The 286096-nt window shown below is 47.9% G+C and overlaps 5 protein-coding genes and 1 pseudogene across 18 annotated transcripts; 2 read left to right on the forward strand and 4 right to left on the reverse strand.

The window, feature by feature from the left end:
• Positions 1 to 2188: 2188 nt before the first annotated feature.
• BCAS4 (breast carcinoma amplified sequence 4) lies at positions 2189 to 57995 on the forward strand. 8 transcript variants are annotated; one of them, XM_027624115.1, is made up of 7 exons: positions 2201 to 2660; positions 17766 to 17837; positions 23516 to 23568; positions 27195 to 27291; positions 31884 to 32018; positions 38053 to 38120; positions 57455 to 57523. In XM_027624115.1, coding segments are annotated over exons 1-7 (606 nt in total). In that variant the 5' UTR covers positions 2201 to 2480; the 3' UTR covers positions 57456 to 57523. The 8 variants fall into 8 exon arrangements, with proteins under 8 accessions (XP_027479919.1, XP_027479916.1, XP_027479917.1 ...); XM_027624116.1 differs by lacking the exon at positions 38053 to 38120 and adding an exon at positions 55466 to 55534 and having other exon boundaries at positions 2205 to 2660; positions 57455 to 57584; XM_027624117.2 differs by lacking the exons at positions 38053 to 38120; positions 57455 to 57523 and adding an exon at positions 46950 to 49489 and having other exon boundaries at positions 2206 to 2660.
• An 11365-nt stretch (positions 57996 to 69360) lies between these two features.
• LOC113937620 (activity dependent neuroprotector homeobox) lies at positions 69361 to 103341 on the reverse strand. Of its 6 annotated transcripts, XM_027622178.1 has the most exons (6): positions 99400 to 99476; positions 97215 to 97388; positions 95829 to 95900; positions 77285 to 77397; positions 75417 to 75509; positions 70432 to 73542 (listed from the first exon to the last, which is right to left on the reverse strand). In XM_027622178.1, the coding sequence occupies exons 4-6, from the start codon at positions 77390 to 77392 to the stop codon at positions 70432 to 70434; spliced, it is 3312 nt and encodes a 1103-aa protein (XP_027477979.1). In that variant the 5' UTR covers positions 77393 to 77397; positions 95829 to 95900; positions 97215 to 97388; positions 99400 to 99476. The 6 variants fall into 6 exon arrangements, with proteins under 6 accessions (XP_027477976.1, XP_027477979.1, XP_027477980.1 ...); XM_027622175.1 differs by lacking the exon at positions 95829 to 95900 and having other exon boundaries at positions 69361 to 73542; XM_027622179.1 differs by lacking the exons at positions 95829 to 95900; positions 97215 to 97388; positions 99400 to 99476 and adding an exon at positions 103211 to 103341.
• On the reverse strand, positions 103211 to 119734 carry DPM1 (dolichyl-phosphate mannosyltransferase subunit 1, catalytic). Its single transcript, XM_027622183.1, has 9 exons — positions 119540 to 119734; positions 116897 to 116996; positions 112840 to 112873; positions 111213 to 111289; positions 111103 to 111128; positions 108939 to 109034; positions 106102 to 106170; positions 104479 to 104593; positions 103211 to 103415 (listed from the first exon to the last, which is right to left on the reverse strand). The coding sequence occupies exons 1-9, from the start codon at positions 119698 to 119700 to the stop codon at positions 103311 to 103313; spliced, it is 783 nt and encodes a 260-aa protein (XP_027477984.1). The 5' UTR covers positions 119701 to 119734; the 3' UTR covers positions 103211 to 103310.
• Positions 119735 to 119881: 147 nt separating this feature from the next.
• On the forward strand, positions 119882 to 122718 carry MOCS3 (molybdenum cofactor synthesis 3). The gene has a single exon (XM_027622182.1). The coding sequence runs from the start codon at positions 119994 to 119996 to the stop codon at positions 121401 to 121403; it is 1410 nt and encodes a 469-aa protein (XP_027477983.1). The 5' UTR covers positions 119882 to 119993; the 3' UTR covers positions 121404 to 122718.
• Positions 122719 to 172546: 49828 nt separating this feature from the next.
• On the reverse strand, positions 172547 to 189837 carry KCNG1 (potassium voltage-gated channel modifier subfamily G member 1). Of its 2 annotated transcripts, none has more exons than XM_027624157.2 (3): positions 189636 to 189837; positions 177871 to 178679; positions 172547 to 173754 (listed from the first exon to the last, which is right to left on the reverse strand). In XM_027624157.2, exons 2-3 carry the CDS (start codon positions 178651 to 178653, stop codon positions 172984 to 172986), a joined length of 1554 nt encoding a protein of 517 aa, XP_027479958.1. In that variant the 5' UTR covers positions 178654 to 178679; positions 189636 to 189837; the 3' UTR covers positions 172547 to 172983. The 2 variants fall into 2 exon arrangements, with proteins under 2 accessions (XP_027479958.1, XP_027479959.1); XM_027624158.2 differs by lacking the exon at positions 189636 to 189837 and adding an exon at positions 189348 to 189426.
• Positions 189838 to 223443: 33606 nt separating this feature from the next.
• On the reverse strand, positions 223444 to 223632 carry LOC113938867 (annotated as a pseudogene).
• Positions 223633 to 286096: the final 62464 nt, after the last annotated feature.

Here is a 286096-nt window from a genome sequence, read left to right on the forward strand (position 1 = left end):
GGGCAGGGTGCGGCCCTGGCAGGCTGCATGCCAGGACTCAGGCTTGCTGCCTGTCCCTGGGTCTCCCCAAGAGCTGGGGACTGGGGACAGGGTGCTGGGGCACAGCCAAGGACCACTGAGAGGCCCGGAGAGTTTTACAGTCGGTCCCCTTTGTTGAAAACCATTGATGTGGCCTCCCACAGGGGTCCCCTGGGTAATGCCCACAGCAAGAGGGAGCCCCTAAATAGGGGTCATTCCCAGACTTTGGCGTGCATCAGAATCAACCGTAGAGCTGTTAAGAGGCAGATGCCTAGCTCCCCAGAGATTCTGATTCAGAAAGTTGGGGGAGGGCTCCGGGCATCTGTATTTTTAGCAAAATGTTTCTAAGGCATAATCACACATTTAGGGGGAAGAAAAAAAATCCTGACAGCAAAATGACTGTTGGCTAGCCAACTCAGCCCAGGGTAGAAATCCCTGAGAGGCTGGTGAGAGCACAGATCCTTCCCCAGATACCCTAGCTCCTGGGCAAGGGGGTCTGAGCAATCGGCACTTTTAGATAATATCCCAGGCCTTTTATTTGCCTTGCTTTTATTTATTTATTTATTTTTAAAAAGATCTTATTTATTTGACAGAGCACAAGCAGAGGGAGAGAGAGGGAGAAGTAGGCTCCCTGCTGAGCAAGGAGCCCAATGTGGGACTCAATCCCGGGACTCTGGGATCATGACCTGAGCCAAAGGCAGATGCTTAACCGACTGAGCCACCCAGGCGCCCCTATTTGCCTTGCTTTTAATGAGTCATTTTGGGCATTCAGTAGGTTTAACTCTGACAGCAAACATCAGCAGCAGAGAGAAAACGTTACAAATATAATCGAAACCCCGTTCGTAAGCCCTCTCCATCCCCTCCCCCCACCGCTTTCCTGAATGTGGCCCGCATGGTTCCCAGGCGCCGCCTTACACTTGTACTCCATATGGCCGCATCCATACACAATATACAGTGTGGTTTTGCATGTTTTTAAAACTTTATGTTAATGGCAGCGTGCCCTACGGAGCCTTCTGCAACTTGTCTTTTTTTTTTTTTTTTTTTCCTTCTTCTTAGCATTATGTTTGTGAGTCTCATCCACCAGGGGAAGTTTGTTGAAGTCATCTGAACTCAGTTCTGGGCTTTTCTGAGAGAGGGTCCCAGCCCACCTGCAGGGGTGAGGGTCTGGGCTTGGTTCCTGGGTGTCTGTGTGATGAGAGGCGGGCTCTGAGCATCAGGAAAACCACGACGGTAATGAACGGCCAAATTCAGGTTCCGTGAGTTCCTATCAAGTCCTTTAACGAACCACCTGTGGCCCAAATCTTTTGACAAGATTTTTCCAGAAAGCGACCCTGACCTGAGGGCCCGAATGTTTGGGCAGAGATATGGAGAACTGAGCGGGAAGCAGATGTGGAAGTGGGAATTGTACAAATCGTACGGTGACAGCTCACCCACAAGACGGATCGAGCATGTGCTTACGCCCCCTACCGAGGGTTGTCAGATAAACTCTACATTTAGATTTAACCGGGGGCCGGGGGGGGGGGCGGGGGAGGGGAGCGAGGAACGCGGGGCGTGGCGTATATTTATTTACAACCCTAAGCCCAGCCTGATTTTGCTCCACGAATGCAACATTAAAAAAAAAAAAAAAAGACGTCATAGGAAGAATTAGAACTCTAGACTTCCCTATACCTCTTCACCATTTTTAGGATTTTCCTCATTCGGATTTCCTCATTGGGTCTACACAAACCTCCCAGGGTATGTGTGTATGGGGGGGGGGGGAGGTGGGTCAAATTTAGAGCATTTACGAATTCCCTGGGGAGTTTATTTTAAAAGCTGCTCCTGGGAGGAAAAGGACCACTACACCCGGTTTCCCTAATTCCCAGGACTCTCCTCCTGGCGCAAACAAGACGCTGGAATTAGGGCGGCCTTGGGGGCGGGCGCTTTGGTCTTTAAACGAAAGGATCCCCTGGACGGCCGTTCTCTATCCTGGACGCTGGAATCACCCGCGGAGCTTTAACACCTACTGATGCCCAAGCCCCACCCCCGGGATTCCGGCTGAATCGGCCGGGGTGAGGCCTGGCTTCCGGGCTTTTGAAAGCTCCCCGGGGCATTCTGAAGTGCTGTGGGGGCTGGGAACCGTGGCTCCGCCCGGATTCCAATGAAAAGGGGTGGTCTATACTGGCGGTTCTCAAACTCGGCTGTGTGTTGGAATTACCAGGCGAACTTCAGAAAATACTGGTGCCCAGGTCCCAACCCTAGAGACTGTGCGTGAGCGGGACTTTGGAGGTTTTAAGGGTCCCAGGTGATTGCAATCTGCAGGCGAGTTTGAGAAGCTTTGCTTTACCAGGTGGTGCGAGGGCCGGGCGCAGTGAGCGCCGCGCGCCACTGGGTGGCGCTGCCCACTCGGCCCGGCGCTCGGGGAGGCGCGCGAGGCCGTGGCCGGGTGCGCACCTGCCCCGCCTCCTCCAGGCGGGCCACGGGGCATGCAGCCGGTCGGGGGCGGGGCTCCGAGGCCGGGATGCGGCCCCGGGCTCCCCGGCAGCCTCCGCCAGCTGGACCCCGTCGCGCTCCTGATGCTGCTCGTGGACGCCGGCCGGCCGGAGCCCGTGCGCAGCGGGGCGCGCGAGCTCGCGCTCTTCCTGACCCCCGAGCCCGGGGCCGAGGTAGGGGACCGGGGATGGCAGTAGGGGAAGCCGGGTCTCGGGGTTGGGGGGGTCTGGGCCCTCGCACCCCGGGGCAGGAAAGGGTGGGTGCGGCCTCCGGAGCTCCGGGACCCGAACCCTTGGCGTCCGCGCCTCATCCTCTCGCACCCGGCGCAGGGGACCGAGGGCCGCCTCCTTTGCGGAGAGGTGATGCCTGGCGCCACCCAGAGATACGCGGCAGGTCGCGCCTCTCTCTCCTCCAGCCGACAAGGCCCCCGGGGACCCAGACTCGCGTCGCACCCCGACCGGGGCCCCCAGCATCAGCGGGGACGGGGGAGCGAGGCGCGCTCGGAGCTGCTGCCCTTTGTCAGGCGGGGCCCTGGGGAGGCCGGCCCCGGGTCTTGCCCCGGCCGGGCGCTCAGCCCTCTCGGCTCCGAGCCGGGTGCCAGAGGCCCGGGAGTAGGCGGGCAGGCTGCGTCTGTGCGGGGAAGCCCCGGGCCTTGGTCCTGCTGTTGCTAAGAGGGAAAATACCTCGTCTCTATCCGTACTTGCTATTTTAAAAGCACAGAATAAAAAGTGGATCTGAAACTAGGCCCTTCATCTTCCAGCTGAAGCCAGTCTGTTAACAGTGCCGTGAAAAAAAGTTATTTATCCAAGTCCGCCAGGAGTTATTTAAGGCTTGAATTCAACTCATTCTCTTTTTAAATCTCAAAAGCAGGACGGAAGTACAGCCAATAAAGGGTGAGCACCCTCTCTTTCTCTGCGTCTCCAACTCCAGTCCCCAGAGATAACCATCACCAACAATGTGGTGTACCTCATTACAGACACTTAAAAAATGCATTTCCAAACGTGGGTATGCATATATATTAATAACACTGTGTGTTATTTTTTGTAAAACCCCACTTGATACTGTAATACTGTTCTGCAAGTTGCTTTTTTCCACTCAAAATAGCATGGACAAATGGGGAGTGACTGCTGATGATGAGGTACAGGGCTTTTAAGGGTGATGAAAATGTTCTGGAATTAGTGGTGATGGTTGCACAACTTTGTGAATATACTGAAAACCACAGGACTGTACACTTTTAAAGGGTGAATTTTATGATATGTGAATTACATCTCAATTTTACAAAATAGCATGGACATATTTTCATGTCAGAATGTATCCATAAGAGCTGTCCAATAGAAATATAATCTGAGCCACAAATATGAGCGATTCACGTAATTTGAAATGTTCTGGGAGCCACATAAAAAAGGAAAAAGAAACAGGTGAAATTAGTCTCAACGTACTTAAAGTAACCGTGCCTCCAAAATGTCAATCATTTTAACATGTAATCAATGTAAAAAAATTTTAACGAGATTTTTACCTTTTTTTGGTACTAGGTTTTCAAAATCAGGCTTTTTATTTTTTTATTTTTGAAAGTGAGAGAGATGGGGAGGGGGAAGGGCAGAGGGCGAAGGAGAGAGAATCTTAAGTAGACTCCACTCCCAGCCCAGAGCCCGTCTTGGGGCTTGATCTCACGATCCCAAGATCATGACCTGAGCCGAAATCAAGAGTTGGACCCTTAACGGACTGAGCCACCCAGGCACCCCCAAATCAGGCTTTTATATTGAACTTACAACACATTTCCGTTTGGACCGGCCACATTCTAAGTGTTCAATAGTCCTGTGAGGCTGGTGGCTTCCGTGTGGGAGAGTGCAGGTCTCTATCATTCTTTATCTTCCTAGTATCCCACAAAGAAGTAATAATTACTCCTGTTTCCTGAGCACATACTATGTCCTAGCAAGTGTGCCAAGCCCTATTCCCAGTGACCCAGTGGCCAGGAGGTTTTTAGGTCGATTTTATAGCTGAGGAAACGGAGGCCCTCACAGAATCAGGGCCATCCGCTGGAGGGACTATAATTTATGACCTCTGCCCCCAGGGACGGGCGTTCAGGTTGTCTACAGTTTTTCTTTTTTTTTTTTTAAGATTTTTATTTATTTATTGAGAGAGAGAGAGAATGGTAAAGAGAGAGCATGAGAAGGAGGAAGGTCAGAGGGAGAAGCAGACTCCCCGCTGAGCAGGGAGCCTGATGCGGGACTCGATCCCGGGACTCCAGGATCATGACCTGAGCCGAAGGCAGTCGCTTAACCAACTGAGCCACCCAGGCAGCCTGTCTACAGTTTTTCACTGGTTTAAGGAACGTGAGCGTCTTTCTCATTCCTTCTCTCCCTTGCTCTCAGCAGAGAGATGTCATTGTGCCCAGCGGCTGAACCTCAGCTTCATTTTGTCTCTATTAGGGACAGCCTTCAAGAGAAGCTGCGTGTATTAACTTCATTTTCTCACTCGGGGCTCTCTTTAACTCAGACACGGGCTCGCTCACACTCATTTGTGAGGGATGTAATGAAGAGCCCAGCTCCCTGTAGCACCGTGCAGCAATAAACCCACTTAGAGCACTGTCTGATGTTTATTTACCAGAAGAAGCAGAAACTGCTGGAGTAGAGTCACTTGCAACGTCTACTTAAAGTTTAATTCATGAGTGGGTCCCCGTGCTGAGGCTGTTTGCAGATGGGTCAATGAGCTAGAAAAGGGAGATCTGGTTTGGGAACAGGCCTGGACAGCTGGGCCCTTCTCCCAGGGCCACTTCTGGTTTTTAAATGGATCTCATACCAGCCGACTCCAGTCCTAGGGGTGTCCTGGGGGTTCCCAGTGAATGGGCCTGCTGCGTTCAACACCTTGAACCTCTACTACGTATGTGCCAGGAGCTGGGGACAGCAGTGAAACACGCAGGGCCCCTGCTCTCAGGACACTGTCGGACCGTAGACACGTCACACACAAAAGCTCTAGATGGTGACGCGGTGGTGTGGTAGAGGGTAACAGTGTGAGACGGCAAGACGGGGGGCGGGCGAGGTCTCTCCAGGGAAGCGGAGACCTGAGTGGTACCCACTGAGGAATGTGCAAGAAAGAGGAAGCCCAGGGACCTGACTTTGTTGGGGTGCAGTCAGGGAGGGCTTCCTTGAGGCGGCAGCATTTTAGGCTGAGCCCTAAAGTGTGAATGAGACCTGGCCAGGCTAGGAGGAGAAAAATCACCCAGGCAGAGGGAACAAAACCTGCAGAGGCCCTGGGGTAGGACGAGGCAGGGTGCCCTTCGGGACAGGAGAGCAGGTAGGAGGGGGAGCCATGGGAGGTGTGGCTAGCGAGGAGGGCAGAAGCCGTGCCCAGGACTGCAGTCTGTCTCCCAGGATCCAGGCGCTGCTGCAAGGTAGCATGCCGACATCCGTGGGCAGGTGAGTGTTTTACTGTTTCCGGTGCCTTTAGGGTATTCTGTTCAACCAGTTTTTTTGTGTGTTTTACTTTCTCTCTTTTTCTGGTTTGAACTTCCTCTTTCAGGGGGGAGTTTCAGGGCAGTCTCCAGATGGCAGAGAGAGAGAGAGAGAGAGAGAGAGAGAGACACGTTTGCCTCTTGGCTGCGCTCTGATTTATGGGTCAGGTCGCTCAGGGCACTCCCGAATGGCTGAGCGCTGATACCCACCCACGGGTGAATTCCTGGCCAGGCTCTTTCAAAATCCTATTTGGTTCCTCTGTTGGGACACAGGACAGGCTTGTGAGGTTCATGGCCTGGATGGAAGGAAGTCAAGCCAGCACTTTCTCAGGCCCAGGGTCTCTGCTTGAGTGAGCAGAGGATGATGGTGGAGAAAACACCTGGGTCGTTTAACGGCACGTGGACTAGATCAGTGGTTACAAACTGGTGGCCCCCAGTGCCGAATCCGGCACTCTGATGTGATTAGCTCTGTCAATGTAGGGTTTCTTAAATGGGGGATTCTCATGAAAAACTGAGTTTCTGGTTTATTTAAAATACTAGGCAGTCTCTTGTTTTGTTTTTAAGTAAGCTCTATGCCCAATGTGGGGCTTGAACTCACCACCCCGAGTTAAGAGTCACATGCTCCACCAACCGAGCCAGCCAGGTGCCCCTCAGTCAGTAGAGCAGGTGACTCTTGATCTCAAGGTCATGAGCTCAAGCCCCACGTTGGGCATAGAGTCTACTTAAAAAAATGAAATAAGACAGAACATGAGCCGGTCTGGTAGGTCTGGGTCCCCGTTTGCCACAGTCCACCCTCCTCCCTGTTGTCTTCCCCGTATGGAAGCTAGCATCAGTTACCATTTACCCTGGTGCTTGAACTTTTGATTTTTCTGTCATCTCGTAGGGGAAAAAACGGAACGACTTCTCCAAACCATGTGTTTGGACTAAAGTAGGAAAACATAAACTAGCCAAAGATGCCCTGGAGTTTCATGAAAAAAGACATCAAAGAGGCTGTTTCTTTGCGAAAGCAAAGGATATTCTATTACGCCCGTCCTGCAGACACCATGTGCTTATGCCCCCCCCCCCCCCCCAACGTGTCCTGCCCTTGTAACCTGCTGGTCTACTTTCCGAGTTCAAGTGGGGGATGTTCAGATGCCCTTTCTCCAGATGTAGTTCTGTATTCATTTATTCCTCGGATCTTTATGGTGAGCCCGTTGTGTGCCAGGCCCTGTGCTGGGTGGGGTACCAGGGAGAGGCCTGCGAGGCCGAAGGGGTGCCTGCCCTCGAGGACTGGTGTTGCAGTGAGGGAGATGAGCAGACAGTCATGATCAAGCAGAGTCATTAAATGGTGCTCAGTGCCATGAAGGAGACAGCGGAGGGACGATGACAGACGCACAGGGAGGGTTGGAGGGAACCACCAGGCAAACCTCCAGCAGCACGTGCATGGCTGAGGGGCAAACGTGAGGAATGGGGAGTGGGTGGACCTCGGCGGCCAAGGGCGAGAATGGGCAGGGTGAGACCAGGGCCTAGGGCCATGGGGAGGGCTCTGGATTCGATCCTAGGGTGCTGGCCCTCAGCAGGGGAAAGCCGTGATCAGGTGCCTGGCCTCACGGCTGCAGGGCTGCAATGTGTTTGCAGAGGCTGGAGCGGGAGCAAGGGAAACACGGTTGCGGCCGTCCAAGGGCGCGTGGCCTGAGCTGGCCACGTTCCCTGAATCAGAACCTTTGGGGGTGTGAGGGGCCAAAGCCAAGGCGGGTACTTGAAGGGGGCAGCCTCTCTCAGAAGGAAGTTCCTGTCTTTCTACCTGGTAGAAGGGGTCATCCCTGGGTCTGAACATCCTGCGGAGGGAATCAGCTCTGGGTGGCAGTGCCCGGCTCCCCAGGAGAAAGGCGAGGTGCACGGAGGTATGCGTGGTGTATACAACAACTTAAACAGCAAAAAACCCACACCTATTTCATGCATCTATAAATAGAAGATGAAGTCAAAGCAGTCTCCAGGGGTGGGGCAGGGCATAGCCAAGGTCGCGAGCGCTGATATAGGGCATGGTACCCAAACTTTGTGGAAGGTTGGAGTCATCTGGGGATCTTCAAAAAAATCATTCTGGTGCTTGCCACGTGTACCACCCCCAGCAACCCCTCCCCCCAACCCCAGGTAGTCTAATTTTACTGGTATGAGTGCCACCTGGACACTGGCATTCTGAAAGCTCTCCAGCAGGGTTTTAAGCCTGGAGTGACCTAGACTGATGGGTGTGTTGGAAAAATCAGTGTGGTTGCTGATTATGGGGGGCCACCTGTGAACAAGGCCCAGGGCTGGGGGGCTGGGCTGGTAAACACTCCCCTGGGGATTTTGATGGCCAGCCTGCTTCCAGTGGCAGCGCCACGAGGGAGCCTGCCTGTCCTGCCTGCTGCTTTGTCCACAGCACCGAGTGACTTCGTCCATATCAGTTAAAGAAACATCCTTTATGGCTATGTGGACCCCCCCCTCCCAATCCTGCTCCTGCCCAGGCCTCGTGGTGGGGGGGCGCGGGCTCTGAAGCCACCGGGCCTGGGGTCGGACCTCGGCCCTGTGCTCAGTGCCCCTCTGCGCCTCAAAGGCTTATCTCATAGGGCAGTTGGGGGGTTGGATGAGCGAATCCACAGGCAACATGTGGCGCGGGGTCTGGCCCGTGGTCAGTAGGCTGGGCACATCAGCTGCAATTGTTCATTCACTCATTCTGCAGGTGTTGGTCAAGCAGGTGCTGGGTGCAGACACCTTCCCAGGTGCTGGGAGGGAGAATACGTGAGAGATACTTTTGTCTTTAGGGACAGCAGGTGTGGGGGTTGATGCACAAAAATTGTTCGGTACAGTGTTGGGCAGTGGGGATGTTGGCCCCTTCGAGCGCTTCACTGGTGCTGAAGATCGTGAGTTTTCACTCACCAGCACGGCCTCGTGGAGGCCTGGAAACCCGGTGTTCACTCTTTACCCTGCGTACATGAGGCCACCCTTAGATTCCAGTGTTGGGTTTGCAAAACGAGGTTGCTGAGCCCACGGTCCACATGAGCCACAAGTTTGCCTAAAGCTGCCTTGGGTTCTGAGTTAATTCCTTGGTGCAAGTGTGACAGAAATGTGGCCTCAGTGTTCTTTTAAAGTGAACTAGAGTCGTTTTGCTCTTAAAATAAGTTTTGTTTTAAAAAATAAAACGTGGGGTGCCTGGGTGGCCCAGTCATTAAGCGTCTGCCTTCGGCTCAGGTCATGGTCCCAGGGTCCTGGGATCGAGCCCCGCATCGGGCTCCCTGCTCAGCGGGGAAGCCTGCTTCTCCCTCTCCCACTCCCCCTGCTGTGTTCCCTCTCTCACTGTGTCTCTCTCTGTCAAATAAATAAAATCTTTAAAAAAAATAAAATAAAAATAAAAAATAAAACGTGTATGCATACATCACAAAATTCCAAGGTCCAAGTGGCCAAGGAGTGGCTAGGGAGCTTCCTCCCACCCAGTTCCCCGGCCCCTTGCTGCTCAAGCGGAGGCCACTGCCGTTCCTGTCTGTGTCCCCTTCCCGCAGGCATCACAGGTCCTTCCCCAACCCCACCTGTAGCCTCCCATTGGTGTATCCTGCTTCTTTCGCTCAGTATGTCTTGGAGATCTTCCCATATGAGCACATAGAGAGCTGCCCGATTATTTTTAGCTGCTCAACAGAATTGCATTGTCTGGATTTCAGTGCAGGCAGCCATTTCTCTACTGATGGGTGATTAGGTTACGTGGATTCTTCACTCCCACAAAACCTGTTGCAAGAGGAGCTCTGTCCGCACATCATTTTGCGTTTGTGCAAATATGTCTGTTGGATAAATACCTCGTGGGGGAATTCCTGGGTCCAATGGTACCTGCATTTTAAATTTTGGTTGCTGTTGCCAAATAAACCCTTTTAGAAACCAGGGTCAGGGCAAGCGTAGTAGAGTGGCTCAAACCTTGAGGTCAAGGGTCCCTCAAGGCCTAGATGGGAACTCTTTTTTTTTTAAGGTTTTATTTATTTATTTGACAGAGAGAGACACAGCGAGAGAGGGAACACAAGCAGGGGGAGCGGGAGAGGGAGAAGCAGGCTCCCCGCGGAGCAGGGAGCCCAATGTGGGGCTCGATCCCAGGACCCTGGGACCATGACCTGAGCCGAAGGCAGATGCCCAACAACTGAGCCACCCAGGTGCCCCTGGATGGGAACTCTTGTTTGCCCCGTTTTGGGGCCCAAGAGGAAGGAGTTCCCGTGTCCCTCTTTGGGAAGTGGGTTGTCTCCGGACACGTTGGGTCCGTCCAGGCCCCAGCTCCTGGGGGCCCTTCCATCCTGCACACACAGACAAGGCTGTTCTTTCTGCCTCCTGTCGGGCTGGTGGAAGAGTGGACGCCGACATTAACAAGGCCTTCACTTTGCTGTCATCTGAAGGGGCCCCCATGACCGCTTTGGGAGAAGAGGTGACATTCCTGTTTGTGTGCCCAGGGTGAGGGCAGGCCCCACGGTCCTTCATTTTGGCCCCGGTCGGTCATGTCCTCGGGGACCCCGGGCCCGCTTGGCCAGAGGAAGCCAGGGGGGCGGGGGGGGGGGGGGGCGGGGCAGGCAGCAGGCGTGGTGTCGGCAGAAGCCGAAAAACCCGCCCTGGAACTCGACGCGGCTGCAGGTGGGTGTCCTCTGGCTGGCACCGTGATTTGATTTGAAAAATGCTAAGTAGTTGCCAAATTCTAAAAAAGAGGAGTTTTCTCATAAAAAATCCAATGTCTGTCTTCTCTGAAATATTGCAACAGAAGAGGTCTTCAGTGGCCCTCTTCCTGGCCTGGCTGAATGGACCTTGTGCTTTCCTAGGAGGGTTCTCACGGGCATGTGTATGCGTGTGCGTGCGTGCGTGTGTAAACTGCATTGTTGCGATATAATACATATACCACACCATTAAAGTGTACAACTTAATGGCTTTTTGTGCAGCCATCAACCCAAATCAATTTTAGAACATTGTCATTACCCCCAGAAGAAACCCTCTGACCCTCATTGGTCTACTTTCTGTCTCTCTCGATTTGGCTATTCTGGACAATTCATATATGCTTGCTATTTATTTATTTATTTATTTATTTATTTAAAGATTTACTTATTTATTTGAGAGAGCACGAGCAGGGGGAAGGGCAGAGGGAGAGAGAGAAGCAGACTCTCCGCTGAGCGCAGAGCTCTTTGAGATGCAGGGCTCCATGCAGGGCTCGATCCTACGACCCTGAGATCATGACCTGAGCTGAAACCAAGAGTCAGACGCTCAACCAACTGAGCCACCCAGGTGCCCCATATATCCTTGTGTTTTAAAGACACAGGCCAGAGGTTTAAAGGCCACACTCAGCCTGCAGACAGGTTTGTTTGGCTGTCATACGGTGTTTTAATTTGGGGGGTTTTGAATTCTCAAACTGGGAAAGGTTGCATAAATTCCTGGGTCACTGTCTATCTTGAACGAAACAGGTTTGGCACATTCCCACCTGGTTCACTCTCTGGGGTCAAGGAGCAGCCGCCCTCTTTAGATGGGGAAGGGGTCTCCTGTTAGCCACAATCCCCACCCCTCCCTGTTGTCTCTCTGCCTGGAAACTGGGTATTAGCTGCCACTCACTCTCCTGCGTTTGCCCTGTGTTTCTTAGAGAAAAGTAGAAGGTCTCTTTCAAAAGTGAGAAACTGAAAATAAGCAGTGTGCAGAAAGCACATTCCCTTGTAGTCATTTCCTGCCTGGCTTCTGTGTCCACCACATTGGAAGGCAGTGGGGTCCCAGTTACAACCGTCTTTTGTATGGGTATGGCATCTCACCCAGAGTAACCCAGAGAAATTACTTCATTGGCCCTTCTCAGCTTCCATCTCAAGACAGAGTCTGAGGATTGTTTTCCCCCAACTTCCAAATGGGAAACCAGGGCACAGAGATTTCAGAGTATAGTTAAGACCACACACAGCATAACATGCAAGGGGGGGGGCGCTAGAGCGCAGTCTGGGCTGCAGTTCTCAGGCTGTACCCCGCCAGGAAGGCTTGTTTCTTCCTCCTTCCCTTGCTCCATTTTTCTTTCTTCCCTGCTCCCTTCTTTCCTCCTTTCCTGCAACAGGTGTTCTCCGGGCACTGTATTGGTTACCAATTGCCAGGTAACAAAGTACCCCAAGTCTTCGTGGCTGAAAACAGCCACCATATCATGGTACGTGATTCTGCAGGTCTGTGGGGCTCCCCGGAGCGGTTCTGCACCCATAGTGCTGGCTGGGCTCGGGGGGCTGCATTCTGCAGGAGCGCTGGCTGTATGCAGCATGGCCTCACTCATGTCAGGCAGTTGGTGCTGGCTGGGGCGCCTCAGGCCTCCACGCGGCCACTCTCATCCTGTGGTCTCCCCAGCAGCATTACCTACGCTAATTCACGTGGCCGTTGTCTTCCGAGAGGGTGACTCAGATGCTGCAAGGTCTCTTGATGTCACAAAGCATGCTTGCAGCCGTTTTATTGGTCAGAGCAAGTCACGGACCAGGCCAGATTCGGGGGGAGGGAAGAGTGGATCCCACCTCTTCCTGGGCAGGGTGGCAGAATCAGACTGCACAAACGTATGCAGACGGGAGAGAGTCAGAGAGACTTCTCCGCAAGCATGAGCCACCTACTAGCTGTCAGGCATTGCTCTAGGCCCTGGGAATGCAAAGGTGAATGAAAGGCACTAAGACCCCTGCCCTGTATGGGCTTTTATTTGGGTGGAGGAAGATGACACGAAACAGGCAAAATGTATAAGATGTTAGACAGTGATGGAGGCTGAAGAGAGAAATAAATTGGTGCAGGACAGGGAGTGGTGGGGACTACAAGGCCGGGGAAGGCCTCACTGAGGAGAGACGGTTGAGCAAAGGCTGAATGGAAGTGTGCAGTGAGCTTTGTTGACAATGGGAACAGCGGGTGCAAAGGCCCTGGGGTGAGGATGTGGTTGGTGTAGTTGATGGGGAGTGAGCGGTGGACAGTGAGGTCAGAGAGCAGATGGAGGGTCCAGATGGCATGGGGCTGGCGAGGCATCTATTAGGTGTTTGCTGAGGGAGGTGGAGGACAGGGGCGGACTTTTTTTGTTTTTTTTTCTTTTTTTTTTTAATTTTATTTATTTATTTGAGAGAGAGAGAGAGGGAGAAACAGCATGAGAGGGGGGAGGGTCAGAGGGAGAAGCAGGCTCCCCGCTGAGCCGGGAGCCCGATGCGGGACTCGATCCCAGGACTCCGGGATCATGACCTGAGCCGAAGGCAGTCGCTTAACCGACTGAGCCACCCAGGTGCCCTGTTTTTTTTTCCAATTAAGCTATAATTCATGTAACAAAACATTTACCATTTTAAAGTATACAGTTCAGTGGGTTTTAGTACATTCACCATGTTGTGCAAACGTCACCATGACCTCGTTCTGGAGCATTTTCATCCCGCAAGAAAGGAACCCCATGACCATTAGCACTTCTTCCCTCATTCTCCCGCTTCCCATTACCCCCCAACCAGTGATCTGCTTTTCTGTCTCTGTGGATTTGCCTCTTCTGAACATTTCACCTAAAAGGAATCATGTGATACTTGGCCTTTTGTGTCTGGCTTCTTTTTTTTTTTTTTTTTAAGATTTTATTTATTTATTTGAGAGAGAGCTCATGAGAGGGGGGAGGGTCAGAGGGAGAAGCAGACTCCCTGCTGAGCAGGGAGCCCGATGCGGGACCCGATCCAGGGACTTCAGGATCATGACCTGACCTGAGCCGAAGGCAGTCGCTTAACCAACTGAGCCACCCAGGCGCCCTGTGTCTGGCTTCTTTCACTCAGCTTCATGTTTTCGAGGATTATCCATGCTCTAACATGTATCAGGTCGACATTCCTTTTTATTGCCACATAATATTTCTTTTCTTTTTTTTTTTTTAAGATTTTATTTATTTGTTTGACAGAGAGAGAGCACAAGCACAAACGGAGGGAGGAGCAGGCAGAGGCAGAGGGAGAAGCAGGCTCCCCACTGAGCAGGGAGCCCGATGCAGGGCTCGATCCCAGGACCCTGGGATCATGACCTGAGCCGAAGGCAGACACTTCACTGACTGAGCCACTCAGGTGCCCCTGCCACATAGTATTTCCATAGTGTGGACGCGGCACATTTTGTTTGTTCATTCATCACTTGATGGACCTTGAGTTGGTTCCACTTTTCGGCTCTCATGAATAATGCACACGTTTTTGTAAGAACATCATGTTTCCAGTTCCCTGGGCTATGTTGCTGGGTCATAGGGTAACTGCGTTTCACCTTCTCAAAGAGTGCCAGACTGGGTTCCACAGCAGTGGCGCCGGGTCACACTGCCCCCAGCAGCATGCGAGGGTTCCAGGGTCTCCCAACACTCAGCTGCATTTGTCATCATCCAGTTTGCGGTTGTAGGGGCCCCAGTGGCCGTGAGCCCGGATGGCGGAAGATTTCCCGCCGACGAGGGCTTTGGTTTCGACAGAGGAATAAGCGGAAGCAGGGGCCAGTGAGCAAGGACTGTGCCCGGTGCCAGGGTGGCTGTGAGGAGGGTGGACAGAAGCGGTGGGCTTCAGGCCATGGTCCGAAGGCGGCCCGGAGAGGATTTGCAAACACACTGGATGGGCCGGGCTGAGGAAGGAAGGTGCATCAAGGATGCTCCTAGGTGTGGGCGCCTGGGTGGCTCAGTCGGTTTAGCAGCTGCCTTCGGCTCAGGTCACGATCCCAGGACCCTGGGATCGAGCCCTGCATCGGGCTCCCTGCTCGGCAGAGAGCCTGCTTCTCCCTCTCCCTCTGCCTGCCTGCCACTCCCCCGCTTGTGCTCTCTCTCTCTCTCTCTTTCTCTGTGTCAAATAAATAAATAAAATCTTAAAAAAAAAAAAAAAGGATGCGCCCAGGTGTCTGGACTGAGCAACGGACAATGGGGTTTCCCCTTCCTGAGTTGGAGAAGCCCATGGTGGAGGGTCTGTTTGTGGGGTTTTGGGTGCCTGTCACTGGTGGGCCGGGGCCAGCCCCGTTTTGGCTCTCTGGCATGCCCAGCTGGGAAGCTGGGATTGGCACTTGGGGAGATTGATGTAAGAAAGGAGATGCCATGATTCATGTGTGTTAAAAATGCCCACCGGCCAGCCGTGCTCTGAATGTCACTCCAGGAGAGCCATTTGCCTTCCCCTCAGAGGGGGACAGTTTATGCCCAGGGAGGTGCACAGGAGGGCAAGGGCATTCATTTTGCTGATGGGCTGGTGAACAAGGTGTGTGGGCTGCTGCCTGCAGGACTCTCATTTCTGAGGCCACTTAGGGGATTATCTTCAGAGAAAATTGTCCTGTGAATGATTTGTGGGCATGATGGGCTGGCTAATCCTGAGCTCCTTCCTGTTGGTTGGGAATGTCTCCGGGCTCGTTTCTCCTTAGCCGGCCAGTCAGCAAGTGCTTTCTCGGCTCTCTACTGCACTGGGGCCCTGCCCCAGGATGGGGGAGGAGGTGGGGGACGGAGACTGTAGCTGACAGGCAGCAATAAAGGGGACACATCCCCCCCCCCCAAAGAGCCTCTTCGTAGTTATAAACTTCAGCTCTTCAGAGTGCACAGGGTCAAATCTGGCTTCCGAGTTTATTAGCTGGCTGACCTTGAGCGAGTGACTTAAGCTCTCTGGCCCTCTGTTTCTCAATTCATAAAAAGGGGGAAATTATAGCCCCTACTATGTAGAGGTCTTGTGAGAATCAAATGAAATAATCCCTTTATTAGTGATTAGCCATTGTTTTTATTATCTAGGGAGAGAGATACATAAAGCAACCACCTATTATGCACCTACTCTGTGTCAGCCCTCTGTCCGCTGATTTGACCGCATTCATTATGTGAGGTTAACCTTCTAACAACCTGCCAGACCGGTGTGGCGACACTGTCACAGGGGAGCCGACTGAAATTCAGACCCTTGAATGAAGGTCCCATGGTTGGCAAAAGAGAGGATGGGATTTGAACCTGGGACTGACTAGCCTCCTTCTTGAACCCGCCAGGGTAGGGGGAGATGTGCTGCTTCTGAGCAAAGAGCTTCAGGCCCCGCCGGGGAAGGAGGCGGCCTGTCCAGCTGGGGCGAGGGCATCCGTGTCCCTCTGCAGGTGTTGCCTTCCTCGGCCGGGTCTGGGGTCTGGGGTGTCTGCACCTGCACTCTGGGGGGGGGGGAGCCTCCCCCGCCCATCTGTGCCCTTCTCCCGCTTCATCCCCCACCTCTGCGAGCAGAAGGAAGCGACCAACCTTCCTGTCTTCCATCTCTCTGGCCTCTTGTCTCCTTCTCTCCTTAGCGCATTAAGGGCTTCTTTTCCTGTGATCTTACTTTTTGGGGGGCGGAGAGAACTTCCTGTGTGTCTCTCAGTCCTCCCTCCGCTGTGGTCCCCTTCCTTGTCAAGCCTCCCCCGTGCAGGCACAGAAATAGTCCCAGCTGCGAGATGAAGGTTCCAGAGTTTAAAATTGCAACTCGGTACTATTTTTACTCCAGCCAGAAAGATTTTTTTTTTTTTTTTTGCACAGCCGTTGATTTTGTGGTGTTAGCAACGAGGGCATCACCCTCTGTCCCGGACAAGCAGGCAATAAGCGGAGGCATCAGGTATCGGGGCGCAGGTACCAGGCCTGCCCAGAAATGTCTGGTGTTGCCTCCCTGGAGCAGAACCGTCTGGCCTGGGGAAGCCCGAGCAAGTGGCTCATGTTCTCGGCAACTTTCTTGCTCGATGCCTGGTCATTACAGAAACAAAACCAAACCAAAAAGGGGTATTTTAGAAGTCATGCACACAGTACATACTTGAGAGGGGGGAGAAAAAGGTTCAAACTAGTTTTTGCACAAGTGATTTAAATGGGGTTGTAAACTGGCAGACCCTTGCCACGGTCATGTTTGGCTTGGCCCGTGCTTGGCAGGACATGAATCCATGCTACCATTTAAAAATTGGGACATTTTCCATAACATTACAATTTCTGGCTTCTCTTGAAAAATGGAAGGCTCTGGCAGCCCCGGGTCTGTGTTTACTGATGGCTGCTAGATGTTCTAGATTTGGGCAAGCACTTCTCAGATCGCCGCAAAGCCCCGGCAGCCTGCTTTACTCCTTGATGTCACTCATGACGTCACTGCCCAGCCCTGGTACCTCGAGGTTTGAACCCTTCAGATAACATAAAGCACTCGAGTCCCCCTTGTCAGACCCTGTTCCCCAATTCCTACTCCCCAGGGCCAAGGAAGCACCATTAATAGGTTGCCAGATAAACTACAGGATGCCCAGTTCAATTTGAATTTCAGATTGAGTGATCATTTAGTGTAAGTACATCCCCTAACTATTAGCAGTTTGGTCTGTATGGTTCCAGGCCTTTCTGGTAAACCACGTACGTCCTTCGTGTGTTGGTACAAGGATGGGTTTCTATTTCTGCCTCTTCCGCATCTTGTGTTAACTCTCCGTGGTGTTTGTTAGGGGGTGTTTCTCACGGTTTGTAAGAGCTTTGAGGCTATGGACTCAAGCCCAGTGGGAATCCTGGCCCCACCACTTGCTAGCTGTGTGACCTCGAGCAGGTTTACCTCACCCCTGAGCCTCAGTTTCCTCATCCGAACAATGGGATGATAAGGATAGCTTTGTCCTGTTTCCTGCTAGTTTTCATTCATCTCCTCGCTTGTGAAATCTGCACGGAGTGGATGGGCCATGGTGGCTTTAACCAGGCCTCTGTCCACAGGCGTCAAGATCGTGGACAGCTTATCACGATTTTAAATGAGGCTAGGAGAGGTTTTGAAAAGGTAAAGGAGGTCTGAAGGGAACTGGGCAGATAATCCTAAGATTTAGTTTGCTTTAAAAAAAAAACACACAAAAAAAAACCAGTGAAGGGCGTTTGTCTCCCTGGAAACCACTTGCTAATCTCCAGGATATTGTCTCTTTTCAGGCGAAGGAGGTGGAGGAGACCATTGAGGGGATGCTCCTCAGGCTGGAAGAGTTCTGCAGCCTGACTGACATGGTGAGTGTCCGCCTGGGAGGCGTGGATCTAGGCCCAGGCCAGACTCCAGGCCCTTCCTGGAGTTTTCTGGGGAAGCCATTTTGGTGGTGATTTAGCAACCAGAAGGAATGGGGCAGCGGCCAGCAGTGAGGGGGAAACCACGCGCACACTCTCTCTCACACTCTCTCTCACACTGTCTCTCACTCTCTCTCTCTTTCTCTTTCTCTCTTGCGCGCGCGCTCACGCGCGCGCTCTCTCAACACCAAGGCTGCCTGAGGCGGCCATCTTGATAACGCCCATCCCCCCCCCCATGGCTCTTATTCCACCGAGGAGCCCGGAGTGGGCCACCAGGTGGCACTCTCGGGCACCGATGCGGGGAGCCGTTCAGCGGGGATGCTAAGACTATATTTAACTTCCCTCGGCTCTGCGCGGTCCGCCAGGCAAACATGGAGACGGCCAGGAAATAGGCTTCAGGCCTGCAAGGCCTAGAGGAGCCTCTGGCCCGGGCTGTAGCCGGAGGCAGGGTTGGGCGTCAGATTCCTTGCCGAATCCTTTTGTTCTCTCAGCTTTTGCCTCCCACTCTGTTCTGTTGGATCAAATCCCTTTGGCTGGGTGAAGAAGATGGAAGATGGTGCCTTAGGCCCAAAAGATAAGGTCTCCACTCCAAATTCTGTAAAAAAAAATCTCTTCTAGATCCTTGTGTCCCCAGGACTGTAGCCAGCCAGGTGTGGGGCCCTGAGGAGCCATGATAGAATTTTCTGGAAGCTCCCAGCAGCCTGGGTTTAAGGCTTCTGCCCGAAGACCCAAAGGGTAGAGCTCCATATTGTGATCAGGCCCTGCCTCTCCCTGGAGCAGAGGAAGCCCGCTGGACCCGGTGGGGTAGATTTGTGCCCCTGTGAAGCACGTGTCTGGAGAAGTGTTTGTGAGAGCCCCAGGGTAAAACACAAACAGCAGACTGGACGTTTGTTGAACACCTACTTGGTGCCAGACACGGTGTGAAGTGTGATGTCCGTATCACCCCGTTTCTCCTTGAAGCAGCACAAAGCGATGGGCACCGTGTCATCCCCACTCATTCAACAGACCTACCTCGTGCCATGCGCTGGGGACACAACAGTGAACAAGACAGAAATGTCCCCAAGAGGACATGTATATGTTTTTCTCTTGAGAACCAATTTTCTAGTTTGGTTGTGGGTCCAGCTGGGAGCTGGGAAGGAGACAGACTTTGAACAGCCCGGATAGTCCTTTCTTCATCACCAGCCATTGGGCACCTTCCCTGACTGGGCGCCATGGTGAGCCTGAGGGTGCAAAGAGAGTCAGCTTTGTCTCCGTTCCCCCTGCTGCGGGAGCCCAATGTGTGTGACCAGGGCTGTCATCCAGTGTTGAAGCACCAGCCTGAAGGTGTATTCAACGTGCAAAGGGAGACTGCAAAGGTTTTGAAGAGGGAGAGAGGGTCTGGAAGGAACTGGGCCCATGATCCTAAGTCTTCATTTGCTTAAAAAAAAAAAAAAAAAAATGAAGAGCAGAGGCGTTAAATTCTGCCTGGGAAATTGGGAAGGCTTTGCAGAACAGGTGGTGATTAATTTGGGGCTTGAAGAAGGAACAGAAATAATTCAGCCGCTGGGGAGGATGAGCGTCCAGACAGAGGCACCAACCCATGGGTATGGTGTGCTGGGCACAGTGTGGACCCTGGGGGCCCACAGGCAGGGGGCGGATTTGGAAGATGGGTGGACTGGTAACCCAGGGACACTCTGTTCTCAAGTTCAGCCATCCTCCTCCTTGAAAGGAGACCCATTATCTGCCTGAGGGGAGAGCTTGGGGCAGGAGTCAGCCTAGATCGGGGAGAGGTGCCCGGCCACCCTGCCTTAGAAATTGCCAAGGCTTCCCGGGGTGGGGAGCCTGTGTGTGTGTCACCTGGAGTCCAAGGGGTCAGGCAGTGCTGACGAGGCCCTCCCCGAACCAGAAGCCTGGCGATGCATTTATACAAAGATTTTAAGACTGAGATCACGCACATGACCCATGGACCCAGTCCCGCCTGCAGATATGTTGGATGTTTTTGGAAGGAAAAGAAAAAGGAATTTGCTGCTGACATTTATAGAATGTCATGCAAAAAAATCAGGATTTCTGGCTTCTTTTGGAAGAGCAAAGATCTGGCTCCCCTGGGGTGCATGGGCCCACCTGGCCAGCATCGGCCAGAGTGGTGTCGTGGTCACCCCACTGTGGACAGCGCGTGAGCTCTCCAGCGGTCGCCGTCCACTGCTCCTGTGGGGGCTCCCCGACTCCAGGGCCACCTGCCAGGGACATCCGTCACGTGCGCGTGTGTTTTATGGCAGAGTGTGTTTCTCTGTACTTTGGGCCCTACTGAAAGCAGGCAAATGAACCGAGACCAAGAGGGTCCTGTGTTTCAAGAAAGGGAACAGAGTGGGTTTCCCATGGGGGAGAAGACCATTTCATGAGTGTGTATGTAAATGAGAATGTGTCTGGTACGATGCTTTTGTGGCCCCTGCAACAGTGCTCAGTGCTGACGCCGTTTAGATTCTGGAAGTCCTCCTGCCCCAACAGCTGAGGCTCAGTTTACCTGGTGTGTCTGTGCACGTGGCACAGAGAGAGGCGTCCAGCTCTCAGCCTTGGCTTGGAACCTCCTTTTCTCGCTAGATCCAAGCTACGGATGAATGGGGACCTCTGGGGAGCAGGTGATGTCACACCATGGACACTGTCCCCTGGGTCCCTGCGTTGGCCTTTGGAAACACTGATCAAGTTAGAGGTCTGAGAGAGGCCAGGCTCCCTGGTACACAGTCCAGAGAGAAGCCGCTCCATTTCCGATCAAATCAGGCTGTGAGAAACGAGAGTCCGGCTTCCTGTCTGATGCATTAACTCCACGGCCAGCCTGTCCTTGATCGCTCTATGTGACTGGAATTCACGACCCTGCGCCTGCCTCCTGTTTGGACCTTAGATATAATGCTGGTAGCTGCCACTGTGAGCTCTGACTCTTCCTGCTGGGGGGCCTTGAGCACAGCACGTCCTCTCTCTGTACCTTTCTTTTCTCTTCTGTAAAATGGACCTAATGGTCCTGATTGTCTATGGCTGCATCAAACTACCCCAGAACGTAGAGGTGTGTGTTATGTGGGCCAGGGCAGGGCCCAGAGGGGACGGTTCATCTGAGCCGCGTGCCCCCCGCTGGGGCAGGGATGTCCAGGGTGGCTCCTTCTCCCCCTTGTCTGACGTCTGGGCTGGGAGCGCTGGGCGGCCGGGGACTGGTTGGTGTAACTTCTCCCCCATGCGGCCTCTCCTCGGGGCTGGCTTGGCTTCTGTAGCGTGGCGTCTGGCCTCCCGAAGCAAGCATTCCAACAGAGGGGAAGTAGAAGCCGCCAGGTCTCTGGAGGGTTGGGTATGGAAACTGACAGTGTCGCTTCTGTCATATGTTACCGGTCACCACAGTCTGCACACCCAGATCCAAGGGGAGAGGACACAGACCCCATGTGTCCATGGAAGGAATTTGTGGCCCTCTTTAATCTACTGCAAATGGTGTCCTTCTCCTAAGAGTTAGGGTGCAGACTTGATGAGGCGAGGAAGTGCTCGTTACGTCCTCTAGACTGAGCCCGATGAAAAAGACCGACAGTAGCAAGTGTGGGCAAGCGTGGAGCAACAGAAACACTTGTTCACGTGCTGGCGGAAATGCCAAATGGCACAGCTGCCTTTGGAAACAGTGTGGCAGGTTCTTACAGAGTCACACATGCACTGACCCTACACCCCAGCAATTGCAAAGCGAGGTAGTTACCCAAGAGAGATGAAAATGAGAGTCCACAAAGACCCGTACACAAATGTTCCGGAGCAGCTTCATTCACGATGCCCCAAACCAGAAGCAACCGGAATGCAAAAGAATAAAGTGCCCCGAACATCACGAGTGCCGTCAGACACAGATTGCACAGTGGTGGAAGCCGGATCGTGCTTCGCTCTGGGAGGGCGGTTGTGACCGGAGCCTTCTGGGCTGATGGGATGTTCTACGTGGTGGCTGGGGTGGTGTTGACGCAGATGTGGACACACGTACACATTCATCCAGCTGCCCACTTAAGGCCCGAGCCCTTCACCGTCTGTCATTTCCTACATTCAAATAAAAATGATTGCTTAGCAGGGTGCCGGCTCTGTAGGAGGTGACCCATGCATGGTGGCTCGTCATTATGAAAGCACCAGAAGGTCGTGACACCAGTAAGGATTTGTACGGCCTCCAGCTCAGTGCCCTCTGGAGTTTGGGCACCTTGTCCGAGCCCTCAGAACCCCACCCCTGGCAGGGAGCAGACTCTTACTTCGCTCACATGGATGGAGAAAATTCTTTGTTGGCCTTGGTCCAGCACTTGCATTTGGCATTGGTGTGTGTGCTTGGGTCAAGTGCATTTGGCTCTCCTTCCTGGAGGCCCTGAATCATCCGGGACAGCCGTCTTTGCTCAGTGATAACCCCCACATCCGCTACCCAGACTTCTGGGCTCTGGAGGCCAGCTCCGGGGAGGTGGGTGACCAGGCTGGGGAAGGGTCTGCCAGGTCCTCAGGCCAATAAACCTGGCTGGGCATTCGTCCTGGCAGAGGCTCAGCCAGCACTGATTCTTCACTGACCTCTCTTTGCCCAGATGCGTGTGACGTGATGGTGTGAAGTGGGTGTGAGGAAAGAAATGTGTTGCTTTCCTTTGACTTCCCTGTAAGAAGAGAAGTGCCCAGGGCTGCCACGGATGCCATGCTGGGGAGACTCTAGGGAGTAGTAGGGACTATGGTTAACCAACGGGGGCAGCGGTACCCAGCTCCAGCCGATTGCTGTCACAGGGGACACGGACTCAGGGCGGCCAGGTCCTCTGCTTTTTCACAAGAAGCTAGAAATCTGGGCTTCTCAGGGAAATATCCTTCGTTTCAGATCGTGGCACCTGGTGTGGGTGTGCTTTGGTTTTTATTCAGACGTGACGCAGGCTGACTCTGCAAGGCCTGGCAGAACACGCGTGCAGACCTCTGGTGTCACCGGTGACCTCAGACCAACCTGGATAGGAACCTTCCATCTGCCACTTGGTAGCCTTGTGACCTTGGGCCGGCTCCATTTCGTTTTCCTGTCCTTGCGCATTGTCCTCAGCCACGAGAGGTTGAAGATAAAATGGTTTCTGATTCACAGGGCCCGTTCTCAGCGCGGGGCGAAGGTTCGTGGGGTGCTGGCCTTGTGCCCCGCCCACCCTTATTTTCTGCCTTCCAGTTCCCAGCTCATGGGGAACCACCAAAAGGTTTGGGGGCCTTCTCAGACCCCCAGGATTACTCTCTACCTCCCCCCCCCCACGCACGTGCAGCCTGCCATCCAGGCAACTATAGCTAGCTCCCCATGGCCCGCAACTCCAGTAAGTGGAGAGGAGTCTTCAGAGAGGGGCCTTCTTGCCCGGCCCCAGATGCTCTCTTCCTTGGCGTCCTTCGGAGCTAGAGGAAGGGAAGGGCGTGCTCCATGACTCTCGTCTCTGCGGCCTTCCCTTCTCTCCGGTGTGTGGGTCACTAGGACCAGGGCCTCCTGATTTTCTTTGTTCTGACCCTATTCGTTTTTTTATTTTTTTACTTTTTTTTACTTTTTTTACATCATTAGTTTTTTGTTTGTTTTTGTTTGTTTAAAGATTTTATTTATTTACTTATTTATTTTTAATAATTTTTTATTGTTAACCTATTCGTTTTTTTTTTTTTTTTAGAAATTAGCAGAGAGAAAAGATTTGCGTTTGATCCACTGTGTTCCGACCCTGCTGTGAGTTATCTGCTCTTCGTTGAGTCACGGAACCTTGGTGATTTCTCCAGTTTAGCCTTGGTGGGGGGAGGGGATGGGTATGTCTCTAGAGGCTTGGCCTTGGGGGAAGAAAGGGAAAATATCGAGGGCTTTTTCCTGAGGGGGGGGTCGCCGCAAAAATGCAGGTGCCTACCGGAGCCAGGCAGGATCTGGACCTGAGTGAAGGGGGCGGGGGGGGGGGCAGTGAGGCATTAGGGAAGGGTGGTGACTGTGTCACCAGGGGGCTCATGCCCCACCTGGAGGCTGCAGCCCCTGCTCAGCCCAGCCTACCGCGCCAGGGAGGCTTAGGCCCAGTGTTGCCCGAGGGGCTGACTTTTAAGACACCTTGTAAAGCCCTACTTAATCACTTGAGTATTTTAAAGCCGTGTTTATATGTGTTGTTTTGCAATAGTTTTAGATTTACAGGAAGAGGGCAAGGACGGTACAGAGGGTTCCCCCACGCCCCTCAGCCGGCGTCCCCCCGGGGCGAGCGTCTGCCGTGGCCACAGTACCTTCGCCGGAACTGAGAAGCCAGCCCGGTGTGTTGCTCACTAAGCTCCACACTTGATTCTCCTTTCGCGGGCTCCCTACTAATGTCCTCTTTCTGGGCCAAGGTCCCACGGTGCATTCGGTTGTCCCGTCCACTTGGTCTTCTCCTCTGTGACGTTTTAGTCTTTCCTGGCTTTTCGTGACCTTGGCAGTTTTGCGGAGCTCTGGTCAGGTATTTTGTAGGGGGTCCCGCCGCTTGGGTTTGTCTGATGGTTTTCTGGTGGTGGGACGGGGGGTGGCGGTTTCTGGAGAGAATCCACAGAGGTGGCATCATGTCAGGGGCACTTGGCTCCCATGGTCCCCTTCCTGTAGACTGTGTCCTGTCATCTCTTCCCGAGGGACTCTCATGGATTGCTCTTGTCCTTCGAGTTACGATCCCGTATCGCCTTACGCATTCTGTTGTCCAGATTATTCCTGCTACGGCCATTTGGCTCTTTCCGGCTGGCCTCTGTGTAAACACTCCCTTACAGAGCGCTTGGCTGGCCCCATCGCTGGAGCAGGCAACTCTCAGTCTCAGGGTCGTGAGTTCGAGCCCCACGCTGGGCATAGAGATTACCTAAGGGAAAAAAAATGTTTAAAAACAAACAACCAACAAACACTCCCTTACGTTCTGGACCTAGAAGATTCTCCAGGGGCTTGTTTTCCCTGCCCCACCTCTAGAATCAGCCATTCTCCTAAGAACCTTGCTTGAATCTTAAAGTTGGAAATTAAGTCACATTAAAAAACTCAAGACACTTTGCGAACCACACGAGGTGCACGTGCGGGCCCCATCCAGTGAGAGGTGGTCTTGTTTAACCCCGAAAGCATTCTTTCAAGAGAAGTACTGTATGGTCCCCATCTTATAGACGAGGAAACCGAGGCACGGGGAGGTCAGGGCAGAGACGGAGGCCAGGCAGCACGATGCCAGATGCCACCCTCTCAGGACCTGTCTGTGCCCTTGTGGGGCCAGGGCGTGAGACAAGAGTGTACCCAGGACAGTGACTTGGAGCCAGGTGCCCAGAGAGATGGCAGCACCGTGACCAGGGAGGGGGACCAGGAGGAAAGAGTTTGGTTTTGGACACTCAGGGAATGGGGTCGCTTCTGAGACCCAGGGCACACCCTGAAGGACAATGGGAGCAGAATTCCAGGAGAACCACCAGAAGCCTCATGTATTAGGCAGAAAAAGGAGGAAAAACAGATAGTTTTGCAGGCATTTTTGAAATTAAAATTTTGTGCTGAGTTGTCACTGCGTTAGTTATCTATTGTTGGTTAACACACTGTCCCAAAACTTTCGGTCCTCACTACTTGGCAGCGCCTGTGGGTCAGGCGTCCGTGCGGCCGCGCTGGGTGGTCCCTGTGGTCCCCCCGGCAAGGTGTTGCTTCAGCTGGGGCAGGACCGCATCCAGCGAAGCCAGCCGTTGTGTGCCTCAGTTCCTCTGTCCCTAGCGGGCCTCTCTGCCATGGCCATGGGCTGGTGATGGAGAGGCCCAGTGAGAAAGAAGATGGGGGGGGGAGAGGGAGCGTGCATGAGCAGGGGGCGGAGAGAGAGAGAGAAGGCCAGCAAGCTGGGGGGACAGTCCTCTGGAACCCTGTCTCCAGACTGACTGCTCTCCTTTTGGCTGAGTTGTCTCTGTTAGAAGCGAATCGCCAGGGCCGGTTCAAGTCCAGGGGAGGGGATCCCACAGCAGGCATGAATACAGTGGGTGTGAATACAGCAGGTGTGAATACAGCAGGTGTGAATACCAGGCATAGAGATTACCTAAGGGAAAAAAAAAATGTTTAAAAACAAACAACCAACAAACACTCCCTTACTCCCTCCAAAGCATTCTTTCAAGAGAAGTACTGTATGGTCCCCATCTTATAGACGAGGAAACCGAGGCGCGGGGAGGTCAGGGCAGAGACGGAGGCCAGGCAGCATGATGCCAGATGCCACCCTCTCAGGACCTGTCTGTGCCCTTGTGGGGCCAGGGCGTGACACAAGAGTGTACCCAGGACAGTGACTTGGAGCCAGGTGCCCAGGGAGAGTGGACCACCACCAGGAGGCAGTGGTCACTGGGGACCATGTCAGGAGCTGTGCCAAACACTTCTGCCAGACATTCCTCACCTGCATGCCAAGGAAGCAAGAAGCAAAGGCAGGCTCAGAGGAGTGCGGTGACTTGCCCAAGGTCACACAGCTCACAGTGGGTAGACCCGAACTCAGACACCAGGCTGAGCCCTGCGCCCAGCTCCTGGTGTTCCCACTGGTGTTCTGTGACTGTCCCCACACCCCCACTCCAGCATGGCTTTGGAGCTTAGCTGAAAACACAGATTCCCAGCCGACCCCAGACATAGAGGGGCCTGGGAATCAGCATTGGAAAGGTCTCCCTCGGTGGGTCCCGATGCTCCCTAGCATCTGAGAGCAACATTCGCCGCCTCTCTGCACCGTAAGGAGATGCTAACGTGGAGATGGAATCTCTGTCTCCCACACACCGAGGGCTTAGGCTTGGTCCTTTGGCTCTTAAAGAAAATCGAGGCATAGACGTCCGATTTCAGTGCCCAAGGGAAGGATGTGGCTTCATAAAGGTCATAGCCACTTTTGGAGCCCTTCCAAGCAGAAGCAGTGGAAACTTAAAAGAGATGCTGTGTGGGGGGGATGCTTAGCCCCGTGTCGACAGAGAAGGGCGCGCTCGGATACAGGAAAGCTGTGGTTTTCATTCACATTATTAATGAATGTTAGTAATTATTAACGACTTATTAGTATCATTAATTTCAGGGCAGTGAAAACTTACCTCAGCTTGGGTTTAGAGAGGAGGTTTTGATTTCTTTCCATTTGCTCCAGTTGAGCGGTTTGGAAAATGGGGCTCTTTCGTTTGGGACTGGTGTTGTCAGGTGTTTGTGGGGGAAACAATCGGCGGTTCAGTAAGTAACACCTGAGTAGGTCTGGGGCCCGAGAGGCGGTGGGCTATCCCTGTGCAGGATGCCGCTCGGCCTCTTGGCTCTCTGCGAGGTCTCTGCAGACCCTGGGCAACCCAAGAGGCCAGCCGAAGCCTGGGGTACCAGGGCAGAGAGCCTGATGAGCTGTTTTGTTTCTTGCAGATCAGGAGCGACACTTCACAGATCTTGGAGGAAAGCATCCCGCTCCTTCAGGCCAAAGTGACAGAAATGCGTGGCATCTATGCCAAAGTGGACCAGCTAGAGGTGTGTCCGGGATCGTGAGCTTTCTTTGCGAGATCCGTGGGCTTGTTCTGGGTCTTTCATCCTCTCTTCTGAAATGCCAGTCTGGTCTCAAGCACATCAGGCGTTAGACCCAGTGCAGGGGGTTGGTGGCCAAAGAGGGGCTGCGCTTACATGGTATTTTATTTTATTATTTTTTTAAGATTCTATTTATTTATTTGGCAGAGAGATAGAGAGCACAAGTAGGCAGAGAGGCAGGCAGAGGGAGAGGGAGAAGCAGGCTCCCCGCTGAGCAGGGAGCCCGATGCGGGGGCTCGATCCCAGGACCCTGGTATTATGACCTGAGCCGAAGGCAGCCGCTTAACCGACCGAGCCACCCAGGCGCCCCTTACGTGGTATTTTTAAAAATATGACAAACACGAATTTATATAAAGTACCCCACTTAAAAATTAGGGTACTTTTTTTTTTTTATAAGAATCTGACTTTTAAGCTGCTTTTGGAAATTCAGAAGCTCTAACAGCACTTAGCCCACATTTCTTTAAATACTTTAAATACTTTAATCCCAAGGTTTATTTCTCGAGGTATAAATACATGAAGTATACACATCGTAAGTGTATGGCTCAGTGAATTTTTACACACATCAACTCCCATATGAGGATGACCCAAATTGAGAAGTAGAACATTTCCAAGCCCTGGGCTGTGTTTTTGTAGAGCCAATGGCAGCTGCCCCGCAGATGGGGCCCATGTCCTGCAGCTTACCACAATCCCCACCATGCCCTGTTGCCTCATTGTTGACTTACTTCACCCACATCTTACTTGTGGGGGCCCCAGGCTAAGCCCAGGGTATCTCATTTTTCTCCTTGTTGCACTACAATGTCGGCACCTCACTGTCCCATCTCCCACAGGAGGAGCATAAACTCAAGGAGGGAAGCCACTTTCCCGGGGTCCCACCACTCATGCCTCGAAGCTGGGACTTCGGCTGGCATCCGCTGGAGCCCAAGCTCTTCATCGTTTCTGGGGCCCTCAGCCTGGGGTCCTGGCTCCTTACACAGTGAAGAGCCCGGGAGGCTGGGAGGAGCTTGCCATTTAATCGCGGTTGCCTGGACAGAGGGGATGTGAGCCCCTCCGAGCCGTGGAGGAAAGGAGCGTGGCAGTCCACACTGGAGTAGGCAGAGAGTTAACATTCTTGTCAGGAGAGAATGAGGCAGGAATATAATTAAAACTTTGCCCTTGGAATAGCTGATTCATTTGAATTTTATTCCACACGTTTGACAGAGGAAAGAAAATGTGAGGATTTGAAGCCCCGGTTCTCGCCTCGTTGGGTTGGCCCAGCCCTTCCCGTGGCAGTCAGTCTGCTAATGCTGAGGGCCTACTGTGTGCCGCTGCGGGGCTCTCGCAGTGAGAGAGACCGGGGCTGTCCGTGGCCGTGTTCCAGCCGGAGAGACCCGGCCACAAAGCATTCCTATAACCGTAACAAATAGGCACAGACTTAGGGGCTTAACACGACACGGATCTGTATCTTACAACCCTCCTGAGGTTGGAAGTCCAAGATGTGTCTTACAGGCTAACATTGAGCTGTCAGCAGGGCTGGTTCCTTCGGGAGGCTCTGGGGAGCCTCTGGGTCCGGGCCTTGTCCACTTTCCAGAGGCTGCCTGCATTCCTCGGCTCATGGCTGCCACCCCACGCGTAGCTTCTTCCGGACTCTCTTTTACTCTGCCCCTCCTGCTTCCCTCTGACAAGGACCCTGTGATGACATGGGGCCCACCTGGATAATCCAGCATCACCTCCCCATTTCAGGATCTTTAATCCCATCCGCAAAGTCCCTCTGGCCCTAGAAGGTAATACGTTCATAGGTTCTGGGAGTGGGGACATGGACCTCTGTGGGGGCACATTTAGGTGCTCGGTGAGGACCACTACTCTTCTGGTCGTTGCTGCCACAGGCCGAGAGGTGAGTCTGGCCGGGATGGCTGCTCGCCGCTCTGCCCAGCTGGCTGTGGACCCCGGGCCCTTCCAGGGAGCTCAGGACCACCCTCAGGTCAGTGCCACCTGCCAGGAGGGGCTTGGGGACCACAGGGTGACCACTCGGGCAGGCACTTGGGCCTTTCTCAGTTTTAGTATTAAAAACGAATCCATACAGGGCAGCTGCTATGAGCCAGGGACTCGAAGTGCTTTCCTGATAAGAAGGCGCTCCACCCGCCACAGCCCCGGGAGGAAGGTCCCGCTTTGGGTCCCCTTTGGCAGAGGAAGCAGGGAGGCACAGAGAGGTGAGGTGACTTGCCCACGGCCACACAGCTGGGTGGTGGTAGAGCTGGGGTGGCGGACGTCTGCTCCTGACCGCTCCTCAGTGGCCAGTGTTGGCTCTCCTGCCTGGACAGCGCCCTGGTCTGAAGCGGGGGGCCTTTTGCCAGAAGTGTTCACACCCGTCAGTACTTACCAGTATGTTTGGGAACAAGGGGGCTCTCCTCTCTCCTCCCTGTCTTCCTTCCCTCCCTCCTGGGTAATAAAAGTCGCACAGTTTCATCGTAGAAAAGACGAGGTAGGTAGGAGTCCCCCCTACTCCCAAGGTGCGGCCACCAGCGCGACAGAGGAGGTGGCCCTCCCGCTGTCCCCCCAGCAGACTGGTGCTAGCGCGGGGAGGGCGGAGACCGTGGGACCCTCTGCTGCATTTCACAAGCAGATGTGCCTCTGCTGGGGGGCAGCTCCCTGGCCCCGTGGCCTCTTGTCTCCCGTCCCCCCAAATCTCGTGTGGCTCATTGGACCTTTCAGCTCTGCCCCTGCCAGAATCCTGGGGCGGCAGCGGTGCAACCGCATCTTTTTGCTCGGGCTGCACTCGTTCGCGTGCTCGCGTCCGCGCCCTCCATCCAGCGGAGCCCCTGCGGGCCGGCCGGGCTCTGCTGTTGGCTTCGTGACCACCACGGACTCCGCACCTCATCTTTTAGGACCTACATTCTGGAGGCAGACGGATTGTGAATAAGCAGACAGGAGGTTCGGAGGCTGAGGAGGGCTAAAGAAGACAGGGAAACCGGGGGTCGCCACAGTGCCGGGGGCTGTGGTCGACGAGGCAGTGAGGGAAGGCCTGTCTGTGGAGGGCCTGAGAGATGGGCAGCGTGCACCCCGTCAAGGACAGAGCAGGACCCGGCCTGGAGAGAGCAGGGGGAAGGGCCCTGTGGTGAGTGGGGCCTGCGTTTTCAGGGAACCCAAGGGAGGCCGGTGTGGGAGGATGAGAGGGCAGGGCTGGGGATGGTGGGCTCCTTGTAGGGCCTCGGCGGGGGTGGGGGTGGCCATGAGCTTCCTTCTAGTGAAGGGAGGCTCCCTCGTAGGGCGCAGCCCTGAGATGTCCTCCTTCCTCTTCCTGGTGAGAGAAGCTCTCTTCCAGTCCACTGTGGGAACAAGGCAGGTCCACAGAGGTGAGGCTTTTGTGACATGGCTCTGGCGTCGCCACCTTCAGTGGCCTTAGCCATGTACGCATGCAACATACAAACACGTTCACACACGTGACCATGCGCACACACTTAAATACATGCGCACGCAGACACACACATGAACACACGCATGAACACGTACATGCATGAACACAGGCACTCACATGTGCTCACTGTAGGAGAAGGCATGAAGAGATACCACAAAAAGGAGGCAGATGGGTGGGCTGAATTTTTCTGGGCCTACACAGTGTTATTTTTTTTTAATTGTGAATGTATTGCTAACATTGATGAAAACCGGAGACTTTTCATAACATCTACAGGTTGGTTGGTTTTTTTTTTCCAAATGATACCTGACATTTATCGATGTCGATATGTGCTAAGCACTTAACTGCTTAGCGAGGCTGGTATTATTTGTATTCAGTATAGTAGTATCATCATTATCATCATCTAATGGGTAAGAAAATTGAGGCTTGTGGAAATTAAGTAAGTTGCCAGAAAGCACACAACTAGTAAGTGACGGAACCTGGATTCTAATCCACAGAGTCTGAGACCCCAGAGTATTCTCTCCCTCTCTCTCTCTCTCTCTCTCTCTCTCTCTCTCTCTCTCTCTCTGCACCTGGGAATTTTGTATCAGAGGCCTGGAGCGGAGTGGCCCCCGTAGGCTTGGACCCAGCTTTCTGGGCCATCCCGGCCTCCACTCAGCCCTCCTTCACCTGCTGGTCACCTGCCTGCCCCTTAGCAGCCTCTGAGTTTGAGACTCTCCGCTATCCCCGTCAACCATGAAAGTGAGCATTTTGGCAATTTCTAAAGAGCTCATTTTTAATAAAGAAGGCTCTGCGGTCTGATGGATATGCACCTGACTCCTCTCACGGCCACTTGCTGGCTGAATGACTTTGGTCAGGCGACTCGACCCCTCTGAGCCTGTGTCCCTCCTCTGTAAAATAGAGGCTAAAACTAGGGTCCCCATGGGGAGAAGGTGAGAGGACACGGGAGACATCTGGCCAGGCCCCCTGGGGAGCCATTACTGTTACGGTCAGGGTGTCTGAGGATGTCCCTGCTGAGCAGGCCCCGTGTGACCTCCCTGGGAGCACACACCGAGGCCAACCCCTCTCCGCAGGCTGGAGCAGCGCAGCCAGGACTGTGCTCCAGTCCAGGGCAGATGTGGCATCCCCGGCTCTCCCTTCTCTCCGCCAGGCCTTCGTCAAGATGGTTGGGCACCACGTCTCCTTCCTGGAGGCCCACGTGCTTCAGGCCGAGCGGGACCACGGGGCCTTCCCGCAGGCTCTGCGGAGGTGGCTGGGCTCCGCGGGGCTTCCCTCCTTCAGGAATGTGAGTATCTCCCCAGCGCCTGCCTCCTCCCAGACCCCAGAGTGGGGAGAGGGGCTCAGGAAGTGAGAGTTCAAAGGGCATGTCTCACTTCCACAGACAGGAAATGGCGTCTGGCTGGCCGGCTGAGGGACTGCTGGCCCAGGGGTGCTGGAGTGTCTCCGTCCCTCCCTTGGGCGCCTCTTCTTGCCCTGAGCTTTGAGCTTCAGTGCTGTGACCGCCTGCTTATTCATCCACCATTTATTGAGTGCCTGCTGCATGCTGAGCACTATGGTCCTTCCGGGGTTACCGCAGTGAGCAGGGACAGCCGCTGCCCTCCTGTCCTGTCCCTATACCACCTAAGGACGTGCTCAGGGCGACATTCAGAACTCAGGGTGGGTCCTCCTTCTGAAGGCACACGTCAGCCTCCAGCCGACCGGAGGGGCTGGGGAGGGTGCAGGGCCAGCCTGCACGTGGCCCTTTTTAACTTGCAAAGGCCTCTTCCCTCCACATCGCTGCTTCCCTGGGATCCTCCCTACAACCCCAAAGAAACCATCATTGTATCCGTTTTGCTGATGGGAAGACTGAGGCCAGACTGATTCTGCAGTGGAGACCTTCAATGTTTAAGGCACATCTGTCTTTGCTGCTTGTTATCTGCTGGTCCCCTAGCCCAGGGGACACTGGGCAATGTCGAGATATTTTGGTTGTGCGCTGGATGTGAGGGGGGCTGTTGGCATCTAGTGGGTAGAAACCAGGGGTGATGGGGCCCCTCGGTGGCTCAAGTCAGTTAAGCATCTGCCTTCAGCTCAGGCCATGATCTCAGGGTCCCGGGATCCAGTCCTGCGTCTGGCTCCCTGCTCAGCAGGGAGTCTGCTTCTCCCTATATGCACACTCTCACTCTCTCTCAAATCAATCAATCAATCAATCAGTCTTTTTAAAAAAAGAAAGCAGGGGTGCTGTTACACACTCTGCAATGTACAGGACAGCCCCCCACGACAGAGGATTCTTTAGCTCTGCACACGAGTCGTTCCGAGGCTGAGAGGCCCCGCCCAAGGCTGCGTTCGGTCATTTAACAGTGGTTCCTGTCAGGTCTGTTGCCAAGCGCTCCGTCTGCTGGTTTCTGTGGTACCTTGTTCTCACACCAATCTCTGGAGGAAGGATCTTTATCATCGCCCCCACTTTACAGATGGGGAGACTGAGGCTCTGGGAGGTAAAGGGACTTGTGGGAGGCCACACAGCCTGGTGTGATAAGGCAGGGTTGGACCCTTCACAGCTTAGCCGGCTGCCCTGTCCTGCCCCTCAGCAGGGTCTCTCATTGTTCTTGGGGTCTGCCTGGGGTCCCCCCTCTGCTCCTCCAACCCTCTGCCTGCCCGCGCATCTCCACTTGGTTGACTGTGTTCCAGGCGCTGCACCAGGCACTTGGTGTGTGTGGACTCATTTACCTTTCCCAGCAGTCATGTGTGCTGGGCATCAGCATGATTCCTATTTGGTAGGAGACGCAATGGAAGTTTGGAAGGTTTCGGTGGTTGTGGTCTTGCAGCCCACGGACAGCATTTAGCTGGTGAACTCGTTCTATTTGGTCAGGCAATGTTATTTCAACGGTGTGACTTGGGATGCCTGACTGGGCTTCCCTGTCCAGTCCCTGCCAGGACCCCGTTGCTCCGTCTTGTCTTACACCTGCCCGAGGCATGTGCTACTCACTTACCTGCCACCTGGTGAGTCCCTTGCCCAAGGCCAGTAACAGCTAGACAGTGGCCTTACTCATCTCATGGTCTCGAAACTTCTATTGATCCTTCAGAACCGAAGTTAATGCCGCCTCCTCTGAGAAGCCCTCGGGGATTGCCCCATCTCCAGACAAATGCAATCTCTCTGCCTTCCAACAATGATGAAGTCAGGAGCTGCTTCTCTGTCCTCCTCTCCCTTGAGCTATGGTGACCGTTCCTTGGTAAACAGGAAACCCTCCCCCCTCCCCCCACCACCAGTCACACAGTGCTGATGGTTTAGAAGCACATCGGGAGGAAAATCAGAGGACCTTGGCTGCCCATGGCCTCCAGCAAGTCTCCTAACACGGGGGCCTGTTGGGCCCTTGGTCTTTGCACTTTCCAATCTTTTTCTGCGATCTGCAGTTGCCCCCATGTGGTTGGCACTAGTGTCCCCATTTAGAGGCAGAGACTACTAAAGCTGAGAGACAGAGAGATGTATCTGAGCTCAGTGCTGGGTTTGGAACTCAGACCTGCAGGCCTCTGAAACTGGGGTTCCCCTGCCCACTCCTGGAGCGGGATCCCACATGGGTGTGGCTGGGCATGCTGGGACCTGCACTCTCTCATTTCTACCAGACTGCGGGAGGTAGGGCCCCCCCCTAGGCCCACCTGTGGTGACTTGTTCCAGGAAGTGCATTCCAGCCAGGGGTGGTGAGTCATCCAGCAACCCAGCATGTTAAACTTGGCCCCAGGAGGGCTTTGTCTGGGGCAGGTGGTGCCCGTCAGTGTGTGCACGCGCGTGTGTGCAGACCCAAAGATGTCCAGGGCTGTACCTGCACTGAGGGTGTGAGCTGGAGGAGCCCTTCTAGAATAATGATCGTCACGGCTTGTGGTGGGGCCCTGACTCTGCAGGCACCAGACATCCCCACCCTGTGAGGTAGGTCCAGTCATTGTCCTGATTTTACAGAGGAGGAAACTGAGGCACCACAGAGTCGAATTGCTTGTCTACCCAAAAAATCGTGAAGCCGGGATTCAGATCTGTGAGTGAGGCCTGGGTTCAGGGCCGGTAACCTGCACCACTTGGCCCTGCGCCCTCGCTGTGCCCAGTTCTGCCCCTGGGACCACTATCTGGGAGGTGGGGGCTCTCCTAGAGTGCAGGGGTAGATTCCCCCAAAGCCAGATTCCACACTGGCTCCAGCCAGTTCCTCTCGGTGAGTCCACAATAGGCCTTCCTCCCCTCCAACCGTGCGAAGCCCCCACCCCCAGCCCCAGATTCCATCTCCTGCCCTTACCCACCCTCTTCGGACTCCCTCCGAGGGTCCCCGAGGTCCCCATGGAGTGGAGGGTGGGGCAGGGGTTTCGGGGCTCCCTTGGCCCCGTGGGAATGCCGGCAAGGGGTCTTGTCCCTGTAGGGGGAGCTGTAGTGCTCCCCTGAGAGCCCACCACCCATCCCTGTGCCCCCGTGACCCTTCCACAGTCAGGGGAGGGCTGGGGACCCCCTTGTGGGGCCCAGGGGGGAGGGCCCTCAGCTTTCACCCCTGGAGCTGGGCAGGGGCCTTTTGGGGTATGTTTTTCCCCCCCTCCTGCTAGCCCATGAGCTGAAGCAGGAGTTCCTGGGGAGGGCGGGGGGTGGGGCACGGAGAGAAAACTGGTCCTTGTTTTTATTAACTTGGCCGGCCCCCCTTCCCTCCTTCCTGCCCTCCTCCTCCTCCCTCCTCCCTCACTTTGCAGAGGTAGTGGGAGGTCCAGGGAGGGTGCAGGGCAGCTGGGCCGGGGTCTCCCCGCACCCCAGGAACAGGGCCAGGAAGTAGTCCGTCCACCCCTGCGCCCAGCACCAGGGGCCCGGACCGGCGCCTGCCCATGTGGCGGTGCCGGTTGTGGCCTGAGCTGACCTGACAGGGCCTGGGGGTGCCAGCCCGAGGATATACGACCTCCTCACGAGCTCCCCTGAAACCCAGGCCTTTTCCTCTGATCTGAGCTGCCAGAGAAGCAGGCAGTCAGTCGGTCCACAGGCTGAGATGAGGGCTGGCCTGGTACCCCCGGCCCTCCGTGCCCAGGTACAAGAATGTACGTGGTCCGTGCCATGAGTTTAATGCTGATGCACGTGTATTTATGGGACAGTGGTCTCTCTCTTCATGCTGTACCATGTAAAAGTTTCCCGTTATACTTTTATATTGTTTTTTACGGTGTTCCAAGATTTTTAACTTGAGGCTTTAAGCATTAGACTTCTCTCTCACTGTAGCTGGGCCCCGTCTCCGGCATGTTTTAGCTGTGTGTCCGTGGGCAGGTCCCTTAGCCTCTGTGGGCCTCAGGCCGCTCAGCTGTTGGTTCACGGGCAGCAGCACGACCAGGGAAGCTCAGCTTGACGGGAAACGGGTTTGGGGTTTGATGCAAAGTGACGAGGAATAGTGGTGGGGAGAGAAAGACTCCAGAACTCTCCGAAGGACGGTTCTGATGATGAGCTTCGGCAGATCCGAAAAGCCAGCTTTGCCTGGAAATGAACGGAGTGACCCAGGACAGACTGTCCATTCGTTCAGTGGTCCGCAGGTATGGTGGCGATGGTGACACAGAGCCAGCCCTGCGGCGGCACGCACCGTTCGCAGCTGGTCAACGCCCCAGACGGTGGGGGGAGGGCTGCCGCTTTTATCCCCTTTGCACAGGCGAGCAAACTAAGGCACAGAGAGGTTAAGTAACTTACCCAGGGCTACACAGCTGGGCATCAGGATATGAACCTGCTTTCTCAACTCTGTCCTCCGTTGCCTTGGGAGAGAGCTGTGATCTCTTCCCCCAGGAAGCTTGTGTCTAGTGGAAGAATACAGGCAGTGACCAAATCCTAAGAAAATTCAGTACATAGTCATTTCAAAAGGGGACCCTGGCTTGCTCTGAGGGAGCCAAAGATGGCCTCTGAGGAAGGGCCCGGTTAGCTGGGGCCTGGATGATGAGGAAGTCAGTGTGAAGTTAGGAGAAAGGGTGCACAGAGGCCCTGAGGGGGGATGGGGGACGGCACGCGCGGCGGAGCAATGCAGGATGCGCAGTGTGGCTTGGCCTAGTGAACAAAAGGGGAGAGTTGGGAGGACATGGGGTCACGGCCAGGTTAGGCAGGGTCTCGGGCCACACACAGGTGTTTAACACAATTTTGAGGGCAATGGGGAGCCATGGAAGGGTTCATAGCAGGGGAGTGACGTGGTAAGTCCGTTTCGCTTGGAGAACCGCCAGGCTCCTTCTCTTGCCTGAGCTTTGGCTGGCATCCAGGGTCGGCTGCGCCGTGTTGAGACCTGAACAGTGTCGTGTGAGAACCGAGTGGGGTGAGTGGTACCCTCCAAGCTCCCGGGTGCAGTTGGTAGGAGTGAGAGTCCTCAGCCTACAAATGTCCCATGCGGTGTGCCCTGAGCTCACTGGAATCCTCACCTCCCTGGGCCTTGTGGGGTTCCAGAGACCCCACCTGAGCAGGTGGCTGTCGGCCCGGGTCAACACAGAGGACCCCTCACACCTGGAGATCTTTCTAGGCGTGTGTGGAACTGGCAGTGTGAGCGGGAGCCACGGGGCCTTGGGCCTCGGAAGGGCATGGTAGACCATGTCAGATGTCCCCTTGGCCCAGGCCCCGTCACAGCCCCGTGGCCAACCCCCCTCCGCCCCCCCCATGTCCTGCTGACCAGGCCTTCCTGCCTGCACCCATGCCCGGAGGCCAGAGCAGCTTCTCTAATTTGTTTGGTTTGTTTTCCCTCGAGCCAAAACTTCTTGTTCAGGAGGTGTCATTTTGATTAATTTTCTGGTGGATAAGAGTGTGATGCTTTCCAAGGAAATCTCTTTGGCTAACGGCAAAACCACTCGGGGCCAAGTGGTGACACCCACACAGAGCCAGGCTGCCCGGGTGGACTGCAGCCCGGCTCGGCCCCCCGGCCTCCTCCTTGGCCGGCAAAGGCCCGTGGGCAGCCTGGCAGCGTGCAGGAGCGCGTCTGCCGCCGAGACACCGTGAGGACTAGCGGGACCTGTGGCGACTGCGGAGCCCACACCTCCTCAAAAGGGGGCAGATTGGGGCGCCTGGGTGGCTCAGTCGTTAAGTGTCTGCCTTCAGCTCAGGTCATGATCCCAGGGTCCTGGGATCAAGTCCCACATCGGGCTCCCTGCTCAGTGAGGAGCCTGCTTCTCCCTCTCCCTCTGCTGCTCCCCCTGCTTGTGCTCTCTCTCTCTCTCTCTCTCTCTGTCTCTCTCTCTCTCTCTCGCTCTCTGACAAATAAATAAAAATCTTAAAAAAAAAAAAGGTGGGGGGGGAACAGATTGTCCGGCGGCTCACCGGCATCCTCACTGGAAATGAGGTGGTGGCCAAGTATGACCCGATTTTCCTATTTTGGAGACAGAGCTGGACCTCGAGAGTCTTCTACGAACCTTCTGGTGTCCAAAAGTCAGCAGTGAATGTTTCTAAATGGTAAGCGCTGTGGGAAAAATCTGTGGCCCCTGTGGCTTGTGTCTCGCATACTCCCCAGCTCTGGATTTTAGGCTGATGGCCCGTACCTCCTCCGAGGTTTTTGGAGGCAGGGAAGAGTGAAGAGGCATCTTCTTTCTCCCTCTGCGCCGGCCGCAGTGGGGGCGCTTCAGCCCCTCGGTAGCAGCGTGACCACCGGCCTGTAGTTTTTGTGAGCATCTACTATGGCTCCAACGATTGCAGTTCTATCGAGCACATATACGAAGGGCTTTCTGTGCCCTGTCTCCGCTTCCCATAACAACCCCAGAGGGAGCTGTTGTTATCCCTGTTCACTGGGGAGGAACCTGAGGTTCAGAGGGGTCTATATACTTGCCCAGGGTCACCGGGCGTAAGTGGCAAAGCCAGGGTTTGACCCAGCTTTGACCTTGTTCGGTGTGTCTGTCCCCTCCCTCTGCACTCTTTCTAAGGCCCGGGACCACAGCCTCAGTGGTCGCAGTCGTACACGGGAGATCCTTAGGTCAAATCTGCCCTACCATCGTATGTTCTTTGCCCAGCTTGGGGGTGTGTGTGTGTGTGTGTGTTTAATCTGAATGAGTTGCCAGCATTTAAAAACCGTATTTCACATAAGCATCTGTACTCGTCTTCTCTTAAAAAAACAGAGGTCTGGGCTCCTGAGCAGCATCCCTGTCGCGCCACCATCTGGCCCAAGTCGCCCATGCTGGGTACCTGCCTCTGGGCCTTTGAGGTTCCCACCCAGGTGGAGCACGTAGTAGGTGTTCAGTAAATATTAATCAGTGGATGCTCTTCAGGCTTCCATGGCCCTTGATGGCCTCCCCCGATTTCTCAGGAGGCGGTCTCCAGGCCGTGCAGAGCTGGGATGAGTGTCCTGGCCTGCCCCTCTCCCCTGCATCCTGGGGCCGCCTCTTGGGTTTTCCTGGAGGTAATAGAGGCTGTGGGCGGAGCAGCCCTGCCCAGGCTAGCCTCTAGGAGTCAGCAGTGCCAGGCTCAGTGTCTCCTCCCCTCCAGCTCCCTTGCTCTGTGCACCCCCAGCTCCCTCCCCACCCAGCCCAGCAGAGGAAAGGAGGAAGGGAGGGAGGGAGGGAGGGAGGGAGGGAGCCTCTGGCTGGCTGGGGACGCCTCCCCCTCCGTCTGCCCAATCCCCCTGGAGGGGTGACTCCCGGAAGGAGGCATGGCTTGGCTGGGGCTTTATCTAGCGGTGGAGGCCGAGCCAGGCACCAGCACAAAGAAGGCAGAGGAGACTCCAAGGCTCCTTCTCCCCGGCCCTGAACTGGCCTCTTCTCCTCTGTCCCATCATCCCTTGCGGTGGAAATGCAACATGAGCAGATGGCAAATATTAACGCAACAATGGAGGGCTGAGTGGCGCTTGGTCCCCAGCCCCCCTACTCACTAGCCACTCCCCCCCCGCCCCACCAAACTGGCCCTCCGTGAGCTACATACTCACACGGTCATGGATCTATTTGACTCCAGATACTTGGTGGCATGTGTGCTGGGGAGGGACCGGGGCTCCTGGCAGGCTGGTTTGCGAACCAGATTCTTTTTTTTTTTTTTTTCTTTAAAGCATTGCATTCTTGTTGAGATTTTGAGGGTGACTGAGAAGAAAGTTCCTTTCAACAAGGATGGGTTTCTATTTCACGGGGGCTGCTCGTTGAAGCCCATGTGGGAGCATTCCAACTTCTCCCTGGGGGGTGGTGCGCGGTGCGCCCTCTCCAGCGCTGCAACCATCAGCTTTGGCGTCCACCATTGGCGTTGCTGTGCCCGCAGCATCCCTGGGGCTGGTGGACACCGTGCCCTTTGCACATGCTGGTCCCCTCCCTGCCTAGGATACCCTCCCTGCACCCTGCCTGGTGATGTTGATTCATTGCTCAAGGCCAAGTGGAATGTTACCACCTCTGGGAAGCTGCCCGTGTACCCCTGGGGCAGTATTCCTCTGGGCTCCCCATTTCCTGTCCATCCCCTGGTGTCCTAGCACCTCAGGTTGTCATCTGGATCTTCACCTGTTGTTCCCCCAGACTGAGTTTCTCAAGGGTGGGGACCGTCTTATCTTTGACTTAATGGTAAGCAGCCGGAGCGCTCCGGGCTCTTCTTTGGACCAGCGGGAGCCAGCCCTGTACCTGGGTTCGTCCTCATGCCCACCTGTTACACAAGTGCTGTTACCCTTTCCGCATACAGATGAGGAAACTGAGGCTCAGGAGAGTTAGAACATTTGGACTTCACCAGGGACTGGTTCCTTTGGTTCTAGAGCGCCATGTTCTTTATGCTCCAGGGGTCAAAACACTGGGGTCAGGTGGCCCTAAATGCGGCCCAGGGGCCGGGCAGGGACTGCGGACTGCAGAGGCAGGTGCCCTCAGCACCAGCCCGAAACTAAGGCTCTGAGTGGCCTGACGTTGGCCTTCTTTTAAAAAAAGAGAGGTTGGGAATGCAGGTTTTTATGTGAAATCGATTGATTTTGAAAAGAAATCTGAGGCTCAAAGAAATCTCGGGAGACCTGTTGGCTCCCAGGCCTCCTACGGAGCCTGGCCAGGTGTGGGGTCAATGCCTGTTTACTGAGGGAGTGGGAGTGTCCCCCTCAAGGTCACCCTTCATAGATTCTGCTCTCCCTGTTCCCATGTTATAATGCACTGCTCCCCCCCACAAGTGTATACCAAACTCCTGTGGTACCGGGAGCGGGGGTAGCTGAAAGCATGGTTCAGCCCAGGGTTCCACAACCTCGGCACTACTGACACTTGGGGCCAGATCGTTCTCTGCTGCGGGGCTGTCCTGCACATCGTATGATGTTAGCAGCGTTCCTGGTCTCTCTGCCCAACAGATGCCTCCATTTATGACCATCATAAAAGTCCAGAAATTGCAAAAGTCCCTGGAGGCAAAATTGCCCTGGGTTAGGAATCGCTGACCGAGATGAATGACGGTTCTCAGAACCGGACGGTGGTATGTGGGGCTCATCATCGTCCCCTCTTTGCTTTCTTGTGTTTCCGGTAAATATGGAAAATTTCCAAAATAAGGAGTTTATTTTTTTAAAGATTATTTATTTATTTGAGATAGAGCAAGAGAGGGCACAAGAGCATGAGCTGGGGGGAGGGGCAGAGGCAGAGGGAGAAGCTGACTCCCCGCTGAGCAGGGAGCCTAATTCCCAGGACCCTGGGATCATGACCAGAGCTGAAGGCAGACGCTTAACCAACTGAGCCACCCTGGCGCCCCCCAAAATAGGAGTTTAAAAACATGAAAGCACGGGTTCTAGAGCCCAACAGCCCTGGGTTTGTGCCTTGGCAGAGTTGCTCACCAGCCCTGTGGCCTTGGAACAGGGTCTCACCTTTCCCCTCTATGAAATGGGAGAGCAGTGCTCAAACCTCATGGAATCGGGTTGAGGGTTTCAGCATGCAGGATTCCCTCTTTACTTGGCAAACTCCTGTCGGGCACGTGCTCAGACGTGAGCACTGTTTGGGTGCTGAGGCTCATAAATCACTAGGTGGGGGAGCCAGGTGAGGACGTCCTGCATGGCAGGCGCTGTGCTGGGTGCCCCGGACTGAACTCGGGCCTCAGTTCCTGCTTGCTGTAGTGAGATGGGCAGCCATCACTGGCCCATTTTGTAGAAGGTCAACCGAGGCAGGGAGAGGTAGAGCTGCTTGCCTGCAATCAGCCAGAGGAGGGAAGAGAAGCAGCCCAGATGCCCCCAGCTGCCTGGCTCCAGAGCATCTGCAGGGTTGCACACTGCCTCTGGGGACCGGGATTCGTGTGTGCAGCACTCAGCACGGGGCCGGCACCCCACACCTGCTCTGAGTGTAGGCTGCTAGGATCCGTTTTGTAAAAACTTCCTTTTGAGCGACTGGGGGTTCCACCTGCACCCCCAAGAGCTGGTGCAGAGCTGCCGCCCATCCCACCAGTGGGAGTTGAATGGGGCAGCCCCCTCTTCCCCGAGCCACTGTCGCCCCTGGGCCGGACTCCCCCCTGCTCATGCCAGGACTGCGGCTCACCGCCTGGCCGAGGACTTGTCCCAGGTGAGGCTGGGTCATTGGGGGACAGGCACCAGGGGCATCTGGGGTCCGCCTCTGAGTCCCCACCGCTGTCAACACATTGGGAGCCAAGCTGGCCACCACGTGGGGAGGTCAGCCCCTGTCAGGCTTTGTGTCCATCTGGATCCCCATCTCTGAAGCGTTCATCTGCCCGTCTAATGCCTCTCTCCATGTGTCTCTGGGCTTCTGTCTCCTTGTGTCTCCTTGTGTCACACACACCACACAAAGCCTCACCGTGCCCCCCGGCCCCCCTCCCTCTCCCTCCCCTCAGGGGTCTCACCAGGACCCCTCCCTCCTCAGATAGAGGGGTGGAGTGGAGGGGCCCCCAGGTCTGAATCTGGTCCTACGTGCACTGGCTGGGCTGCGCCGTGCACACCCACCGCCCCTCTCAGAGCTCTGGTATCCTTGGGGACGTGGGAGCCACTAGTAATACCAGCTGTGAACTGAGCACCAAAGGGTGACGGAATGATGAAACCAGGTTCCCGCCTAGGCTCAGGTCTCCCCAGGAAGTAACGCTCCCGGACAGGTGCTATTAGCAGCTAAATCTGAAGAGGGTTGCATGCCTCCGACGCATGACAGAGAAGGAGAGAGAGGTCAGGGCAGTGGCTGCCAAGGGAGAGGGAGGACTGGCTTGGCATCACGGAGGGTGGCCAGCTGCCATCGGCCGTCCTGGTTCCGAGGGATGTGACGCGTGCAGGTGAGCCCTTCGTCAGCGCAGGTACTTGCGTGATGCCTGAAGCTGGGGTTGGGGCTTCTGGAGGAAGTGCGATCCCTGTGATGCCTGAGGAGCCTGGGAAGCTCTTGAACTTGGCTCTGTTCATGGTCAGCTTTCTTCTGGGAAAATAAACCACGTCTCATTAAGCAGTAAATTCGTCCAGGTGCCTGTTCTGGCTGATACCATCACACCTGGTCTTGTTGCCAGACCTAAAGTCGAGGCCAAATTTCCCGTTACTTGGAGAGTCCTAATAATTAACCTGGGAACCTCAGTCAGAAGGGGGTAATGCTGCCTTTTAAATGTAGTGAGGAGCCGGAGCAGGGAGGGGCTGTTTCCGGGCCTGGATGTTGCTGAGCACTGGTGGGGAGGTGCCCACTGGGGCCTGGGTTGGGGGTCTCAGCACTGTGGCCCCGGCACCCCCTCTTCCCCTCCTGTGACTGGCAGCTCTTAGCTGGCTTGGACCTGGCTCCAGAGGCCTCAGGCGATACCCCGAGGAGTGTGGTGGGAGGCAGGGGAAGGGTGGGCAGGAGTGGCTCAGATGGCATCAGTCATTGGTTTGAGAGCAATGGGAATCCACAGGCCAGGGGCTGCGCCTGGGGCTGGCTGCCAGTGTGTTTGTGCCTAGTGCGGCCTCCTGTAACTCGTCACTGATCAGCAGGTGTTTATTGAGTATCTACTGCGAGCTGGCTGCCTTGATTGATAGATGAGCCGTGCCTTTTAGTGGCTGGGGGATGTCCCCACACTTACAAGTTTTGAGGCCCCTTGTTATTAAAAATGAAAGCAGTACCAGCACGGGCTCCCACAACTGTGGTTTAGTTTAAATGTTCATGTTTTGAAACTGAATGCATTTAACACTAAAAATGCAATGTTATAAAATTGTACGCTCGGGCTCTTTCTGAGCTACTGATGGTATTTAAAAAGAATATGAATTCAGGGGGCCATAATAGTAATGAAATAGTCGGCAACATCGGGCACTTAGTGCTTCCTAAGCACTTTGCAGTTCTATGGGCATAACACCCTGCAAAGTAGAAACTACTATTAGCCCTGTTACCAGGTGAGGAAACAGAGGCACAGAGAGGGTAAGTAACTTGGCCAAGATCGCACAGCTAGGCAGGGGGACCACTGCTGTCCGAGGGATGTGGGAGTGGGAAGTTTCCTGTGCTGGATGAAGGGACCAGCTCTCAGCACTGGCGGCTCCATGTGGGGCTTTGGAGAGCGTGTCAGAGCAAATCCAAGGCCCTCTGTGACCCCCGGCCCCCCACGACTCCCGCCTTCACGCACATCCTCATTCCCCGAGCAGTGAGCCTCTTTGGAGGAAATAGGCACATTAGATAGGAAGCCCCTTAGACTTGGCCCCTAGATCCTCAGGAGGCCCCAGAAAGTGAGCTCAGCCTCCACCCAAACCCTGTGTCTGGTTTTCTTGAAAGACTGTTGGGGTGTGTGGGGTTGGGGGTGTGGGCACGTGGCTGGCCTGCAGGGTATTCTCTGTGCCCTGGGCTTTTGCTCCTGGAGCTGGCCCCGCCCACCCCACCCCCCTGTGCTGAGGCACACAGTGGCCTCTTCCCCCCCCCGCCCCCCCCCCCCCGTTCAGATCCTCAGAACCCAAGGAGGACAGAAACTATTCCTGACCTCCCGCAGCTTGACAGTCTGGTGCCCCAGGGGACAGAGAAAAGCAAAGAAGAAGCATGCAGGGAGTTGGGTGAGGGCAGGAGGTGGTCAGGGAAGGCCTCCCTGAGAAGGGGATGCACTGAAAGAGGTGGGGAAGGGGGTGTGCAGGTGTCTTGGGCAGCTGCGGGAGCAGTGAGACCTGAGCAGGCAGCCCTCGGGAGCGGGAGGGGAAGGTGGAGGGAGCGGAGGGAAGCAGACCTGGGCCCAGGGCTGGGACTCAGCTCTACAGGATTCAAGATGGCCTGCGTCTGGCCTGTAGGTCCACGTGGAAGCTAGGAGCTCTGAGCCGCTGGGATGGTCCAGGGAGAGTTGCTGATGGCCTGGACCAGGGTGGAGCAGTGTGGGGCTGTGGACGCAGGGTCCATTCTGTGTGTGTGGGGGGCGGGGGGGAGCACGGTGTTTAATTGAAATTCCTTACGGAGAAAATTGTAGATTCACACACAGTTAAGAAATAATACAGAGAAATCCCTTGTACAGTTGGCCCATTTTCCCCCAGTGGTAACATTTTGCAAAACTGTAGTACAGTATCCTGGCCAGGTATTAACATTGAAACAGTTGGTTCTCTACGGTTGTATGGGTTCTGTAAGAGCTAAACATCTCCAACATTCCAGGGATCTCTGGCTATCCTTTCATGACCACCTTCACCCCTGCTCCATCCCCGGCAGCCACTAATCTGCCCTCCGTTTCTCAAATTTTGCTATTTCAAAAATGTTCTATAAATGGAATCCTACACTGGGTAACCTTTCAGGATTGGCTTTTCTCACTCAGCATCATTCCCTGGAGATTCATCCAAGTTGCCATGTGACTCAAGAGTCGGTGTGGTTGTGTTTGCAGGTGGAGCCCCAGTTGGAGATGCGAGTATGGGGTTCAGGTGTGGAGGTGTCCAGCATGGAGCCAGTGGCTTTGGCCCCGAGGCTGAATGAGGCCACCCAGGGAGGCAGAGGGGCACCAGGTCGATGACTGAGTGCAAGTTGATTCAGCATTGAAGTGCACCAGGCACAGGAATATGGCCAGCCCTGGACAGACAGACAGACAGACAGACGAGGTCCCGGCAGGTGGGGTGGGGCTGCCCCCGGGCTGGGTGTCTGGGGTGGGTGTGAGAGGGGGAGCGCGTTCAGGATCTTTCCATCCCCCTACCCTTCTCTCTTTGCTGGGCCCCACTGGCTGGGCTCCGAGATGCAGGGTTCAGACCAGGGTTTTCAGGAGTCCTGAGCCACATGGGAAAAGAGCAAAGTGCCTCTAAGATGAGATGGAGTCCCTTCCACAAAGACTAACCTGTCTTCTGAGACGGCCTCTGTCCTTTGGGAATATTATTTCTTTGACAAAGGGGTGGGGCCGGCAGGTGGGGGCTGGTGGGGGCAGGTGGGGCTGGTGGGGGCAGGTGGGGGCTGGTGGGGGCTGGTGGGGGCTGGTGGGGGCAGGTGGGGGCTGGTGGGGGCTGGTGGGGGCAGGTGGGGGCTGGTGGGGGCTGGCGGTTGGCCAGTGTTTTCTCATGGCCTCTGGCTCAGTGACCTGGCTGGGGTCTGGAGAGGTCCTGAATGCCCTCCTGTCCCCACCTCCTCCCCTCCGGGTCCTTGTCCCCAACCTGCCCCAGTCACCCCTTTCCTGGCCCCCATCCTTCCCTCTCCTCTTCTGTCTGCCTGCTGTCATCCCTCTCTCTCCATTTCTCCCACTTCCCCTCCTGCCTTCCGTCTATTTCTGCTTTTTTTCAGTCTCCCCTATCTTGTTTCCGCAACTTCTCCCTCTTTCTCGGGTGTGTCTCTGTCCCCCCTCCGGCTCTCCCTCTTTGTCTGTGTCTCCTTCCCTGTCTCCAGTTACCTCCTGCTCTGCCCATCTCGAGCCCACTTTCTTTTTCTCATTCTCAGATATTATTTTCCAGACCTTGAAAATCATCCCTTGTCACTCTCAGGGGGCCCAGTGGATAAAATGTCTTGATCAGACCGGGACAGCATGGGGGGCAAGCTCCTGGAAAAGGGCTTCCCAAGGCGAGTCCCAGGGCTTCGGGGATGGCATCAATGTGGTGGCCGCAGCCCAGGCCGCCTGCTCGGAGGAGGCAGGCCCGGCCGAGGTTTGTAAGCCCAGACTGGAGCTCTGAGGGCAGCTGGGTCTGAAGAAAGGGTGGATTGAGAGGAGGCTCCCAAGGCTGCCTGGACGCCCGGGACAGGCGACAGTCTGTCGTGACTCTGAGGCAGGCTCCGTCAGCTCTCGGGAGATGGCTGCTCAGCCCGGGGGCAAGAGTCTTTCTCCACGCTGGGCAGGGACATGGGGCCGGCATGGAGGCGGCTTCTCAACAGCTGCTGGTTCTGGTGGATGCCTCTGTTCTTGCCCTAATGGCTTGTTTATTTGATGGAGAACCACTACCCACGTTAGGGACCCTGACAGAATGGTTGATCGAGTCTGTGTTTGCTTTCTGCTTCCCAGAGCTAATTGGTGCTATTTTCAACATTCTTTTGTGGAGCCAACCACCTTTGAGGCCGGCCAACAAAACCTCCAAGGATTCTATTGATAACCAGCATCAGAGCGAGAACTGTACGGCTCGCACATGACAGTAGCCGGCTGGGGACCTTGGCCAACTGTTGATAGAGGCCACAGACACTCGTCTGGAGGTGGACCACCGCTGCCTGGACTCTGGGCATAAGCGTGCCTCCTGTCGGGCCGCGGAGAATCTGACAAGGCGGTTGCTGAACTGAGCAGACCCCTGGGAGGGGGTGGCTGGTTTGATGCTCTGGGCTGGGAAAGAAACTCCCTTTCCTTGCTCTGTGCCGAGAGTGGGTCAGTCCTGGCTCCACCCACATCCATCCACCGATGGCCTCCCTCTAATTCACCACTGCTCCGGTGACTACCCTTTGCCCTGTGATGTTTCCTCGGCCAAGGGTGCTGGCCCCACGCTCCCCATGGAGCCACCTGTGAGCGACCCTTCTGAGGCGTGAACACCTACCCTGGGAGCCCAGAGACCCGAGGACAGGCTGCAGAATTCGCAGGTCCCCTTTGTTAGAGCTTATTAAGAATTCCCAGGTAGTGACAGCAGAGCACTGAGGGAGAGCAGAGCCCGGGTGACTGCCCGGGGAGGGGGGCACACCCATGCGGCCGGCCCTGTCTGTCACCTGCAAGTGTCACACCCTGACTGAGGTCCTGAGCCTGCTGAGTCTCAGTCCCCATATCTGTGTAGTGGGATTTACAGTCAGAACCTCTGCACGGGGTCGTCGTGAGCCGTGATTTTAAGTAACGTAAGGTTTAGCGGCTGTTATTGTCACGACGTGGGTGTTACTATTCAATAGCTCTTATATGTGTCGTTGGCCCAGGGCTTTGCAGATGCTGCTGTGGGCGCACTTTATTTATTTATTTTTCAATGACGTTTCTCTTTTGGATGATTATAGATTTGCAGAAAGCTCATAAAGGCAATACAGAGTTCTGGTCGGCCCCTTAATCACTTTCCTTCACTGTCATCTTCCACCACGAAGGCACCGTCCTCAACACCAACACACCGTCCTATTCACTCAACTTCTGGCCTGGCTTGGATTTCACCAGAATTTTCGTAGACAACCGTTTTCCGCCCCAGGCTCCCCTCCAGGCCAGCACATTGCTTTGAGTCTGTTTTATTTTTAAGGATCTGGTGTCTCCAGTAGTGGGGCACGGACCTGGCAGGGCAGGGATGCCAGCCTCGAGACACCTGGGGACTCCAGAACGGGGCCCCTTCAGGTGTCCCCATCTGGAGATGATGCTTGTCACCACTGTCCTCGGGCTTCTGAGCCCTGACTTGGCAAGAGGCCGGCCCTTCCTGCTCTGCCTCAGGTGTTGAGCACATTCAAGTTCATTCACTTCTCGCCTGAGTCTCGCCTCCCTGGGGCTGTGGCCCTGAAGACTGACACAGGTCTCATCCCCGTGGAGCTCAGCCTGGTGGGGAGACTGAGGAAAGAGGTAGACAGGATATGCTCCTTCGTGGTGCAGTGGGGGAGGAAGGGTGACCGGTGAAATGGGGGGGTCCCCTTAGGAGGGTCGGAAGGAAGACACCAGCATGAGAAGACCCTAGGGGCAAAGCCTTGAGGGGGACGAGCAGGTGCAAGGGTCTGAGTCAAGACGGACCCTGGGGAAGTCCAGGAACAGATTTCCAGGCTGGAGGGTTATGAGTGCTGGGAGGTGACAGACTGAGTTTAGAGTCAGGCTGGACCATAGGGTTCTGGGGTCACAAACCCCTGCTCTATGGGCCAGGCAGGTGGCTGAGGTGAGAGCACGGGTCCCCTCCGAAAGGGGCTGGCAGAGCTCAGCACCAGCTTGTCATCACCACTCTGTGCACCAGAGCTCCGGATTTTTTAAACAAGAAGCTGGAGATCTATCTTTTCAAGCGAAGTGGCATTTCATTCAAAAACAGGAGGATGCAAACGACCGAACAGAAGCAACAATACTAGTAAAGACACTCAGCCCAGTGGAGGCCACGCGGGACACAGCTGCGGTCTGGGTCTGGCCGGACGAGTACCCGTCAGTGACCTCAGTGGCAGGGCCTGTAGGCGACGGTGAAGGGTCGCATTATCTTCTAAGTGTTGTATTGGCCAGAGGATCAGATTTGTTTCTTAGGACAATCCCTTGGGCTGCCATGTGGAGAACGGGTTAAGGGCAAGAGCCTCAGCTGGGGGCGATGGGACGACAGCGGTGACGGGGAGAGGGATCTGGGAAGAGTTAGCAGAAGGGATTGAGGACGGGGGGGCTGCGGGCGTCCAGTTTGGGCGGTGGGTGGGCCTCACTTTGAGTCACATAACTATTGAAAGCCTCAGTTTGCCCATCCGTAGAAGGGCTTTGTGATACCTGTGCAGATTTGGGTTTCTGGAACATAGCGGGTGCTCAATTAAAAATACACACGTAGGGGCGCCTGGGTGGCTCAGTCAGTTAAGCATCTGCCTTCGGCTCGGGTCGTGATCCCAGGGTCCCGGGATCGAGCCCCGCATCGGGCTCCCTGCTCGGCGGGAAGCCCGCTTCTCCTTCTGCCTCTCCCCCTGCTTGTGCTCACTCTCTTGCTCGCTCACTCTTTCAAATAAATAAAATAAAAAAAAAAAAAACAGAATATTTTAAAATACACATGGAAGAACATGGCAGTCAGACAATTCCACGAGTGGCCATGGCATGAGGAGCAAAGCCCAGGGCCCTCGGAGTTCAGACAGGAGGACTCCAGTGCAAAGCATCAGCTGGAGGGGGAGCCAGGGCTCCGGGAAGAGGGGCCCTGAGGGAGGAGGGGCCCGGCTTGCAACAGCAGAGTCGGGGTCAAGGGTGGAGAGATCAGACTATGGGTCTGGAGCGGGGCCCCCGGGTCTAGTTCTGGAGGAGGCCATGATAGGACTCCTCCCACCTGGCCGTCCTGTCTTCCCTCCCAGACCGTGCGCGAGTTTGGACTTTAGTAGCCATATCTTGGCAGGACTTCCCGGGGCTCCTCCTCTGCTAGTTTCCATGTTAACGCTTTTCCTCCAGCTAAAAGCAGAATCCTTGGGGATCCACGAACCTTCTAGAGCTGCTGCCTGGGGTCAGCATCCACCCGTAGCGAGGCTGCACCAGCTTGTCCCTGATGCTAGGATCCTTCTGGGCAGGGGCCGTGCACTGTGGGAGCCCCCAGCCCCGTCCCTCTGTCACCAGAGCCTCAGCAGCCTGCCCCAGCTGCTCCGGTCCCTGGGCTGGCGGAGGTTGGGGCTGGTGGCCCAGCTGGGTGGGAGCGTTCGGAGAGGAAGGGGGACAGCTTTCGTGCAGGCACGGCGAGCCTGGCCAGTCCGGCCCTTCAGGCAGGATTGGACATGCAGGGGCTGCTTACAGAGAGATGGGAGGAGCTCTGCTCACAGCTGTCAGAGCATTCTGGAAGACTTGGGGCCCTGGAGCAGACACACAACGTTGCAGGCAGAATAGCCAGGCGTGGCCTGAGGTGCAGAAAGCCCTGGGCCGGGACGGAGCAGGGAGGCTGGGACCGAGGGGAAGGTCCCGTGGGCCGGTGGTGGCAGGGGACAGGGTCCAAAGCTCATGAGAGCCCACTTTGATTCCTAGCTCGGCCTTTTCCCAGCTGGGTGACCCTGGGCATGTGACCTACCCTCTCCTCTCCCAGCCTGCCTTGTCCTCCACGGTCTCAGTGCCTGCCTCCCGGGCTCTTGTGCGCAGGGGAGCCAGGGGGTAAGGGAGGCAGCCGCTGGGCTTGGCGGGAGCCCCAGGCTGGCGGTTCCCAGCCCATGGGGCCCAGGGCCAGGGACGGGAAGCAACGCCTTCTCCATCCAGCTCCTCGGGAGCCCCGTGTCTGAGCGATGTGACGTGAGCCTGGGTCCACTGCCGGCTCCGATGCCCACGGGGCCCGGCAGGTCCTGCGGACGAGTGAGTCAGGCCGGGCGGGGATGGCGGCAAGCGGGCAGCACATGCCCTGTGTAGAGGGGCCAGCTCCCTGCACCCCACAGGAACGCGGGGCCCAGCGTGGCCAGATCGCTCCTTTCAGGAGAAATAGGAACTCCGTATTTATTTGAAACACCCCAGTTCTTCCATGTTGGCAGCTAACTCGTGTTTAAATTTGCATGAGCCAAACCAGTCATGTCTGCGGGCCAGATGCTAACCAAAGGCTACCAGTTTGCCATCTCTGAGTCGGCTGGAAGGTGGGGCGGGGGGTGGGGGGGAGCTCCTGATGTCCCTAAGGTTGGAAAGCCAGCAATGAAGGGACATCCCGAACCCCGCACTGAGAGCGCACCCCCAGTCCCGCTCAGCCCCGGGGCTTCCTGGGTCCTGGCTGGAGGCCGGGGCTGGGGCTGGGTGGACCTGGTTTCCAATCCAGCTCTGCTATTTCCCAACCGGCTGATCTTGGGCAAGTACCTCTCTGACCCTCAGTTTCCTCTTCTGCAAAATTGGATTAAGGATACCTGCCTCTCTCAGCGGCTGTGAGAGCAGATGGGCTGTGAACCTTCAGGGCCCATCCAGACCTGGGTGCTCAGAAAGTGCTCAGTACTCGGTCACTGTGGTTGTGGAGAGGCTGGGGGCTCGGTCTGTGCAGATAGAGCTGTTTCTTCTGTCTGCTGCTTTTCTCCCCCCACCCCCGCACCCCAAGCTATGCTTTTTAAATTTTAGAATTAGAGGCAGGTTGCTGTGATAATACAGAGGGATCCCGTGGACCGCTCACCCAGTTTCCCTCACTGTTATGACCCTATTTACTGTGGTGCGTTGTCCCAGCTGGGGGACCATCCTCGATGGATTGCTAGTAACAAAACCCCACAGTTTGTTCGGATTCTGCTAGTTTTTCCCTAATGTCCTTCTCTGTTCCAGGATTGCATCCAAGATACCAACCACGTTGTTTAGTTCATGCCTCTTTAGCCGCCTCTGGTCTAGGATGGCTTCTCAGACTTTCCTGGATTTTGGTGATCTTGACAGCTTTGAGGAATATTGGTTAGGTATTTTGTACAATACCCCTCTATTAGGGCCGATCTGATGTTTTCCTCGTGGTTAGACCGGGCCATGGGCTTGGGGAGGAAGACCGCAGAGGTGAAGTGCCTTCGTCACATCCAGGGCAAAGGCTGTCAACAAGATGTAGCGCTGATGGTGTTGACCTTGACCACCTGACTCAGGTAGTGTTCGCCAGGTTCCTCCTGAGCAGTTCCTTTTCCTTTTCATATTCTGCTCTTTGGAGGCCACTTGCCAAGTGCAGCCCTATCAAGGGGAGGGGCAGCTAAGTTCCGGTGAGGCTCAAGAGGCAGAGAAAACCCAACCTTGGAGAGGGCTGGGAGGCTCACACACACTGCATTGAGCCTAGGGCACAGTAGGTATAGTGATTGAAGTTGGGAAGAGCCTCTCCCAAGCCCCAGAGAGCTGGGAGTGCTTGGTGACCTAGCGGAGGAGTGTGGGCCTCTGGGCACCCGAGCTCCCCCGCACAAGGTCAGCCTGGGGCCTCAGTCCGCCAGGGGTTGACCAGGATCTGGGGCTGACCCTGTGGGCCTCAGAAGCCAGCCCAGGAGTGGGGCTGCTGCGTGGCCTGCTGGGTGAGGTAGGACGGGCTGGAGCTGGAGTGATGGCCCAAGGGCAGCCAACCAAATAGCACTCGGGCCGGGACAGTCAGCATAGTGGGCCTGGCCCGGAATCCTCCAGCCCGGGTCTGGTGACCTATCACCCAGCGCCCATTATATGGGAGATACAGGGAAGGAATTTTGTCCTGATCTCTTTAGGAAGACAGATTTCATTCAGGGGCAAACCATGGCCGGGGGTCCAAATCTGGCCTACCACTGTTCTGTGAAGTTTTCCTGGCACACGGCCGAGCTGCTGGTTTGCATATTTATCTGTGGCTGCTGTGGGCCTTCAAGGGCAGAGTTGAGTTGTTGCGACAGAGACCTGTGGCTTGTAAAGCCTAACGTGTTTACTGTCTGGCTCTTCACAGAGCAAGTTTGCAGACCCTGGCCTGAGCTGAGAGCGGACCAGGGTTCAGGATGTGCGCTTAGGGCTTCCCAAGAGGGAGACACGAGGCGGGCCAGGACTTCCAAGGAGGGGGTGGGGATTTCTGGAAACAAGTGGGCAGGTGGCACAGGGCAAAGCCAAGACCCTGAGGTGGGTGAGCTTCGCCTTAGGAGACAGTGATCCGCCCCGGACGCAGTCCTGTGGCGGCCTCATGGGGGCTTGTGCGAAAGCTTCCTGGTGGCGCAGATGACCAGGGAGGCCAACCGTGAGGGGTCTCCTGGCAGCAGCAGGCCGTCGAAATGGCGAAGTGGCTGGGAGGGATCTGGAGCCCCACGAGAGCAATCCCTGCTCCCCAGCTCGGCCACCTGGAGCCCACGAGATGCTGTGGGCCCGGAGCTGCCAGATCGTCTGATTTTCCAAGGGAAGCTGGCAGTCTGGTGTTCATGAGAAATCTCCTGATTTTTTGCATGTTTGCAATTAATTCCATTTTTTAGACATTATGAAGCAGACGGAGCACATCCGTCTGGTGTGTGGGCTACAGGTTTGAGAACTCGGGTGTCCAGGGTGGGAGTGAGGATGCGCGGATGTGGGTAGACAGGGAAGAGCAGACCAGGCCCAGCGCAGTAAGCCGGCAGGCGAGCTCTGGACTGGGGGCAGAGGGGGAGAGGGGACAGTGAAGGGAGACTCTGAGAGAGGGCGCGTGGCCGAGTCCAGGACCTGCAGGGTCAGATTGCCGCGTCTTCCAACCAGTCCCACCCAGGCTGGTGGAACATTCCTGCCTGCAGGCTGGGGGCTGGGAGCCTGCAGTTGGACACTCCTCCTTGCTTACCTGGCAGCCCGCCCCCCCCCCCCACCCCCAGGGGAATCTGTAGAAGGAGGGATGGGAGGTAGAGATCTCTGAAGTCCCCTCAGAGATTCCCAAGGGTTTGGGTTTGCTGTTCTGTCCCCAAAGACTTGGGCCTGTCTGGGGATGGGCAAAGGCTGGGCTTCGAGCTGGACAGGCCTGGTGGACTCCAGCGTCCTGGTCGCCTGGCTTCTGCCCCTTCAAAGACACAAGGAAGACCCCAGTTTTGTAGGTTGCCTGGAGAATCCAGGGGAAAACGGGTGTGGGGGACTGGGTTTCCATGGTGTCCTGACGTGCCTGTGACTGGGGCCTGGCCTCCAGGATGTGCTCTGTTCTTCCCAGCAACAGCTGGGGCATCTGGCTGTTCTTCAGCCTCGCACACCAGCCCTTACCTGCTGATTCAAGGCTCTGGTTTGCAAGTACTCAGTGGCTGCACTGTGGGTTTATTGTTTTAGGACACCTGGTCGCAAGTGACAGCAACCCAGGTCAACTTGGCTGAAGCAAACAAGAGAAGTCCAGGGCTCATGGACAGGAGCTGGCCCAGGGTAACTCCCGACCTCAGGCAGTAATGGTTTCGGCCGCTCAAATGATATCCTCAGGACTTTGTCTCACTCCCTCTCCCAGCTCTGCGTCCCTGTGTCGGCTTCAGTCCCAGGCAGGGCCTGCACTGTGGTGGCAGAGGTGGTCATGGCCCATCCTCCCCCATGCCCCCGGGTCACAGCTCTGGTGGGTCAGGCCTCCCACCCCCGCAGACCCCACCTGAGCCATAGGGGGTGGGGAGGGCGGCCAGGTCCGGCACAGGCACAAGTGATCTTTCAAGATCAGGATGCCGATACCAGAGAGCGGTGGTGGCTAGACAGACAGGCCCGTGTCCACCTCACACCTGCCCACTCTCTAAGAGCAGCATGTGTACCCTTGAGGCCATATTTGGAGCCCCCTGGCTCATCATAGGTCACCCTTTCCTGGCTGACTTCAGGCTCAGTTCTCCAACGAGCTGTGAGTCACCATCCCACATCCCCCCCCCCCGTGCTCTAAGATGTTGGTGGGGGTTTGGTCCAGGGCCACTAGGAGGCTCTTAGGATGACTTCTTGGTTCTAATTATATTGATTTTCTCCCTTTTTTTGGAAGTCTCTTTCCTTGAAGGAGGAACCAGAAGCCCCGTCCCTGGGAGGGGTGTCTTACCCATTCAGAGGCACCGCCTTTTGAATGGTGGAACTATTTCAAAAAGAAAAGGGGGTCCGGATGACACCACTCTGGCCCTTCATGGGCCCTTCCCTTGTCTGGGACCTGAGGGTCAGAAGGGACCTGTCATTTCAGAATCACAAAATGTTCTTTGACCCCCATGTGTCAGGACCAGGGAACTGGTCTTCAGGCTGTCGTTATTTGCTTGAAAGTTACATTTTCTAGATTACTACAATGACCAAGTTTCAGGAGAAATGGGGTGAAGAGATCCTAAGCCTACGGGCTACCCACAGATTGCATCCCTTAGGCTATGGGATGTGTCTTGTGGCTCATTTTTCAGTTGTGCTCTGGTCATGGAGCTACTGGAGGCCTTGCATCCCATCCATGGTGGCAGAGAGCAGCCCAGGAAGGTGCTAGAAGAAGGGGGCAGGTGGTAGGCCTGGGCCCCAAGTACCCCCAGGTAGGCTGAGCCAAGAATGGCTGACCCAGGGTTGACAGATGGAATGTTCTGTCGCCCTTTCAGGAGGCTGGCCCTTCTCCAGGATGAATGGCTCATCCTGGTTTTCCAGCTGTGGGATGGTGACACAGGGAGGTACGTAGTCCTCAGACACCTGAGCACATTCTGTCTTACTTGAAATACTTTGATGGTTTCCTTCTGTGGGGCAAAGTTCAGGGCTTTGGGGCTCAGACATGAGAATCTGTGCACTCCCACCCTAAACCTGGCTGCTTCCCTTTAGGGGATCCTGGCCACAGCCTCCTCCCTGCTCCCCTCTTTCCCCTCAATTCTGCTCTTTCTAAAACACCTAATGCCACACACACACCCCCGATTAGTGACTTCAGTGGCTCTCTGGTCCGTTGGGATGAAGCTCTTAAGCATGGCCTCTGAGAGCCCATGTGATCTGGCCCTGGTTTACAGCCTCATCTCTGTCCACACAGTGACCTGGCCCCAGTCCAGACTGAGCCGCTGGAGTCCCCAGGTGCCCCTCCCTCCCCCGCCACAGCACTGTGACATGCCATTCCCTCAGTCTGGAAGCCCGCCCTGCCTGCTCTAGCCCTGGGAAACCTCCCCCTGACCCGCCCCCCCGGGGGAGTTGGGCCTCCTCCAGTTTCCACAGGTCCTTGCACCTCCCCACCATTGGCCCTCACATAGCAGTTCTGTTGGTTCCTTTGTCTCTCCCGCCAGCGAGCCCGGGTTGTCTGGGGCTGCCGTCCTGTGCGCAGACGGGCCCTGGCTGGCGCTGGCTCTCAGGGCCTGGTGGTGGAGTGGGCGGAGGCTTGGAGGACGTGGGGCGTGGGTCAGGCACCCCCGCTGAGCCTTGGTTTCTCCACCTCCACCATGGGGATGGTGGTCAGGGCGTCGCTGGGGGAAACAAGTATTTGGGGAGGCCAAGTATGCACGCAGCGTGGTGCGGGGCACACAGAGGTGCTGGGCTTTGGGGGAGCCGTTGCTGGCCACGGGCCAGAGCCCCCACCCCACCCCTGCCCTGGCATCTGCACCTGCACCTGCAGGCCCCTCAGAGTGGGTCTCAGCCGGAGGGGGCCAGGAGGTGGGACAGTCAAGGGAGAGGAGTCAAAGGAGTGGGGGGGGAAGAGAAGGGTGGCGAGAGGGACGCCGAGTGGAGACCTGCCGAAGGACCTCGTCCCTCTGCACCCCTGAGCCCCACATACCTGCCCATCTCCCGGCAGGGCCTAGTCCTTCCTCCCAGAGGGCCATAGTCATTGGGGTCAGCCGTGGCTCTGCAGGAGAACCATGTGAGGATTTCGAAATACCCCGGTGCCGGGCCACACCCCTGATCAGTGTCCTCAGACGCACGGTGGGGCTCCGAGGCGTTTCCTAGCTCTCCCGGGGCGGGGGAGGACGGGCACCGTGCAGCCACGTTTGAGAAGCCCTGCTTGCCATGGTCCTCTGTGAAACTGGTTTCTTCCCCAGAAGGGGTCTCAGCAACCGGAGCTTGGGGAGGGATGCTTGATGGCAAATCTCTTCTTCCCAGCCTTCTCAACAAAGATCCGCACCAGGTAGAAGCGAGCACTTCTTAAAAATGGTTTTTGATTTTTTTGGAAAAAGTAACACATTCAGATGGCACCGACTCGATGCGGCACCGATGGGGACCCGGTGAAAGAGCGCTCAGCCGGCCCCCCAGTTGCCCGGCAGCAGGCCCTGTGCCCCGGCTCCGGGGCGCCCCGCGGAGCTCACGCGCACGCACGCACGCACGCACACGCGGGCGTGAGGGACACCCTGCCTTCTCGGTCCCTCTCTATTAGACCTGTGCGTCCCCACGCCGACAGCGCTCCGCCCTGGACGGGGACCGGCGCTGGTGGCCCGACGCCCTCGCGTGGGGGGGGAGGGGGTGGCCTTGGCCCTGCCGGGCAGTGCCACCAGAGGACCGTGGCCTCGTTGTCACAGGGGCACCACTCCCCGCGGGCTGAAGTCATTCCTACGACTGGAAATCCTGGGTCACAGAGCGAGGGAATTCCAGAGGCTCACGGGGCACCTCGCTTTCTGTCGTTGCAGAACCCGCCGGCGCCCCTGCCCTTCGAGCTGCCCGCGCTGTACCGGACGGAGGACTACTTCCCCGCGGCCGCCGGCCAGGCCGCTCTGCGCACCCCCGGCCCCCGGCGCCGGCGCGTGTGAGCCTCCGCAGCCGCGGGGTCGGCCTGTCCTGCTGCTGTCCCTTTCCGCTTTGAATCCCCTCCCTCGCTGCACGGGAAGCCACGCGGTTCGGAGACGCGTGTGGGGCCCACGCCGGGCGGGGCCCGAGCGCCCACCTGGACCAGGAGCTTCCCGCCGGGGCTGGGCCTGCCCGGGGTTCTGGGCCGCGGGCGGGCGGGTCCGAGCAGCCTCCGTGGTTCCAGGCCCCGGGACTCGGAGCCCCCCCACCCTCAGCCCACCCCGCCCTCCCGGTCTCTCTGTGAAGGGCTCTGCGTGGGAATCATGCGGGGCCCGCTCGGTGCCTCCAGGCGCACGGCTCCCGGTTCACCTGCGGTGGTTGACTTGTCTGCGAACCCCAGTGCCCGCCCGCCTGTGAATCATCTCAATAAAGGTGTCAAGAGGTCACGTGTGGTCTGGGTGCAAATGCGTTCTCGGAGGGAGCTCCTGCCACCGAGGCAAGCCTGACCCTCCGAATCTGCTCATCGGGAAGCCCCTCACCGGGACTTTAGATTCCCAGCAAGAATGGAGAGATCATTAGGATTTCCAGGGTCCTTCAAAGGTGGGTTGGCCTTCATTTCATTCCATGCCAATGAGTTTCCTGCTCTTGTCCTGGAATTCCAGATTTCTCAACTTGGTGATGAATAATTCTGGGTTTTGTGAGTTTTTTTTGTGTTTTTTTTTTTTTTTTTGGAGTTCCTCACAGAGCCAAGAAAACACACACACACGCACACGCACAACTGAACTGCAGACCTGCGCTGGAATTCCAAGGAAATCTAACATAATGAATCGAGAGAGAGCAGTAGAAAAACAAGGAATAAAGCTGGATCTTGACAACTTTAGGACACACTTTTAGAATTAAAGATACAGGCCAGAGGCTCCTGGGTCGCTCACTTGGTTGAGCATCCAACTCTCGGTTTCCGTTCAGGTCGTGATCTCATAGGTCATGGGATTGAGCCTGCTTGGAATTCTCTCTCTCCCTCCGCCCCTCCCTCTGCTCTCACATTCTCTCTCTTTCTCTAAAATCAATAAGTAAATCTTAAAAAAAAAGATATAGGTGGACGCCTTGTTTCAAGAGAAGCCAGCATTTTCCTGTGGAGATTATTTTTTTTAGTAAAAAACTTGTACTAGACTTGTATTTTATTTTTTTGATCTTTTTAAAAAGATTACTTATTTTTTTTAAGAGTTTATTTATTTGAGAGAGAGAGAATGAGAGATAGCACGAGAGGGAAGAGGGTCAGAGGGAGAAGCAGACTCCCCGCTGAGCAGGGAGCCCGAGGCGGGACTCGATCCCGGGACTCCAGGATCATGACCTGAGCCGAAGGCAGTCGCTTAACCAACTGAGCCACCCAGGCGCCCAAAAAGATTACTTATTTATCTGAGAGAGAGAAAGAGAGAGAGAGAAAGCATGAGCAGGGGGAGCGGGAGAGGGAGAAGCAGGCTTCCCGTGGAGCAGGGAGCCCGATGTGGGGCTCGATCCCAGGACCGTGGGATCACGACCTGAGCGAAGGCAGACGCTTAACGACTGAGCCACCCAGGCGCCCCTTGTATACATTATTTTAAATGATCGAGGTATAATTTACATACAGAAAGGTCCACCTAGGTGGAAGGTCCAGTGACTTCTCACAAACCCCGGCCCGGGCTCCCAGCACGCTGACATCTGTCCGCGCAGATGCCGTCGTGGGCGTCTGTACTTCATGTAGCGCGGGGCCCACGTGGTGCCGTCTGTGTGTCGGCTTCCCTGGCTGACACGGCGCCTGTCGCTACATGTAAGCGGCAGATTGTTCATCCTCGTGGTCGTGCCGTATTGATTGAAGGAAGCTCAGATACTCCCTGGGCCCCATTGTGTCCGCTCAGGGAGAGGGAAAGTTCATTTTTCAGACAAGCGGTGAGGAGACCAGTTTCCCAAAGGCCGAGTACATGTGGCTCGCTGGCGACGCCCAGGCCTCTTTCCCTTTCGGGGCCCGAAGCAGGGGCCAGGGGGAGGTGAAAGGGAACGTCATGTGATCAAGCCACAGCATCATGACTGTCCTAAAATAGAGACCCACAGGACTGTGGCTAAGAGCTCCTAGGCTCTGAGGTCAGCCTGCCTGGGTGGTGCCAACATCTCCGGCCCACCTCAGCCCTGTGGCCCTGGGCTAGTTGCTTACCCTCTCTGAGGCCAGCTTCCTTCTCAGTGAGAATGCAGTGAACGAGGGCACCTGCCCACTGGGGGGCTGTTTGTGTGGATGATAGGAGGGGACCCGTGTGAACGCTGACCTCAGGGCCGGCAACGGGCACTGCAGTGGGTGGCGTTACTATGGTGATTGGCCTGGCCGGAAACGGGCCAACTTTTGTGCTGTTTCTCAGTTGATGGGTGGCATCCAGGAGCGTCAACAGCGAGTGACTTAGGGACTGCCCTTAAATTTCGGAGTAAGAACAGATGGAAGCATGCACTGGCCCTCGCTGTGTTTCTCTGTCCTTGGATCCTTTCAGGGACACCTGCTTTCCCCCAGGTCAGCGAGGAGGGAAGAGATTGCATGAGAATATCCGTGGGAAAGCTGACTCGTGGCCATTCCAAGTTTGCTGGGAGTCCTGAGGCCAAACAGTGAACTTTGAGGGACATTTGGGGACACCTGGGGGGGAGGGAAAGCCAGGACACAGACCCTGCCAGCGATTCTGACCTCGGTCCTTTGCTGGTGTTCTGGAGGCACTGCCCTTGTGCTAGGTGAGCTGACGGCCTGTCGGGTAAAGGAGAGCCTTGACTGCTGACTCGAGCAGGCCCCATAGCCCTGGCCAGGGTCACTTTGCTGCCCAGGAAAAGGTTCTTTTGTGGGACGCCGGTACAAAGGGCATTGCAGATTTTCAGGAGAGCTAGGCTCTTCTTCAGGCAACCACCTCCCTGCTTTCCCAGTGGATGTGAACTTCATGTCTGTCAAAGCAAGAGGTTTCAAGAAGGTGGCCCACGCGTTGGCAGAAATGTGTGGTTTACCCTGAACTGTTTAAAAATGTTTTCATGTTGAGACAACTGGGTAACCATCTGGAAAAAATAAAGCGAGTTCCATACCTCACTCTGTACACCAGGAACATTTCCAAAATTCCAAATGGATTAAGGACGAGTTAGATGTATAAAATGAATTCATATAAGAAGGCAGAAACATTGGAGAATCATTCAACATCCAGAAGCCTTAAAGATACATTTGATTATATATAAAAAAGTTAAATCCTCCGAATGGCAAAAACAAACCGAAAACTCAACCAAAAAAAAAAAAAAAAATCCAAACAAAACAAGAAATCCTAGGCAAATTCGAAAGACAAATGACCAAAAAGACAAGTGATAAACTGGGGAAGATCTATGTGCAGCCCATTTTACAAAGGGATAATCTCCCTAATATATAAACAGCTCCTACAATAAATAAGAGACAAAGTAGAAAAATGGGCAAAGGATATGAACAGGCATCTCACAGAAAAGAAAATGTAAAAGGCATTTTAAACACATGAAAAGATAATCTCTACCAGTAAGTATGAAAGAATCTCGAAATTCCTCTCTTTTCACTATGTGAGGCTGACAAACATGAAATGTTTTTGATGACACTGTCAGTGAAGTTCTGAAACAAATGTTCTCATGCATTGCTAGTGGGGTACCATGCTTGTGGAGGCCCGTGGGCAGTACCTATCCGAATTAGAAATGTTTATGCCTTTGGACCTAGTAATTCTACCTCTAGGGATCTCGCCTCCCAATAGACACAGGAGGGAAATGATAAATGCAAACGGTGATTCTCCACATGTTGAAATAACCCAAGACTGGAAGGCACCTAAATGTCCATCAGTGATGGGATTGGTTCAGTTCTAGTATGTCCACACACACACACACAAAGGTGGATGGAATCCTATGAAGTTGTAAAAATGGATTAGGAGTTCCTTATGAGCTGGTATGGAAATGTCACTAGCATATGAAAAAGCCAAGGTGCGAAGAAATGCACACAATATCCTACCATCTGTGTGAGAAAGGAATTAACACTCCATGGAAGGATACACAAAAATTCGAGCACGGTGAATCCCTGTCTTGGGTGAGAAGTCGACTGTTCATGTTTCAGGTTTTTTTTTTTTATACTTTTTGGTATTTTGGTGTTTACCTCTTCAAAAAAAGTAACCAAAACCAGTTGCCAGCCATTAAAAATGAGGGCAGTCCACAGAAAGAACTGGATTTCCAGCTTCTCTTCAAAAACTGGAACATCAGGTACTACTACTGGGCTCACATTGTGGCCGGGAACGATGAGCTAAAGCCGAGTTGCTTTAGAGGGCCGTGCTCTTCCAGGTTTCTCTTGTACCCCAGCTGTTTTGCTAATTTATTTATCTGCCTGGCCCCTGTGGGCATTTGGCATTTGAGAGCCTTAGAACCAGAGGCCCTTAGACCATGGAGAATTTATTCCAAGGATATGGGGTATGTGAAGAAATGCAGCTGGGGGTAAGCGACGGCTGCCTGGCCATTATGTGTAGTTAGCAACTGGCCTGCCCGCAAGCATCTCTGTGCCCCGATTCCAAATTCCCTGGGGACAAGGGGGTTCGGTCTTACTACAGAAGTGTGTGCTTCCCATGGCCCTCCTTTTGGAAGTGACTGATTCCAAGTCAGATGAAGACCTAAGAAAACTAGCGACCAGTATCCCTCGCGAATACAGATGCGAAAGTTCTCAGCAAAATACTAGCAGACTGAATCCAGCAACGTAGAAAATGGATTATACTCCATGACCAAGTGGGATCTCTCCTAGGAATGCAAGGTCGGTTTAACATCTGAAAATCAATCAGTGTAACACACTGTATTAATAAAGGTCAAAAACCACACAATCATTTCCACAGATGCAAAGCATCTGCCAAAATCAAACATCTATTTGTGATAAAAGCTCTCCTTCTTGGGGCATAAAGGGGAGTTCTCAAAGAGCAGGGTTAGAGGCTGAGTAGATACCCCCAAAGGTGTTTACTGATAGGATTACCAACTCTCTGGAGATGATTTGTTGACCCAGGAAGCTGGAGGCAGCAGGGCATTTTCCTCCCCATCTTAAAGCAAAATCCCACTTAATTTTTTTTTTTTCTCCTTCTGCAGAGAGCTTTATTGTTTCCAATTGGTTCACAGCTTGAATGAGGGCTGAAAAAATTGCTTAAAGAGCTGCCTGGTGGGGGCACCTGGCTGACTCATTTGGTAAAGCATGCCACTCTTGATCTTGGGGTCGTGAGTTCAAGCCCCATGTTGGGTGTAGAAGTTACTTAGAAAGCTGCCTAGTGGAGGTAGAGAGAGGCTCAGGCAGAAGCTCTGATACCAGGGGGTGGCAGAGGGGCGCTCAAAGGCGGCTGGGCTCTGGGAGGCTCCTAGATGTGCTTGGCCCGCTTCGTCTTTTGCTCAAGAGCACAGCCGTCTTTGGCTTTGGAAGAACTCAAAGCAATTCTGACTCGGGGCGCTTTTACAGAATTTCCTCTGTGAGGCCTGTGGGCCTGCTGTGGCCTCAAAAGCATCCAAGTTCTTCTCAGGGATGGTCAGCTGGGCGCGGTGGAGGCTGCGTCTGCCTCCTGACTGGGCCTGGGGCCAGGGCGCTTGCAGGCTGCACGTGGGGCCGGTGTGGTGGCGGCCCCAGGGCGCCCCCGGGGAGCCACGCCTGAGCGCGGCAGGTGGGCCCCCCCCACCGGAAGGACTTGCTCCTGGGGTTCCCGGGGGCTGCTCCCCGCTCAGTGGAGCGCGGCCTTCAGTCCCCACCACTGTTCTGGAGAGCCAGGCCCCAGGCAGGGGAGAGGGAACAGACCCGGACGCGCGCTGGAGGACAAGGTTTGTGTGTTTCTTCCTTGGGGTGGGGCGCAGACAGAGCGCCACCCGGGGGGCCCATGGTCTCCTCATTGTCCCCACCATGAACCCAGGGGATGCTTGGGTATTCGCTTGCTCGTGTGAAATCGGTTTCTAAGGGGCACCGGCTGGCTCAGTCAGTGGAGTGTCTGGCTGTTGATCTCAGGGTCATGAGTTCGAGCCCCACGTTGGGTGTGGCCATTACTTAAAAAAGGGGGGGGCACCTGGGTGGCTCAGTCGTTAAGCGTCTGCCTTGGGCTCGGGTCATGATCCCAGGGTCCTGGGATCGAGCCCCGCATCGGGCTCCCTGCTCGGCGGGAAGCCTGCTTCTCCCTCTCCCACCCCCCCTGCTTGTGTTCCCTCTCTCGCTGTCTCTCTCTCTGTCAAATAAATAAATAAAATCTTAAAAAAAAGGGGGGGGGGCGTCTGGTTGGCTGAATCTGTGGAGCATGTGATTCTTGATCTCAGGGTTGTGAGTTTGAGCCCCACACTGGCTGTAGAGATAAAGAAAAAAAATTGGTTTCTACACACAGGCCGCCTCTCTGAGTGTGGGGTGGGGCTTCTTAGGCTGTCCAACCAGTGTTTGTTGAATGGGGAGAACAGATGGTCTTACATAGGAAGCCCCAGGCAGCAAGGGTGTTACTCAGGGGAGGGCTCGGGTTGAAGGCCACGCTCTCATGTGTGTCTTTAAAACAGGGCTTCTGGGTCTTGGAGGCACAGAGGAATCAGCCGGGCGGCCGATCAACTGCATCAGAAGCCCTGGGGGTGGGGGAGGGGCCTCGGTAGAACTCCCCAGGGCATTTCAGTCTGCAGGCGCCCAGCCTTGGAGCTTTGGGAGACTGGCAGTCAGGAGATTTTCAGCGATTGGCTACCTGCCTTGCAGCAACCACACCTTCTTCTGTTTTACATTCTGCACGAGCTTGCTTTCCTTTGAAGGGTGCAGGGACCTCAACGTCCACCTCCCACCTTCCTGAGTGTGGTGTGGGATTGGGTTTGAGTTGGTTTCTGGTTTGTGTTGAACTGATTTCACCCCAGCTCCAGAGATGGGTGCGGACTGATCTAAGCCGATCAGGGTCATCCGAGCTCCCAGGGATTCACTGAGATAGCTCTGACCTAAGCCCTCCAGCCACAGAGACTAGCTCTGGAATGATCCAGTCGGCTCCAAGGTCAGGACTCTTGCTCACTAGAGCGGGAAGGTGAATGCGAAGCACCCTGTGGACACCAGGGTGCCGGCCTAGGATGAGGGTGGGCAGGTGGACAGAGGACCTGAGTCCTTGCCTACACCACTGAGCATAGTTGTTACCTGTGTGTCCCCTTTATCCAGCACAGTCTGACTTGGAGTTCCTGTTCCCTGCCAGTGACAGTCCCATTCGTAAAAAAAGGTGTCTGAAGCTGGGTAAGGAGAGTTAGGTCATCGCTGATGGGGAAGACTTCCCTGGGAGGCCCTCTGAGCCAGAGCTGCTTCTGGGCTCTTTGGTGCCACTAGGCATGCTTTAGGAAACATAAGTCACACCAAGACTTGAGGCTCCCCCGATTCTTTCAGTCTTGCCTGGGCCAAGGAAGAAGTCTCATTTTGGTGTTGGTGTGCCCTGAATCCCTCCGATTTTCCTTTTTTTTTTTTTAAAGAGTTATTTATTTATTTGAAAGAGAGAGAGAATGAGAGAGAGAGAGCACATGAGAGGGGGGAGGGTCAGAGGGAGAAGCCGACTCCCCGCTGAGCAGGGAGCCTGATGCGGGACTCGATCCCGGGACTCCAGGATCATGACCTGAGCTGAAGGCAGTCGCTTAACCAACTGAGCCACCCAGGCGCCCCCGATTTTCCTTTTTAACAAGCAGAGCCAGACTCAGGCTCACAGCCCTCAGCAAGCAGTAGCAGGTGGCAAAGTTTTAGTCTAATGTTTGGTCTTGAATTTATTTTTAAGGACCTCTTCGTTAATGGCAAATTCTGCTGCCTGTCCTTTCTTGTAGAGACAAAGTTTTCCTTTTTCAAAAGGGCAGTTGAGACCTACTAAGTACATGAAGCAGTTGTTAGGCAGATGACCAAGACGGCAGTGTGAGTGAGGAGTGTGGGAGACGCTGTGCCAGGGAAACATGACATGTTGGTTTAGAGACCAGGCTCGTGTGTCTGCGTTCACAGCAGGGAAAACCTTTCTTACAGGGCTCGTCTTTAGCCAGGATCAAGGCTGCATGATGCAGTTGGAATGCCAGTGGCTGGGGACTCATATGTCCTGGGTCCGAGTCAGCCTCTCTCTCCTCTGCCAGCTGGGATCTTGGGACAAATTAGCTTCTCAAACCTGGAGCTGATATTCCCTTCACAGGATTTTTTTTTTTTTTGGTTGGGGTGGGTGGGTATTTGGGCACTAGGGCAGGGCTTTTTTTTTTTTTTTAAAGATTTTATTTATTTATTCATGAGAGACAGAGACAGAGAGAGACAGAGAGAGACAGAGAGACAGAGAGGCAGAGGGAGAGGCAGAGGGAGAGGCAGAGGGAGAAGCAGGCTCCCAAGGAGCAGAGAGCCCGATGCGGGACCCGATCCCAGGACTCTGGGATCATGACCTGAGCTGAAGGCAGACGCTTAACCATCTGAGCCACCCAGGCGCCCTAAGGGCAGGGCTGTTTTGAGGACTCAAATTATCTTTGAATTGAGTACCCTACTAGTCCCAGGAACACTTCAGGGATGTCTGGAAAGTACCTGAGTACTTGCAGTGTGTGCCAAGCTCCTAGGAAAGGTGTAGTCATGCCCCTAGCCTGAAGGAGGAGGGGGTCCTTGGAGGACAGGGCTGTTTGAGACTCACTTGGTTCCCTCTTCCCGGGGAACCCCGTTTAGCTAGCCTTGGCGGCAGAGGCAGCCACCAGAAGTCGTGCAGGGCCTTGACCATTAATCTCTAGGCTCTCAGTCTGGCGACTTCACGTAGTCCGTACAATGTAGTGTCATGTTCTGTTCTAGTCCAAGTCACAGCCAGCACAGTGCCTGCAACTACACTGGGAAAGCCCTTTTATTTCTAGCCTCTTATCAGTTTCCAAAAGGTGAACAATTGGCTTATTAGGAGATCCATTTTGCCTCAGTAATAAAACCTTAACAGAGGTCCAGCAAGATTCATGCAAAAGCCAGCTGAGGTTTAAATGGCCTTGATGGTGTGCTGGGCAGGTGGTGGCACTTGGCCTCCATCACAGGTACAAGGACATCGTATTCTGAAAAACACACAGCTGCAACAACTCGTTTAGATAGTGAAGATTCTGAGGGCACCTGAGTGGCTCAGTTGTTAAGCGTCTGCCTTCGGCTCTGGTCATGATCCTTGGGTCCTGGGATCGAGCCCTGCATCGGGCTCCCTGCTCTGTGGAAAGTCTGCTTCTCCCTCTCCCGCTCCCTTTGCTTTCGTTCCCTCTCTGGCTGTCTCTCTGTCAAATACGACTATGGACCTTCCAGACCTTCCTTTCTCTGTCCTTCTCTTGCACTTTGAAGTCACGATTGTGGAGGATTTCCAGGATATGCAACTTTCACCTTATATGCTTTTTTTTTGAACACAACTCCCACCTAATTCGCAATTCCACTTAGATTTAAGTTCTAGTGAACGTTAAAGTTGTTTTTAAGTGGAGTACGTTGATGGGAAGTAGCAGGATGCAAAGAATTCCAGAACGGTGACCCTCCTTTGGTGCACGTTTGGAGATCAGTTTTCAAGCTGACCTTCTAATAGTAGTCGATAGAAAATGCCGTATTTCCTAACTGGATGTACCATCAAGAAATTTATCTGTCTTTCTAGACCACCTCGTGGTGGCCAACTGATAACTGGTTATGTTGCAATGCCATTTCAGAATGGCACAACCAACCTCTTCTATTTCCAGTTTTCTGGGGGTTCAACACTTCGGTGAGACATGCTTGCGGTTGCTGCTGATCCAGTGAGCCACAGGGTAGGTTAGAAGTAAGGGTCACAACGGGTAGAAAAGACCATTGCATAAGGAAGGGGCAGAAGGCTGACCTGATGCTCTGTGAAATCCATGTATTTAATATATTCTAATTTCATTAGGAAAGACTGTATTTTCCATTTTGCAAACAAAGTGATTCTCAAGCTTTAGTAGCACAGAATCCCTGAGAGAGGATTTTGAGGCTGGCAGTCTGGGGTCGAGGTAGGGAAACCACCCCCGTATATAGCAGTACTCACTTGACAAAAGCAAGTTTAATGGCTTCCAGTGGTGGTGTTTCAGTTGGGGCGCCCCCCCAATCACTGATAGCTTGTTTTTACATCTGGCACTTACTTTGTTCTCTTCTGAAAAGTATCTTTACAAATGGGCAGGCATTTGGATTGGATACACAACCACAGGGCCATCAAAGGGGTAAATCCTTTTCTGCTTAGATCTTGAGAGGGACAAAGAGCTGTTTGATGGAGACCAACGATGGGAGAAGAAAGTGCCTCGATGTGCTGAAAAGGGAGAGAAATCATGCTGCTCATCAGTCTGACTCTGGAAGTCAGGGCCACAAGAAAATCGGAAGGACATAAAAGTCTGGGAAGAAAATTTACAGAATTGTTCGGTCTACAGTTATAGACGTTATCTAATAAGAGGGTGGCACGTTGCCACAGCTTTTATTTCCAGATTATTCCAAAAGCAAACAGTAGCAACGACATTCTTTTAAAATGGCTTTTATTGAGACACTTATAGGGCTTCTGCAACATCGCTAGTTGGGATCTTCTTTATTTCCAATTCTTAGGTGGCTAAATTCTTCTCCGAATGCCTACAATGCCCATTCCCACCACCTTGCCGAGGAAGCACACAGTCTCTGCTCAAATGTTCAATCCGGAATGTATGTCCCCCTCCGCTATTCTATACAAGTCTCCTCAGGCCTCCCAAGCCCAGACTCCGCCCTTTCCCACCTAACCTAGTGATTGATTAGGCAGACTAATTTCAAACCAAGGGTGAGAGGGCATCAGTTCAGCTATTACTATCCTTAAGTAAGAGAAAGCTTTCTCAATGCCAGTTCTCCTGATTTGATAATCCATGGCATCTTAATTTGGGGACATCCTGTCCTAAATATTATTAGCTGGTGTCTGTAGAATTTATAATCTCCTTGTAGAATAGACTTAAAATATAACTCCATGCCAGCCCCGAATGTCCTAAAGGTCCTGCCTGGTCTATTCTTGCACTTTCTCCTGTAGTTTCTGAGAAGGATGTTAACATTTTAGGAGATTGGTCAACCTTCTTTGGTCTTGTTAATGCTTTTGTCATGGCTATCTTTGGGAAGGAGTCTTAGAAATTACGGATGCCAGCCACTGGAAGACCTCTTTAGACCAACGTCCCCGAGAGGTGCTTGCTGGGCTTCTGCCCTCTGCACGGATTGGAGCTTTCCATCATTGTAGTAATTACTGAAACGGTGGCCTAATACTGCCTCCTCATGCTCTTGCATTTAGTCCAAGCTGCTCTTGGGAATCTATGAAGTAAATATACTAGCTCCTTCCATCTTAACAGCCCTTCAAGTGTGTGATCTCCAAAGCCTTTTTAATAGCAGGATGGTCAAGAGAATTACAACAAAAGCAGATAGTTGCCTGTTTAGTACAATTGTTCCCATTATAAGGTGAAAACTAACATTTACTTCCTTTTAGAAGAAAGGCGGCCAGGGTATTAATATTCTGCTTGCAAATTAATGCCAATTTGTTTACATCCTTTTATCATTGAGACATTTACATATATAAGCAGGCTCTGCTCCTTAACAAAAGGGGAACTGAAAAACTCATGAATGTTTATTTTTGCAGTTAAAAAGGAAAAAGACAAAACCAAACCAAAAGAATTTGTTAACAGGTGCCTTGAGAGAAAGCATTCTTAATGCCAATGGCACATCTTGGTCTTCCGTAAGTTTCCTCAGTGGCTGTGGCTTCCGCCTCTGATGAAAGTGAAGCCATGGCATCAGCTGGTACAAGACATAATGGACACATAGGACTGTAATGTGTAATAAAGCAAATATTTACATTAAGCACAATACAGCAATTTATTTAGATGCTTAAAATGAATACAAAGGGAAATAAAGATCACAAAATTATACATACTACAACAGTGTGTCATATATTAGATGGTATAAATGAATACACCAGGGTGGTGTTTAACTAAAGATAAAACTAAATATCCAAAATGCAGCACTCATTGGTTTGCTGCTTCAACACAACACACTTTCATACAGATCTAAAAGGTGTCAAAATTAGTAGCTGCAAAGTCAATTCTTGCATGTGATTTTTTAGCTTAAAAGATTTCAGAAAACAGATCTGAAATACCAGTTTTTGTTTCTGTCAGCTGTAATGTCAAGGATATTCAGAACAAGAAAAATTCTATAATACAAGAGAGTCCAGATATATATCTTATGTGGCTGGCCTCTGTTGCAAGATTGTACAAGGTTATGTGCAAAAACTAAGTCTGTCCAAAAGTCCATACTAGCGCAGTTTCAAGCTTTTGCTAGGTAAACTAGATAGAGCGTTTATTACACAGCAAGGGCAACACTAAAAAAAAAGAAACAAATCTAGGATGGGTACACAATAACAATATCATAGGCATCACTTGAATAGGTCTAAAAGACTGTACAAATATACATTTCAACTATTCAGAATGAATACATGAAAAAAAATTGATTTTCCCCAAAGTCTACTATACACATTGGACTGGTAGCTTGAATGTTGGCCCTACACTACCGTGTGAATCAGGGTAACGCTTCCCAAGAACATCCAACCAAACATTTTACAGAGGGAAAGAAATGCTGAGAAGGCAGATAAAATAAACCTCTGCTTTTCCTCATGTGCATTCGTGAGCCACCAGCTTATTGGTTTTTCACATTTATTTACTGTGTCTGTCACAGCAAGTTCTGAAGCAAGATCAGCCAATCGTGTGTCATAGACTTAGAAATAACCACCAGGATTAGCAGTGGCCACGTATCCCTACAGCCCGACGGCCCAGCACTCCAAAGGCAGTACCAGTTAGAATACAGCTTTGCAGTCCTGCCGAAAGGAGAGCACAGCTCCAGGCTGCAGCGTGTCCCCGATGCCTGAGAACCTGGTACTTAGGCCTGCTGGCTGCTCAGTTTCACTCCAGTCAGGCTGCCGTGCATCGGCTCAGCAACCCCATCAGTCATGTTGTCAAATTGCTCCCCATCCTCACTGTCAATTGTGCTATTCTGCCACTCAATCTGTGGGTTAGATAAGCGCTCATCATTTTCAGATGCGTTCTTCCACTGTGACTGGTCCTTGGACCAAAATCCTTCAACTTTTCCATAGGAACTATTCTTCCATTTCAACTGCTCTCTGTCACCTTGCATGGTAGCCTTTTTTTTGGCAGCTGGCTTACTGCTTCTTGCGTCTTCACTCTGGGAAGACTCATCAGACCAGGTTCCTGCTTTCATTTCACATGTGTTGTCCTCAAAGTCTGACACTTGTTGGGAACCAGGGCCACTCTCAGATGGAGAAGCACCATCTTTCCACTCAACAACGTCATCCTGGTCAACCTCACTGTCAGAAGCATCATGCATCAGTTTGGTTGGTTCCCCAGTCAAATGAATAGTTTCATATTTTGAACCAGCCTCCTCTTTTTGGTCTAGCTTCTCCTCAGATTCTAAAGCATCCTCAGAAATGACCTTCGGTATGTGTTCCTCGGGGTTATCGTTGGAGATTTTAGGCTCAACTTCAAACACAGGGTCAAAAGGGCTACCACTTCCATTGGATTCTTCCTCCAAATTTTCAAAACTGTCTGAGGAGCTGTCTTCTTCCTTCCCAAGGCTGAGCTTTTTGTCAGCAGTTTTACTAGCATTGACTCTGGAATCCTTCTCGTCATGATTCTCAAACAGCCACTCAGCATCAAAATCCATCTCGTGCTTCACTTTGTTCAGTTCTTTCATGTTGAAGCCCAGTAACACACCGGGCTTGTACTTTTCACAGTCTCGGACACACTTCTTCCTCTTGTTACTAAAATGGGAAGCAATGTCACTCTTCCACAACCACAAACTGGCGGCCAGCTTCTCAATTTCTCTCCTGGTGGGATAGGGCTGTTTGTTAAAATACTTCGTTAGGAAGCTTTTCCTGGCTTCATAGGAATCATCTTCATGACCCTTGGGGTCTAAAGCTAAAACAACAGGCTCCTCGGGCTTCTCTTCAAAGAAGCTGGGCGAATCGCTATCATCGTCTAACTTTCGCTTTTTCAGCAAGGGAAATTCCACTTGCTCGTAAGTGCGCTTGACAGGTGCCAGGCCCGGTGACTGATTAAGCCGAGAGGGTGCATTTGTCTTATCCTGGCCATTCTGGGTCTTTCCAACACCCCTGCAGTGAACGAGATGCAGAGTGATAGTCGAGGCGGTCATGTTGCTGGTGTACACACCAAGGCAATGGATGCATTTGTAGGTGAGCTTTTTTTCCACGGGATGAACCGTCTGAATAACTTGGTGCCTCTCTCGTAGGTGATGTGCAAGTGCATCAGATATGGGTCCTTTTAGGATTGAAAAGCAAAGAGGGCAAAGGGTTTTCCCAACATCTTTTTTATAGGGCACTGCAGCTTGAGGTGAACTTTTAACAGGGATATCTGCCTTTTCCTGAACTTTTGGCTGTGGCTTTGGAGGGACTGGAGGGTTATTTTGGGCATGGTAAGCAACAGATTCAGCTGGGGCATCCCTCAGGTTGTATGTGGTTACCAGGAGATGGATATTAGTGTGACTACCCTGCTGCAATGTCAAATCAAAACTCAAAGTGGAATCTGTTTTAGGTCCCATCTCTTCATCAATGTGAACCATCCGCATGTGTGCCGCCATCTTTTCCACATCATTGAAAGTTGAACGGCAATATGGACAAGACAGACCATGAATTAACATATGGTTGAGCAGGGTATCTGTGGGCAAATAGCGATTACAGTAGAGGCATTTGCTAGTAAAATTGTGTATTTTCATAATGTAGTTGGCTACTGCTGGGACTTTCTCAGCTTTATGTTCTTTTTCGAAGTGCACACTATACACATTTTCAGGAAAAAGCTCATTACAGATTGTACATATTTTCCACTTTTGAGTTGAGGAAGTATTGGCTGGGGGAGGGCCCGTGGCAGCTGCAGTAGGTTTGGAACTGGACTGACCTAATACTCTGGATGCCTGTGACTGGGAGAGGGAGGGAGACTTTAACTGGCCTGATGAGAGAGAAGAGGCATTAGCAGACTGCAGGGAGTATCTTGCTGGTGCCTGGGACCTCTGCTCTGACCCCAGCCCGTAAGATCTTCCATTTCCACTTGGAAGTAACTGCTTCACAGACTGAGACTGTTGAGGGATGGAAACTGGTGCGTTGCCACCTAGACCCAGTCTCATTGACTGACCAACGCCATAGCCCTGGCCTACAGATTTGACTCCATAGTTATTTTGCTGTAGGTGAACATTGGACATCATGTTGACTCCTGTAGAATTTAAGTTAGGCTTTGGTATTGAGAGTCGATTTACCATCTGCTGTGATGGCAAAGACCGGACATTTCCAGAAGCAAGGGAACCAATTCTTGACTGGAGTCCCATGCCCTTCTTCTCTTGAGGTTTGGGAGCAATTAGCATCAAGGGTTTGGATCGGGGAACCACCACATTTGTGTGCCCAATCATGGCAGTGACCTGATAGCCTATGCGTTCATGGTCTTCGATGACGTGTTGTACCAAAGCTTCGTAGGACTTTGGCATGAAAAGGCATCTCTTGCAGTGAATACTACTCTCTTCCCGGGCATTTGAACCTAAAGGGACTGCACCGTTGAGTGACTTCTCACCTGCCTTTGCTATGTAAGGCGCTGCCACGTGCTGAAAATGTTCCCTGTAAATGTGCTTCCTAACGATTTCATAAAGAGGATCTCGGTAAGTGCACTTCTTACAGTAATAAACAGCTTGTTCTACACTGTCAGCCTGCTTAGGTTTAAGGCCATCATTTTTGCTTTTATCTTTGAAAGTGCTGAGGCTGCTACTTGGTGCGCTGGCGTTTGGAGCATGAAATATTTTAATGTGTGTTTCCAAAGTCTTTTTGTCTGCATTGAAGGTACAGTAGGGGCAATTAAGGAGAATCCTATTTTCAAAGTCTTCACTATGGACATTCCGGAAATGACTTTTGTAGGCAGAGAAGAATTTTGAAGAAAATGGACAAGCACTGCAGCAAAAAGGTTTCGTCCGGTAGTCCTAAATAAAAGACAAAAACTGGAATTAGAATGCCACTTCAGAAAGGTAGTAACAGGTTCTAGATTTTCTCCTCCAGATGTTCTCTATTTTTAATAGAGATATAATGCTATTTTTAGAACTGAAACTCTGTAATGCACTGATATAATTTTCTTCCTTTTGCTAAACTAATTTGTAAAATATAAACCCAAATGAGAAAGCTGTTCTAAACCAAATTTTTATTTGGGTCCCAGAGTATTAAAAAAAACCCCTCAATTCTAAGTTTCCCCTCAATACTTAAAAAAGATCAGTCACATTTGCTGACTGGTTTTAGAGAAGACAAAGACAAATGGCTTCAAAGATAAATATTTTACAGTTGGAAACGACAAGAATAAACACTGTGAAACCACTCGCTCCATGAGAATCAGTAAAGTTGCGAAAGGTTGTTCAGATTTACTGTTCAGAAAACTCAGGAGCCAGAGTGCTGTAGTGCAATTAGGCAGTAAGATATAAAGATACACCTTCTGTTCCTCCCATCATGGAAAATCTTCAAAAATCTCAACACTGTTTCCCTCTGATCGAAGTATACAGTGTAGTATTTTGATTTCATTACTAATCAAAAAGCTACTGATTTGAAGAGTTGGCTTTCTTCTATAAGCCATGGTCTCGTTTCTCAAGCAAGAGCAGCTTCAAAAGAAAGTGATAGCTGCTTTGATTCAAATTAAGAAGTTAAATAAAAATTTCTTTCCTATAGACTATGAGGAATGCATGATGTTAAAAATCCAGTAAAGTATTGCAGGATATACTGGTATCAAAGAGCAACTTCCAGAATTATGCTCATTAGCACTTGCGCAGTTAGTTTGTCCTTTGAAGACCGGTGAAACCACAAGCTGGGCAAGAGATTATCTTTCCTCCCTAGAAACCTACTTTGTTTCATATACTGGTTTGACACAAAATAAAATACTCTGCTTCTCCTTAAAGCTCAACCCCCTATTTAAATGTGTTAGAATGTGAAGCTTTGGGATTCGTAAAAACAAATTAAGTGATATGTCCCACTGGAAAGCTTTTACATTCAAAGGCTTCTGGTGCATACCTTTTTTCCCTGGGGTATGGATAAGAAAAAACGAGGTAACTATACTCTCAAATTTCTGAGGCAGAGTTTAAAAGTACTGCCAACGTTTAAAATCCCTGCCCAAATATATTCCGATAAACAGATCAATAATTACAGAACTACAATCACTACTGAAATAGGTAATAGTAAAGTCTGCAGTGACAATCACTTCTCCCTGTGAGACAGGAACCACCACCTACCTATACCATCTTCTTGGTCACATTTTTTCACCTGCTGACACTTGCTGGCATCACTGGTACCTTGGACTAACCTAATAGTGTTTTTAATACCACTTTGTAAAAATTTAAGTTATACCTTTCTGTCACTACCGTCCTACAAAGCCACCCATCCCCTTCCCCATGTGCTCGCTTAGCAACCCCAGAGGTTGGATGATACCAACACAGAAAAAAACACCCTCTCCAGAAATAACAGGAATTGTGACAGACACAAAAAAATGATGGATGGCCTAGATGAACAGAATGCTGGAGGTTACATTTCAGAAACAGAAGAGCCAAAGTACTGCTGATACACTGTTGCTATAACAGCAGACCTTAGAACATTTAAGTAACAAAATTTCCTATTCTTACACTTGAAGTTTCAGTCCAACAACAAAAAAGACAAATTCTTCCTAGTTTTCCCTGCCACTTAGGAAAACAAATAATCAATTTTGACATTTTCCATACAAGGTTGCTGCCCACAAAACAATGCTTCACTATGGAAGGCCTAGAGCTGAATGGGGAGTATACCAAGGATGTTGCCATTTGGGGAAGTCCCCTGTGCTACTTACCTGATTTTTTGTAAGTGAAGGGTCCCATAGTCCTACATCCTCCCATGTAGTGTTTTTCAAATAAAAGTCATTAGGTTCAAACTGTTTAAAATCCTAGAAAACAGTGAAAGAAGTTTACAAAAACACAGTGATACCAACTCTAGCCCAACCTTACTTAGAAATCCCATCTCTTAGCTAGAGCTAAGACACACAGAAAAACCAACCCCACCAAGAACTAAACTAGGAATGATAAGGCTCTTAGGAAATACAAAAAGGCATATGGAAGTTACATTCAACATTTTCTAACAACCCCTCATGGTCAGCAAGGTTTCCAAGGAAACTACTGGAAATTCTAATTAAGTAAAAAATTCAGCCACATATTAATACCAAAGCTCCCTTCATTAGAGTATTGTAACTCATCAGTTGTAGTATTAGAATGCAGTAAAAGCTAGCAATGTTTGCTTACAGCACCATGGATGTGATATTCTGTTTCTGAGGGAAAAAAGGGGTGGAAATGGACTGGGAAGAAAACTCAGGATTTCTCAATCCACGAAAGGAAGAAAGAAAGCTATTTGAAGAAAAGCAAGCAGTATTACGTTAAATTTATACTCTTATGTAAAAATTTAATGGCCCATTTTCCCCCCAGGCCAGGAAGATAAAAAGTCTTAGGAGAAAATTCCCCTTGGCTGCTAAAGATTCACAGTTCAGTGTGGCAAAATCAAATACATATAAATTCCAGAGTATGTAATGGGTATAATAATGGGAGGAACACATCAAATGCAGGATAGAAAAGGTACCTTAACATTTGCATTATTTATCCTTGTGCAGATTACTCCACTGAGTGCAAAGTGGAAGTAGATGGACTGTTTCATCGGGCAGATCTACCTGAATCTGAGGGGCTGGAGAGGCAGTGAACTTCCACTACTGGGGATAACATAACTAGAGAAGCCCACTTTTGAGAAGCTTCAGTCTTCATGATATACCCCTCAAGTTATTCATGGGAATCAGGAAAAGAAAACCTGTTGCATGAAGGAAACTGTTTTTTAACCTTCAATTCCATCCAAACATTTACCGAATTCCTATTACGTACCCAGCACTGTGCTAGGTGCTGGTTATACATGGATGGACAAGGTGGTTATGGTCCCTTGCCAGCTGGAACTTAAAGGCTAGTGGGGAAAACAGCTTTAAATATTTCAATCAGAGGCTTTGACCAACTAAACCGCAAGACCTGGAGCAATGAGATCTGGAAAAGGAGGAGACCAGTACACTGGCTATCCCACAGGGCTGTTATAAAGCTCACAGACACAAGGTTAGAAAAACAGTTTTCAAAAGTCCAAACTGTTATACAAGGGGAAGATAATAGTGTATGATGGGTCAGAAGGGCCAACAAATGCTCAAATCCTAAGGAAAGAGACAACAAGCACCCAAACCATCATGCCTCAACAATCAGAAGGTCAACCAGAACACTCAGGCATATCAGAATGAGAACAGGCTCTGGAGTCCCGCAGACAGACCCTGCCATATGCTTAGCTGTGAGGTGGCCCTAGATCTTTACTGGTTCTTCACTGTAAACTGGAGATAAGAATTCCTACATCTCCCCCAGGGGTTGTTCTAAGAATCTGAATTTAGAGACAATTTTAAAGCACCTGAAGTGTCTGACATGATACATCCTCACCAGTAGAACTGCTTTTGCTTCATGATGCAAAGATGAAAAAGCCCATTTTAGGGAGAAGGGAACAAGTTAAGTCAACTGAGAAAGCTCTGGTGAAGCTAATGCTGCAGTTACAATTCAGAATCACAACTAAGAATTAACCAATCCCGGCTGCTGACACAAAGTAATGGATCAGAAGCTGAGTCATGTTAAAATTAAAAAATGGCATGCTACTTACTTCTATGTGTTCTTTACAGTATTCCAACCCAATGTCACTAAGTATTTTTTTCACAGTTTTCCGGGCTTTTCTTAAACTGCCAAGATTGTTGACAGGAAGTTGGAACATAGTTTCTATTGGAAAAAAAAATTTAAGTCAAGTCAAAACACGTACAACTTGTAATATTTCCTAGTTCCACTGATGGTAGGACCACAAACCCTGGCCCGCTGACCAAGAAGGTGAGTGGATACCCTTATCTAGTATGTTCCGATTACTTAAAGCAGGCAGGCAAAGTAAGTGCTCTCTGATCTTTTCTATTTTTAACAGGACATTTTATGTTATAGATCAACTATGAGTTTAATCTGGCACAATTCTAATTAGAGTTTTAAGTTCATCACCAAACTGGTTTTTTTAAAGTTGAGAATTAGAATTAGGTTAATAATACCAACCGATTATCTTAAAATCGAGTGTGAGTGCTTTTCTCCTTGTGTTGTTGAACCTCTGAAAACAGAAAAATGTTCACCATTTCAGCATCATTATCACAAAATTTTGAGTGCCAGGGAAAAGTTTTTGTTTTCTGGGAACTGTCCTGCACATTGCTGTGATGATCTTAAAGAAATATCCTTCAGTGTTTCCAAATACTATCCAAACTAAAGACACTACTGATTGTGTACCTCGTCCCCCCAAGCCAGCACCACACCTGGACAAAGGCACTCAGCATCAGGGCAGATGATAACTGTGTTACAGACTTTAGGGGCTCCTCTTGAAAAATGAAAAGCTTATATGTATGTGTGAAGGAACTGAAAAATTATTTAAATGACCTAATACATTAAAGCACAAATTTAGATCCACTTCCCCAAGTTCCTTAAAAAACAAAAGTTAAAATAAAATTAGTATTTGTATGGCTTCCACGTGACCATAAATGTATCCTATAAAATACGGTAAGAATTTATCAATGTAATAATCCAAATAAATTTTGTAGAATATAAAATAGTTCCAAAAACCAAAACCAGAGGCAAAAACCCAAAAGCCAAAGCAATAGGAATTAAAGTTTAATACACGCAAATCTGGTGTTCTAATAAAGGCTGTTACTCTATAATACCACTACCATTTGTAGGTACAACCATAATCAACTAATCTAAACGTAATATAGCATCATGTTACCTCCTTTATTATTCTAATCCAAAAATCAATATTTACTATGAAAAACGGAAAAGTGAAGCCTACCAAAACAAACAACTCCTACAAATCCTGAATTTGGATATGTCATCAGAACTTAGAAGTTTCAAAATATTCTACAAGAAGTACGAAGTATAACTGAGGCCAAAAAAGGAATGCATTTCACTAAAAAAAAACGGATCAGCCTTCCCATCCTCAGCAGCTAAGAAGCACGACTATGTGTCCTCTACACACTCTGCCATCCAACAATCTGCATATTACTTAACAGCGGACTCAGAAGTCACTCTGGTTACTAATTAATGTGCATTCAAAGCCAAATCCATTATTCCTTGTGGAAATTATATTGCTAAACTGTTTAAACCATCTTCCTGAAAGTTTTAAATCAGTTGCTTAATAAACCTGTTCCCCCAACCAGGTCAGTGAGAGAACTACCTGACAGCAATGTTTCAGAAATACTGAAAATGTTACAGGCTAATTGTTAAAAGAGACCAGGCATCAAAACAGATGCCCACAAATGCCCCAGCCTGAGAAGAGACAGCTTGTTTCTCTATTCATTTCATAAACTCTCTGTGGGCCCAAATTCAACAGTTCTTTTGGAACTTCCCACGTCAGTCCTGCTTCACTTCAGAGGAGAGATGAGCCCAGAAGACAGCCGTTACTGCTTTTCCCTGCCTCCTGCTTATACGCAGCTCAACATCTCAGCAAAAACAAATACACAATGATTTGGAAATGTTGCCACCACCGACGTCACCAGTCTATACAGAAAACACCCAGGGAGTTAAACTGCAGCTGAGGATAAAGGAAAACTCATTCTCCTATGGACGATACATCGGGCATTCCAAGTGCTCACTACCCAGAGCTAACCAAGTTGTTTTAAGACCTCCAACTGAAGCACCTCACTGCATGGTAGGTACCCAATTTATACATCTATAGTTCTGAAAATGTGAGTATGCTCATAAAGGAGCTTAGTTACAAGAAACTTGTAATTTATAAAATGTGGGTATTTCAGCCATGGAGTAAATCTCAAGTTTACTTAGGCTGAATTAAATAGGCATATAAATAGTGAACACTGCTTACCAGAACATGTTGTACAAAAATGTGTGTGTGGTTTTTTTTTTTATGATTAGCAACTAGGAGGAACCTAAATTAAAGTTTACACTGAAAGATGTAGAATACTGAGTTAAGATTAGTGGCACTGTTAATGGATCTGGGGGAATTCTATCTGCCCTCTTCCCCAGATGGAGGTACCCTCTATGTATTTGCTTAGGGAGGTCACTTAAGATTTCGTCCATCTGGAGCTAGAATAACACATTCATTCATATGTGTTAGCATCATCAAAAGCATTTACAAAGACCCTTGTTTAAGTTAAACATTCTTTATAAACAGGCATACAATGTAAAAACATAAGCAAAGAAGGATCCCTCCTCCTTCTCCTATCCTCCAGCCATGGAGCTCCCCTTCTGGAAGGGGCCACTGTTATGTCAAGCTTTTCTGCAACAAACCAAAGATTCCTTCAAAGAACATTAACAAACTCTGTGAATGTTAGGATTATTATGGGTGACAAGATAAAGAACTCAAGGACTCTACGTTGTTCTCCCCAGCCTCTTGCTTGCTGTTAAGAAAGAACTTCAAGGGGTAGCTGGGTGGCTCAGTCAGTTAAGCATCTGCCTTCTGCTCAGTATCCCAGGGTCCTAGGATCAAGGCCCACATCGGGCTCCCTCAGGGAGCCTGCTTCTTTCTCCCTCTCCTGTTCCCCTCCGCCTCCTTGTGTTCTCTCTCTGTCAAATAAAAGCTTTTCTTTCTTTTTTAAAGGAAACAACTTCAAATAAACAGCTGGCTTCAGGGTTCATCAATGTTATCTCTTTGACTCATACTTAAAAACTTTTACAAGATTTACTCCTAGCCTCCTCTGCACCACTCAAAAGTCCTGTTTAGAAACCTGGACAAGGGGTCCATACCATAAAAGTGACTGAGGGGCATGAATAGAGTAAACAGGAAATCAACTGTCTGAGATTAAGGGCTGATTCCTCACTTTTGAATAGAAAGAGAGCTAAAAACAAAATATTAACAATAATCACTTTTTTCTTTTAACAATAATCACTCTTAGGAAGCAAGATGCCTTACAATAATGTCAAAAACTGTCTATAGAGATGGGCTTTCTCTCCAGATTTGTCCCCAGGTAGCTAGTCCTTTCTCTTGAGCCTCCTTGCCTGTCAGAATGGCCATTTTCACCAGGTCAGCACCATTATCCCAACACCAGGGAGAGCTCCTTCAGTCAAACCATAAACCTTTCAGCTCTTAACAAAAAAGGGGAAAATATCCAATTTAATAGAATGGAACCACTGTTCACCTGTTTATCAGTCATTTTTGAAGTACCTACACTTTGTCAATGTGCTCGGAAAAGAGAGATGAACAGGACACAGTTCTTCCCTTCAACAGTCCATCATGTCTAAGGGACAGGACCTAGAGCACGTAGCAGGCACCTGCGCACTGGAGTAAAGACGACGGCTGTTTTTGCCTGCCACACTGCTTCTTGGAGCCACCCCTGGTGTAAATGATGTGCTGATAGTTGGCCCTACCTCCATTAGAGCAGAGTGTATATGACTCAGGTCCATCCATCAGAGTATTCTACCTCTACAGACAGTGACTGGAAGAACTAGGTGTGTGCCCCAAACAAGGCTGATAGTGATGCTGAAAAGGACTCAGGACCTGCTGCTACATGGAGAAAGCAGAGGGAGGGGAAAGACTCCTATTCAATAACACTTAAAGTCCTCAATCCAGCTGTGCCTGACAGCCCCTTCCAAAGACTTTCCTAAACAAGAGCCAAGTACATGACCACTTTTGCTTAAACTTTGGTTCATGTTCCTTGCTACCAAAAGTCTTAGTAGACCCACTGGGCAGTGGGACACAGAAGAGGAAGCAAACATGAGAAAAGATGCAGAACTTTAAGCTAAGTAATTACACTTGTGAATCAGGTCTTGTAAGAAGAATAACAGTTTGTTAGGAAGACACAGTTCTTCTGAAAGATGCTTTGGCCCCTGGTTTCATTAATCAAAAACAAAAACACTGTATGAACAGTCACCCCCCACCTTTTATTAGAGACAGAGGGAGGGAGACAGGCAGATCGGTGTAGGCAGACGGGCAGAGGAAGAGAGAGAATCCCAAGCAGGCTCATGCACAGTGCAGAGACCGACGTGGAGCTTGATCCCACAACCCCAAGATCATGACCCGAGCCTAAATCAAGAGTTGGATGCCTAACAGACTAAACCACCCAGATGCCCCTCCCCTAAATCTTTTAGAATATTAGAAAGGGGGAGCCTGGGTGGCTCAGTCGGTTAAGTGTCGGGCTCTGCACTTGGCGTGGAGAGTGCTCAAGATTCTCAACCTCGCCCTCTGCCCCTTCCCCACTCAAAAATAAAAAGAACCATTAAAAGATCTGGGGGAAAGACCTATTAATAATAGAGTTAACATTTGCAAGTATTTTATTAACTGAAAATAAGTAGCATTTGGGTAAGCATATGCCATCTGATGAACTAGACTTAAAAATATCAATTTTTGAGAATGATTTAAATTCACTGCTGAATGATTCAGCCACATTCCTTCCTACTGATCTTTGCGAATTATACCCACACCTACTGACTGGGTCCAAAACATTAAAATTTTACTAATAATCGTGGCCAAACTGCTACTCACGTGCTTTCTTAGAAAGCAAGAGTCAGATGGCAGAAATGAAAATCTGAGATCTGTAGCCCTAGGCTAGAGATGAATTGAAAACATATACAGAAGACTGATCAAACACAGGTTTCTCTTTCCCCCCCAAATTCCAAAACCAAAAATACTCCTTTACTCCACATACCAAGAGAAATGAGGCAGAATGAGCCTGTCTTATGAGGAAATATCTATAGGCTGAACCTGTAACAGGTAGAGGATAACAGCACCTCAATGACGGTGAACTTCACTTAAGCAAAGAAGTCATTATCTGAGAAACATAATTATAATCATTTAGGAAACAATAGCTCTGCCAAAAGGCTTGGATCAAGTCAGGTGTTGTACTGAGGCTCTTCTGGGTCAGGAAGACAGAGGGGAACCCGACAGCAGATAGTTCTAGTGCAACCGGCTCAAGTCAAGGTTTGCAGGACCTGATGTACCAAGAGTCAGTGAAGTTTGTCTATGTATATGATAAGGTCCCTTGCAAAGGGATCAAGGATGACATCATTTAGTCTCTGTCTTTAGGGGTAGAAAAAAAAGCAGAAAAACATAACTGTGCCCACAGAAAGTTAAATCAAAAAAGCAGAAACACCCATAAAACCTAACCTTAAACCTTTGACCAGGCACAGTTAATCAAACAAGCCAGGAGGAAAAAAAAGCCTCCAGATCAAACTTTTCCAGATTATATTTTAAGCTACTGCAAGTATGGATGTAACATGGCATCTTCCAGGATAAAATTCTTCATGTTTTTATGTGCATTCTTGGGTTTCCCAAGTTCTTAAATAAGAACATACGGTACTAATTTAACATGCCAGCAAGTACAGAAGTAAATATGACAGCATGCCCTAATTTCCATCACCTGCAAGTATAACTGCAACTTTCTCGTATCTGGGAACCGAAATCTGAACATATACCAGAGTGACAACTAATGCATCAGTTATATCAGTGAATACAAATTTACAATTTTCGTAAGAAAAGTTTCTAACACTGCATTGACAGCTAGACAGGAATGGTTACTTCTTCCCGGTAACACCAAAACATAAGCTGCTTAGTCTAAACCAGTGGTTTTCAACACTCCCCTACCCCCCTTTTTTAAAGCGGAAACCCTTGTTTCTAAACAAATCTTAGCTGAATTATAAAAACGATAAAAAGTGGAAGGGCTCAGGGGTTGAAATGGAAAGAGGAAGAAGGAAAAGTTCTCAGTTCCTACGTATCTCCTTGAAATAGTTACTTGTCTAAACTAAGCTTCTAATGCAAATTTATGCCAAGGTGACAGTCCTCTGAAATGTAGAATCGGGACCTAGTGGACAATCAACCAAAGCAGGAAGTTTGATGGCTATAGCAGAATTCCAAAAGTTTACTGAAAATCTCCCGTAAGTAAAATTACAGTCTGATCAGAGTACGGTTGTCAGAAGCCCACAGTAAGCCTAAGGATTAGAATACAGTTTATACTTTGGTGTTGTCTTTTAAACATTTTCTACATTAAGCTGTAAAGAAAAACACACATCTGAGAAAATCTTTTACTGGGGGTGGGGGGAGGGATCAAAGGCTGGAAATAATGCCATTACCAGTGAGGAAAAAGAGCAGTTGTATTTTCTATGTTAATAAAAATTAGGAGGACATTCAAGCTACTACAATATAGACAGTTTCATTTTTGGTAACATCATAAATACAAATTAACACGTAAGAAGAAATTCAGATCCTTGATATTAAATCAAGAAAACAAAGTATTCTAATGTCATGCAGATGCAAGCAGTTCTATAAAGATCTTATAAACCTGCACTGGGGTGTAAGGGTCAGATATATTTGAAGTTTCTTTAAACCACTAACTAAAAAGTACTGTTTTGTTAAGAGCCACAGACATTTTAATAAGATTCTCCTAAATCTTCATGCTACCCATGATGGTGCTCTTTCTTTAAAAACAGATTTTGTGACGTCTCTGTGGAAACATTTAGGACCCATTAAAATAAAAACTAGGCAGAAAGAAAACATTTCCTTATTTATGTGCTCACTTTCCCTCCTGCCACCTGCTCAGCAACATATTTAATACCTGTCAATATCACTGAATAAAACTGTGGTCACTGTAAAACAGTTTCTTTTTATAATCAGTAAGTGCTTATCTTTCCTGACTACTCTGGGATCAGTTTTTTAAGGGTGTTACTAAGTCCTACATTTAAACTAAACCAGTTGTAAAGAGGTTTATATGTTTGTATTTGAAAAATAAACCCATAAAGCCTTTCTAGAACCCTCCAATGAATGAGCAAGTTGAGAGCCCAGCGCCTACATTTGATCTGGAAGCAACCATCCCCATCAATCTTTAAAAAACAACAACAGCAACAACCACCACCACAGTCCTAAACAGAAGCAGCTAATCTTTCAATTTCCTATAAGCTTGGGTAAAAGACCTTGCAGATGCCACAGGCTCTTCATAGAAAGGCAGCTCTAATTGTCTCCTCTCTTTCTCAATCCCAAATACCACGGAACAAGCAACTGACAATCCAGAGGCAGAATGCTCTTCTGGATTAGCAGATAAAACTGTGCAGCGTGACAGTGGTAAGGAAAGAAAGTTCAGACTTTCTCTTAAGTAATGGAAAACGTGCAGTAGTGTTGAGGCAAAAAGGGGGGGCTTATTTGGAAAGCCCAGGAGGATTAGGAAAACTACTTTGCAAATGAAGACACACATGTACCAAAAGGCAAATGTGAATAATGAACACCAATTGCTTTGCTTAGGTTAATCGTATTAGAACACTGTTAATAAAGATAAGAAGCCAGCAGAAAATGTAACCAACTTCTGTTTTCTTCTATACTTCTACTAACTGCACTGACTTTTACTATTCTCTAGTAATAAAAAAATCCCAATAGAGTTAATTGTGTCAAATACAAAACTGCCTCCAGAAAAAAGACACTTGATTTTCTTCAAGTTTTCCCCAAATCAATGATTAAATTCCATAAGTTTTTATACTATTTTTTTTTTTTCTGTAAGTAGACTTGTTATTTATGAAAGGCAAAATGAGTACATTTACTTAAATATAGCATCCGGTACAGCAATGCTTGGTCATAGGAATACTTTTGGCCACAGTCTATAAACAATGTGTGAATCCCTTCCACAAGCAGCCCTGCTCATAATCTAAGACTCTCTCTCTGCTTGATCACCTCAAGTGAGCGGAGCACAAACCCCTCCAGGCAGCTTGTTGCACACTGGACAGCTCTGTTCACAAGCCCACAGTTCTCAGTTCAGCTACAGAAATCGAATTCCCTAGCCACAGAACAGCCTTTCACATTAAGACCCTTCCTCCTTCCCTCCCAAGTCTTCCCCCTTCTCCAAGTTAAGCACGCTCAGTTCTTTCTACCATTACTTCTGTTATCACAGGAGCCAATCTCCAGTGGATGGGCTCCAGTCTGTCAATCTCTCTGGTGCCTGAATAAACTTATTCCAGATGTGACACAATCACAAGGTCAAGTGGGACAATACTTCTCTAGCTCTAGATATTTTCTTAAAAATTTTATTATTTTTATTATTTTTAGAGAGAAAGAGAACGTGGGGAGTGGGGGAAGGGAGAGAGAGAATCCCAAGCAGGTGCCGTGCTGGGTGGAGGGCCCAATGCGGGGCTTGATCCCACGACCCTGAGGTCATGACCTGAGCCAAAATCAAGAGTTGGGTGCTTAACTGACTGGGCCACCCAGACGTCCCTAAAATTTTATTATTTTTTTAAAAGTAATCTCTATGCCCAATGTGGGGCTTGAACTCATGACCCAGAGATCAAGAGTCACATGTTCCACCTACTGAGCCAGCCAGATGCGCCCTGGATATTATTTTTAAATTAATGTTCCTGAAAGGTGCACTGTTTTGGTGGCAGCCACTTTACACATATGACAACAACCAACCAAGATCTTTTTTTTTAAAAAATAAATATGTGTTGCGTTTTTCAGTATTAGGTGGTTCAGTTGGTGGGAACAAAAATTTTCTGTACTGAATCCATGTCTGGTTAAAAGGGAAGTTAACTATCAAGTCTTTAAGTATCTTCTCAATTAAAGGGGCATGAACATTTTGATTCCAAAATGTAGCACTGTGAATCACTGAGAGAACCAAAGGACTGCCTCATCTAAACTCTTCTCATTTTACAGATTAGCAACTGAAGTGAAGCAACTGGCCTAAGGGTGATCAGCTTTTCTGTGACAGACCTGGGCCTCAAGGTCATCTCCAGATCTAGTATGCAGCGCTCCTCCCATTACCGTTGTAGATAAAGCTCTGATCTCAGACATTAAAGGTAAACAAGAGCAAGTTAAATACTAAATACATACATCTGAAAGTGCCACAACTTCATACTCAAGGTTGAAATGACCTTAAACAAGTTCAACCAAACTAGCTGAAGAGATGAAACAGAGTAAGAATACCTACACATCTCAGGTCAGACGGTCCCATCAGATCCAGAGCTCTGAGACCACTTGCCTGAAGTGCTCTTAACCATCACCATGGATGCCAACAGTCAATAGATAGTCGCAATGGAAAGATATCCAAATTGTAATAATACCTTGCAATATGAAAACTACAACCTTGGTATCCCTAAGTAAAACAACAACTTTTCAAAAACAGATGTATCCTATGTCTCTCTTTTATCACCTTCCCATTATCAATACTCAAAACATGCTATTCCAAAAACTGCTTGGGAAAACAGAGGCTTTGGTGATCCTTCTTTTTCTGGAGAGTAGGGTTAGGCAGGAGGCTAGTCTGCTTTCAGCTACCTTTTAGGGTCCTTTTTGCAAATAAAGTTCCATTTGTTTTTATTACAAAAGCAATTGGGAAATAAAAACATACATCTACACAAAAACCTGCACACGAGGGTGCCTGGGTGGCTCACAGTCAGTCAGGCATCTGATTCTTGATTTCAGCTCAGGCTGTGATCTCACGGGTGGTGAGATCGAACCCCTTGTTGGGCTCCGCCCTCAGCTTGGGAGTTGGCTTGAGATTCTCTGCCTCTGCCCTTCCCCATGGCCCCACTCTCTCGCAAATAAATAAAATCCTAAAAAAACCAAAACACCAAAAAACCCTGTACACGAATGGTCTCACAGTAGTCATTAATACCCAAGAAGGAGAAACAACCCAAACTCCATGAACTATTGAATGATAAATAAAATAAAATGTGATATATTTATACAGTGAAATATGATTCAGCCATAAAAAAATGAAGTACTGATATATGCTCCAACATGGATGAACCCTGAAAAATAATACTCAGTGAAAGAAGTCAGTCACAAAAGACCACTTATTGTATGATGCCATTTACATAAAAGGTGCAGAACATGCAAATCTACAGACAGAAAGAGTAAAGCCGCCAAAGGCTAGAGAAGTTGGGGACAGTAGAGGGCAACTAACTGCTCATGGGAACCGCGTTTTTTTGTGGGATGATGAAAATACTCTAAAATTGACTGTGGTGATAGCTGCACCACTCTGGGAATATACTAAAGAACATTAAATTCTACACTTTAAAGGGGTGAATTTTATGGTGTATGAATTACATCTCAGTAAAGTTGTTGCAACTGGGCCTAACAGAATATAGGTAAGGCAAGAACACAAATAATTATATGTAAAGAGTTAACACTGGGTATATTTATCCTTCCAGATTTTTATGCACATGTAATTTTTCTTTTAAAAGGAAATGAATCTTAGGTATCTCAGCATTTAAGTCATGCAGCAAGAAAACCAATGATGCCTGAAGTTTTTAATTTTTAAGAACTGCGCTTTCCTTCCAACAGGTAGATGCTAGCCACAAACGGCTATTCATCACGTAAAATGTGACTAGTCTGAACTGAGTGGAGATATGCTTTTAAATTAGTTTATTTTTATTGTGGTAAAATACACATAACATAAAATTTACATCTTAAGAATTTTTAAGTGTATAGTTCAGTGGTATTTAGTCATACTATCATGCTACCATCACCACCACCCATCTCCAGAAGTCTTTTCATGTTGCAAAACTGAAACTCTGTACATTAAACAATAACTCCCTTCCCCTCTGCACTGGACAACCACAATTCTACTGTCTCCATGATTCTGACTACTCTAAGTACTTCATGTAAGTGGAATCACAAAGTACTTGTCTTTTTGTGACTGACTTATTTTACTTAGCATCATGTCCTCAAGGTTTATCCATGTTGGAGCCTGTGTCAGAATTCCCTTTCTTTTAAAGGCTGAATCATATTCTATACTATCTTTGCACCATATTTTGCTTATCTGTTATTCTAAGGCTGAATAATATTCCACGCTATATGTATACACATTTTGCAGGTGATGGGACACTTGGATTGCTTCCACCTTTTAGCTATTGTGAATATTGCTGTGAACATGGGTGTACAAATATCTCTTCACATGGTAATTCTATGTTTCCATAGTGGTACTACTGTTTACATTCCCACCAGCGCACAATGCTTCCTATTTCTCCACATCCTCACCAACACCTGTTAATGTTTTTTATAATAGCCATCTTAATGTGTATGAGGTAGTATTTCATTTTAGGTGTGATTTGCATTTCCCTAATGATTAGTGATACTGAGCATCTTTTCATTTGCTTATTGGCTACTTGTGTCTTCTTTGGAGAGAGGTCTATTCAAGTCCTTTGCCCATTTGAGATATGCTTTCACATGTAAAATATACTTGGGATTTCCAAGGCTTAGTATTAAAAAATGCAAAATGTCTCATAAATACCTTTTCAAAAATATTGGCATGTTAAAATAATACTTTGGATGTACCAGGTTAAAAATATATTAAAATTAATTTCATCTTTAAATTAAATGTTAACATTAAATGAAATCAAATGTTAAAATGTGGCTAGTGGAAACACAGATGAACCTTGAAGACATATGCTAAGTGAAATAAGCTGGCCACAAAAGAACAAATACTGTGCTTCTACTCACATGAGATACTGAAAGCGAAATTCACACAGAAAGAAGGTGGTTGCCAAGGGCTGGTGGAAAGAAGAACGGGGCCTTGGTGTTAAATGGGTATAAGATTAAGTTTTGTAAGATGAAAAAAGTTCTGGAGATGAACAGTGGTAATGGTTGCATGACAATGTGAGTGTACTTAATAACAAAGAACTTTACACTTAGAAGTCATTAAAATGGTAAATTTTATCACAATTAAAAAAATTTTTTTCCCAATGTGGCTACTGGAAAATTTAAGGCAATAGTACTGAATATGGAACCAAATAAGGTTTGCTCGTAATTTTATCAGCAGGATAGTGTGGGTTCAAAATTAGAGGCATTTATCATTGATGACTCTCTGCCAAAACTATGAATATTAAGCATCTGTTAAGTTATTTTTTGAACAGGACAGATCCTCTAAGAGCAAGTCCTGGATGTAACATAGGAACGTTGAAGGACTTTATAAATAATTTCCAGACCATTCTGGACAATATTAAATGAATGACTCTATGGTAACATTATTAATGCTCCCCCCCCCCCCCCCGCAAAATCTTAGAATTCATTTTCCTAGCAAATCTGCTCTACTCCAAGAGGCCAGGAACAGAGGAACATATCACTTCTGTCACTGTCAAAGGCTCCAATTCCCTCTGCCTTAACTAACAGATTTAATCCAGCTGGGGTTACTTTAATAAGTTCAACTATTTTTTAGTTTTGCAGAAGTGAAATGATTCTAGAGCATGTATCAGTAAAGATTTTCAAAGAATTTCCATGTATTAAATTTTTAAATAACCTTAAGTTTCTTTCAAACAGTTATAAGGACAGAACTGCAAAAGGGGAGAGGTTCTAGGAAAAACAAATTAAGGTAACACAATGATGACAACTTAATCTTGGCAAGTTTTGTTTTCTTTCATGTGGTGTGGCTCATTAATATCAAATCAAGAATCTAATGGGAAATAAGCAGCCCCATTCACCATATTATCAATCTCCAAAATTATAATTACACTGTGACTTAAAATTTGTTTTATTTTAAATGCTGATCACAGGTGACTTCAGATTTAGGAAAGTATGACCTGAAATTATAATTGATACAGTATGGTAAAGAGGTATTTATGTCTGTAAATTACAACCACTATGAATCATTTTTCAGCAGAGATTGATCTTCCTGATCTCAAAGGATGGAATTACGAACCCTTAAAATATGCAGGAAGACAAGGGTACCATCTCATGATCAAAAGCAAAGAAGGTCTATTAAGAAGATGCTCCTTGTTGTTTTTTCCCCCCTTGCTAGGTGTCTAGCATCTACAGCAGTGGCTGACACATAGCAAGCACTCAATAAATGTAGACTAAGGAAAAGCCCCTACCTAGAAAGGACTTACAGAGATGACAACCCATAAATATCTACAGGAAAAGAAGCGAAGTGTCAGATGTGTCACGAACTAAAAGCTCTGAGGTTTCCTAAGAGGGAGAATTCATTCTCAGCAGGGGAGCTCAGGAGAAGGTGGAAGCAGATGCTAAGCTGGGGCCACTAGGTAAGTTGAGAATCTGCATTCACTGCAAACAAAACAACAAAAAAACTTGCTGGCACAGTTCTAGAGGTGGGACAGCAAGGAGTTCTACGGACGACACATAGAGTCCAGAACGGCTGCTATGCCAAGCTTCTGAGTAATAATGAATGACAGGGTTGGGCAGGTAGGTTGGGGACAGGAGAGAAGCCTTGAGGGTGCAGCTAGAGTCCGCTACCGCGTCTGGAAGGCACTGAGGAGGTGCTGCAGACACTGAAGGAGAGAAAGGATACAATTCTAACAGCACTTTAAGAGAATTAATCTGGCCCGTTTGGCAAGTCCCATTACAAAAAGCCTAGAGAAGTCCATGCGGAGTGGAGTACCAGACCTAGGCAACTGTCAGAATCACCACAGCCGAGTTTACACCCACCTCAGACCCACACAATCTCAAAGGTCTGCAAGATCACCGGAGCAGAGCCTTAGGTACAAGACAGTAAGATACTGAAGTGATGGCAAAAGGAAGATGAAGTTCAAGGGTGAAGCCTACAGTCTACATCCACGTTTGTGTTTCCCAGTAAAGCTATATTGTCTTCATGAATAAAAATTCAGCTGACCTATCAGCTACATGTAAAATTTTTACCTCACAACTTCAAATTTCTGTTAACAAGTAGGGTGACACAACACAGTAAAAGCTTTCCTCTGCTCAAAAGACAGATGGTACGATGTAGTGATTAAGAAGACAGTTCCGGAGCCGGGCAGACCTGTGTCCTTACTTAATCCTTACTCTGCCACTTACTAGCTTTGTGAACCCAAAAATGTACTCAACCTCTGGAGGTCTCTTTCCTTATAGTATATGCAGAAGGACACGATTCCATTGTTCAACTCCAATGCCAGAAAGATTAAATGAGATGCTGCCAGTTAACACTTAAAGCAGTTATCATTATCTTAAACCAGATCAGATACTAGAATAGTCACTTTGAAAATTATGAGCTCACACTATGGTATAATCTTTTAAAAAATATGGACTACTAATCCTGATAATCAGATGTGGTTGCCATATATCTGTTCCTAGACACATCATAATGTGCATTCACACACTTAATAGTGTTTTCACATACTAGTTTACATTTGTGAGTTAGCATATTCTTAACTTTATAAGCTCTGTGGCACTTAAAACGCTTATGCAATAGAATATCTGCAAGTACCCACAATAAACCTAGGTGACTTAAAGTCACATAGACACATCAAGGTATGATCTAGATTTTGCATATTCTATTTAAAAAAAATATGTGGGTCACTTCTAAGATTTTCAGACTAAAAGACTAGTGCCTACAACCAGAAACTATTATGTTGCTGTTTATCCCATTACTTGGGAGTATTCAGATTTTAGATGAGAATCCTAGCTGTGACCGCCAGAATTTACAGAACACTAATGGAGCCAATGGCTTTCAGGGTGTTTTAAGAATGTGCTGAGACTATGATAGAATATATGCATGGAGGGGAAGATGACGCTGGAGGGACAAGATGAAAGCTGAGCAACTGAAGGTGTGCTCCCTAACCCTTTATCAATTTTACATACTGAAGTTCACAACGAATTTTACTTGAAAGAAAGAAAGATGCCTCACAGCTTACCAAAAGAAAAAAAAAAAAAGGTTTGAGACTATCTCTAACACCTTAATCTAGCTTTAGAGAGAATGAGACGGGGAGCATTTCCTAATTTGCTCTGTTTGAAGTAGGCATTCCAGCAAGGCAGCGACACACCATGGGGAATGACCGCAACACCTTGCCATCTATGTAAGAACTCCATAGCGGAGCACGGCTGTTGTCAATACAGGTGGACAACCTGGCTAAAGAGAAATGTGAAAAAGGGAAATCAATTCACAACTGGGGGCCTAAGAAGACATCCAGATGTGTCCACTTATAATCATTCCAGTAGCATGTCACTGGTCTGGTCATCTAAATGGCATAGGACACAAAGTAGGTTATTTTTAATTCCTTAATGAGAAAATTTCCATGTTCTATCAAAACTACTCCGAAATAATTTTCCCAGAGTAAGGGAAAGGTACTTTTCTCCTCATTCATGAATAACAGAATAGTTTACTTGAATCCCCTCAAGTTTTTCTGAGTGATCTCCTAGGAGCCAAGCCCTACAGGCAAAGCTTTCTTTGTAGCAGAAGCATTATTCGTGTAGCAGGCTTTGCCACTTGGTGGGCTCAACTCTTAAACTTTCTGCAGAGAAGTTTTTCTTGGTGTTGTTTTTAAGCCTACCTGATTGTGGACCAGGACTTTGAGCCGACTGCACAGGACACTCCCCACCCCTTTCACAAGAGCAAGAATTCTAACTGTTGACTTACGTTTACAACCCCCAATTTAAACTTTTAATGAATTCTTCCATATTTCTGCTAGATGGAAGTTTCTTCAGATACACCAGATTTCAAAAGAAACCACTCATTCAGGTTCTCATTTGTTGCCAGTTCCCACCAGAAAAAGCTGCATGTTTCAATGGAAGCACAGCCTTCCACAAACTCCTAAACAGAGCCCAGAGGGTTCAGAAAAAGGAAAGGCAGAAGGGCAAAAGCCAGCAATTATCTGTCTAAGCAAAAATAACTGTTCAGAGGAAAGAAAGAACAAGACTGCCCTAAACCAAAACACTGGGAAAAGCGACAGGACCCTAAACAAACTTTCTTTTTAGATCCTTGTAGAGGCAACTTCAAACCAGACATGTGCTGCTTCAACTAACCACCCCTAGCACAATTTTGCCGGTACTCTCTTGCTGGGGGTGTGGCCAGCCTCTGACTGTCAAGCCCATTTAGGATCCTTGGGTATTCACGACACACAAGCACGAAACAGCACTACCCAGTTATGAAGCATTCATGTGACCCTTCATGAGCCAAAGAGCACAAGGGAAACCTACAAAAGCCTGTGTTCAAGCACAGGCCTGGCATGAACACATTCTGAGGCTCACTTCATCACTGCATGTCACAGTGCCTTGATTTCCCCACTTGTGAAACAAGGACAATCCTGAGAAAATTGAGAATGGTTTAAAAAATGCTTGGCAAATAAAATGGGCATGCCGTTAATATTACCCTAAAGGCCAGCAAAGAGGCCTTTACACTTACAGCTCACCCTTCTTAAAGGCATCAACCAAGTCACAGAAGTGACACATAAACAGAAACAACCCACAGCTGAGTGACTCAATTACAAATCTACACCCTTACTGGAGAGGGAGTCAGGATGTGTAGGGATTTATTTTTAATTCTAAGGGATGGTCAAACAATGTACAAGTCTCCTACAGATTGTGTGCATGTTTTTGAGTTAAACCTTAAATCTTAAACTGCAGTACGTGTTCAGGGCAGTCTTCCTTAGTAAACTTTATCAAAAGCGTTTATGCTCTCCTCTTAATTTCCACACCTTTAATTCTGGAACTCGGCTGCAATTCTGGAGATTTCATTATTTCTCAAGCTGTGGTCTTAGAACTCAGCTAGGGATCAATAAAAGCAAGGAAGCTTGAGAGTCCATTTCAAAGAACTACAGGCAGAGGACGATTGAATGCATACGTGGAGATGAGAGAACTCAGAACGGAAATAGTGAAAAGAACTTTGCATTTTACACTGATTAGAAAATGTGTGCCCTCAATCAAAACAGTTCCTGTATATAGTTGGCTCACATTTTATCTGTGACTTCCTAATATAGACAAACACATCACATTATAATCAAGTTGATATATATATACCAATCTGAGAAGCCTGATAATATGTAAGGAGAGCCTTCCTCCAGTGAAAGAGAATATGGATTCTCATTTAAGATGACTCCTTAACTGCCAGATATCAAAGGTAGGTCACAACCAAAACACAGGTCTAGGTCTAAGGAGAACTAAGACACAGAAAATACTGAGGGAGCACAATCATCCTTCCTCTCACTTTGTAATTAACAGGATCAGGCACACAAACAATATAAAAAACATGAAGTCAGGAGGGAACCGTGGCCACTCATGCTGGGGTAAACAAGAATGGCTTCTTCTATAAAGTATCTCAGTGATTAAGGCAGAAATGAGTAAACAAGAAACAGCTTCTACATTCAAAGTATCAATTCACTTAGTGGGGGGCTTTGGTTCTCACTAGTTTCAAATGCCAAGTTTCCAAACTAACAACATAAAATGTGTAACTGACAGTGATGCACATCAGCAAAATATGGCATTTGTTCTAGATTTAACGCCACAAGCTCTTACAAAACTAGGGGAAGTTTGCATGATGCTAAGAACATGTCAAGCTCTGTGACTCTATAATTAAATTATTTACTCAGGGGAGCAACATTTTACTTAATGTTCATGCTTTTTAGGCAAATAAATCAAAGTTAAACTCCCATGGAAAATATATTTTATCTTCTGGAAGACATAACAGACTTTAAAGGGAAAGCCCTTTTGGAAGTTCAGGATGAACACGTAGATTATTACACAATAGTACTCGGCATCTTGGTGTAAACTACAAATTAACTTCTAATCTTATAAAAATTTCCATTTTTTGGCTACTTTCACATCATTTTGCAAGTCATCTCACTAACATTTTAACAGGTTATTTTAAAAAACTACAATGTCTAATTCCGACATTTTTTTCCGTAGCTAAATGTATTATTTCCCAACCACATCTCTGATGCTCGGACTTTGTATTTAATGACAGTTATTTCCAACTCTAAAAAAGTGAGTTGTATTTTGTGTGTATCTATGTACACACCAATTGATGGAATCAACCTGCCAAGGTCTATTACAACTTATGTAATTTTGTTATTTATATATAGTTCCCAAAAGACAAAAATACTACTGAAATTCTGAGATTTTTCTTTTCTCTCTCTCTACCCAAGTATTGATCCCTACTTGCACCTTTGTAACTGATCAGCTCTATCTTCCTCATTAAAGTAATTCCCACAATTAAACATGTAGCCAGCATGTGTACATCACCTTAAGTGTATCAACCGACAGATTGCTGAACACTTAAATTTTCAAAATACTAGAAATTACATTTAGTTACAAGGAAAGCAACAATTTTTAACACATGGTGTACCTTATTTAATTATGCTTTTAGTAATCAAATCGAACAAAAAACAGAAGTCATTTTTACTTGGTAAAAGCCTATTTAAGCTGATTATCTAGTAGCAACTACATGTTAATGAAAAGTCCTATTCTGATCAGAGAATCTTTAGTTTTTAAAAGCTTAGCAACTCTCGAGATTGGGTCATCAAAATAACAATAATTGAGAACTTACTTGACACTTAATCTGTTCAACATGGTGACGTTTTATTTTTAACATAAATAGTATTAGAACTTTTCCTGCACTCTGGTTTAAGGAAAAAAAAGAGAAATTTAAGCAAAACAAATTCACAGTGGGTATGTTTACAACCAATGACTTCCAGGACAGGCGGGGCCAGAGGTCTTTAGAGATTCAAAGCCCAATCTCCTATATTTTCTATAGAGACAATAAGAACCCAAATCAAAGATTTAGTTAGTTCAACGTATAGCAGCCTCTGATAAGGTAATTTTAGGAAATTTTCAACAATGGCCAGATAAAGAAGGAATTTCTACTTAAAATTCAATTAAACAGAATACCCATCCCCACCCTCTAGTTAGTTGAGGCTTTTTACCGAACTTTTAACGAACCCTCACAGTTTACCTAAATTCCAGCTCTCAAGCCCAATCGTTTCACTTTTTATTTATTTTGATGCCAAAACCAGGAAACCTTGAAACTGCAGAATACATGCTTTCTAAGAGCTCATAGCAAGTTTTCCTGTAGGGGGAAAATGGCTATTACCACTAAGGATTATCAGTTAACACTGTATCTTATGTATAATTTGCCAAATCAAACAAAAGCACCTTCACAAGCCTCACCTCAAACATACCCTCAAATAAGTTGTTTTCAAATTACTCCTCTAAAAACTCAATATAACTATGTATCAAAGACCAAGTACAGGTCAAAATTATATCTATTTAACATATACTAAGCAGTATTTAAAAATTATAAATATTACCATTTAGATTTAAAATCTGATTCTGTGGTTACTAAAAAATTGCAAAACCAATATAGTTAAGTCTCCACTGGAATACCTGAACCAAGCTGCTTCCTTTTCAGTCACCAAAATGTTACTTGGTAGCATATGTTCCATGAAAATTCTCCCTTAGGCACCAACTGATTAACTATGTATCAAAGAATACACCCATAAATTTACCTTGATGTATCTATATAAAATACTTGCAACAAAGTCTTAAAAGTACCCTGAATATCAACAACCACTGTCAATCATTGGTAGCAAGTACATGGAAAGGCCTGTTCTGATCAGAGAATCTGTTAAGGTTTATAGAAGCTTAGCAACTCTTGAGATTGGGTCATCAAGATAACAATAACTGAGAACTTCACATACTTTATACACAAGAGTGCAGAATGCAAATGATTAAAACAATATTAGCAACTTAAAAATTTTCTCTTAAACAAGCCATAAGTCATTTCTCTGTTCAGAACCCACGACTGCAACCAGCTCTTGAGGAATGTGGCTAGGCTGAAATTTTGGAAGTGCTGGCTTTGGTGGTGACCAAGGAGGAAGAAATCTCTGGCTTCCCTGTTGCTGCAGTTCCCACCCTCCAAAATGAATATACCCACCGGTGTGAATTGACAATGTGGTCCAAAGAGCAAGGCAGGAACGGAGTCCAGATCCTCAAAATGGTAGTACAGGGCATAACCACTAGGCCACCTATCAGTTCAGTACAAAAAGTACAACCCTGTGCATCATGGTGCAAAAGCTGGGGCCTAGGTTTCGCATTGTGCATCTCACACCTATGGAAATAACAAGAGGAGTAAAATCTATAGAAATCAACACACCCTAAGAAGGTGGGTGCTCACAGAAGACCGGTGTCAACACTTTTGCAAAGGTGGTTGGCTACTGAGGTAATGAATGGCAATTACAAGTCCAAAGTTGGAAGGCAACAAAATTTTACAATCAACTCTGTTGAGTTTGACAATGAAGAACTCAACATGGGTTTGATGTTTACCAACAAGGCTTTGCAAATCATGACACCCATCTACATGCTTATGAAAATTACTACCCCACTAAAATCTAACATCCTTCAAGAATGATTTTTACCTCTCAAAAGAATTGGAAAGATTTGGGCCATGAAGAAAGGAGGTAATCGGCAATACCCCCAAACCCATTACTCTCAGGTTTTAAACTTTCCCTTTTACCATCTGACCTTGGAAAAAGACATGGTGACACATTCAAAGCTTAAGGTGGAAGAATTCCAGATTCCAGAGAATAGGAAATCTGTGTACCAATGATGTGCCAAGAACAAATGTGGATTGTCTGAGGGTCAACAGTTTTGAAAAAGTAAAAAGAAGGAACTTCTAAAATGCAGGGTGGATTCTTTTAAAAGAAATAAAATCACCGCTCTTGACTCACTTAATCCTTCGCCATGTTGCTGTCAGCTCACCAACTAAGAGTGCGAGAGTGTGTGTCTTGCTGGGTCCATTTTCCCATGGTCTGTAGAAGGCGCTGTGAAGCACATCCTGTTCTAGCTCTGGGGCCCTTCCCCCCTCTGCAGCCTTACCCAGTGCAGGGAATGCGCCCCCTACTGACTCCAACACTCATCGCCTTTAGCCGACTTGGCTGCGGTGCATTTTGGGTGGGGGCTGGTATTTTCTTGATGGCCATAAACCAGAAGCAACAATGCAGATTTATAAAGAAACTGTATCAAGCTACCCAGGAGTTGGTTCTCCCCCGCCCCCCATCTTGAAGGTTCAAGACACTGGCACGAGAAGCATCAGGGACAGGAATTGGGTGTGTGGGGATGGACAGCATTAAAATGGCAAACACAGGAAACAGTTTGGTTCTTTTTCCCTCCTATGCCTTTGTCTGAGAAATGGGGTTATAGCAAGAACTGCCCAGAGGAACTGGTGAATGCAAGAACATCAAGAAGACTTAGTGTGGCTAAAAAAGATATTAGACCTTAGCGCCTGATCTTGGGCAGAAGAGGAAGAGAAGCAATCGCGCCTTTTCCAGCAGACAGGCATCCAGGTTGGGGGGGAGGGGAGGGCAGGCAGGCAGCCCAGAGGAAAGAGAGGTGAATAAAAGGGTGCTCAAAAACTCCTCCCCATTCATTGCATTTAAAAAAAAATCTTTTCGCAGCTTTCTGGATTGCCATTTTTTACCACCTTATTGCAAAGTTGGGGTTCAGAATGTTCGAAAGAGGTCGTGCTGACCAGGCAGCTGCGACTGAGAAAAGGGGGTGGTGGTGGACTCCGTGGTTAGGAGGGGAGCTGGCATGTTGGGGAAGAAGGGTTGCACGGCGGAGGCAAAGACTTTCCACTCTGTGCCATGCATGCTCCCCGCCCCCCAATCTGTCCCCCCCTCCCCCAGCTAAGGATGGGTAGACCTGGCAGAAGGCTCGTTCCAGGCACTGGGGGTGTGCGTGGGGGGCTCGTTTGGGGGGGGGGGGCGGGAGGAAGGGATTAGTTCCAGGGATGGGAGCAGCTCGGTTCTTGCTGGGGGCGGGGTGGAGGGAGATGCCATCAGCGGGACAAGCTCTGGGGGCCAGGCCGGCTGCTGGCCTCGGCGGGCTCACGGGGCGGGGAAGGGGGGGGGTCGGGCTGCAGGAGGAGGCGCCTGGACCCCGGAGCAGAACCCGGGTAGCGGTCCGCGCCGGGGCGGGCGCTCCGTCAGCACCGGAGTATGCAAAGGAGCATGTGTGTGGCTGGAGGGCTGGCAGTCGGAACAACAATGCGCCCGCGGGGCCGGCGCGGCGGGAGCGGGGCCGGGCCGCGGGGTCGGCGCGCGGCGGCCGCCGGGGCTTACCTTGACTCGGCCTCGAGGCGCGCGCGGGGCCGGCGTGCTCGGGGGCCGGGCGGCGGCGGCGGCGGCGGCGGCGGGCGGATGGCGGCGGCACGGCGGTGGCGGCGGCGAGGGCGCGCCCGGGGCCTCGTCGCGCTCTGGCTCGGCGGGCTCCGGCTCGCGCCGCGGCCGCGGCTGCTGCCGGGGGGCGCGGCGGGCGCAGCAGAGCGGCGGGCGGCGGCGGCGGCGCGAGCGGCTCCCTCCAGTCCCCGCGCGGGCGGCGGCGGCAGCGTCGTCGAGCGGTGCAGACAAAGGAGGGGCGGAGGGAGGAGACGGAGGGTGTGGGAGAGGCGGCTTCACCGGCGCGGGCAGGCGGGCGGCGGCGGCCGCACTCCTCTCGCTCCTCAGCAGCGGGGACCGAGAGAGGGAGCTGTGTCTGAGGAGACGCCAAAATCCCCCTTAGCGCTGCCCGAGGGAGGGGGAGGGGGCACAAGATGGCGGCGACCGGGGGGGGGGGCGGGAGTTCAGCTCATGGATCCCGGCAGGCGGCGGAGGGGAGACCGGGCCGGCGGAGGCGGCGGCGGCAACGGGCGGGGGAGGGGGCTGATCCCGCGTCTCCCCTCAGCAGACAATACAAGCGCCTCGGAGCGAGTCCCCGAACCTGCCCTAGCCAAAATGGCGGCCGAGAAAGAGCGGAAGTGACGTAAATACCTCATTAGCATAAGAGGACTCATTGTCCAGCTAAGTAGGGGGGCAGTGGGGGACAGTACCCCTTACCCCCATGTCCCCCAAGGACACCTCTCTCACTCCCACCTGTGATTTGCACCTAACTTTTTTGGAGGGAGGGTAGCACCAGCACCCCCACCTAAGGGAAATTATATAATCCCCACTGAGGGGGAGCTCTCGCGAGAACCAAGAGGATTTGCCATTGACCCACTAGGAGGCGCCGCGGATAATGGCCGCAGTGCGCTTCCAGGGCCCGTGTGCACGGCGGGCGCCTTCCTCTGGCCGCAGCGCCGGCGGCGGAGGCACCAGCAGCGGGCCGCAGCACGCCCTGCACTCAGTCAGGTGGCCGTGCTGGGGATCCCTGCGCGGGCCCAGCTGGGCCTGGACTACATCTGGCGGGAGGGGGCGTGCGGGCAGCCCGGCGGCTCCACGTGCTGGGAGGCCTGCGCTCTCACGCGCCGGGCAGCACCGGGAAGGGCAAGGACACCTGGCCCGTCGTGCGTGATGCCTCCTGCCTTATATGAGGTGCGAGGGCCTCGTGCTTCGCACACCGACTGGAGATGAGCCACAAGCCCATGGAGCCCTGGTTCTTTCCCGGTGGGGTGGGTTACTTAGTGGACAGGGGCTGACATTCTTCCAAGTCGGTGATGGGCTCTTCTCTTTGGCCTGAAGAAAACAAATGCGAACCCTAGCGTTTGGGGGCCACCGGACTGGTGAAGCCTAAAGATGAGCAATGATGTTGCTGATGGGCCTCCACAAGATGCTCAAAAACTACACTTCAACTGTGGTCCCAGGGACACTTCTAGTGTTACCACAATCTGGATAGCACAAGATAGCACATGGACAGTCTGTGCAAATTTAGGTCAATCCCAACCAACACATTATCTCAACATTTGAACCCACCTTTTGGAGTGCATCTGAGAGTATGTCATAGGCTAAACATACTGAAGAGTAATGAACACCATCATGAAGGACCAACCAAGCCTGTTAAGGTGTGCTCTGTAAATGCACTGATCTTTGGCTGTTTCTCTAAATTTCAAGTTAAAATAGTTTCAAACCATACTTAACATCCCAAAAGATTCTGACTTAATTGAAAATAGTACTAGTTGTGGTTACATATAGCTCAGTGAAGACTTCAGTTAGCAGGTTTAAACAAGCCACTTCATCCAACACAGAATTTCATTAATTTCTGAAATTATGACAAAATATATCTTTAAAAGCCAAATCAGTATTTCAAGGGGAAACGAGAACTGGAAAAGTAAAAAAAAAAAAGGGGGGGGGAGGGAGTGGCACCAAAGCATCTGATTTAGAGAAACAAAGATGAAGAATCTAATTACATGTTACAGAAGACAGGCAAGCTACTATAAAATAAGCAAAATAATTTTATAACAAGTTTAGTTTTCCTTAAATATACTTAGATTTCATACAGTGATAATACAAATAAATACAAAGGGAAGACATCTGGATTTCATATTTGGCCTAATTTACAAAGTAAAAGGAGATGCTAGGTTCACACGTAAATGTTTTAAGATTTTAGTGCTTAAATCATCGGATTTACTACAAAAATGCATCTAAATAGTCCAGATTCTTTTCTAAATAACTTCTACATGATGAAAGTCTTCACTGCTCAAATACTTTCTTTACTATCAATTCCAGTAGTGACAGGGTTGTGACTATGGGATTAAGAACCAAAAAGATTAAAAAGGCAAAAGATCACTATCTACTCTAGTGAGGTCTGAAGAAGGCAATACTTAGTGAGTTCTCTGAGGGAGTTACTTAATCTCTGCTCCACATACTTGACAATAAAAACTTTGGGTTTAGATGAAGAAGGAGGGAATCTAAACACTCAACAACAACAAGAGTACTGTATTTCTATTACATTAAGTAATTCTATATTAGATAGTGATGAATTTTCTAGTTATTATTAATGATGAAAGAAGTCATTTCCCCCAAGAAGGTGGGTCCATGGTGTGCTGGCTGGCTACACAGCTCTGTGTAAAAGGGAAACAGAATAGTAGAGGCCTTTACTGGAACGTGTCCTATGGATTCAACTATGGGAGTAGGTGATGTTCAAAATGACACCAAAGGTTTTATAGTCTGGTATTTATTTCTGGTAGGATCTGTCAGAAATGCAATGGAAAAATCAGATTTTAAATTTCTTTAGCAGCCAAATTAAGCCAGGAAAATATAATTAGGAATACTGTTCAATAAATATGCTTATTAAATAACTTAGAGATGTCTCTTCCTTTTACTTGCAAAGGACAGTCAACTTGATCTTAAGCTTATTTGCTCAAAGTAACGCCTTCCCCCAAATTCAAAAGATACCATGTGTTTCATAAGCTATGCTACAGTTAGAAATTTATCTTTTTTTTGAAACACTTAGGTTAGAGAAGGTAGGTAAACAATATTTGTGCTGGCTTTAATGTGCATTTTAACCAGCAGAACACTTACAGCTTAGTAGTAAGATGTTTACAAATTACTATAGCAGCTAAATCCTGAAGTCATCAAAATATTGATGCCTTAATGTCATCAGTATTTTTTCTTACTGATAGCAGTTATTGCTCAGGATAGAAAAAAAAGTAGCTATGCAATCAATGGATGTCAAGTTTCCAATTCAGTATGTATTTTTAAATAGACTTGCTTTGACAGATGAAATGCTTCATCAATTCAAGAGCTACAAACAGCCCAACTTTAAATTCGTGATCTAAACATACTGTTTTATCTAGTTTAAGAAATTTGAGATACATTTTTAAAGAAGGGGCAGAGGTGTCTACTTCTTCATTCATACGGAAACAGGCATATATATTTCATGAATATAATTAACATTATTCTTACTTCTGACATCTATTACAAAGAGCTATGAATCCAGTTCTTTATATACTTCAAAATCTTTCCCACGTTAAGAAATTCTGCACTCATATACTCTAATGAAAGCAGCAATATTTTCTGAAAGAAAAAAAAACAAAAACAAAACCCAAATACATTTATTTACAAGTCTTAATACAGCAAAATCAAATGGAAATTGAGAACACTGCTCATTTTTCTAATTTAATTTGACATATAAAATGGAGTTTCCTCAGAAAAAAGATTTGTATGAAATTTACCTTACCTTATGATTTATGCTCTAAGAGTACATTTTATAAAAATCAGCAACCGGGCTTCTTTTATGTTTAAATGAAATCAACATAAGTATAATGAACAACTTTCTTTTATGTAGTAGCAAAGAGAGTCAATAATCCTTTCAAGAAAGAGACTATTTCATTTCCTCCCAACTTGGATTCACCATAAACACGATCCACAAATGATATTGGAACCTGGTTAAAAAAATATACGTTGTCAGTCTTCAAAAATATTAGAAAGGAAGCATAGCAAGCATACAATACAGTACAAACAAGATTTGTATTATGATAGTCCTTCAAGTAAGTTCAGAAGTTAGGTGATTCTTATAGCAACTGTACCTCCAAATCTCTAAAATTAAACATTTCACTACCCAAATACAGGTCATATGAACCAAATCTACAACCATTTGAAAAGCAATGACCCTGAATTAAGCTGTTGACCAAAGTTTCAACCTCTTATTTCAAGAAAAAAAATTATACTCCAAAGTAAAATGTCCTTTCACTGAATTTTTTCAGTAGTCCATTAAATTTATCTGTTACTCTGTTTTAGTGTTAAGTTAAAAATCTTGACACTTCCACAGCAGACGTGGCATTCTAGTTATTTTCTTGCTATAAGAACATTAGTGTTAGAGAAAGCCTTTCCTAAGAGCTCAACAGCTAGCTGTAAATATTACTGACCACTTCCGCCCCCATAACTCCTGTCTTCTTCATTTACTCATACAAAATGGCAAATGGATTCATCACTAGAGTGGCTCTTGGTTATGGCAAGAGGAAAGGGAGCAAACACACTCATCCCACAGTGCTGAGTGGTCAGAAGAAAGGGCAAGATGCAGAAGGTACCAGTACCTTTTAATTCTTTAAAAGGGAATACTGCTGGGCGCCTGGGTGGCTCAGTTGGTTAAGTGACTGCCTTTGGCTCAGGTCATGATCCTGGAGTCCCAGGAATGAGTCCCACATTGGGCTCCCTGCTCGGTGGGGTGTCTGCTTCTCCCTGACCCTCCCCCCTCTCATTCTAATAAATAAATAAAAATCTTTTAAAAAAAGGGAATACTGCCTTCTATTAATGTTTTAAATCCTGGTAGGTCAAATGCAGTTAATTTGAAAGTGAATTTTCACCCTTTAGTGTATGGACATTCTAACTAGAAACCTCCCACATTTATTTAGTAGTTGTGCAAGTTAAACTTTTTATCATAAAAAGTCTAAACCTACTGTTTCTTTATGGGGAATACAACATTCTATTTACCATCAGTTTGCCTACCTCGCCAATAGTATAATTCAGCTGTCGTGCCCGAACAATCATCTCCATCTGGAACACATAGCCTTTAGAAACACATTTTTCTATTAATTTCTGTAGAACTTCTTTTCGGTATAACCTGTGAGAAATTAAAATATATATGAACACCTAGGTAAATACACTTGCCTGTATGTATCCTGACCTTTTGAAAGTTCACTGGTATTTATAAAACCTAAAATTTTCACTACACATTTGCATGCAGAAAAACTGTCACAGCTTATGATTATGATACATCTGTCCTGAACTGGATCCAGGTCATGAAATATTTGGTGAATAATTTAGAATAATTTTGAAAATGAATTCTTAGTATCTTTCAGGGAATTAGTTTCCTACTATACTACCAGAAATTGTAATAGGGTAAAGTGAATCATTTGAAGTAGAACCACCCACTGTTTTAAGTTTTTAAATTTTCTTAAAATTTATTTTTAAAGTTGAACGAAGAGAAACCGTTCCAAATGCTGCAACAATAGAGTTGATAGATGATGAATAATCAACAATATACAGTAGATGACAAGAGCAAACCCAGTAATTAACAGGTGCTTCCTCATAAATGTCTGAGCAGTTTCTATTTCCCAAGATGTACTAAGTAAATTTCCTGAGATAAACGAAGTCCCTTTAGGAGACTTAACAGGGAGCTCCTGAAGAAAGCGACTTCCCAGCTCCTCTCTCTTACTTTATAAATCTGATGTGCTCCGTGTTTGGCCTGCACATCTGCCCATTACAGGTGTCTAACTGTGACCTCAATTGGTGATAGCTTGTAGCCTACCAGGACTGCCTCAATCCTGCAATGCCTAGGTTCCTGTCTTAACCTTGTGTGTCAATCTAACAAAAGACCAAAGAATTAACATTATTTAATGGAAAAAAGCAAATACCAACTAATGTAAATTATCAACTAATGCATGAAGTTTGGACCTTAAAGTAGATGAACAGGCATCTTATAGTTTCAGAGATTAAAAAAAATGTGGCAGTCTTTAGTCATTTGGCATGGTTATACAAAACAGTTCATCTTCTACGGCCAAGTCTAAAATTAAAAATAACCCACACCCCCAAAACAAACAAAAATTACCCTTCCCCCAACCTGAAGGAGGCTTTGTTCCAATTAAACAAGAATTTTTTTTTTAATTAAAAACATGGAGATCAAGGCAACTGAAAACAACCTAAACATTAACTATTTTAAGCTCTTCTGTGGACAGTGCTATAAATATTCATATGAATTGCAGAAAATTGCTGGAAGAGGTGCTGTTCTTTGGAGCCTATTACCAGTGATAGCAATGTTCTGAATAAGAAGTGAGCAGCCACCTTGGCCCCCTGAGGCCCCCCCTAGGGGCTGAGCACCAATGTGAATGTTAACAAGCAAACTAACCTAAGCCCTACCTTTGATGCTCTTTAGAAAGTACATTTTTCCTTAAGAAGATGCTCAAGCCTCATTAGCAACTTCTAAAGAACTTCAGTCTATCTTTGTGTGTTCCGGAACAAAAAAGGGGTAGAACTAAAAAGCATTTCTTAAAAATAAGCCATTGTATACCAAGAAATTTAGGCAAGAAGTTGTAAATAATAGAAAATATAAAATTACAGTTTTTACTGTACCTGAAACTTCCTGTTAAATCAGATGCTCCTGGTCTGAGCAAAATCTGAGTTATAAAATTGGCCCCGCGGCTGTTTAAATAAAACAATTAGATTTTCTTTATATAATACATTTTCTAAACAAGAGAAACACATCCCAGATCAGAGTGCTCAAACTGTTACACTAATTTCATAAATGCAACACTATTTCACAAAAATGTCAATTTTACAGAAATTTTAGTCAGTAAAAGATCTAATATTCTCATTTTTGAGGAAATGGGGTCTTTTATTCTTCGAATGTGACATTTAGAGGGGACCTATAAAACAATCATTCTTCTAAGCTTTAGGTAAGAAAGGCTAACGGATTTTTAATTCAACTTGCGTATTTGCCACCAGTCCTCATTTAGAATTATGAACATCTCTCAGACAGCAAAAGGGATCAGGGATTTGGAGTTTCCTTTTCAGGTTCTAATAATCACAAGGGATCACAGGTTCCAATTAGGCAACAGGTCAGTCTGCATAAAAATGGCACTTTTTAAAAAAAGAATGTATGCAAGCGGGCAAGGGTTTTGGTTTTTGGCAATCTCTGGAAATTGAACAAAAGGTTCATTCCAAAACTGTTTCAATCTACTTGGGCCGCTATAACGAAACACCACAGACTATGTGGCTTAAACAACAGATACTTATTTCTCCCAGTTCTGAAGGCTGGGAAGTCCAAGATCAAGGTACAGCAGACTTAGTTCCTGGTGAGAACCCTCTTCCTGGCTTACAGAGGGCTGCCTTCCTGCTGTGTGCTCTCACAGGGGAGGAGGGCAACAGAAGCCAAGCTCTCTGGGTCTCTTCTGGAAAGGGCACTAATCCCACCGTAAGTGCCCCATGGTCACTAAATTTAATTACCTCCCAAAGGCCCCACCTCCAAATACCAACACTTTGAGGGTAAGGTATTTTAACACATCAATTTTAGCAGAGACATCCAGTCCGTAACAATGACAGGGTATGTGCTTCAAACACAACTAAGTATCAATTTCAAGCTATTACTAATAGCTACGATTAAACATTTCAAAAAGATCTGAAGTGCCCATGGAAAAAGTGACTTTTGTATTGCAGCTATTTTAGTGGGCTCCGATTCAGAAAAAAAAGTTTTCTGGGGCAGACTGGAAAGAACAGTTTCTCTCCTAAACCAAGGTAACTACCAAGGCCCTCCCTAAGAAAGATTATTTTTATATGATTAAACATGGTTAGGGATATAGCTGAGATAATAGCTAACAAAAACATTTTCCCTTTCAAATTGCTTCCAATAACAAAGTAATTCTAGGACACAGTTTACCTCTCAAAATGGGTTTAATCAAAAGGAAAGTGAGCATGTATGTATATACGTGTATGTATACGTATATTATTTGTACCTCTAATCAAGTGAATATATTTCTAAATTGGGTTTTTTTTTTTTAAAGATTTTATTTTATTTATTTGAGAGAGAGAGAGACCGCGTGCGTGTGTGCGCACAAGAGGGGGTAGAGTCAGAGGGAGAAGCAGGCTTCCCGCTGAGCAGGGAGCCTGATGCAGGACTCGATCCTGGGACTCCAGGATCATGACCTGAGACAAAGGCAGTCGCCTAACCAAACTGAGCCACCCAGGCGCCCTAAATTGGGGTTTTTAAATTAAAATGCAGCAAGAGGCAGATGGGCTTGGACTGAAATTCTAGTTCATACAAATGAGTCCGTGGGCAAGTGATTACGTAATCTTTCTCAGGAGTATATATATACTCTGAATCAGTGCAGACATTAACAACTAATGACACACACAACTCAATACAACTTAATGATCCAACTAAAAGTTGTAAAAGGTCTCTGATTGGGACTCCCTAATTTTAAAATAAGAGCTGTGATGACCAAATTCAGAGGGCCTGAGAGATCACTCACTTGTTCTCAACACTGGCTGCACAATAGAATCATTTGGAGAACCTGTGAAAAATACTGGTTTTTGCCCCACCCGTGGAGATCCATTCGCATGGTCTACAGTGTGTGCGCGCGCACACACAAAGAAAGGGAAAATGATAGGGAACAGTAATGTATGGTTTTCTCTTTACATGATTCCAATATTCAGCAGAATTAAAAACCACTGTTTTATCCAACCCCTTCATTTCACTGAAGATTGAGGCTCTTACAGGTCTTAAATGACTTGCCCAAGGTTCCACAGTTAAGAGACAGAACTGTGATTAACTTAACAGAATCTTCAACAGGAATGAAAAGGGTAATAAAAAACACTAATATTATTAAGAATATATATAAAGGTATGCTATCATATATTAAGTAGTAAGCTACATAGATCCCTTAAAGATCTCATCTTCTCAACCACCAGAAAAAGGTGATATAGATTAAATATGGTCAGAAATTCTTTGTGGGTCTTCCCATCAAGAAGTGGATTCTCCTTCCCCATCCCTAGATTATGGGCTTGCTGTGTGTGTACGTACTTCCCATCAAGAAATGGATTCTCCTTCCCCATCCCTAGATTATGGACTTGGTGGGTGTGTGTGTGTGTGTGTGTGTGTGTGTGTGTGTGTGGACTTGGTGTGTGTGTGTGTGTGTGTGTACACACACTACTCAGTCCCAATACAGAATAAATTTTGCTGAATTAGACCACTTCTTCAAAGGTTTATGCTGATTTTTCCTTAGTGAAAAATATCCAAAATACTTTGATCATAGGAAAAATTGTACACAAGGACCTATCTGTGAGTACATATTGGAAGTTAACAATCTAATCCCAGAAATCCCAAGGCAGCATGATAATGTAATCTAAATACCCATCATAAACATATTCCTAGTTATAATAAAAACTAGATAAATTGCAGCACATGTATATACCTGATTATTTTTCTTTTCAAATCCCAGCCATATACACCTCCATTTCCTTTGTAGCGAGTTCCAGAGACAATGTCAAAATTACCCTCCTTCTGTTTCCTGCAGAAAAAAATAAATTAGCTGTCAATTAGAAAAAGCTATTGAGCTTTCAATAGTTATTTTCATGAGCTACACAAAAAGAACTTTTCAGATTTGCATAGGAAAAACAATGCCAAGAAAACAAATGAACGATACCACTCAGAAATCTTTCAACGTTAAGATTTGCAAACCTGGTATTTTTCCTTTATTAATTTCTAAAGCTAAAAAATAGTAGTATTTGCTGATTGCACCATGTGAAACCGTCCTAAAATGTAATTCCCCTCCATTCTGTTCTTGGCCCTACTAATAAGTAAACAGTGCTAAAACAGCCTGGTAACCCTCCAGACCTTTCTCTTTGCAGAAAAATAAAGACACACATAACCCCAGGGATTCTGGTTGCTTTAACAAAATTGGAACCCAAAAAAATATATTCTGCAACTTGCCTTTTGTCAGTTAACAATATACATAATGGAATCATGACACCCCTGGAGGTCAACAGAGAATTTCCCCTTCTAAATATCCCATGGAACACTGGACCTGTATACTTGCATGGATGTTTTCATGGTGGGTCTCCCCACCCCCAACAACACAACCACAATGAATAGTGTGGCAACGTTCTCATAAACTTACACCCTGGTGCTTAGACAACCCAGAGTGGAACATAAGAGAACTGCTAAAACAAAGCTTACAAGTATTTTGAACAGGTATCACCAGAAATTACTTTCCAAAAAGGTTGTAGCAACTCACACTTCCTCCAGCTAGATTTGTGTGTGTCCACTTCCCGCCATCTTATTGGTGCTAGATGTGTTGCTCTTTAAGTTTGTAATTACGACAAACTAATGGGTAATAAAATACTGCCACAGTTATTTCACTTCGTGTTTCCCTGACAACACCCCCCAGGGTGTCCTCCTTCGGGCTTATGAGCCATTGGTCTTTCTTCTACATATGGCCCGTTTGTATCTTTCACCCATTTTCTATTCCCCTGGTTCCATTTCCTTCTCAGGTCAAAGGGCTCTTGGGAATTAGATATACAAGCAGAGAAGGTATCGCTGAGGTGACTTTGTTGCAGAGATCAAAGGATGAGAAGTAGCTGGCTATTAAGGAGCAGGAAAAGAGCACTTTAAGCAAAGAACACAGCGCTCCGTGTGACACAGAAATAGAAGGAGCACGCCTGCAGCAGAGGGAATGGAGGGAAGAGGCACAAGATGAGCTCAGAAAGGGAGGCAGGGGCCAGATCAAATAGCGGTTTGAGGGGCAAGGAAAAGAGTTTCTTCCCATCTGTTAACAAGAACTCGCTGAAGTGATTGAAACAGGAGAGTAACATTACTTAATTTTGTTTTAGTATACTGAGCTTACATTAACAGTTTCCAAATTCTTATCCTGAGAGGTTTCGTGTTGTCTTGGATTTTCTAAAAATACAACTACATTGCCTGCAAATAAATACCATTTTGTATTCTTACTCAATATCCATACTAAATTCTTGTTCTTACATCACTTAAAACGTCCACATATAACGACAGCTGGTATTCCTACCTTGATGCGTTTATTAATGATTCAACATTTCACCATTTAGTAAGATTTTTGTGTTAGGACTGGGTTGTCTTTATCAAGTTTAAGTGGTTTCCTTTTATTTCCACTTCCAAGTTTTATTAGAAGTGGCTAGTACAGTTTATCAAATACCTTTTAGCATCTATACACTTAATCATGCTGCTTTCTTTGCTAATGTGATAAATTATGTGGATGAATTCCTGATGATGAATCATTCTGGCATTCTTGGAATAAACCCTATTTGTTTCATGGTGTTTTACCCTTATGATGCAGAGCTTAATTCCATTTAACAGGGAAGTCACCTTCCATCTTTTCCTGTAGTCTGGGAGAATTTAGATAATAAAGGAGTAATTATCTTTGATTAGTCCCTAAAATGTATCATTTAGCCACAGATCTACAGTCACGAGCCTCAGATCTGTTATTTTGGTTTCATTTCTGACAGCAAACTTAAAATAGCATGTGCATTTTTAATTAAAATAAGTCTAAAATTAACATAGGATAAATGATTTGAATAATTCTTTCAAATATTAAAAATACCTACCTAATGAATTCAGGAATAAATTTTGGCTGAAATTTAGAAAAAATAAACATTAAGTCAGTAAAACAGGCTTAGACTATCATGAATAGCTAACAAAGAATGATACCACTCACATGGTGTGAGAGATCAGCATCCATAATAATTATGTAGTTTCCTGTGGCATGTTTCATTCCGTGAATATATGCAGTTCCTAACAATGAAAATATATCCATTAAAGAAAGCCATCAGAAATGCTTAAATATACACATGAACAAGGAAGAAATTAAGCATCTGAAAAGCATACATCAGTCCCGGAAAGGTGATACTAACCTATAATTAAATTCTATTTATTCTCAATCAAAAACATCTCTCCATTCCATTCTTTCTTCTGCAACTTCACCTTAGTCCCAGGCACCACCCTCTGATGCTCACCTCTCTACCTAAAAGTGTTTCCCTGCTTCTGTTCTTCCCATCACTCCCAGCCCATTTCCACAATGCTGAGTGCAGTCAACACTGTAAGCCTAGTACACTAGATGGGTCTGGTATTTGGGGTTAAAGGCACAGCCGGCAATTACTTAGACACTTTCATACCTAAAAGTTCCCTAGTTCCAAACCCCATAGTCTTATTAGCAAGGCTGAACTCTTCTAACTTCTTTTGCTAAAAAGTGAGGATCACAGCTTTTTGGATTTCCACTGACTGGTCAGGAATTCCTGGTTGCTTTCATGGCAGTTTCCAGATTATTTCAATCCCAAAGAACTTCTGGGTTCAGATATTCAGAACACTTGATGATGCCCGAGAACTGATGATCTTCAAGACAGCAAATACTCAATTTTTAAGAACCGTGTTTCCTCCATGCTGGCTCAATTTTTCAGTAAAATTATAGCACTTCTCAACATAAGCAACTGTAACCAGCATCAGAAATAAAGGCACTGAGATACTCATCTCAGAATGACTTCCCTCCATTCCCTCTGCTGCAGGCGTAGTTCATCTGAGATTTTCTATAACCCCCTATGTTTAAAAGCTAGAAAAGTTTTCTTTTTTAAAAATAAATAACTTTTTACATTTTGCCATTACTTATAAAGAAATGTTCAAAGAGTTACAGCTAACGCAGCGTGCTGGTTTTCCAAAACACTTGCCCTTAGATCCCTTCTCTGGCCCTGCCTCTGTTCTACATTGCATGGAACTATAGTTCCCAGGTGCTCTCCTCAACTGGTTGTCAGATGGCTTTGGGAGGCAGGAGGGACAGTTTCCAGGAGAGAGAAAAGGAAAAGTATATGTGTCCCCCTTCTTACTCTGCCTCCCAGCACTGACTGGGTATCCTTGACAGCTCTAGCTCCTGCCAGGTATCCCCCACTCCATCATTCTAGCCCCTTCTAAATAGCCTGGGTTCCTGGGCTCCAAAAACACCATCTCCTCCTATTGTTGCTCCATTCTAGGGGTGGTAGCAACCTCTAGCTACTACTAATTTGAGTAGCCTCACTGTTCCATTCCATTTGGCTTCTCAGCATTTCTTCATCCGTGTAACCAGATTCTTTGTATTAAATTCCCTATATTGAAAGACTGACAGTGGTTTCTGTTTTCCCAGGTGGACCTTGACTGATACAGGCAACTCAGGTTAAACCATATACATGTCATTAAAATCATTAAAAACCATCACAGGTGGTCACTGTATTTTGGCCTTGTTCCAAATTAGGAAAATACACACAGGGTAATCTTACCAGTGCAAGAAGTAAGTATGAGGGGTGAGAGTTTCTACTTACCTAGGCCTAACTTTTTCTCCCGTGGTCTTAGAAGCTGCAAGAATAAAAAAAGCATTTTAACACAAATACAAAAATAATCCCATTAATAAAAAATTTCTTATAGCTGTCTACTCCTTTTAACAGAAATACAGCTGCATTTATTAGAACTTACAGCAGAGTATGTTTAACATTTATTGCCAAAGTAAAAAAGTGTTTAGTAACAAATCAAATGGTTTAACAGGTTGGAAAAACAACATTCTTTTACCCCAACCCTGCAGGTCAAATTTTAAACATTTTTTTTCTGGTGCTATCCACCAGAAAACAGCACGTAAACAATGTTACCTCTCTTACTTGATTTACCATTTTGAACAATATCTGTTGATTCCTTCTCCTAAGAAAATCAAGGATTTAACTCACTCATCTTATACTTTGAGTATTTGATAGCCACGTCTGTTTTCTCAATCTCTTTTGTGATTTTATTATTTATTTATGTTCTTGATTCCCCCCTTTATTTTTTTTAGTTACAAAAATAATACAGGCTACGGTTACAAGTCAGACAATATATGGTCATTCATTAGTTAAGGCATTCAGGTTGGTTCCAGGTATTTGCCATTACAAATATTGCTACAATAAAGATACTTGTACATATATCCTTTTGTAGGGGTCCTGTCATTTCTGTAAGCAGCATCCCAAAAGTGGAATCACTGGCTGAAAGGGTATGCACACTTTTTTCTCTAGATTCCTTGGTTGATTTTAAATGCTGACATCACTCCATCAACGTATCCTGACTTTATGCTTGGAAGACCTCATTACATTCTCTACTGGCCCAATGACATGACTTTAGGGTTATATGCCTAACAAGAAAATTAAATTTTTTCTTTTCTTACTTTTTGTCAATCACTTAGTTTTTCTACTTTTTTTTTTTTTTTTTTTTGCTTCGTATATAAACCTTGACTTCTTGTTTAGCTTTTTTCTTTTGTCTGGAAATTTTTGAAAAAGTAGAATGCCAGGATTTGGACTCTAAGTTTCTGAGGTACGGGGCTCAAACAGACTCACTACCGAGCCCATTTTATCCCCTTCTGCATTTGCCAGTGTATAGGCAGGCCACCTCAGACTGCAAATCTCTAAACAAAGTATTTTCAGTTCAATTTTTAAACTTCATGCAAACTGCTATAGGTCTTGGGGAGGAACAAAGATAAAATACATTCCTGCTCAATGAGCTCTTATATACAAAAGAACTAGACAATCATGTATAGTAACTATAATTCACTGAACAAAATCAAACAAGATGTATCAGGTTTTATTTTTGTGACTGATGATTACTGGCAAAATACTGACCTCGTATCTGGCCTGAAAAAACAAATCCTTTAAAGTTCACCTTAGATTTTCTATAAACCTGTTTCAGTTGGAAAAATATTTTTTTCTCAAGTTTTTATAAAGTATAAATCATGCTGCATATAATAGAGTACTATGGAACAGTTAAAAGAAAGATAATTTAGGGATAAAAGATCTTTCAGCTACAGTTAAAAATCAACAGAATGATACAGAAAGATTGCATTTATGTTTAAAAACAAAAAACACCATATTGCCTAGTTCTAACAAACGTAGACACATACACATACATGCACAAAGGTCTCAGGCAACCCACACCAAGCTGCTGACTGGGGTGTCCCCTGGAGAAGAGATTAGGAGGTGGACCACGAAATGCTCATCAAAGGCAACTTCAGTTTTATCAGCAACTTTTTCATTTTCTAACAAGAATGTAGTTTTTAATTTCTTATGCAATAAAAAGTACCCATTGTTGCACTGTTTTACTTTCAAATCCTTAGTTCCACCCCCTCCCGTTTTTGAGGCCTCACGTCAGTAAGGATGGCAGAAAGCAGTGAAGGGCACGACAGAGCTCGTCTCACAGCCAACAGGAGAGCCGGCGGGAACTCACACAAAGTGTGCGCAAACACACTCTGAAGAACACTTACCACACTGTTTATGAGCTACTTCCTGTAATGCTATAATCTGTTTTGACAAAAAACTTATTTTATAAAAAATTTTTGTCACAGAAAATCTTGATGACATTTTAGGAAGCCTAGGATCCATAATATTTAAGTGGACCTGTTTTTATCATACTCTCAAATCCAACAAGTTGAAAGAAGAATGAAGATAAAAATAAGTCTTCAGCTAAGAAAGGCTAATTGTACGGGAAAATCGTAACGGTGAATATAATTTTTTTCTCATTATTCTGAATTTTATTGGGTTGATGGGAAAAATGGAACTTTTTGAGGGCCACGTTGTTTTAGAATTTGAAAAGGTCAATTTAGTAGACATAGCCTAAGATCGATCAATCAATTACACCTCAAGGCTGAATGGAGTCCATGACAGAAGTGTTCAAAATATTGTCAGGTTGATGTCCCCAGATTAAATAACACCTAAGTCAGAGTATTCTATATAATAACAAATGTCAGTGCCTTGGCTCACAACCTCTAAAAGAAAAACTGGGGAACTGGTGGCTAAAAAAATGAACCCGACATCATCAGAAGTCACTGCTAGCAGGTTGAAAATCTGTCAATTTTTAATCTCCTCCTGTATATCAGGAGATATTCAGAGGATTGGAGGTGTAATCCTTGAGTTGCCCATGTGTGATACGGAAAGAATAACTAGCAGAGAAAAGATTTACCATGTGTATAAGAGTAACACGTTTCCCTTAAACTCTTCCTATTGACCACTATCTCCTTCAACTGAATAGGAATTATTTCATTATCAGGATTAATCAAGAATATGTGTACCCGGTGACAGTTTTTTTTTATAATGCTTAATTACCTTTTCTTAAAATGCAAGTATCAATAAAGGTTCTCCAAGAGACTTCTTTCATTTATGTCTATAACGATGGTTCTCTTTTGGGAGAAGAGGACAATTTTGCCCCTAAGGAGTGATTTGATGATACCCACAGACATTTTTGGTTGCCACCCTGGGGAGAGGGGCTGCAAATGGCATCTAGTGGGTAAGAGTCCAGGGATGATGCTAAATGTGCTCTAACATACAGGATGCAGCCGCCGCCCGGGCAACACCCCCCCACCCCCACAAAGAATTATTAGGTCCCAAATGTCAACAGTGCCAAGACTGAGAAACTCTAGTCTATACATATTATAAAATACCCAATGCCTAGAATGTGTTTTCTAATTAAATCTGGACTTAACTGCATGCTTTTGGCCCAAGAATTATCTAAAGTTGAGCTCACGAGTATATTCAAACATTTGCAAATACAAACCATTATAAAAATAAACCAGTGATCAAAAACAAAAATTATAAAGTCATTATAAAATGAATTCTACATCTAAGTTTCTCCAGTAGAAAAACAACACACTTCAAAGTACGTGGGAAAATTTAAGACTTGGAAAGTCAATCTACTCCCATTAAGACTGCTTTACAGGTAAGGAGATGCTAAGTACTCTGAAAAATAAAAAGATGCCAAATTTCCATGGAAACAATCACCCTCCCCCGCTACAAGGTTTTATAGTTGCAAAAAAGGGAGGCAGAAAGATCAAGACACACATTATTAATTGCAATCTACTTCTGTAATATTCCTTGTCAATTCAGTATGCTTTAATTTCGCCCTTCAAGAGAACTTATCTGCAGAGAAAGTTGTAAAAACAGTTTATGTAAAAGCTGTTTTGCTGTACAATAACCTTTTTTTTTTTTTAAGATTTTAATTTATTTACTTGACAGAGAGCACAAGCAGGGGAAGCAGCAGGCAGAGGGAGAGGGAGAAGCAGGCTTCCTACTGAGCAAGGAGCCCGATGTGGGGCTCAAGCCCAAGACCCTGGGATCATGACCTGAGCTGAAGGCAGACGCTTAACCAACTGAGCCACCCAGGTGCCCCTTGCTGTACAAGTACTACTGATCCAACATATCAAAGTCATGTATAACTTCAAGCACAATGAAAATGCACCTGAATCCCAAGTGTATAAGATGCTTTCTATCATTTCAGTTTCCAGAAAATAGACTGAATTTAAGCATTGTCATTTCTCATCTTTTCCCTAAACAAACACAAGTGATATGATAGAAAAATGTTCACATGACTTACAATTTTGTCTGACCCATAGATCTTCTCCAACTGTTCAGCAACATCCCTTGTTCCATCTGGGCTTCCATCATCTATGATTATAATTTCATAATTGATTCCACTAAAATAAAAAACAAAATGAAAGTTTGTATTGTTTGGAGACTGTATTCTCAAAATAAAAAAATAATTTTAAAATTACTAATTCCTCCTCAGTATAAGTGGGAATTTATTGTCATATTAATCACTAAGGAAAACTTCAATTACCAAATGAAATAAATGTCATTTAGTACTTCATCTCCAAACTCAGCGTGTTGCTGAAAAATGCTGTAATGAAGTCCGGAGATGTTAAAAAATTCTCACACAGAAAACATACTCGAATTTAAAAAATCATAGCAACTGTGTATTATATATGATACGAATATCATAAAATTTTATTTACCTTGCTGTACAATTTGGAATTCTATTTGGAAATAGAATTATAGGACCTTAATATCAATCTTGGTTATAAAAAATACTTCAAAAGTACATTTAAAAGATCTCTCAAGTTGACTGAATTGCTGAGTGAATATTCTTTTAAATTCCAAATAGATTGAAATAACACAAGGAACAAATTAGATTTCATTTCATCCTTTAAAAAACCTCTTTAAAATGGTGACATACTCTCTTAACACCATTTCAAATAGTTGTACCCATTACCTCACACTATTACATACAAAAAGCAGAGAAATACATAAGATTTCAACGTGCTTCAAAATGAACATCTCTCTATTGGTTCTCCATTAACTTTATGTTACAGTTTCTATTCTAAGAACAAGCGAACACAATACTTGGTTGTATATGTTATCACTATGTTTTCCCCCAACTCGTTTTAGATTTTTTTTTTAATAATTTTATTGGAAACTTAAGAAGCAGAAAGTAAAGGAAAGCACAGCAAAACTCCCACAACACTGTTTCCTCTTTGTCCATACTAAAAACAAATATAAGGAAATCAACCAGAAAACACATTGCACTGTTAAAGGCTTAAAAAAGTCAGGCCCGGCAAATTAGGAAGAAAGCTAAACTTAGCCTGTTAAGAGGAAATACCAGGACTTCAGCTCCCTGAGATGCTTTATGGGCAACTACTTTACAAGCCAAAATATGTAAGATGTTGATTCTGGTTGATATGCTGAAAGAGATATACTTCATAAACAAATGAAGTCATTTATTAGCAAATTATACTTTCTCTCACTTCAACGTGCCCAGAACACCTGAGGGTAAGGTAGTCTAATGGAATCCAGTTAAGCTGCCTTTAATTTGACCACATCTGAAAAGAAAATCGTTTCCTTCTTTAAACTTCACTCGGGTTAAAGCAAAAAATATTTGAGACTCAGAGGACAAACTGAACAAGATTTACTATATGACAATTTCTCTCATGTGGAAAGTGCTTATAGAAACCAAAAGAAGATAACTAAAGAGGAAAAAGATATGAATTAAAAAAAAAAAAACTGTGAGGAGCCATGCACATTATAATAGTTATGTCATTCAAAGAATTATAGTCAAAACAGCCATGTTTTTCACCAATTAGCATTTCCAAAAATATAAGTTTACTAACAGCCCGGTTGGCTGGTTGGTGGGGAAACAAGCACTCTCTGAATAATGCCCATCTTAAGGCGGTACAATCTTTTTTTTTTTGCGAGCAATTTGGTAATAACTGTCAATTTTAAGCACATCTGTTGACCCGGCAATTCCATCCTGAAGACTTTACCCCCAGTACACTAGTAAAAGTATGAATGTGTTTGTTGCAACATTCTTCTAAAGGAGCATTCACTACGGGTCCAACACTTTTCTAAATGGTGGAAAATATGGGGTGAACAAAGTCTGTTTTCATTTATAAAGCAAAAGTCAAAAAAGAAAAACAAAGAAAGCTCTAGAAATAATCTGTGTTCACTGGGATGACCCAGTTAGTTAAATTATAAGTCATATGGAATATTATCGAATTAAAAAATAATAATTTTCTAAGTTGGTGTATGTTGATCTGGAAAGATCTTCAGGGATCTATACATGATCCCATTGGTATAACCCTAAAACAAGTAACTTCGTACTGATACCAGGATATTCCGAAATTTTAAAAATATCGTATAACACTTTCAACCTCTAAAAGCCCTAGTTTCTAACAACCACATCAAACGTCCACTAGTGACCAACGAAGTTGCCCAGCCCAGCAGCAGCTCCCTAACCCACAGAGTCAAACCTCATGCTTACATAAGCACTCAGCACGGGGGCGGGAGTGAGCGTGCTCATTTAGACTCCCGGCTCCTGCCGCATCCTGACCATCCAGAAGTAGGAGTGAGGTCAAGCTTTGAACCTCGCTCCAAGTGAAATGGTGCCCAACCCTACTTTAAAAAAAAAGGGGGGGTAGCTGGGGGGGGAGGGGGGAAAGAGGTGGTGGGAAGTGTACAATAAGGGAATGTCTTACAAAACCCAAGGGCAGGAATGAACCCGAGACACGGGCAGAACCCCAGAAGTATCCGCCTCTGCTTTCTCCAAGGGTGGACTTCTTCCCAAGGATTCCCTCAAGAGCCGAAGGGAGGCCGCGCAGGGCCGCCTCGCGCAGCCAACTGCCGACACCCAGGCCGGCGAAGCCAGCTCATCTCATTCCTCAGGGAGGGCGGCCGGGCACGCTACCTCTCGGAGAAGCTTTTCACCAGCAGCCATACGATGAGAGGTAGGTTCTCGCGCTCGTTGTAGGTGGGCAAAAGCACTGAATACTTGTCCTGTCGCGGGGCGCGCCCCTCCGGCTCACGCCGAGACCTACGAGGACTACCGCTCGCTCCCTCGGAGGCCATGGCGGAACTGCGCGAGACGCCGGAAACGGAATGACGTCACGCGGCGCGCGGGAAGGGGACGGGTCGGACCGTACCAAATTCAGGAAGAGGGGGTACAGGCTATGTGGTTAGGTTCTAGTTAACCTAAGGCTCTCTTCGTGGTTCCATTGGAAATATCCAGGCACTGTGAATCTTTAAAGTTGAATCTGAGGGTTTCTCCAGGAAGTACATGTTTACTTATCACTTTTTCCTATGCTCCGTAAAAATTTCTTAGTTTATTCCAGTCGCTAGGAGACGCTAAGCCGGAAAAGGAAATGCCTTTCAAGACAACTTCCGAGAGAGGCGCCATGGCTTCTAGGGAGGAGGTGCTCGCCTTGCAGGCGGAAGTTTCCCGGCGTGAGGAAGAGCTAAGTTCTCTGAAGCAGAGGCTGGCGGCGGCTCTTTTGGCGGAGCAGGAGCCAGGGAGGTTGGTTCCGGTGTCGCCCCTGCCGCCGAAGGCCGCCCTGTCTCGAGATGAGATTTTGCGTTATAGCCGGCAGCTAGTGCTGCCTGAGCTGGGCGTGCACGGACAGCTGCGCTTGGCCACCGCGTCCGTGCTAGTCGTGGGCTGCGGTGGGCTCGGCTGCCCACTGGCGCAGTACCTGGCAGCGGCCGGCGTCGGCCGCCTTGGCCTTGTGGACTATGACGTCGTAGAAGTGAGCAATTTGGCCCGCCAGGTGCTACATGGCGAGGCGCTGGCCGGCCAAGCCAAGGTCTTCTCGGCCGCCGCCGCGCTGCGCCGCCTCAATTCTGCGGTGGAGTGCGTGCCCTATGCTCAGGCGCTTACCCCAGCCACGGCGCTAGACTTAATCCGCCGCTATGACGTGGTGGCTGACTGCTCTGACAACGTGCCCACTCGCTACCTAGTTAATGACGCATGCGTGCTAGCCGGCCGGCCTCTCGTGTCAGCCAGCGCCCTGCGCTTTGAGGGACAAATCACAGTGTACCACTATGACGGCGGGCCTTGCTATCGCTGCATATTCCCCCAACCACCTCCGGCGGAGACAGTGACCAACTGCGCGGATGGCGGCGTGCTCGGTGTCGTAACTGGGGTCCTGGGCTGCTTGCAGGCGCTGGAAGTGTTGAAGATCGCCGCAGGTCTGGGTCCGTCTTACAGTCGCAGCCTGTTGATCTTTGATGCCCTCAGAGGACAATTTCGCTGTATTCAGCTTCGGAGCCGCAGGCCTGACTGTGCAGCTTGCGGCGAGCGGCCCACTGTGACTGACCTGCAGGACTACGAAGCCTTCTGTGGCTCCTCAGCCATTGAGAAGTGCCGTTCGCTGCAGTTGCTGAGCCCAGAGGAGCGAGTTTCGGTCACCGACTATAAGCGACTTCTGGATTCAGGCTCACCCCACCTGTTGCTGGACGTCAGGCCTCAAGTGGAGGTGGACATCTGTCGTTTGCCCCATGCCCTACACATCCCTTTGCAACATTTGGAACGGAGGAATGCGGAGAGCCTGGAACTCCTAGGGGAAGCAATCCGGGAAGGGAAGCAGGGCACACAGGAAGGGGTAACTTTCCCAGTTTATGTGATTTGCAAACTTGGCAATGACTCCCAGAAAGCCGTGAAGATCCTGCAGTCCTTGGCAGCAGTCCAGGAGTTAGAATCTTTAACAGTTCAGGATGTTGTGGGGGGCCTCATGGCCTGGGCTGCCAGAATCGATGGAACATTTCCGCAGTACTGAGGTGGATGGGAGAGTCTGACCGGAGGCAGATGTGGATTGCCATGTTACCCAAAAGATACATTTATTTGCATTTTTTCCCCCAGGAATGCATGGAGAGACTGGGTTTGTCCAATAACGGAATACATGGACTCCTTTTTATTAAGGGCTTTTTTGTTGTAATGTCTTGGATGCTGTTGTTATTAATGGGTTTTAATACTGTTTTTGAGAACTATCTAGTGTTTTCAGCGCTTGAAAGATGTCTTGAACATGTGAGTTATAATGTTAAGTGACAGGATTTTGTGTTTTGACAGGTCATTTCTCTGTTCTGCTTTTTTTCCCGCCTCCCCCAATCAAAAAGTACTTTAAATCGTGTATTTTTATGCTTGGAAAGGTGTAGTAAACTTAGTCTTCCTGAATTGATCATAGATGATATACTTAAGGTCAATTTATTGTTTAAGACATTGTTTGGGTCTTCTTTCTATTTCAAATGGTAGAATATATTCTACAGAAATGTTTAAAATGTAAATGACTTTAAGTATTTGAATTAGTATCAGAGTGAGATATTTAGTAAGATAAAGGAAACCTCCTTTGTAGTCTGTCAGTTTCTCTTATAAATTGCTGATTTAAGAAAAAAATTTCTTACAGTATTGTACACACTGTATACTGTGGTTTGGCTTGCTTTGGAATCCTCAAGCCTAAGTCCCAACCTTCTGCTCTCCCCTGCCCTTTATTCCTAATCCAATCTGTTATTTTTTTTTTTTCTTGCTTTACTGGCCAAGTACACCAAATACAATATTGAATTAAAGTGGAATAGTGAGCATTCTTACGTCCTTCACGATCTCAGGTGAAAAACTTTTGACCAATATTACTTGTTAATTGCTTTACTGTAGCTACTGCCCTTTATCAGATTAAAGAAATTTCCTTCCTTTTATAGTTTGCTAAGTTTTTGTTGAATTCATCAAGTGCTTTTTCTGCGTTACATGCTGCCTTTTTCTCTTTGGTTGATGCAGTGGATCACATTGATTCTATTTGGTGGCGAAACACAACACACATACACACACACACAATTTCCCCTCTCAGTAACTTCCAGGTGTAAAATACGGTATTGTCAACCACGTGCACATGGTGTGTAACAGATCACAGAACCTTCCATCCTGCATGGTTGAACCTTGACACCCACCAAACCACTCCCCAATTCTTCCCTTCAATTTGCCTTTTTTATTTTATTTCATGTATTTTATTCCCATATTTTACAGTAGTACAAAATGTAGGTGTTTTTATGTTTACTTATTAACATTTTCATGAAATGGCAGGTCTGTGTAACTTCTATACAGAATTAAAAGCAAAGATTTGGTCGGTATCCATGGCGATTTAAGAATACTTGCTGTGTCAAAAGGGCCTCCACTCTCAGAGCTGATTGTGGGATGCGGGTCTGTAATCCTCAGAAATCACAGATGTAAATGTGAAATCTTTATTTCTGGCTGCAGTTTTTTTAAGTTTAACATCTTGTGGACCAGACAAAACCCTTGCAGGTCAGATTACTCAGTTTGCAACCTCTGATATAGACTCTTACTTTATCATAAAAGGATGGTATTATTTAACAATCAAATGCAAAATTAGGATAGTCCTTACCTTTTAACTGTGAAACATTGTAACCCATGTTTTGAGTGGGTATGCCTCAACCTTTTTTGTAAAGGTGGAGCAGGTTTCTTGGACTGTTTTTCCCAAGGAGTTGTGGAAATAAATGACCGAGACCAGGAGAGGAGAGTAAAGATGGCTGGCTTGTGTTCCAGCTTCTTACTACCAGGGCAAAAGCCACTTCTGATACATACGAAGAAACAAAGGGGACTGACATGGGAACTATTTCCTATTCTAAAGGCTGGCGTCCTAAAGTTAAGCAGTTTCGGTAGTTCCTGCAAACTTGGTTCTCAATAGGACAGGCAACGGAAGACGACTCTGGCTGCTTAAGAGGGAAAGGGGCTTATTAAAGTAAGACAGTGCTTCTGAGAATTTTGTGGACAGCCTTAAAGCTGTAATTCCAGGAGTGATGCCCCAAACCACGCACAGAAGTGACCTGAGAACACTTTGTATGCTGTGCTGCCCCATCTAGCACTAGAGGAAACTGCTAGCATAGTCTCACTGCTCTCCCGGAAAGCTCAGAACTTTAGCCACTGCTCGGGGGACAGAAAGCAGAATCGCTTTACGTCGATTGCTCTTCTGATTCAGTCTTCTGAGGTGTGTCTGGTAGGAGAGCCTAGTCACATGCCTCCGTCCTACCTGCAAGAGCGTCTGGGAATTTGGGTCCTGACATCTGCAATCGGGAGACAGAGCCCAATCTGGCATTTTCTCAAATTAGTGAAAGATTTTTTTTTTCAAAAGTTGGAATATCAGTATGACTGGTATCTGTTACAGGATCCAAATTTTTCTATTCTTTGAAATTTTGTTTTCTCTGGGGATTGTGGCCAGTTTTTTTTTACATTCAGATGGGATTTTTAACTGGATATATATATATATTTTTTTCCTTTTCATTTAACAGACATCAAGTGTACCAGTTACTATTCTAAACTCTGGGATAAAGATGAACAAGAAAAAAAAAAAGATGACCAAGAGATTTCCTATTTTGGAATTTACATGTAAATGGAGACAAATTAACAAATTAGTGTTAAGTGTCATAAAAGAAATGAAACTGATGTATTGGGGTGGGGATGTATTTTGGGTAGATTAATTAGAGGAAAGCTCTTTGCAGAAGGGTTAACATGAAACCCAGAATCTAAATGGTGATAAGGAGCCAGTTAGACTTGGGAGAACCTCCCTAACTGGGAGAAAAACAAGTGGAAAGGCCCTGAGGCAAATAAACTTATAATGTTTGAGAAACGGAAGAGGCATGTGGGTTATGAACAGTTGAGGAAGGTAGAACAAGGTGAGGTTTATGGAGATTGGGAACACATCAAGTAGGTTGTAGACCAGAAGTTTGGTTTTCATTCCAAGTGAAAATAACAGCTAACATTTATTGGACGCTTACTATGTGATTTGGAACTTGAACCCAGATGGTCTGGCTAGAGAGTCCATGCTCTAAGCAATATACTATACTGATTCTTGGTGAGAACTTTGTACTTGTTTTATATGTTTTCACTTTTGAAAAACTTTGTACATGTTTTATATGTTTTCACCTATGCTGTAAGCATCAGGATGAGAAGAGCTTGGATTTCAGATATAGAAATGTACTCCGATGCACTTGGCTTGCAGACTTCTCTCTAGGGAAGGAAACCCAGAGTGAAATCCCTAGGAGCCCTCTGACGCCGATGTGTTACCTAGGTAATGTCCAGTTAATAATGAGCCACTTTGGTCAAGGAAATTGAGAAATAAGTTCTCAACGTGAGCCACAGCTGGTAAATAGAAGGGTTGCCAAGGAGGGGGGTCAAAAAAGGGCAGGAAATCTCCCGAGACCGTTACCATCGGAGAGGAGGGATTATTTGTTTTCAAGGTTGTTTATTTTTAATTAGCTGCTCCCTCCTACAGCAGCAGAGGGGCCCCTCAGAGCCTGAGGTCAGGTATGTAGCCCAGTTTGCTCTACCCAGGAGAAAATTTCTTTGCTTTTATATGTTGTATCTTAGGATTCCATATGTAACAGGAGGTAGCCCTGTCCAGGTAAGAATAAAATCTCATCATTTAAAATCATGCATCTGTCTTCAGATTCAGGATAATTCTGGAGTCAGTTTGGAATATTAGGAAAACGGTGCAGGGGTGGTCAAGTATTTTGCAAACAAAATGGTAAAAAGGGTTAATTCATGCCTTCGATGAGCTATAATCTCTGAAGCACTCAGGATGTGAGAGAAAGGCTAATTAAGCCAGCCCAGAAATGGGGTTATCTGATAGATAGGTTATCGTTTACTATGAAGTCCTGTGTAGTGATACTGATTCTGGCTTTTAATCTTCAGCCCAATTACTCAGAATGTAAAAAAACAACAATAACAATGAATCATGAATTGTTCAGGTGTTTCATTCCTTACTTTTAATGCCATTTGTTGGACAGGGTGCTAAAGGTAAGGAAAGAGAAAAGTGTTAGGTCTTAAAATTTGCCTTTTTAACTAAGGTGCCAGAGTAGGGTGACATTGATGGAAGGTGTTTTGGGCATATTTTTAAATTAACAGTGCTTTCTTTCCCTGATGCTTCCCAGATGAGGGAGACCAGAAACGAAGTAGAATTTAGCAGCCCAAAGTTCAGATTTACAACAGTGGACTCTTAAATGCAATAAAACTCCCAAGCAAGGTTTGCTTTATGTCCGGAAGTCGTATTTTACAACTTGGACTTAAGCATCCCCTGGGGGCAAACTCTGGCTTGTCTACCCAACAGCCTCCCCACTCCCACTTTCCTCCTCGCTGGCAGGGCTGAAAATATCCCTTCTTAGCCTCCCCTGCAGTTTTGAAGAAGCTACCCTTCTATTTTTTTTCTTTTTAAGATTTTATTTATTTGTTTGTTTATTTATTTATTTGAGAGAGAGAATGAGAGAGGGAGAGAGCACATGAGGTGGGGAGGGGCAGAGGGAGAGGCGGACTCCCTGATCCGGGACTTGGTCCGAGGAATCCAGGATCAAGACCTGAGCCCGAACGAAGGCAGTCGCTTAACCAACTGAGCCACCCAGGCGCCCAGAACCTGCCCTTCTAAACAATTTCTTCCATCAAATACAGTTCAAATCTGTTCACTTCTCACTTACCTTCACGGCTGCCACCCTAGTCAAGTCATCTCTCCATCAAATGTATAGCCTTTAGAAACACACACACACCATCAGTTGCACGGCTGAGTGCCCAGAGTGCTATATAGATCTTAGGTCCTAAGATAATAAAAGAGGTACCTTTGTAAAGCAGGGATGACAGCCTCAAATTTATGTTAATATAAGTGTCCTTGGACTTTAAGATCACAAGTTTCATTCGACATAATGAACAATAGTTAAATATCTATTTTGCACAGAGCTTAAAGGGATTTGTAAGCTCAATACCTACAGGGGCTAGCCAAATAAAGACCTGAGTGAGGGTGGCCCGCAAGGGAAGGTGGTGGACCAAGGACACACAGCACATCTGAAGTACCGGTACGGCTTTAGCCAACGTTGCCATGCAGGAATGTGCGTGGGATATTCCCAAATCTTTCTGTATTGAGGAAAAATCTGGACATTTGTAGATCTGAAACCTGATTCTTGGAGTTTTCTGTGAAATCTTCTGATTTTAAAATGTTGAAGGGGCGCCTGGGTGGCACAGTCGGTTAAGCATCCTACTCTTGGTTTGGGCTTGGGTCATGATCTCAGGGTTGTGAGACGGAGCCCTGCCTCGGGCTCTGTGCTTAGCATGGAGTCCGCTGGAGATTCTCTTTCCCTCTCCCTGACCCTCCCACTCGTACTCTCTCTCTCACAAATAAATAGATCTTAAAAAAAAAATGTTAAAGATGAATTTTAAAATTCCAAAACTGTTTTACCAGTTGAAACAGATGTAGGCTGGATAAAGCCTTTATTATTATTATTTAAGATTTTACTTCTTTGTCAGAGAAAGAGCGAGCACAAGAAGGGGGAGCGGCAGGCAGAGGGAGAAGCAGGCTCCCTGCCGAGCAAGGAGCCCAATGTGGGACTTGATCCCAGGACCCTGGGATCATGACCTGAGCGAAAGGCAGACGCTTAACTGACTGAGCCACCCAGGTGTCCGTGAATAAAGCCTTTCGGTGTAAATAGAAACACAAAACAAAATGAAACAAAACATGACTTGGGTCTTATTTAATTTGGTGGAGACAGAGTTGAGGGTTGGGGGTAGCCTAAAGCAGTTTAACAATTGAACACTTGTATTTTGTGCTTTTCATTTATATTGTATTTATAAGCTGATCATCCTAGGTGGCTAAAGTTTTGAAGGAAAGATTATTTTTTTTTCTTCATTTTCATGCCATGTAAATTTAGTATCACATAAAGTGGTTTGAGATTGATATTTTTCAAAGACTGAAAAATTGGAACTGGGGTCTTTCTTGCACTGCCAATCTATGCTCTGCTTTTCCTAGTATTTTGGTGAATTGGTGTTTGAGCGTAATTTCTTAGAGAAAGGTACCTGTAAAATAGATAATGACAGTGAAGATGGACACTTGTAATGGGAAGGGGAGTTTACACATGATATATTTGGAGATTTGCACCTGTAGTGTTTAGGCTGTATTAGATTCATAAATTAACCTCAAATAACAGCAGGAAAAAAGAGTGATTAAATGGGTTAAGTTTTGGGCGCCTGGGTGGCTCAGTTGGTTAAGCAACTGCCTTCGGCTCAGGTCATGATCCTGGAGTCCCGGGATCGAGTCCCGCATCGGGGTCCCTGCTCAGCTGGGAGTCTGCTTCTCCCTCTGACCCTCTTCCCTCTCGTGCTCTCTGGCTCTCATTCTCTCTCTCTCAAATAAATAAATAAAATCTTAAAAAAATGGGTTAAGTTTTCTCAAGAAAAATAAACTATTGAAAGATAGTTGATTCATAATGATTATCTGAAAAAGAGATTTTATTATCCTTTTGAACATTTACTTCTAATTTTACTTATTTATTTATTTATTTTTAAAGATTTTATTTATTTATTTGACAGAGAGAGACACAGCGAGAGAGGGAACACAAGTGGGGGGAGTGGGAGAGGGAGAAGCAGGCTTCCCACTGAACAGGGAGCCTGATGCGGGGCTCCATCCCAGGACCCTGTGATCATGACCTGAGCCGAAAGCAGACACCTAACGACTGAGCCACCCAGGCGCCCCTTACTCCTAATTTTAAAGAGCAAAATATACCTTCAAAACATCAATATAACATGAGTGATACGATCATACACTCAGTTTTTAAAAAGGCTTAATTAAAAAAAAATACTTGATGCTCATGGTAAAATTTGAACAGCTCAAAAGTATGTACACTAAATGCAATGTGGGATCCTGGATGGAATCCTGTAACAGAAAAATGATATTAATGGAAAAACGGGAAATCCAAGTAAAGTCTGTGGTTTAGTTTAGTTAATTTCTTCGATTTGACAAATGCACCCTGGGTTACAGGGTATTAACGTTAGGAGAAGCTGGGTAGAAGGGAACTCTCTTTACTATTTTTACCACTCTAAAATTATTAGAAAATAAAAATTTAACAACAAAACAAAAAATAGTACTACATTTAACCCTTGAACAACGCAGGAGTTAGGGACACCAATCCCCGTGCAGTTAAAAAAACTCTCCAAAAACTTTACTAATGGCCTACTGTTAACTGGAAGCCTTACCAATACTTAGTTGATCAACACATATTTTGTATGTTATATGCATTATATACTATATTCTTCTAGCAAAGTAAGCTAGAGAATAGAAAATGTTAAGAAAATCATAAGAGAAAATACATTTGCAGTACTGTAGTGTATCTTAATTGAAGAAAGTCTGCGTGTAAGTGGACCCACACAGTTCAAACCCATGTTGCTCAATGGTCAGCTGTGTGCACAGAAAGTGTGTCTTCCTTTCCACTCCTAACTACTCTCAGTTCCTTCCCCAGAGACCATCTTTGTAACCAGTCTTGGTGTGTTCCTATACACACCGTTTTGTGCATATACCTTTTTTTTTTTTAAAGATTTTATTTATTTATTTGAGAGAGCGAGAATGAGAGAGAGAGAGAGAGAGAGCACATGAGAGGGGGGAGGGTCAGAGGGAGAAGCAGACTCCCTGCTGAGCAGGGAGCCCGATGCGGGACTCGATCCCGGGACTCCAGGATCATGACCCGAGCCGAAGGCAGTCGCTTAACCAACTGAGCCACCCAGGCGCCCAGTGCATATACCTTTTAAATATGAATGGTATTTACACTGTTTCTATACTTTTTTAAAAAATTTTATTTATTTATTTATTTATTTGAGAGAGAGAGACAGAGATAGTGAGAGAGAGCACGAGCAGGGAGCAGAGGGAGAAGCAGGCTCCCCGCTGAGCAGGGAGCCCAACATGGGGCTGGATCCCAGGATCTTGAGATCATGATCTGAGCTGAAGGCAGACGCTTAACTGACTGAGCCACTCAGGCGTCCCTGTATACTTTGGTTTTTTGTTTGTTTTTCTTTAGAGAGAGAGAGAGAGAGCACACCCAGGGAGGGACGAGGCAGAGGCAGAGGGAGAGAGAGAATCTCAAGCAGGCTCCATGCCCAGCACAGAGCGCAATGTGGGGCTTGGTCTCAAGACCCTGAGATCATGACCTGAGCCAAAATCAAGAATCAGACACTCAACCAACTGAGCCACCCAGGCACCCCTGTACTTTGTTTTATAAAAAAGTATTATATATTGGCCACTTTGCTCTCCATTCACATAGACCAGCCTCATGCTTTTTATCCAATATTTAGAACACCATCATATACATGCCTTATAATTTCTTTAACCAGTTCCCCCACTGGAGGACATTCAGGATTTTTACGGTCCTTTTGCTATTAGTAATAGTACTTCCAAGCATATCTTGATATTTACATCTTTGTACAAATACATTTAACAAATAGTCAAGTGCTTACCACGTGCCCGGTATGGTTCTAGGAACAGCTGTGAGAATATATGTGTAGGATAAATTCCTTGCCATGGTATTGTATCACACAGTATACCCAGTTCTGAATTTGAGTAGGCAGTGCCAAATTCCCTTCCCAAGGGGCTATATTAATGTATTCCAACATGCCTAAGAAAGGCTGCTTCCCAACACCCTTGCCAACTTAGTCTTTTCAGACTTTTAGATCTTTGCCAATCTGATGGTTAAAAAAAAAATCTAATTGTATTATTTTACATGGTTTACTATAAGTTTGAGTAGTTTTTCATTTGCTTAAAAGTGTTTTTGAATAAAAATTTTATTTATTCTTAGCTCACTTTTCTACTGAGTTGTGTGATCTCTTCTTATTGATATATATAGTTAAGAAAGACCACTTGGGGGAAAAATCTGTATTCCTTAGCAAAATGGTTTTGAATGAATTCATTTTTGCAGATTTATATTGAAAGTCTACTATGTACCAGGCACTGGCCACGTTCTGGGTACAAGATAGGGGGTGGGGCTTGCCTTCCAGGTGTTCGTAGCTCGTTTTACAACTTTACACATGTAATTTACGGAGCCTTTCCCACCTACATTGTTTCATCCAGTCCTTCAACAGGGATTCAGTCCTTTATCTGAGATACAGAGAACTATCTCTTGTTCAGAGGTTCCTCTTACGTGTTCTTACCAGTAATAGATTTCCTTGAAATAACTTAGTTGGTGGGGAGCCTTATTCTCAAAGTGGAACCTTTCCATCACTAATGAGGTCAGCCTCTCTTGTCCCTGTACAGCATTTTAGAAAAGATTGTACTGTAGCCTGGGTGAATTTTTCAACTCTTCCCAAGTGTTTTATGTGTTCTGATTGTCATCAGAAAATCTTTTTCTTGGAGCCACGGTGGGTCATTGTAAGCAATGAATGCCACTGTAATGAGGCTTGTGTCCGGTTGGTCCATTGTTGATGGCTTCCTGATGATGTTGGTGCCATCTTGGGTCTTAATTTAAGAGGAGATAGTTGCGGTCAGGACACTTGGGACACTTAGACCATTAGCTGATGCACCTTCTTTATTTCCAGTGCATGGGTTGCATATACTACTTTAAGATTCCCTGGGTACGTCTTTATGATATAATTTCACACTTGAGTTTCTTGATTTGAAAACAAACATATCGTGGGAACTGGTTCTCATTGGTTGGATTTCTGAAAGCTGGATATACCAGGATAATGGCTTAGCACTTACCACTTTTCCAAGTCCTTGTGTCTCATTCCTCCATTGCCCTCCTAGATCTAGGATCTCCTCCCACAGCAATGGCTTCCCCCCGATTCTTGTCTCAGGACCCCTCCTCTCACTCAACTCTCTTTTGGGACCTGACACTCAGCAGGTGTCCAGAAAACCTTTAAACCAATGCCTCTGGCAGCTGAAGTATATAGAGAAAGACTGGCATGGAACCTTAGGATTTCATTTCTTCTTGTTTTGGTTTTGACTTACTTTTTAAAAGGAGGACTAGAGAGTATATTTGCCTTGGTTCACACCGGATTTTACCTGAATGGACTGCATTACATTTTATGCACTCTACAAATACTCTGGTTTCTTCTACATGCCAGATACTGGAACTTCTTCTCCTCTGGAACTTTATTCCTGGGGCCTCTAGGAAGCACACAGAAGGGACTTCTGCTGGGGCTCCCCCCCATACCTGGGCTGGGACCCCCAGCCACAAGGTTGCATGGGGAGGCAGAAGCTGTCCCATCACTGGCTTCTTCAGTAATGCAGTGGTCAGACAGAAACAAATGCCCTCTCATGCCCATTGCTGCTCCAGGCTGGCAGATTTGCTTGGCTGGATGCTGGGGACATCGGATGGTCAGCAGGAGACTGACCAATGACCGTCACCCAGCAAATCAAATCTACTGCAAATATCTCACAAAAGATGCAGGATCTCATAAGGCTAATAAAGGTGATGTTGGAAAACTGCTTGAAACTCCCAAAGGTACTACATGAGGATTTGGCAGACAACAGCAAAGATGAAATCCACATGGATGATGCTCCAAGTGGCACTTCTTTAGGAGAATGATGTGATAACAATTAAGAGAGTCCTTTAGAACATCAACGAACCTTCATGTAATATCCAGGAGTGTCCAGAAATTATATTTCTGAAACAACCCTCCTTCTGTTTGGGCTATGAAAGTGAAGCGGATAATTTGTTGGACCATGGGATGGTTTTTGTTGAAAACTTACCAAAAAAAAAAAAAATCTATTCCTGATTTGTTCTAGCCTTTGTTCTAAGAATGAGGTCTGCAATAACCTAACTTTTATTAAATAAAATTAGTTTAAGAATTTTTTATTTTGGAGGAATTATAGATGCACAGGATGTGGCGGAACATGTACAGGGTGTCCACATTCCCTTCCCCAGTTTCCAACTTGCATAAATAACTATTCAACAAATAACTATTCATCAAAACTTGGGAAATGACATTATTACAATCCAGGGCTCATTCAGATTCACCAGCTACCTGCGTTCATTTGTGTGTAGCTCTGCCATTTTATCAGGTGTAGATTCTTAGCAGTGAAGATACAAGGCTATTCAATTACCACCAGGATCCCTCCAGCTACCCCTTTATAGCCACACCCACCTTCCCCCAGTGCCAACCCCAGCAACCACCAATAATTCTGTGATTTCAAGACTGTTATATACGCGGAAATATACAGTATGTAACCTTTAGCAATTGGCTCTTTTTCAGTCCGAATAATTTCCCTGAGGTCGCTAGCGGGTTGAATAGTTTTTCCACAAAAGATAGGTCTAAGTCCTAACCCTTGGAACCTGTGGATGTGACCTTATATGGAAATGGAGTCTTGGCAGATAGCATTAATTTGAGGATCGTAGGATGAAATTATGCTGGATATATGTTGGGCCCTAAGTCCTATGACTGGTGTCCTCATAAGAGAAAAGGGAGATGTGAGACGCAGAGACACGTGGAGGGGAAGGCCACGGGGAGGCAGAGGTAGAGATTGGCATGATGCAACCACAGGATGCTAAGAGTCACTGGCGGCCACCAGAAGCTGGGACACAGGACTGGAACAGGTTCTCCCTCAGAGCCTCGGGTAGGAACCAACCCTGCCGACACCTTGTATTGCATTTCTGGCCTCCAGAGCTGTGAGGATAAAGTTCCTCTTTTTAAAGCCACTAAATTCATGATAATTGGTTACAGTCACTTTAGGAAACTGACGGAAACTCCATCCAAGTTGTTGCGAGGATCCCTTTCATTGCCGAGTGGGGTCTGTGGTGAGGATGGTACAGCCACTCGATTAATCGTTCATCTGGTTATTTCCAGTCTGGGGCGATTATGAAGAAAGCTGCTACGAGCATAAATAGATTTATCTTTTTAAAATAAATTTTGCTTTCATTTTTTCAAGATAAAGCCCCAGTCAAATTTCTTCCCCTCCACTATTTACTCTGAAATGTGGGTCTCCCTTTTAAGTAGACTTACTATCAACAGCCCTTTTCTGGTGCTACCCATACTTGCCTAGCGAGGGCCTGCTGTCTTTAGCTCATCTGGCTCTAAGAATTGCAACCTGGTGGACCCAGATTTTTGGATGGGGGCACAAGCTAAACTGGCCAGAATTAATGCAAAGCGAAAGCCTGCTTTGAATGGGCAGAGTTTAGAAATTCAGCGTTAGGACTCTCGCCTTGGCCCTGTCTTCTTACATCTGGGGGTTGCTGCTCAGTCCAGCTGACATGGCATATGGAGGGCCACGTGAAAGACCTACAGACCACACAGGGTACACTTGCTGCTCGACACGCATGAGGAGTTTGGAAGAATGTCCCGGCAGCCTTGGGAAGGCGGGCTATTCAATAGAGCAACTTAAGCAGGTTGGCTGAGGTTATATTTCCCTTCTGTTCCTCAGCCAGGAGAGGCTGCAGGGCCTCCATTCAGTTTCTGCCTTGCTCCTTGTCTTCTTCAAATATATATATATATATTTTTAGCACTTTCTCTGTGCCAGCACTGGGATCCAGCAGTAAATAAGGTAGACACACTCTTCACTCCCAAAGCTCATGTTGTAGTGGGAGAGAAACACTAAAACAAACAACCCCCCCCAAATTAAAAAAACAAACAGGCACACTACCAGAACCAGCTATATAATTTACAGGGCCCTTTATTCAAACACTGCCGAGAATCTCATAATGGAGACGGCAGAGCAGGAGACCGTATGTGGGACTCCGAGACTGCACCTGCAGCAGGGCTTGAGCATAATTACCGTGTGCAGGCTATGTGGTGATGTCACAGCTGGGGACGGGCAGGGGAGGGGGTTATTGGCAGGTTGGGGTTACTGCTAAACATACTGTCATGCACAGGACAGACTCACAACAAAGATTTATCTGACCCCAAATTTCAGTTGCGTCAAGGTTGAGAAATCCTGCTTCAGTTAATGACAGTTTTAATATGTGCCAGAAAAACCCCCCAAAACTCAGAGGGTTTTATTGCCAACATACAGCCGGGGTACCTACCTTAGTCTGGGGAAGGCTTCTTGGAGGAAAGACCCTTTAAACTGAGACACAAAGAATGGGTATGAATTAGCCAAGCTCGAGAGGAGAGGGGATGGCAGCGATTGAGATTTTTTTGGGGGGGGGGCGGTGTCAATTCTTAACATCCTTTTCATCCCTACGGAGGTTCAAAACCAAGTGAGAAAGAGACACGGGGCAAAGGTAGACAAAGGTGACACTTTTACAACTCGAAAAGCTACTCAGGGACTGTACTTTGGTATGACCACACTTGCTAATCTGCTGTTCTGACCATGCACTTATTGTACCAGCTGGGAGCCTCCCCCCGAGGGACAGAGCTGCTCGGCGGTCACCAGAGTATACCCCCCACCAGTCTCAAAAAGAGAAGACAGGAAGGGGCTAAGGCATATATGACCAGTAGTCCCCCGCTGCCGGCCCCTGGCCACTCACCAGCTGGCGCGAGAGGGTAAGTGAAGGTCAAGGGAAGTACAATAACCTGGAGACCTCTGAAAAGCCCTGTTGCCAGGGCAGCATTCAAGCCCAATGAAGCCAGAATTTAAGGGGTCAGGCACCTTTTTTTTAAAGCTCCCCCACCCAGGGTTGTCAGAAAAACCACACGATGCCCTTAACTTTCAGATAAGTAACACATACATTTTTTTAAAGTTTTTTAAAATTTATTTAAATTTATTTATTTGACAGAGAGAGAAAGAGCACATAAACAGGGGGAGCAGCAGAGGGAGAAGGACAAGCAGGCTCCCAACGTGGGGCTCGATCCCAGGATCCTGGGATCATGACCTGAGCTGAAGGCAGACACTTAACCGACCGAGCCACTCACGTGCCCCAACACATACATTTTTTTTAGTTCAAGTATATCCCAAAGATCCCATGCGACAGACTTAGACTATCAATGCATGTGTTGTTCATCTGAAATGCAAAGTTAACTAGGCATCTCGTATTTTTATTTGCTAAATCTGGCAACCCTGTGATGCCAGATGATTTCCACCTGCAGTCAAGTTTAAGCCCCACTGAACCAAGGAAGCAGGAAGCGTGGGAAATTGTTGTCCTACATTTTCCTGCCTTTGGTTCTCTTGACCCATTAAGCATAACTATCAAGCCTGTGGACAACCAGGGTTGGGCTGTCCCCATGGGGGGGATAGCAGTCTCTCTGATCAGTCCTGCCTTCTTGAACCCCAATATCAGCTAGTGCTCCTTGAAGATCCTCCTGGCTCGGCAGTGGGCTGGGAAAAGCATTGTCTTTAAAACCACACAAAGCTTACTCAGTACTCCTCACCAAAAATGAATTCCCTATTTATTTTTCTATCTCAAATTATGTCCAGCCTTGTTATCCAGTGTGGCTCATTGAGGGTTCAGTAATGAGGTTATATATACTCCCAGCGTAAAAGCTAATAGTATGTTCCCCCACATTTGAAGATGAAGTCTTTTTTATATTCCCTGGAATGAATGAACGTCCAAAGATTCCTTGTAACTGGAAGTGCAAATAAATTGAAGTCCAAAGGAATTAAAGGCTGAGCTCCAATCCACTTGCCTTCTAAGTTGTAAGACCAAAGCAGTTAGGCTCCATATTCATTTTCCCTACTTTCTCACTCAGCTCAGTCTCAGCCGCGAGGGGTCTCATTGCTATGGCAGGTAGAACTGGGTGTCCTTCAGGAGCTGCGGTCTGGGCTGTTTCCTCCTGAACAGGTGTAGTTCCCAAAGGATCTCACAGGTTGAATTAGTCTCCCGGGGGCCCTTGCTTCAGGGTCCAAAAGAGGGAAAGTGAAACCAGCACATGGCAGCACCAGCCCCATGCCCACAGCATTTTCTGAGGAAACCTATTCCCACTTTGAGCAGCTCTTCAAGCAGAATGATCGTGCCACAACTCACCACCTGGCGTCACCCAGGCCCTCATTATTATTAATAATGGCAAGAACAGAAAACACCAGCTTCTTTAGGATGCAATGCAGCCAGGCTGAATTTCCACACGCCCACAGCTAGTAAATGTAAATCCAGTTGGAAAGAGAATCAGAAAGCTTGTTCTGTAAAGGACAAGAAAGTGAATATTTTGGGCTTTGCAAGGCATATGGTCTCCTTTGCAACTACTCAGCTTGGCCATTGCAGCATGAAAGCAGCAACAGACAGTATTCAGCCAAAGGGTATGAGTGTGTTGCAATAAAACTTTATTTATAAAACCAGGATGGGCTGTAATCCACCAGTCCTTTAACTGGGAGGAATCTCCCACCAAAAAGTTACTCTTGGCACTAGCCATTTACCATATCTGGGGGCCAAATCCATTAACTCATGTGACTCCTTCCTCTGAGAGTAGCCATTAAATGTTTCTTTTTTGCCAAGTTTTAAGACATGAGGATCTTATTTGAGGTCTTTTCCTTCCTACTTAGGATCATCATTTACAGCAAATAATGATCCAGCTATTGGACCTGTGCAGGTCTAAGTGCCGTATACTTCTTTACTTAATGATTTTCATGAGAACTCATTAAGTAGATTCTGTTATTCTTCCAGTTTTGCTGGGCAGGAAACTACAGTACAGAGCAGTTAGATAACTGGGTCCGAGTCTACACAACTGGGAGGTAGCAGTAAAGAGGACCATGCAGTCCGACTGGCCTAAAGCCTCTTTATGTTTGTTTCCCCTTTGAACCTTGTGTTTCCAGAGCCCTTATGGGAAGCAGGCTTGGGCTCTTGGTGAGAACCTATGTCAAGGTCTGGCTTTTCATCCGCAGGAGGATATTCTGGCCCCCCCTTTTTTCTGCGGGAGTGGGCTACACTCTGCTAACAGGGGTTTTTAATTTTGGGGCGGTGCCCTGGTGCCTTTGGCAGTTTACGGATGCCCATGAATCCCTTCCTAGAATATCCAGTTGGCTTCCTTCGTTAAGCCTCTGTGTGGTTTCCAGTGAAACACAGTTAAATTTTTATAGAAACAAATTTGCGAGATGGAATATTTGTGCTTCTTGTATTTTTGTGTTATTGATGCACTGAATAACAATCTGATGGCAAGGTCAACCACCCTAACTCTGAGCAGAAGCAGTATTTTGAAATACCTGTGACAACTCTAATGCATTATAAAAATATCCATGATTTCTACTGGTCACCAAGTCATAGGTACTGTTAATCTGCTGGTCCGGAAGTGTAGCATGTTGGTTAAAGGTTGGTGAGAATAAAGTTTTTTTTTCTGATCCAAGTTCAGAGACACCCTAGGTGCTTCTAGAAGTCTGTGGACCTCGTTTAAGAACACCTGCACTCAGTTTGCATTTCTCCTGCTGGTCTCATCCTATAGGAAAGACTCATTTAGAGTTTTAATGGTTTAATTCAGGGGTTGGCAAACATTTTTGGTAAAGTACCAGACAGTAAGTATTTTTGGCTTTGCAGGCCATCCAGCCTTTGTCCCAACTACGCCCCTCCACAGCTGTAACATGAAAGCAGCCAGAAACAGGATGTAAATGAATGAGTGTAGCTGGGTTTAAATAAAACTTTATCAGTGGACCCTGGAATTTGAACTTCATATAATTTTTATGTGACATGATATATTATTTTCCTTTTGATTTTTATTTCCAACCATTAAAAAAAAATGTAAAAACCATTCTTAGTGGCAGGCCAGACAAGAACTGGATTTGGCTCGTGGGTCGAGGTTGGCCAACCCCTTGTTTAACTTGTATCTCAAGGCTGGTCCATTTCCCTTTCTGCCACAAGGAAGGCAAGCACTGTCTGCTAGACCTGTGGGTTGGCTTTCTTTTCTTTCCCTCTGCTTTCTGGCCCTGCCATTTTTTTTTCTTCCATATTCTTCTGCTGGGGTCTCTTCGTTCTTTGTGGGATTTCTCAGAGTGAGACTTAAGAAGTTAATTCTAGGTCTGCCAAGAGCATCCACAGTTAAACGAGTCTTAGCCCCTTTTCCTCCTTGACTTGGGCTGTCTTCCCTGGGAGACATTCTCCTTTCAGACCAACTTCTGAACTAGCCTGGGCTTGGTCTTATGCTTCCTTTTTAATTTGTCTCATCTTTGCTGAAGTCATCTTTTTTTTTTAAGATTTACTTATTTATTTGGAGGGGGAGGGGCAGAGGGACAGGGAGAGAGAGAACCTCCAGCAGACTCCCCACTGAGCAAGGAACCCAATGCAGGGCTCAATCCCACAACCCTGAGATCACGACCTGAGCCGAAATCAAGAGTCGGACACCCAACTGACTGAGCCGTCCAGGTGACTGAATAACATTTTCAAGCCTGTCTTTTCTTCGGACACAGGCAAGTCCTATGTCCAATAATAATTTTGATTTGTTTTACTATGATGTTTTCCTCTTGAATCTGAACCACTTGTTCTAGCTGTTCCTACCTTCAACGGGTGATTCCCTTATCATTCTTAATTTGGAGTTTCTCTCTGCAGCTTTAAAGGTTTCCAATATCTTAACTCCATATCTGATGGCTGCTCCAGGCTGTCCAGATCTGGCCTTTCTACCCCTGGTCGGCTTCTTTGATTCCTAGTAGCAATGAGGGCTTTTCCTCTCTTCAAATACCACTGTAGGATACGGTAGACCTGATTGTAGTCCCTTTCCCTTTAAGATTTTGGCCTTTCATGGGGCGCCTGGGTGGCTCAGTCAGTTAAGCATCTGACTCTTGATTTCGGCTCAGGTCATGATCTCAGGGTCATGCGACTGAGCCTTGTGTTGGGCTCCACACTTAGCATGGAGCCTGCTTAGGATTCTCTCTCTCCTTCTCCTTCTGCACCCTCCCCCCAACTCATTCTCTCTCTAAAAAAAAAAAAAGGAAAAAATTGGCCTTTCATTTCCCATTTCCTTCTTCATTTTGGTCTGGCTGTCTTCTTAGATGTTGACATTTATCTCTAGGGAAATACCTTATTTCATCCTTAGCTTAATGAGCTATACCCCCTTCTTTTATTGGCTTTTTTTTTTTTTTGATGAAACCCTTCAATCACAAAAGGGGACAGAATAGTAAAATGAAACCCCATGTACCCCTCACCCAGAATCAGTCAGCTCTCGAACGACCCTTTTAGGTGTGACCCCACCCACTTTCTCTTGCTTTTCGTAGCTTGAAGGAAACCCCAAACATGGTTACTTCTATTGGTTTTCTGTTGCTGTGTAACAAATCGCCACAGACTTGGCAGCTTCAAACAACACACACTTATGATCTCCTAGTTTCCACGAGTCGGGAGTCTGGGTCTGGGTGAGCTCACTGTTCTGGTCAGAATCTCACCAGGCTGAAGTCAAGACCCTGGTCAGGTTGCAATTCTCATCTGGGGCTTGAAGTGCTCTTTGAAGGTCAGCGGTTCTTGGCAAAATTCATTTCCTTGAAGCTCTGGGACTGAGATCCCTGCTTTCTTTCTGCTGGGCATTGCCAGCCATGTGGCTCCCACAGACAGTTCACGACATGGCTATTGGCTTTATTCCAGGTCAGCAGGAGCACCTTTCTCTAACTTACTCTGTCTCTGACCTCCAGAGTGCTCTCTGATTAGGTCAGGCCCAGCCAAGGTAACCTCCCTTTTGGTGATGACTTCAACTGGTTAAGAACCATGCTTACAATGGCAACAATCTCTTTTGCCTATAAGGTGATATACGGTGGGAGTGGTAATCCTCATATCACAGATCTCACCCATACTCAAGGGCTTGAGAGATTGGGGATCATCTTCGAATTCTGCCTACCACATCATTTTATCCATATTTTTAAAAACAAGGACTTAAAAAAAGGAATGACCACAATACCATCATTGTATCTTAAAAATAATTCTAATTATGGTTGGATATTAATATCATTGGATATCCAATAAGTATTCGAATTTCCAATTGTCTCATAAATATTAGCACTAAAAAAAGTTGAATGAAGATTTAAATAATGTTCACATATTCCAATTGGTTGATATATGTCTTTCATATCTTTTAACCTATAGACTTCTTGCTCTATCTTTTCTTTCCCCCGGGTGGTGTGTCCTGTAGAGTTTCCCACAGTCTGGATTTGGCTGATTGCAGCCCCATGGTATAGTTTAAAATGTTCCTCTATCCTCTGTGTTCCCTGTAAATTGGTTGTTAGAGCTAGTGGCTGAATCAGATTTAGGACTAATTTTGGGGGCAAATCATCTTCCTAGATAGCCACCAACAGGAGGCCGGGAATGTCTGGGTGCCTCTCTGTCTGTGATGTTAGCTGCCCTTCGTGGCCCAGGAGGATATGTTCGTCGGGAGTTGCAAAATGATGAGTGACCTGTATAGGTTTTCATTTTTCCACTATTTCTGCTCTGATGGTAGGAACGAAACTCAGAGGTTTCAAACCATCTCCATTCCTCCTCAATTCCCTGATCAGATTTGACTTTGGGAAGCAGAGTCCCTCAAAAATAGTAATAAAATTTGAGGCTGCCAATGAAGCAGAACCAACATGGGCCTGGCAGCTATGATTTAAAGCCGGACTCTCTGTAATGTGGTTGAGAATTCTAGCCTGCAGACAGGGCTGCAAGCCACAACCATCGTCATCAAAACTCTGCCTCTTGAGGTGAAGCTTTACTGGAACCAAAAGATAATCACTTACAATCTCATCACAACCTGGACCCAGACCTGACCAGTACCAACAATCAATCACGTATCCTCCACAGTCAAATTTCAAGGAATATCCTAGCCAGTGGTGGATTCACCATGAAGCTAATAAAGCTTAAGTTTTGGACCCTTCTTCAAGGACCTGGATGGGATCCTACTAATTTCTCATTTAGAATTCTGTAATCCTTCTCTTCATGAGGATCCCTAAATTATAGGAGCATTAGGCTTCTCACCCCTGGATCCACCCTGTTTCTACTTCTCAACTCACTCCCTCTAGTGCCTCAATTCCAGCCATGCCTTGACCCTGGGGCCTCACAAATCCATGATCCTACAGCCTTCTTACTGCACCCTGACCCATCATTTCACTTCCCTCCAACCCATTTTAGATTCCATTGCCCATCACCATGATCACTTTCTAGCATACTCCACACCCTTGCCCCTCCTGCTGTGTTATATGCACCTTTGGCAAAGTCCAAGAGCTAACTCAATCCAGACTCTGGTCTATTCCTGCCCATGGGCAGCTCAGCATGGCAGGAGAAAACACCACCGTGCTGACTGGCGTTGTTGTTCAGCCAAGTGGGGTCTGGCCGCCCACTGGGGAGAATCCGCTTGAGAACTGAGTGGAAGAGCAAAGCAGACAAGAGAGATCATCTTCTCGACCACTTTCCCAATTGCTCTAACTGAGGACTGACTCTTGCTGGGCATTTAACTAGGGCAAGCAGGGATGGGATGTCCTGACTGGCCAGGTCTGGTCACCTATGCTCCCCTGGAACTGGGCTGGGGTAGGTAAGCTCCATCTAATTCCACGGACTGCAAGTGGGGGAGAGGTGGCTCCTGCTAATGCAGGTTTTATTATTATCCAGGAGTGGGGAGGCCAGCAGATCAGGAGATGACTGCTGTTGATAAGATGGTTTTATATCCACAGCACCCAAATGGAGGGGGCATGCTAGGGGGAGCCTCATGGGGAAGCACTGGGGTTGGGCAGGGTGAGGGGGCTCCAGGCCAGAGGTGTTTGCTGTCTCTAGGAATTGGTGAACTTTGGGAGAGGCAGCCCCTCCACCGCCAGCAAGGCCCCATTAGAGGAAGGCATAAAAAATACATAATGAAAAGACATAACCAATAGAGTTCTCCAAATAAAAATCCAGGTTCTGTGGGCAGATGCTGGGCAGGCAGAAACAAAAGAGACACGCTACAGAAGCACAGTTCCAGCCACTTCTGGCCCCAAATTAGAGCCCCGCTTTCCTTGTCAGTTTCTATCCTCGCGCTCCCAGGAGGGCTGCCTTTCCCTGCTGTTGGGGCTCGCTGCCCCCACGGGCCTCCTGGGGAGCCCTCCTTGGGTCTGACAAAGTGGGGCAGGTCTTCTCCAGGCTCCTCCGCCCCAGGTCACAGGGCCCGCCGGGGGCACCTGCCACTGCTCTCCATACGGGACCATGGCTGGGAAAGGCTGACGGTTGACAGTGGCTGCCGTTCTCACCTCCCCTGGCACCAGACCCTCTTGCTTTATTGAAAACCGCCCAGAAACTGGGCCTGCTGTCGCCGGGAGCAAGGGGTGATCTGAGCAATTTAAGATGTTTGTCTTCAGGCGTTAACGGGCATGTTAGTTCCCTGAGAGACGCACGCTGGGGCTGCTGCCACTTGGACGGTTTCTGCTGAGAAAGGACTGTCAGGTTTCAAGACACGTTGTGTGTTCAGGGGCCCTGCCCGCTTTGTTCTGCCTCCTTCCTTACTGAGATCCCTCCCCAGGGAGCTGGGCGTTCATCAGAAGCTGCAGATCAGAAAGTGCGTCCTTTGTGATGTTGTGGTTGTCACGTCTGGATGGGGAGCTGATCAGTCAGGGCCCTGAGCCTGGGAGAGAGGGCTTGGGTGCCACGCTCCTCCAGCAGGAGGCTTTTGTGCTCAGCCTTCCTCCTTCTCTAGGCTTTAGCAGCCCATTTTGTTCCTCAGCGGATGCCAGCAGGAGTGTCTGCACACCCACTTTGCACTGTTTTCTCTGCCGCTTGCTGGACTGATGTTTGTTTTTTTGTGAGGGATTGGTTTGGGATCATCTTGAGCTTTCTGGACCCAAAGAAGCTTGGTTTGCTACACAGATCTCCCAGACCTGCCCCTCCTACAGCAGCCCCAGTTTTGAAAGTGACAGCACCATCCTTCTGGGCGCTGAGGCCATAAACCTGGGAATCAGCCTTGCCCCCTGTCTTTCACTTTTTCCCACATCCCATCTGTCGTCGGACCCTGTTGGCTCTCCCTTCAAAGTACTGCCAGAACCTGCCCATTTCTCCCTGCCTCCACTGGCCGGGGCACTACCACCTCTAGCCTCCCTGCTATCCCCGCCATCCTGTCGCCCACCTCAGTCACAGCAGCCAGAGGGCATCTGTTAGCACCTAGGTGCTGTCCTGTCACACCTGTGCTCTAAAGCAGGCCCAAGGAGACCCTGGCTCCCATCTCACTCAGAGCAAAACCCAAATTGCCCAGAGGACTGCCATCTGCTCTCCTCATGTCTCCTGCTCACTCAGCTCCCGTCACACCGCCTCACTGCTGTGCCTCAACACACCAGATGTGTGCCTCAGGGCCTTTGCACAGGCAATTCCTGCTTTGCCCACATGTCGCTTTTCAGGGAGGTCGTCCCTAATTAGCTAATTTAAATAATTTAAAATTAAAGATGAGGTTTCAAATTGTACCTCCTCTTGGCCTTTCCTGCTTTGTTTTTCTCCATGGCGTGTCACTCTCTGTGGTACCATATGCTTCCCTTTTTTATTTGTTTACCATCTGTCTCTAGAGCATCAGCTCTGCCAAGGTGGGGACTTGTGTCTGTTTTGTTCCCTACTGTATCCCAGTGCCTAGAACACAGTAGGTGCTCAATAAATATTTGTCAAATGATTGATCCGATCACCCTGGCAACCACCTTATGGTCTGAATAAGGGTTTAGAAGAGTTGATGACCCTTTAAAAAAAAATCTGCTTGATCTGTCTGAGTTTTGAGGATGCAGAAGGGTTCCCCTTCTGTCCACAGCTCCCAGAGGCAGTTCACTAGCCAATCTGGTGGCTGAGGGAATGAGTAATCTATTACTCTTGCCTGTGAGTGAAAAGTTCCATTGATGATGTGTCTACACATTCTTTGAAAATGTCAGTGGGGATGAGTCACGGGCTGAAGGATTGTACCATGGAGCTGGCCAGTGAGCTGGCTCGATGACTAAATCTCCCCCATGTGATGCCACCAGCCTCACAGTCCCACTCCCCACCAAAAGGGAAAAGTAATTCCACTGGAGATGCCTGACCCAACTCTGGTGTGGCCATGCCAGACCCGGGCGGCCTGGCTTAAGTCAAAGGCATGACCTTCAAGGACACTTCTAACTATCTGGCAAGTCCTCCGCTTCTCCGGCTTTCTTTGTGTGTAAGGTGGGCATAATGTTAATTCATGAAACCAGTATGTATTGAACACGAAGTAGGAGCTGGAGAGGGTGAGTGAGCCAGCCAGGTAGGCACCTGTTTCTTCAAAGCTCACAGCTGGTGAGACAAATAGGTGACAAACAGGGAAGGAAAGCAAGACCATAATTGCCCTATTGAGAATGTCATGAAGTGACTAGAACAGGACAGTGGCATAGAGAGCTGGGGGCGAGCTGGGGTGGGGGCCAGTGTTAGTGGGGCCTTCAGGAGGGGATGGCACCAGGTAGACCCCTGTAGGCAGGGACCGAGCAGTGCAAAAATCTGGGTGGAGGAATCAGTAAGGGCACCAGCTCTGAGGTGGGAAGAAGCTCCCTACATTGGCGGGCAGAGGCCAGCATGCTGCTGTAAGGAGAGAAGAGAAGAGAGGGCAGGGTAAGGTCAGGGTCAGAGGATGTAGGGACTGGGGAGCCTGTGAGAACGTTGTGTCCTGTGAACCTACCAAGGAAATGTCACAATATATCAAGGGCGCGAGGACAGGAAAGATGAGTCCTTCCTTCTGAAGTGTCTTTGCTGGAGGGGTCCAGATCCCAGCTGGAGTGGGGAGGACCCTCTGGCGGGCTTTCCCCTGGGCTTCCTCAAGCCTGCAGACATTCCCTGGAGAACACCACTGTCCAGGGCTGTGCCAGACTGGGAAACCAAAGAGGGATCCTGAGTAGATGCAGGGCGGCCGGCTGAGTCTGGGTCAGCTTCCACCCTGGGCCACACTGAGCCCTTAATGACCATTGAACAACAGCGGCATGGGGGGGGGCGGTTCGCGATAAGCTACTTCAACACTGCGGGGCCACGTTTCTTGGGGTTGGCCATCCAGAGCATCACCTCTTCCGTCTTGCTGATTTTCTGCTCTGAACCAGAGGCTCAGCCAGATAGCTGCCGTTTCAGCACCAGGAGGGGGCGCTAGATCACTTTAAAAAGTGTCATGATTTTTTTTTTTCCAAGTAACTTTTTTTTTTTTTTTTTTGACAGAGAGAAACAGCGAGAGAGGGAACACAAGCAGGGGGGGGCGGGGGAAGGAGAAGCAGGCTTCCCGCCGAGCAGGGAGCCCGATGCGGGGCTCGATTCCAGGACCTTGGGATCATGACCTGAGCCGAAGGCAGACGCTTAACGACTGAGCCACCCAGGCGCCCCTCAAGTAACATTCTTTAAATCAACTTTTAAAAAATTAAAAATACACTTTAGTCTCATTTTTATTTTATTTATTTAAAAAAAATATTTCATTTATTCATTTGTCAGAGAGATTGAGAGAGAGCAAGAGCACAAGCAGGGGGAGTGGCAGGCAGAGGGAGAAGCAGGCTCCCCACTGAGCAGGGAGCAGGAGGTGGGACTCGATCCTAGGACCCCGGGATCATGACCTGAGCCGAAGGCAGACGCTTCACCGACTGAGCCACCAAGGCACCCGCCTTTTTTTTTTTTTTAAAGCTAAGTATGTAGTCACTTTATCATGTATCTATGTACTTATCGTTTCCCCAGCAAATGTACTGAGACTCTATTAAATGTTGTGGCTTCAAGGATTAAGCTTCAGATATATTTACACTTTCCAAATTGAACTCTTTAAAAAGAGATGCTTGCAGTGTTTAAAGAAAAAAAACAATACAAAAAGAGTAAAAAGTAAGTACCTATCCCCCCCAAATTCTGAGGTCCCCCTCCAGACTCTGGCCCTAGATCAGCCATGGTTATCAGCATCTTGTGTCTCCTTCCTGAGATGGCCTGTGTGTGTAAAAGTATGGACGAACAAGCCTCCTTCTTTTAACTCCACATGTGTGCATATCTACACACGATTCTACACCTTGTTTGCTTCACTTAGCAATGTACTTTTGAGATTGTTCCAGATCAACACATGTACCTAAACCGAATTCATTTTAACAGTTTAATTACTATTCCACTGTATGCATGTACCATAACTGCATTAACTAGTCTCTTAAAAAAATAAAACAACATTTTTATTTATTTGACAGAGAGAGAGAGCCCAAGCACGGGGAGGGGGTCAGGCAGAGGAAGAGGGAGAAGCAGACTCCCCGCTGAGCAGGGAGCCCGATTTGGGACTCGATCCCAGGACCCTGAGATCATGACCTGAACCAAAGGCAGAGGCTTAACCAACTGAGCCATCCAGATGCCTTTAACTTGTCTCTTTTGATGAAGGAGGCTTTATCCTTTCATAATCTCCTCTAGCAGTCCAGTGAAACCTATGGACATCTCAGAAAAAAAAAAAAGTGTTTTATGTGCATAAAGAAAAATACACAGGAGTACAAGAGAAGCTGATTATAGTGTATAGAAGTTCTCTCCATGGGCACTGTGGGAGTCTGGACCCGGAGGTAAGGACCCCTAACTGCTTCCCAGTTCCCAGCTGCAATGAACATCATGTACAAATACCTACTTATTTCTCTAGGACAACTCTCTAGATGTGGAGTGGCTGGGACACAGATCTCAATTTTCTACCATGAGAAAGCACTACTTTTACATTAAAAAGGGGTATTATAACAATAATATTAGTCCTAAAGGGTGGTAGTGAGGGCAAATTAGACTAAAATATAAGGATGCTTATGTTCTATTGGGGTCAACAGGTGACGGACAGGTAGAAAACAAATGATAAATAATTTTAGCTATGAAGGAAATCAATCCTGGTGACGTGATAAGAGGGACTGACTGGATGGGCAGGTGGTTGGTGGCTTCATACAAAAAGGAGGTCAGGGTAATCCCACAGAGTGGGTGGTCTCGGAGTTTGAGGACTGAAGAGAGAAGTAGCCGGGCATGTGAGGATCTGGGAAAAGATTGTATTCCTCTTGTGCTTACATTATGCAGGTTTTGGGATTGATGTCTAATCTGAGGTCGAAACCATAAAACTATTCTGAAGAGAGCCCACCGAGTGCCTCCGTGTGACAGAGAACACATGCTATAGACAGCCTGAATGATTTCTCCCTGTGGATATGGAAGGGTTCAGAAGAACATGGGGAATAAAGGGGGACCATAGAGAGAACTCCTTCCAGAAGCATAGATATTTTAGGGTTCTTACCTTCTTTATGGAGGTCTTTAAACCTGGATACTTACAAGCAAGGTCAGTGGGAAAAGCTCAGTCTTGACCTTGAGTCTTGACGACTGTAGTTCTTGGAAAGACCTGTAGGTGGAGCTGAATGATAAGGAACAGACAAAACCTTGCAGCGTCCAGACTGTTGCAGTTCGGGTTGAGCCAATCACTCAACGCGAAATATACAGCATGTGAATGGCAGCTTCTGCTACATTAATATTTCTGAGAACGTATGAGCTCCACAGGAGGGAAATTAAAGGACATTTATGTAGTACCTGTTATGGGTTGAGGCACGTCAAGGTTATTTGCATGCGAGCATCTCCCTCTTCCTTCCCACTACTATATAAACCAGGGATCGTGCGGGGAATGGAGACAAGTGGATAAGCCATGGGAGCTGAGAAGCACATGCCCTTTTGTAGTGTTTTCATTTCTCCATTTTGGGTAGGCATCATAAACACAGAGAAAGATTTTCCTATTATAAGAAACCTTACAGGCTTCAGAGAAGCAAGAGATACTCTGGCTGGAGGTCGGGCAGTGACTGGTTTGCCTGCTGTTGGTGGGAACTCTGAGCCAAAGGACAGCACATGTCCCTCTAGAGGGGATGGCTGTTACTCAGCTGCACCTGAGTGTCAGCTTGACTAGAATACAGGTCTGGTGCTTCCGGAGGTTCCAGTTTTGTGGAGAAGCCAGAAATCTACATTGTTATGTAAAAGCTCCAGGTTTTAAAATGTTAGCAACTTACAATACACTTTGCAGTCCCAATTCAAGGCTTCCACGGGCTAAAGGCAGTCTCCATGCTACAAGTTTTCCACCTCTGGAAAGAGTTGCTATTGGTCTCTTGACTGGGGGACGAAGGGAGCCCTAGTGAGTGTCACCGGGTGCCTGGGAGGAGACTTGATGTCTGTCACCTCACGTTCCTGTTTTTATCCACTCTACGAAGTGGTCATTCTGAGAAAGCCAAAGAGCTCAAGCCACGGCCTGGGGTTGCTCAGTTCATGAGAGACGAAGAAGAGTTGACTGTACTGCCTCCTTCAGAAATCACCCATTCAAAATTAGCCTGCCTCACTGCAGCACGATTCACAATCACTGGAGGGTGGTAATAGCCCAGATGTCCATCAGCTGGTGAGCAGATAAACAAAATGAGGTCTAGCCACACAATGGAATGTTACTCAGCCCTAAAAAGAAATGACGTTCTGACACGTGTAGCAACATGGATGTGCCTCAGAAACATGATGTCAAGTGAAAGAAGCCAGACGCAAAAGGCCACATATGGTGTGATTCCATTTCTATGAAATGTCCTGGGTTGGCAAATCCATAGAGACAGAAAAACGGAGTAGTGGTTGCCAGGGGCTGGGAGGAAAGAAAATGGGGGGCGGGATGATGCTTCATGGGGATGGGGTTTCTGTTTGGGGTGATGAAAATGTTCTGGAACTAGATGGCAGTAATGATGGCTGCTCAACATTGTGAATGTACTAAATGTCACCAATGGTAAATCTTACATGATGTGTATTTTACTACAATAAAAAAAAAAGAGAAGCCCCTGGAGGTGGGGGAAATCAGTCTGTGGATCCCCTTCCCCTTTTGGATTGAGATAGCCTTTGTGCCTCTCAAGGTTTACTGGGCCCGCCAGTCACCTGCAGTCACCTAAAATGCAGTTTCTGATGCAATTTGTCTCAGCGGGGCTCTGAGAATCTGCATTTCTACAGGCTCTCAGGCGAGGCTGATGCTACAGGTCCCGGGTTTGAGCACCGTGGGTACATTAAGAAGAAGCAAAATAGTCACAGAGTTCTTAAGGAACGCGGCCAAGCCCTACACCTCGTAAGTGGCCAAGCCAACACTTTAGACTCACTCAAGCCAACTAAACCTCAGGGGAGGTGGGGCAGCCACTAATTTATGCTAAGGGGTTAGCTAATAGTTAAGTGTTACTGTGTGTTGGGCCAAGGGTTCAGAGCTAGAATTCTGAGGGGTGCTTGAGCTTGCGTGGGAAAAAAAAAACCCATCTTTATTTCACTAACCTCTAACTGAAATTAGCATTTTCTTCCACCATGTACATAGCAACGAACCTACATAGTATCAGCAGGGCCCTTGGCCCATGATGGAGTTCAGGACACGTGAAGGAATTCAAGATATGCCACCTCCAAAGGCGCGGCTTTGACATATTGATTATTTTGGGCTGAAGGCACTGGAAAAACAGCCGGTGCAAAAAAGGGCACTCTGACCTCCCTCCCTGCTTCTTTTTGAAAGCAGAGGATAAACTCCCACGTGACAGATGTCTCCTCCCTGCACCAGGAGGAACGCAACATTCTTATCGCCAGAGACAGGGAGCCTTGGCTGAGAAAAATCTGCACAAATTTCGTTAAAATAACTCATCTTCCTTTAGCCTTCCCATATATTTTAGTCACTTTTCCATAATTGTTACTCTTTGTTCAACCTCGTGTAGCACTGAGGCCTTGCCACTTCTTTGGGTCTTCGCTTCTTTTTTTTTTTTCTGTCCTCTCTGCTTTTTTCTTTTTTTTTTTAAATTTTTTATTGTTATGTTAATCACCATATATTACATCATTTGTTTTGGTGTAGTGTTCCATGATTCATTGTTTGTTCATAACACCCAGTGCTCCATGCAGAACGTGCCCTCTTTAATACCCATCACCAGGCTAACCCATCCCCCTACCCCCTCCCCTCTAGAAACCTCAGTTTGTTTTTCAGAGTCCATCATCTCTCCTGGTTCGTCTCCCCCTCTGACTTACTCCCCTTCATTCTTCCTCTCCTGCTATCTTCTTCTTTTTCTTTTTTCTTAAAATATGTTGCGTTATTTGTTTCAGAAGTACAGATCTGTGATTCAACAGTCTTGCACAATTCACAGCGCTCACCGTAGCACATACCCTCCCCAATGTCTATCACCCAGCCACCCCATCCCTCCCACCCCCCACCACTCCAGCAACCCTCAGTTTGTTCCTGAGATTAAGAATTCCTCATATCAGTGAGGTCATATGATACATGTCTTTCTCTGATTGACTTATTTCACTCAGCATAACACCCTCCAGTTCCATCCACGTCATTGCAATTGGCAAGATCTCATTCCGTTGATGGCTGCATAATATTCCATTGTGTATATATACCACTTCTTCTTTATCCATTCATCTGTCGATGGACATCTTGGCTCTTTCCACAGTTTGGCTATTGTGGACATTGCTGCTATAAACATTGGGGTGCACGTACCCCTTCGGGTCCCTACATTTGTATCTTTGGGGTAAATACCCAGTAGTGCAATTGCTGGATCGAATGGTAGCTCTAATTTCAACTGTTTGAGGAACCTCCATACTGTTTTCCAGAGAGGTTGCACCAGCTTGCATTCCCACCAACAGTGGAGGGTTCCCCTTTCTCCACATCCCCGCCAACATCTGTCGTTCCCTGACTTGTTAATTTTAGCCATTCTGACGGGTGTGAGGTGGTATCTCATTGAGGTTTTGATTTGGATTTCCCTGATGCCGAGCGATGTTGAGCACTTTTTCATGTGCCTGTTGGCCATTTGGATGTCTTCTTTGGAAAAATGTCTGTTCATGTCTTCTGCCCATTTCTTGATTGGATTATTTGTTCTTTGGGTGTTGACTTGGATAAGTTCTTTATAGATTTTGGATACTAGCCCTTTATCTGATATGTCATTTGCAAATATTTTCTCCCATTCTGTCAGTTGTCTTTTGGTTTTGTGGACTGTTTCTTTTGCTGTGCAAAAGCTTTTTATCTTGATGAAATCCCAATAGTTCATTTTTGCCCTGGCTTCCTGTGCCTTTGGTGATGTTTCTAGGAAGAAGTTGCTGCGGCTGAGGTCGAAGAGGTTGCTACCTGTGTTCTCCTTTAGGATTTTGATGCACTCCTGTCTCACGTTTAGGTCTTTCAACCATTTGGAGTCTATTTTTGTGTGTGGTGTAAGGAAATGGTCCAGTTTCATTCTTCTGCATGTGGCTGTCCAATTTTCCCAACACCATTTGTTGAAGAGACTGTCTTTTTTCCATTGGACATTCTTTCCTGCTTTGTCAAAGATAAGTTGACCATAGAGTTGAGGGTCCATTTCTGGGCTCTCGATTCTGTTCCATTGAACTATGTGTCTGTTTTTGTGCCAGTACCATACTGTCTTGATGATGACAGCTTTGTAATAGAGCTGGAAGTCCAGAATTGTGATGCCGCCAGCTTTGCTTTTCTTTTTCAATATTCCTCTGGCTATTCTGGGTCTCTTCTGGTTCCATACAAATTTTAGGATTATTTGTTCCATTTCTTTGAAAAAAGTGGATGGTATTTTGATGGGGATTGCATTGAATGTGTAGATTGCTCTAGGTAGCATTGACATCTTCACAATGTTGGTTCTTCCAATCCATGAGCATGGAACGTTTTTCCATTTCTTTGTGTCTTCTTCAATTTCTTTTCTGAGTATTTTATAGTTTTCTGAGTACAGATCCTTTGCCTCTTTGGTTAAATTTATTCCTAGGTATCTTATGCTTTTGGGTGCAATTGTGAATGGGATCGACTCCTTGATTTGTCTCTCTTCTGTCTTGTTGTTGGTGTATAGGAATGCCACTGATTTCTGTGCATTGATTTTATACCCTGCTACTTGACTGAATTCCTGTATGAGTTCTAGCAGTTTTGGGGTGGAGTCTTTTGGGTTTTCCACATAAAGTATCATATCATCTGCAAAGAGTGAGAGTTTGACTTCCTCTTTGCTGATTTGGATGCCTTTGATTTCTTTTTGTTGTCTGATTGCTGTGGCTAGGACTTCTAATACTATGTTGAATAGCAGTGGTGAGAGTGGACATCCCTGCCACGTTCCTGACCTTAGGGGAAAAGCCCTCAGCTTTTCCCCATTGAGAATGATATTTGCTGTAGGTTTTTCGTAGATGGCTTTTATGATATTGAGGTATGTACCCTCTATCCCTATACTCTGAAGAGTTTTGATCAAGAAAGGATGCTGTACTTTGTCAAATGCTTTTTCTGCATCTATTGAGAGGATCCTATGATTCTTGTTCTTTCTTTTGTTAATGTATTGTATCACGTTGATTGATTTGCAGATGTTGAACCAGCCTTGCAGCCCAGGGATGAATCCCACTTGGTCGTGGTGAATAATCCTTTTAATGTACTGTTGGATCCTATTGGCTAGTATTTTGGTGAGAATTTTTGCATCCATGTTCATCAAGGATATTGGTCTGTAATTCTCCTTTTTGATGGGATCTTTGTCGGGTTTTGGGATCAAGGTAATGGTGGCCTCATAAAATGAATTTGGAAGTTTTCCTTCCATTTCTATTTTTTGGAACAGTTTCAGGAGAATAGGTATTAATTCTTCTTTAAATGTCTGATAGAATTCCCCTGGGAAGCCATCTGGCCCTGGGCTTTTGTTTCTTGGGAGATTTTTGATGACTGCTTCAATTTCCTTAGTGGTTATAGGTCTGTTCAGGTTTTCTATTTCTTCCTGGTTCAGTTTTGGTAGTTGATACATCTCTAGGAATGCACCCATTTCTTCCAGGTTCTCTAATTTGCTGGCATAGAGTTGCTCATAATATGTTCTTATAATTGTTTGTATGTCTTTGGTGTTGGTTGTGATCTCTCCTCTTTCATTCATGATTTTGTGGATTTGGGTCATTTCTCTTTTCTTTTTGATCAGTCTGGCCAGGGGTTTATCCATCTTGTTAATTCTTTCAAAGAACCAGCTCCTAGTTTCGTTGATCTGTTCTACTGTTCTTTTGGTTTCTATTTCATTGATTTCTGCTCTGATCTTTATTATTTCTCTTCTCTTGCTGGGGTTAGGCTTTATTTGCTGTTCTTTCTCCAGCTCCTTTAGGTGTAGGGTTAGGTTGTGTATTTGAGACCTTTCTCGTTTCTTGAGAAAGGCTTGTATTGCTATATACTTTCCTCTCAGGACTGCCTTTGCTGTATCCCAAAGATTTTGGACAGTTGTGTTTTCATTTTCATTGGTTTCCATGAATTTTTTAAATTCTTCTTTAATTTCCTGGTTGACCCATTCATTCTTTAGTAGGATGCTCTTTAGCCTCCATGTATTTGAGTTCTTTCCGACTTTCCTCTTGTGATTGAGTTCTAGTTTCAAAGCATTGTGGTCTGAAAATATGCAGGGAATGATCCCAAACTTTTGGTCCCAGTTGAGACCTGATTTGTGACCTAGGATGTGATCAATTCTGGAGAATGTTCCATGGGCACTAGAGAAGAATGCGTATTCCGTTGCTTTGGGATGGAATGTTCTGAATATGTCTGTGAAGTCCTTTTGGTCCAGTGTGTCATTTAAAGTCTTTATTTCCTTGTTGATCTTTTGCTTAGAGGATCTGTCCATTTCAGTCAGGGGGGTGTTAAAGTCCCCCACTATTATTGTATTGTTGTCAATGTGTTTCTTTGCTTTTGTTATTAATTGCCTTATATAATTGGCTGCTCCCATGTTCGGGGCATAGATATTTACAATTGTTAGATCTTCTTGTTGGATAGACCCTTTAAGTAGGATATAGTGTCCTTCCTCATCTCTTATTACAGTCTTTGTTTTAAAATCTAGTTTGTCTGATATAAGGATTGCCACCCCAGCTTTCTTTTGGTGTCCATTAGCATGGTAAATGGTTTTCCACCCCCTCCCTTTCAATCTGGGGGTGTCTTTGGGTCTAAAATGAGTCTCTTGCAGACAGCATATTGATGGGTCTTGTTTTTTAATCCAAGCTGATAGCCTGTGTCTTTTGATTGGGGCATTGAGCCCATTTACATTCAGGGTAATTATTGAAAGGTATGAATTTCGTGCCATTGTATTGCCTGTAAGGTGACTGTTACTGTATGTTGTCTGTGTTCCTTTCTGATCTTTGCTGCTTTTAGGCTCTCTCTTTGCTTAGAGGACCCCTTTCAATATTTCTTGGAGGGCTGGTTTCGTGTTTGCAAATCCTTTAGTTTTTGTTTGTTCTGGAAGCTTTTTATCTCTCCTTCTATTTTCAATGACAGCCTAGCTGGATATAATATTCTTGGCTGCATATTTTTCTCGTTTAGTGCTCTGAAGATATCTTGCCAGTCCTTTCTGGCCTGCCAGGTCTCTGTGGATAGGTCTGTTGCCAATCTAATGTTTCTACCATTGTAGGTTACATATCTCTTCTCCCGAGCTGCTTTCAGGATTTTCTCTTTGTCTCTGAGACTCGTAAGTTTTACTATTAGATGTCGGGGTGTTGACCTATTATTATTGATTTTGAGAGGGGTTCTCTGTGCCTCCTGGATTTTGATGCCTGTTTCCTTCCTCACATTAGGGAAGTTCTCTGCTATTATTTGCTCCATTATACTTTCTGCCCCTCTCTCTCTTTCTTCTTCTTCTGGGATCCCAATTATTCTAATGTTGTTTCGTCTTATCCTATTGCTTCTCTCTCGAATTCTGCCCTCGTGATCCTGTAGTTGTTTCTCCCTCTTTTTCTCAGCCTCTTTATTTTCCATCATTTGGTCTTCTATATCACTGATTCTCTCTTCTGCCTCATTTATCCTAGCATTTAGTGCCCCCATTTTTGATTGCACCTCATCAATAGCCTTTTTGATTTCGACTTGGTTAGATTTTAGTTCTTTTATTTCTCCAGAAAGGGTTTCTCTAATAACTTCCACGCTTTTTTCAAGCCCAGCTAGTATCTTTAAAGTCATGATTCTGAACTCTAGGTCCGACATCGTACTAATGTCCATATTGAGTAGGTCCCTGGCTGACGGTACTACCTCTTGTTCTTTTTGCTGAGGTGATTTTTTTCGTCTTGTCATTTTGTCCAGAGGAGAATAGATGAATGAGAACAAAATGCTAACAGGTTTACAACGTCCCCAGCAAATATACTGTATACAAATCAGAAAAGACCTGAAACCAGGGGAAAAGAGAGGGAAAGAAAGAAAAAAGAAAGAGAAAAAAAAAAGATAAAAAAAGATAAAAACAAAAACAGAACAATACAAAAAAAGCAGAATGTGATCAAATATGATCAGGCTAGTGCATAGATCAGTGCCACACACTAGATTTTGGGCGTATTTTGGTCTGTTAGAAAAAAGTGCCTCCTAAAATTTTAAAGGAAGAAAGACATATATGTACAAAATAAGGGTTGATACAATGAAGGGATAGAAGATGACTGTAAAGATGAAAATTATAAAAGATTTTATAAAGGGACTTGATAAGAAGTTGTTTGAAAAAAGAAAAGATTTAAAAAAAAAAAGAAAAAAGGGAGAGAATGTGATCAGGCAGGAGACTAGAACAGAGCCATACACTAGTGATTTAGGGTATATTTTTATCTGTTAGAAGAAACTGTATCTCAAAATTTTAAAGAGAGAACAACTTATATATATATATATGCCAAAAATAAGGGTAACTACTATGAAGGGATAAAATATGACTCTAAAAATGAAAAATAAAAAATGTTTTTTTTTAAAGAGATTGATAAGATGTTGGTTGAAAAAGGGAAAAAGAAAAAAAAAACAGTTAACAAAATTAACTTTGATGAACTAATGAATCATGGTAAAAAAAAGCCATGAATCTATGTGCAGTATTCCCCTAGCGCTGGAATTCTCCCGTTCTCCTTGATCGGTAAACTTGGTCTTGGCTTGCTGGCTGTTCGTGCTGATCTTCTGAGGGAGGGGCCTGTTGCTGTGGTTTCCAAATGTCTTTGCCGGAGGCGGAATTGCCCCAACCTTGTCGGTCCGGGCTAAGCAGGTTGCTCGGGTTTGCTCTCAGGAGCTTTTGTTCCCTGCAAGCTCTCGGTACAGCTTTGGAGGACCAGGGCAAAAATGGTGGCCTCCCAATCTCCACCCGGAGGAGCTGAGAACTCGGGGCCCCGCTCCTCAGTGCGCCCCCAGAGAAAAGCAGTCCCTCCCGTGTCCCCGGTCTCCGGCCGCACTCCGTGCTCACCCGGCCTGTGACCGAGCGTTTCTATCTCTGGCACCCGACCCTGTGTGGAGTCTCCAAACCCAGCAGATCCCTGCGGTGCGCTCCCGCGCCGCTCCTCCCCGGGAAGGAAGGGGAGTCTCCCCGGATCTGCCGCCTGTTGGGTCCCTGCTGCAGGAGCAGTGGCCCGACTGGGTCGCGGATCACAGTTTATGGCCACCCCGAGCTGAGAGCCCGTGCCTCGGCTCCGTCTCTGCAGCCGGCTTCCCCGCTCCGATACCTGGGAGCTCTGGCGCACTCAGGCACCCCCGGTCTTTCTGTGACCCCGAGGGTCCTGAGACCACACTGTCCCGCGAGGGTTCCACCCCCCGCTTAGCCACTGCAGGGACGTCCCTCCGCGGAGCCAGCTTCTAAAAGGTCCGATTTTGTGCTCCGCGGCTCTAGCACTTGCCAGAAGCAGCCGACGGAGGCCCCTCCCCCGCCATCTATCCTCCCAAATATCGCCTCGGATTCACTTCTCCGCACGTCCTACCTTCCAGAAAGTGGTCGCTTCTCTGTTCAGAGAGTTGTTGCTACTCTCCTCTTTGATCTCCTGTTGAGTTCGTAGGTGTTCAGAATGGTTTGACCCCTATTCAGCTGAATGCCTGAGACCAGACGAAATCCAGGTCTCCTACTCCTCCGCCATCTTGCTCCGCCCCCTGGGTCTTCACTTCTTATGAGGGCTCTGGCGTCACATGAAACTTTCATTAAATCTTTTTAAAAAAAGGATTTATTTATTTATTATTGGAGAGAGAGAGAGAGAGAGAGAAAGAGAGAATGCGAGTGGGGGTGAGGGGCAGAGGGAGAGGGAGGATCTCAAGCAGACTCCCCACTGAGCGTGGAGCTCAACACAGGGCTCAATCTCACAAGCCTGAGATCATGACCTGACCTGAAACCAAGAGTCAGACACTCAACCGACTGAGCCACCCAGGCACCCCTTAAATAAATTTTTGTGCTTTCTTTCTTGTTAATCTATCTCTTGTTACCAACCCAGCTGAGAACCTAGAGGGGTAGAAGAAAAAAAGATTTTTCTCCCTCCTGCGCTGATCACAGATGAAATCCCAGATATTTTCATAATTCTTTGCACTTGCTGCAGGTGTCTTGAAATACTGTTTATGTTCCACATTACCTCCAGATTATGCTTAATTTGAAACACAGCTATATCTTGTTAATGGGTGAATAAAGAAGCTCATTTATTGAACCACCTATTTGTTTGAGAAAATATTTTGAAAACTGTATTTCAGTGTGATGGGTTTCTATTGCAATCCTATGCATTTTATTTTCTGAATTGAAAACCATTGTTCTGAGCAGGTGTCCTTGGCACAAAATGGTTAAGTGCCCGTGTTTTAAGTGCTGCGCTTTACATGCCCTGCCTTATTTAACTTTCAAAACAGCTTTTTATTTAGTTAGGTAGTGTGTTAGTTTTTTAAGTAGGCCCCATGCCCAACGTGGTGCTTGAACACATGACCCTGAGATTAAAAGCCAGATGCCCCCTAAACAGCTTGCATTTATTTATTGTTTATTTATTTATTTATTTTTTCAAAACAGCTTTTTGAAGCTGGTGCTGTTGTTAAGCACTTCCTTTTTGCAGAGGAAGAAACTGAAGATCAGAAAATTAACTTGGCCAAGAGCATTTCTGTAGACAGTTAGAGCCTGGATTTGAATGACTCGCAGCCTCTGCTCCCAACCATTATGCTCCATGCCTAGAAATGGTAACAGAAGTGTTGGTGCTAATGGCTGAGCCTACTTAGAAAGATTCTCTTTAAAGTTCCTGTGGCCTTTTAAGTTCAATGGAACACCGTCGGTTCTCCCATTATTTCCGCCAAAGATGGAGCCCAGGCAGGGGAGGAATTCTGCACAATCCCTGCCTTTTCCCGGCCACCCCTGGGCCACTGCATCTGATTGGTGGATCCTCTGTCACGTGCCTGTGCCCTGCTGCAAGGGAGGCTGGGAAAGTGAGTCTAATCGTAGGAGGCTGGCGTCACACCATGAAGGTGGGGGTTTCTCAAAATTGGAAGGAAGTTCAGAAGACAAAACAAAAACAAAAACAAAACAAAATCAAGTTTACTACAAACCCTAATATAAATCTGGCTGCTCAGTGGGTGCCAGCTTCTGGCAGCTCAGGCAGGAGGCTGTGGTTGGCGGATAATAGTAATTACAGCAATACTACTAAGCAATATTCTAAGCACTTTATGGGCAGTAACTTATTTTATCTCCACAACAACTCTGTGAGATAGTTACTATCATTAGGATACCCATTTTACAGATGAGGAAACTAAGTCTGAGAAAGGGGAAGTGGCTCCCTCTCAACCACTTTCAATGCCATTCATTTATCGCCTGTGCCTTGCCTGGGCTGCCATGATGACAGCCTTTGAGTGGTCACATACTCCACAACCCTTCCACCCTCCATCATCTGGTACTCCTCCCGATTTCCAGTGCAAGTTGTTGGTCCGGGCCCTGTAGTTTTACCTTTGAGTTTCCAACTCCTGCCCATTTCCCTGAGACCTTTGGGGTAGGAATGGGGGTCAGGGGTGCCTTGCAGATTTATTTTAGTGGTCCCTGACCAGAACCTCCAGTATCAATAATTTTTTAAGAAGCCCCCAGAAGATTCTCATGTGAGCATGGCTGAGAACCTCTGGATAGCTTCAGAAGGAATCTCAGCCCAGCTCAGTGTGATGAGTCCTGATTACACACCATCCACCTGCTGGATTGGCAGGCCCAAGGCCCATGCAGCAGTGAGGGAGGGGAGAGACAGGTTGCTCCCAGGGGGTTGGGGAGGGGAGGAGGAAGTGAGAAAGAAGGCAGGCTGGAAAAGCACTCCAGACTTTTTTAAAATATTATTTATTTATTTGAGAGAGAGAGAGAGAGCAAGAGAGAGCACAAGCCGGGGGAGAAGCGGAGGGAGAGGGAGAAGCAGGCTCCCCGCTGAGCAGGGAGCCTGATGTGGGGCTCGATCCCAGGACCCTGGGATCATGACCTGAGCCAAAGGCAGATGCTTAACTGACGGAGCCACCCAGGCGCCCAAGAGCATCCCAGATAAAGAGAACTCCGCGAAGTGGCAGCTAGAGGACCTGAAAGGTTTGGATATGAACTCTTACGCCATCGATGGCAGCTTGCCTGGGGCTGAGCCTCCTCTCCTCCGCACACCCATGGCCTGGTTGCAGACCCCTACGTGCCTGGAGCTTCCAAGAGGGGAAGGAGAAGTGGAGAAGGAAGACGATGGGCAGGGGAGCTGGAACCTGGCCATAGATGACTCAAGATGGCCCAAGGCCTCTTAGACTTTAGCTTGAGGGCTGAGATGTTTACTTTTTTTTTAAGCCGAGTTTTTTTTTTTTTTTTTTTTTTTTTTTTTAAGCATATGGGCCTCAGAAGCTGGTAAAGGTGGTTGGAGTAGCAGTGGGGGTGACCAACTGTTCCGGTTTGCACAGGATATGGAGTGTCAAACCAGGATAGCCCCAGGCAAACCGGGACAGTTGGTCACCCCAGCAGAAGCCGAGTGTCCCTGCACTTCATCCCTCCAGGTCCTGCCAGTGTGGGTGCAGACCAGTGTCTCTCGAACCTCACCATGTACATCAATCATCTGGACCCTTGCTGAAATGCAGATGGATTCCATATCTGGGGCGGGGCCTGGGAATCTGCATTTCTAACAGGCTTCCAGGGGCATGGGTGCCATTGGTCCTTGCACCGCTGTTTGAGTAGCAAGGGCCGAGAGCATACTTAGGCTCATTGCAAACCAGCTACTTTTGACCACAACTAGGGGAGAGAGGGGGGCTTTGCTCCTTCCAAAAGCACAATCGCGTTTCCACTGGATTGTCCAGGCCCCAGATTTGCTTTGCAGATCAGCTGCTGAATATATGTCGGTTTGAAATCCACGCACACCACTCACAGACAACAGCCATCACAGGCACGGCTGACTTGGTTTGCTTTCTAACTGTGTGCAGTGGGCTTGCCTCCGGCAGCCTTCTCTCTTTTCTCCGCCTTGTAGCTCACTTACTTTCCACCCCACAGTAGCCTGGGTCCATGTGCAAATGGAAACAATCCCAGGGAAGATGAGAACACCGCCTGTTGGAGAGAGATTGAAATAAAGCTTTTCCCCCCTCTCCCTCTCTTAAGCAAGCACAGGCAGGTTTATTGACATTATTGGAGGGGACAACAATGACATTTGAGTTCTAGGAATGTTGTTTTGAAGAGCAGGAGTCTCGGCCCCCCACCCCCCCATCGCCCCTGTTTCCTTTCACTACTGCTTACATAGGATGGCTCCAGGCCAGTTCAGCATGGTGGAACTGGGTGGGCTGTGACCTTGGCAAGTTTCTTATCCTACCTGTAATGTGGGGATAGCAGCTGGGTCTACTGAGCTGGGCATCCCCTGTTTGTTCCCCAGACCCATTCTCTGCCCCCGGGGGAAGAGAGACTGCCTCACTCGGGCATTCTGTCCTCTGGATGCTAAGGGAGGCACCAGCAGAAGATGGGTGTTGGGGAGATTTATTACCTGTTTCCTCCCTGCTCTGGCCTGAAGCTGTGTGTTGCTGTCTGACCACAGCTCCTGCCAGGCAGATGCCTCTATAGCTGCAGGCCTGAGGATGTGTTCCAATTGCCAGAGTTTTTTCCTTTCACACTTCAATACTACCTGTTCTGTGATACTTACAGGGTTCCGTAAGCGTCTCTCCTTTGCAGTGAGTGCAATGTTAAGCTCCATCCATAGAGGGCGCTAGAGGGACACAGCTGGCTCTGTTTGTTTTCATCCTTTGCCCACTTTCAGCCCAGGAGGTGGAGCATGTCCCCAGGCCTCGCCAATCAGAGCACCGACTCCTGGGGGCCTCCCTGATGGACTCAGGGGTGGGCACAGGGTCTAAGCTACTCCACAGTCTGAGCGAATCTCAGAACTTCTGGCAGGAGCTACCCAAGACGTGCCTTGCTCCTTCTCGCTGGATTTGAATTTGAGGAGATGAGAGGCAGGGCAGCTTCAGCCATGTTGTCACCGTGTGGGGAGAGTCTTGAGCTGCCAGGTGGAGCAGGAGAGTGAAGCCGACCAGGTGGAGACTGTAAGATGGAGAGAAACAGACTCCTCCTGACATTGAGCTGCACCTGAGCCTGGCAGGACCTTGGACTTTTCAGTTATGTGAAACTATGAATGTCCTTTCTCCACACTTCTTCCTCCACCAACACATTCCCCCACACTCCCCACTTGAGCCAGTTTGAGTTGGGTTTTCTGCTATTTAGAAATATAATAATCCTGCCTGATATAATATCCATTTAATTTTTACAAAATGGCTTTAGGAAAAAATTATGATTAACTATCTCCTCCTTGCCAAGCACTTGATTGCATTATGATATGGGATCCTTTCCCCATCCCCACACAGCCTTGGAGGAAGCTGTTATTATTATCCCCTTCCAGATGAAGAAAACAATGCTCTGGGGCGCCTGGGTGGCTCAGTTGGTTAAGCATCTGACTTCCATCCACTCAGGTCATGGTCTTGGGGTCCTGGAATCAAGCCCTGTGGTGCGCTCCACGCTCAGCAGGGAGTCTGCTTCTCCCTCTGTCCCTCCCCCTCTGCTTGTGCATGCACACACCCTCACTCTCTCTCTCAAATAAATAAATATAATCTTAAAAGAAAGAAAACAATGCTCAGAGAAGTAGGTAACTAGCTCAAGGCTACCCAGCTAGTCAGCGGCAGAAGCAGGATAAGCCCTTAATGCTACCTCCCAGCAGAGGGAAGCCAGTTGTCCACCTTCTCAAGCGGCCAGAGCCGCGCATCGCAACAGAGGGAGGACTCACTGGCCGCTGGGGAGGCAGGGGCGAAATCTGGATCGGTGAGTAATTGTACAACAATGCAGTCCCCCCACATTCATTACCTAACTGCTAATGAAAAGATCTCCAAATCGTGGTGCTGCCAAATCTGTTGGAACGAAGTGCGAACATGCATTTGTAATTAGCAGCCGCCGCCGTGCAGGCAAATGAGAAATGTGTGAAAGTCCCTTGAAATGTTATAAAAAAGCAGGCTAATGCATACCCTTGTTATATTGTGTATACTATTAATTTACCAGACTCTTTTCGTTGTTGCTAGTTGAGATCTTGGGAGTAATGAACAACAATAGGAATAGCTACTATTTATTGAACACTTGCCATGGGCTAGATTCTGTTCTTGGTGCTTTATATTCTTTGTTTCATTCAATCCTCTTGTCACTCCAGTAGGGTGGGTATTGTTATTCCTTTTTCACAGAGGACGAATGGGAGCTTTAGTAACTTACCCAGGGATACACAGCAAGGTTGTAGCTTGTCAGGGAATTGAACTTCTTAGCTCCAAAGCCCAAGATCTTTCTTTCTGTTCTGGGACTTGCAACACCTTTTGTTACTCCAAGTTGTCCCACTCATATATTAGTATGTGCCTATTTGGGGTGGTTTAATTAAGAAAATTGTGTGGATTGACTCTTCTGAAGGCAAGTGGGCCTCAGTGTGGCTAGAGTGCTAAATTCAGCTTTAAAGATTTATTTATTTTTATTTTAAAGAGAGAGAGAGAGGGAGCATGGGGGAAGGGGCAGAGGGAGAGGGAGAGAGAGAATCCTCAAGCAGACTCTCTGCTGAGCATGGAGCCCGATGAGGGGCTCGATCCCAGGACCCCGAGACCATGACCTGAGCCAAAATCAAGAGTCAGACGCTCAACTGACTGAGCCACCCAGGCGCCCCCCTAAGTTCAGCTTTAAGACACTCTCTTGTTAAGGCTGTCTTGATAGATGCTAAAGTTCACAGGACCCTTCCCGGACTTCTCATTCAGACTCAGGTATCTACTATGCACTGAAAATGACAGAAACCCAATCTATTGAATCATATTAAATAAAAGTGCAAGGGAAGAGATGGCTTCAGGTACTGCTGGTTCTAGAGACGTAACATTGACTAGAACCTCATTTCATTCTCTCCATCCCTTGGATCTCTTTCCTCTGTGTTGGCTCCATTCTCAGGCTCCCATCTCTATACCACTCAGGTTTATATTCAGTGAGCAAGAGAGATCTTTGTGGATAGGACCTGTAAGAATCCTAACATCCATTTAGAGCATGGAGTCCAGGAAGGTGACAGCTCTAAGGTATCCTCAAGGACCCAGATTCCCATCTTCCTGTTCTACCACCCTCAGCATTTGGCTTGTATCTCTATGGCCACCTCATGGTCCAAGAGGGCTGTTAGAGATCCGGCAATCACATGTATGTTCCAGGGACAGGAAGAACAGAAGTACCATCTCCTCCCTTTTAAGGAACCTTCTCAAAATCCCCCACAAGACTATCTTACTGGCCAGAACTTTTCCATTTGGCCACATCTAGCTGCAAGGGAGGCTAGGAAACATAATCTCTGTTCTTGGTGGCAGCGTGTCTGGATTAAACTGGTAGAATTTTATCCTGACATTAGGAAGGAAGGGGAGTGTGGCTGTTGGATGGGCCACCAGAGTTTCTGTCCCCGTGGCCACTGCCAGGTGCTGGTGGGGAGAGGAATTGCAGGGGTCCACTTATGTGCGCAGATAGTGTTGTGCTGGGGTCTTATAGTTCGTCCTCAGTGAAATGGATATTTTAGAAAGAGCTCTGGAATAGTGGCCATAAGTTCTTGATCGCTAATTCCAGCTCTGCCAGTAACTGGCTGTGTGATCACACACACATCATTTTGCTTCTCATGTCTTCAGACTGTAAAATGGGGATAATAATCACATCAGCTGGATATGTTTCTGGATGCAAGCTGAGAATGCCTGACGAGCAGTAGGGTGACCAAATTATCTGGGTTTCCTGGGAGCTTTCCTGGGTTCAGAACTGAACACAGCATCCCAGGAACCACCCCGGGCCTGGGCGAACCAGGATGGTTACCCAAGTAGCAGTAACTTAAATCATAAAGACCTTTATTGCTTGGAGGTAGGCGTTCCTGGGTGGGTCCAGCAGCTTAATCATGTCTGCGAGGTCCCCCACAGGTTCTTTGCGTTTCTCAGCCCCACCTCCTTCACAGGTTGGATTTCCTCCCTCTAGCTCACCACCCATTGTCTGGGCTCGGGCTCCCCAGAAGCAGAAGCGGGGGACTGAGATGAGGATTGAGGTCCCTGTGACCTTATCAGGCCTGCTCGCAAAAGAAGCCAGCAAGGGAGGAGGGCAGCAGGACTGGGTGGGAGAGAGGAGAAATGAGGATGTGGTTTCAGCTGGAGTTGGGTTTCGGATTGACAACACGGGTAGCTGGGATGCTCGCACCCCATCACAGGACACATTCCGCCTCTAGGCAAAGGGCTGAGGACTTGCGTGCTCGAGTCAGTGGGTCACTGGCTGGGTGAGCTGCCTCGGTGCGGTGGGGGGGGGTGACCTCACAGGCCTCTCTGCATGTTGAGAGAGAGGCCATTCCCTAGAGAGGGGGCTCCCTTGAGGCACAACAACACACAGAAGCTGGGGCCAGGCACCCAGAGAGTCTTCGATCCATGTCCCTGCTCAAGAGCATCCAGGACAACAATAGCCAAACCGTGGAAAGGGCCAAGATGTCCATCGACAGATGAATGGATAAAGAAGATGTGGTATATATACACAATGGAATATTATGCAGCCATAAAAAGGAATGAGATCTTGCCATTTGCAACGACGTGGATGGGACTGGAGGGTGTTATGCTGAGTGAAATAAGTCAAACAGAGAAAGACATGTATCATGTGACCTCACTGATATGAGGAATTCTTTTTTTTTTAAAGATTTTATTTTATTTATTTGAGAGAGAGAATGAGATAGAGAGAGAGAGACCATGAGAGGGGGGAGGGTCCGAGGGAGAAGCAGACTCACTGCTGAGCAGGGAGCCTGATGCGGGACTCGATCCCGGGACTCCAGGATCATGACCTGAGCCGAAGGCAGTCGCTTAACCAACTGAGCCACCCAGGCGCCCTGATATGAGGAATTCTTAATCTCAGGAAACAAACTGAGGGTTGCTGGAGTGGTGGGGGGTGGGAGGGAGGGGGTGGCTGGGTGATAGACACTGTGGAGGGTATGTGCTATGGTGAGCGCTGTGAATTGTGCAAGACTGTTGAATCACAGATCTGTACTTCTGAAACAAATAACGCAACATATGTTAAGAAAAAAGAAAAAGAAGAAGATAGCAGGAGAGGAAGAATGAAGGGGAGTAAGTCAGAGGGGGAGACGAACCATGAGAGACTCTGAAAAACAAACTGAGGGTTCTAGAGGGGAGGGGGGTGGGGAATGGGGTAGCCTGGTGATGGGTATTAAAGAGGGCACGTTCTGCGTGGAGCACTGGGTGTTATGCACAATGAATCATGGAACACTACATCCAAAACTAATGATGTAATGTATGGTGATTAACATAACAATAAAAATTATTAAAAAAAAAAAAGAGCATCCAGGACAGAAGGGAGGAAAGAGAAGAAAAGAACTTACTCTCATCAGATGGAAAACATCTGCAGCAACCTGTCAGACTTCTGGGGTCTCATTGGCCAGAACTGGTCATGTGACCACCCAGGCGGACTTCCTCTGGGATCTCATTGGTCAGGCTGGTCATGTGCCCACCCCCAACACTCATTGGCCAACGGTGATGGGATGACCATGGTTGGCATAAACCCTGGGTCGGAACAAAAGCTCAACCTCCTGATGCGGAAGTCGGGGGAATGGCTTTCACGTAGGTAGCCAGCAGGGTCTGCCCCCCAACACTGGGGGTGTGACGTCTGAGCACTGATCACAGACACAGGTGGTTGTCACTTCCCCTCTAGATCTTTCCGAGGTCCTGCAGGCAAATATGTTAGACCCCCCCCCTTAACGGAGAGGAGTACCCTCCTAACCGTCTCAGACCCTGTCTTGCAATTTCTGGGCAAAGGCGGGCTCTTGCTTTGTGTATGCGGAGGAGGTTGGAGGGCCCACTCCAAGTCCTTGCTTGTAGATCATCAGTCTCAGCCTTTGGGAGTGTGCTTTCAGCTGGGCCTCCAGATTTATTCTCCTTTGAAAGCAAAACATAGCCCAGCAGCCCCTGATGGGATAAGATTGAGTAGCAGAGGGTAAGGGAATAAAGGTACTGCTTCTTTTCTGCAGGCTCCCCTCTCTTCCCCACAAATGTCCCCAGATACCTTGACTGACTGTCACAGCTGAGTAATTTTTATGCCAATTGCAAAAGACCTCTGAGCTTCTAAGGTGAGGAGGCAGTTCCTATTTAATCAACTTTATGGGAAACAGTTTCTGTCCATTTAGCAGCAATTCTCTCCACCTATTTAATGCACTTGTCATTTAGAGAATGATTCTAATTACTTTTTCTTGGGTCCCATGTATATATAATAATAAGCCTCGGGCGCCTGAGTGGCTCAGTCAGTTAAGCATCTGCCTTTGGCTCAGGTCATGATCCCAGGGTCCTGGGATGGGTCCTGTGTTGGGCTCCGTGCTCAGCGGCGAGTCTGCTTCTCCCTCTCTCTCTGCGCCCCCCCCCCCCGCCTCACTTGTGCTCTCTCTCGCTCTCAAATAAATAAATAAAATATTGAAAAAATAAATAAACCTAATAACCAGTAACTGAGACCTAGGATCTAGTCCTATTACATTCCTCCCTACCCCTTATTTCTTAAAGCAAGGCCAGTTGATGGCTTTAAATTTACTTCAAGAAATTCATTTATTTGGGTTTTATAGGTCCTTTGAATAAGCGGCACATTCATTCCAGAAAAGGAAATGAAAAAAAATCTTTCAGGCTCTCTTCTATGGTTGCAAACAAAGTCCCACAGTATCTTTTCATACATTTAATTCAAAATTCAAGGATGTTGGTGGAGGACTAAATTCATACAGTAGACATTGTTTCTAAACAGAAACCACTGGGTGACCTGGGTGGGGGGGGGGGTCATGTGTTCTGCCTGCCATAATCGTGGTGTCAATACATAGGAATAGATTTTATTTTATTTTATTTTTTAAAGATTTTATTTATTTGACAGAGCACAAGCAGGGGGAGTGGGAGAGGGAGAAGCAGGCTCCCTGCTGAGCAAGGAGCCCGACGTGGGACTCGATCCCAGGACTCTGGGATCATGACCCGGGCCGAAGGTAGCCGCTTAACCGACTGAGCCACCCAGGCGTCCCCATAGGAAAAGATTTTAATGAGATTCATGTCACCATGTATATGAACAGATATGCCCAATATGTGTATATATTTTGTAGGACTCTGCATAGAAGTGAGGGATTTACAGATTCATTGATTCAGCAAATATTTATTGAGCACCTACTATGTATCAGCTGCTGTCCTAGACCAGGGATACTCCTGTGAAGGCTCCTGCTCTTATGTAGCTAAACATCTAGTGGAGAGAAAAAGACCATGAACAAATAAATATATAATGTGTTAGGTGATAGGGTTTTAGAGAAGGATGAAGCGGGGTAAGGGGGCTCGGTGCTTTAGAACATGGATTTTATTACACAGGTACGGTGAGGCCAAAAGATCAGGAGAAATTGCCGTTGAGAAGCTAGTTTGTTATACTCACAGTTCCCAAGAAGAGGGGGCACACCACAAAATGGGGAGGGGCACATGGGAAAGCACCGGAGCTGGTCAGAGACAGAGGTGGTGCTGGGGAGATCTGTGGCAAGAGTCTTTATTGTGATCCCCGAGGGAAGGAAGAGATGAAGCCAGGCAAGCAGGCTTAGGATTGGCTAGTTGAATGATTCCAGCGGGCTCTGGCGTGGAGAGACTGTCCCTGGCTGTCTGGAATCTGGCCCTGCGGTGATTAGAGCAGGTGGAGAGCGGGCAGGAGTGTGAGAGCCTGAAAAAAGGGGCAGTTGGGCGCAGGCTCTGGATTGGTTTGTATGTGAAAAGCGCATTTGTGGGTGCATTATCATCTCTAGGAACTGGTGAATCTTGGCGGGGGGGACAGTCCGTCTAATGTCTGCAAGTCCTCAGCTATCAAAGCATCAGCATACAGAAAATAAAAGACAAGGTTAATACACTGGGGGCGTTCTGGGAATGTGGTCTTTCCCAGGGCTGGGGGAAGAGGTCAGATAAGGTCTCTCTGTTTAAGTGATATCTGAGCAGAGAACTGAATGAAGAGAGGGATCGAGCAGATATATCCTAGGAAAGAGTCTTCCAGGTGGAGGGCATAGCAAGTGCAAAGGCCCGGAGGTGGGACTGTATTTGGTTTGTTCAGTGACTCGAGAAGAGGTTGGTATAGCTTACAGGAGAGACAAGGAAAGATCGTCAGGGAGGTAGGGCTGAGAGTGTGTGGGATGAGATGTCACCACATTGTGGGAGGTGAGGTGCCCTGAGCAGAGGACGAAGATTATCTGACTTGGGTTCTGCTGCTGTGCAGAGAGGGGGTGGGGAGGGGAGCTGGGAGAGCAGGGAGACCAGGGGGGAGGCTCTGGCAACAGCCCAGGTGGAAGAGGCTACGGGCTGCACCACTGGAGGACCCAAGGAGACAGATTCCTGCTAGCAGCTGACAAGCTTGGATGGGCAGAGGTTTGAGACAGAGTGCGAGAGACAGAACTTGTGTTAGAAGGAACACTTTATTTGTTTCTGAAGGAAAACATACGTGAAGCCATTTTAGCAAATGGAAATCTGAGTGAAAACCATGCTTTCTTTGACTGACGTCTTTCTCCACGCTCCGACAGCCCCCGTGCCTACATGCCTGTCATTCCATACGTCTGGAAATATCTTACTCATGTTGTCTTTTTCTCCATCAGATTATCAGCACCTCTGGGGAAGGGGCTGAGTCCAGTTCTGTTTTGGTTGTTTTGTCCGCAGCCGCTGTGATAAGGCCTGTTTCAGAGGAAGTTCTCTGGAAATGTTTGTTCAGAGTGTCTACTTTGCAGATCTGAGTTTTCTCCCTGGGAGGAAGGATTGCGCCCAGCAGGGACAAGTTGCCATGCCCACGTGCTCCCTTGACAACTAGAAAATGTCTCCATCTTCCTCATCTCTTGGCCTTTGCACGGGCTGTCCCCTCTGGTTGGATTGCTGTCCACCCCCCTCCAGGTCCCCTTTTAAAGGCCGCCTCCTCAGAGAGACCTTCCCTGACCCTCTTCCCCCCCCCCAGCCTATTTATTTAAGTAATCTCTGCACCCAACGTGGGACTCGAACTCACAACCCCGAGATCAAGAGTCGCATGTTCCTCCGACTGAGCCAGCCAGGCGGTCCCCTTCCCTGACCCTCTTAAGTGGCTGCTCTCCACCTCTCCCTGGTCCCAGTCACCCCTTGCCAGGTCACTCTGTGCTTACCAACATCAGAAGTTATTGTCTTCAGTTCACATGACCCACTGTGTGGGCTCTGGTTCTTTGGTGGGAGGTGGTCTTGGTGCCTGCCCTCAGCCCCCTCAGTGGGATGGGTGCTCATGCCCCAGCAGCTGTGGGTGCCTGTTGCCAAAGGCTTCCAGCTGCACTTCTCAGGCGATTGGCCCTTGGCCAACTGGAGTTGTCTTGCAGGATACGCCAAGGGGGTGCGGCAGGATCAGAACCAGGGAGGGGCAAGTGGGGCCGAGTCACCTAAGTGCAAAGGCAGATCCTGTCTGTACTTAAAATTCTGATATTTTGTTCATTGTGGATTTGGGGCATTAATTTTGATTTTTTTCTTTTTTAAAGATTTTATTTTTTTTTAAGTAATCTCTGCACCCAACGTGGGGCTCAAACCCACAACTCCGAGATCAAGAGTCACACGCTCCCCCGACTGAGCCAGCCAGGCGCCCCTAATTTTGATTTTTTTAAATACTGCATTCAAATATGATTTATCTTGATTACTGAGTCTTTTTTGACTTCCCTTTACATTCTGTGTTCAAGGCGAGAAGTCCTGAACCTGCTCAGGGGTGGGGCCTGAGAATCCGTATTGTTAAATCTGCCTTCCCAAACCCCCGCTGCAAGGCTTACAGGAGCTGTGAGCTAAATCGGAGATGCAGGATAACCACGTGACCTAAAAAAATAAATCTGGAAAGGCTTGCTTTGCTGTTTCTCCTGGAGCAGTGAATTTCGCACACTGCCTGCCCAGCTGTATGGGGTCAGTTGCCTGTACCAGGGTCAAAAGGGAAGCCCCATTAGGGCAGGGGCAAGGAATTTGCCCCCACACTTCAGTGAGAAGGGTTGTTTTTCAGTGTGATTTATAGCTGGGCTTTCTGCCTTAGATTCCACACTGCCAGAAAAAAAGCAGAAATCCATAATCATAAAGTTGGTCACTTTTGCCCTAGAAGCAGCTAGTTAGGAGTTCCAAGGCCTCCTAATTCTTAATTAGGGCCAAAGACCCTACGCCGCCCTCTGGGTGTGCAGGTCAGTGTCTAGAGCTCCTCAGTCCCTCAGGGGAGGTCTGGAGAGGTGCCTAAGTCTGGGTCTCTATCTTGGACACCCAGCGCCGATCAGAACCTGTGCGAGAGAGAAGATGCAGAAGTCTCAACCCTTCCGTGACCCCAGTTCCTCCTCTGTACAACCCTAGACTCTGTCCTCCGTGTGTGTGGGGGACACAGCTCCCCCACCAGTGCTGTCCCATTTGGGGCTCCATCCTTCACCCCAAATGGTATTTGCTTTCCACTCCATTGAGTTTTAAAGGGCTCCATTGTATACGGCTCTGTGTCACGTATCTGTCTGTTTAGCCTTTTCAATTGTTGCATGTCTCACAGCCACTTTGGAGGGGGGGAGAAAGGTCATTCCCTAAATCTAAGGTATTGTTACCATGATGGCAGTGCCCAATTGCTATGACACCCACCAGGCTGGGGAAGATAGAGCTAATTAGGCGGAAAACTTACTTTTCAGGCATGAGTCACGGGCAGCAGGTGTCCGGGAACCTTTAAACAAGGCCCTCGTGACTCAAATGGTATTTCCACTCTGCATCACTGCATGTACATCATGCTGAGGTCGCCATGCCTCCCCACCCAAGACAGGGAGAGGACGTGCTTGGAGGCCTTTCTACTTCCTGGCCGTCTTTCCCGTCTCCCTTCCCATTCATTCACTCCCCAGCCGTTTCGGGAGCACCTACTAGGTGCCAGGCCCTGGGCTAGGTGCTGGGAGCCAGCGGTGAGCTGCGTTGCCCAGTAGGGACTCACAGCGTGGGAGCAGCACCGAGCTCCTTGTGCAGGAGACAGACCGTAACCGAGTGGCAGGGAATACACGGGGCAACTTGGAAGGTCGACAGGTGGATGAAGAAGATCAAGCAGGATAGGAGGGCGTAAGGGGGAGGTGCTGGTGTGCATTCTTCCGAGAGGTGGTCAGGGGAGTGAGGGAAGGGGCAGCCATGGAGGGTTCTTTGGGAAGGGCATTCCAGATAGAGGGATCCGCAGGTGTGAAGGCCCGAGGTGGGAGGGGGCTGGGTGTGTCGGCAGAGCCAGAGGGCCCTGTGGCCGGGTGGAGCGAGCAAAGCAGACAGAAGCCGGGGATGAAGCTGGAGAGGACAGGGCCCGGGTCACTCAGGGCATTGGGGTTTTATTCTCAATATAATGGACGGCCCCGGGTGGACTCAGGCGAGGCGGGTCAGATTTGTGTCAGAGCGTGCTTCCTGCTGCCGGCCCAAGGGCGGGGTCACAGCCAAGGCGGCAGTGGGTATGGGATGAAGAAGGCAATGTCGCTGTACCCGCGAGGGTGAAGCCAGGCTGTGGCTATATCGTGGGGGTAAAGCCCCCTCCCTGTCCCAGCACTGGGGCTCTGATGCCCTCGGGCTGAGTAAATCTGTTGGCTGGCGGTGGGGGGAGGGGTCCCTCTCTAATGTGCATCAGGAGCAGATCCCAGCCGGGTGGGTGCTCTTGGAGGCCTCTGGAGGGCACAGGGAGGCCTTAGGGGGCCCCAGGCAGTGCCTCTCAGACTGCTCCGGGGCAACCATGACCCACCTTCTCAAAGCATTGATCCCATTCTACGTTTAGCTTTAGGGTCAGGGAAGTGATTTAAAGCATTTTTTTTTTTTTTTAAAGACTGTTAAAATGAATGTGGAGTAGAGAAGAAAATCCACCGTATTTTTAAAAAGATAAAACGAAGCGATTTCACCTTTGTAGTCGGCAATGCGGACAGGCCCCTTGGTGTCCACTTAACCATTGGGGTGTCTTGGGGGAAAACTTTGAGAAGCCTAGGGCACAAAAGAAGAGAACAGGGGTGGAAGAGAAGGAAAAAGGGAGGAAGAGAGGTCAGGAGGGGAGAGGAATAAAAGAAAAACAGAAAGGGAACACAGTATTTACTGACAATTTCCCCAAAGGTATCTGTTCTCTCCCTGTTCTCTAACCCCACTGGGCGCAACCAGGTCTGAACGACCCAAGGAAACAGGCCATTGTCCTCCCAGTACGCACACTGGCTGGCTTTGCTGGCAAGCACCTTCCCCTCTTCAGAGCCCCATGGAAGGCATTTTCTCTCTTTTTCATCGGTTTTCTTTAATTGCACATGATCCACACTAAACACAGACATGTTCCTGCTGTCATTTGTTTTTTTTTTCCCTCCCGGCAGACCCATAAAGCAAGTCTTTGCTGGGCATGTTATTTACATGGTGGAAAGAACAAAGCCATCTCCTTACTGGGGGAAACAGACATGGGGGCGGGGAGGGGGCTGTTGTGTGCTGGGTTCTTGACCAGCTTCTGCTTCTCTCGTGGAGGCGGAGGGGTAGGGACCCCTCTGTGGATGTTGCAGACGTCCTTCTCGGGGTGTGGTTCCAGTGGGTCCTGTGCCAGGACCGCACTCAGAGCAGCAGGCGCCTTTGAGGGCATCTTGTAGTGACGGCGATAGCTTCAAGCCGCAGAGGGCAGGCAGAGCTGGGGGTGTCCTGGCGGTGGCGACGGGGTATGTCCTCTGGGCTCAGTTGTTGTCTCTGGTGTCCGAGGACGCACTTCCAAACAAGAGGTCGCTATCGTGGGACATGGTGCTCAGCTGCGACTTGGTCTTGATGAGGAACTGGGCCCTCCGGAACATCACCCTCTCCTGCTCCTGCTTGAGCTCCAGGTAGGAGCGGGAGAAGGTGTGGAAGATGGAGGTCACCGGGAAGGCCATGAGGAGGATGCCGCTGAGGATGCTGCTGAGCGCCACCACCTGGCCCGGCGTGCTCCTGGGTACCATGTCGCCATAGCCCACAGTTGTCATGGTGATGACAGCCCACCAGTAGCAGGCGGGGATGCTGGTGAACTCGGGGCTGTCGGCCATCTCGTTCTCGATGACGTAGAGGAGGGGGGCAAACAGGGCGATGGCGACGCAGAGGAAGAGCAGTAAGAGCCCGAACTCGCGGGTGCAGCGGCGGGCCGTGAGCCCCAGCGTCTGCAGCCCCAGGGAGTGGCGGGCCAGCCGCATGACGTACAGGATGCGCAGCGCCCGCAGGACCCGCAGCACCAGCCCCACCTTGTCCAGGTAGCTGTTGCCCGCGCCCGACTTGCGGCGGCCCGCGGCGGCGCCGTCCACCAGCAGGGTGATGTAGTAAGGCAGGATGGCCACCAAGTCGATGAGCGTCAGCGGGCTCCGCAGGAAGGCGAACTTGCTGGGCGCCTGGATCAGCCGCAGGAGGAACTCGAGGGAGAACCAGCCCACGCACACCGACTCCACGATGAAGACGTTGTGGCACATCTGCGAGCACTGGCCCTGGGAGAGAGGGGGGAGGTCGGGGTTGGGGGGAGGTCAGCCGCGCCACTGGCCAGGCCGTGTGTTTGCCCGGGGCCCCGCCCTAGTGAGGCTCACGTCCCCGGGGGTGGGGGGCTGGCCACGCCCAGGGCTTGAGGCACCCGCAACCACCACTCTTCTCTCTCCCCAGCCGAGGCCTGCTGCCCCTGGATTCCAGACCCCAGAAGGCCTACCTCCTTGATGTCACTCCTAGGGTGTCCGATGGATGTTTCAAATTTATCATGTCCCAAACCGGGCTGCTGTTTTTTTTTTTTTTTAAATTCTTTTTATTGAGATATAACTGACATAAAATACTGTGTCAGTTTCAGGTGTACATGTTGATTTGATACATCTATATATTGCAATAAGATTACCACCGTAGCCTTAAGCTAACACCTTTATCATGTCACGTAATTATAATTTCTTTTTTGGGGTGGAAACAATTAAGATTTAGCCTCTTCAGTCTCTTGGTTTCTCCTGCACACCCGCCCACCAGTGCTTTCCCTTCTTAGCAACCCCACCTTTCCAGTTGCTCGGGATGGGAGACTCAGCCTCATTCTGACACCTCTCATAGTCCTCAGGAAATCCCATTGGTTCTTCCTTTAAAATGATTCCAGAATCAAACCACTTCTCCTATGTCTGCTGCCCTCACCTTGGTCCAGCCACCATCCTCTCTTGCCTGGACAGTTGCAGGCACCTCCTTCCTGGACTCCCTGGTCCCTACAGTTTATTCTGCGCACATAGCCAGAGGGATGCTGAGAACGTGGATCGGACCCTGTGCGTTCTCTGCTCAGCACCCTCCATGGCTCAGAGAGATAGCTCAAGTCCTCCGGGGGCACACATGGCCTGGCTACCACCTCTCCCACTTCCTAGCCCCCTGTCTGCCTTGTTCGTGTGCTCCAGCCTACCCCCCCCCCAGCGTCCCCCCACCCCCCAAGCCAGACCTTGACTTTCTGCTCTTCCCCTGGATACCCACATGGCTCTACCCTCCCTTCCTCCAGTTCTTTGCTTCAATATCACTTTCCCAGGGAGGCCATTCATGACCCCCTCGATTAAAAGTCCCCCCCTTTGTCTTCCATCCGGATTCTCCTTTTCCTGCTCTATTTATTCAGAGGGCTCATCATCTCTTAAAATGCTTTATAAGTTACTTATGTATCATGTTCAGTATCTGTTTCCACCCTCCACCTCCCCTGCCCCTTTGCCCCAGCAGATTATAGCCGCCCCCCCCCCCCCCCCCCCCGGCAACCATACCAGCTCGTGTGTTGTTCACTCTTAGGACCCCAGTGCCTGGAACAGCCTAGCACGCGACAAGTGACCAATTCACGTTTGTCACCAGGGTGGATGGAAGCGCATGGGACTGGCATTTAGATGGGGGTGCCAACTCAAGGCCAGGTGGGCAAAGGGAGCCCGAGGAAGCTGGGCCAGGTGGGGTGGAGGTCAGCCAGAAAGCACGGCTCTCCTGCTAAGTACCTCCCGATCGCTGCGCCAAGGGAATTCAGGCTGGAGTTTCGCGTGAAACCTCCTGGGTTTTAAATGTTGTGATAATTCAATACCAATAAACACTCTGTGGGCCACTCAAACTTATCTGTGTGCTGCATTTGGCATGCGGGCTGCCAGCTTGTCTCTCTGGTCTGCCATGGAACTGGACAGGAGACTGTCCCCAGTGGCTTTTGGACCTCAGTCTCAAAGGGGCCTGTGACAGAGTGGGAAGGCACACATATATTTAGCCTGGGGCATCTGTCATTCCTAGGCACAGCTGGATTCTGTGAGTCCTGCCCTAGCAGCTCTCTCTCTAGGAATAAGTTAGAGGCTGCAGAAATGAACTAGTACTCAGTGGGCCACGAGGTCTCAGCCCTCTGGTATGGGAAGCCTCCTTCTCCAGGAAGCCTTCCTGGAGTGGGCCCCCTCCAAGTATACCCAGCATAGTTGATGGGCCTCTCATAAGAGCCCCCTTGGGCTTATGGTCACAGAGTATCACTGTCCCTTCTCCACAGGACCTGAAGTCCTTGTAGCTGGAAAACTTGTTCTGGTCACCCTGCATGCCAGGTGATGCCTGAACATAGTAGGCACTCAAATATGTGCTCAAGCAGCAAGTGAAACAGTGAACCTCACTGGTCTCCAAAATGAAGTCAAAGAACAGCATTATCACTGAATCAAGAAAAAGTCCAAGTATTATTAAAAAAAATAAAAAAGCAAGTGTCAGAAGGTGAATAAAACTGTAGCTTTATTAGCATTTTCCTGATAAAGTCAAGACTGCATATGTTGGAGCCAAGAAAAAATTTCTACCACGTACAGGTACTTCCAGACAGGTCTCAAATGATAAGCATTTGCTCGCTCGCTCTTTGGCAGGTGCATGTAATCCTTATAGTTAGTACTGCCTGCACGCTCCAGCGCCAGGCATTATTCCAAACACTTCCTGTGGACTCACTCACAGAATCCTCACAACACTGTGAGCTGAGCCTCTGCACAGCAACCCTACTGAGGCACAGGGAGGGTAAGTAACTTGCCCACAGGTGCGCAGCCAGGGTGGACGTAATGGGATTCAAATTCAGGCCATTGGGTTCTAGCCCCACCCTCTTCATCACTCCCGCTTCTGCTTATCAAAAATTAATTTTACTGGTTGAGTGTTAGATTTTTAAAACTCACTTTAAAAATTAAATGTATAAAAAAGTGCCAGAAACCTGCCCCCCCAACCCCGTGTTATAAATGCAATAGCCATTGTTGCCTCCTCCATTATATATGCGGAAAAACCCTCCCCTGGTGAGTAGTTCCAATGTTCCATCAGAGAGTTCATGTGAAGCGCTCAGCACATGCCGGGTACATGGCCAGTGCTCATTAAATGCTGGCCAGCATGATATTTATGTTGAGTTCATACAGCCATACCTATTTCTCCATCGCCTATACAATTTGTACTTGTTGGAATGTTTTGGTCTGTCTTAAACTTGCTTCTAGAACAACCCCCCCACCCCCCGCCGTGCCCTGCCTCCCCACCCCCATGTGGGGAAAGGGTCCCAACTTAAAAGGCCCAAAGGTCTCATATATTAGGAAACTGAACTGGGGAGCACACACTTTCCATAGACTCAGCTCCCACCCAGAGCTGCTGTGTGGACTGCAGGCCAGGGGGCCAGACCCTATACATTTTGAGAAGCTGAGAGTTTGAATTTTTAAATACAAGACACTTTACTTTTAAATGTTGGCAAGCAAGTACAATTTTTAGGGAGCACAGTGTGGGTCAATCACACACTTCCGAGGAGGTATATGAAGTCCCAGGTTGCCATGTGGGACTCGTACTTCTTTGTTCAAGAGCACAGAACTGCGACTCAGTCAGACCTGGGTCTGGGCAAGCTGCTCTGCCTCACTGTTCTCATCTGTCAGCTGGTAAGAGAATGCCTCCCGTACAGGGTTGCTGGAAGTTTCGCTGAGAACATGAGGTGTAGGCAGAACTACGGCCCAGCCCCTGGCTGCTAGTAACTGCCAGCCGAGAATCCAGGTCACACCTTGGTCAGGCCACGGAGTAAACACTTGACACACACTTCTCTTGCTTAACACAGAGACCCTCACTGTTTGAGCCCACGCATGAACACACACAGCTATCAATAAAAATTATATGCTGGACCCAGAAAATGGTTCTGGGATATCTTTAAACAAGGGAATTAGGAAGCTTGAGATAGGGCTCATGTGAAGTAAATGTTGATGATATATTATTATGTGTTTAGCCCAGGGGCAGGCTCATCATAAATCACATCATTCACGGACCCGCTCATCTGTTCCTTCCACGGAGTGGCGGAGTGGACCGGAGTTGTCCATGCTCCACACTGTTCTAGACCCTGGGGGCACCGCACAGAGCAGGCCAGGCACGGAGCTGGTGGTGGAACATGGAGGTGGACAACACACATGTTAAGCAGGATGTCAGAAGGGACTGGAGATGCTGCTCAGCCAGCGCAGTCAGGGAAGGCCTCCTGGTGGAGGTGACCGCGCCGGCGTGAAGGAGGTGGACTTCTGGAGAGAGGGGTCCTGTAGACTGCTTTGTCCCCTGAACTCAGAGGACCCTCCCCATCCCCGCATCGAGCCTCCCCTGCACACAGCTGTGGCTCTTACCTGCTCCTCCTCCTCCCGCAGGCTGGGCAGGGTGCTGATGGACAGGTTGATGGCCGTGACGGTGACGAAGAGCACTGAGAGGCAGGCGAACACCTTGCCCGGCAGCCCCGAGTGCGGCCTCTCCACCATGTCGCGCAGTCTCCGCATGCAGCGGCCCAGGCGGCCCTCGCCCTCGGCCGGGCCCTCGCTGCCGGGGTCCTCGCTGGACGGCGGCTCATCGTCGTCCCGCTCCACCACGTCGGCGAACTCCTCGATCTTCTGCAGGTAGCGGCGCTTGCAGCAGCCGTCCAGGCGGTCCTCGGCGATGCCCCAGTAGAGCAGCTCCTCCTGGAAGGACAGGGCGCACATCTCGCGCAACAGGCGCAGCTTGCCCGCCCGCAGGAAGGTCAGGATGGTGCCGAAGGCCCCCGGGTGGCGGTCGAAGAAGAACTCGTTGCAGGTCACGTCGTAGTCGTCACACACGTTGAGGATGTCGTCGAAGTTGGTGCAGGCCTTGAGCTGGCCCAGGCGCGTCAGCGGGAACTCCTCGAGCGTGGTCCAGGGCAGCGAGTACTTGATGCCGCCCACGTTGATGATGATCTGCCGCCGCCGGTCCTCGGGCTGGCCGGCCTGGCGGGGCGCGTCCTGGGGCCGGGGCCGGGGCCGCAGCCGCTGCGCCCGGCGGTAGAACACGCCCTTGAGGGACTGGCCCTGCGGGAAGAAGGCCGGGTGGAAGGAGGCGTCCGAAGCGCAGCTCAAGGCGCTGTAGTCGTAATCGGAGTTGTCTCCCGGTAGGAGGGTCATTTTGGGCTTTCACATCCCCCTCGCGCCTGGGTTGGAGAAGGGAGGAAAGACCCTCAGCGAGGCCCGAGTCTGGGCTGCCCGTGCCGCTTCTGCAGGTATTCGCTGTTGGGGACTGAACCGTGTGCCCCCTCCTCCACCCCTTCCCGGATTCACAGGGGGAAAGCCTGACCACTGTGGGCCAGTATTAGGAGGCAGGGCCTTGGTGGCGGGGGTGGGGGGGTGATTAGGTTTAGCTGAGGTCGTGAGGGGCGGGATCAGTGCCCTTATGGGAAGAGAAAGAGCCACCAGAGCTCCCTCTCTCTCCACCACGTGGGGACACAGTCAGAAGACAGCCACCTACAAGCCAGGAAGAGTCCTCCCCAGAAGCCAGCCACCTCGGCACCCTGAACTTGGACTTCCAAGCACTTGTGGATACAAGCACAGACTCTGGAGCCTCATGGCCCAGGGAAGGTTACTTAACCTTGATCTGCTTCAATTTCCTCATCTGTAGAATGGGTACAACCATTTCCCCTACGAGAAGAATCCATGAATTATGTGCGTAAGAGCATTTAATAACACAGTGCCTGGCACATAGCAGGTACTCAATCATTGTTGTCTATTATTACTATTTGTGTTTACCTTAAAGGGACAACTTGTATTGCTTCCGTAAGTGGAAAACCTAGATCACTGGCCATAAATAAGAGGCAATGTCCAAAGAAATGCATAATTATCACAACAGTGCCAGAGTTGCTCATATATCATCAAACATTTTGAGGGTATAGGGGTGGACTGCACAGGCATGACCACTCCTCTAGGAAGCCTTCCTTGGCTCTTCCAGCTAAATCGAGTCCTCCCACCCCTGTACCTGCATCACCATCCTTACTATAACTGTGTGCAAGCCTGGTTCCTTTATGAGACTGCTTGCTCTGTAGGACAAGAACTGGGCTCTACTCAGCTCTGAATCTCTGTGCCCAGCAGTGTAAGAGCTCAAAGAAGTAGCTGCTGAATGAGGCCAACATGAGGAAGACACTTCTGAAAACCTGAGGTCAAAATATCCGCTTATACAGGCTCCTTCCTTCCCAACTCTCAAAGCTAAGGGTGTGTGCTACTAGAATGACATTGCTTATTCATTCATAGCTCACGGGCTGAATTTGGTTCACAAATGTTCTCCTGGCTTGGAGAAGATTTTGAAAATTGAGGAAGTTTCTGTAGAAATTCATATTCTTGGTTTCTCTTGAAAAATCAGACTATTTGGCAACATTTGGCTTAAATTCCAGCTGAGAAATGACTGCCCCCCGTTGGCAGGGCATGCATGTGGCAATCTACCACAGTCCCCACCCTTCCCTGTTGTCTTCCTAATACCCACTTTCCTTCACTCATAGATGTTTCCTTCCTGGCCCCTGTAGGCATTTGAGTTTGAGACCCTCCCCCCCCCCCCGATTATAGCAACTGAGCTCTCCAGAATGAAGCTGATCCATAGAAAAAGTAAGACTAATACTCGGCTTTTTTAAAATCACCATCCTTCCCTCCAGCCTAGTCCCCCATGGAAGCAAGTAGTACCAGCAAAGTCTACCAATTCCATTTCCAATACCTGAGTGTCGATCTGTGCCGTGGACATGTGCTGGGAAAATGCACGTGCCCACACACGTGCACACACACCTGTAGGGACGAGAAAGTGTTCGACAGGAGCCAGGGGGGGTTCCACCTGAAAGAGGATCCTTCCTAACAGAAATTCTTGTACATAAAGCAAATCATCACTCCACTCATTTATCTTTGGGGAAAGATACAGTTTCACAGATTGGGTTCTGGAAAACTAGGTATACCTGCACTTGAAATGAAAATGATCTGATTTTAGAGTGTTGAGAATGTTTCTTAACTTCACCTAAAATTGGAACCCATCTCCTCGGGCGCAGCCTGCTAGAATCCCTTCGAGGAGCGAGAATAATCCCTTTCAGGCACTTCACATGAGTGGTACCGCTTTTCAGCTCTGCTGCTTTATCTTTGCCACCAAAGACAAGAGGAAAAGTGACATTCTGTTTGGCAAGAATGGTGACAGAAGAAAAGGAACCTTCCTCTGGTCCTGCAAGCCCCAAAGAGCCCTTGTGAAACCCCCTTGGCTGTAATCACCTCTTACAGACAGAATGTCTTCTTTCAAGCTCTCAGCTCTCCCTCTGGCATAAAGCTCCCCCAATTAGTGATCCCTCATTTCTTTCTCTCATGACCCCTGTCAGCTGTGAGTTAAAGCCTCAGCATCTCCTATGTGGAAAGTTACCCTGTCCCAGCATACTGTTTAGCATGGAGAAGGAAAAAACCCGCGTCAGGCAGCCTGCTTGCACACAGAAGGCCAGATGCTGGGATTTGCCAAATGAGGAATGGGCACACTTCTCCTTGGCCTTGGGTCTTGGGGGGATACCCAGTCTGATGGGTGGAGGGGGGATGGCTCTGCATGTTAGACTCTAGAGTCTTGAGCAAAGTTTATAAATCAAACAGGCCCCAAAGTCCTGCTTCCGGAAAACAATGCCACTTTTTACTCAGCCCGATACCCTCATGAGAAGTTTGGTCTTTTAACATTTCTCTGTAGTGTTAGGTCTGTCAGTCCTACAGCATGATTGATTTTAGTGATTTTTGTCTCTGAGGGTCTGTGGGTGCTTGGGAAGAGAAAGCCGTTTGAGAAAGGGGCTGTGATAGTGAGGATGACAAGGAGTCCTGAGATGTCATTCCACACTTACCACGTGTTGGGCCTGGGCCAGATCTACAGGCACAGCAGAGACCAAGGCAGACCCAGCCCTTGTCCTCAGGGAGCGGACATCCGAGTGGTGGAGGTGGTCTCTAAACAGATCATTTCAGGAAACAGCAAGAACATGATGGCAACAGGAGATGGAGGGGTCTGGGAGGGCTTCTCGGAGGAAACAGCCTCGGGGCTGAGGTTGGATGGGAAGGAGCCAGCCCTGTGAGGACCTGGAGGAGGGTGTCTAAGGCTGAGGGAATGGGAAGAGCTTGCTCCTTGACCTGGGGGTGGGCTTGCTGGTCAAGCCAGAGAAGGCCAAGGGGCGGGGTGCAGTGAGTGACGGGAAGGTGGGAGAAGTTGAGCGTGGGGAAGTCAGCAGACACCAGATGGAACCGAGCCTAGTGGGCCATGACAAGGGGCTGGGGTTTACTCTCCATGGTGGGGGGGTCCTCAGGAGTAGACTATGGGTGGGCTGGGGAAACCAGGCAGGAATTCTCTGTAGTCATTCTTGAAAGAGTCAACTAAGACTTGGGTCAGTGGAAGGGACTGGAGAATTGGCTGCATTCCGGATGGACTTTGGAGGAATTGGGGCTAAGACTTGTTGTGGTGAGGCGGGGGGGGGGGGGGGGGGGGGGGGCGGGGGGGGGGAGAGCATGGATTCCAGTGGTGCCATTCACTGAGGAGACACTAGGTGGAGTTTTGATGAGACTGGTGTAAGAGGCAGCACTTGCTGGTTGTGAGATGATGGACAGGAGGGCAGATGGGCAAATCAGGGAGAGAAAGCAGGCATGAGGGTGGTTCGCATGGATGGATGGATGGATGGATGGATGGAAAGACGGAGTTGGACCATATCAAAGCTGTCCTGATGACTGTGTGTGTGTGTGTGTGTGTGTGTGTGTGTGTGTGTGTGTGGGTGTGTGGTGGGAGTTTCAGCTGGTAGTTTTGACCTGGGTGAGCTACAGAGGGCAGGAGGGCCAGGCTAGCAGAGAAATGGCAGAGCCCGGAGGCCGAGGCGCTCCCTGTGCCCAGCACTCAGCACCCACTTCCCTGTTGAAGCTGCACTCCACACCAGGCCTGGTTAGTGCAGGTAGACACCACTGGGGGGGACATGTAGGCGGAGTGCCGCGCCTCCACCGAGGTGCCCTAATCCTAATCCCTGGAACCTGTGAATGGGTTCGATTACAGGTGAGGAGGAATTAAGGTTGCCAATCAGCTGCGTTTGAGACGGGAAGATGATCCTGGATTCTCTGGGACCCAAGCCATCACGAGGGTCCTTAAAAGATGGGAGAGAGACAGGAAAGTGTGTTGGATGCCATGCAGTGTGAGGAGGGTTTGGCCAGCTGCCGCAGGCTTTGAAGATGGAAGGGGCCCCAGGCTGACGACAGCTGGCAGCCTCTAGAAGCTGGAAAAAGCAAGACCGGACTCTCTCCTGGGCTCTCCAGAGAGAAATGCAGCTTGCTGACTCCTTTATCTTAGCCCTATAAGGCCCATTTGAGACTTCTGTCTCTCAAAATGTGAGGTAATGAGTTTGTGCTGTTTTCAGCCACTCAGAAGAGTAATACAGGGGATGTTGAGAAAAAGCAGGTCTTACTCCAGCTTGGGGGACAGCTTGCTGACTACTCCAAGCTGGGGAAGCAGAAGAGCCCATGCGCTCTGAAATCAGGAACACCTGGGTTCAAGGCCGCTCACTCTGACTTTGGGCAAGTCATGTCTTACTTCGGAGACTCACTACCCTCATCTGTAAAATGGAGATATGAATAGCTTCTACCTCCCTGTGTTACGGTGAAGACCAAGGCAGATGACCTGGGTGATGTGCTTGGCGTAATGCCTGACACACAGGGACCCTCAACAAATACCTGCTGCATCATTAGCTATGAGGGAGGTCTGGACTCTTTCTCTCAACCTGCCAAGGGTGACTCCTTTCCTGACCTGATCCAGTGGGATTTGAACGCAGCATTTGTCTGACCCCCAGAGCTCCCTGCTGGAGGAAGTACTGCCCGGTACAGCCTCAGGGACAGCCATCAGGGGTGCTGAGGGAAGTGAAGGATGTTGCTGTTGTATGAGCCAGGAATCCCAGTCCTGGGTGTGAGAACAGACCTGGGTTCGCAGGGGTTGTGGCACACAATAATATAGTATTTGTGCTCAGATCCTTGACTCAGGGTCTGCTTCTGGGGACTGAGATCCAAGAGAGGACCAAAGTACAAGAATGCCTGTCCCATGTTCCCCGTGGCCCCTGGCGTCCATCCTGGGTCCAGGGGGTGGGGGAGTGGGGTGAGATGGGCAAGTGAGTCGTGGTAGACACAGATGGTGGACTCCTATACATTGCACAGGAATTAGAAGCATTGAACTAGATGTAGGTTTAGCAACACATTTAGATCTTAAAAGCATGATGCCGAGTGGAAAAGAAACAGAAGTTTATAGCACTATGCTATTTATATAAATGAACACACACACACACATTACAAATTTGACAAAGACTCAAGCACTTGGAAGGATCTATATCAACCACGGGGAGGGTGCCTGGCAGGACAGGGGCAGGGGATAAGCAAGGGAGGGTGGCGTGTGGAACGAGGGAACAATGAATAAGACAGCCTGGCACAGGCCAGTGATGAATGGTGGCATGAAGTGAAGAGGGTGGTTAATACAACTCTGGGATTTAATCCAGGTAAAGAGAAATGAAGAGCACGAAACCAACCAAGCCACCAGGCTCTGAATTGCCCCGAGTGCTGAGTGGAGATACAGATTCGTAGGACCATCCCTAGACCTTTGCAGTCTGAATCCCTGAGGGGGGCCCAGGAATTGGCATTTTTGACAGGCTCCCTTATGGATGGATGCTCATGTATGCTCAAGTTCAAGAGAGACAGAGAGGGTGCCTTGAATACCTGGAGCCCACACCCCCTCAGGGGCTGGGGGCTGCAAGAGCTGCTCTGGATTTTGGTGGGGAGCCCTCTGACCAACTTCTCCACCTCTTTGGGGGTTCTGGAAAGCTCTGTGGGTCCCAGTCTTGGGAAACTTCACTGGAGAAGGAGAAACCCTTCTGTTCTGAGAGAAAAATCTTCTGTACTGGGGTCGCCTTGATCCAATTCCCGTTTGGGAGCCCAGAGATCTGCTGAAACTCCCCATGCAACTTCTTTTCCTTCCCCTTGGGAGAAAGATGATGTGCACAAGCTATGACGGAGGGTTGGGTATCATTTCCAAAGATAAACGGTCATCAAACCATAAGGAGTTCTGGGTGGCAGAGGCCGCTGTGTGGTCAGTATCTGCTCCGAATGGAGGTGCTAGGCCTGGGAGTGGAGGTAGGAAGGGAGGGCAGGATGGGGTAAAGGTCTGGATCGGGCTGGCCTGGCCACCACAGCTGCTCCTGCCAACGACCCTTTGGCCTGAGACAGCCATCGGCACCTGCCGACTCGCCGGGCCCTCTCTGAGCCTCTTTCTTCCCTGTAAAGTGGGAGAAGCGTGCCCATCTCACAGAGCTGTTGGGAGGACCCAGTGAATGGAGGGTTGCTGCAGGGATTAGCAGTGTCGCCCGATCGCTCACCGCCGTGGCCACATCCCGTCAAGGTCATGAACGGGTTCCATAAACTGGTGTGCACTCATCCTAACTGCACTGATCCTTAACATACCACGGGTCTCTCTTGACTCTGTTCTTCCAGTCCTGTGCCCCTCCCTTGGGACGGAGCTCTCTGTCCCTCTTCTGAGAGGGGGAGGGGGATGCAGAGACAGTGCTGAACACTCACGGTGCTATAGTGACAACCATCACAGCCACCTTTAACTGCGTACTGAGTGCTGCGGTGCTGTGCTAAAAGCCTTAATCGACAGAGCCATGTCAGGCATCACCACTAACACCCCCATTTTATAGATGAAGAAATCGAGGCTTTGGTAAATAAAAACTCAGGACTCTGGTGATATAAGTGATAAAGCCAGAATCAATCTACACCTGTAGGACTCTTTGACCTCTGCATTTTACTGTCTCCCTGGATTACTGGTTCCCAGAGGAGGGGGGAGGTCTCCACCACCTGCAGCAAGCTAGGGACTGGATCTCTCCTCTCTATGTCTACGGACAAGCTTTTGGAAAGTCGTGTTGGGGAGAAGCAGACAGCTGCCCATGGCTGGGGGAAACACGTTTATTCCTAGTGTATATTTGCACACAAGCAGAGTTAGAAATCAACAAAAGCCGTGGTGTTGTTAAATTCTGAGTTGCCATTTTGGCCTCCGGGGAGAAGAGCCCTCCTGTGCTGTAAACACAGGTCAGATGTGAGGGGGTGGCCTCTGGGCCTAGCTGCCTGCCTGCTCCCCCACCTCCTGGCTGTGCACCCTTACAAAAATGACTTCACCTCTCTGGGCCTGAGTGTTCTCAGCCATGAGCTGGGGTCATCATCACACTTGCTTGTAAGCGCTTGGAGCTGTGAGTTCACGTTAGGGCCCTGTGTTTGCTAGAATGACTTTTGTGTAGTGAGCTTGGCACCTCCCCTCGCGCTTCCTTTCTCAGAGGAGGACTGTGAGGCGGAAAACACTTTCCAGAAGGGGGGCTTCTGTGCTGGCTCTCCTCTCACCCCGCACTGACGTCAAGTCACTCACTTGGCTGGGCCTCAATTTCCCCATCTGTAACATAAACTGATGATGCACGCCCCTGTGGTAGGCAGAATAATGGGTCCCCAAAGAGGTCAATGTCCTGATCCTCAGGCCCTGAGAATGTGTGACCTTACGTGGCAGAAGAGATTTTGCTGGTGTGATTAATGAAATCAATGATCTTGAGGTGGGGAGATGATCCGGGGGGGCCCCGCATATAATCACAAGCATCCTTAAAGAGGGAGGCAGGAGGGTCAGGGTCGGAGAAGCAGATGCGATGGCGGAAGCAGAGGTCGGAGTGATGTGGGGCCAGGAGCCAAGGGTGCGGGCAGGATCTAGAAGCTGGAAAGGGCATGGAAATGGGTTCTCCCCCAGGAGGAACACAACCCCACCGACCCCTTGATTTTAGGCCAGGGAGACCCATTTTTGACTTCTGATCCCCCATTCTGTAAGATGCTAAATTTGTGTTGCTTTAAGCCACTACATTGGAGCTAATATTGTGGCAGGAGGGAACGAACACAAGCTCAAAGGCAACTTTCTAAAAGAAAAGCATTTCTCTCCTGAGCAACTCAGGCTTTGGTTTCTTCCTCTCCCACCACGATTCTCAGCCTGTGCCGTTCCCTCACTCTGAGATCTCCCCACGCTGCCCTTCCCCTGCCAGTGTGGCTTCATCTGTCAGGGGTAGGGCTCCTGGCTGGGCTGACTCAGAGGCGGGTCATGCTGCATTAATTCCCAATTAAAACATTAATCAAAATGGATCCAGCCAGTAGGCTGGCCCAGGTCCCAGTGTGCTGGACCGCCTCGAGATGCAGCACCCGCATGGAGAATCTGTCTTTCCCAGCTACCTGCTGTCCATCCTCATCACCATGCAACCATGCCGGATGGATCTCAGCCCTGCTTCTTGAGAGCTGGGGCCCAAGACACTGGTGATAGTGACGTATTTGCTGGGAGCCGGGCTTTTCCCTCCATTGCCACCTGCCCCCCAAAAGAAAATGTGCCAGGGTCTCCCCCCTCCCCCCATAAAAAAGACCAAGTGGCCTCTGGAGCCTCCTTATTTTGCTTCTGGCAAAATAACAGCAAATGCACATTTGCCTTCTACCAAGAGGTGTTTTGGTGTGGGAGCCGAGGGTCCTTTTCTATTTGCCTCCTTGCAGCGGGAAACCTGGGACCGCAGGCATTAGCGGAGGAACTGGCTGGGGGAGCAGCGGGGACCTTGGCAGCTGGAAGGGGACACCTGTGTACGCAGTCCCTCCGATCTTTTTCCTTAGTAAGTGTTAAGGCTGCAGTGTCTGCGGGAAGCCCTGGCAGCCCAGTGGGGAACGAGGGGGAGCCTGGATGTACATGCCTGCCTGGGGAGGCGCAGGTGTGAGGCGAAGTCACCACAGAGCAGGGACAAATCCGAGGCAAAATGCAGATCCTGTCTGTGGCACGTTACTTTGTGTTCTGATTTTGTTAACCATGTACTGTCTGCTATATCATCAAAATGGCCCACAGTGATTGAGTGCTTACAGGCTAGCCTTCCCTGCCGCTCCCTTTTTATTCATCATATGTAGAGCGGCTTTTCCAGCCACCATTTTCCACCCAGGGACTCCATTTCTGGGTTTAATAAATCAACCAAGAGTGGATTCCCAGACCCCTCTGTCTTTGGCGACCGGAAATGCTGACGCTTCGTCATGTATTCAGAAAGGGGAAGTGGAGAAAGGACAGCCCAGTCAAGACACTTTTAGGGGTGCAGGGGATTATTCATTCCTTCGTTCTGGCTTGAGTGTCTTAGCCCTGCATCCAGGACACATTTCTCTGCTCTCACGTTCCCTGGGGGCATCAGTTGAGCCTCTTGCCGGGGGCCCAGCTGTGTGTCTGATGCAGAGGATTCAAAGTGGCAGCGGGACTGAAGCCTGGCTCCCACATCTGTCCTGACCAGGCTGCAGGGTGCCCCCAGCTTGCGTTCTCAAACTTTGGGACAGGGATCAAGGGATCAAGGCTGCCTTGTGTCCAGCCCACTCACAGCTCCCCACGGGTTTGGAGTGTGTCCCGCGACAGACATCTTTCCACTGGAATGGGCTGCGTTACGGAATGACCCATAAGGGCCATCCTAGCCTGTCTTTCAGACACACCTTCCCTCACTCCCCACTCAGCAGGGGCCTCTGCAGAGGTCTGAGACAGAGGACACCAGGACCAAGCTCAGGTCCGGAGAACCCAAGAAATCCACTCAAGAAAGAGAGCGGGGCCCTGGCCACATGACCCACAGTGTCCCCTGGCCCCAGCATAGGTGCTGCGTCTCCAGCAGGCCAAACTTCCCCTGGAGACTTGCTCCCCATAGTGACTCTGACTGTAGTCATGTGTGGGGGTATCAGACACACCCTAGTGAATAAATCTCTGCTCAGACTTATGGAGACAGGAGGCCCTCCACACCCCCCCCCCCAATGAATCAGAGCAGTTCCTGCTCCCTCATGGCACCTCCCCCTGCCCTTATTTCAAGGTATGAGCGAAGGAGGGGTCGCCGTGTCTGTCTCATCCTCTGGGTGACTTTGGTGCCTGGCACCCTTTAAGTGCTTCAGAAAATGCCTGCTGAACAACTTTAATAAACCATTATTGGTGGGAGCCTGCATTCATCAGTAAGTTTAGATAAGTATTTCTCAACACCCCCTCTCCATGGTCAGTCTCCCCTAAGGAGATTTTTGAAGACATTTTCTTCCTATCCAAGAACCTATTCCAGCTTTCCTGCTCTCTTTGAGAATGACTGCATTACATGAACCAAGGAAAGGCTATTCGGCTTCTGCCTCTAACGTGGGGGTTGCTGCAGTCAGCCACCCCCGGGCAGGCTGGGGCCTCCTCAAGGCAAGGGCTGGGGCTTAAACCCTACTTCTCTCTAAGCGGCAAGATGCTTCCACCCCATCCATCCCATCCCTCTCCTTCAGCTCAGAGCCTCAGTAACTGTTCGTTAAACGAATGAAATAATGCATGTTGGGCACTTGGCACGGTGAGCTGCGCACAGTAGGTGCTCAACCCATCTTTGTCCAATTCATGAATGAAAAGAACTTCTCTTTTCCTTCCTTACCCAAAGACTCCAGTCCATCCAGCCTGAGCCCCTCCCGGGTATGGAGCCCCTGAGGCTGAGGAGGCGACCACCCACTTTTCCTACGAGATGCTAGAACCTCCAGTGAACACAGCTGTCTTGGGATCCCCAGCGCCGAGCGCACAGTGGGCGCTCAATAAAAGCTAGTTGAGTAAATGAATGACTTAATAAAGCCCGCTGGTGGAGATGCTCCATTCTGTGCCCAAGGATGGAGTGAATAAGCCAGAGACGGGCGCCCCCTCTTCCACCTCCCCCTAACACTCCCTCCTCCCCCCGCTCCACCCCCACCCCCGGGATCCAGAAACCTCCGCCGCAGCCAGGCTGCGCCCCCCGCCCCGTCACCTCGGCGGAGCACGTCCAGCGCTTCGCACCCCGGGGACGGCTCGGGAAGAACTGAAGCCGGACCCGCACCGTGCCGGTGGCGAGCGCGCCCCACGCCGCCGCCCGCAGCCGCTCCCGGGTCCCCGGTCGCCCGCGCCTCCCCGCCCCGCGGCTTTCGGTGCCCCCTGCAGGGGAGCCCGCGGTCACGGCCACGTGCAGCCCCCAGATCCCGAGCCCGGAGCCCGAGCGTGTGAGCGCGGGGGGCCGCTCGGCGGCGCCCGGCGAGGCCGCCGCGCGCAAAGTTCCCACCTCAAGTTCCCGTCACGGCGTCCCCGCGGCGGAGTTGGCCCGGCCGCGGCTGCCGTCCCCCGGGGGCGGCCGGCGGGTCCCGGGCGAGGGCGCGAGCAGGGGTTGGGAGCCGCCCGGGCCGCCTCCCGGAGCCGCGGGCAAACTTCGGCCCCGGGGCCCGGCTCAGCTCCCGCACTCGGACCCAGGGCCGCCCCGCCTCCGCCTCCCGGTCCCCGCCGGGCTCCGAGTGCGCCGGGAGCGCCGCGCCGCAGCCGCCGAGGGAGGAGGGAGCGGGGCAGGAGGCGGGACGGAGGGAGGGGACTGCGCGCGGGGCGGGGAGAGTGGGCGCGCGGCGGAGAGCGCGGCGCCGGCCTCGCCCCGCCGCCCGGTTCCGGCCGGTCTCGCGCGCCTCGGGTGGGCAGCGCTCCGCTCGGCCCTGACCGAGCCCGGCCGGGACTGCACGCCCCTCGCCCGGGCCGCCCCTCCGCCCGCCCCGGCGCTCCCCCGCGCTCGCTGCCCCGAGGCCGTCCGCGCGCCCTCACCACCCCCCCCTCCCCGGGGTCGCGCGCCTCGTCACGTGCGTTCCCCCGCCGCTCCGGTGCCCCGCTGGCCCTCGACCCCTCGCGCCACGGGCCCACGGGTCTACACGTGCCACGTGAAGTCCCCACGCTCCGCGGCCCCGGGGGCGGCACGCCCTTCAACCTTCTGGGGGCCGCATGCCGCCTGTCGTGTGCTGTTCCCGCGAGGTCCGGGTGCACCGGGCCCTCGGGCCCCTCGGGCCACTGCCGGCCGGGGACTGCACGCGCCTGAGAACGCCAACTTCTTAGCGACGGCACCTGCCGCGCCAGGCGCCTTTCCCTCCGGGGGCCGCGTGGCCCGGCCGCCTGCACGCCCGGCCGACGCGGGGCACTCACACCGGGGCCTGGGGTCCGGGGTCCAGCACCTCGTGGTGCACAGGCAGCCGGTGGGGAGCGACGCCTCGCTTCGAAATTGGTAGTAGTTGCGCTTTTGCTGGGCTTTGGGTTGGACGGCTTTCCCCCGCCCGAGCCACCGCAGAGCCGGCCTCTTAGGGTCGCTTGCCTCGCACTCTCCTTTCCTCTTCTCCTTCCAGTCTCTACCGCCTTTCCCGCCAGCAGGGAACCCAGAAAGGCAGTGAAGAAACTCCACTGTGGGCGGGGCCTGAGACCTCTTGAAGGGTGGGGAGCAGGCTCGGCAGGTGAATGCCCATGCTTTCTGGGACGTGATGAAGAGAAACAGGGTTCGAGTGTCCATTAGGCAAAGGGTGGCTTCCTGGTGCCGCGGAAGTGACCACAACAGTCCAGGACTTGTCCCGAAGAACTCACCTTCTGCTCGGGGAGAGGCGGAACCAGGAAAACCGCTAACAAGCAGGACTGCAGTCTGTGAGGGGGGCAAGGAAGAAGCCAGAGCAGGGTTGGGGGCTACAGAGTGAGGGGAGAGACCATTTTCGGTAGACCTCTGAGGAGGGAACATTTACACAGCCGTGAACAAGGAAGATCTGGTAAGAGAGCTTCCCAGGTGGATGGAACAGCAAAGGCAATGACCCTGCAGCAGGAAGGAGAGGGAGGCATGTTTGAGGGATGGCAGGGACATCAGAGAGAGGTGCTGGGGAAGGTGTGTGGGAGAGGGCTTCCTAGCTGTGTGCACTTTGGTGGTCGGGTGGTCCCCGGAGCACACTTTGAGAAACAAGGCCCTATGTGGTGGATCAGGTCCCTGCCTTCCTATCCCGTCTGAAAATGGGCATTTGTATCTCCCCCCGCCTCCCGCCCTTGCTTATTTTTCGTCTCTCCGCTAGACATCAAGCTCCATTTTTGTGCTATCCCTCCAGCATCTTCCACACTGCCAGGCACAGACAGACCAGGTTTCTGAAATATAATTGACAGAGGAACACTCAGGACAATCCTTTGGGGGTAGATTTGATCATCCCAGGGGGACATAGGACTTGCTGAGGAGCACAGGATGAAGATATAGAATGGAAGTGGACCCCCCCCCCCCCCCCGGATTTCTGACTCAGTTTGGAGTGGGACGCTTCTAGTAAGTTCTCTGGTTTGGAGTGGGACTCTTCTAGTAAGTTCTCTGGTCATTCTGATGCTCCTGGTCTGGGACTTTGAGAACCAATGATGTTGAAGTCTTGAAGCTCATCCCAGCTGGGTCTGACTTCAAAGCCTCCATGATCTATGAGACCCACTGGGGTGTAGGGTCAGCTGGACCTTATGAGCACCTCTGGGAGAGGGGTACTGTCCCCGGTGGTTGTGCCTATCAGAACACTATGTGCCTGAGTCAAATGTTGGGGTGACCTGTGGACAGAAGACCCCGAAACACTGGGTGGAGATCATCGGTAGGGACGGTCCTTTCCTCCCACACCCCCTACTCCACCCACACGCACAGACTCACTTGCTGTGCCCAGGAGTTAAATTACTGCCTGATCTTATCCCTGACTTGTGCTAAACTATGTCCAATAAAATTCTTTTAAATCCTTTTAAGGAATTCCCTCTTTGCAGTTTCTCCCTCCCTTTAGAGCCTTCCAGATTTTCAGCTCTTCTCTTCATATCTTCATTTCCCTCCTGAAGCATTCCTTCCCAAGCTGTTGTGTGGAAATGCATGTTGATGCCAGTGAAGGTTTTCCGGAAAGAAATGAACCATCGATGCTTGCTGAGCACCTTCTAGGTGCCAGGCAGGTTCCCGGGGGGTTTGTAGGCGTCAAGGGCGCAAAATGGATGCTGGCTCTGGCTCGGAGACCTGTTTTCTTTGGCTCTGCTGGATTAATTTTTTTAAAAAATCATGAATTAGTTGCCAGCCTTTAAAAATTGGGAGATTTCACATGACATTTTTTCTTTTGAAACACTGAGAGATCTGGCTGACATCTCTCAAGTGAGTGGTGTGCTGCTGCTGGGCTAGGGACACCCCTTTGCCTCCACCCCTCTGCCCCTCGGCCCACCTCGGATCATTAGCGTGACCACCGGGCCCCTGGAAGCACGAGCTGGTGGGTTGTCTAGGGGCCCACAGTCAATGGCAGAGATGGGTCGGAATCCAGGTCCATCTGACCTAAAAGCCCAAGCCCGTCAAGGGCAGAAAGCTGCTATTAATATGGGGGGCAGGAGGAGGGTGTGGTCTCGCTGGCCCCGAGAAATACCTTAAAAGGGAGTTACTGTCAGTGGTTTAAGCAAACGGTTTCCTTCCCATTCATAACCAACTGTCAGGAAGTCATAAAACTCCAGGTTGTTTTTCCATGGCAGGAAGGGTTATCCAGAGCTGTCCAAACTTTTTTTTTTAATCCGTCCCCTGCCTTGAGATGGGAGGGCTTCGATTTGCAAGACAACTGGCAACAGTTAGGAGAGGAGTCTGGAGAAGGGGTGACGGGTGGCTCTCCTGGCAGGGGATGTGCCAGGTGTCTGAGGGGTGTGCACGCAGTGGGAAGAGTGCCGCTCTGGGAGTGGGGGTGGGGCGGGATGGGGGGCCTTCCGGGCCACCTCTGCCACCTCCCGTCACTCTGCCTTTGTGTGCCTCAGACACCCCAAGCAAGCTCTGTGCTTGTGCCTGGAAAGATCTGTCCCCAGCTTTCCATGTAACCAGTTCCTCCCAGTTTCAGTTGTCCCCTTGGGACTACGGGCCCGGATCAGGGCGCGGAGGGTGAGGCTGAGGAGCGCAAGCGTGCAGCTGTCTTCAAGTCTTTCTTTTTAAAGTTGGTATTTTGTTCATCATGGATTTGTTTTGCACTAAATTTTGATTTTTTAAAAAAGTATTGTATCAAGATGTTTTTTATCTTGATTGCCGAGCTTTTTTAGTGCCTTCTTAAATTCCGCACCCCAAGTGAGTGCTGCCCAGCTTGGCTCCTCGTCTAGGGTGCTCGGGATTGGCAGTCAGGAGAGCTGGGTTCTGGTTCAGGTTGTGCTACTAGACGAGGTGTGTGAATGGACACGAGTCCCCTCCGTGGCGCCCTGAGCCTCTCAGCTGTACCATCTATCCAGGGAAGGGGTTGTACCTGGCTCTAGTTCCAGAACCATCCAGGACACTCGGTAGAGCTCTGATGGATTGTGCATTGTGTGCATCTCCTGGGGGCTTTGTGGCGGTTTTAGGTCTCGCTGACTCTGGTCATTATGGGATGCCACTGTCTTTTTGTGGGTATCCCAAGTGAGGCGTTCCTCTGTGCACAGACCAAATCTTCATGGCTGCTGTGAGCAATGAGTGTTAATTTTCTTGCTCATTTTCTCTGTCCTGGGGGAAATTTTCTGTTTTGGAAGTGTGATCCTACCCCCTATGCTTTGATGTCTTACTTTTTGTTCTTTGGTTTCAGTCATTGGATCACGTGACACACATTCATTAAGAACCTTCTATGAGCCAAGCACTGAGCAAGCACTCGGGATCCAAAAGATACATTTCCAGCCCTAGAAGAGCTTACATTCTAGTGAGGGAGACCGCACATAAGCAGATCTGTGTGCTGCGAGCAATCTGCATGAGGTAGAGGACTTCCAGCCCAGTTAAGGCCACACTGAGAGAACTGTGCACTGTCCTTTCTCCTGGGATGACCCTGCGTCCTCGGTGCTATCTCCAAATGCCATCAGCCCAGAGCAGCGGATGATTGTCTTCCTGATAGAATGTCCTCTAGGGAGTGCGGAAGGGTTATGTTTTGGATCCACATTTGAATGGGCAAGCTCTGACCTAGAGCTTCCAGTTCCTTCTAACGCCCTTTCTCCCTCCATCCCTCCTCTGGACTGTGGTTCGTTCCTTAGTTTTTTCTAGTCCTGATGGCCCTCAAACCCTGTCTCAAAGCCCTCCTCCTTCTCTGGCTTTCCTCCACTGCCCCAGCCCTCAGGGGACTCTCCCTCACTCTTGTCCAAAGCCTTTGTCAACTAACAGGCGCTGTGCCTGGAGCTTAATGAAGATTTTGTCTAGAGTTCCTTGTTGCTTTAGCGCACCCAGGGTGTTCTGATTTTTGCAGGGAGAGGTTACTTGTCTGGTAGTCAGTAACAGCTGGGAGGGCTCTGTTCCCCGCCCCCCACGCTCCCAGGATGCAAACAGATGCACCTTGCGAGGACTTCCATGTTTTAAACATAATGAATTATGTGCCAATATTTATAAATCAGAAGAACTCACATAAAAATCTGGATTTCTGGCATCCCTTGAAAACGTAGAAGATGTGCCAACTCTGAACCTTATATTCCTCCCTGGCAAAAATTGGCTAGATCTGGTAGCAACTTTTCCTTTAGATGGACCTTGGGTTCTCTGGTTTGCCACAGTCCCCACTACTCCTCAATGTCTACCAGGGGGCTCCCTTTACTCATCCAGCTTACTGTCACGGCCCGCATTGGCATTTGAGATTTTAACCCCTGCTTTCAGCTTTTTTCTTTAAAAGGAGAGCTGGCTCATCAGAGCACTCTGTCCTGGCACATGCTTAGCAAGGCTTAGAGGGAATCTGGCCATAATTGCTGAAGATTTGCTGGGTAGAGGGGGGGAGGGGAAAGTCAGGAGGGTGCTCACTATGAATCCAGTCCATAGATTTTTAGGATCAGTGAACTCACATGGGGATTTGAACTTGGCTGGTACTATTTTGCTTTATCTGAACATGTAGAGATATATTTAGTGTAAATATAAAACAATACATTAAAAAAATTTAAAATTAACTGACGGAGAGCCTACCGTTCTCAGATTTCTACATGTATTTCTCACCCTCTGCGGGCAGTACTATTATTTCCCCCATTTGAGAGCGAGCAAGGGAGTGGAGACTCAGGCTGGTAACTTGCTTAGGATCATGCAACCAGGAAACACGAAGCTGTGGTTGCAGCCTAGCCAGAATGACCCAGGAACCTCGATTTTGGCAGGATTCGGGGCACCGGTAGATGATGGGTTCGTTACTGTTGTTTTCTCTTGCTGGGGTTGTTGCCTCGTTTTCTGAGGATGTTGCCTGTCTCCCTCCTGTCAGGTTGGGGCGTTCTTTCCTTGGTACAGGGTTGAAGTGAGCCGGCCTGAGGGTCTGTTAGATCCGGAGACACGCAGGGGGAAGAGGCTTCAGAAACAAGGGGAGCATGGGGTGGGGTAGGGGGGAGGCAAGAAAGCAGTGGTCCCACACCAGCCGGGGCCAGGTGCCCTTAGACAGTGTGCCTGGATCCTGGAAGCCCAGGGCCCACCAGCCAGCCCCTGGGTATGAGCTCATTGCCAGTGTCCCCGTGTCTGAGGTCAGCACCCTGTTGAGCATCCATCTTGCTGCAGTGGAAGATTTTAGTACCCTTGTCACTTTGCATTGCTTCTGGGCTGCATTCCCTCTTATTTCATTTTCATCTGAAATCCTGAGCTCACCCTCCTGAGCAGCTGACGGGACCATTTATCTCTAAGGCTGCAGCCAGTCGAAAGGCTGCTGACTGCTAAACGGAGCGCTCTGGGTTTTTGCCACCTTGTTTTTGTTCCTGCAGATAGGGATGGGAGACAGAAGAGCGTTTTCCTTTTGGAGCAGCGAAGCTGTCAGAGCTTTAGAGTCTCAGCTCTATCCCCTCTGCCGCAGAGGGCACTGCCCTGGGGGACTCTGTCCCTCCATCTTCTGCCCTTGGGGACTCAAAACCTTAAGAGAGTGTGGCCCGCGCTTTGCAAGTGTCCTGTCAAACGCTCCCGGATCATCAGATTTGGAAGGGCTCCCAGAGATGGCGTTGTTAGACCTTCTCTCAGGGCTCAGATAATCAAACGAGGCTCAGAGAGGGTGAGAGACTTGTGGGCTTTGCATAGCAAATGAGTGGCAGAGCACCACCGGCAGCTCCAGCCGCAGACCTTCTGCCTTATCCCAGCCTCTTGAGGGTCCCAGGAGGCCAAGCCTCAGGGGCCCCCTCCCGACGCACCAACCACCTGGCATGCTTTTCCCCCAGCTCTCTGAGAGGCTGCTCCTTCTCCCAGTCTGCTCGCATCTCAGATGTTCCCTCCTCAGAGAGGCTGCCCCCAACGCACCCCCCCCAACCCAGCCCTCTACCACGTTCTCTCACATCCTCCACTTCTCTCGTCGGCTCAGAGCTCGGCTCAGAGCTCTGATCAGCACCTGAAATGATCCCCTATTAGGGTCGAGCTTGCGTTTTTATGATCTCTCTCATCAGAACACAAGCTCCATGGGGGTAGGACTGTGGGCCGGCTTTTTTTTTTTTTTTTTTTTAAGATTTTATTTATTTATTTGAGAGAGAGAGAGAGAGAGAGAAAGAGCATGCACGAGCACATGAGCAGGGGGAGGGGGAAAGCAGACTCTCCACTGAGCAGGGAGCCTGATGTGGGGCTTGATCCCGGGACTCTGGGATCATGACCTGAGCCGAAGGCAGACACTTAACTGACAACCCAGGTGCCCCGTGCAGGCTAGCTTACTCACTGTTCTTTCTCAAGCACCTGGCACACGAGAGGGCTTCATAACCATGTGTGGGATACAGGAATAAACCTAGCTAGGTGGATTTCGGGGACTCCTTAAACAAAGAAATAGTTTTCAGTAAGCAATGAAAATTGAAACATCTGCAGAAACACCTTCGTTTGCTTTAGATAAGATCTTATTTGCGTAAACAAAATCCACTCTTAAACATGCTTCAGGGCCACGGATTGGTGCATCAGACACCATTTGCTAAGTGCTGGGGCCATGGCATGCCCTGTGCAGGGTGCTGGCCATGCCCAGACCAGGAGAAGCCGGGGTTCACCAGGAGTGTTCTCAAATTGGCTTAAACACAAAGGAAAATCCATCAGGTCACATGGTTGAAAAGTCTAGGTGTTGGTCTGCTTGATCCCAAAGCCTACACTCTTCCAAAGCTACTTAAAAAATTATTGTATGACTTATATACAGTGAAATGCGCAGATCTTAAGTGTATGGTTTGACCAGTTTTGACAAATGCATGTACCTGTGTAATAACACACACCTGTCAAGGAATAGAACATCTTCATTACCCCAGAAAGTTCCCTCAAGTTCCCCACTTCCAGGCAAGCCCTTCCCCAGCCCTGCCGTACCAGGGGCAAACACTCTTCCAATTTCTTTCACCATAGATTAGCTTTGTGTCTTCTGGAATGTCAGGGAATGGCACCGTACAGAATGCACCCTCTTGCGACTGCCTTCCTTTGCTTAGCATCGAGTTTGGTGCTCAACGTCCATGTTGTTGCAAGTGTCAGAAGTTCACCCCCTATTACTCCATGCTGAGCAGTGTTCCCTTGTACAGACCCACCACATTTTCTTTTTCTTTTCATCTGTTGACGGACACTTGGGTTGTTTCCAGTTATGGGCTTCGTGAATAAAGCTGCTGCGAACATCCATGTGGGACTCTTCTTGTGGACGTGGGCACTCATTTTTAATAAATTCCTAGGCAAGAACTTGCGGAATGTAGGTGAGAAAAATCCAAAAATCCCGTGTCCTCAATAGCAATGGTAGACCACCTCCCTGTGCTGGAGGCTTCTGTCTGTAGGTGTGACCGAAGACTGGTTGTGAACTGTGTGGGGGCCCAGACCATAGTAATTCGAAGCACTGTGTTGAGTAGCTGGTCCATACCCAGCATCGATGAGTAGGTGGAAGGCTGAATCTATTTTGGAATGATAGTTGTTTGGAGACAACTCTCCATGGGTGTCTTGCATTTCTGCGTATCTTGCAAGCAGAGGCACTAACTGCCTTCCTTTCCGACTATTAGTTTAGAGGTTGTTTGTGTAGTGAACAGCCTTGGAAGACAGAGATAGTATCTTTCTCCAGAGCAGAAGGTAGGCATGTCTACTGTCCATTATGAAAGATCTGGGTTTCCAAATATTATTCAGACTGACAAAAGAAGGGAATTCTGACACAGGCTATAACATGCATGAACCTTGAGGACATGACACTAAGTGAAACAAGCCAGTCACAAGAAAGACAGATACCATATGATGCCACTTAGATGAGGTCTCTAGAGTAGTTGAATTCAGAGAGACAGAAAGTAGCGTGATAGTTGCCAGAGGCTGGGGGAAGGGCAAATGAGGAGTTGTTGTTTAATGGGTATGAAGTTTCAGTTTTGTAAGAAGGAACAGCTCTGGCGATCTGTTGTATAACAACGAGAATATATTTAATAGAAATGGTTAAGATAGGGATGCCTGGGTGGTACATTTGGTTAAGCATTTGACCCTTGGTTTTAGCTCAGGTCATGATCTCAGGGTCCTGAGTTTGAGCCTGGCACTGGGCTCCATGCTCAGCACAGAGTCTACTTGAGACTCTCTCTCCCTCCTGCTCTGCCTCTCTCTAAAATAAATTAATAAATATTTTATTTTATTTTATTATGTTATGTTAGTCACCATACAATACATCATTAGTTTTTGATGTAGTGATCCACGATTCATTGTTTTCGTATAACACCCAGTGCTCCATGCAGTACGTGCCCTCCTTAATACCCATCACTGGGCTAACCCATCCCCCCACCCCCCTCCCCTCTAAAAGCCTCAGTTTATTTCTCAGAGTCCATAGTCTCTCATGGTTCATCTCTCCCTCTGATTTCCCCCCCTTCATTTTTCCCTTCCTTCTCCTAATGTCCTCCATGCTATGCCTTATGTTCCACGAATAAATGAAATCACCGTATATACAATAGAATATTACTCAGCCATCAGAAAGGATGAATACCCAACTTTTACATCAACATGGATGGGACTGGAGGAGATTATGCTACGTGAAATAAGCCAAGCAGAGAAAGTCAATTATCATAAATAAATCTTTTTAAAAATAGCTAAGATAGTAAATTTTATGTTATGTGTATTTAACACACACACACACACACACACACACACACACACACACACACACACACACACACTTTGGGTTTCCTAAGCGCAGAGTTCCTATCCTATCTTATCCTGTAAGGTGACTCATTGCACGTCTTTGCACTGCCGTATGGGAACTGGAGGTTGGGGAATGGGAGCAGGAAAATGCTGATACTCTGGTTACTGCTGTGCTGTGAATAATAAACTGTCCCTCGTCTCTGACCCAGGGTTCTCACGTCTTCTGCCAGCATCCATAAAGCTGCGGCAGGCTAACTCACTAGCTGCAAGGAGGGTCAATCTCAGACCTTCCATAGTTCTTGACAATAGCAATCTCTGTTGTTTTTATTTAAGTATGCTTAAGTCCTTGTCTGCCTCACTAAACTCAATGCTCCCTTCTTCAGGGCTTCATTCCCAGGGTCTCACACAGTGCGCTTGGCACATAAGAAATGCTCAATAAATATTTGTAGAACGAATGGAGGGCTTGGTAAATGAATGCTGGTCACCTTGATCCCGTTGCCTCTTCTTCAAGAAGAGCACTTCTGGAACAGACGGCCTGGCTTACTCTCCCAGCTCTTTGGAAACAGGCTCCTGGGGGAGCCATCTCTGCTTTGTGCCAGGCTGGTTCTTCCTCTTCTTCCCACCTCCTCCTGCACCAAGGCTACCAAGGAGCTCCTCCTGCACCAAGGCTACCAAGGACACTTCAAGGGGAGGAAAGACCCACTTCTCTCGATCTGCCAGCTGTTGGCTTGTGGTAGTCAAGTATCACCCTCTCCACTTTCCAGAAGAGGAAACAGAGGCTCATGGAGGTAAAGGTCTCATGTAACCCTTGCGCTGGGTTTGGCCACTCACTCTCCAGGCTCCGATGTGTCCAGGTGCTGGGACTTTTGTTCCCATAGAGTACCGGCGGCCCTCTGGCCATCAAGAGGGCTGGATGGGGGTGGAGTGTAGAAGCATCGTGGACTGTTGACAAGAAGTTTGACCCACAGCAGTTCAGTTAGCACGCAACAGGATCACTCGGGGCCTCTGAGCAACTGCCAATGGGCGGCCCTTGCCTGGCTCTGCATAGCTCAGAAGGTTACTTCGCTGGACGTGGGCGGTGTGTGGGGGTAGACTTGTCTTCCTAGGCTCTCTTGATGCTGACTGGAATCCTAGTCTCGCTCCTTGTAGGTCTGGTCCCCTCAGACTCTCAGGCTAGTCGAATCTCCTCCGGCCGCCCCGGGCTGGCTGTCTCTGGCAATTTCTTTGTTCTCTTTTCGTCACATTATGCCTTGTTTCCCTTGGGGCCTCCCATTTATTTTCAAGAGCTTCCTTTTGAAGTAAGGAAAAAAAAAAAACAAAGGAAACTTATCAATTTCTCCTTTAATTTCTGCAGAAACAGCTTCTATTCTCTTCCACATAATGTGGGTCCCTCTGACTTATTGGGGCAGAGTCTATGGGAGGGGTGGGCAGAGAAGGCAACAAAAATATAAATACTCATATTTAAGATAGGACACTGCTATTCAGGAATTGTGGGATGGGATTGGGGCTGAATTAGGGCTTCCAGGTGACATCCCTGGTCAAGTCTGTGTTTATTTATTAAGCATCTACTGTGTGCCAAATGCTTTGTTGATTCATGGACCTTGAGTGCTTAAAAGATATACTTTCTTCTCAGTGATAAATCCTTGGTTCTTGCATTTCCATTCATATGGGCTGGAAATGAAAAATCTGGAGGAAAAAAAAATTAGCGATCAGCAGTAGGAATAGTTTGCATGGCTATCGATGCACCCGTTCATCTTTAAACAAACATTTATTGAGCACCTGCTATGTGCCAAGTCTTTGACTGGATCTTGGGGCTATGGCTTTGGCTATGAGAGGTAAGGTCTCTGTTTCATGTGCCTTAAATATTAAACAAGTAAACGAATCCATATGGAATGACAGATAATGATAAATGAAGGGTGGAAAAGTAACATGGGTGCGTGATATGGGCAGCTCTGGGAGAGTGTTGTCCAAGGCCAGGTACTCTCAACCCACTCAGCAATTACTTCTTGAAGGGCTTAGAGCTGAGTTGCGGATGCTGTGTCCATGCCGCATGTCCCTTGTGTTCTTTTTCTGGTCGCTGTGCTGAGCCACCCTCACCCTCACCCCATTCTCATTGGCTCCTGCCCTGCGTGCATTCCCCCAAACCCAGTCCCTCAGCTGGGTCCGTCAATCCCCTCGTGCCCCGGATCACCCCTTGTGCATCTGCTCCAGCTGCCCTTGCTCCGATACACCAGGCATCTCGCAAGTTCTTCCCCAGGATATCTGCATGGCTTGATCATTCACTTGTATTTAGGTCTTTGCTCAAATGTCACATTCTTGGTGAAGTCTTTCCTGGTCTCCCAGTTTAAAATTCCAACCACGCCACCCCCACTCTAGACCTCTCCATTCCCTATCCTGCTTTCCTTTTCTCCTTAGCTTTTTGTCATCATTTGATCCACTGTATATTTTGATTAGCACTTATTACCCTTAGGTCAGAAGCGATTAGAGGAGGGAGCAGTTGCTGGAATCCAGAGGGAGAGTGCTGTGCGGACAGAGAGAGCTGTCTTGAGTGGGCCAGGGACCCTCCTGTTGAGGGACCCAGGCAGCCTGATGCAACCCCACTCCCCTTCTCCCTCTGATCTTGCTGAGGCTCCCGCTTGGCCAGGCCCAATCAGAGGATGGGGACAATACCTGTCGGCCTCCAAGGGCGCAGAGAAGCTGGGAGAAAGTGATCAAGCAAACTCTTCTTTGGAGCCCCAGGGCTTTGCTAAAGAGCTCTGGGGACATCGTAGTGGGAAATGAGGAGCCCGAAGGATAGGACTTTGATTAACCCCCAACACTTCCACCAGTATGTGTGCGGTGGAGAGAGAACAGAGAATTACAGGGCCTGAATTTGAACTTCACCTCTCCCAATAAGCAGGTCTGTGACTTTGGACAAGTCACGGTGCCCTCTGAGCCCAGATACTCATCTGTTAAATGCAGACAAAAATCTCTGCTCTGCATCTCTTTCTGGATGGTTGTGAGGATTCAGTACAATTCAGGATGTGGGAGTGCTTTGCAAATGGCAGAATCTTGGACAGAATTGGTTATTTTAATCTCAGCTGCCAGTGCATGCTTCCATTGTTGACTCGGAAACTCCAAGTCTAGATGCAAAATGTGTTACTGGTCACCATGAGGACCTGGGAGTGACAGATGTTTTCAGCCAACTGGTCCACTGAAATTGGTTTCTGATGAAAAAATCCACAAAATTCTTAAGATCCCAGATGTTCTGTTACCCATCAGTACGTAAGATACCCAGCTTTTTCTGGGGGGACCTACGGACAAGATCTTGATTCCAGCTTGTTAGATGCTTCAAGCAGTGACCGGTGCTCATCCCTCGTTCCTCCTTCACTCAAGCCAAAGGGAGCACCTCTCTGGCGGAGAGGGAGGACAGCAGGGTGGTGGGCAGGGCTGCGTGCTCCCTACAAAGCTGCAGGAAGAGCAAGGGGGGAACTGCAATCTTCCCTTCTTTGTTCCGGGGCCCACGGGCCATTCAATAGCAGGTAGGAGACACCCCGCAGCCAGAGGCTTGTGGTCCCGGCTCCAGGGATAGCAAGAACATTGCCTGTGGTTGCCAAGGCCTCTAGCTGTAGAGGGCATGTCTCTCTCTCTCTCTCTCTCTCTCTCTTTTTTTTAAAAGATTTTATTTATTTGAGAGAGAGAGAATGAGAGACAGAGAACACGAGAGGGAAGAGGGTCAGAGAGAGAAGCAGACTCCCTGCCGAGCAGGGAGCCCGATGCAGGACTCGATCCCAGGAACTCCAGGATCATGACCTGAGCCGAAGGCAGTCGCTTAACCAACTGAGCCACCCAGGCGCCCGGGCACGTCTCTTTAGCAGTCTGGGCCACTAGCCCAGTGTGAAGTCGGCTAGTGGGCACGCCGCGGCTACTTGCTGTGATTTGGCATTCAGTGCTGGGTACCGCACATTGTGCCAAGTGCGAGGGTTAGAGGCAGTTCTCAGCCAGCCCCTGCTGCCTGCTGCCAGGCTCCAGCTTTGAGAACCAGTCAGAGCCGTGTTTGTTATTGGGGGTGGGGCAAGAGGCCCTCATTTTCTCTGTATGGCAGCTTTGAATACATTCTAGTTCCCTACCGCAGGGTCCCGAGGCTCAGCAGCCTGCTCTGCCACCTCCTTATCCCATATCTTTGGACAAGTTGCTTCCTTTCCTGGGCCTCAGTTTGCCCGCTAGTCAAATGAGGAACTTGTATTTGATATGAGATGTTTCTTCCAATGGGAAAATGTTGTGTTTTTAGGCAAGTTTTCTCAACCCGGCAATATTGACATTTGGGGCGGGATCATTCTTAGTTGTGAGGGGCTCCTGTACGCTGTAGGAGGGTTAGCAGCACCCCTGGTCTCTATCCACTAGATGCCGGCGGCACCCACCCCTAAAGTCGTGACAAACAAAAACCACTCCAGTAAAAAATAATGATGAAAATCCCTTGGAGAGCAAAATTGTGCCAGGTGGAGAACGACTTGATTTTGGGTATGCTGAAGGTTTTGTGGGTTGTGGGAAATATTTCCCCTGGGTATTACTCTGGAGGGTAACTTGTTATCATTATTAGTTACTATATGCATATCTAACTATCGATTGATTGATTGATCGATTGTGTACTATGTGCCAGACGTTGGGAATACAAAATTGAATAAGACAGGGCGCCTGGGTGGCTCAGTCGGTCAGATATTGGGAATATAAAATTGAATAAGATAAGGTGCCTTCGGCTCAGGTCATGATCCCAGGGTCCTGGGATTGAGTCTTGTATGGGAGCCTGCTTCTCCCTCTGCCTCTGCCTCTCTCTCTCTCTCTCTCTCTGACTCTCATGAATAAATAAATAAAATCTTTAAAAAAATGAATAAGACCGGTCTGTCCCTGCCTACACGAAACCTATATTCTAGAAAGGGCTTGGGGACAAAGAGATAATATTCATGTAACCACATGTGTGGTAACACAATTTCAAATATCACCTTGATGAAACAGGTGGGCCCAATGGAATCGTAGGGGTCCTTATAAGAGGGAAGCAGGAGTGTCAGAGTCAGAGAGGAAATGAGATAATGTGCACAGAGCTCAGAGAGGAGAGGGTGCTTGCTACATTGCTGGCTCTGAAGATGGAGATGGGGCTTCAGCCAAGAGATGCAGGCAGCCTCCAGAGGCTGGCAGTCTAGAAGCCTGTCTCCCCTGGCGCCTCCAGAAGGGACACAGCCCTGCTAGGCCCTTGATTTTAGTCCAGTGACACCCATTTTGGACTTTTGATCTCCAGAACTGTAAGAGAATAAATTTGTGTTGTTTTAAGCCCCGACACTCATAGTAATTTGTTAACAGCAGCTGTGCGAAACTCATGCAGCTCCCCAAACTGGGTTTGTCACTTATTCTTGCCACCTCCACTCTAATCTACCCTTCCATTATAATCTTTTTTTTTTTTTTAAGATTTTATTTATTTGACAGAGAGAGACACAGTGAGAGAGGGAACACAAGCAGGGGGAGTGGGAGAGGGAGAAGCAGGCTTCCTGCCGAGCAGGGAGCCGGATGCGGGGCTCGATCCCAGGGCCCTGGGATCATGACCTGAGCCGAAGACAGACCCTTCATGACTGAGCCACCCAGGCGCCCTGTACCCTTCCATTATAATCTTTAAAGTCTATTTCTGGTTTATCCTTTTATCTTTTAAAAATATGATCAAATAGGGGCGCCTGGGTGGCTCAGTCGGTTAAACGTCTGCCTTCGGCTGAGGTCATGATCTCAGGGTCCTGGGAGGAAGCCCCGCATCGGGCTCCCTGCTCAGTGGGGAGTCTGCTTCTCCCTCTGCCCCTGTCCCTCCCACCCCCACTCGTACGCAAGCTCCTTATCTCTCTCAAACAAATAAATAAAATCTTAAAAAAATAAGATCAAATGTATATATTATCAACCATAAATATATAACCAGATGCATATATATTTGTGTCCTTTTCTTAGATTAATAGCGATTTATACATGGTCTTTCTCTTGCTTCTTTCACTTGACCATAGATTATAGGGATCACTCCGCAGCAGCATGTAGATATTCCTCTTTCTCTTTTACTGCTCTATAGAATTCCATTGTGTTGCGGTACCAAATTTGATTTAGTGTTCTTCTTTTGGTGAACATTGGGCTGCTTCTAGTTTTTTGCTCCTCCAAATAGGGCTGGCAGTGTGTATGTCTTCTCTACTTTTGCCAGTGTGTCTTTGGGATAGATTCTGAAATCAAATCGTAAGTGATATGTCATTTTGTAGGTACCGTCAATGTCCTTCATAGGGGTGTCACATTTCGCCTCACCACCTGTAATGTTCGAGAGAGCTGCTTTCCTCCAAACCTGGTCAAAACCACACATTTTCAAATCTTTGGACTTCAGCCAATCTGTAGGGAGAGGTTGGTTACCAGTGTGGATTTAATTGGCATTTTTCTTATTATAAGTGAGGTTGAGCATCTTTTTGGGTGGTTAATAGACCTTTGCATATCTTTTTTGTGAATTGTTCAATAACATTTGTAGTGAATAAGCTGAGCAGTTGGATGAATGAGTGAATGAGTGACTAGATCAGAATTTCCAGGAAGAAGATGGGCTCTTTGAGGCAGGGCTACCAATCTGCTGTTTCTTTGTTTCCCAGCCGCGACCACTCCATCAGACGCCCAACACCACGCCAGGCACCTCACTGGGGCTTGGCAAACATTAATTTTTGTCAGGCAAAGTCAAATCTGATAGCATTTCAATAAAGGTAACGGCAAGCGCGGGCTTGTGAGTATGAGCAACTGGTAAACTGACACGCCAGGTGCTGCCATGGGTGGCTAGGGCTGGGAAGCTGAGCCCCCCTGCAGGTTGGGACAGACACTCCCGAGACACAGTAGCCTTAGCAGGGACCTGCCCCGGGCTGCAAACCTCCGGACGATTCCTGTGCCTGTTCTACACCCACCAGCCTGATCCAGGGGTGGGACATGTTGGCAAGGATGAGAAGAGCCCAGAGGGAATGAGCCATGGTGGAAAGATGACTGGCTTTGAGCCTGGTGGCTCTGGGTTTGAACCCTGGCTCTGCCACTCACTTAGCTCTGAGGACGTGCGTGAGTCCTTTAATCTGCTGGGTCTCTCAGATGCTTCATGCAAAATGAGGATCGTTGCGTCTTCAGCATCGTTCGTGGATTATTTGTGAAGTCTATATCTGGCAGCTGTGGTTATGCCAGTAAGTGTCATGGATTCCGGCATTCCTAGTATAAGAGAGGCCTGGGGCTATGTGATTTCACGTACCATCCCATGTATTCCTCCCATAAGCCCTTGTGAGGTAATACCATGAGCATCGTTCTCGCTCAAATGAGGAAATTGAGGGACAGAGGTTAGTAATGGTCTGAGGTCTCAGATCTACTGAGTGGCGGAGGAAGGAGATGAACCCAGGCAAATTGCCTCGCAAGCCAAGGTGCTCCCCTGCCTTGCTCTCCATAGCTAATTCTGCAGACCACATGCTGGGCCTCACCTGGAGGCCAGTGAACCAGACCTGGCCCCTCAAAGGACTTTGCCCCTTGTGGTGGGAGGTCTTCTGGACTGGCTGTGTCATCTGCAGGGTCCAGTGCAAAATGAAAATGCAGGGCCCTTGTTAAGCAAAAATATTAATAATTTTAAGACAGTAGTAACAGGGCATTCAACCAAATGCAGGGTCATTCTGAATGGGGGGCCCACAGGTTGTACGCCCCTGCAGCTGGCCCTGGTGGTCTTGACTGGGCTCTGCCTCCCTGCCGGCTCCTGGGCTCCCTCTGGATGCCTTGCTAACCTCCTACCTTCTTCTGAAGACTCAAGGGAAACCCTGAGATCTGCTGAGTGGCCCCCAACACGAACCCTGAAAATCTTCATGACCAGGTCTGCATAATAGGGTTGCATGTGACTCAGGCTGGCCAAGAACCCCAACATGCCCAGGTGAGATTAGGAAAGTCTCCAGATAATAATTACATTAATTATTAGTTATAGTAATAATAATAATATTTATATTTTATTAATTTATTATAATTATATATAATTTAATTTTACAAATTTATTCATTTAATTAATATAATAATAATTATTATTATGCCTGTCAACAGTAGTTTACTCTGTGTTCAGCATTCATATTTTTGCAGGTTATAGACTTCCTGAAAAATCAATGTTACTGAGCCAGGCTGTTTATGTCCCGAGTTATAAACTGTCTTCTCTTTCTTGTTCTGGAAAACTCCTAATGCCACAGCTTTCTGCAAAATTCAGCACAAGATTCTGGCACCTTTCAAATAGTTGACAAAAAGGAAGAACGCCCTTCTCATCTCCCACCCAACACACACAGAACATTAATTAATTACCTCAGTATAAATACAATCCTGTAGGGTAACGTTCCCAGCCAAGACTTGTCTTCACACAGGCCTGTGTCCAGTTTGCTGCTTACACCTGGATTCATAATTTGGGAGCCTGGTCCATGTCACCTGAACGAAAAAGCTGCTTGGACTAAACTCACAAGCAGGTGGAACAACCAGGCATCGATGTGACCAGCCTTAAAACAGGGGACCTGTGATGGGTGGCCAGAAGGACATTGAGTCATTCGCGTGGGATGTTAGGGTGCCCCCCCAGCCCAGGGAATTTGGCATATGTCTAATCTTGACCTCTCAGGGGTCTCTTTGCAGTAGGTTTAAATCTTAGCCCACAAAAATTGGACACGCTCTTCAGGCTGGTAAATTCAATTTCAGTCATTCATGGGGTTCTCTATCTCCCCCATAATCATCAAAGCAGCGAGAACACCCTTGTTTCTGTCCCATATTTGGGGCACAGGTATCTTCACCGAGGGTGGGCGTCCCAATGCACCTTCCTAGGACACACATCCTTAGCTGGGGGCAATACATGCTGCTAAACATCGTCCAGCTGCAGGAAAGCCCTCCACAAAACAAAGGATTATCCTTCCCCAAATGTCAGGTGTGCTTGGATTGAGAAACGCTGCCTTTAGAGATTCACAAAACTCTTTGTTCCCAGCCTTTGGAGCTCTGACCACTTCATAGGCTGGGGACCACTTTTCCTTCCCTTCGCGTTGTTTTGAATGTAACTCTCCTCTCTATTCTTGTTGACGTCTAGGGTACTTCACCCTTTGAAGAGCTTAGTCTTTACCAGACATGAACTGTGACTCATGATGCCCACAACCCAGAGCTAGATACTGGCCTCTTCCCAGCTTCCCTTGCAGCGAGAAGCTACTATGTGACACACTTCTGGCCAATGAGATGCACAGGGAAATGTGGTAGGGGCTTCTGGAAAAGAGACTGCTCCTAGAGTGAGGTGTTCTGGAGAGGAGAGCTGGCTGGTGTCAACCCCCATAGCCTCCTTCCTGGAGCACTCATGTGGGGATGTGATGAGTGGGCCTGTGGCAGCCATCTTGCAACCATGAGGTAAGTCAGGAGAATCATATAGATGCTTGACCTCTGTGAGCCGCTGAATGAACCTGGAACCATCCACCTACAGGCATCTTGTTAAATAAGCCACAAATGTCCTTGAGGTTCAGACCACACTTGATACACTTGGGCAAAAGCCTTCTGTCTTACTCTTGTGTAAGAAGAGGAGAATAAATACTTATTGAATAAAGTTGTTTTGGAGATTTAATGAGATGATATATGTAAACATTTGTCTAAGTGCTTGGCATACAATAAATAATGTATTGTAAATGTTTTTATTATTGTCCCTGTGAATGGAATTAATAAGGAATGATATTGTGGGTCTTCCGGTAAGTTTCTTCTACTGATACATTGTTCACTCCATTACCCAACAAATATGCATTAAAGCCTGCCATGCTAAGATAGTGTAATGGTAGGAGATCATTTTAAAAGAATACAGTTAGAGGGAAACAATACCCAAGAAGCTGCCTTAGATCCCATCAAAATTCCCTTTCATTTAAGAGCAATATTTTGCAAACTTTAGTTCTCTGCCTTCTGCCTTTATGTTTGTCATATCTATTTACCACATCCATGCTGCAGCATAATAGCTGTGCTATTATTGACTTAGAGCTTTTCTTTATAACAACTTACTCTTTTTGGTTAAATAGATTTATTTTAAACAGAAATTTTATATCACTGCGGTAAAGGGAAAATCAAAATCACTTGACATAAACAAAAAACAGATCCAAAATATAAATGCAATACAAGATTCTCTGATGTTACTAGATTAAAATAAAATAATTTTTTTGTGTGCTACCTAAAATCATCTTGCACACCACAGCTTTACCTGTGTACTGCACTTAGCAAAACACTCAAGAGGATAATCAGATTGGGTGAAAAAAAACTTAACGTTGAAAACTACCTAAGATTCATAAATGCTGCAGTGGGTCTTGACATAGGAGTTACACGTAAATAGTATGATTATTATACCTAATTGTTCTTCAGCAGTTTATCATAATTAGAGGAATGTTACTATGAAATATAGTGTGACTTTCTGGTTGACAACATTTCCCCCCTTTTTTATTAATTTTATTAACATCTCTTTATCATAATCCCCAAGATATTTCACAGTGAATGTAGGGAATCCAATAATACCTTTCAACGCTAATTTACTCTGTGGTCGGCGTTCACATTTAGTTAACTTTTGCAAGTTATGGACTTTTTGAAAAATCAATGCTACTGAATCAGTCTGTTTATGTCCAGAGTTATAAATTGTTTCTTCTTTCTTGTTCTGGAAAACTCTTAATGCTGCAGTTTCTTAATGCTGCAGTTTGTGCAAAATTTAGCATAAAATTCCAACACTTTTCAGATTGTTGACAAAAAGTTCACTCCCTTACCACCCAATGCACATGTACAATTTCAAGAATATATGTATAATAAATTGCCCTTGAATAAATCTGAACCTGAATCACTCCGCCTATGGGAAGTATCTTCATTCCGGATTATTTTGTGATTGTCAGTCGAAGTCATGGGAGGTGGGAGTAAGATCTTTTGAAGAGAATAGACACTCTCATTGTCAGTTGTCCTGGGAGAAGAGCTGAGAATGAGGTCGGGAGCTGGGTCTAGGATGGAGCTGTTCAGAAAGAGCAACTTTGGAAATAGGTATGATTTAAAGGTTGATAGAAACATCTTGGGGATGGTGGTCCTTAAGGATGTGGTCGGGTCCGGCAACCTATGGAATGAGGGAGAATATTTGCAAATCATATATCTGATAAAGGGCTAATATCTACATAAAGAACTCCTACAACTCAACAACAAAAGGACAGCCTTATTTATTTATTTATTTATTTATTTTTATTACTATGTTCAGATAGCCAACATATAGTACATCATTAGTTTTTGAGGTAGTGTTCAACGATCCATTACTTGCTTATAACACCCAGTGCTCATCACATGTACCTAATTTAAAAATGAGCAAAGAACTTTCTCCAAAGAAGATATACAAACAGCCAACAAGCATATGAAAAGATGCTCAACATCACTCATCACAAGGGAAATGCAAATCCAAATCACAATGAGATATCACCTCACACCCATTAGGATGGCTACTGCCAAAAAATAGAAAATGTCAAGTGTTGGCAAGGATGTGGAGCGATTGGAACCCTTGTGCACTGTTTGTGGGAATATAAAATGGTGCAGCCGCTACGGAAAACAGTATGATGAATCCTCAAAAAATTAAACAAAGAATTATCATATGATCCAGCAACTATACTTCTGGGTATGTGCCCAAAGGACTTGAAAGCGGAGACTGGAAAATATATTAGTACAACCATATTCATAGCAGCCTTATTCATAATAGCTGAAAGATGAAAGCAACCCAAATGTCCATCAGTCACATTCCAAGTGTCCACCGATGAATGGATAAACAGAATGTAGTATATCCATGCAGTGGATATGATTCAGCCTTTAAAAGGAAGGAAATGACGGAGGCTACCACATGGATGAACCCCGAGGACATTATGCTAAGGGAAATAAATCAGTCACAAAAAGACAAATACTGTGGATCCCACTTACATCAGGTCCCTAGAGCAGTCAAGTTCATAGAGACAGAAAGCAGAATGGTGGTTACCAGGGGATTCAGGGAGTTGTTTAATGGATACAGAGTTGCAGAGTTGCAAGGTAAAAAGAGTTCTGGAGATTGGTTGCACAATAATGTGAATGTAGTTGACACGGCACACTCACAAATGGCTAAGATGGTAAATTTTACCTTATGTGTATTTTACTACAATTACAAACAAAAAGAATGTGGAGGGGTCCCTCGGGATATTACTGATCTCCCTGCCAATATGGGCAAGTGATGGCTTAGGGTCAGTGAACCTTGAATTATCAGAGAAAATATGACTCTGCTTTATAGTTACAGACTAGAAGCATGTCAGTTACTACGTAGAAAAGCATCTTCCCTCTGCCCAGCTGGAGCCTGAGGAAGGTTTGTTGGAGGGGTTCGTGTCTGGAACTGGGTAGGCCAGAGCTGTCTTTCACATGCTTGTGCAGGTATGCTCACCATCACACCTGCTGACAGGCCAGCCGTTTCTTCAATGCTTGGGGTAGCTAGAAAATTGGATTTCAGAGTGCTTTAAAGTTAGAGAGCTCAACTTGCATTCCCACCAACAGTGTAAGAGGGTTCCCCTTTCTCCACAACCTCTCCAACATTTGTTGTTTCTTTCCCTGTCCATTTTTGCTATTCTAACTGGTGTAAGGTGGTATCTCAATGTGGCTTTGATTTGAATTTCCCTGATGGCTAATGATGATGAACATTTTTTCATGTGTCTGTTAGCCATCTGTATGTCTTCCTCAGAGAAGTGTCTTTTCATATCTTCTGCCCACTTTTTGACTTGATTATTTGTTTTTTGGGTGTTGAATTTGAGAAGTTCTTTATAGATCTTGGATACCCCAGCCCTTTATCTGTAGTGTCATTTGTAAATATCTTCTCCCATTCTGTGGGTTGCCTCTTTGTTTTGTTGACTGTTTCCTTTGCTGTGCAGAAGCTTTTTATCTTGATGAAGTCCCAAAAGTTCATTTTTGCTTTTGTTTCACTAGCTTTTGGAGATGTATCTTGAAAGAAGTTGCTGTGGGTGATGTCAACGAGGTTACTGCCTATGTTCTCCTCTAGGATTTTGATGGAAAACAGTGTGGAGGTTCCTCAAAAATTTAAAAATAGAGCTACCCTATGACCCAGCAATTGCACTCCTGGGTACCCCAAAGGCACAGATGTAGTGAAAAGAAGGGCCATATGCACCCCAGTGTTCATAGCAGCAATGTCCACAATAGCCAAACTGTGGAAAGAGCCGAGATGCCCTTCAACAGATGAATGGATAAAGAAGATGTGGTCCATATATTCCACAATGGAATATTACTCAGCCATCAGAAAAGATGAATACCCAAATTTTACATCAACATGGATGGGACTGGAGGAGATGATGCTAAGTGAAATAAGTCAAGCAGAGAAAGCCAATTATCATATGGTTTCGCTTATTTGTGGAACATAAGGAATAACATGCAGGACACTAGGAGGAGGAAGGGAAAAATGAGGTGGGGGGAGATCGGAGGGAGAGATGAACCATGAGAGACTATGGACTCTGAGAAACAAACAGGGTTCTAGAGGGGAGGGGGGTGGGGGGCTGGGTTAGCCCGGTGATGGGTATTAAGGAGGGTACCTACCTCATGGAGCACTGGGTGTTATACGCAAACAATGGATCGTGGATCACCACATCAGAAACTAATGATGTGGGGGGCGGAGCAAGATGGCGGAGGAGTAGGAGACCTAGATTTCGTCTGGTCTCAGGAATTCAGCTGAATAGGGATCAAACCATTCTGAACACCTACGAACTCAACAGGAGATCGAACAGGAGAGTAGCAACAACTCTCTGAACAGAGAAGCGACCACTTACTGGAAGGTAGGGCGTGCGGAGAAGTGAATCCGAGGCGATATTCGGGAGGATAGACGGCGGGGGAGGGGGCCTCCGTCGGCCGCTTCTGGCAAGTGCTAGAGCCGCGGAGCACAAAATCGGACCTTTTAGAAGTCGGCTCGGCGGAGGGACGTCGCTGCAGTGGCTAAACAGGGGGTGGAATCCTCCCGGGACAGTGTGGTCTCAGGACCCTCGGGGTCACAGAGAGACCGGGGGTGCCTGAGTGCGGCAGAGCTCCCGGGTATCGGAGCAGGGAAGCCGGCTGCAGAGACGGAGCAGAGTCGCGGGCTCTCAGCTCTGGGTTGCCACAAACTGTGATCTGTGGCCCAGTCGGGGCACGGCTCCCCCAGCAGGGACCCAACAAGCAGCAGATCCGGGGAGACTCCCCTTCCTTCCCGGGGAGGAGCGGTGCGGGAACGCACTGCAGGGATCTCCTGGGTTTGGAGACTCCGAGCGGGGTCGGGTGCCAGAGATAGCAACGCTTTATCACAGGCCGGGTGAGCACGGAGTGCGGCCAGAGACCGGGGACACGGGAGTGACTGCTTTTCTCTGGGGGCGCACTGAGGAGTGGGGCCCCGAGTTCTCGGCTCCTCCGGGCGGAGACTGGGAGGCCGCCATTTTCGCCCTGGTCCTCCAAAGCTGTACCGAGAGCTTGCAGGGAACAAAAGCTCCTGAGAGCAAACTGGAGCAGCTTCCTTAGCCCGGACCGATAAGGGCGGGGCAATTCCGCCTCCGGCAAAGACATTTGGAAACCACAGCAACAGGCCCCTCCCCCAGAAGATCAGCACAAACAGCCAGCAAGCCAAGACCAAGTTGATCGATCAAGGAGAATAGGAGAACTCCAGCGCTAGGGGAATACTGCACATAGATTCATGGCTTCTTTTTTTTTTTTTTTTTTTTTTACCATGATTCATTATTTCATCAAAGTTAATTTTTGTTGACTTTCTTTTATTTTTCTTTTTCCCTTTTTCAACCAACATCTTATAAATCCCTTTTTTAAAAAAAAAACATTTTTTATTTTTTTTTCATTTTTAGAGTCATATTTTATCCCTTCATAGTAGTTATCCTTGTTTTTGGCATATATATATAAGTTGTTCTCTCTTTAAAATTTTGAGGTACAGTTTCTTCTAACAGATCAAAATATACCCTAAACCACTAGTGTATGGCTTTGTTCTAGTCTCCTGCCTGATCACATTCTCTCCCTTTTTCCTTTTTTTTTTTTCCTTAAATCTTCTTTCTTTTTTCAAACAACTTATCTTACCAAGTCCTTTTATAAAATCTTTTATAATTTTCATCTTTACACTCATCTTCCATCCCTTCATTGTATCAACCCTTATTTTGTACATATATGTCTTTCTTCCTTTAAAATTTTAGGAGGCACTTTTTTCTAACAGACCAAAATACGCCCAAAATCTAGTGTGTGGCACTGATCTATGCACTAGCCTGATCATATTTGATCATATTCTGCCTTTTTTGAATTGTTTTGTTTTTGTTTTTATCTTTTTTTTTCTTTTTCTCTTTCTTTTTTCTTTCTTTCCCTTTCTTTTCCCCTGGTTTCAGGTCTTTTCTGATTTGTATACAGTATATTTGCTGGGGACGTTGTAAACCTGTTAGCCTTTTGTTCTCTCATTCATCTATTCTCCTCTGGACAAAATGACAAGACGAAAGAAATCACCTCAGCAAAAAGAACAAGAGGTAGTACCGTCAGCCAGGGACCTACTCAATACGGACATTAGTACGATGTCGGACCTAGAGTTCAGAATCATGACTTTAAAGATACTAGCTGGGCTTGAAAAAAGCGTGGAAGTTATTAGAGAAACCCTTTCTGGAGAAATAAAAGAACTAAAATCTAACCAAATCGAAATCAAAAAGGCTATTGATGAGGTGCAATCAAAAATGGGGGCACTAAATGCTAGGATAAATGAGGCAGAAGAGAGAATCAGCGATATAGAAGACCAAATGATGGAAAATAAAGAGGCTGAGAAAAAGAGAGAGAAACAACTACAGGATCACGAGGGCAGAATTCGAGAGATAAGTGATACGATAAGACGAAACAACATTAGAATAATTGGGAACCCAGAAGAAGAAGAGAGAGAGAGAGGGGCAGAAGGTATATTGGAGCAAATAATAGCAGAGAACTTCCCTAATGTGAGGAAGGAAACAGGCATTAAAATCCAGGAGGCACAGAGAACCCCTCTCAAAATCAATAAAAATAGGTCAACACCCCGACATCTAATAGTAAAACTTACGAGTCTCAGAGACAAAGAGAAAATCCTGAAAGCAGCTCGGGAGAAGAGATATGTAACCGACAATGGTAGAAACATTAGATTGGCAACAGACCTATCCACAGAGACCTGGCAGGCCAGAAAGGACTGGCAAGATATCTTCAGAGCACTAAACGAGAAAAATATGCAGCCAAGAATACTATATCCAGCTAGGCTATCATTGAAAATAGAAGGAGAAATAAAAAGCTTCCAGAACAAACAAAAACTAAAGGAATTTGCAAACACGAAACCAGCCCTCCAAGAAATATTGAGAGGGGTCCTCTAAGCAAAGAGAGAACCTAAAAGCAGCAAAGAGCAGAAACGAACACAGACAACAGACAGTTAACAGTCACCTTACAGGTAATACAATGGCACTAAATTCATACCTTTCAATAGTTACCCTGAATGTAAATGGGCTAAATGCCCCAATCAAAAGACACAGGCTATCAGATTGGATTAAAAAACAAGACCCATCAATATGCTGTCTGCAAGAGACTCATTTTACACCCAAAGACACCCCCAGATTGAAAGGGAGGGGGTGGAAAACCATTTACCATGCTAATGGACACCAAAAGAAAGCTGGGGTGGCAATCCTTATATCAGACAAACTAGATTTTAAAACAAAGACTGTAATAAGAGATGAGGAAGGACACTATATCCTACTTAAAGGGTCTATCCAACAAGAAGATCTAACAATTGTAAATATCTATGCCCCGAACATGGGAGCAGCCAATTATATAAGGCAATTAATAACAAAAGCAAAGAAACACATTGACAACAATACAATAATAGTGGGGGACTTTAACACCCCCCTGACTGAAATGGACAGATCATCTAAGCAAAAGATCAACAAGGAAATAAAGACTTTAAATGACACACTGGACCAAATGGACTTCACAGACATATTCAGAACATTCCATCCCAAAGCAACGGAATACACATTCTTCTCTAGTGCCCATGGAACATTCTCCAGAATTGATCACATCCTAGGTCACAAATCAGGTCTCAACCGGGACCAAAAGATTGGGATCATTCCCTGCATATTTTCAGACCACAATGCTTTGAAACTAGAACTCAACCACAAGAGGAAAGTCGGAAAGAACTCAAATACATGGAGGCTAAAGAGCATCCTACTAAAGAATGAATGGGTCAACCAAGAAATTAAAGAAGAATTAAAAAAATTCATGGAAACCAATGAAAATGAAAACACAACTGTTCAAAATCTTTGGGATACAGCAAAGGCAGTCCCGAGAGGAAAGTATATAGCAATACAAGCCTTTCTCAAGAAACAAGAAAGGTCTCAAATACACAACCTAACCCTACACCTAAAGGAGCTGGAGAAAGAACAGCAAAGAAAGCCTAAACCCAGCAGGAGAAGAGAAATCATAAAGATCAGAGCAGAAATCAATGAACTAGAAACCAAAAGAACAGTAGAACAGATCAACGAAACTAGGAGCTGGTTCTTTGAAAGAATTAACAAGATTGATAAACCCCTGTCCAGACTGATCAAAAAGAAAAGAGAAATGACCCAAATCAACAAAATCATGAATGAAAGAGGAGAGATCACAAGCAACACCAAAGAAATACAAACAATTATAAGAACATATTATGAGCAACTCTATGCCAGCAAATTAGATAACCTGGAAGAAATGGGTACATTCCTAGAGATGTATCAACTACCAAAATTGAACCAGGAAGAAATAGAAAACCTGAACAGACCTATAACCACTAAGGAAATTGAAACAGTCATCAAAAATCTCCCAAGAAACAAAAGCCCAGGGCCAGATGGCTTCCCAGGGGAATTCTATCAGACATTTCAAGAAGAATTAATACCTATTCTCCTGAAACTGTTCCAAAAAATAGAAATGGAAGGGAAACTTCCAAACTCATTTTAGGAGGCCACCATTACCTTGATCCCAAAACCAGACAAAGACCCCATCAAAAAAGAGAACTACAGACCAATATCCTTGATGAACATGGATGCAAAAATTCTCACTAAAATACTAGCCAATAGGATCCAACAGTACATTAAAAGGATTATTCACCACGACCAAGTGGGATTTATTCCTGGGCTGCAAGGCTGGTTCAACATCCGCAAATCAATCAACGTGATACAATACATTAACAAAAGAAAGAACAAGAATCATATGATCCTCTCAATAGATGCAGAAAAAGCATTTGACAAAGTACAACATCCTTTCTTGATCAAAACTCTTCAGAGTATAGGGATAGAGGGTACATACCTCAATATCATAAAAGCCATCTATGAAAAACCTACAGCGAATATCATTCTCAATGGGGAAAGGCTGAGAGCTTTTCCCCTAAGGTCAGGAACGCGGCAGGGATGTCCACTCTCACCACTGCTATTCAACATAGTATTAGAAGTCCTAGCCACAGCAATCAGACAACAAAAAGAAATCAAAGGCATCCAAATCGGCAAAGAGGAAGTCAAACTCTCACTCTTTGCAGATGATATGATACTGTATGTGGAAAACCCAAAAGACTCCACCCCAAAACTGCTAGAACTCATACAGGAATTCAGTAAAGTAGCAGGATATAAAATCAATGCACAGAAATCAGTGGCATTCCTATACACCAACAACAAGACAGAAGAGAGACAAATCAAGGAGTCGATCCCATTCACAATTGCACCCAAAACCATTAGATACCTAGGAATAAATCTAACCAAAGAGGCAAAGGATCTGTACTCAGAAAACTATAAAATACTCAGGAAAGAAATTGAAGAAGACACAAAGAAATGGAAAAACGTTCCATGCTCATGGATTGGGAGAATCAACATTGTGAAGATGTCAATGCTACCTAGAGCAATCTACACATTCAATGCAATCCCCATCAAAATACCATCCACTTTTTTCAAAGAAATGGAACAAATAATCCTAAAATTTGTATGGAACCAGAAGAGACCCAGAATAGCCAGAGGAATACTGAAAAAGAAAAGCAAAGCTGGCGGCATCACAATTCTGGACTTCCAGCTCTATTACAAAGCTGTCATCATCAAGACAGTATGGTACTGGCACAAAAACAGACACATAGATCAATGGAACAGAATTGAGAGCCCAGAAATGGACCCTCAACTCTATGGTCAACTTATTTTTGACAAAGCAGGAAAGAATGTCCAATGGCAAAAAGACAGTCTCTTCAACAAATGGTGTTGGGAAAATTGGACAGCCACATGCAGAAGAATGAAACTGGACCATTTCCTTACACCACACACAAAAATAGACTCCAAATGGTTGAAAGACCTAAACGTGAGACAGGAGTCCATCCAAATCCTAAAGGAGAACACAGGTAGCAACCTTTTCGACCTTAGCCGCAGCAACTTCTTCCTAGAAACATCGCCAAAGGCACGGGAAGCCAGGGCAAAAATGAACTATTGGGATTTCATCAAGATAAAAAGCTTCTGCACAGCAAAAGAAACAGTCCACAAAACCAAAAGACAACCGACAGAATGGGAGAAAATATTTGCAAATGACATATCAGATAAAGGGCTAGTATCCAAAATCTATAAAGAACTTATCAAACTCAACACCCAAAGAACAAATAATCCAATCAAGAAATGGGCAGAAGACATGAACAGACATTTCTCCAAAGAAGACATCCAAATGGCCAACAGGCACATGAAAAAGTGCTCAACATCGCTCGGCATCAGGGAAATCCAAATCAAAACCTCAATGAGATACCACCTCACACCCGTCAGAATGGCTCAAATTAACAAGTCAGGGAACGACAGATGTTGGCGGGGATGTGGAGAAAGGGGAACCCTCCTACACTGTTGGTGGGAATGCAAGCTGGTGCAACCCCTCTGGAAAACAGTATGGAGGTTCCTCAAACAGTTGAAATTAGAGCTACCGTTCGATCCAGCAATTGCACTACTGGGTATTTACCACAAAGATACAAATGTAGGGACCCGAAGGGGTACGTGTACCCCAATGTTTATAGCAGCAATGTCCACCACAGCCAAACTGTGGAAAGAGCCAGGATGTCCATCGACAGATGAATGGATAAAGAAGAGGTGGTATATATACACAATGGAATATTATGCAGCCATCAAAAGGAATGAGATCTTGCCATTTGCAACGACGTGGATGGAACTGGAGGGTGTTATGCTGAGTGAAATAAGTCAATCAGAGAAAGACATGTATCACATGACCTCACTGATATGAGGAATTCTTAATCTCAGGAAAGAAACTTAGTGTTACTGGAGTGGTGGGGTGTGGGAGGGATGGGGTGGCTGGGTGATAGACATTGGGGAGGGTATGTGCTACGGTGAGCGCTGTGAATTGTGCAAGACTGTTGAATCACAGATCTGTACTTCTGAAACAAATAACGCAACATATTTTAAGAAAAAAGAAAAAGAAGAAGATAACAGGAGAGGAAGAAAAGGGGAGTATGTCGGAGGGGGAGACGAACCATGAGAGATGATGGACTCTGAAAAACAAACTGAGGGTTCTAGAGGGGAGGGGGGTAGGGGGATGGGTTAGCCTGGTGATGGGTATTGAGGAGGGCACGTTCTGCATGGAGCACTGGGTGTTATGAACAAACAATGAATCATGGAACACTGCACCAAAAACTAATGATGTAATATATGGTGATTAACATAACAATAAAAAAATAAAAAAAATAAAAACTAATGATGTATTGTATGGTGACTAACATAACATAATAAAATTAAAAAAAAAAAAAAAGAAAGCTCATTCCCTTGAGGAGTCAGTGCTAGGAGGCAGTGTCTCCTTCAGCCAGCAAGGAAGACATCCCCATTCATGGGTGGCTGATTTTGGCACACTGTCTGGATTTAAAAGACTTCCCTGGGATTTGAGGGCTTACCTCTCTGTGACTCTAGCTCCCCACACGTTCGGGCCCCTGAACTTGTTACTGGATAATTGCAATTGCTTCCCTGATTGCCTCCCCCCTGGAATCAAATAAATTCCTCACGATGCAGTCCAAATCCTTCTCAGAGTGCAGCTGTATTTCCCTCTGAAGACAGTCTGAACGCAGTTTAGCATTTGCGGTTCTCCGCGTGGTTCTAAGCCACGCCCCCCAACCCTGGCCCCCTCAGATCTTTTGCATGTGGCGGCTGAATGGACATGAACTCCTCTCTGCACTCAGCCCCACTTTCTTGTTTCTGGCCTTTGTCCTTGTCCCTCCTCCATCCCGGACCCTCGCCTCTCAATCTTGTCTGTCCTTAAAGGTCCACCGGAATAAATCCGCTCCTGCAGGGAGACCCCAGGACTCCCGGTCTGTTTGCGGCTTTTGATCAATCTGGTCACCTGCTACATTGCACTATTACCATCTGTGTACTTCTGAGTGTTTCTCTGGCTGGTTTCCAGGCTTCTTGGGTACACGAGGCACCTGTGACTCATTTCTGCATATCTTGCTGTGATTATGGGAGTGGCGAAGCCGCATGACCACAGGGAAAGACAGGTACTGTGAGTGGGGAAGGGTCTGGCTGAGATACCATAGGGAGCTATGGATAGCTAGAGAGGGCATGCCCATCTCGGGGAAAATTGTTGCTGTGGGAGAATCCAGCCCCGAGCTGCCAGAGCCTCTGTTTTTCTAAGAGAAGCCTGAAATCAGAGTGTTTCTGTGAAACCTCACAGAAAGGGCCACATTCGGCCTGTGGCCTCTAGTTTGATGCTGTTGACATCCTGGCATGACACCTACCCCCAAAATACATTAGTGAGTGAACAGCTGCACACGGAATAGCTCAGAAAGGAAAACCAGCTCACCCCACAAGCTACTGTGTCTGTCATGGGAAGCACTGGTTTGTTGGTATTGAATTCGCCAGAAACGGTAGCTGTCCTAGTTATGGAGGACTTACCCTGGGCTGCGCCTGGTTGTAGGTCCTTCAGGGGAATGTGCTGATTTCAGTAACCTGACAGCCCTGGGAGGCAGGCACTACTATTATGCCTGGAAGGGCGAAGTGACCCCAGCCACGTGGCAGAGACGGCTTGCCTGGCGCCCAGCCAGGGTTTGAAGCCGGGATCTGAGACCGGAGCCAAGTTGCTTTGCCACCACACCTGCAGGACAGCCTCTGAGACCGCACTATGCTTTTAGGTGACTGCTGTCACAGACTTCCCTCGTCCTAACCTTGAGACGCTGCTGTACAGTAAGCAGGGCTGGTGACAGGTTCCCATGTTGGAGATAAGACTGAGCCACAAGGAATGGAGAGAGTCACACCCCAGACGACACTGCTGGTTGGGAACAGAGCCCGCACGCAAAGCTATCTTCATTCCACCTGCATCCTCATTATGTTGGTTTAACTCCATTTTGGGCTCCCTCTCTGGGTCCAGTGCTTCCCAGAGTGACTTAGTCCATTTGGATTCATCAGGTTTGTTGAAACAGGGAAGCAGGGGGCCTGGCAGATAAGGGGCTGGGGAAAGGCAAGGTAAACACAATTAAGCACCATTAGTGGGTCCTGAAGTGTGAACGAAGTGACAGCAATGTGAGAATAAATAATTAGGTTGGAGAGGAAGACCACAGATGCGGGATGTGGGCTCGCTGCTGTTTCACAGGGATATGGGCTGGGGTGGGGGGCGGCGATCCCAGGGTAGCGCCTGCCTCGACTTCCTGTCGCGGGGGAACAACGCCCTCAGCCAGCCTGGCATTTGGGGACCTACGCTACCTGCCGCTCTTCCAAGCAAACCCCATCTCCTGAAACAGCTTTCTTTGTTCTTCCTGCTAGTCAGCACTCAGGATAATAATAATATTATTATTAACAAGCTAATTTTTATTAAGGGATTATGGACCTGGTACTATTTTAAGGGCTTTATAGGTTTTAATTTATTTAACAATTCTAGCAACTCATAGATAGGTTTATTACTATTCCCTTTTGACAGATGAAGAAACAAGGGGCATAGAGAAGCGAAGCTTACTCAGAGGACTTTGAATGTACACAGTGTAGCTTGAAAGCCTGTGCCCTTGGCTCAGCGGGCCGCGTGCCCATCGGATTAGTCCCTTTTCTCAAGGTGATGCCTATTGTCAGACAACGGTATTTCTTTCCAGGCCCTCTAGCTCTCTCTCTCTCTCTCTCTCTCTCGATCTCTCTCTCTCTCTGTTTTATAACATAGAAGCCCAGACCTTCGTATCATATGCTACCTATTTTTTTCTGCCTTCCTTTTAAAAATACATTTACATATTAATACACACAGATCCAGCCCATTCTTTTTTGTGTTGTGGTGGCAAAATATATGTAACAAAATTTACCATTTCAACCATTTTAAAAAAATTATTTTTATTTTTTTCATACTAAGTCCCATTTTAACCATTTTTAAGTGTACGGTTCAGTGACATTATATTCACATTGTTCCATAACCATTACCATCATCCATCTTCAGAACTTTCTTATTTCCCTAAACTGAAACTTTATGCCCAATAAACAATAATTCCCGATTCCCCCTCGCTCCTCACAGCCCCTGGCAACCACCATTCAACTCTCTGTCTCTATGAATTGACAACTGTAGGTACTTTATATAAATGGAATCATACACTACTTGTTCTTTTTGTGTCTGACTTATTAGCATAATGTCCTCAGGGTTCATTTGTATTGTAGCATGTGTTTGAATTTCATTCTCTTTTAGGCTGAATAATATTCCATTGTATATACACACACACATATATATAGTTTATATATGTACTATGCGTGCGCACACACACACACACACACACACAATGGAATATTGTATATTCCAGTTTTGGCTTTTGTGTCTAATGTTGGTACGAACATGGGTGTACAAATCTCTCTTCAAGTTCCTGCTTTCACCCCTTTGGGGTATATATTTAGAAGTGCAATTGCTGCATCATAGGGTAGTTCTGTGTTTAATTTGCTGGGGAGTCTCATACTGTTTTCCTTTTCTCATCATTTTAAACAGTTGTATAGTATTCCATTCCATTTGGCTTCACGTGTATTCAATGTGCAGTGACTGTCTTTGGACATGTCTTCATGTGCACACAGAACTGTTTACCTAAGGTGAACACTGACCAGATCAATGCTCTGGGGTTGAGGAGAGTCTTGATGAATAGGCTTAATTCCACTGGACTAGGTGTTGGTCTCCTGTGGGATCACCCACGATCTTCAATTAGCAATAATCGCGCCTCGGATAAACCTCATTGGCTACGATACTGCCACCGCACAAAGCTGATCACCCACGATCTTATCTTCTGGTGCTTTAGCTGTGCACAGTGACTCCTCACAGACCATGGCAGACCCAGCTCCCACTCTCACCCACTAAGAGACAGAAATGCAGTCCCTGCGAGCTGGGCTTCAGCTTTCTTTGCCCATCCCAGGGCTGTTTTGCAAGACTAATGCTCAAGCTCCATCATTCATGTCTCTTGTGAAGTCCTCCCTTTTAGTCTTGGATGCCAGCAACCCAGTGGTTATTCCTCCTTTCAGTTTGTGCAGTTTCTTCTACCAGAGTTATGTCCTCAGTAGTTTCTGCTTAATTGATCCCATCCATCAGTTATTCCTGCTTTGGTGCCACCTCTTCCAGGAAGCCTTCTCTGCTTACTCCTACCCATTCTTATCTCTCCCTTTTTTGAACTATAAATGATGATAAGAATAAATGATAGTTACTGTTTATTGAGTCCTGAGTCAGGTGTCATATATTCTTACAAAATTCTTACAGAAGTGCGGCACCTGGGGGGCTTAGTCAGTTAAGCCTTGGTTTTGACTCATGATCTCATGGGTTGTGAGACTGAGCCCCATGTGGGACTCTGAGCTCGGTGAGTCTGCTTGGGGATTCTCTCCCTATACCCGCCACCCCTACATTCTCTTTCTCTCTCTCTTAAATAAATAAATAAATAAATCTTTGAAAAAAAATTCTTACAAAAGCCCTGTGAGGCATACAGTATGGTTATTTACATTTTATAGGGGAAGGAACAGGCACAGAGAGGTGAAGTAGCCTGTCCCAAGGGACCATGCTGTCCAATGGCAGGACTGGTTCCAAGCTCAAGCAGTTGGACTCGGGGATCTAGAAACTCACACCATCATACTTCCTACTCTTGCCATGTTGCTGTCTGAACTCTTCACTTTGTCACATCATAAATCACCTGGCACTGTCTCTAATGTCAACAAGGTTGATGCCCTTCTCAAGAGCGCTATGTCTTTTCCTTTCCTAAAATTTTAGGCACACAGCAGGTGCTTGGAGAATGTTTCTTGTCTTTGTCTCATTACCTTCTATGAGTGAATCTGCAGGCTGTTTTCCAGGAGAGAGGGTAAATAATTTCCTGCCATTAATGGAAGAAGTTGGTGGAAAAAGACTTATAAAGACAACAGCCAACTCAAGAAGCAGAATGAGTCATTGACCCTCACTTTCAAAAGGGAGTGATGATTAACATTAAATTATTGAAAATGTATTGATACCTATAGGTGGTGTCAGACTCTGAAGATTGGCAGACAAGGACACAGTCCCTGACCTCAAAGGCTCACAGTGGGGGAGACTGGGAGGTAAAAACACAGGGACAAGAAAATGTGATAAATTCTAAGGCCAAGTCATTACAGAGAAGGGATTCCTTTACTCGTGGTATGTGAGTACTCATGTGTGTGGGAGTGTATGTGAGTGTGTGTGGTTGTGGGAAAGTGAGTGGGTATGTAGGCATTCATGGTTATGAGGAAGTGTGAGTGGGCACGCTTGTGTGACTGTGTCTATGAGAAACTGTGTGTGGCTACACGGGCATTCATGGGGACAAGAGAGTGTATGTGTATTAGAAAATGGGAGTAGGAATACATGTGTGGGTTTACATGTGTGAGTATGTGTGTTTAAATGAGTGTGTGCTTGCTTGTGTATGTTTGTGGCTAAATGGTAGTGTCAGGAAAGTCTTCCTAAAGGAGGAGCAGATTGTATTAATTATGTGTTGCTGGTTAACAAATGAGATGTAGTGGCTTCAAACAGCAAACATCTGGGGGCACCTGGGTGGCTCAGTTGTTAAGCGTCTGCATTTGGCTCAGGTCATGATCCCAGGATCCTGGGATTGAGCCCCACATTGGGCTCCCTGCTCAGTGGGAAGCCTGCTTCTCCCTCTCCCACTCCCCCTGCTTGTGTTCCCTCTCTCGCTGTGTCTCTCTAGGTCAAATAAATAAATAAAATCTTTAAAAACAACGACAACAACAGCAAACATCTGTTATCTCACAGTTTCTGTGTGTCAGAAATCAGGGCTTAGCTGGGTGCCCCCGCCTCATCTCAGACAAGGCTACCATCAAATGTGGAGATCTCATCTGAAGGCTCAACCGGGGAAGAATCTGCTTCCATGCTCACTCACATGGTTATGAGCAGGACTTAGTCCTCGTGGGCTATAGGACTGAGCCCACCTTCGATTCCTTGTCATGTGAGCCTCTCCATATCTCACACCATGGCAGCTGGCTTCCAATGGAACAAGTGAGCTAGCAAGGGCAAGGCAGAAGGAGCAAGGTGGAAGCCAGTCTTTTTGTAACCTAATTTTAAAAGTAACATCCATCACCTTTGCTGTATTCCACTTGTTAGAAGTGAGGCAATGGGTCCAGCCTCCACTTAAGGGGAGGGAATTACACAAGGGTGTGAATACCATGAAGTGAGATCTCTGACGGCCATCCTAGAGGCTGCCTGTCCCATGGATACTTCAGCTGAATCTTTACAGGTGACCAGGAGTTAATCAAGTGGAATAAGAGGCACCAGGGTGTAGTTCTTAGGAGAGAAGCAGGTGAGCAGACACACAGGTATAGAAGAACACTTGCTGCATTGGGGGAAACAATGTTCTATGTGGCCGGCACATAGATTGTGTGTGTTTGTGCACACGTGTTCTTACATGCACACACATGCACACATCTGTGGTTATAGGGAGACAGGAGAAAAGAGAGATAAATCTAGAGCATGCATTTGTCACATAGGTGATATTACCAACAGGGAGAAAAATTGGTTCTTGTGGGGAGTGAAAAAAAATCTCAGATTTTACAGTGATTTATGGTCCTCCAGAACCAAACCCTATACAGTATATCTGTCATGTTTAATTTTCATGAGGAGAGTCTCAGTTGATTAGGAAGAAACTGTCCAACAGTATCCTTGGGCTGGTGGGGACAATGAAGAGAAGTCAAGAAATATTGGTCTAGAGAAGTCAGAGAAACCTTTATTCAATACTTATAACCTATCAGACTCCCAATGTTACATGCTAAAGTGTTGAGCATTTTGTATACATCCTATCATTCAATCTTGTAACAACCCTGTATCCTCTGCATTTTAGGGAGAAGGGAACTGGGGTAGGTGGTTTCTGACATGGCCCCCAATGATCCCCATCTTCTGGTGTTTATGTCTCTCCCCTTGAATGTGGGCTGGACCTTGTGACCTGCTTCTAACAAATGGAATATGGCAGAAGGGATGAGACATCACTTCTGTGACTAGGTTATAAATATGGATTTTGTTTATAACCTAACCATCTAAATGGCACTCTCTTCTGGCACTTTCTCTCTTGCTTTTCTCATGGGGTTGTTCTGATGAAGCAAGCAGGAGACACCTATGTGACAAGGAACTGAGGACACCTCTTGTCAGCTGTCAGCAAGGAAGTGATGTCCTCAGTCCAATGGCCTTGGAGGAACTGGATGCTGCCCTCACCACAAGAGTGAGCTTTGACATGGGTCCCTCCCCAGCTGAACCTTCAGGTAAGACTGCAGCCCAAGCTGACACCTGGACTGCTGCCTGGGACAGACCACGAGCAGAGGAGTCAGGGAAGCCACACCTGGATCCCCGTCCCACCAAAAGTGCGAGATAACAAACATGTTGTTTTCAGCGTCTAACTTTTGGGGTAATTTTGAGATGCAGCAATAGATAACTACTACAGGAACAGAGCAGCTCATGAAGAGACCTGGTGAAGGCCACACAGCTAAGATTCCAAACCTGGTGTATGAACCCTCAGCTCTGCTCCCTTTATCACCACTTCTGTGCCTCGAGAGTCTAGACCGCAGCCGCCTAAAATGCTGGCCACAGGAGTGTGGCCCCTTTCAAGAAAGCAGTGGCAAGCCACTGAAAGTTTCTGGGGGTGATGTGGGGTAAGGGAGAGCCCACATCCTCCTGAGTCGAATATCTAGACTCCAGCCCGCAATGGCTAGCCTGGGGGCTCGGGACATCTGGATCATGTTGGCAAGACCTTGTAATAGTCTCAGGAGCTGAACTGAGGGTCAGAGGTGGAAAAATCAATCCCCTCCCCCCCCCCCCCCCCCCGCATTGGTCTCCTTCCCATCATGGTTTTCTGAAGGGGCCGGCGGTCCAGAGGGAAGGCAAGGAGAAGAACAAAGCTGACTCAGGTGCTCGCACCGTGTTCTGTGATAGTAACAGGTAGGAGGGTGATATTATCTGAGCTTGGATAGTCACTGCAGCAGGCTCGATCACAACACACAGCCCACTCTCCTGCACAGGCAGCATATTGGTGACCACCTGTGTTCCCAAATGAGCCACTTGGGAGGCTGACGCCTTTCATTTCCTTGTGACAATAGTGGAAGAAAATAGCTTTCTGGTCTCAGCCCCAAAGTGATAATTAAAGGAACACTACATCGCCAGCAAGGGCAGAAGGATCCACCAATGGCCTTCCAGAAAAAGGGAAAAAAATAATAAAAATAGCCTTGCTCCCTTTCGTCTCTTTCTCTTCATATGGAAATAGCAGCTCTGTTTATTTCACCTCTATATTTCTGCCACAGGATTGCAAAGGGACATACTTCGTAGGCTGAGAGTTTTGGTTTGGTTTCACATTTCTGCCTGGACACAATGGTCTCATCTGCTCTCTCCATCTCTTTTGCTTCCTGGGACCATTTTGTTAGAACATGCCTTGAGGTCAGCTGCAGAGGGATTGTGCAGACCTAGGCAAGACCAGGCATCAGAATTAGGATATGGTTCTGGAATCTTCTAGATGGGTGAACCTGGGCAGTTACTTGATTTTTCTGAGCTTTGGTTTTCTGACCTGTTAAAGGGTAGTACCCACCACACAGGTGGTCATTAGGACTAAAAGGGATGATGCAGGGGAAGCACTTGGCATAGTTCCTGGCATACACTAAGCAATCTAATATTTTCAGCAAAATATCGATGCTAGTGGGGATTGGGGTAGGGAAGAGTTGGGGATGATGGAATAGGGGAAGCCTGTATTCCTCTGAGATCACACTCATGGATCTCACTCTGCTTACCTGAAAGGTGGATGTCCTCCCAGGAGTGCCAACTCTTGGGCTTCCCTAAAAACCAGAGCATTGCTGTCCTGCTTGCTCTCCGTGAGGGGCAATATTAATTGATGGTTATTAAAATGTGTGACATGCCCCAGGATCCAGGTTTGGGGATTAAGGAGACTACGGACTGGTTTGTATTTGTCTTGGGTTGTTTGAAATGAAAGATCCAATCTGATGTGTGTGTGTGTGTGTGTTTTGTTTTGTGCCTAAAGATACAATTCTTTTTTTAAAAATTTTATTTATTTGAGAGAGAGAGAGCACAAGAAGGGGGGAGGGTCAGAGGGAGAAGCAGACTCCCTGCCGAGCAGGGAGCCCGATGCGGGACTCGATCCCGGACTCCGGGATCATGAGCTGAGCCAAAGGCAGTCGCTTAACCAACTGAGCCACCCAGGCACCCCTGAAGATACAATTCTGACTAAAAGGTGTGATATGATGGAAAGAGCACTGTAGTGGGTGTCTACACATCTGTTCTGAGGCTCTCAGACATTCTGTCCTAATCTTCAGCTTCTCTACATGTGAAATGAGTGGCCAGGGTCTATAGCCCCTCCCCGGCTCTAAGAATTGCGTTGGCTCTACTATCCATGGGCTGTATGCCTTTGGGCAAGTGGGTTCACCTCCCTCACCTTTGTGTCCTCATCTGTAAAATGGGGTCAATAATTGTCCCCACATCACAGGATTATTGCGATAATGTTCTTAAACTTTTGCAGGGTGTCAGGTGCATAGTGGAAGTTCAACAGATAGTAAAGATGCTGGCAGTGAGAAAAGAATGCTGTCCTTTAGTGGGACCCTCTAAAGACAGCCTGCAGGGGATTGCAGCACCTGTGGCTTACTGAGGGCATGTTCTCATGATAAAGGGAGTGAGGGAGGCAGGATGGGACAGGGGAAGAGCTGAATAAGGCTATGGTCTCTGCTGGAGTTGAGCTTCTGCGTGATTCCATTGGTGGGTAGGTGGGCGGGGCTCTGGTGTGTGAATTGCACCTGTGAATTGCATAGAGGTCATCCCACCTTGAGGCAAGGGACTAGCCTTTGTAACCCTGTCAGCCTCTTCTTGCTGCTGGGATGCCTCCTGGGGTAGAAGTTGGGGGTCTCTTGTGGAAGAAGGCAACTTGCTGGAGAAGGGGACAGGTAGGAACCATTAGAAGCCAATCCCTACACATCCACAGGAGGCGGGGATGGGTACATGCCTGGTAAAGGGGATCTGGGTGGGTACCAGCAGAACTCTCAACACTTTTTCTTCCTTCCTAAAAGACTGAGGCATGGTGACCCTTGCTGTTTCTCTGCAAACTCTTGTAAGATCATGGCCCGTGGTGGAGGTAGTAGTAGTGGCTTATTGATCCCTTCGGCGGTCCAAGTGGTATCCTCTACTTGGAGTTGATTTTTCTTTGTTTCCACAGCCCTGGCAGTGTCGGGCAGCAGAAATGAGGTGTCTCTGCCCTTTGCACCGTCTTTCTTGCCCTCTGCTAGAAATGAAAGCAGCCAGAAATATTGCCCATACAGAGGCCAGAGAGATGAGATCCTGGGGGCTGTTTGATGTGAGAGAAAATGCTGTAAAAAGCACATTACCACAAAGACAGAGAACAGGATGTCACCAAGCAGTCCTTAGGGAAGCATGGGGCCTTGGCAACTCATCAGAAGGCTTCCCAGGGGTGTGAATAGAAGTCTTCTCTGTGCAAGAGGTTGAGCAATTCCTGTCCACAAGATTTGCTGCAATTTGGTTCTGTCCTTGCAGATAAAGTGGGTGGGTGTTAGAATTGGACAGATGAAGTCCCTTTAAGCTCGGGATGTAACAGCAGAGGACGAGAAGAAATGTCTCAGGGCTGTAGGGGGTGGGGGAGAGCCCCTGGAATCAGGGGAGATACAGAGCTGAGAGAAGTTGTATCTCATAAGCTAAAGACCCCAAAAGGGCACAGAACCAGCAATCCTCAAATTAGAGATTAACCTGGGAGCAGCCCATCATTGTAACTGTGGTGTAGAAAAGGGGAAGCAGCATGGAGTAAGTATCTGGAATGGGAGTTGTGCATAAACTCATCTTTCTGTCTACCCACCTATCCAATCATCCATCTAACCATCCATCATTAATCCATCCACTTCATCATCCATCCATCATCCACCCACCCTCCCATATATCCATCCATCCTTCATCCATCCACTCATCATCCATCCATCATCCACCCACCCATCCATCCATCCATCCATCCATCCATCCATCCATCCATCCATCCATCATTCATCCATCCACTCATCATCCATCCATCATCCACCCACCCATCCATCCATCCATCCATCCATCCATCCATCCATCCATCATTCATCCATCCACTCATCATCCATCCATCATCCACCCACCCACCCATCTATCCATCCATCCATCATTCATCCATCCATCATCCACCCACCCACCCATCCATCTATCATTCCTCCATCCACTCATCATCCATCCATCATCCACCCACCCATCCATCCATCCATCCATCCATCATTCATCCATCCACTCATCATCCATCCATCATCCACCCACCCACCCATCCATCCATCCATCCATCATTCATCCATCCATCTATCATTCCTCCATCCACTCATCATCCATCCATCATCCACCCACCCACACATCTATCCATCCACCCATCATTCATCCATCCACTCATCATCCATCCATCCATTCATCTACCCATCCATCCATCATCCATCCATCCATCCATCATCTTCTCATCCCTTCCTTATCATTAATAAAAAAATTTTGGAGTAGTTAACACACTCACATGGAAAAAATTAAAATAGGACAAAAGGATAAAACATTAAGCCCAAGACTTTAGCACCTTGGTTTCCCTCCCTAGAAAAAAAGTTACTAGTTTTAGTTCTTGGTAATTCGTTATGCGTACACAACGTATCTGTGCAGAAAAAGGTCAGCAAACTATACTCTCTATTCTGTGCCTTGGTCTTTTAGCATGTCTTAAAGACACAGATGACAGCTGTTTCTTTCACAGGTTTTGGATGTGCCATCTATGTTTCAAGAACCAGGGTGATTGCAGATAATCACAGACACAGGCTTTGAAAAGTTCTGCCAAGTGGCTTCCCAGAAATCAAACAGTAGTAAGATCTAGTTTTTTACTTTCTGTCTGAGTAGGAACTGCTGGAGTTTTATTCATCTGCATAACTTGGTCAAACATTGTTTTCTTTCCTGCTTCTCCAATCCTCCAAATAAACTAACAGGCATTTTTCCACCAATGCTGTTGAGTAAACAGTTTTTCGCAACAGAGCCATTAACAATTTACCTGTTGTTATTCTAAGCGTGCTCACACCTATTGATGAAAGAAGGCTCCCTTTATCCACAAACATAATTGGATTTTCAGGCCTAATTCATCATTTTCCCCAACTTTAATTTTGAAACATTTCAAATCTATAGGAAAGGCAGAAGAATAGTATAATAACCCTCTTTATACCTTTCATTTAGAGTCACCAATTGTTGGCAATTTGACATTTTTGCTATGTTTTTCATTTTTTCCCAAACTATTTGAAAGTAGATTGCAGGCATTATGATCCTTCACCTCCAAATACTGCAGTCTGCATCCCCTAAGAACAAGGGCCTTCTCCTATATAACCACAATACCATTATCATGTTCAAAAATTTAATAATGGGTATTATAATTTTCTCTAAAGTAGAGTTTATGTTCAAATTTTCTCGATTATCTCATTATTGTCCTTCGAAGCAGTTTTTTTCTTTTTCTTTCTCTTTTTTGATGGGGTATGCAGTCAAGGATCCCAGATTGCATTTAGTTGTCATGTGTCTTAGGGTTTTTTAATCTAGAATGTTCCCCTCATCCTCCTACCCTAACCTTTGTTCTTCCTGTCTCTCATGACATTGGCATTTTTGAAGAACCAGCCAGTTGTCTCTTAGAATGTCCAATGACTTGGGTTTGTCTGATTATTTCTTTATGATTAGATTGAGGATAAGCCTTTCTGGCAAGCGTGATACACAGGGAATGGGTTTTACTTCCCACCATGTCACATCGGGAGGTGCAGAATGTCAGTCGTGATCCATTATTGGTAATGCTTCATTTGAGCCCTGAGGTTGTGCTGCTCCATCTCTCCCTGTAAAGGTACTTTTTTCTTTTTCTAATTAATAATTGAGGCCATATGACTATTCTGTTCCCAAAGGCCTTTCCTCAGTGGTTTTAACATCTATTCAAGATCCTTGCCTGAATCAATTCTAACATCGATAGTTACAATCTTCTGATTTTGTCATTCATTTAACATTTATTAGCTGATATTCCTATGTGAAGAAATGAAGGAATTGGCGGGTCAAATTAGGAATGGGGATTGGTGGGTCAAAGAGTAAATGCATATGTAATTTTGTTAGCTATTGCCCAAGTTCCTTCCTTAGGGATTGTACTGTTATGGATGCCTATTAGCGATATATGAAGTACCCATTTCCCCACAGACTTACCAGCAGAATTTGATGTTAAGCTTTTGAAACTGCTGATTCGAAAGGGGAGTGTGGAGTATAGTTTGGGTTTTTGTTTTGTTTTGTTTTGTTTAGATTTTATTTATTCATTTGAGAGGCAGAAGAGGGAGGCATTTGAGGGGGGGCGCAGAGAGAGAGGGAGAGGGGAAGCTGAGCGGGGAGCCCGACGTGGAGCTCAATCCCAGGACCCCGAGATCATGATCTGAGCCAAAGGCAGATGTTTAATAGAGTGAGCCACCCAGGCGCCCCCAGGGAAGTGTAGTTTTAATTTGCATTTCCCTTATTATAAATAAAGTTGAGCATTTTTAAAATGTAGCCATAGTTCCTCATTTTAATTCATGGTTTTCATAGTCTCATAACTTTAGGGTCAGTTTTGAGATTTCTCTTTCTTTTGCATGTCTTTGTTCAATGAATTACCAAGACTTGATGTTTCCTTTTTCCTAATATTTCTTGAATCTGGTCTTTCCTTTCTGTAGATGCATGGCTAACATCTTAGGCATAGTGCCCACATGGCTGTAAGATCCATTCTCTGGGCTCTGGGTTTTTTGACCCCCTGCTGCCTGAAAGATCTTAGACCTCTTAACATTGTCCTGAAAGTCTTGGAGGTTCTGTTGATTTTTTTTTTTTTTTTAGAAATCATCTTTTTCTCTATTCTTCAGATTGGATCATTTCTCTCGACCCATCTTCAAAGTGAACTGTTATTTCCCTTCTGCTGTTAAACTTGTCCATTGAATTTTTTATTTCATATACTGTGCTCTTTAGTTCTATAATTTCTGTATTTTTTTGCATTTTTTTCTTTTCCTGCTGAGATTTCCTATCTTTTTATTGTCATGAGCATATTTTCCTTTACATCTTCAAGCAGTTACAATAGTTCTTCAGAATGGGTTACATTTTCCTATTTTTTTTTTTGTATGATGAGTAATTTTAGTTTACATCTTGGACATTGTGAATATTATATCATGGAATTTAGATTCTTCTACTTTTCCAAAGAATGTTTATTTTTTAAAAAAAGATTTTATTTATTTATTTGAGGGCACGAGCGGGGGAGGGAGGCAGAGGGAGAAGAAGAAGCAAGCTCCCTGCTGAACAGGGAAGCCTGATATGGGGCTTGATCCCAGGACCCCAGGATCATGACCAGAGCCAAAGGCAAATGCTTAAGTAACTAAGCCACCCAGGTACCCAGAATGTTGATTTTTTTTTTTTTTTTAAAGCAGGCAATTAGGGCGCCTGGGTGGCTCAGTTGGTTAGACGACTGCCTTTGGCTCAGGTCATGATCCTGGAGTCCCGGGATCGAGTCCCACATCGGGCTCCCTGCTCAGCAGGGAGTCTGCTTCTCCCTCTGACCCTCCCCCCTCTCATGCTCTCTGTCTATCTCATTCTATCTCTCAAATAAATAAAATCTTACAAAAAAATTTAAAGCAGGCAATTAACTTGGTTGAACTAAAACTGCAAAGTCTGTCTCCTGAGTGGCAGCTAATATCTCAGTTGAGGCTTTTTGTTTGTTTTGTTTTGTTGTTTCTTTAACAGTATCTGGGCTGCTTGGAATCTCCCCCATATAATTCAGTGGTTAGACGGAGATGCAAAGGCCATGTATGGAATTTGGGGGCCTTCCCTCTGCATCTCTTCCTTTCCGAATTTCTTTCTACCCTTCACTTTCCAGTGGTGGCGGCTGTTCTGAACTCTGTCTTCTGGCTGTTCAGACCAGAAAGTTTGTGGGGTTTTAATCAGAGTTTTAGTTGTCTGTGCAGCACTACTGTGGCCTGACCTCAGGCTGAAAAACATCAAATGCCGGGAACCAACCTCCTGTCATTCCTTTCTTCCACGTGTCGCCTCCTCCCTCGGATCTGCCTGCTTTGGTTGACTTTCCAGGGCCTTCCGGTAGCTACAGCTGTCCTCTGCCCCCTAAGTTGTAGTTGCTATTTGTGGGGGGACTAGTCCAATAGGAGCTTTCTCAACAATAAGCAGGACCCCAGGGGCGCCTGGGGGGCTCAGTCGGTGAATCATCTGCCTTCAGCTCAGGTCATGATCCTGGGGTCCTGGGATCGAGCCCCAAGTTGGGCCCCCCACTCAGCAGGGAGTCTGCTTGAGGTTCTCCCACTCCCTCTGCCTGTCCCCCTGCTCATGCGCTTGCTCTCTGTCTCTCCAATAAATGAGTAAATCTTTAAAAAAAAGAAGAATAACAAGCACATCTAATTATTTCTAACAATGAGTATTTGCATACTTACTCAGTGGAGGATGGAATTAAGAGCATGTTCTAAAGAAATACAAACCCCTAAGACAGTTGAGTATCATCTTATCATCTTGCATTCTTTATTACCTGTGGTTGCTAAAATTAATTCTGGTTTTTCTTATTTTGCTTATTGAAGCACCCTTTTACCTACCTGTACCCCAGCTTTAGGCTTGTTCACAGGTTTCCTAGCAACTGGGCTAATAATTGCAGTAATATTTTTTTTGTATTCCAGTATACTATGCTATTTTTAAGTACCAAAATACATTTTTTTAAATGTAATACGGTTATTGTGGTATTTTAAGAAGTCTGAAAGCTGAATCATTTACATCTTGAGATATTCCAAGAGAATTCTTTGCTGCATTAAAAATTCTAATTGAACAAAAGATCATTTAGAAACCATCTTTCTCATCTCCGTTATCCTCAAGAGAAAGAACGGAATTTTATTTGACAAGGCAAAGCTTGTGTTGCAAAGATAATCCTAATAAAAATTCTCCACGGAAGGGGAATGTGCATATGACAGTCTTGAAACTGATGCAGGTAACACCACCACAGGTATTGTGCATGATTTGGGGACCGTGTTGACAAAATGAAAGAACATGAATTGGTAGCGATTTGCTTGACAAAAACCCCAGGCTCCTATCAATAAAAATTATACTCTCTGGGAATAAATAACTTATTCCAAGAGATCTTAAAGTTCTTTGAATATAAGGCTGTCAAAGGAGAATATTTGGATTAGCTAACTCTCTTTTGTCCATTCCTCTGACTTGTACACGGGCATGAACATTTTTTTTTTCAAGTTTTTTTCCCAAGGTTTTGTTTTGTTTTGTTCTGTTTTTTTGTTTTTTTGTTTTTGTTTTTGTTTTTTTTTTAGAGTGAAAGTAGGAGTGGGCAGAGGGAGAGGAAGGGAGTGATGATCTCAAGCAGGCTCCATGCCCAGTGAGGAGCCTGATGCAGGGCTTGATCTCACAACCCTGAAATCACGACCTGAGCTGAAATCAAGAGTCAGATGTTTAATAGACTGAGCCACCCAGGTGCCCCACAGACATTTTTTAATAGCAGGAAAAATGTTCACAATAAAATGCTTGGGACTCAACTTTGACATCATTATATGCACTTTTATATTTAATGATTGCACTTAGAGAATCAAGTAATCAAATAAAAAATTCCCAGTTATTTAAAATTCTTTTTGGGGTGCCTGGGTGGCTCAGTCGTTAAGCGTCTGCCTTCGGCTCAGGTCATGATCCCAGGGTCCTGGGATCGAGCCCCACATCGGGCTCCCTGCTCCACGGGAAGCCTGCTTCTCCCTCTCTCACTCCCCCTGCTTGTGTTCTCTCTCGCTGTGTCTCTCTCTGTCAAATAAATAAATAAAATCTTTTAAAAAAGGTTTTTTATTTTTATTCAATGTTGAATTTGTTATGTTCATCATGCCTTATTAAATTTTACCCACTAGTAATTTGTATTACATATGTAATGTGTACCACTTATATTATATATGCTCCTTGTAGGGCTTAACATTTTGTAGTGTTTATAAATTTATGTATTTGGGCGCCTGGGTGGCTCAGTCATTGGGCGTCTGCCTTCAGCTTGGGTCATGATCCCGGGGTCCTGGAATCGAGCCCCGCATCGGGCTCCCTGCTCGGCGGGAAGCCTGCTTCTCCCTCTCCCACTCCCCCTGCTTGTGTTCCCTCTCTCGCTGTGTCTCTCTCTGTCAAACAAATAAATAAAATCATTTTAAAAAATAAAATAAATAAAATAAATTTATGTATTCAAAATATATTGGATGATTCATTGCAGTGATCTGAAATAATTTTATTAATTCCATATGCTTTTTGATAAAATAGAGGTATTCAACACAAAATGCTGATATGGTCATTTTCCTCTGGTACCTGCACTCATTTATCCAGCCACTAGTAATGTTATACCTGCCAAGTCAGTGTTAAATTCCCAGTTGAAGATTCTTATCTGTGCTCTGTTAATCCCAGGAGGGCATGCAGAGGGCAAAGTGCTCAGCTCATGGTCATAAGAGGTACCCTGGCAAATGAGAAAGAGAATGAATTCAGGTGTTAGGAGAATGCAAACCCAGGTTTATAACCCAGTTAAAGAAGAACCTCAATTTCTGTGTCTGTGAAGGAGGGATGATTCTGTCTCTGTCTTGGGTTTATTACGGTCATTAAATGAGGATGTCTGCCAGTGGGAGCTCCTGGTGGACACCCCGTGTTGGTTCCCTTCTCTCTCTTCCTCCCTCCCTGAAAGAGGCTTTCTCTCTTCCAGAAGGTACCTATCAACAGGAATGGAATCGGGGGGGACATGGCTAGAGTGGGGTGTAATATATCTGATGACACATGGCTCCATCAGGGGCAAATGAGTGTCTTTGACAACGCCGAACACAGCTCACCACAGTGGGAAGTGAAACCCACAGAGGAAAAGCGAGTGAAGTATCTTAGCTGGAAAGCGGGCTGCCTGCACTCACATTGAACCTAATACCTCTCTGCTTTGAATGCATGTCAGCGGGAAGAATAAATTGAAGCCATCGGAACTGTGATGTCAAAGCCTCCCTTGTTTTTGGAAGCACCTTGAGGACATGCAGAAGGAGCCGGTGGGGCTTGGGAGTAGCTGTTCGCGTTGAACAATGTCTAGGAAGAGCAGTCGGGGCAGAGAAGCAGCGTTTCTGCTGTTCCTTTGAAACTGAGTTAGACCTTGCCATTGGCCTCAGAAAACCTCCAGTTAGCTATTTCCCAGGGGCACCAAGACACATTGTACCAACTCTTTCCTTGTTAAATAATTCAGAGGGCAGCAAGCTCAGCGTGCCAAGGATGCAACTGTGTGCGGGTAATTATTTGCAGTGACTCCAAGTTTATCAGAGTGTAAACTTCGGTCTGTTTATCTGATTCCACGACATAAATCTAATTGGTTTGAAAATTTCGGCTGACAAATCCCATCTTGTTCAGATGCCGCCCAGGCTGTGATGAGCCATCCCCACGACGTGCCATGCATCACGTCGCCACGTCAGTTTTTAAAAAATACTGGTGACATTGTTTATTTAACTCAAGCTTTGTGCCTGGGCTGGTTAAACAGACTCTTCCACAGGATGGAGATGTATATTACAGAGCTTTCACCGCCCCCCCCAATCCCACCGTCTATGTCTGTCTGCCTCACTCCATTGTAAGAGCTTGGACCTCCTCACCTTTCTCCCCTGACCATGATTTAACCCCAAATCAATTAAAACCTGGCCAGAGGAGGGTAGACAGATACGTCACAGAAGACATGGGACTCCCTAACCCCGAAGATGCCCGGGCAGGGCAGACGTGGGTAGAGGGAAGCAGTGGCTAAGGAATGTGGAGCCCACCCTGGAGTCTATGCTGTGGGGTCTTTCTTTACCTGCTCTCTCTGTTTCTCCCACACCTCGAGATCTCATTGCTTTCCCTTAATGCCCAGCTGTCTTTGAATTAATGATATTGACCACCACCTCCTTTCAGACTATACTCTTTCAGAGTAAGGCACACTCCTTCCTCACCTCTGGACCTCCACCCTGCCGTGCCTCCCCTCAACTCTGTGTCTCAGCTGCCCAAAGGGGCTTGTGGCTGTCACTGACTTAGCCGGCCGTGTAGCATGGCAATTCAGCGCACAGGACTTGGCGTGAATGGCCTGGGTTTGAACCCCAGCTCTTCCAGCTGGATGCCTTTGGGTATGTCACCTGTCCTCTTTGAGTCTCAGTTTCCCGCTCTGGAATGAAGATAACAACAGTACCTACCACCTAGGATCATCGTGAGGATTCAGAGAGATGGTGCATGTAAAGGGTTAGCACAGTCCTAGTGCATGATCAACAGTAAATAGCAGTGCTGTTGTATTACTTCCATGAGCTGATGTGCTCTTGGTGTTGGTTTTCCGAATGAAAGTGGCTAGAGACTGGTGGTCAGGCATAGATCCAGAGATTCACCCATTCAATGAACGCTTACTGAGTCCCCCCTGTGTGCCAGGCACTGTCCTAGCATGAGGCACACAACAGACAAAAAAAAAAAAAAAAAAAAAAACCCTTCGCAAGGATCTGCTTTCTAGTCTGTGAAATGATGGATCAATGGATCCAGGTGACAATGGATCTAGTCTGTGAAATGATGGATCAATGGTTATGGAGATGGAGAAGGAGATCCACGGATATAGACAGATAAATGAAAAATTGGGTGCATGGCTTTCAGCTAAAAGTAAGAGAAAACCCAACCAACAGTAGCTGAAATCATAAATCAGCCATTATTTCCTAGGATAGATGGTCCTGTGGTTTGCAACTCAATGATGCCACCAAAGGTCCGGTATACTTCTATACTTCAGCTCTACCTCTCTTGGTGGGTGGATTTTTATCCTTAGGCTTATGGTTTCATGGTCACAGAATGGCTGCTGCAGCTCCAGGTATCACATCTGCCTGTAATTGTGCCAAGGGGGAAAGGTAAGAAGGGCAACAAAAGCCTTTCTCCTCCTGTGACTTTCCCTTTTATCAGGGGAGCAATCTCTCCCAGAAACCTCTTACAGACTTCCCTTCACAGCTCATTGGCTAGAAGCAGCCTGGACCATTCCCTGGCAAAGTGGAAAAGGACTACTGTGATGGGCTTACACTGATATCGCGACTCCCTTGGTGCTGGGCACATTGCTACCTGAACACAATCAACATTCAATCACCAAGGAGGAAGGAGAAATGGCCGTTGAGTGGGTGGCCAATTGCTTCTGCTTCCCAGCTGGCCTGGGAGTCTCTTTGGTAGAGAGAAGTTAGAGGTACCAGCTGGAGGGTCCATTTTGGGGTACTTAGGGTCCAAGACTGCCACCTGAAACTTCAGTGCCTTGTTCAATAGTGAGTTGAGGAGGGGGCTTTTTCCCTTTCTGCTGCGTGGGACACAGAGGTGGCATCTGGCATACCTGTGGAGTGGCAGGGGACAGGAAGGGGCAGTGGTGCTGGAAAGGAAAACAGGCAAGTCAAAGCAACACTGAGGACCCTCTCTTTCTGGCTGGTGAGCATCCAGGTAAGTGCCAGAAAAAAATATGTGAAGACTCCTCTATCCGGGGGCCTGCCGGACTCCCCCTTGGACACCCACAGACAGAAAGCCTGAACCCAGGACCCGGCAGCCTCCTCCCAGGCTTTGCCAGTGCCCTGCACATCTCCATCATCACCACAAACCCTGACAACTTTATTGGTACACCTGTCTTTTCTGCTAGACTCCTCCAGCAACTAGACCGTGGCTTCGTGGCACAGGGGCCTGGTCTTTTTTGTCCTCCGACCTCAGGGTCTAGCTCAGTGGCCGGCACATGGCAGGGTCTCAATAAATATAGAGAGAAAGAATGAAGATTCACAAAGCATAATGGAAATGCAGAGGGAGTAGCTAACTCTGGGGAGGGGTAGGAGAGTCACATGAGGAGGTGATGTCAGTTAGGTACTAAGGGATGAGTAGGAATTTTCCAGATGGAGAAGGAGGGTGGGTTTGTCGGAAGAGTGAGGAGCAGGTGCAAATGCCTGACTCATGGAAGAGAACAGCGTGCTTGCAGAGTGATGTGTGCGGCAGGTCTGGGGAAAGATGTTAGGGCAGGGGGTGGTGTCAATGAATCCGAGGGGGTCGGCAGAGATCCGTGCAAAGGACCTCGTGAGCTGTGCTTGGTTGTGGGCTTTACCCTGAAGGTCATTGGAAGCTAGTGGGTGTTCGTGAGCGGGTGGATGAGATGGTGAAATTTGGGTTGTAGAAAGATGCCTTTGGCAGTGGTGGCCTGGAGGGGTAAGAGTCAAGAGAGGAGGCCAGGCTGGGGGGATATGAATGGTCACTGTGATATGTCTGGAGGTTGATTCCTGTCTTTACCTCCAACTCCTGGTGTTGGAAGTGGGGTGGGGACAGCCACCCTTACACCAGCCCTGTCTCCACTGTAAGGGACAGCCTGAGGAAGGGGAACCAATGTCAGCATGGATTGTGAGGAACTTTACCATCACCTTAGCTGTCATCCAGGGGACCGTCTGGGCGCCACTGGGGGATACCTCCCTCTCCTCCCACCAGATCTGGGGGGCTCCTCCTGACTGAAGCTTTGCTCCCCTATCTGGCTTCCAAGACAAGTTGAACCAATTTAGGAGAAGTCTGATATGGAACCAGAAAGGGCAATCAATGGAGTTATTTAAAAAAAAATTCAAGGTAGGTTGGGTTCCTTGGAGAATCACCTGCTGAAGTCCGCAGTCAGCAGCTGCCTGCCCAATGGTGTCCGGAGGGCAGGCTTTCAGGTAGAGCCAAACTTGAGGGTAGACAAAGTCATGTATCCACCATTTCTTGAGCATCTGTTATGTGCCAGGAGCTGTCTTGTTAAATCTTTATGCAACCCTCCGAGGGAAGTGTTATTACTTTAATTTTCAAAAGAAGAAACTAAGGCAGAGAGAGATTAAGGACCTTGCCTAAGGTCACACAGCAGAGTCCCAGTGCAGCAAGCAAAGGCTGAACTTGTTCTCCTGGACCAGCTGCAAACTTTGCTGATTTTGTCCCAGATACATCATCACTGCTCAGCCTAGGTCCCTGAGCCAGCAAAGTAGCCAGTGTTTATTAAAGACCCTCACAGTGCCAGGCACGGGCTGTTATGTCATTTTGAATCTTTGCAACAACCCATTCGAAGTGAAGGCATTTATCCCCATTTCACAGATGAAGAATTGAGGCACCAAGAGCTGAAAGCACTGGCTGGAGGTCACATAACTGGTAAGTGGGAGAGCAGGTCTGAATCCAGTCTGAGCTCAGCATGGAAGCTCGTCTTGCTTCCTCTTTCCCCCTCTGCTGCTCTCCCTGAGGACCGCCCTTTTCCCCTGCCCAGCTTTTCCAGACCGTTCTTCCTCCCCCCTCCTCCCAGGCAGAACCCGCACCCCGGCACTTCTGCTCAAACCTGTCTGTTAATGAGCCAAAAAGCGAGCGTGTGCGCGTGTGTTGAAATGAGTCAGCAGGTTGTCCAAGCCGAAGTCTCTAGACGGCAGTGTGCAATGCTGTTGACAGAGTCAATTACTGTAGCTTCAGGGAAGGGCTGTTTAGCGTCTTGAAAGAATTAACCAACCAGTGACTAATTATTGCAAATGAACTGCCTCTTAATTATATCCGTGTTTCCATTAGACACCCTGGTGCGCTCCAGCTCTGGCAACGCCCGGCCCCTTGGCCACAGCCAGCTTCTCGGAGGGGACCCAATGCCGTGTGTGTGGCAACAGCTACTCTTCCTCAACTAGTACCGGAAAGGTCCTGTTTCAGCTTGTGGACACTTCTGCCAGAAATATAGGAAAAGGGCAAAGTGGTTTCGACAGGCCCCAGCCTTGCCATGCTCCCGCGGAGCTGTCTTCTGCCAGATCTAATTGAGTTCAATAATAATAGCTCCCTTTGCCTGCAGAACCCCTGCCCGCCAGACACTTTCTGTGATTCTCGCCTGCACAGTACGTATTGTTAGTCTCCATTTTTCAGATGGGAAAACTGAGGCCTGAAGGTGATAGGGACTCGCCCAAGGTCATCTATGTAGTAAATTGCAGAAACAGTATTTAACCCAGGGTCTACCTGGAATCTGAGTCTGTGCTTTGTGCTGGGAGAGCAGGCCACCCTCTTCCCCAGGTCAACCCCACATGTGTCTGGGGTGCTGCTCTGCCCCAGTCCTGTCCCAGGGTGCGGGCCCGCGGCAAAGCTCAGCGGTTGCCTATGGTGTCTCTCTTCTCAGCTGCGGTGAACCCATCTCTCAAGGTCTAGTTAGAGTTTGTCTCAAACCTCATTTTAAGCATGTGGCCAGCTATGCCCAAGGTTTCTGAGAAGTCCCTGGAGGCTCTCATTTCTTGGGTTGGGCTGGTTCCGGCTCGTCTGGCTGACTCTCCTGCTGTTCCCACACCACAAGGTGTCTGTCCATTCAGTGTCAAGTGGGATGGAGCCGGTGCTCTTTGTCTCCACTGCCCACTGGCTAGCCCCTGCTCACACCAGACATTTGTGCATACAGAAAGTTTGGGGGAAGGTGAGGAAGGTGGGTCATGTGGCTGAAAGCCCAACAATTGTTCAGCTGACTATTAAGCATCCTATTAAACATTTTATTTAAGTACATACAGAAAATAAGTCACGAATACAGCTTAATGAATTTTCCACAAAGTGAACACACCCATGGGTAACCAGTGCCTGGACTGGGAGTAGACATTCTAGCACCTGACAGGCCCCACCCGCAAACTCAGAAGCCCTTCCCAATTCTCTCCTTCCCATGCACTGTGCATATAGCATGCGGCTAATACTGAGAGAACATTTGCTGGGTGCTAAATGCTTTATGTGCATCATCTCACTTCATCTCCCCATTTACTCTAAGAGAAAGGTACTGTGACCGTCCCCATTTTACAGATGCAGAAATCAAGGCTTAGGTTAATTTGCCCAAATTGTTTCTGCAGGTGGCGGAGGCGGGATTTGAACCCTGGGGCCACCTCGCTCCAATGTCCAGACTCTTATCCTCTAGCCTGGGAAAGTATTGTGCACTTGATTCCTCTGTATATTCCAAGCCCTCACTGAACACTAATTCTACTTCCCAAAAGTGGGATCGCATAGTGGTCTTTGGTGTCTTGATATGGTGCAGTGATTCCAGAAGTCACCTAATAAATGCCGGATGGATGAATGACTAAATCAAATGCTGTTGTGTGAAGCATAAATTGTCTACTCAGATCCTGGCTTGAAGAGAAAAAGCCACATGAAGGGAAATAGTTTGTAGCTATTTTCAAGAAACCAACCATTTGCAAGTCTCCGCCTGCGAGGCAGCGGACTGCAAGGCACAGCAATCTTTAGGTCTTTGCGTCCTCAACATTTCCTCGTGTTAATTTGTGGTAAGAGGACATGAAAAGAAATAAACAAAGCGATGAGGTGGGGAAAGACTTCTTGGCTCCCGTCAGGGGAGGCATGCAAGATGGATGGAGTGCTCTGCTATCCTCTCAAAGTTCATGCTGTTTTTACTCCAGAGTTGTTTCCCCAAGGATTTATTGTGCTATCTAGAAAATCAATTTTTTTTTTCTCTTGAGCCCACAGAAGAGTCTCCGTGTTTCAAAACACATTTGTGTCCTTAAAACTAACATATTCAGTCTTATTGCCTCTGGTATCTGTAAGCAGATCCATTCCCTGCTATTTTTAGGGTCATTTCCAGAAAAATAATTTACTTTTCATTGTGGAGTCTGTCAAGCTAAGTGGAGTTATTTTCCTTCCGGAGTGGGACGAGTAAATCCAGTCCCTAAAAGATAAGGATTTAAAACTGTTCCTGCAGACTTGGAGCTCATAGTTGGGATTATTTTGTGGATTAAAATAACAAGGAGCTACCAGAAGGTCTTTGTGTCCAGTAGGCTTTGTTACCATCTATCAGATCTATTTTCTTAAGTAGTCAGAGCTGTTTGTACTACCAGTAATAATAGCTCTACCAAGAATTGCCTCTGGGTGCTAAAAATAGATCCTTTTCTGGGGTCTAGGACTTTCCAAAGTCTAAGCTAAGAGCATAGGCTTTGGAGTTGTATGTACCAGGATTCAAATCTGGACAAGTCACTCAACCTCTCTGGCTTTGGTGTCCTGATCTGAAAAACAGGAAGGATAATGTTACCTGCCCTGTCAAGTTCTATCGGGGGAAAGCAAGGGAAGGTGTGAGTATCAGGGTGGATGTCTCCAATAGGCAAAGAATGCACAAGGTCTAGGACCCATGATTCTTTTAGGGAACCACAAAAATGTTGCCATTTTAATTTTTTAAAATCAGAAGAAAAATATGAATGTAATAATGAATATATAATAATAAATCTAGCCCAGATTATATTTGGCCTTATACCAACACAATCATAAAACATAATTTTCAATATTTTTTAATGAAGGAAGGAGCCCATGAAGGCAAACGTGTCCAGGGATCCGTGAAGGTCATAAGGCAGCCCTGATCAACCAGGATTAGATTACCCAATAACAATAGCTTCAACAAATGGAAGTATATTTTTCTGTTGGGTAAAAGAAGTCTAGAAGTCAGCAAACTGAAGTTGGTTTGGCGACTCCTTGGTCTTCAAGGCCTCGGACTTTTACTTTTCTGTAGCACCTCCCTCAAATTTGCCTCATGGCCCAAAATGGCTGCCGGAGTGTTAGGCGTCATGTCTGCATTCCAGGCATCAGGAAGAAAGAAGGGGCAAAGGGCAAAAGGAACCCGTTTCTCAGCTCTCTTTAACAAATATTCTAAGAATTTCTGCACAACGCCGAACTTGTGGTTCCCGAAGCTAAAGCTTAGCTACAGGGTCGGGGGTGTGTGCAGGAAATATCATGTTTTGGTTGGATGCATTGCCTTTCTAGATAAAAGGTGAGTTTTACCAAAGAAGGGAAGAATTGGGCCAGGGCACGCAACTCAGAAGGAAGGAGACAGTAACTTTCTCCATGGGGAATACCTTGACCAAGAGGGAGACAGGAGACAGCTGGGCCAACAGAGTCCTCCTGCCAGGTCCCTCCCCTGTGGTGAGGAGCTTCCTCTGGGTCTGAAAGCGGCAAGGCATCCCTGCACGCATGGCGCTCGGATCAAGTGAGAGGGTCAAGAAGGAAGGGATGGAGGGAGTCTGGCAGGTTCGCGCCCTCTGTGCTCCACACACCTGGTCCCCTCCCTCTACCAACTCTGTCTGCACAAGTATCCCTTCCTTGGAAAAGCTGTCCCCGACCCCTAGATCTAAGCATCCAGCCTCCTTTCCCTCCGCCCCACTTTGACTCACCTTGGGCTGTTTTTCCCTTCAAGCAGACGTCACTGCCTGTAGGTTTACTCACTATTGTCTGTCTCCTCTGCTGGCATGTGAGCTGAATAGGAGGCAGGGTCCTCCCTGTCCTGCCCCTTCTGGCATCCTGCCTCCAGCCTCTGCAGTGTTTCATGCCTGGCAGGGGGTGGGCGCTCCTGCATGTTGAATGAACGGCCTGATCTATGGCTACCTGTCCCCGGGAGACTGGATTAGCTTGCGTTCTGGTACCTTCTCCCTGCTCTCACGCTCTCCTCCATGCACCTCTGCTGTCTGGCTTCATTGATTGTCATTCAGCAGAGGGTCGTTGAGAACCTACTCTGTGCTAGGTTGCTGTTCTGGGCACCAGGAATCCAGCAGGAAGCAAAGTAGACAAAAATCCCTACTCTCGTGGAGTTTATCTTCTAATGGGGGAGGGAGGCAAAGAAATATGTCAGCTGATGACCCATGGCATGGAGCCAACCAAAGCAGGGAGGGAGCTAAGTTCTGGGAGTGGGGTGTTGTCATTTACATAGAGTGGCCAAAGGAAGGCTTCACTCTGAAGTGGTAAGAGTGGATCAAAAACCTGGAGGAGCCAGGGGCCAGCCATGTGGACGTCTAGAATAAAGATGTTCTAGGCAGCAGGAACAGTAAGTGCAAAGGCCCTGAGGCAGATGCATGCCTTGTGTGTCTGAAGAACAGCGAGGAGGGCCAGTGTGGCTAGTGGAGAGAGTGGGAGATGAGGTAGGGGTGCCAGGGTTAGGGAAGATCACTTAGGGCTTGTAGGTCACTGTCAGAACTTTGATTTGTACTCTGAAGGCCATGGGAAGCCATTGGAGAGTTTGGCGCAGAGGAGGGGCATGATTTGTCTTGTTGTAAGCGGATTCCTCTGGCTGTGTGTTGCGGATTGGCTGTGTGGGGTGGGAGTACAGGCAGGGAGAGCGGCGAGGGGCTACTGCCTTGTGAAGGTCAATTCTGTGTGTCAACTAGGCTGGGCTAATAAGGGATGCCCAGATGGCTGGTGAAACACTATTTCTGAGTGTGTCTCTGGAGGCGATCAGTCTTTGAATCGGTAGATTGAGGAAGAGGACGTCCTCGTTGGTGCAGGTGGGCATCATCTATCCACCGAGCGCCTGAAGAGAACAAAAAGGTGGAGGAAGAGTGAATCTGCTCTTACCTGAGCTGGTCCAGCCACCTTCCTCTGCCTTTGCACAATGATCCTCCTGGTTTTTGGCCCTTCAGACTTGAACCAGGACTCACTCTGTCAGCCCCCCTGTTCTCGGGCCTTCAGGTTTGGATCAGAACTCTACCACCAGCTATGCCGGGCCTATGGATGGCAGACCTCCATCCTTAATACCGTGAGCCAATCCCTCAGTATCCCTTTCTATACAGCCTATTGGTTCTGTTTCCCTGGAGAACCCTGCCTCATGCACGCCGCGTCCCAGGGAGCGATGACTGTGGCTTGGACCAGGGTAGAGGCAGGGGGGAGGTGAGAAGTTGCAGTTTGGCTTGACATAATAGACTTTTCGCTTCTCACCCTGAAGGCTTTCTTAGTGGTGCCATGTATGCCCTCCCCCTGGTGATCAAGTTTCCACGGGAGAGGCTCCATTCCATCAGAGGTCTAGCTATGTTAATCCCACCTGTGGACAAGGCTCAGCCCCCAAGTTCTGTGGGGGGTTTCAGTGGCAGGGTCCAAGGTGAAACTAGCCTATGGACAAGGTGTTAAAAATATTTAAACTTCCTTTATAGGAGCTTGCTGCCGTCGGGTTTTGCCACAGACCCCACTGCTCTCTATCGCCTTTCACACACTGCCAGTTCCACCTGTGGACATTATCTGGTTTCTGAAGAAGACGCACGAGGCTAGTGTGAAGTGGTGTTGCTAATTCCACGTTGTACCAGCTGGAATCTGTGTGAACCCTGTTTTATAGATGGGGGCAAATAAGCTGGCCCAGAACAATGACATGACTAACCTAAGGCCACATGATTTCAGCTGTTGATAATGACTCTCTGGCTTCAAATCTCTCTCCAATCTACCAGCTTTTATAGTTGGAGAGACTTGAGAGAGAATTCTCCCTTCATCAGACAGATGTCATACCCTCCCTGTAAGTAGATGATTCCAGAAACAAAGTGACAGAGAGTGATGTTCGGACTCCCTTCCCACTCTCCAGTAAAGAAAGGAAAACATTCACTCGTGCGTAGGTCACATGCACTGTGAGGCCTGGGCAGCACGCCACATGGGCTTACTGCGTACAACAAAGCTTGCAGAAAAACGTGTGCACTTGTATTTCTCCAGATGAAGGGTTTCTCTCCAAAAGACAGTATCTGTAACCCCTGTGTAGCCAACAGCACCTATTATGACGCTTTTACATCCATAGCCCTGCACCTTCTTATTCCATACCCCCTGGTCTTTGAAAATGATCTTTAGAGGGTGGTTCTTAGTAAAACTGGCCATCTTCTAAATTAAATTTCAATGACTTGATGAAACCCTTGCCAGGGAATGAGAATGCAGCAGAAGTAGAATTCTATTCCCAAGTGTTTCCAGAGCTTGCTCCAAGGACCAAGGTATTCAGAAGTAAAAGGGCATTTGCCCTCTGTGGGATTCCAGCCGGGGTGCGGGGGGTGGGGAAGACATTGAACAGTCATTTACTTTTTCTCCATTTTTCCAATTTCTTGACTGTTCCTATAGCAACCTTAATAGAGATTGGGTTGTTAGAAAAGCATTCGTTTCTATAGAAACAATTCGTTCTATAAGAGAAAAAGTTTACTTGGTAGCACATGAAATCTAATATTAGGATTTTGGTTTTGTTGGTGGATTTTTTTTTTTTGTCAGCCAGAAGAATATTTCCCAGGCCACCTACAGACGTATGTTGCATTTTTAGGCTCAAATTTTCATCTCATAGTGTGTCGTCGTATGGGTTCTGGGTGGAGGTTGTGGAGCCTCAGTCCCTTGGGATCTTTACTGAGAATATATAATTTACAAAATTTTAGTCCACTTGTATGCTCGGATATAAGGGGTTGGACTAGAGGATCTCTTGAGATTTTCGGTGTAGGAATTTGTGGTTTTTCTTGACTTTCCTGTGAAAACCATGAGGGGTTTTTACTAGAACCAGATAGATGGTTTTGGTTGCAAGTGACAGAAATCTAACTCAAAACTGGTTAAGAGGAAAAAAAAAAAAAAGGAGGGGTGGGACATATTAGTTCTCCTAGAAGTCTGGAGGTTTCAGGTATGGCTGGATCCAGAGCTCGTTAAGGCCTAGCCTTCCACCTTGTTGGCTTCATTCCACCGTGTTCTTCTTCATTCTCTGTATTGACTCTTCTCATTAACGAAAGTCTCCAGCCTTACCGTCTGCAGCTTCCAACTAAGCATCTTCTGTGGAAAGAAAGTACGCTTTTCCTAATAGTTCCAGGAAACTTCCAGGGGATGCCATTAATGGGACTGACTTAGGCCACGTTCTCACTCCTGAACCAATCACTGGGAAACTTGGGGAATGAAATGAATGGATGGGCCAGGCCTGTATCAGATGCTCAGCTTTGGGGTCAGAGGTGAGGTCAGCAGCTCCCAGCCTCCCCAGACTGAGAGAGAAGGAATAGTTTCCACAGAGGAAAATCAGGAGGCAGCATTAGAAAAAAGGGAGAGAGATATGATCACGGCACAAACCAGTCACGCCAGCGACCCAGCCGACCACATTCTAGAATTAGAATCTTGACCCTTAAAATCTGCCTCCTCCCAGCTTGGGCAGAGAGAGAGACAGCTCAGTTTTCCTTTCCCATTTCATTTTTCTAATTAATCGGCTACCAGCTCCACCTTGAGAACATCTTTCAAACAAGAATTTTTTTTCTTCTGAAAGGAGTTAAAAAAAAAATCAGAATACATTTGCATGTTACCTAAAACATTTTAAACCCGTGTCTTATCTTTGTCACTGCACAGTCTTTTCTTTTCAGTGCTGGTATTTCTATAATTACAGTCACCTTCCGCCTTACCAGTTCCTTCTCGAAAAGGTTATTCTGAACAGGGGACAAAAAAATCATTTGGAAACATGGCCGAAGTCCGTTTTTCAATTGTCTTTTCATCCCAAAGTTCAGAGATTTCTAGAAAATCTTGTGTCAGCAGAAGCAGCACATAAACAACCACATATAGTTTTTTTTGAAAAAAAAAAAATATTCCCTGAGATGATTCAAGGTGTGAATTATTTCAGGGAAGGTGTTGGTGTGTGGCCAGTAATTTAAATTGACTGGATTTCTGGGGCTTATTAAGAGCTTAAAATCAGATTTTTAAAATTCAGAGAGCGTTTTAGTTCGAATTTAATTTCTGCTATAGGCTCTCATTCGCTTTTAAAAATGCTTTGTTTTCATTGTTGTTAGCTTGCAAAGATATTTGAAAGTTTGAAATATCCTCAGGAATTTTCTTCCTTGTTAATAAACTGGGTTACTGATTTCCATGGAGATTACTGCCAACAAAGCTCTTCTGTTTGAGGCAAGGGGCTATCGTGTCGGGATCAAAAGGGAATCATTTGAAACCTTTAATCTCGTGGCGAGACCAAGCGTTTCTCATGAATGAATCCTGGGGTCTCCGTGGGGCGTTTGAGAAGCCCTTCAAGATACACAGCCTTGCGCATCAGAAGAGAACACATTTTGGGGCGCCTGGGTGGCTCAATGGTTAAGCGTCTGCCTTTGGCTCAGGTCATGGTCCCAGGGTCCTGGGATCGAGCCCCACATCGGGCTCCTTGCTCAGCTGGGAGCCTGCTTCTCCCTCTCCCACTCCCCCTGCTTGTGTTCCCTCTCTAGCTGTCCCTCTCTCTCTGTCAAATAAACAAAATCTTAAAAAAAAAAAAGAAGAGAACACCTTTCAAGTCGAGGTCTTAAATGAGGGACTTTGACGAGCCTGGTTGTAGGAAGTGTGCCCACGTTCACTGTGTTGGGGGAATTTGTCTGCGTTCTATTGCTGGATGAAGGTGTCCTTCCTACTACCAAGAGTGAACACTGTTGTCTAGCTTTAAAGCGCCCTTCCCCCGGCCTGTGCAGCCACCCCCAAGGCCTTGGCATCAGGAGAGACTCAGAGGCATGTGGAGAATTGGGGCCCCATGTTGCAGAGCTTCCCAAACCTGAATGTGCCACATCACTAGGCATCTCATTCAAATGCATGTTCTGAGTCAGCAGCTCTGGGGTGGGGCCTAGAATTCTGCCTTTGTAGCCAATTCCCAGAGGGTCCCCATGCTGCTGGTCTGGGGCCATACTTGGAGCAGGGAGATGGTAGACCGCTTCTGTGTTTCTCCTCGCCTGGGAAAGAGCCTGAAAATCCTATTTTGGCTTCTGCCGGTCTTCAGCAGTGCTGACTCTGGCAAAGCTTGGCATTTGACATCACACCTGGAAAAGAAATCCTGCAGGAAGGGTAAGTCCCGAACACTGTCTCAACCAGAGGCGCTAGATGATGTCCTGATCCTGGCAGAGAATCAGGCTGCAAGTTAGAGAGAGAGAGAGAGAGAGAGAGAGAGAGGACAGATCAGCGATGATTCAGGCAGGAATGGAAATGAAGCCTGTCATTCCTTCGGAATTTCCTTAAGAATCTTGCTTAACTGTGGAGACTGTGTTCCCTGAGGGAGTGATGATATTCAGTAATATCTCTGTTCATTTAGCTAAAGGCAGATTTCTCTGTGCTCCTCACTGGGGGATGATCTTGTACCTGACTCGTTAGATAAGAAGAAGCCACGTTGAAGAATTTCAACAGAATTCTCACTGAGGTGGCAGATTTGGAGGAGAGAAAGGAGCCGGCCCCCTCTGAGCTTTTTAGAGAATCGCAAAGTGGGGAAGGCTGTAGCAGGTAGCTAGTGCTGCATAACAAACCACCCCAAAACTTAGTGGATTTTCACAACCATCTTTTATTATTTCTCATGTGTTTCAGGGTAAGCTGCACAGGTGTGCCAATCTTAGCTGCTCCCACTCATGTGTCTGTAGTCAGCAGGTGGCTGTGGCTGCGTGGCCTGGCGTGGCCGTGGCTGGGGTGGCTCAGCTTTCCTCCACGTAGTTCCATGTGCCTCACAGTCTGGGCATGTTCTCATGGTGGGGGCAGCTGTCCACGAGAGAGCCGATCACACAAGAGGACAAGCAGGAATCCCCACCTGCTTCTCAAGCTTTGCTTGTATCACATCCGTTAATATATCCCACGGGCCCCAGCAAGTCATACGCCCAAGCCCGGCAGAGGCAGGGACCTCGAAGTCGGAACAAAGGGTCTGGATGCGGGGAGGCCTGTCTTGGGGGCCACCGGTAAAATCAATCGACTGCACAGACCCTGACTTAAAGCTTGAGGCGGAGTCTATAAATCTCTGAGGAGAGGTAGGACTCCTACATTCATTCACTCACTCACTCACTCATTCATTCATGAAACATTAATTGTCTTTCTTTTATGCAAAGCACCAGGCTCTGTCAGACTTTACTTGGACGTTTCACTTGCTGCAAGATTCACACCCGCTTAAATTCCACCTCCAGACCGTCTCCATGTGGAAACTGTGAAAAGCTTTTGCTCACTCTTCCGCGGGAGCTAGAGGGCCTTGTGGACTCATAATCTGTGGCGGGGAGGAGGGTCCACTTCCCAGAAACCCCTGGGGCAGCCCCTGCCTGTTGCCATGGAGATGCTAGGTAGCTTCAAGGAGACCCTACCCGCCACCCCCTTGGGGGGCCACTGCCTATCAAGACAGAAGGGCCTGGCTAGTGCTTGGAGTCCTTGGGGTTCCTTGGGAGCCTATTTTCATCGTCATCGGTGCAAATAACAATTTTTCTTTCACAGTTTTGTTCGATTTGGGTGGATTTAAAAGCATAGTGTAAACCCTAAAGTGCCATGAAAATGTCGGGGTTCCTTATCATTACGGGTAGGAAGGAGGCCCCCACGGACCCTCCTCGTCCAGCAGTTAATGATGGCTTGGGCCGGGGCAGTGTGAGGTTGGGAGGAAGGGAGAAGGAGCCCAGCTTTGGGACAGTTGCAGATTTCCTTGGTGCAAATCTTCACATCATGGCCGATTTCTACCGTGGTTTGCCACCAGTGATTTTGTAACCTGTTTGTAAAATTCTCGCCTAGGTGAGAGCAGCATTCCTGGGTATGGAACAAGTGGTTTTCTCAAGCAGATAAGAGCCAGCCCCAGCTCAGCCTGGCCCAGCTCAGGTATCGGATGGCCCGGACTGGAACCAGCTCCAGTTCTGTCTATGTCTGTGATTTTGTGCCAGTGGTGAAGGTCTGTTTCCTCATCTGTAAAATGGGGATAAAAGAGTACCTGAAACAAAGGTTAAAGGAGATCCTGCATAGAAGGTGTTGCCCATGTAGTAAGTGCTCAGTAAAGGCCACCAGCTGTTGTTATCCATGCTACGTTGCCTGCTCAGCTGATGGTGCAAGGGTCTGCGTAGACACACCCCAGGGTTACCCAGTCCTGTCGTCTGAAAGTTGTTGGCTCGCCCTGTTTCCTGCCCAGGCCCCTCCCCAGCACCCAGCCTCCTACCCATCACTTACTCATCTTGTCCTGCAGAGCTCAGAGCACTTGTCTTGGGTCCGGCTCCTCACCAACAGCACCTCACTGAGTCCCCACAGCAGCCCTGTGAAGGAAGTCCACTTTTAATATTCCCATTGTACAGATGGGACAACTGAGATCCAGGGAGACTGAATAAGTCTCACAGCGACAAGTAAGGAGAGGCAGGAGTTGAATCCTTGGCTCTAAACCTCCCCCCACTACCGGTTTACAGGAAAAAACCCATTTGTTTACTTTCCTGGTTTTCTTTATTCCTTTTCTATAGCAGCTTTATTGAAATTTAATTTACATACACAAAATTTCTTTTAAAGTGTGCTACTGGATTTTTAATATATTCACAGAGCTGTGCAAACATCACCATTGTCTAATTTTAGAACCTTTCCATCACCCTCAAAAGAAAGCCTAGATGCCTCCTCTTCTTCCCAAAGAAAGTCAGAGACTCTGGACATATCTCTCGGCTTCCACAGAAACCAGCCCCGGCTCAGCCAGCTGGCTGCATGGGGACGTGGGGGGACTGAAAAGCAGGAGCGTTTTGCCCACTGAACACCTTGTCCAATCCCAGAAAGCATCACCTGATTATATTGAGCCATTTATTCTGCCCCTGCCCCGATGTGAAGGGGGACAATTTAATTATTTCCAGGGCCACAGGCTGTTCCCATTTATTTTATTGCCTGGCTTCCTCTGCCCTTTCTTGGTTTTAGGAGAAAGAAGGCAAGTGGGGAGCACTGGTACCCTCTTTGCCTCTGATTAGAAGCCCCTCTTTTCAAAGCTTTTGCTCTCCTATTACCCCCACCTCCTTTCATCTGCCCCTTCCTGCCATCAAATGTCATCTGATTTCAGGGGCTGGAGTGAAGGAGCCGTGATTGGGACCCCCTGGTGTGCCAATCAAATATAGAAATTCATGAGTGGTTTTTCCAGACAAACCTGGAGGCTGCTCTCTGGTACTTAAAAATCAGGCTATGTTTAATCGCTGGGGGGAAAATATGTATCAATTGCCATCTGATCATAGTATGTCTAAACAGCCCTTTGAATTTGTAAATGACACGTGGCAGGGGTATTTTTAGCTCCTGGGCTTCGGAAGGTGAGCAGTGCCCCCCCCCCCCCCCCCCCCCCCGCCACGCTTCTCACGAGATAATCTCTCTGTTCTTTCACCTTCCCTGGGGCTGTTAAATATGCAAATCACGTTCATCCCCCTCACCTTCCAGACTTTTTCTTTGTTCGGTGGTGGTGGGTGTGAAGGAAGAAAAAGGTAGTTGAGCAAAATAATTATCTTTGGTTGTGTTTGAGCCCGAGAGTCTTCGATTTGTAAGCAGTGCCTTGAGGGTGTATTTGCATTTCCTGGATGCCTTTTTTTTTTTTTTTTTTTTTTGCAGTGAATCCTGTTGGCATTTGGAAAGAAAGAATTTTAGCATTTTAGCAACATTCCAATGGATCCCATAGTGAGAGAAAGACCCTATCCTAGGCTCATCACTAGACCCATAAAAGACCTTCAGGGACCCTCATCCCCAGTGTCCTTGGGGATGATTTCCTGGGTGGTACATTTAGGCTTAAAGACCTTGTCCTCAGAACAGGATGTTTCTCTTCTCTGTGAGCTGCAGGCCGCTTCCCATGGAGGGAAGTCAGTGAATACTTGTTTAAATGAGTAAACCTCAGGACCAGGCGCGAGGGCGCTCACAGTGCTTTTTCTTCTTATTGTAGATAACCCTGACCCCCGCAATTGCAGTAGTGTGTGAACAACATCATTCACCAAAATAATAATAGCTCACTACATGGCAGGCACCGTTCCAAGTACTTTTAGATGAACACACTTTTTAATCTTCTTAGGATGACAGGGTTTCTCGGTTTGGGCGCTGTTGATATTTGGGGTGGACAACTCTTTGTTGTGCAGTGCTGTCCTGATGGTGACGTTGTCCCTGGCCCCACTGTACCCACTCCCCCCAGTATGACAACCAGAAAGATCTGCAGACATCACCAAATGTCCCCTGGGGGCGGGGGTCACCCACAGGCGAGAACCACTGGGGCGTTTGAGGAGGCAAAAAAGAAGTGGAGGAAAATCAGTAGGGAAGGGTGAAATAGAAAATAGGAGAGAAACCCACACAGGGGAAAGGCGAGGTGTGAGCACAGATGGAGACAGGTCAGGGCAGAGCAGGGCTCAGGAGACCTGGCCTTGGGGCCCAACCCCACGATTGAATTGGCTGTGGACACCCTGGGTACGTCTTCACTTTCCGTGTGCCTTGGTTTTCTCATCTGTAAAATGGGCAGCGGCACACAAGGTTTGTTGTATAGAGCACATAAATAAATTTCCCTGTCAGGAGAGCGCACTGCAGATCATGTGATTCTTTTTTTCTAAGGTTTATTTATTTTAAAGAGAGAGGGGGAGAGGGGGAGAGGGAGAGAAGGTGAGCTGGGGAGGGGCAGAGGGAGAGGGAGAGAGAGTCTGCTGAGCAAGGAGCCTGATCCAGGGCTCGATCTCACGACCCTGAGATCATGACCTGAGCCAAAACCAGGAGTCGACACTTAATCGACTGAGCCACCCCGGTGCCTCAGATCCACGTAATTCTTATTGCTGTCCACGTGTTAACCGCATGCACTTGGAGTCAGATTGGTTATCTTTGTCCAAGTCAGGTGGGCTAGCAAAGAGGCTGCTCCTGAGTTTATTGTCCACCCTGTGAGGATTAGGAGTACATCATTTACGATCAGGAAATAATCTGATTAAAAGCACATTTGGATAAGGAGCAATGCAAAGCACTGACGGGCCAGCCAGAGGTGAAAGCGTTTTGTGGAAGGGAAAATAGATTTGGGATTTCCAGGTGTAGATGCCTCTGGATCGCCCCACCTCCCTCCCTTCTCTTTCCTGAAAAATTCAGCCGTAGGGACTTCTCAAGTAGCTTGGAAAATGCAGCACTGAAAATTCTACTTGGCGAGTGTGGCTCTTTGTCCAGGCACTTAGGAGGACAAGAAATGGAACATTTCTTTCTTTTCTTAAATCTACTTTAGGCCTGTCTCCTTGTTCTTGGGACTCCCCTGCACCCCCATCCCCCCAGGGTGAAGAAGGGTTTGGGGGACTAGCCTCAAAGCCCTGGTCAAGCCTTTTGGTCATCTGTCCACATTGGTCACTTTGGAGAAACACGTTTACCCAGATGCTTCCATGTCTGTTGCTTCTTTCCTGGCCACTTTTGGTCAGACTGAGACCCGGTGACCATTCCTTCCCAAGGACAGGACTCTGCTCCACACACGGGCAGCATGGCCCAGGCCCAGGATCCCGGACCCCTACTCAAAGGCCCACAGTCTAAAGGAATCTCACTATGCCCTGGGCTCCTCCCTCCTCCCCTTTTGCATCCTTTGGGGGCGCTTGTGTCCTCTCCTGGTTTTCAGGACACATGGCTAAATTCCAAGAGTTATTTGTCCTTTATAAATAAAGCTAGTGGTGAGGTGGTCTTCCAGATCATTCCAGCTTCTATCCTCCTGCAAACTCTTCCTCTTCCTTTCTCCCCGAAGCCCAGAAAAGCAAGCAAGCACAGAACTGACCTTGTTAGAATGGGGAACAGGAAAGTGAATACATAAGGGAGAAACCCAGGCATTAAAGTTGCAAAAAAAATGGTTCTACATGCCGTTGGTCATGTCCAGAGTTCTTGGCCCACCTGGCCAAGGTTGCAAAGCATGGAGATCCATGCAAGACCAGAGCCAGGAGATATGGACCATGCTGGCGCATAGTAGGTGCTCAACAAACGTTCAGTGAGTGAGAGAGCGAATGGTGCTTTTTTGCGATCAGACTCCATGCCCTAAAAAGGAAACTCACTCAGTGGGTGAGCAACGAAAGTGAGATTGGGTTCTGACATTCCCCTGGTAGCTTTCTTCATGCAACGAAGAGTCGTTTCCGCTCCGTGCTCCGCGGCTCAGTACAAGTTGGGGTTCTGCTCAGCCATGCCAAAGGGGCTTTTTCTTCTTTTATGTAGTGTTGTTGCTCTGACATTTCCCCAACTCTCCGTCCCCCTCCATCTTCCTGGTTGTCAAGGAAACAGTTTCTAGGACAACCTGTTGACTTACTTGGCTGCCTAGCTTGTATTATCCAGTGTGGGGAGCTGTAGTGAAGGATTTTTTTTTTTTTTAATGTCACCAAGGTAACCGCCAGCAGCCGCTTAATTATAGTTTTAGGTAAAGATGAATTCTCTTTTGCAACTGTTAGTGTATTTTGGAGCTGGGGTGGGGGGAGGAGAACCACCCAGAGATTAACATTCTCTAATTATATGCTTCGGTTGTGGACAATTCAGTTTCATTTGCAACTAAACTTGGTTTCATTCAGGATCGATTTTTTTTTTCATCTCAAAAAACAAGGAAAACAAATGAAATGATGAAAACAAAGAGGAATAGGGGATCAGAGTGGCAGAAAGAGGCTTTGAGTGTGGTGGGCACAGCTGGGACGCAGGCATTGCTGACTGATGTCTCGGTGGCTGTTCCCGAACCACACATTGGGAACACGCCTGGGCTCTGCGGCCAGACTGCCTGGGTTCGAATCTCACCTTGCAGCCTGTTAAAGCTGTTTGACCTCAAGCAAGTGACTTAACCTGTCTGTGCTTTAGTCCTCACAGCTGCAAAACGGGGACACGGGAAGGAGTGAAGCTTTACTATAGGTGTGTGGTGAGGGTTAAGATATATTTATTTGGCCCTTAGAAGAATAAGTCTTTACTTCACTTCTTGCTCCCAATGACCTTGTGAGGTAGGTATTATGATGATGTCCTTTTGGCCAATGAGGAAATGAGGAGGGAAAAAGTTTTTATTATTATTATTATTATTAAAAGATCAAACTTTTAAGGAATTCTTTGAGCTGTGAGTAACTTTGTTTTACGTTTCCTCCTTGGCTACACAGTTTTGCTCAAACCAAGAACGGAAATGGAGGCTTTTGGAGTTCACCCACGTGTAGGGAATGTCACCTGGAGAGGAGCCGCTGGGGTTTGGTCGGGGAGGCCCTTAGGGAGACACCAGATAATTGCAGATTCCTTGGACCCTAAGCAGTTGCTGCGATACTCAGGAAGTCCCGGGTCCTGTTGAGCCTCCTGCACCCCCAGCACCCTTTCCAGGTCTGGGGGCAGTCAGGCTGAGAACCACTGAAGAGCAGGTTGCATTGGAGCTGGGGACCCCCCCCCCCCCGGGAACGCCCCACCCCGACAGGTGAGCCAGAGAGGAAGATGGGGACCCATTCAATCCCTAGACATCAAAGGTCTAGCTGTGTGAGCTGAGGCAGGAGTTTCCCTTATGCTTCCAGAGGTCTGTACTTATGAAATCAAGGCGTTTAAATAGACTGTCTCCAGCATTTATCAGGTTTTAAATACTGTGATTCCAGAGCGGGATAGGGAGCTGCAGATCTGGCGCGAGCATCCGGGGTGGTCTGACTCCAGAGCCTGTCCTTTCAGCAGCTGTACTAACTCCTGCTGTTCTGATCAGTACAGAACGTGCGGCCTCTCAAGTCCTCGGGTTAGAAACTGTCATTTTCTAGTGCAGTGACCTGGGCAAGTAATGCACCTGTCCGTGCCTCAGTTTCCTCATTGGCCAGATGGAGACAACCGTAGTACCTACCTCTCAGGGTTGTGGGAACAGGGAACGAAGTCAAGACTCCTGCAATGCTCATAACAATGTAACCCTCCAATAAATGTTAGGTTATGGGTATAATCACTCCATTGCACTGCAACACAATAACCATCCATATTAGCTGGCTGGGGACAGAGTGGTGGCTGAAATAGTTAACACCCAGCTGGGTGTGTGCCAAATGTGGGGTGCACATTTTCTCACTTAATCCTCACCGTTATTATGTTGCTTCTCGTAGAGTTCCTACACAGATTTCTGTATCATTAAACTTGTTATTTTGTAACCTACATTGTGTAGGCAGGCTCTCTTCTTTTTTTATAAATCTCCCATTGGGGCCCTTAAAAAAAACCAACCAAACAAACATCCTTCAATTGAGATTCAGCTCCACAGGCCAGCCCCCATCAGATCTGCCATGCTAAGCCCACTGGGGAATATTTGTCTTGTGTGCTTTTTCCCTCTTCCTGTGGATTATGTATACTTTCATCATTTTAGAACGAAGACCTGAATAGCAATAAACATGTTGGTGGAGAGCAGCCGGAACAGTTGGGTTTTGGCATCAAATGCCTGGTACCCACGGGGATGGAGTAATGAAGGTACCCGAGGCTGCTTCTCAAGCCAGTGGCTTCAGGGAGGGTGAAGAGCAAGCAGCCATTCGGCCCAGTCTTCCTACTCCCGCACCCACCCACCCCCCCACCGCCTCGTATTTTTTATTCATGACAATCTTTCATGAGGAACAGCAATCAGTAACACAAACATGACATCCATCTCTGCTCACTCTCCCCTCCAGGGACCACAGAAGATTCTTTCTGGACATTGAAGATATGTCTCACCCGTTCCCCACCCCATTTTTTAAAAAGCCTCAGTGTTGGATTGAAAAGTGCACATTTCAACAGGATGATTGAGGGAAGGTAATTATGTATTATTAAATGCAAAAAACAAGAGAAAAAAATTGTTCTTTGCAACACCCCTATGGCTTGGCAGAAATGAAAATAGCAAAATGTTTTAAGTGGTTTTCCTGCCAGTGGGATGAATGGATGCCTGTGCTCTTGAGTTGAGGTCATTGGCTGTGGGGACTGCTCAGCACCAGGGAGACCCTGAGGACTGGGGACGGATGGCTCCATCGTGGGGGCCTTTGTGGCGACTTGGACTGCAGAAGGGGCGGGAGGATGGAAGCACAGAGGAGATGCTTTCTTCTGTTTCCCTTGGCTCAGAAGGTGGGTGGTCTCTGCGTCTTTGCATAAGATCTTTTTTGTTTTTCTTAAATATTTTATTTATTTGAGAGAGAGCAGGAACAGGGTGGGTTAGGGGCAGAGGCAGAGGGAGAAGCAGACTCCCCCCTGAGCAGGGAGCCTGACGTGCGGCTTGATCCCAGGACCCTGAGGTCACATGAGCTGAAGGCAGACGCTTGACCTGAGCCACTCAGGTGCCCCTGGATAAGACCCTTCTGTGCAAGATGGGGAAAATAATACTTGAACATCAAAATCATACCCCACATGGCCTTGCACTTTAAAGGTTGCAAAGTACAGTGGTGTAGAATGGAAATAAGCTTGGGCTGAAGGGCCAAAGTGCCTGGGTTGGAACTCGGCTCTGCTGCTTATCAGCTGTGTGACCTTGGGCAAGTTACTTAATCTCTCTGAGTCCCCATTTTCCCATCTGAAAAAAATGAGCCTCACAGTTGCAGCAGAATGAGTTAATAAATCAGAACAGTGTCTCCTAGACACTCTCTTGTGTTCACTATTATGATTACATTTTTCTTCTCATCACCAATATCCAAATAGACCAAGTCAGCAAAACTGGCCCAGTTTGATCACAGAACTGCCAAGTGGAAAAAAAAACGGAATTTAAACTCAGGACTTGGGACTCCAAATCTTGTTGAATTTTCTTTCTTTTTTTTTTCAAGATTTCATTTATTTATTTGACAGAGAGAGACACAGTGAGAGAGGGAACACAAGCAGGGGGAGTGGGAGAGGGAGAAGCAGGCTTCCCGCGGAGCAGGGAGCCCGATGTGGGGCTGGATCCCAGGACCCTGAGATCATGACCCGAGCCGAAGGCAGACGCTTAAATGACCGAGCCACCCAGGCGCCCTTGAATTTTCTTTAGGCTCCATGGCTGCATTGTGAAGGGTGTTCTTTATTTGCAAAAACTCCGACACTGGTTATAGTGTTAACCAGACCTAAATACGAAGTCCTCCACAGTTAGAGGACTCTAAAACTTTTCGACGCTACCTTTCTGGTCCTCCGCATTTCTCTCTCACTGTAAAATCGACTTTGTGACCACAACCAGGACATGACGTTGCTCAGGGCAGACATCAGTTCAAAACAACACCAAAATGACAATCTGCAGGGAGGTCAGAATCAACCAGGCCACTGTCCCCTGGAAGGTCAGATGGTTTTCCATAGGAAAATTGTGAATCTTCTAAAAAAGCACCTGGGAGTTGAAGTTCAGTTCGCAGAGCTTCCAGGTTTTCCAGCTGTCCTTCCTTTGACCCTGAAAAAGAGAGTCAACTCAGACCCCCTGTGCAAGAAGGTGCTTTCTCTTCTTAGCTAAGTTCACACACAGAGTGCATCTGCTGGGGGTCTGTCTCCTTTGACCAACTCAAAGGAGGCAGCAGCCTCGAGTAGGGGCCCCATGTTGCCTTTTAGGAGTCCTAGGCTGGGGTCAAGGACAAGGTCAACCGATGAAGCTGTGAGCAACAAAGGGGAGGCACCTCTAACTGCTCAGTCCCAGGAACCCTAGGGATTGAGGTATGTAAACACTTTCCTTGAGCTGTAGGAGGCGGTCCCCTCCACCCCCACCCTGGATGCTCTGCACAGCTCAGGAGACCAGCTCTGGTCTGGCACAAGAACCCTGTGCCCCTGGCGAGCTGCGTGGGGTTGTGTGGCTTACGGATAACAGGAGCATGGCATGGAAGCTGCATCTCGTCCTCTCATTACATATTCATGAAATGCTGTTGGAAAAACTGCTACCCTGGCTGAGAGTTCATTTTGTGTTCAGTGCCATATTTATATAACAGTGTGAGTGTTGCCATAATGTTGCTATTTGCTTCCCAATGACCATCCTTTCCTTGCTTGTTAAATAAAAACGATCTGCCGCTGTGTGGCAACATGCCCAGCTCTGGGGGAACATGATTGTTTTAAAGCTAAAACTTTAAGCCCATCCTCACAATCCTCTCATTTTTTTCGAGCTTCCTAGGAAACTGTGAAGGGCTGCGAGGCCCTTTGTAGACCAATGAAACTTATGGGGAGGTCTGTGCTGGTGGTTCTTGAGAAAGCTTCATTTTTCTTCGATAAAAGAAGCAGATATGGCTGGCATAGCCCTCTGTCATGCTCCTCCGTCCCTTGCTTGCAAATGCGATGGCTGGAGCTGGAGCAGCCACTTTGTAGCCACAAGAGAAAGGCTAAGTGTCTCATCACTCAAAGTGTGGTCTGAGGGCCAGATTCTTACAAACGCTGAATCTTAGACTCTACTTCAGATCTACTGAATTAAAATCGCCATTTTAATAGGATCTCCAGGTGATCTGTGTGCACATTGGAGTTTGGGAACCCCTGCCTAGGGAGCCACACAAAGGACTCTGTTTTGATGTTGTTGCCGATTCATTGCCAGTAAGAACCAACTTCTGGGTTTTTTTGTTTTGTTTTAAGGGGGGAGGGGTGGGGAGCAGATGGAGAGGGAGAGAGAGAATCTTAAGCAGGCTCCACACCTAGCACAGAGCCTGACGTGGGGCTCGATCTCACAACCTTGAGAACATGACCTGAGCTGAAATCCAGCGTTGCTTAACCGACTGAGCCACACAGGCACCCCTAGGTTTTTTGACATAGGTTTTCTGTTACTTGTAGCCAAAAGCATTCTGAGCTGATACAAGCACTTATAAGCTAAAACAGCCTTATGTAAAACACCCCCTTAATCTACCCAAGAGCTCTATGAAGAAAGGACTATTATTATCCCCATTTTACAGATAAGGAAACAATCCCCACACTATTTCCCAGGGTAAGACACTGGTGAACTTGGTGAAGCCTAGGTCCAGCTGGGCCCTGGACCTGGGCTCTGGGGCATGATGTTGTGCTCCCTTTAACGGGAGCTCTCACTGTGGGGGGATCCTCTCTGCCAGCTGGGAGGCCACTCGGAAGGGCCTCTCCCCCTCCCTCTTGCCCTGAGCACAGCTCCCTGCTCAGCTGTACCCCATCTGTCTTGCTCTGTAGCACTGGCCTCTCTTTCTTTTCACCAGTAATCCTGCCCTTCAGCTACTCCTGCTCCATGAGTTTCAGAGCTCAGAGGAGAGCACCCTCTGAGCCCCCTCACACAGGCGTGTAAGCCTCTCATCCATTATGCTCAGGCCTTAAAGCGTGAGGCACCCCTTTAAATAGGGTGCATGAGAATCACCTGAGGGAAGGGCAGATGCATTAAAGCCAGATTCCAGGGTCTGGATGCCCGGAGGGTCTGACTCAGCAGGTCTGAGGTGAGAGCCCAGGAATCAGTTTTCCGCAGGGGTGACTCCCGGGTACCTCCTGGGATCACATCTGGAACACACTCATCCCAGCTGGGAAAGTTTGGCAGGGAGATGAGGACGGCAGATGAAATGTGAAAGACACATTTTTTTTTCCCCCCCAGTCACTTGATAAATGTTTTCTTTGGGTAGTTGCAGCCTGCTTGGACTTGGCTACAGAAAAACCCATCGAAATACTCTGTGAATACAGTTTTCTTATGGAGAAAACAATGAAATACCTCTGTATGGATCTCAACTCAGGAGGCTGGAGTCGGTGGGTGTGTTCCAGCTACGGGCAAACGTTTGGAGTTGAGACAGCTGGGCCTCATCGCGGTTGGATGCAGACTAAGAGGCCCATTCCGCTGTGTGGAGTCAGGTGATCAGGAAGGGAGGTCAAGAACTTTTTGAAATTAGGAGGGAAGGATCTTGGGTCTGTGTTAAGCAGAATGGCCCTGCAAAGGCATCCACGTCCCTAATCCCTGTCAATATGTTATGCTACTTGGCAAAAACGCCTTGCAGATGTTGTTAAGGTTACAGATCTTAAAACAGGGAGAGTAGCCTAGATTATGCAGGTGGGGGGGGGCAGTCTAATCACGTGAGCCCTTAAAAGCAGAGAAATGTCTCCAGCTGGAGTCAGAGATGCTGCAGAAGGTGCATTCAGGAATAGCTGAAGTGTGAGGGGGCTTGAGCTGTAGTTGCTGGAGAGCCCACATGGAAACCATGAGAAGGGTATTAGGTGCACCGAGCAGCCCCGGGTGCCGGCCAGCAGGGAATGGGGACCTTAGTCCTACAACCGCAAGGAAATGAATTCAGCCAGCAACCTGAATGAACTTGGAAGTGAATGCTTATCTATCCAGAGCTTTTGGGAAGGAATGCAGCCCTGCCCACACCTTGATTTTGGCCTTTGAGACCCTAAGGGGGGGGGGCCCAGTCCAGCTCACCTGGACTTCTGACCAACCCAAACTATGACAGAATAAATCTGTGTCGTTTCAGGCTGCTATGTCGCTGGCATTTGTCATAGCAGCCGCGGAAATCTAACACGGGGTCCCATTCCAGAATCCAGGAAAGGACCTTCACCATGACGTCCACTCATTCTCTCCTTCCAGTCTCATCTTTTCAGGTGGGCTCTTAAGGAATGAAGTCTCTGTAAAGCCTCACTTTGGACGCCTGCCCGATAGTTCATCTGATGGAGGTACTGTAATTGACTTGCCCATTTTCCTGGACTTCATGTCCTTCCTTCTCTTCCCCAATTATGAATAATTTAATTTTTTTACATAAATATCTCCCCAGCATTTTATATTACTTAATTATCACAGATTCCCAGAAGAGAAATTAGTAGTCCAAAGGCACCAACTTTTTTGAGTCTTTTGATACAAATGCTGAATTACCCCCCCAGGTTCTGGGCACTGTCTCAGCAGCTTAATGTTGCTCCCTCAGGGCGGTGGGTCTCCTCCAAGGAGCCCTGCAGGTCTGGGCACACTGGGTGTTCTGTTAGCACTGCCAGCGAGCGTCCTGTTGTTCTTCCTCAGCCTCCTGGACTCATCGTGATGGCTGCACTACGGACAGAAAGGGAAGAGCTCGGGGAAGCTTGTGTATCGCTCATCCACCTGGGAGATTCACTCTGCCATTAGCCCTTGTCGGAGACCTGACTCCCAGCCCATGATCTTGAGGTGCTCCCCCTAATACTACATTTCATGGTTGTTATTGATGTATCTTAAACCCTCTCATGCCTTCTCCGAGCTGCTGTCCCATTGGGCCAGTGGGCATTGCCTGGTACTGTACAGAGTCTCGGGAGGGGGTCTTAGCAACAAGCCATTATGTGTGAGGGTGAACATTCCCAATTAACCCTCCTTTTGGCTGGAAGCTCTGCTCTCTCCGGGGAATGGAATTCTTTGTCAAGGGTCCTACTTCTCTGGGGTCTTGTCACCTACTTAGAGGGGGGCGGGGTGCTGGAGCCGCAGAACATCGTCTGCCCTTAGTTTTGCAGATCATTGCATCTCTTACCTTGCTTTCTGTTCCATCCACTCAGGCTGCTATAACAGAATACCACAGACCAGGGGGCTTAAACAACACACCTATTTCCCACGGTTCTGGAGGCCGGGAAGTCCAAGGTCAGTGCACCAACAGACTCAGTCTCTGGTGAGTGCCCGTTTCCCGGTTCATAGACGGCTGTTTTCTCACTGTGTCCTCCAAGATGGAAGGGGCAAGAGGGCTCTTTCGGGTCTCTTTTCTAAGAGCTCCACCCTCATGACCTAATCACCTTCCAAAGGCCCCCACCTCCTAACTCCATCACAATGGGGGTTAGAGTTTCAACATATGAATTTAGGGAGGACACATTCAGTCCACAACACCTCTGAAAACCCACTGCCCTTCTCTGCTGCCGGAGGATCTCTTGCATTTCCATGTTGTTTCACCTGACTCACTAAAGGCAAAAAAGAGACTTTGGTTAGAGGCTGCTTCTCTTCCCACCCTGTAATAACCCCCCAGGGCCAGGAAGCACAGATGGGTCTCCAACCCTTCTAGGAACAGGATCTGGGAAAAGGTAGGAAGGAAAAAACCCACACATTAATTTTTAAAGAAAAATTATTCTCTCATTCTCAATAAAGGTTCTGAGAAGTCCTGCAATAAAGAAACTTGCCTCACTTCCTTTAACCCAATTTTTTCAAGGTCATTTTATGACAAGGCCTTGCCTTTTGCTTAACATCTCCTAATTAACACCAGTTACATGAGCCAGGACTTAAATGTATGTCATCTGAGAGCCTTGCCTAGATAGAGTGAAGTAAATCAAACTCCTTTTCTGGCAAACCACATTTTTGTTCTGTTAAGCGTTCACTGAAGGAGTCCCATTTCAAATTTGTTTTTAATAAAGCAATGACTCCACCTCCCCCTCCAGTTGATCATTTGTGTATCTAGATTTCATATTTCAGCTTTTGCAGCAGCCCGGGCTCAGAAGGGTCACAGAGGACTCGAGAACCATCTCAGAATCAGGGATCTGACATTGCCAAACCTCAAAGTCCAGTTTCTGTCTCTGAAAACTGAAGAGCAGCCTGGCCTTCCTTGCCCAGGGGTGTTGGTCTGCTGGGCTTGGAAGCTGCTTCCAAGATGTGAATGGTTGATAGTGTTCAGGGTAGACAGAATGTGACAGATAAAAGATGTATCCTGTCTGAGGCTCTGAGAGTAAATGACAGGGGAGGAGGGAGTGGGAATAGAATGTATTGAGACTGTTCCCAGCCAGACAATGTGCTAGGTGTTTATTTTTTAAATTATGTTTACTCTTTAAACAAGTAATACATTACCGGGGTACAACATTCCTACAAAAATGTAAACCTCCCTCCCACATGTATGCCTGGCTGGTCAGTTACCTTCCCAGGAGGTGACCATCATTCATTTCCTGTGCCCCTCTATGGACATCCTATACATATATAACCAAGTATGCAAATAAGGTGAACATAGAAATTAGCTTACAATAGATACTGTTATGCACCCTGACTTTTTTGCATGAAGGTGGTTCTGTGTCCTTTCGTATAGGGCTGGCTGATTTTTCCCTGCTGAATAAACTTCAGTGGATGGATGTGCCATGATTTATTTCATAGATTGCCTACAAATAGAGTTTTAAATTGTTTTTAATCTTTTTACACTAGGTGAGTGGTCCTCAACTTGGGGTGATTTTGTGCCTCCCCCAGAAGACATTTGGCAATATTTGGAGAGACTTTTGGTTATTACGACGGGGGAGGGCAGTGCTATTTGTTTTTAGTAGATGGAGGCCGGGGATGCTGGTGAGCACTATGATGCACCAGACAGCCGCCTGCAACAAAGAATGATCTAGCCCAGAATGTCAGCAGTGCCGAGGCTGGGGAGGCTCGTGCTCAGTGATACCTCCAGCACATAGGTTGGGTGCGGGGAATCGGGGAAGAGTGATGTGTTACGTCCAAAGGAGCAAATACTCATGCCAGGAGAATGCTTCTCCATTCAGAAAGGAGAGGAAAGCTCCCAAGCTTCTACCCCCTCAGAGTGCAGAGGAGACATGTCTGGAAGGGGTTACCACCCTCAGCAGGGAAGGACCCCTGTTGTCCCTCTGTGCCATTTATCTCCTAGATTCTAGCTAGGAACTCCAGAAGAGTGGGTAGCAGATGCAGCTATCCTCAACAAACTGATGCAGTCGTTAAACGGAATCTTGAAGCTTTTAATTACCAGTATATTAGCATATTACGAATGGGGAAGCAGCATTTAGTATATAATAGCAGAGGCAGCAGGAAGATATGCCTATTTTTACCGCTAATTAAGAGAATATTACTGAATAGTTAGAGAATTAACTGTACTTTGGTACATCTTTGTAAGGAAGATAATTGGATAAAGATTGTTTCTTTCTTCCCACATCACAATATTTGCTGGCAGATGGCATTGTTCTGGCTGAGAAAGTATGGTGATACCAACACACACCATCTCCTCCCTCAGAAGCATTTAATACATTAGCTGGCCTCCTCTTCACAGGATATTGTTACGATTATTTACATCCGTGCAACACTTCGCGGTTTTCAAACATCCACGGGTACTGTCACGCGGCGTCCTACGGGACGGCCAGTACATTCCCTTTGTACCGGTGATAGAAGAGCTCCGAGAGGGGCACCTGGGTGGCTCAGTTGGGTAAGCGTCTGACTCTTGATCTCAGCTCAGGTCTTGATCTCAGGGTCGTGAGTTCAAGCCCCAGGTTGGGCTTCACCCTGGGTGTGGAGCCTTCTTGGAAAAAAGAAAAAAAAAAAAAAAAGAATAGCTCAGAGAGACTTAACTGAGTTGTTAAATGTCAATGGCTCAAAATAGGTGCAGCCAGGATCTGACTGTCAGCCCCCACCGCTGAAATGTCTACCTCTGGACTATGGATGATTCTTCACTTTCTCTGTAACCTGGATGGTCCAGGGCCTCCCCAGTGGATGTGTGCAAAGCTTTTGACTGGGGACAGGGTAACATAACGAAGTGAAAGCAGAATCTTTGTGGCCAAGAGGACCTAGGTTCAGATCCCAGCTCTGTCGCTTCTGGTTGTTTGACTTTGGGAAAGTGAATTAATGGCTTTGAACCTCAGTGTTCTCATCTATAAAAGGTCAGGATTCTTGTGGGGCTGGTGTCAGATTGCTCAGCATGGTGCTGGGGACAAGGTGGATTACAGTTATTATTACTCCTGCCTGGGTTTGCTAGTTCATCATATGTTTCCGATTGTTATCTGGGACTTCACATGTGCACACACATCAGTCCCAAATGCTTGTGGCTTCCAGAGCTGGTTTTGGTGCCTCATCTGGGATGTTGCTTGGCTCTATGCCCTGCTGGTCCTGCCCATGCTGGGAGCAGGTCCTTTGTCACCATGGCCACCGGATTTCCATCCACATGGTAACTGGTCAGCCCAGCAACTAAGGAGGGGGGGGGGGCTCCTGCTTTTGGGGCACGTGCTAGTGGAGGTCACCCCAGTGAGCTGCCGGTGCCCCAACAGGGCCCTGTGCTTGGGGAGATGACTGTCTGCCTTATTCCCACAGCCTGTTCCTCGTCAGGGCGAGTACACGTAGTCAGTCATTTAAGGTGAACCCAAGGTCTAGCCCTCACACTGCACCTAGAATCACTCCTGCCCTTTGATGCCAGGCTCAGGTGTTGAGTTAGATTTTGTCCTTGAGACAAACTCTCAGGAGGCTGTCTGGGTGACAGTGGTTCTGGTGTGCCCAGAATCCCTTCCTCTTTATTTTTTAACTGACCCTTACTTTTACTTTGGGGAACTGCCTGTTCTCCACTCTCAGTTCCTGTTTCTCGAGAAGGACTCAGTCCGGATCTTTGGTGCCAAGAGTGGCCATGTGACCAGGCCTGACCAGTGAGATGGCTTATTCCCATTAGCCACAGAGATTGATTTAGGGATTGGCATGTGACCAAGTTAGACCAATGAGAGCCAACCCCAGGACTTTTGCAGGAATTATTAGAAAAGAGATGATTTCTCTGCTGTGGTTGCCCAGTGGGTAGGATATACACCTGGGACAGCTGAGGCCATTTTGCAAGGACATGGGGGATTCTTTCCAGGAAAGACTCCAACACAGAGGATGACAGAGACCAGAGATGGCCAGAGACACATTTCCTGATTATATCGCAAGTACCTGGATCCATCCATTCCTGAAGACTGCAAGTTTGAGTTGAGTTTCCATCATTTGTGTTCAGATGAGTCCCTGGTTGTTCAGGGTCCCATGTCTACCCCTGGCATTTAAGTTCTTTTCAACCCCTCCCCCTCTGGCCCACGAGAAGTGCAGAAATTTACCTGAATTCCATTAATAGGCTGACTTCAAGTTCTCTTCCTAGGCATCTAAGTAAATAGATACACATTTTTAAAATTTTATTTTATTATGTTAGTCACCATACATTACACCATTAGTTTTTTTTTTTTTAAGATTTTATTTATTTATTTGACAAAGAGAGAGAGAGAACGACAGCAGGAACACAAGCAGGGGGAGCGGGAGAGGGAGAAGCAGGCTTCCCGCCGAGCAGGGAGCCCGATGCGGGGCGCTATCCCAGGACCCTGGGATCATGACCTGAGCCGAAGGCAGACACTTAACGACTGAGCCACCAGGCACCCCACACCATTAGTTTCTGATGTGGTGTTCCATGATTCATTGCGTGCACACAACACCCAGTGCTCCGTTCAACACGTGCCCTCCCCAATACCCATCACCGGGCGGACCCATCCCCCCAGCTCCCTCCCCTCTAAAACCCTCAGTTTGTTTCTCAGAGTCCATAGTCTCTCATGGTTTGTCTCCCCCTCTGATTACCCCGCTTCATTTTCCCCTTCCTACTATCTTTTTTTTTTTTAACATAATGTATTATTTGTTTCAAGGTACAATTCTTTGATTCATCAGTCTTACACAATTCACCGCACTCACCATAGCACATACCCTCCCCAATGTCTATCACCCAGCCACCCCATCCCTCCCACCCCCCACCACTCCAGCAACCCTCAGCTTGTTTCCTGAGATTAAGAATTCTTCATATCAGTGAGATCACATTATACTTGTCTTTCTCTGACTTATTTCGCTTAACATAATACCTTCTAGTTCCATCCACGTCATTGCAAATGGCAAGATTTTGTGTTTTTTGATGCCTCCATAATATTCCATTGTATATATATATATACCACATCTTCTTTATCCATTCATCTCTCGATGGACATCTTGGCTCTTTCCATAGTTTGACTATTGTGGACATTGCTGCTATAAACATTGGGGTGCATGTACCCCTTCAGATCACTACATTTGTACCTTTGGGGTAAATACTCAGTAGTGCAATTGCTGGGTCGTAGGGTAGCTCTATTTTCAACTTTCTGAGGAATCACCATACTGTTTTCCTGAGTGGTTGCACCAGCTTGCATTCCCACCAACAGTGTAGGAGGGTTCCCCTTTCTCCGCAACCTCGCCACTTTTAAGAGGGGGATGGAAAGGGGAAGGAAAAAGTATGTCCTAACTTCCCGTGCTAAGCCTCTCCAGCCTGGCTGAGACACTACCTTACATTTTATTAGGCTACTTTTCCCCATTTTTTTCCAAGACCATCTTTGAAACTGGCCATTTTCAAGAGGAAATGACATAGATTATTTTTTCATGATGGCTGCCCTTTTGTAACCCAGCAGATGTTTAATTAAAATTTTTATTACCTCCCAAAGTTAACATAGAAATTCATCTATTATGGCAGTGTAAGGACCCATCTTTGAAACTCCCCTTTTATACCCCCACCAAGCATCATTTCATTAGCCAAACCCTAGCACCTTCTCCCTCAGCATCTCTGGATAGTGCAGGTGACAGCTCTTTAGCTCTGAACCTGAGCTTGGATGCCACCTCCTTTATGGCATTTCTCTTGAACTGCTGCCCTCCCAGCACCCCCAAGCACGTCTCCTTTTTCACTCAATTGTTCCCTGCCCTGAGCCCTCTCAGCACTGTGACAAGCTATGCTATGACTTGTTTACTTGTCTGTCTGCCTTCCAAAGCTCCTTGAGGCCGGCGACTCTATCTTCTTCATACCAGAGTGTATAGGTATTTTGGTCTGGTTTGTATTCATTGCTACTTTCTCATAGCTTAAAACAGTGCCTGGAACCTAATAGCTACTCAATAAATACTCATTAAATGCATTTCTGCATCCCACACACCTTGCAGAGGGCTTAGCACCAGTACAAAGGAAGGAATAAAGAAAGTTGTTTCCGGTGCCTCTGATACCATTTTCTCCAAGGCTTAATCACCGTGGGCTTTTCTCCGTCCTTCCATCTGATCAGACACCAGCTGCCTTTCTTTTCATTTATTCATTTCTCATACTCCCCCCCACACCACACACTTATTGGTGCCTAGGCTGTGTCAGCCTAAGCTGGGGGTAAATGGAGAACACGTACCAGATATTCTGTACAACTAGACTCATTTAATCTTGAACACAGGGCTGTGACGGAGGCATATTGCTCCTACCTCACAGATGTAGAATCGAAGATTCCAAGAGGTAAAAGGGTCAGCAATCACCTGGTTTAAGTGGTAGACCTTGGCTGAATCCTCTTTGGCATTTTTTCCAGCTGTCTCACACGCGCATCTTATCTACCAGTAGTTGTAACCATTTCTGGAAAAGCAGGTTTGGTGTCTTCTGTTTTGAGGGCAAGACTTGGTGAGGCACCCACAGGCTCCCCAAAACCAGACAGCTCACATCTGATTGTGTGGGTTGCTCTGCCTTTTTTTTCCCCTGCAAGGGGCACCCAGTCATGTCCCCTCTCCTGGAAAGCATAAATCCCTCTGCGTTTCCTGACAGACCTGATGCTGAACCTTCTGGGCCCCTGGCAGATACCGTTAGCTATTCCTGGCTTCAGGATGGACAGATTAGCTGATGCCAGAGGGACAAGGGAGTTTGCAACACTACTTAGAAGGGAGTCACTCACAGCAGAGTTAATGAGGATATAACATGTCAGTGTTGCACACACATTAGCTGTATATGATGGTGCTAAATCAATCAGAGAGAAAGCTGACAGCCCAGCGCCTTTCCCTAGTAAATAATTCAAGTAGCCTTCACATTTCCCCTGCCAGTAGATCAGTATATCTGCCTGCTGTGGCGAGAGAAGCAGGAGCCAGAAAATCAAGACTGTAAGGCCATTACGACTAGAACATTCTCCCCCATGTATGTTTACATAATGCAGTGAGCAATACAGTTTGCATCTGCCCTTTGATTTAGGGGCACAACGGTGCAGACTGGGGGCATGCTGGCTCTTATTACATACTTTAAAGAGCAAGGGAAACAAGAAAACAATTTCCCCAGATATCTACTCTGATTAAAGACCAGCAAGCTTGCTCATGTAACAGCATATGTAAAAAGTATGCATTTGTTAGTGATGTAAGTAACTCTCCGCCAACAGTTCAAACTGAGTTATAGGCTTTAAAGCCATGGGCATCTTGAGCAGCACAGCATCCCGATATGTACCTCAGGAGTCTGGGTTCTACCTTACTAGCTACACAACCCTGGGCAAGTGATGAAAACTTCTTGTGCCTCAGTTTTCTCATCCATATAATGGGGGCAATAAATGTACCTACTGCATGGGATTATCAGGAGGACCAAATGGGAGTATACTTGTAAATGGTTTAGTCCAGGCCTGGGCCTGTAGAAACTGCTCCATAAAGAGGATCCATTGCCAATAGTAAGTCAAACCCCTCCCTCTACCAGGGAGGTTGCTGGGGCTTAGAGAGGGAGGCCCACACAGTCATGACTAAAAGGACAGTGGCAGAGGTCCAGTCCTTACCTCACCATCTAAGTGAACTTAGGGCACAAGAAGGTGAGAGTGGGGGGGCGCCTGGGTGGCTCAGTCGTTAAGCGTCTACCTTCGGCTCAGGTCATGGTCCCAGGGTCCTGGGATCGAGCCCCCCATCGGGCTCCCTGCTCAGCGGGAAGCCTGCTTCTCCCTCTCCCACTCCCCCTGCTTGTGTTCCCTCTCTCGCTGTCTCTCTCTCTCTCTCTTTCTCTCTGTCAAATAAATAAATAATATCTTTTAAACAAAACAAAACAAAACAAGAAAGTGACAGTGGGCTGGGATGTGGCCAAGAGAACTTTTGTAGCTAAACAATTCTTTGGAGTATTAAGTTCTGTCATACAGAGTTTGCATTTCTCTATGTTTTAGTATAAAATAACATTAATTCCTTTTATTGAACACATACTTATTTAGTCCCCTGGCATTGGGAATATAGCCATGAACAAGATAGACCAGGTTCCCACTGGCATGAAGACAATAAGTAAACCAACTGGCAGATCATTTTATATTATGGTAAGGAAAAAAAGAAATCCTAAAATATGGTAAGGGCTAGAGGGTGATTGATAGCTCCTCCTACTGGGGGCCTGGGGTCAGGGAAGTCTTCTGACTTTCCTTGGGAAGAAAGGAGGTGACATTTGAGCAGGAACAGGAATTATGAGAAGGAGTGGGGCATGCAATGAGCTGGGACAGAGAATGACAGTATAAGGGTCAGTATGTGCAAAGGCCCTGGGGTGGGACTAATTCAATTACTTAACTTGTCGGAATTTGGAATAATTTTCATGGTTGCATTAGTTTTTTTGGGGGGGGCTGCTTAACAAATGACCACAAACCGGGTGGCTTTAAACAACAGAAATGTCTGTTCTCTCATAGTTCTGAAGGCCAGAGTCTGAAATCAAGGTCAGCAGGCCATGCTCCCTCTGGAGGTTCAAGGAGAGAATCTGTTCTTTGCCTCCTCTGGCTCTGCTGGCTCCTGGTAGTCTTTGCTGTTCCTTGGCTTTGCAACTGTGTTATTCTAATCTCTGTCTCCATCTTCAGCTCACCTTTTCCTCTCCCATCTGCCTCGCTCTTCCAAGTGGATTTATAAGAGTGATTTTGTTATTGGATTTAGGGCCTGCCCAGATAATCCAAGATAAACTCTTCCTCTCAATATCCTTAGAGTAATCCTGTTTTTTGCCATATAAGGTAATATCCCCTCTCTTACCGTATAAGGTAACACTCTCAGATTCCAGGGATGAGGGCACAGACCTGTCTTTTGGGGGCCACCCTTTAGCTCACTACAACGTTGAGACGACAGGCCAGGTTCTAGACACTGAAAACAACAACAGAGAGGCAAACTTTCACCTCTGTTTCACGTCGAGCCAAAAAGAACAACACTTTCCAGTTGCGATAGCTATTTCTGACAACTTCAGCCTTTACCTATTCCGAGTGAGCTCCCAACAGGCTGTGGGGCACTGCGGTGCAGGCAGGGACAGGGACGGACATGGGGACTTGGGCCTCGAGGCTCTTCCGTCTCTGCTTCCTGTGGTCCTGTTTCTTTTGTCACTGAGGGCTGGCCACGTGATGGGCCCCGCGCTAAAGGTAAATGATCCTCCTCTGGGAGCTTGTTAGGTGCGGGTTCCTCCAGGCTCCTCTCTCACCAGAGCCTCGTTGAGTAAGTCCGGTCCAGGCCTGGGAAGCTGCATTTTAAACAAGCACAGCAGGTGATTCCGATTCAGAGGCAGGCTCTCTGAGAACCAGCAAAACCATGCCTGGAGAAATGCAGTGGAGGGGGTGGTGGGGTTTCATGTGTAACTACTAGATGGTGGCAATGGGAAAAATTTCCAGTCTCACACTCCATTTGGCACAGGTTGGAAAAACATACACATTTGCTGGAAGGCTCAGTTTCCTGGGAATGCTTTTCTCCATAGGGAGATGGATCCTATGCAGGCTTCTGGGGTTGGAGAGAGGTTTGCAGGGAGGGACCCAGAGCGAGAGCACTGGACTAGGAGCCTGAGCAGACTCTGGTCTCTTGTACATTCACTGGCCCTAAGGTCTTGGCAGGTCATGCCCCTCCTTGAGCCTCATCTTCCCACTCTGTGAACAGGGCTAGCCCGACTACCTGATCCACCTCGCAGATTCGCCTTCAAGAGTCGTTATGGTTTGGAAGGTAAAAGTCCCGAGGCCGTCTGGACTTTCCTAGTGTCCGAGGGCTGCTCGGTTAGCCTGAGTCAATATGTCTCAAAGGCTGTGACACTGGTGGTGTGTTGGGGGCTCTCTAAGACCACTTCCTGGACTGATGATTCACTAGGAGGCTCACAGGACTCAGCACATGGGCATCCTCAGGGCTGTGACTCATGACAATGAAAGGCCACAAGGCGAAATCAGCCGAGGGAAAGGCCCTTGTGTGGGGTTTGGAGGAAACCAGGCACAAGCTTCCAAGGGTCTGCTTCTGGGGAGTCACCCCAGGATGCGATCAATTCCCCCGGCAAGGAATTGTGACAACACCTATGCAATGCTGCCAACAGGGAAGCTCATTAGAGACTCGGCGCCCAAGGTTTGCCCTGGGCGGGCGGCGGGGGGGGGGGGGGGGGGTCACGCAGGCAGCCTCTGTCTGGCACATACCCAAATTTCAGGCTCCCAGAGAGAAAGCAAGTGTCCTGCTGTACAAACAATGTAGGCATATAGTGAGTCACCACTCGCAGGTGATGGGGGACCGCATATAGTGAGTCACCACTTGCAGGTGATGGGGGGGCCCACAGAAATCCAAGTCCCCGAATACCAGCTGAGCAATTTTGCAAGTAGGCCTGTCAAAGGAGACCAGCTGGGCCTGCTGGGTGAGCTCTCCTCTCTCCTCAGGCGGTGGAGGTCATGGTCATCTCTCGTTCTTTCCTTGACAATCGGGTGTTTGAAACCCCTTTCCACGCCTGGTGAATGTCCCATCTTCTGAGACAAAAATCCACCTCTCTTGAGAGAAGCTGAAAATCTCAAATACTCGTGTCCTTAGCCACCTTTGCAGCCAGGGAACCGATCCACGACGTCAGTCCTGCCAATGAGAGGAGCCCAGCCAGGTTTTGAATCGGAAGCCAGTGACATGGAGAAGCGGGGGCACACTTGTTCTCCTGTTCTGGGGTGGTGATGGCAAAAGCTCTGCTGTCAGGGGCAGGGTCCAGTCCTGGTGGCGGTGCCGGTATGTTCCAGGGAGTGCCCCCCCCCCGCCCCTGGAATCTCCCCTGGGTCAGCTCTGCAGGACACTCTGGGCACCGCTCCTGGCTGTGTGGCCCAGCCCGAGTCTCCGGTCCTCCCAGAGTGTCCGTGGGTCCCCAGTGACCCCTCAACAGACTCTTGAGTTGGACAGGGTTGGGTTTTGTTTCTCGGTAAGGAAACTAACTTTAAGATGATGCTAAACAACACCAAGTCACAGAGAGAAATGTTCCCTTTTCCATTCTCCATTAGCCTTTCTGGTTATTTAGGAGAACGTCTGCTTGCTTCTATGTCCTTGATCCCTTTAACCTCCTTCTAATACTTGTGAATCTCCCTTTTATTTTATCTTTTTCAGCTTTATTGAGCTATAATTGACATATAAAATTACAAGATGTTTGAAGTGTACATCATGGCAATTTGATATATGTATATACCATGAAAATGTCCCCCTTCCCACCCCTGCCATGCAAATCTCCTTTTACATAAAGACAGAACTGGCTAGAGGCCAGTATCAGTATCTAGCTAGAATTTAACCACGGGGATATTGCAAAGTGTTTATTTCATGGTTACCTCCTGTTGGTCACAAGTATTATATGGTAACAATATATTGTTTCCTTTTAAAATAAAAGCATGTAAGTAAAAATCATAATCCAGTTCATGAAAAACTAAATAGTAGCACAGTAGTAATTTATAAATATAGTTCCTGAATGAAAGACTTTGGGGAACACTGCAACTGGGACTCAAATTTGCCTTTTGGGGTCCACAGAGGTTGGTGGAGGGACAGCCAAGCTCCCTGGAAACTGAGGGTTGTGGGCGGGGCCATCCCTCGGCCAGCCGCTGTGCAGGTGAGCCGGGAGCCCCTCAGCCCAGCAGGGAAGACCAGCAGGTGGCCCCTCCTCTCCCAGCATGGCATCTGGGGCATGGGGACAGAGTGACCCTCCTGGGATGACCAAGCCCCCGAGGTGGCCCAGCTCAATGCTCGGCAAGAAATGCTGTCACAAACCTCGTCGTGACTGGAAGAGAGGGTGGGGGCCATTCCGTGCATCCCCTCATCGCAGAGATGGAGTGGTGCAGGGGTGAGGTTCTGTAGTTCAGAACCGGCCTTAGGACCCTGGTCAAGCTGTCTTCAGCAGCCCCTGCTTTACTTTGGGTGGAGTGACAGGGCGGGGGGCGGGGGGGCAAACTGGCCTGGGAGCTCCACCTCGCCCTCTAGCTCTCCAAGCTGAGGCCACACAGGCCTCCCCGTGTCCCTCCAACTCAGCACACATGCTCCTGCTTCAGGGCTCGAGGACCCGCTCTTCTTTCTCCTGCCTGGAAGGTTCTTCCCACCCATGTCCCCCTGCTGCCCTGTTGAATGGCCCTCACCATCACCTTGTTAGGGACGGCTTTCCCGGCGGCCACCAGCCAGGGTCACGGACACTTGCCGACACACATCTGAGTTTGCTTTCATCAGAGCACTTCTTGTGGCCTGAAATTAAGTTCTGCTTAGTGCCAGTTACCCCACTAGAATGTGAGTTCTCTGAGGGAAGGGCCAGGGGAGCTGCATGATTTGGGGGACCCAGTGGAAAATGAAAGTTGGGGCCCTTGTGACTAAGAATTGATTAAGAATTTCAAGACGGTCACAACAGAGCATTAAGGCATGCATAGGGCCCTTGTAAGTCTCGGCTCCTGTATTAGCATGCAGTCAGCAGCCCTGGAAACCAGCCCTGGCCACAGACTTGGTCTTGTTCACCACCGACCACCAGGCCTGGTACAAAGCCTGGTACATAGTTGGCCCTCAGTAAGTGTTTGTTGACTGGCTGACTGACTGACTGACTGAGCTGTCTCACTCCAGAGGCTTTAGCGGCTACTTCATCTGAAAAACAGAAATAAAATACTCTGCACCATTTATTACTGAGATCAACTTCTCTGCTAAGATTTAAAGGCAGGTTTGGACCAGAAGGGCTCTGGAGGCCAGGCAAGGGTGGGAGGTTTATTCTAAGAGCAATTCTAAGAGGCTGTGAGGCTTCGTAAGGCCGGGACAAGTGGAGATCACACAATAAAATATTGCCCAGGCGGCCATAAGCCACACAGTGTGGACTTGGGGGGCGAGAACAGAAGCAGGAATTGGAGCAAGCAGCCCTTGGTGGCAGTCCCGATGACCACAGTGGGGATGGACAGATGGAAAGAAGTGGGGGATGCTGGCTTACACCCACATTGGGTAGATCCCTGGGTCCTGTCGTACCCATTGCAGAGGCACTGGGGGGAAATCTGCAGGCCGTTGGTTAGCTGGGGAGGTACTGAGTGGTGTAGGTTCTAACCACGCAGGGTCCAGAGTCTGTCCTGGCTTTGCTGTGTATACACACATTCCCTTCCATGTCCCAGCCCTTCCCTGAACCCTGTGGGATGGAGAAGATGGTTTATGCTGAGGGCACTCCACACCCCATAAAAGTTAAGTGTATTTATACACATCAGGCAGGCCCGGAAGGCCCGTGGTGGAGTCGTGATGGGAAGAAATGTAGCCCTTGGAAGAAACCTCTTAGAAGCAGTACCATGTAGCCAGGGACTCCGTCTGGAGGAAAGGTGCCCCCTCAGTGGAACCCAGAAAGTTCCAATTTCAGGTGAATTCCTTCTAACTTGTGGCTCCAAGGCATGAGGTGAGACAGATTTTGGACAGAGCTGATGTTCTGGGTAAGAGACAGTAGCGTTTTCGAGTGAGTGGGTATATATAATCCATAGAACACCTTCCCAGGCAAAGAGAGCAACTTCTCTGGAGATCACCAAACACAAAGTGAGAAAAAAATAATGATAACAAGAAGTCCGTCTTGAGTGTTTTATATGCCTAGCCTCCTTCCAAGGCATTGATGGATGTATCTTCACTCATTTAGTTCTGACCGCAACCCTGTGAGGTTGATACTAATGTCTCAGGTACAGGATGGCTGATCATTTGCCCAAGGTCATGGGCCAGGAGGCCGCAGAACCCGGGTTCAAATTCGGACATCTGGCTCCAGGCCCATGCTTTTACCACCGCACAGAGGCGGCCCTGCCTGGGGATCTGGAGGCCCTGGCAACATGGGTTTGCCTGCTGGCCAACGTGCTCAGAGGCCTTTGCAGACCCCCAAAGCATGCCTGAGAACTGGTACCCAGAATCAGCGTAGTGGCAGGACTCGATGGGAATGATCACATTTGATTCTCACGCCTACCCCTTGTGCCCGTTTTACAGATGAGGAAAGAGAGGCCCTGAATGTTTATGTATGTTGTCCAAGGTCCTACAGCTACTAGGCAGCCAAACAAGGCTGGACTTCAGGGCTGACCAAAGCCTTCTCTGTTTTTTTTTGAAAATTCCTGGCTGCGGGCCTTTATTTCTGTGTTCTTCAAAGCCTGACTATCCTTGTTCTTTTGATAGGCATTGAGACTCAGAGAGGTTAAGAACTCTGCCTGCAGTCACACAGCTGGTCAGTGGGGAAATGGGACTTGGATACAGGTTGGTCCAAGTCCAATGTTCATGCTCTTTCTGTTCTTCTAAGCCATTTAGGCTGACCGTGATTTAAAATTATGGGGTGTCTTCTTTTTAAAGTGGATTTCCCCAGGGGGGGGTTGTTGTGTGGTGATGGCCTCTGGCCAGACCGAGAACTTGGACTGGGGAGTCAGAGGGATCTGGTTCCATCTAGATCTGCCTCTCACGGACAGTGTGACCTCAGCACGCCTTTGTCCTCTCTGAGCCTCAGGATGACCATAAGAACACCGCCTCCGGGCTGGCTATCAGGATGAGTGAAGAAAGCTGCTAGAAAAACTCAGACTCCCAGTGGCAGGGATCTGTGTCTGTGTGCTCCTGGTGATCCAAATCAGTACATGCTTGACCAGTACCTCTGGAAGAAGAAGGATGGAGAGGGGAGGGAGGAGGGGAGGACCCACGAAAATGGTGGCTATTAATAGAACCTCATCCATCTTCAGAATACCCTTCTGAGGAACGAAGAGGGCAGAAGGATTTCTACCCGCATTGTCAGCGGGGAACTGAGCACTGAGCACCTGGTCGGGCAGGGGGAGGGCCGGCCAGAGCTAGCCCAGGGCTACCCGAATAGATTTCTTTGCCTCTTGGTTCTTAACCATGATTTTTTTTTTTCTTTTAAAAACCTACAGAATGTCAGAACTTCAGCCTTACAAAGTGCAGGAGGAATACAAGGAGGAGCGGCTCAGGCTCTGTCGCTGCCCCAGCGCGCGCTTCCCGGCTGGGCTCCCAGGCCCGCCTGCCCAAGAGCAGAGCGTCTACCATCCGCATGTCCTTGCAAGGAATAGCCTCTCCCCAGGGAGGAATCCGCAGCGTTCCTCCACAGATAGGCATCTTCTCCTCCAGAGTCCTGGGCTCAGAGGACACATAACCCTCGAAGGCCCAGGAGTCGATTCCGACAGACTCCGTGTTTCATCTCCGAAAGCCAAGATTGAGGCGTCCCCCTGCACTTCTGCCCCTCAGGGGCCCAGGACCTCACAAGGGCATTATTACCTGAGACAGGCTGCCTGTTTGATGGATTTCTAGCTAATCCATCTTTATTAAGTCTAGTCTTGATTTCTAGAAGCTTAAAATCTAGTGAGGTGGGGCAAGCCTCAGCTGGTATGAATCATTTGGTTTTAATACTAGCTGTTAAGATATGGACAACAGAGAGTTTCTTCTCAAGCCCTTGAGCGCCTTCCTCTACCCAGGCACCGCCCCCATCCCCCTACCCTGGCCACTGCCCTGGGACCTCCATATTACCCAGCAACGAAAGGGTTAACACCTAGCCTAGTGGGAGACCCTGCTCCAGCCCTGGAGTCATTGTCTGTTCTGACCGGTCAGTCCTCCAGTGGCTCCTGATTGTTAAATATTCTGCATATCACTCTGGAAGCAATGCATACACTAGTAGAGCAAGACACAGCAGAAAATACTGCAGGGGTCCTAAGGACCAAAGCAACTTGTAAAGACCCCTCATCACGTTTCTTTGGAAGATGTCCACCCTCACCCACACTGGGCCAGGCCCCTTCCTGTCTCACCTGATTCTTTCCTCAGCCTCCAACTTTAGCCTTTACCCTGGCCTCCCTGCCTTCACTCCCAGCAACCCAGCCAATGCATCTTCCACTCACAGCCAGCCAGCCAACTAGATCTGGTCACATCCGCTCTGGCTTAACACATCACATGGTTTCTTGTCGTGCTCAGGATCAGGCAGAAACTTGCTTTGGGGCTGTCTCTGCAGTTTGCGGGTCCATATTAGTCTGTTTTTGTCTCCCCCACTGGATCTCGCGCTCCACCAAGCCTCCCCAGTGTATGTATCTAGCGTCCAGCAAGTACCTGGAACAGTAGATGCTCAGCAGATGTTTGCTTAGTAGCGGAAAGAGAAAGGAATGGACGAATGGGCACTCACAGAGAGGTCTGTAAGCGCCAGAAAGGACCAGGGCTGTTTCCTGGGTGGGTTACCACCAGCAGGCAGAGAAGAAACTGGCCTTTAAGGCAGGGGGACAGCCGGGCCAGGGCCAGGAGGTGGGAGGTGGATGGCTTTCTCTCTAATAAGGAGGAGATTGAGAGCATGGGGCTCTGGAGCCCCAACACCCGGGTTCAAGTCCCAGCTCCACTATTCCTAGCTGGTGGCCTTGAGAAACCTGTCACCTTTCTCTGCCTTGGTTCTCTCATCTTTCAAAGGGGGACAATGATGGTACCTTATAGGGTGGTGTCCGAGGACTATATGAGATAACAGGTGTGGGTAAAAAGTCAGCCAGCGTGCTTGATTCTAGGGACAGAAATAATGCTTGCCAAGTATTTTCTGTGCACTCTCTTAGCTGAACTTGCCCCGGCCTTTCAGCGAGCCTGCAGGCTTGACGCCGGTGTCCCCGTTTGGCAGACAAATTCCAACATCCACCGCTATGGAGCCCACCGTCCCCAGCACTCAGTTTATTGTGGGTGGCCCAGCGCAAGGATGGTTAGCCTTACTTAGACATTAGCATCTGCTGGAGAACTGGTGTAAAATACCCACACTTGGGCCCACCTTGGCCAAATGAATCAGCATTTCTGGGAGCGGACCAAATGTTAGCCTTTTTTTGAAACTCCCCAGACGATCCTAATGGGCAGCGAGGCTGCGAACTGCTGGTCTAAGTTTGGGTTTGAAGAGCGTGTGGTTGTCACAACGAGTCCCATGAAAACAGATGGTGTAGGGTGGAGGTGTGGGGTTGGGGGCTGTGAATCACTTCTCACCCTGACGACTGACAGCAAAGCCAGCCAGCCAAGTAACTCTACATAGAGGGGGCTCAGAAACCTGCTACCACCCAGTGCGGGCACGCCGCAAAGCATGGCTTCAAAGTGCTCGGCACGATTGCTTCATGGGGTCTCTAAGTCCCAGGCCTCCCTCACTTTTATGGGGCTCTCTGATCCCTGTATGTGTCAGTGAAGCTCGCTCTCTTTCAGAGTGGGGGATAACAAAAGAGGACCCGAGACACATGGTGATTTTCTCTGGGCCTGTCTGGGGCTAACTTTGTTAGAAGAATGGTGGGGCCCGAATCCGACTTGGCCCTAGAACCCCAGGATTGCTGCAATGGGGTTCCTGGTCTTTCCCATGGCAGTTTGCTAATGGAGGTCCTATCCCTAGGAAACACAAAGAAACGAACAAAGGTGCTCGGTGAAGTTAGACTTTCCGATACACAACGAATAATTTTTTAGCATAATTAGATCACGTACAATGTTATTCGTTGTGTATCTGAAAGTCTCATTTACCTGGATATCCTGTGGTTTATCTGTAAAGCCTACCTGGGGCTTCACTTTCTGGGCCTACTTCAGGGTTAACAATATGGTTATGGGCGTCAGCTATATCCTCACTGGAACTATCTCTGTCCCTTGGTGGTCACTGAGCCACAGACAAGACAGCTGAGCCTTCATTTTCCCATAAGCAAATGCAAATAATAATAGTAATAGTCCTTGCCTCTTGTAATTTTTTTAAACTCTAAAACGAAACAATGCATGCAAGGCAGATCTTAATCTCTCAATACACAGTAGCTGTTATGAGGAAACAATATCAAAAACATATTTTCAATGGATAGTACTTACTTTAGAGTCTCGGACTAATACGTGCTCTTTATGGAAAATTAGGAATTGCAGACCAATAGGAGAGAGGAAAAAAACCCCACCATATTTTCACCATTCAAAGATAAGTACTTTTAATATTTTGGCAATTATTCTCCCCAAAATTAAAAAAAAATTTATTTTTTTGGTTTTTTGGTCTTAAAAATGTATCTACATATGCACAGAAAATTAGTTTTATGCTCTGGGTCCTGCTTTTCTTTCCTTTCCCACTTCACATTATATCATAAGCATTTCTCCAATTTGTTAGATAGTCTTTAACAATCTAATTGTCATACAGTTATGGATAGACCCACATTTATTTCGCCAATGTCCTGTTGACCATGTAACTTTTTGCCCCTGTTGTAAATAGTGCTGCCAGGAGCTCTTTATCCTTTACTAAAAATTGGGTTTGAGCTTGGTCAGACTTTCTGAGGCCTGTCCCAAAGGGCAGTCTCCCGGCCACAGCTCTGGATGGTTGGGCTCAGCTTTTGCCAGAATGCTTGTGTCTACACCACAGACAAATGGATTTCAGCCTTGACTGGTGGGCCCAGGGCAGCTCCGCGGCCCAATTTGTTACTCTCTGCCCCTTGGAGAGCAGGGCCTGCTCTCCGCGGAGATGTACAAACACGTAATCCTTTTCCATCAAAAGGGACTCCTTTTCCTGGCGTTCAGTCTCAGTCCATTCTGCTTCTAGCTGCATGTGTGAGATCTTCGTTTATTGCCCTTGGGTTTCTGGTTTCATGGACCTGGGGGAAAAAAAAATCTCCCTGGGTCCCAAAGTCTTCAGGCCCTTAATAATCCATCTCTGTTGGGACATTGCTCCTTATCTTTTGCTAGGACACAAAACCTTAAGTTCCCACTGCTGAGACTGCCTGCCAGCCTTGTTTTGTCTTAAAGTATGCAGTGCCAAAGCCTTCTGACTTAGGAGCAACCGGCTAATGGTTTCATTCATTCTCAGGATCGCGCCCCAGAAGCCTTGGGGAGAACCACTTCTTAAGATGATGGTCATATTAATCTACTTTTGGGTTCTCCTGGGTTGAAGGACATTCATGACTTTTGATAATCTCCTGGCTCCTTGTCTTTGGGGAAGTGGGACTAACCCCAGGGGCTGATGACTACCCAAGGGCTCAGTTGCAGCAGCAGTAGGAGAAAAGGATCTCTGAATACGAACACTGTTACAAAGAGAAGAGTGCTCGCAGGCAGAGATGAGGCATACTGAAGCAAGTTGGCCCTGTTTTATGTGTTTTTGTTGTTTTGACATTTCATGTTCAGAGAACACAGCTTGGTTTTAGAAAACCGTTTTGGTCCAGAGGGCAGACCACATAAAAGTGTCCAAACGAGTCCTTATGGATGGATGGAGGCCAGTGCAAATGGCTCTTCACCTGCTTTGCCCTCCATTCTTGTCCCAGAACCTTCTGGAATGTCATTCTCCGAGCAGATTTGAGATGGAGAGTTAAGTGCGGGGCTCACGTGAGCCCCCATCATGTCTTCTTGCATGCACTGATTTCTTTTCTAAAGTGGTTGAGTTTAAAAACATAATAATTATACCCAAATTTGCACAGCCGTTTTCTCCCCAGGCAGTGGATGTACTTTGTGGGTGTTACTTAGCCACTGGACAGGTGGGAGCCATGCAGCTCTTTGCTGTTTTTGCAGAGGAGCCGAATGCCTGGGTTGAGGTGTCTGAGCCCAGGAGGGCAGCCAGGATGATTCAGGGCTTGTCTATTCCCAGGTGAATATACCAGCTGAGTGTGGGGCTTGCATCCCAGCGTCAGGACAGGGCAGCTTTGAGACCTCGGTCTTTCAGTGCCTCACTGTTCTCATCTATAAAATGGGGTTAATAATAACCCTTACCTGGGGTGCCTGGGTGGCACAGTCGGTTGAGCGTCTGACTCTTGGTTTAGGCTCAGGTCGTGATCTTGCAGTCATGGGATCGAGCCCCGTGTCCAGCTCTGTGCGCTCAGCATGGAGTCTGCGTGAGACTCCCTCTCCCTCTGCCCTTCCCCCCACCATGTTCTCTCTCCCTCAAATAAATACATCTTAAAAAAATAATAGCCCCTACCTCGTGGAATTATTCTGACTCACAAATGAATTACTAGGCACCAAGCACTTCAAACACTGCCTGGTCTGTTGTTCGCTATTATTTACTGTGTTCCAAGTGGTATTTGGATTCCTTAAGTAAGAATCACCAGGAGCAGGGCTTCTCAAAGTGGAATGTGCGCACGAAACACGGTAGGTCTGGTTAAATACAGATTCTTAACCTGGTAGGCTGGAAGTGGGGCCGGAGAGTCTACATCTTGTGACAGGTTCATGCGAGAGCCACATTGCTGTTCTAGGTGCAAGGACCTTGAGAAGACAGTTGAAAACGGGAGATTTCCAGGCCCCAGCTCAGACCCACAGATTCAGATTATTCTTGAGCCTTAAAATCTCATGGGATTTGCTT

The sequence above is a fragment of the Zalophus californianus genome, chromosome 8, assembly GCF_009762305.2.
Source record: "Zalophus californianus isolate mZalCal1 chromosome 8, mZalCal1.pri.v2, whole genome shotgun sequence".
NCBI lineage: Eukaryota > Metazoa > Chordata > Mammalia > Carnivora > Otariidae > Zalophus > Zalophus californianus.

Excerpts from the sequence above, each read along its gene's own strand:
- LOC113937620 (XM_027622175.1), bottom strand. The coding sequence starts at position 77,392 with ATGTTCCAACTTCCTGTCAACAATCTTGGCAGTTTAAGAAAAGCCCGG. Across the intron at positions 75,510-77,284 it reads ACTGTAAAGAACACATAGAA|GATTTTAAACAGTTTGAACC; the intron begins GTAAGTAGCATG and ends ACTGTTTTCTAG. Across the intron at positions 73,543-75,416 it reads CTTCACTTACAAAAAATCAG|GACTACCGGACGAAACCTTT; the intron begins GTAAGTAGCACA and ends TCTTTTATTTAG.
- BCAS4 (XM_027624113.1), top strand. The coding sequence starts at position 2,481 with ATGCAGCCGGTCGGGGGCGGGGCTCCGAGGCCGGGATGCGGCCCCGGG. Across the intron at positions 17,838-23,515 it reads TCTGCAGCCTGACTGACATG|AAATTAGCAGAGAGAAAAGA; the intron begins GTGAGTGTCCGC and ends TTTTTTTTTTAG. Across the intron at positions 23,569-27,194 it reads CACTGTGTTCCGACCCTGCT|GAGCGACACTTCACAGATCT; the intron begins GTGAGTTATCTG and ends CTTGCAGATCAG.
- KCNG1 (XM_027624157.2), bottom strand. The coding sequence starts at position 178,653 with ATGACCCTCCTACCGGGAGACAACTCCGATTACGACTACAGCGCCTTG. Across the intron at positions 173,755-177,870 it reads TGCGGGAGGAGGAGGAGCAG|GGCCAGTGCTCGCAGATGTG; the intron begins GTAAGAGCCACA and ends CCTCTCTCCCAG.
- MOCS3 (XM_027622182.1), top strand. The coding sequence starts at position 119,994 with ATGCCTTTCAAGACAACTTCCGAGAGAGGCGCCATGGCTTCTAGGGAG.
- DPM1 (XM_027622183.1), bottom strand. The coding sequence starts at position 119,700 with ATGGCCTCCGAGGGAGCGAGCGGTAGTCCTCGTAGGTCTCGGCGTGAG. Across the intron at positions 111,129-111,212 it reads ATGCTGATCTCTCACACCAT|CCAAAATTTATTCCTGAATT; the intron begins GTGAGTGGTATC and ends TCTAAATTTCAG. Across the intron at positions 103,416-104,478 it reads TGAATTATACTATTGGCGAG|GTTCCAATATCATTTGTGGA; the intron begins GTAGGCAAACTG and ends TTTTTTAACCAG.